Genomic DNA, 274,794 nt, shown 5'->3' with positions numbered 1-274,794 from the left:
TGGCATATTATATTTTGAGTATACGAGATTTGAGTGTCAGAACAATAACTGAGAATTAAATTATCACAATTGAATCCATATACGACAGCGTGAATTAAATTATCACAATTGAATCCATATACGACAGCGTAAAAGATATTGGGATGTCAGCATCTCTTTACGGTTATAGTTACAACCACATTACCTAATTTACCCGACCAACTCGTCATGATCATTCCCGAAATCAACACAAACATGACTACTGACTTGAGTCAACCACAAAACAGCATCAAGTTTTAAATCCACTTGTAGCTTACGGCTTATTTGAATGCGGGTTATGCTTTGTTGTAATTGAGTGTACGGAAATAGTATTACGTCTCGACATCTCACCATCTTACCATACTCAAAGAGTCAACCACGAAAACATTGTCAAGTAAATCCGTTTGTAACTTACCCAACCAACTCAAACAGTATCAGTATGAAAAACAGCCAAACATACACGAATCCATACAATCACTAAAACCTAAAATCCATAACAAGCTTGGTTGTATTCATATCCCTACACATCTTTTTTTATTCAGCTTGAAAAGTCGTTACTATTCTGTAAGATAGAGGAATTACTACGCGGTATATTCTGCAAGACAAACTAATTACTACTCGGTATATTTTGTAAGACAAAAGTAATTACTTCTCAGTGTCGGCGACTTGAGATTAACATAATATGTTTGAGTATACGAGATTTGAAAGTCCGACCAACGTAGTTGAGAATTCATTTCTTACAATCGAACAATGGTGTTATATTCAAAGTTATCATGCTGTGAACATAAGATTGACACATTGATTTGACATATGAGATTTGTAATAGTTGATCATTACTTTATTATTAAATTATTTGCGTTAATTAGACCCGGCGTTATGGTAAATGTTATGACAGCAACAAACTTTTCAGTACCAATGTTATTAACACATTAAGCTGTAAAACTATGTATGTCTGAAATGTTCTTGATAGGAAAATTACTCCACCTTGGTAAAAATCACTCTGCGTATTGCGGATATCAGAAAATATTTCCAGTACCCAAGACTAAAGATTAAACGACAATTTCGTTTGCTGATTAACAACCGGTACAATACTTTATCATCATAATCCGCGGTGAGAATTGAAACACTTTCGCGCATTACCCGGTGTCAAGATATCACACTAGGTGAATTGACATACCGCCGCTTGAATAATACCTAATCCGTTCGCACCATTCCACATACTTTGATCATTACAAAAGTAAATTGTGATATGTTTGTTAGATGCATTCAATTCAACTAGAAGTGTCTGGTACACAACAATCGTAATATCGAAAAAGTACTTGCCACACTGTTATTTGCTAAACGTGTTTTGCATTGTTGTTCATTTGTAGTATTGATTGTTTTTGAACCCCCAAATCATAATTCCCGACATGAAACCAAGCCGCTGAAAGTCGTTACCATCACGAAGATACAATGTGCACGATGTTTGCCAAATGTGTCCTACCTGGCCAACAGAAAACAATTTTCACTCACTCGAAATGAAACCAATGTGATGGTCTCCATTCGATATTTTGTTTGTGTCGAATATACTTTGCAATGAACACATTTGCGTGGTTGAGCTTTGCCATCATCAAGCTGTCATTTGTATCGTTTAATTAACCGACATTTAGCGATTGGTGAACATACCGAACGATACACAGTCACTTCGAAATACTCCGTTGATCGTAATTTCCATCATCATAATAATCGAAGTACAATTGCTTCGAATCGCTAGGGTGGTTGAGCTTTACATCATCAGACTGCCATCTGTACATCAAGAATACATCCGCCTTGTAACTGGGTCGTTTACCTAACCGAGTTGTATGCACAGTTTGATATTTAGCGATTGCAGAACATACCATTTCGAAATACTGCGTTGATCTCAATTCCTTTGTCGTGATAATCGAAGTATATTTGTTTCGATTTCATAAAAACCAACTTTTCTATGACATGATAAATTTTTGAAAAGTTATACTTAGAAGGTTGGTGCATATCACGAAAAATAATATACCACCCATATTGATATCGCTACTCCATTGATCGGTATTTTCACGCGAGTCGATTTTCAAATGAGTAAAATTTATTACATGAGTTTCTCCGCTTAATGTAAATGAAAACTCAGTCGTCTTTTAACATCACAAAGACATTGATAAAAAGTAAGCAATCAAACACAACACTAAGTACGACACTAGTTATTGTTCCACACATCTCATTTCATACTAAGTGTATACGAAAGATATTCATGATACACGAAAATATTCGCTCATGCTACAAACCTGTAGAATGATTGGTGGTGCAAGGCCAGCACAATTGTGGTATCCATCCGAGTTTAGTTAACACAAATTTATTACAACAGAGCCACGTAAACTTTCGTGAAAGAAAAGCATACTCACTTTCAGAGGGTTATGTCAATGCCATAGCAGTAAATCAAAAATATTCCTAACCCTTTGCACACCGGTGACAAATCATACAACAAACATTTTTTGTGAGTCGAATTGTTGTTCAGTGTCAAGTCTACCTGTTGAAAAGTGCATTAAAACAACACAGTCACAATTCAATTAAAACCACGAATCTATTTTCATTTCGTCACATACAGAAAAATAAATTTTCTTTCCCCAACACATACTTGTAACCAATCGCTTTCATTAAACACACAACTCCATAAAAGTATTTACTTTCTACAACATAGACATTCCGATGTAGTCAAGAAATATTAAAACGGACACGACACGACTGAATGTAAGGGGATAGAAGTCTATCGCAGCGATTTACATGTGGTCTTCGCTACGGTTTCAAAAAACGAATCATCTATTTTGCATTGGTCGAGACCGAGCGAGCCAGTTACATGTATTCGCGGTAATGATTTTTCTTGTCATATGCGAATGATAGGTTTGCTACTCCGACAAATCAAATCAACAAACAACAACAATCTTCTGACGATCATAATAGCAATTTCATTTGCCACCCCTTCGTAATTGTACACGCACGAAAAGTATATTGTACAACTCGGCAACTACGTTTAACAAGACCAATCACACTACCAGCGTTGAACGCAAGATACCTACCCAAGTCAAAAATATCATACGGGTTTGGACAACTGACGTTTACCTGTGTAAAATTATCATTTTCACTTGGCGATCTATCCTTTCCTAGAGTAACAAACCCTTGTCGTTTACAAATCTATTTTTTTTTCCTACAACAAAAAACTATTTTCACTTGGAAAAATACTTTTACCTAGAGTAACTAATCATTTTCTTTTAAAAATATATTTTCTCCCTGGGTAACAAACCCTTTTCGTTTGGAAAACTATCATTTACCTGAGTACCAATACCGTTTTCACTTGGCAGTCCGTCGTTTACCTGGCTAAACATATCATTTTCACTTGGAAATCTATTTTTTCCCAGAGTAAGAAACCTTTTTCACTTTGAAATCTATTTTTTCCCTGGGTAACAAACCTTTTTCACTTGGAAATATATTTTTCCCCAGGTAACAAACCTTTTTCGCTTGGAAATATATTTTTCCCTGGGTTACAAACCTTTTTCACTTGGTGGTCCGTCATTTACCTGGATAAAAATATCATTTTCCTTTGGGGGATCTGGCGTTTACCCAGTGTAACAATACATTTTCTCTTGGTCATCTAGCTTTTCCTAGAGTAACAAAACCATTTTCATTTTGAAATCTGACAAACACACCTGACAATTTGATATTTTTGTATATTGTTACAACGGATAGCGACAAAATATACACCAACAACAACTCCAATACATTTGTGTAATCGCATATTCACTTGTGCTGATGCAGCCCATCAATATCATCGGTTACCCGCATGCAATATCCTCTTGTACACCGAAATGCATGTTTTGGAAAATTGGACAATAGGCTTCGATAGTTCTGTGATGTCCGGGTTCGTGCTTTGGATTTTCCAGAGTCAAAATGTCTGAATAAAACACCTCCTCGACGATGGTTGGTATGTGGATAACGGGGTTCGGAAGACGGTTGGATTTATGTCACCCATCGCGATAACAATTCCAGGTCGAGTTTTCCCCCCGCATGTTTACTATATTGTGTCTTTATTGGTCAATGTATGTCTCGACATTCAGATTGAAATCGGAAACCCTGATAAAGTATGTAACCGGATCCGGATATCAACTCTGAATCGATAAACCAATGAACAATATTCAAAGTAAACATGTTACATTCCACGAAAAAATACCATCCAGACATACGTCGCGCTTGTTTACCCACAACAGTATACGCGTAAATGGAGGTGTGTGACATTGCATGCAATGTGTTGGTATACAAACATCGGGGAGTAAGCCTTCGATCCACAGACATTATCATAGCCGGTAATTTTGATGCAGATCGAATGTCACCCGATAACAATACCAATAAGCCACATTGCAATGACTCTGAGTCAATCTGAAGCGTGACATACAGACACACAAACACCGAACCGTAACATGGGTTATTCGCACGACGGTGAAAGTGAACTATACAGCATATACCAATAGAGCGTTCACAGTCAAATACGCGAACCATGCACAATCATATACCCAGATTTTTGTTGGATACGTACGAAACCAATAAATTGATACATTTCTGTTCCTTCTACATCAATAATACAAGCGTCATTCCAATGCATCGCTCGAATGTGAGGTTCGTCGGGTGTAAAATCCATGTCAAATAACACCAAAGTGTGCTTTCCGTGTTTTATTATTTCCACCGACGCTTCTTGTCTGTGTCGTAACACTATGGTGTGGGGAGTTGAAAAACGGTGGATTGTGAAACGGATTGACATGACCAACTGAATCGACGTCAATAGACTTGTGACGATGTCGTTTCAAAATGCTCCGATATGACGAGACCAATCCCGATCTCTTGTGGTGACGACCGTTTCGAAATGTCACCGGACGAGCTAGACCCTTACGAAAGTGTGTTTTATGATTGCGTGTGAAATCACGAGGTAGTGTTCTATTGTGGTGTACGATTGCAGTCTTCATTCCACAGAAACATACCTTATTGGATCACAATATCAGTCCGACATTTGCACGATATTTATCCGGAGTCGTTATGTGGGAGTAGCGACATCCATTGATCGTGACTGAAAGACTGATTGCAATCATTTCGAGCACCGTACTTCGATAGTTCACCTAGATCAAACGCTGTAGTCTCAGCAGAAAACTTCGGTGTCGACAACACGATGGATATTGACCGATGTATCCAATTGATCTGGGTGGTTCGTCTACAGATAGGATCATGACTATCTTGTAATGTTACAACACGATAACACCATCGAATAAATCAGTGAACGGTGTCGAAATATCGATGTAATAGCGCGGACTCAGAGTCATTGCAATGTGGCTTATTGGTATTGTTATCGGGTGACATTCGATCTGCATCAAAATTACCGGCTATGATAATGTCTGTGGATCGAAGGCTTACTCCCCGATGTTTGTATACCAACACATTGCATGCAATGTCACACACCTCCATTTACGCGTATACTGTTGTGGGTAAACAAGCGCGACGTATGTCTGGATGGTATTTTTTCGTGGAATGTAACATGTTTACTTTGAATATTGTTCATTGGTTTATCGATTCAGAGTTGATATCCGGATCCGGTTACATACTTTATCAGGGTTTCCGATTTCAATCTGAATGTCGAGACATACATTGACCAATAAAGACACAATATAGTAAACATGCGGGGGGAAAACTCGACCTGGAATTGTTATCGCGATGGGTGACATAAATCCAACCGTCTTCCGAACCCCGTTATCCACATACCAACCATCGTCGAGGAGGTGTTTTATTCAGACATTTTGACTCTGGAAAATCCAAAGCACGAACCCGGACATCACAGAACTATCGAAGCCTATTGTCCAATTTTCCAAAACATGCATTTCGGTGTACAAGAGGATATTGCATGCGGGTAACCGATGATATTGATGGGCTGCATCAGCACAAGTGAATATGCGATTACACAAATGTATTGGAGTTGTTGTTGGTGTATATTTTGTCGCTATCCGTTGTAACAATATACAAAAATATCAAATTGTCAGGTGTGTTTGTCAGATTTCAAAATGAAAATGGTTTTGTTACTCTAGGAAAAGCTAGATGACCAAGAGAAAATGTATTGTTACACTGGGTAAACGCCAGATCCCCCAAAGGAAAATGATATTTTTATCCAGGTAAATGACGGACCACCAAGTGAAAAAGGTTTGTAACCCAGGGAAAAATATATTTCCAAGCGAAAAAGGTTTGTTACCTGGGGAAAAATATATTTCCAAGTGAAAAAGGTTTGTTACCCAGGGAAAAAATAGATTTCAAAGTGAAAAAGGTTTCTTACTCTGGGAAAAAATAGATTTCCAAGTGAAAATGATATGTTTAGCCAGGTAAACGACGGACTGCCAAGTGAAAACGGTATTGGTACTCAGGTAAATGATAGTTTTCCAAACGAAAAGGGTTTGTTACCCAGGGAGAAAATATATTTTTAAAAGAAAATGATTAGTTACTCTAGGTAAAAGTATTTTTCCAAGTGAAAATAGTTTTTTGTTGTAGGAAAAAAAAATAGATTTGTAAACGACAAGGGTTTGTTACTCTAGGAAAGGATAGATCGCCAAGTGAAAATGATAATTTTACACAGGTAAACGTCAGTTGTCCAAACCCGTATGATATTTTTGACTTGGGTAGGTATCTTGCGTTCAACGCTGGTAGTGTGATTGGTCTTGTTAAACGTAGTTGCCGAGTTGTACAATATACTTTTCGTGCGTGTACAATTACGAAGGGGTGGCAAATGAAATTGCTATTATGATCGTCAGAAGATTGTTGTTGTTTGTTGATTTGATTTGTCGGAGTAGCAAACCTATCATTCGCATATGACAAGAAAAATCATTACCGCGAATACATGTAACTGGCTCGCTCGGTCTCGACCAATGCAAAATAGATGATTCGTTTTTTGAAACCGTAGCGAAGACCACATGTAAATCGCTGCGATAGACTTCTATCCCCTTACATTCAGTCGTGTCGTGTCCGTTTTAATATTTCTTGACTACATCGGAATGTCTATGTTGTAGAAAGTAAATACTTTTATGGAGTTGTGTGTTTAATGAAAGCGATTGGTTACAAGTATGTGTTGGGGAAAGAAAATTTATTTTTCTGTATGTGACGAAATGAAAATAGATTCGTGGTTTTAATTGAATTGTGACTGTGTTGTTTTAATGCACTTTTCAACAGGTAGACTTGACACTGAACAACAATTCGACTCACAAAAAATGTTTGTTGTATGATTTGTCACCGGTGTGCAAAGGGTTAGGAATATTTTTGATTTACTGCTATGGCATTGACATAACCCTCTGAAAGTGAGTATGCTTTTCTTTCACGAAAGTTTACGTGGCTCTGTTGTAATAAATTTGTGTTAACTAAACTCGGATGGATACCACAATTGTGCTGGCCTTGCACCACCAATCATTCTACAGGTTTGTAGCATGAGCGAATATTTTCGTGTATCATGAATATCTTTCGTATACACTTAGTATGAAATGAGATGTGTGGAACAATAACTAGTGTCGTACTTAGTGTTGTGTTTGATTGCTTACTTTTTATCAATGTCTTTGTGATGTTAAAAGACGACTGAGTTTTCATTTACATTAAGCGGAGAAACTCATGTAATAAATTTTACTCATTTGAAAATCGACTCGCGTGAAAATACCGATCAATGGAGTAGCGATATCAATATGGGTGGTATATTATTTTTCGTGATATGCACCAACCTTCTAAGTATAACTTTTCAAAAATTTATCATGTCATAGAAAAGTTGGTTTTTATGAAATCGAAACAAATATACTTCGATTATCACGACAAAGGAATTGAGATCAACGCAGTATTTCGAAATGGTATGTTCTGCAATCGCTAAATATCAAACTGTGCATACAACTCGGTTAGGTAAACGACCCAGTTACAAGGCGGATGTATTCTTGATGTACAGATGGCAGTCTGATGATGTAAAGCTCAACCACCCTAGCGATTCGAAGCAATTGTACTTCGATTATTATGATGATGGAAATTACGATCAACGGAGTATTTCGAAGTGACTGTGTATCGTTCGGTATGTTCACCAATCGCTAAATGTCGGTTAATTAAACGATACAAATGACAGCTTGATGATGGCAAAGCTCAACCACGCAAATGTGTTCATTGCAAAGTATATTCGACACAAACAAAATATCGAATGGAGACCATCACATTGGTTTCATTTCGAGTGAGTGAAAATTGTTTTCTGTTGGCCAGGTAGGACACATTTGGCAAACATCGTGCACATTGTATCTTCGTGATGGTAACGACTTTCAGCGGCTTGGTTTCATGTCGGGAATTATGATTTGGGGGTTCAAAAACAATCAATACTACAAATGAACAACAATGCAAAACACGTTTAGCAAATAACAGTGTGGCAAGTACTTTTTCGATATTACGATTGTTGTGTACCAGACACTTCTAGTTGAATTGAATGCATCTAACAAACATATCACAATTTACTTTTGTAATGATCAAAGTATGTGGAATGGTGCGAACGGATTAGGTATTATTCAAGCGGCGGTATGTCAATTCACCTAGTGTGATATCTTGACACCGGGTAATGCGCGAAAGTGTTTCAATTCTCACCGCGGATTATGATGATAAAGTATTGTACCGGTTGTTAATCAGCAAACGAAATTGTCGTTTAATCTTTAGTCTTGGGTACTGGAAATATTTTCTGATATCCGCAATACGCAGAGTGATTTTTACCAAGGTGGAGTAATTTTCCTATCAAGAACATTTCAGACATACATAGTTTTACAGCTTAATGTGTTAATAACATTGGTACTGAAAAGTTTGTTGCTGTCATAACATTTACCATAACGCCGGGTCTAATTAACGCAAATAATTTAATAATAAAGTAATGATCAACTATTACAAATCTCATATGTCAAATCAATGTGTCAATCTTATGTTCACAGCATGATAACTTTGAATATAACACCATTGTTCGATTGTAAGAAATGAATTCTCAACTACGTTGGTCGGACTTTCAAATCTCGTATACTCAAACATATTATGTTAATCTCAAGTCGCCGACACTGAGAAGTAATTACTTTTGTCTTACAAAATATACCGAGTAGTAATTAGTTTGTCTTGCAGAATATACCGCGTAGTAATTCCTCTATCTTACAGAATAGTAACGACTTTTCAAGCTGAATAAAAAAAGATGTGTAGGGATATGAATACAACCAAGCTTGTTATGGATTTTAGGTTTTAGTGATTGTATGGATTCGTGTATGTTTGGCTGTTTTTCATACTGATACTGTTTGAGTTGGTTGGGTAAGTTACAAACGGATTTACTTGACAATGTTTTCGTGGTTGACTCTTTGAGTATGGTAAGATGGTGAGATGTCGAGACGTAATACTATTTCCGTACACTCAATTACAACAAAGCATAACCCGCATTCAAATAAGCCGTAAGCTACAAGTGGATTTAAAACTTGATGCTGTTTTGTGGTTGACTCAAGTCAGTAGTCATGTTTGTGTTGATTTCGGGAATGATCATGACGAGTTGGTCGGGTAAATTAGGTAATGTGGTTGTAACTATAACCGTAAAGAGATGCTGACATCCCAATATCTTTTACGCTGTCGTATATGGATTCAATTGTGATAATTTAATTCACGCTGTCGTATATGGATTCAATTGTGATAATTTAATTCTCAGTTATTGTTCTGACACTCAAATCTCGTATACTCAAAATATAATATGCCCAAGTCAAATCGTATATGCACCGATTAGTAAATACTCTGTCTTACAGAATAGTATAACGACCTTTACAGTTGGATAAAAATTATCGGTCCTATGAATACAACCAGATGAATTAATTCAAGTTTGCGAGTTGTACTGATATAGCCAAGTAAGTGAAAACTAGATTTTAAACACTTGTTAATGTTGTGAATAATTCTTTTGAGTATGGTAAGATGTTAAAATGTCTCTTTGACAAACGGAAAGCTGGATCGGGAATAGAGTTGTAATGTTACATTACTTGTTTCAAATCAATGTGTGTATAATATCGAAACGGGACTGTGGGGAAGTTGCTAGTCATGTTTGTCAATCCTATTTCAATGCACACTACGCCAAAGTCAAAATAATCGGTTTCGGATTAGGATTTTACAATTATTTCACACCTTTTTGAATAAGCGTCAACTTCACAGAGGATTAGGGTTGGGTCAGAAATAAGTGAAAATTTGTCGGTATTCGAATCACCGGCTACGCCGGTTCTATGGTAAACTAATTACTAAAGTAACACCTTGCGACTGATTACTAGATTTAGCAAACTATTTCGCACTTCAGCGCACAGGTCATTCGAAATATAGGGCGCGCGCGTAATCCTCACAACAAGCCGTGTTCGCAAAACGGATGTAGTTAGTGGGTCGCACATATCAAAACGCAAGTGCAAACATCTGTTTTTCAAAATCACACAATGTACTGCGGTTTAGTGAATTTCTCGTCGGAAATAAGTGACAATTTGTTGCTATTCAAGTTACCCACACTGATGGTTCTGATAGTCGGTATTTATTAAATCTTACCAGTGAAATCTAGTTCTGTGACAAACTGATTACTAAAATTTCACCGCGTGAGCGATCGGTATGGTTATGACACCAAGTCGTGAAAGATGGGTATGTCCGAGACATTATCTTGTCAGTGATCGCGGGGTTTTGCAAACTATTTCACACCTTTTTGAATAAGCGTTAACTTCACAAAGGATTACGGCTAGAATAGAAATAAGTGACAATTTTTTGGTATTCAAGTCTCGCCGGTGGTGTATCTGTTATTCGGCACTTATTACACTTATCATGAAATTAGAGTGAGAACATAAAGCATCAAGTTGTTGTTTTCGAATTTTGATGTCGAGGTGATAAATTTACGCATTCAATTACAATTCAACTTCGGTTGTGTAGTGAGTGATAGATTGATATGCCGGAAGTGCTATCTTGTGAGCGATCGTAGGATTTTACAAATATTTCACATCTTTTTGAAGTGTTAGTTTGCGAACGCGACTATTGTTGATATTCGAATCGCCGTCTGTCGCACGCACTGCGTAAATCCTCTTACAAGCCGCACGTTTCCGTTTGTGCGGTTATTGTTGGTGACTCGTACATATTCAACACCGCGCGAGAGATACTCGAAAGTGCGAATCACGACCGCACCCATAAGAACACATGGCGAGTCACCACAGAACCCGTAAGAATACACGACAGGCGATTCACCACCACCGCCTATAGCAAAAAAGGCGAGTCACGACCACGAGTTTTCACGGCGAATCACGACCGCAGCCTATACCTGAAAAGGCGAATCACGACCGCACCCATATGAACACATGGCGAATCGCGGCCCCGCCATAAGAGATAAGAGGCGAATCGCCACCCCGGGTTTTCACGGCGAATCGCCACCCCGCCATAAGAACCCCTGCCACCCCCAGACCGATCTATATAACTACTCCCGTGGCCAGCAGGCCAAATGTGACCCACGAGAAGGTTTTGTGTGGCCTGCGAGGTGATTGTAGAAATTATTTATAACATCGGGTAAAATTGCAAGGCCAACCAAAATTTGATTACCTTGACCGCGAAATTTGATGATGACTAAAACATCAGTTCTGGCGCATTGGCGTAAGCAGGGGCCAGCCACATTTATAGTAGATCTTCAGACCATAGAGGAGAATATTTCCTAGCAGATTTATTTGACTTGAAATATTTCTCAGCACTTCGCGTGATTTATTGTCACTAGATTCCTTGCATTTAGTATTGGAGCCACCAACTGAAAATTATACATACGCGTTATTTACATAATTGAGTCTAACTATATTCGCAATTAGGAGATAACGTGTCGCCAAAATGCTACTTCGCTTGTGCGCTCGCACGAGATCGTCAGCGACGAAACATTTGCACAAAATGATAGAGGCATGTTCACCGACACCGTTGATATTGCTATGTATAAACGCCAAATAATCCTGTCCTTGTCAAATGAGCCCAGTGGTATACAGACGTGACCCCCAATATATGTAAGTAGCATATTTATTGATAGAATTCATTCACTACCTTTGAAAAAATTTCGCGCTTTGCGCGACCAGGACTTTACTGCACACTTGCATGACATAATTGTTATCAATTTTAAAGCCTAGTATTATAAGTCTTGTTTGCAATGTTACTCAAGTCGAAAAACAAAGCAATTACTACTAAATAAATAGGCCTACAGTCCATCCTCAAGATTACCGGACCACGACTGACCTATCGATCTCGCTTTCCATGACATGCCGCCCTATTTCTTGTCGCTTTCTTTTTCTATACTATCTTCTTTACTTTCATTCAGTGTACATGCCTCCTCTTTACATGGCATAGGCCAAGGTGGGTGTCAGATTCCATTGACGACTCCTAGTCGCTTCGACATCTTCCTGTCTTTTCATTGTATCGCATTTTTGTGGTGTATTGAACTGATGAAATTGCTAATAAACGAATGATGATGATGAATGCGGTTCGCTTCTATCGGACGACTAAAAGGAAGGATATTCAAAAAGGCATTCTTTCATGTTAATTGCATAGTAAATAATTCGAGCTGGCACAATGAAACGATTTTGCATGCCACCGTTAATCAAAAGTTTGGGTTCAAATATACCTAATACCCTATCCTACACGGAGAACACTGAATGAAATTCGAGAGAATAGTAGTCAGTAATGACGAAGCATAAATTTGATAAAAGTTTACTTGATCGTATATGGAACAGATGAACTTAACACCAATAAAAGTTGGCGTGTAAACGTAGAAAAAATGGTGGAAATATAGGGTGGAATAAACTGAACTTGAAGTATTAATGTAGTATACGTGTACCGAGGATAATTGCTAGGAACAACCAAAAATGACCAGAGGAATGAATTGTCGGCCATTTTAATTAAAGCGGATTATGAATTCGCCAGCTGTAGCCAGTGATTCGCGGCAACCACGTATGTCAAACTAACGGTTAACGCTTGATATGCGATGCAAATTCAGGAAATTAAGGAGTCAAATTTCATAATCGTTAACATACGGTAACTCGATACCAGAGAGATGCAGTAAAGTTAACATAACGACACGCAGCCGAATTTCAAACTTACCAAAGTAATGTGACCTGTAGTTGCATTTTTTGACCCTTTCAAAATTCCGCGTTATTTACGACTATTAGGTGAAAGAAAGCAGAAAGTTAACTTGAAGTTAAATATCCAGCCGGCCAAAGACTCGTCTCTACGCCCACTACAATCCAGGCGTTTAGTTACGCGATAAATATATACGGGAACATCAGATGACTACGGCATATGAGAGCTACGCGTAGCCTTAGAGATGCGTCGCGAATGCGAGGAATACACGACCTTTGGAATTCCTGTTGAAATTAGTTCAATAAATTCACGTCAGAAAAACCAACAATTGTACGTGATCCTAAATTCACACTCAATTTGGATTTTTATTTACGCGGGTGATAAGCGCCGTGTGTTAACAATCGTTGGCATATGTTGTCACGGGTATTTGACATGACGCGTAGGAAAATGTGCATTCTGATTTCACCCTTACAAGGAAGGCACAATAATCGCCTAATCTTTCGTGCAGTACTCCCTGGGCTACGTGAGCACATGAGCGATAGTATATAGTGGCGGAATCAGCTGTGGTGAGAATTCTGAGTTCAAGTAGTTTGAATTCAAGTAGTTCAGCTGAACGGACTTTTTTTCGGGCGTGATCACATCGCGGATCGAATTTCGAACCATCGGGATTTATAATTCTGGTGATAAGGTCGCGGCAATGCGGCCATATTTAGAAATGGAAGTCCTGAACTTCAGAAGTGCCAAGGTACAAATTCGCATAATCGATGCCACATACTGCGAACTATCAAGAATTATTTGTGTGCGAAATGGGCTGTAGACATCTGATGCGCACCAGCTTCACTGATTTCATTTGTGACGCAACATGAAATAACGAGGTTGCCATATGGTGGTCGTATAATGAAACCCGCGTGAACCAACCGCTTTTGACCAGGAAACTCGAGAACGAACGATCTAAGGTAACTGAGATATAATCTCACGCGCCCGGTATAATTTTATAAAGAACTGTTTTGCATATATTTATTCCTTCGAGGCAATCCGAAAGGAATATACCCCTTGCTCCAGTAACAAGAAATGTCAACTGATTAGGCGACACTTTTTCGTCGTAGGGACAGTAGTGGTTGACGAGCTTAACACAAGTACTATTAACCAGATTTTCGTTCGCGACGTTGCTTCTAAAAATAGATCTTGCGCGCCTCGAGTGGTACGGGCGAAACAGCCTTAAAAACACTAATATAAGAACAGCACTCGGCCTAGTCACATATTCTGAAATAGCGTAAGGGCATGCCCAATTGTAGATAGAGGACCCATGAGCTTACTATGCCTCAATACAATGTAAAAAGCACAATTGGAAAGGTATAGGTCATCATTTTATATCCGGCAATCATGTTAGGAGAACCTCGAATGACTTGGTGTGCGCATAATGAAACAACAGCGCCCGCCAGCGGCCTAAAGTATAAACTAAAACCTCTTGGAAGTATATGAGCGGTGTCGGTATCGGTGATTCTTTAAGTCGTCGCTTCGACCAATTATGGGTCAGCCAGGCTTAAGTCGTACAGTGTATGCCTCTGACGCCTAAAAATACTAAGATCCCGGAGTTTTAGCTAGGCTTCGCATGGAAATCCGAATTGAAAAATTCTTGTTGTTAGACGTTGTTGCGTGTGGGTTGCTGAGTAACCTTGTAAAAGAAAACCTAGAGGGGACACCCGATTGACAACCAAAAGGTAATGTATTTCCCTAGAAGGGGAAAATATGATAAATACTATCGTAAATTGCAGCGTGCGAGGTAGGCCTACTGCATTGTTGCATTGTATTGTATTGTCGCGAAATCAAAATGGCTGCCGATGTTTCAATCCAAAAAAGGGGCCGAGCACGAGTCGTGACACTTGGTCATTTCAGCTCGCGCACGAAGTCGTGACGCTTTGGTAGCTTATGGAGCCGAAAAACAATTAGTCAACTGGGACAGCTGGACCACGAACTGTTACTGATAAAAGATTAGGAGAGATATAGCTTGTCACGAACTAGGCCCGAAATTGATAACCGGCTGTTGGTGAAGGAGGTCTTGGGTTTTTTCTTGTATCAGAAATGCATAAAAGCGGGGACGCATCACCATATGTCCAGTCCAATTTGGACTCCAACACGAAGCGGAGGAATTGAAGCTTAGAAAGACCGCATCTACGCGCGAATGAGGCTGGCATTCTTGCACCGAGGTTACGTCGAAGATCAGAGCGTATGTATCTTTAAGTTTATATTCAGTATTTGATTCAAGATAAATGACCAATTAATTTGTCCTTCACCCAGTTGGCAAAGTGTAGTGACTTTGCATCATCATGCATACTTCGAAAATTCAATTTGGCTTGAATGGTGACTTGACGGTACTTGGCTGGGCTCGGGTCGAATTGTGTAATATCTCATGGTGACTCGTGACTCGAAGGTAGTGGTTTGATCTCCACACTGTTCTGAGGTCACAAGAGTTTATGGTTATAGCTATTCTGGAACACAGTGCAATTGTAACCGGAATTATTAGGCCTATAACATTAGGAATAGCCTACCTCAGGCCAGTACTGCTAATATAAAGACCTTAGGAAAGTAACCCATGGTTGAACTTATCCACACATTCGTTTTCGAAACTGATGTGTCGATGATGGAAAATGACACTAGCCTAAAACCCGCTTTGTCCGCGTATTCACGTTACGAAGTGAATGCGCCTGACGAGCGCCATTTTGTCTCATTGCAATCATTACGTGTATGAACTATGAAGTTTACTGTATTAGCAAAAAATCAATCTGCGACATGGTGCCAGGACGCGAAAGTCATAACATACTAATGGGTATTTCATGTGAGGGATTACTATGATGAATTATTGTATGGTGACGCCAATATTTCCTATTGTGTTCAAGTACTGCATTCACCGTATCTTTGATATATACCGCCCGGTTGCTTTAAAATGACACTAACATTTTATGTCTTAGATATGGGTATGGGTTAATGACCATTTATTATGTGAATTTGGTTGTTACTAGGCCTACACTTATTTAATAGCGAGTAGCCTACTACATCTGTAGGCATCAATAAGGCATCATAACTGACCCCGCCCCTATACTAGTGTCAGGACCCTTCACCCCAACGGGACAGAAGTTTGAAAATTTGATGTGTAATGGACCATAGGACCATGAAGTTACACTATAATCAAATGGAGGCACCAACTGAAGGTCTTCCAGGGCTGAGCGTCATTCCTTGGCAATTTCAGTGGACGGGGGAGAGTCTGAAGACGAACACATCGATTACCCAACGGGACAGAAGTTTGAAAATTTGATGTGTAATGGACCATAGGACAATAGAAACATGGGTATTTAAAGACCTTTTGGGGTAACGCATTGGAGCATATGTGAGTTCGAAATTCGTGATAAGCCTATAGTATATTGCCTATGAACCACGATATATACGAATGAATAAAAAAGCTTAAGCACACCAATTCTGGAAATTAAAGAATATAGCATGATTGCAATTGGGATATCAGTTCATGTATGACTATTTTAAGTGAGTTGGTATCATTTTGTGCTTATCTGGGACTGTGTCGTATGCATGTTAAGTGTTAGCTATACCATCAGTTTGCTTTACCAAAAATGGCGCCACCGTTTTTTCATGTATGCGAGCTTTTTCAGTGAGCCGAAGTATGACTGATATATGTATGCATATCTATGCCATGTATGATGCCCACATAAATTGTACACTCAATTGTAGTATCCAATTATTGCAAATAAAGACGACATCGGTGCGTCCGCTAGTTTCGGCGAACTTGTGACTCGTCTATGCCAACGTAAATCCGCCAGTCCGGAAACAGAGCCACAAACGAAGCATCCAGTTGCAGACTATATCCAGAAAACCGGACAATGACGGGGACATTGCGGAAGGGTTTGACGTCTTTTGGCATTGAAGGGTGATGTTCCGATGTCCCTCTAAAAACTCTTGACATGCTATTGATTGGATCGGCTGCCTACCGCAGTTGCAAAGTATACAGAAATAAAGCAGTGCGATGAAATGAGAGCGACTGCTAACCGAAATTGCAAAGTATACATGGATGGAGAAGCTCGATGAAATTTGTTGGAATCGCTCCATAAAGCCGATGAGCTAAAGATAAAAAGAGCCAAGAACATAGAGATATTGCATTCGGAATATTGCTACGACGAACCCTCAACAAACCCCGCGTTCTGTTGGACTTGCCCGATCTCCGAATCGACACGCGAGTACTTGATGATCCTAAGAAGAAACGACTCAAACAATAGGGGTCGGTTCCTGGACTAATTGCGGTTTGATATCTATATCTGGAAGACTGGGAAACTCTTATAAACAAGGTGGTCTGCAAATTGGTCAACTTGAACTCTGTGTGGTATTGTTTTTTGTGGTATCAATTGGCATATTTCTTGTATATTATATACATGTATATTCTCGGTAGGAAAGACCGTCACATTTATGGTGTAAACACACCTTGGAGTATTGAACTGTTATTAATCGTCCATGAATATGAATAGGTTAAATCTTGACTCGTGTTGTGATTGATGTATGTTCCGTGTGCCAATTTAACCGAGTTTTGTATAGATACCTCATTGCTGTCTGCATGATAATTATTGGAGTATATTGGTTGAATTAAGTCAAGGGGCTTGTATATTGTATGACTAGTATGAGCCTCTGGACCTCAAAGGTCACTGCTAGTTCGATCAAGCTACAACCAATTCTTCAATCAATGTCCACAAGTCCTGGGTGTATAAGGGATATAAAAGAATGTGAAGAAGCCGGGAGATAGGGTTGAGCTCTGTGATGAAAATCGAACCAAGTGTAGAATACTTGCATGGCAAGCGCATGAAGCTACACTATAATCAAATGGAGGCACCAACTGAAGGTCTTCCAGGGCTGAGCGTCATTTCTTGGCAATTTCAGTGGACGGGGGAGAGTCTGAAGACGAACACATCGATTACCTCCTTACTATCTGCGAACGCCAATCTATAAAAAGAAAAGATCGTCGAAGGGTCACAACTGGGGTGCTGATTTTACTGAATTATTTGGTCGTCGGCTTTTGTATTTAGTTGATACAACAACAAAGTACGAAATTCTGCGCCGACATGGGAAGCGTCCTCAAATTGAAAAACGTCGTCGAAACCAAATACCCGCCAAGCTGGGAGGAGCGACAACCTATAGACATGAAACTACGTGATATAGGTGACTCCTTCCACGTTGACTCCTTAGTAATAATCAATTTCGACGGACTATCGGCTCCATTTGCGATCGAGAAAGGAGACCTCTCGATATTGTAGGTCTAAAATGGATTGATCAGGTACAACAATTACCAAACATAGCGATTGAATTTGAATCTCCGCCTAATGCAAACGAAGAGTTGTCTTTAGTAACGCTTCATGACGGGATCTCGTGTGATCAACGGGACGGAACCAAAGTCGGAAGCAGTCTTCGCGACACTGTAACCGATGATGGGTTGATGGATGCTGCAAATCAGATAAGCGTCGAACCGGCACGTTGTCTGTGTCGCGCAGGCCGTTGCCACTGGCGCAAGTGTCAAGATGGTAATCACCACTGGCGCGAAATGTGTCGAGTCAGGAATCCCTGCTGGCACCAATCATAAATAGGGGAGATGTGGTACCGATGGATCAAAAATCGGAAAATGATCGCTGACCCTAAAATGTTCAGCCGAAAACAGTTGATCTTTTGCTGGCTCAGCACTTTGATACAAGCTCTACCTATCGCGCACATATACATGAATATCCGTCTTCTCAAAAAATATTAATGGACGTTCAAAATTTGTTGCTCGAACGTGTCATCGGTCCCCACCCGGTGGGTCCAATGACACACGACCCGGGAACCTATGACACATATACCCTAAAAAACTCAAATGTGACTACTTTTCTTTCTCAGTATTATAATCTAAGCTACAGCAAGCCAAAGAAGAATGTTTGGTCGCAACTGTCAAAAAATAGAATTATTATTAACTCAAATGTTGTCATAAAATCACGTTTCGATTTAGGATCGGACTTATAAATTTGTGGGTACATACATATTGCCTGAAAATTGAGAGTGTGACTTCCAAATACCTCGTTATTGCGATAAAACATCATATGCAATTATTCCATAAAGATTTTCTATACGTAGGCATGTTTCATTTATTTCGTGATTAGTATGCTCGATTATTTTGCTTGATTTGGCTATTGTATCATCGGTCCCCACCCTACGAATTTTATACATAAATCGAAAAAAAGTCCACTCAAGGAAACTACTGAAAAAAATAATAGGTGCCATTATATAGCCTGATACAAGCCCTACACTTCACAATGAAAATGATTGCTGGTTTGTTCGTGTTGAAGGTTACAAAGAAAAATGTATATGTCGATCTAAATTTAGTTTACACCCCCTAAAACAAAAATCATCTGTGAGCGACCCCATTGCTCGCGCACGTCGAATTTTTTTGTATGTGAGGAAAGATTTTGCCAGCATGCAATTGTAGACAAGTTCACGGAGTTTAATCATGGAATTATCATAGAGAATTTTCAAAGTATTTTCGGTCCCAGTGATCCATCGGTACCACATCTCCCCTACGCCGATCTTACGACGGCAACTGTCTTACCTTCTTTCCCAAAAGGTCAAAAAATATGGGAAATCCCTAGTGTTGGGTCAGGTAGCCCCTGCTGGCACTAGCCGAGAAAGTGTCGAGTCAGTTAGCACTGCTGGCACTAACCAAAGATGTGTCGAGTCAGGAATCCCTGACGGCACCATTCAGAAGATTGCATGCGACAGCAACAGAAGACGTCGAGCGTAGAATGCCCGCTGGCGCAAAAGAGGACCAACACGAGAAAATTGGTCCTGAAATCTCTCGTGGATGCACTTGTCTGAATAACTGTAACAATTCGGCCCATAGCTGCATGCGACCGCTATACAGTCATGACTACTTTCCCAAAAAGGGTGGAAATAGCAGCTGTTACCGGCTAACCGGACACATGTCCGGTCATGACCGCCAAGGAGTCTGGGGATTTTAAGATGCACGTCTCCCCAGAAACGGGCCCCCGGCGGCGACCGAGTCCGCCGGCGTGACGGTAGGCGTGGGCACACGCCGAGATCAGAGGTCAGATTGAATAGGTCGGGAATCCCCGCTGACAACGAAGAACCTCGCCCTCTCTCCACCAACACCAAAACCCCGTTCATCACGAGATTCGCATTGGGCCAATAACTGGCCCAATTACTATGTAACCTTACAAGACACCAGTCCCAGCGTGAAGACGGAACTCGAAAGTCTCTGTACACAATCGGTAGCACTGGCGAAACTGTCATACAAACCTCCTGACTTTTGACTAGCCTAGAAAATATCGCTATTCCTGAAGGAGTCTTGACAGCCGTTTGTGATCCATTTGCTTCCGAACTTGATGACCTGCGGGGCCACCTCAGCGCCCCCCAATCCATGAAATACCAATGCGACATCGAACGTAAGGACCCATCGACTAAGCCTTTCGTTTCTAGCCCTTATACCAGTGGTTCTCAACCTTTTTGACCTCGCGGCACACTTCGAAAATTAAAAATAGTTCGCGGCACACTGGCACAGTGGTTCCGAACTCTTTTGGCTTATGGCACAGGCAAACTACCAGAATGCGTATAGCAGCAACCATCGTTTTACAGAGGTTGTCACTGACGATTGACGAAGTACTGCTACCTTTTCGGAGCACTCAAGTAGGCGTTTCTCTGCGTGAGTTTTCTTTTATCTCTGCGGACATCTCACAAATGCATCTACGAATGGTATCATTTAACATGGGAATCGTTTTCAATTCTTCCCAAACATTTTTCTACAATTTTATTGCGGGCCGGAAGAAGAGCTTTCTCCGTTTACGTGTGAGGTTTTGAATTATCAGCTATTACCTCTGTTACCACATAACTGGCCTGCTGAGATCTCGTTTAAACTTCAGGTTCAGCTTAATTTCATAAGATTGATTTGACAATAAAGTCTGCCCACTACCGGATTGTCGATGTAATTAACCATCGCATCGAAGAGTCCATCACGATCGCCACTAACAAATACAGAGGTGTTTATACAATATACATGGATGCCAAACGCATTTCCACGCAGATCGTGTAATAGCACATGTGAGGATAGTATACCTCAATAATCTTACTGGCAGCCACCCGCAGTTCACCTGTAGTTCCAACAAATCGGAATAATAAACCTCAGCGGCGGGGAAATTTGTAACTGATATAATTTGATCAACTTTACTTATCAATTCTCGAATTTGTCGCCGGTAACATAACATTGCGCACTGAGCCTACGCCCTATACATTTTACCTGCAGTGCTGACACGCTACCTAACAATCGTAATGTGAATGGCTATGTTGGCAATTCTAATTTTTAAACGTGAACATCACTTTCAAATGAGTTACTTTCTCGATGGTGAGAATGCCTTGCTAGGTGTTGGAGGTTTATGTAGGCTCCTACTCGTCCTTCGATCTGCAAAGTGTCTTACAAAAAGTGAGCCGTGCTATAAGTTGGCATCTCAGGAATCAAAATATGTAATATCGGCATGGTGTAAAATGATAATCGATGACGAAGAAATGGCAAGAATACGACTACAAATAGAATCATAAAAAGGCCATCAACCTGCGTCATGTCCCTGTTCTACCTACGGTTCTGATGATAGTCACTTCGGCCACACCGCAATTTCACTATAGATTACTAACCTACGTCGTAGGTTAATAATCCATAATATCCAATTACCCGAGTTTAGTTATCACCGTCCTAAATGCTACTGATGCTACTATGTGGGAAAACTAGCATATCACACCCATTGACGGTGGAGGCCCCAATTTGATTCATGGCAGTGCAGTAGCAAGTTACAAAGCGTTGCATATTTATTAGATTATCCGCCCCTATACGTTGCTGTGCTCAGAGCGTCTTCACAATAAAAAGCCCAGAGAAAGACCCAATCCATGACATAATGGGGATGCCAGATTGAAATACTAGATTGATATACCGTGACTACGGTCGCCTCCGCATCCTTATATCCAGGCCGTGTTATTTTTGGCATATGCCAAAACTGCCAAAAATAACTTATTTTTGGCATTTGTCGATTTTTATTTTTGGCAGTTTTGGCATCGTCCTCTAAATAGATAGTTTCAGCCTCGAATTAGTCACAAAAACGCTTTATTTGGGCTAGTTTGTCAAAAGACACCACATAATGTGCAGCATCCACGTATAATCAGTGCCAACAAACAATAAGAAGATGAAAAAACCTAACGATTTCATAGGTTAGTAATATCAAACGAAACCACAAAATGTGCAATATCCATCGTAATCGGTGCCAATAAGCAAAAAAAAAGAAAGAAAAGCCTAACAAACACGCTCAACAGCTGATTGTTACAGCTGTTGAATAGACTTAAATCGTTTGCACTGTAGCAGTGCTTCCAAACTCAGGTCAGCTAAGTTTCTCCTAAATTCATTTCTCGCCCAGCGAATCTGGGAAATATCGGCTTCAACAGCAGCCGTTGAGGAAAAGAATGTTGCCAGTCATCCACAAAAGGTTTTCAGAGCTTCAAAATCTTTGGAGGGCCGAACTGGCTTCCATGCATCATGAAAAGAGATCACTTCGCCAGTGCCATCGATCTCGTCGCGGAAAGAATTTTCTTCCCGATCCTTTTCCAGGAGTTCCCTGTGTTGTCTATCTCAACACATTCTATTTAGTATCCCGACTATCATTTCTCCTTCAGTCTACCGATATATTTTCGGAGGACTTTTGTCACTTAAGGTGGGTTTAATATTACCAACTCGCATGGAAGAGTCCTGGGAAGGTTAGCTTGTTTAAGAACATTGACGCAACAAGACTGTCTGACAAAACGAGACTATGCAGCTCAGAAATAGCCAGACAGTTTGTTGCGTCACAATGTTCAGCTCCATCACAATGCAAAAATCGTGATTGATTTTGAGGATTCCAGTTCCATGAGCAGAATATAATTTATGTTTTAATAATCAGTACTGCGGAAGCTTCTCATTGATACCCGTTTTATCAAATTTAGCGCTAGACAAGCCGATCAAAAATGGTCGTAAAATTGCCTTTGGACAAATGGAAAGTATGACGTAAACCAAATGCAGTCAGCCGTTCAATCTCGCTGTGCCCACACCATTTAGGACACCATGCTTTCACCCCTAATGGGTGGGCTGGACCCAGATTAAGAAACCTGCCTTTCACAAACGCTCTTCTCGGTTGTAACGTGGCCCTGTTAACACAACACCATGAACGAAATACACTATTTGGCAGGCCGTGTTATTTTTGGCATATGCCAAAAATTGCTTATTTTTGGCATTTTTAAATTTTTATTTTTGGCAGTTTTTGGCATCTGGCTCCGGAAATGCCAAAAATAACACGGCCTGCTTATATCTGTTCACTGCATCGGATTGTGCATCGCGTGTCTTGATCGGGAAAATTCAATAGAAAAACCTCCAACAATGACACACTCAAAATTGGGATTTTTGTTAAACGTAGACATAGTTTACCACATTTGCTCGCGGCACACCTGAGCAGTCCAATTGGCACACTAGTGTGCCGCGGCACACCGGTTGAGAACCACTGCCTTATACCCTGACGGAAGAGGGTCAGGCGAATGCACTAAAAAAAGGAATAGAAACTACCTGATGAATGAAAGCAAGACTACAAGACAAAGCGTCCCGCACTCGAAAGTAACAAGACGGATGTGAGAGGCAAACCCCCTTTCCAAGAAGTGTACCCGATCGCTTACTACAGTCGGATGTGGGTAACTCCAGCGGCGAAAGCCTATGATCCGTGCACTACAACGCTGAAAAACCTACTAGGATGGCGGATGGAAACGACGCTGGTGTAAGTTAGACAATCGCAACCGATGGCTGTTAAAAAAGAGGCTGTATAAAACTGTCAAACCAACTGAAGTGACTCATGGGAAGCAACAGTTGCAAACTCGCGCACGTAACCAAACCTACGGAATGACGAAAATCATTGGCAAGCCACTTACAACAACGCGAGTGCATCCGGTTACAACTGCAGAGGCTCTGCAGAACTCCACGGATGATGGCGGGGGCGGCATCGGAACGGACTACCAAACCCTGGACCACAACCGTAAGGTAAGTACCGAAACGCCCATTTTGTATTCATCAGGAGACGACAAGGACGATTCATCTACGAGGGGTGTCGAGCTAATGACTATTACCTTGACGTCAACGATGGCTGACGAATCGCCACTGTCTGGGCAGAAAAACCAAGGGTTGGGAACATCCTCACCTGAATATTCCCGACTATCAAGAACCACCGTGGGGAAGGCAACCACAGATTTCGTTGACTACAACTATACTCGGTGGCTGCACGAACTGGCGAAAATGGAAGGTGGATATAAGGTAAGAGGATTATCATTGATCGATAGGATGATTATGGAAGGTGCGAAACTGATACCTACCATGGAACAAGTGGCTGTGATAATGGTGGTAACAGGGTTGATAGCTCTGCAGTGATTGTAACATGGATAGGTTATATAAAATGTCGTCGACGTAGAACCTTAAGTCATATGAGGAACACGAGGAGACGAAACGGAACAAGTCAATGGATGGCGATAAGCGTAATACGTAACACAACGGAGAATGACAGAATCTGAAGGTAAGAATGGGTGTTTAAAATTTAGTTGTAAATACGGGATTTTCATAGTTTGTTATAGGGAAGTAGTGAAGTGTGATGTTATAAATTTGATAAATCGTTAAGTAACTTTGCGATAGGTATAGGGCGTAAAAAAATAACTCCGGCGACGCATTGTATGTAATAGGTATCAAGTGAAGTAAATTACATAATAGGCTTAAATGGAAAAAACTGAAACCTCGTAACTAGATTTATGCTGAGTCATGGTAAGCTAGTTATGGAACGTAGAAAAATAAGAACGGCGTATCGTTGTTTGTAATATGTATCAGGTGAAGTAATTTACGTAATGGGATCAAATGGAAAAAACTGAAACCTCTCAACTAGAAATATGATGAGTCATGAAATATCAATCCGAGAGAATTGTAAAAGAAAAAGATTGACGTGTAAAAATACCTAATCAATAAAGTGATCACCATGAACGGGTAATGTTGGTGTATAGTTCACTAGTTCCAAAGTTTGCATATGTTTTATGGTTTTATGATAGTCATTTAACCGTCACTGTGGCATATAATTTTCGAAGTCGGAATAGGAGTTTTCTTAAGAAAAGAGTCGGAGTCGGTATATTGAACATGTGTGGAGCCGGAGTCGGTGGTAAAATTTGCCGATTCCACAGCCCAGCTCGTACCATTCACTCAGGCCGTTTACCCTTACCATACTAAATTTCCACTTTGATATTTATAGCAGTGGGCAGCAATCACATTGCGATAAGACTTCTAAGACAGTCGTGTAAAATCAAAAGATCTCATTTCAACTAGCTATAGCTGCTAACATTTTTTGAAAATCATGAATTTCTTCGCACCATGTTTGTATAAGGGGCCGAAACAGTACTTCGTCAGCCCACCGAAAAAAACGTTGCTGTTGGACCCCCCATAGGGTCATAAACCCCCCTTCCCGACGTTTTGCTACTACCAGTAAGGTATGTTTTACTGTCATAGGCGGCCTGTGAATAATTGTATGTTTATCGTCCAGTCTCAAGCAATATTCCCTCTAATTTTTGACGAGTCTGCGCACATGCACTTACCAACTTACTGCGCAGATCCTTGGACAACAGTGCGTAACGACTAAAAAAAGGTCATTTCGATTTTTTTGTGCGCAACATAGATTTTCTGTGCGCAGAGACCGTCTCAGCACTGCGCATTTGCGCACGTGCGCAGCTTAGAGGGAACATTGGTCTCAAGTGTGACAAGCTTTATTTTAAAATTTGAGCTGTTGTCGTATAATTTATACAAACATGGTGCGAAGTAATTCATGATTTCTTAAAAAATCTTAGTGGCTAGCTGGTTGAAATGAGATCTTTTGATTTACAAGACTGTCTTAGAAGTCTTACCACAATGTGATTCATACCCAATGCTATGAATATCAAAGCGGTAATTCAGTATGGTACGGGTAAACTACGGGAGTAAATTGCAGCCCGCCGTCGCTTCAATCAGTACCCAAGAAGTAGCTATTGGTTGCAAAAAAGTTGGTGACCCCTGAAAGTACAGTAAATCGCGCGAAGCGTGAATAAATTAGAAATTGTAGGAAATCTACAAAATATATAATTCATGTCGATTTGCGAAATAATTTTACCCCCCCCCCCCCTTGAGAGATCTTTTAGGTGCGGAAGTTACGACCTTGTCTGTATAGATTATGCAACAATAGTCAACTCAAATTTTCAAATAAATCAAGTCACACTTTGGACTGGTTATCATGTTATCTGTTTCTATATCAGTCAGTGGGAAACCTGGAAGTGCGCTGTACTCTGGTATGCAACTTGACCCGTGGTTCTCGAACTGGGGGGGGGGGCGCCCTCCTTGAGAGGCGTGAAAGCATCCGAAGGGGGCACGAAGCCGTCTAAGAGAAAGTATTTCGTGAATTTAAAAGGAGTTTAATATGTGCTGAAGAAAAGTTTAAAAACTGCAATTTTCCTAAATATATCACGATTTTAAATGTTATGATCGCGTCATATCACCCATAAACCGATGCTAGATTTTGATTGATACCGATTTCGCTTTTCAGTCACGGGATTAGCAAAGTAGTAAAATACATATAGGCCTACAAGCTATACAAATAACATTTATTCCTTGTAATATTGACGCAAAACATGCTCCCGTGAATACGAATGAAACCCAGCGATCAAAAGCCGTGCACCCGGATAATGAGCGTTTATATACATGTACCGCTTGTTTCGTGTTGAAGTTGATTCGTCCAACGTGATCGAAAAACGTCCATTTTCCGTTTCATTGCCATAAGCTCTTCTTCCACATACTTGCGGATTTTTTTGCTGTGCTCGATCACCAAGTCCCGAACTCGTTTGCGACATTTTGGCAAGTCATAGCCGTCATCCTTCAAGGCCCGGCAATTTGAATAAATGTTAGTTCGTCCACAGCAGTTAACTAACTATGAAGTTCATCGAGGTGAGGCTTATGCGATTCAGAAAAGGAATCGATCTTCATCATCTTCATTTTTGCCTGATCTTTCTTTGACTTGTTCGATTGAGTCATGCCTGATTTAATTACCATCATGTGTGCGGACCTTAAATGCGTTATCAGTCCCTTTGTGCTACACCCTAAAGCTTTCAAAACGTCTTGACACAAGTTGCATTTGTTTTTCTGTAATTTTGCCACACATCTGATTTTCTCTTCGCACTGACATCTTCGATATTCGCTATTATTCCAACCTGTATTTCAGCTCCACAGCACCGCCTCTGTAACGCTTCGATACTCCGTTGCACTGCTACGATCCGTAAACTACGACGGAAGTAATTTCGTAGTTCATTGTTATGCCAAAATTTGTTTTAATATCATATAATTGTGAATTGTTTTAGACCGGTGGTTCTTAACCTTGTCCCCAGCGCCCCCCAAGCGGAGATTTGGATTTTGAAGGGGAGGAAACGCTCAGGGGGCGCTGGGCTCAGTCGGGCGGTATGGGCGGCGCTGAAGAAAAATCGAAGTATGGATGGTGTAGTAGGGACATAGGATTATTGAGTTCTCATTGCAAATTAACATTCGACAAAATATGTTAACTCTCCAAATTTTTCGTCGCGCTACGCCCGAAATATATTCGGACGCGGCTTGGAGTGAGTTATTATCATTGGTGTTGAATGAATTACACCATGACTTCTTGGCAATCATTGCACGTAATTTTAGATCGAAAATTCCCCGTTAAAACAGTCCCGTCACGCTTATTAGGGCTATTTTCAACAAAATGTTTCGAACTAGGTATTGTATCCTGCAGCGCACAGCGTCTTGACATCGAAGAAAGAAGCAGTGTAACACTTTTAAGAGTGAGAGCCCTTTGTACATTAAAGATGCTTTGAAGCTGTTTGGAGAAAATGATTAACTAAATATACATATATTTGGGAGCTATACAAAATTAAATCGTCATAATATTTATTCGCCGTATCACGAAGAATCATATTGTTTAGTGTTGTGACCCACAACCTCACATGAACGTTATATAATTCGGGTTGCTTTGTTTGGAATACATTCATGTTAAAGTTAATAACTGGGGACAGTACTAAATTCAATGTGAACAAGAGTCACACAAAGCAATAAAACAATGCCTAATACAATTAACTTCCCGTATTTCTAATGGCAGAGGGGAATTCGGGATATGTACATCGGGCTCGAACCAAATGGTGCTAAAATAGGGGGGCGGCAGACCACGGAAATTTTTGAAGGGGAGCACTGGAGCAAAAAAGGTTAGGCTAAGAACCATTGTTTTAGACCAGTGGCTCTTAACCGTTTTTCCTCCAGCGCCCCCTTTCAAAACTTTCCGTGCTCTAGCGCCCCCCACCCCATATTTTAAGGACGGTAATAAAAACAATGGGTAAAAGGTAGGACCGTAACAGCACTTCGTCAGCCCCCTTAAAAAACGTAGGTTTTTGGCCCCGATAGGGTGATAAACCAAACTTCTGTGGGGCTTCTCCCCAATACCCGCGCGTTGCGTGATTTCGATGTTGAGCAAAGTTTATGTGGCCTATGGTCGCCTAGGCGCGAAAGTCTTCTATAATGGATGAATGAATCGGTCAAAAATATTGGTAATGGCTTGTATATATATCGGCGGTAGCGCTGAACGAGCTGTTGTCTTGAAAAATATAGGGCACGTATTTAATAATTAAACATATTCGGGCGGGCCCGTTGGTGCAATTACTTCGTTGCATGTTGTTATTTCGTGACCTTCTATGCGCTATATAGTCAAAAGCTATTGAAATCGCATGAACGTACTAAACTAAAATAAGCTCACGATTCAAAGTTGGTATTTCTTCACTGGCAAATAATTTTTCTTTGATGGATGTCATTTGTCCTGTGGGGTTCAGATTGTCTTGACATGATAACTCGGCACCTATGGACAATGGACATATTTATATCGAAATTTACGGTCAACATGGGGGCAATCCATTTCAGCTAAGGCTTTCTCGCTGATGATGTTTTGGCACACTTCTCGGAGTCCCATATTGGTCGAAACTTCATATGTCTTGGTGCATCGTGGCGTGGCAATAGCCGACGCCGAAATGCCTATTTCTATTTTCCATAAATAATGAGTATTTTTTCCTGGGGGAAGGGTACCCAATAATCAAACAATTGACAACGGTCATTCGCGCGCAGCGCAAAAAAAGAAAAAACTTGAATAAATCGTCAAAAAATGATGTTTAATTTTTGAGCAAACATATGTAGCAAACATCGTAAAAATATCTCGAGATTTGACCTGTTTTGTCGAATAATAATTTGCTTTGAAAACTCGTTATGATATGCTTTACTATACTACACCATCTACTGTGAAGCTATTCTGCTCCAGCGCCCCCATACCGCCCCCTGAGCCAGCGCCCGCCATATCGCCCGCTGAGCATTTCCGCCCCATTCAAAATCCAAATCGCCCCTTGGGGGGCGCTGAAGGCAAGGTTAAGAACCACTGTTTTAGACAATCAGCCGAGCTTGTGACACTGCTTGATTACCTAAATAAGAGATATATTACACGATATTTGCGCCAGGATTCCTTAGGGGCGCTGAATCTGAATCTGTCGTTATTTTTGTTCTATCACGTCACTTTGGAGATACTATATATATGTCGATTTTTACTACTCTTTCGGGGTATTCAAGTAGATTAAACCTACTTGCAATACTTACTGAAGTTGATATGTTTTCAGACTACTGCCACTCCTACATGAACAGTATTTTGGACAAACTATTTACATTTGCAATCTGGATTTTGAAAAGTAGAAAGTAGTTTAAGGAAAAGATTGCACCACTCTCATGAGTTTCATTATCATTCGAGCTGCGTGACATAGTCCCTGAAGCAAGGTTGCTGAGTTGAATATATTTCCGAATATTCTACCAGTTTGTAGTGACATTATGGATCAGCAAGCTTAGTGGCGTCACCAATAAATTACATAGAGGCCTAGACTGGACTAGATCATCAGTCCAAGAAGCACAGGAAAGCTCGCCTACACGCCTATAAATGGTGACGTTCGCATTACAAACAGGCTATCGCAATGGTCATTAGATAAACTGCCCACTGTGCCCAGTGACTTGAAAATTCGGTGTAGGCTAATCAAAGATTAAGATTCATTGGACGTAAGACACCAACGTGCTTACTTAATTGCTTACTTACTTACTTACCAACGTACTTACATAATTTTATTTTTAACAGCCTCTAATAGGCCTACCTGGCTAGGTATACACGAGTAAACAACACTTGTTACAAATCTTAAGTGATAATTGTATAGTTCAAGAAAGTCGAAAGTGCCAAAGTGATAAACGCTAAATTCTGGTGCCAACCAACATGAATATTGCAACGTTGTAAAGAGTAATGTTCCTGGGAGTAGAAGTATAGCTAACCAAAGTATCATAGGTTAGCTGGCTTAACCTGGAATCCTGTATCCTGCTGAGATCTTCTTAAGACGCCAATATTACACAAGACATACGAATATATTTCAGACGTTGTTACAAGTAGGTTTAGCAAATGAGTCTACTGATTCGAGAGATTCAGTAGTTTTATACTAGAGGCAAATTACTCTAGAACAGGATGTCTCTCGGTTACGAGATATACACATTTCATGGTTGGACGATAGCAGGGATCTGCTACAATATGTGCCAAAATTCCAGTTCTTTGCATTCAAATATGCCAAATGTCAACCCTGGTATCGGCTGCTATTACCTAGTCTATATAGTCCATGCCTGGCTTTAAGCTTCCGTTGTCGTAAACTAGCACTAAGTAATCTATTAACAAGGTGTCAGGGGCGGGAAACTTCTCCAGTCGGCGGGTCGGATATGGGAAAATGAATTACTTGGGGGTTCGGATTCATGAATCGATACATTAATCGCGTATTTATCCACTTATACAAGGAATAAATCGCATTTAATGTAAACTTTAAGTTTAAAGCATGAGAGCAAAACCAGAATGTAATGAATTTATTAACGTATTGCAACCTACTTCAATAGCTATTGAAGTCAATGAGACATATGTGGTCGATCAAAGTTGCCAAGAAGTTGTTTGAATTCTGGCTACGTGTCGGACTTAGAAACCTTTAGTAAGGACTGCACGTTAACACCAGTAGCTTTGGAACGCAGCTTTATCTTTTTAATGTTCATGGTCGTAGATGTTTGCTCGCAAATGTGTGCAGGTATAGACCCGGACGGCGGGCCACATTTTCATAAGACCGGGAACTATCTGCGGACTGCTCACGATCCTGTCGATGGCCGGGTCCGTCCAGGCGGGGGATCTCTGAGACTCTGACTGATACCGTTAACTGAGGTTCCCATACGTCCTCTTTTTTCAGGAAATCGGAAATGTTCTCCGGGGATGCTCAAATGTCCTCCTTTGTGGCAAGTCGTCCTCCTTATAGCCTTAGCAACCAGGTAATTGTACATAGGCACAACTAAAAACGCCATGAATGACGCGAAATCTGGATGTCGACGGCAGTGATGGCAAGGTTCACTAAAAAACAGGTCAACTTCGACCTAATTTACGTTCAAGCGGGGTCATTCGGGAGTCAAGTTGTAAAATTGACCAACAATATTTTCAAATTACCCGTTTTTGTGATTTGTAAAAAGTGTTCTCTCCCGGATTTCAAAATATGGTAATCCTACTGTTAACTGTGTGTGTGTTGCTATATTTAAGTTCTATACCCTAAAACTTGTTTAACTTGCAATGATTAATTTTGAAGCAATCATAAGGTGCAGTAATGTAGGATAGGGGGATGCAGCCGCATCACCAAATGATCTTGAATTCTTCGCGAATTGATTATTGGATTTTCGTGATACTTTTAAAATAATTCTACACCTTTTCCTCACCATTTTGAGATTAGAATACAATACGTTACAAGTAACCACTACCGCATAAAATAAATATATACATTTAAAGTAACCGGTTTATGTAAGTACTTTTCCGTAACAGTCAATGACATGACATGACGTGCAATCTCTACTGGGATTGGTAGTGGCTATATAAAGCTATCTCTTGGTGGCTCCATAAAGCCGCATTATAAAATCGCTACTCGTTTCACACTTCCTGTAGGATCAGATTCCACATTCGTTGTAAAGTCGAGTCTTCGCAACGTGTTCATTGGAGCATATACGGTGGGCCCTGTATGGAATAGGTGTCCTGTGCTCACACTATATTTTATTTTTTAATTATTTTTTATTAAATTACTTTAACTTGGAGAATCATCGCTGCTCACCTGATATATCAGGCAAAAAGGCCAGCGATTCCAATCAGGCGGTGGGCATGCCGTATGACTATCGCAGCGTTAGGAATAGCTTCGATTTTAGCGACTATGGTCGCGCTTACGTGATTTATGCATCGATTGTCAGTGTTTTTGACAATGCTTATACTCAAATAGCGCTCTCAGTACGAACCTGTTGTAGTCTATCAGAACATTGAAATGTAGGCTATTTTATATGAGTGCTGTTGCCAGACTAATGTGTGTTGTGATAAATTATCTCTGATCAATGCTCAATTGCTCATGCTATATAGCATTCAGATATATTATAACATGCAAAACAGCGAAGACAGTTCTAGACACCGTACCACAGGTAAGACCAGGTCTGCTGTCTTAAGATGTATAAAAGGCGAAGTCAACTTACAAACATACCACGAACGAGTCTCTCGACACGGTGTTTTGACTTGATGGTACTGCGAATCTACGATTTAAACGCTGATTGATTGAGTTCATCCCTGGACCCTGGCCCTTACGATCCTTATGGATTGGCCTCTTATGACACATATGAGAGTGATCAACATCCAACCCTCCCAGCGTAAAAGTTGACTCCGAGTCGCGTCAAGGCCATGCACCATCGCAACTTTTAGCAATCCAATAACCGTTACATACACTCCATGAATATAGGTTTGGCTGTTTATATGACTACAATATCAGTTTGTTCCTATTCAGACATAATTTGATTACCTCTGCGAATAACACCCCGCTGTTTTTTCGGTATTGAAATTGACCCTTTCTCTTCAGTGATTGCCGGGGTGAGGGCCAAAAATACTGCAACAATCAAGGACGCCAAAATCATTATGAAGGTTAACGGCTCTACGTCTCGCGATGTGCTCGCAGTAGACGCCAACGACGTTGACATTAGTGGTGATACGAAGATAGAAATGGTGGAGACCTCCAGAGAACCACGAAGGGAAGACAATCATTCCGCTGGAATATACAAGTAGGTTAGGGTTACCATATTTCAGCAACCCAAATTCCGGACACTCTTTAGCGCCCACTAGTGGATTTCAAAACGAGTTATGACGTCACACTAGCAAAACTCTGCTCATAGACCAGAGGTGGTCACGGTCCGGTTCAGGAGAATGTGGCTGTGTGTTGTGTAACCGGGACCGAAAGCACATGTTTTCAGGCCCCTCCCGCCCAAATAAACAATGATTTTGAGCCCACACTATGGGGTAATCGATGCAACTTCTGGGCGGGGGGGGGGGGGGGGGGATGGTTGCTATATGAATCTGGTTTCTATATGCATCTGGTCGTTAAATTATTTGAATAAATTCTGTCAATAATATTGGTATATTACTATATAGATAAGCCTACTACTTTCCGCCCTCACGATCAGAGTTAGTGGTAGTGCTGGTGGAGGATGATGAGTTCGAAAATACAGGGAGCGTAATTGCACATCGTTAAGTCATGTTCATGTTGTACCTATAAGATTGTTTACCAGCCTTATGCCGGTGCGCACCACGGAGCTTTATAGACACCCCACATCCAGTGGTTTTTCCAACCTTTGATGGTCGCGACTCCATCTCCAATTTGCAAATGTTCCGTGGCCCAGATCAAAATTTTACGAGCTGATTACTAAAAGAAGTCAACACCTTTGCCCAGACTTACTCACGGGCTATTTTGGAAGCTGATTACGTTCAACATATTCGCAAATCCAAGAATATAGGCAAAAGACCCCCCTCCGTCTGGAACCACTGTCTTTGAATAAAGCATTTGAACGGCCGTAATGATCTCTAGGAATATACCGTTCTCCTATAATTGTGATAACAATTAGGCCTATTCCAGTAAATGAGGGTCGTTTTTATTTATATTTTATGGCAGTTTTTGCGAGGGTGGTAGTCTCCATATTAAAATCAATAAATGTCATAGTAAATCGCGCGCAGCGCGAAGAAAAATATCATACATCAGCATATATATTCCCAAAAAATATTGTTTTTATGCTGATTTACGAAAAAAAAACTATGAGCCTACGTCAAAATTCCGGACATTTGGCATATTTTAGAAATTCCTCCCGGACGCTAGTTTGAACAGTGAAATTCCGGACATGTCCGGGAAATCCCGGACGTATGGCAACCCTAAAGTAGGTCAACCAGGCGGTATCCATATATGGGCTATTCAGATCAACCGAGTAACTTGTAACGAGATGGCAGGATATAGGAACTTGGCTACATTCTCGCCTGTGAATGACAGACCTGTTTAGTGGGGTGTCTATCAAAGTGTCTGTTTCAAACAGATCCGTAACAGCAATTAGTAAGCTCCCCAAAAATATTGTGTTGGGTTCACAATGGGTGATCACACAACTTATCTGGAGAAAAGACCCCCATGCCCACGCCATTTTCTTCTGATATTTTGCGACTCTCGGACCAGTCGGATAAGGTAACGGCGAACGCAAGACTCATGTCTACTGGCTCACTACGCATCCAAATTGCTAATAATAATATTATGAAAAACTTAGTATCAATCAACAGTCAATCTATGGTCGTGATCACATTTATCGGTAGAGGCGATGGAAGTCGTATCTCCGGAAATTTAGGGCACCCATACGGCACATGGCTTTAGACTATTCACGAAGTTCACGCGAGTCTATTGTTGTTCATTACTTTGTTGGAGCATATTGTTAGTTAGTGACCTCTGGTAAAGATTGACACTATATAATATATAATGGAATCGCTCACCTCACACATATAAGATTAGACTAAAAGGAAAACTCTTTGGGAGACGCATCACATTCCAAATTCGCATTACTGCTCGGGGTGCAATATTTTCCACTGTGGGTCACATTTGCAGCGTGGGGCTCAGATTGCAAGTATACAGGACTATTATGCGCATGTACTTGTACATGTACAATGTACAATTGTACATATTAGGCCTAATATCGAAGATTTCGACCAAGATGCGTCAGTTATTTTTGGCCAATAAGGTTTATCGTCGCCGATCCTTCTGGGAGCGCATTTCCCGGAGTTATTGGCCCAAACTTTTGTGTTGGTGTGTTCTCGGTGGTGACTGGCTCTGAAATGACAGCGCCTAATAGTCTCGAAACCGCGGGCTGCATACCCTTGACTAACGCATCCAAACTGCTTTCGGCGATACAAGGAATATGCCAGTCTCTTGCAATCGCGAACACAGTTAGACTCAGGTCTGTCAAAGTGTCAATGGTACGTATTGTTATTTCGGGAAGACGGTATCCATATTAAAGAAAGAAATCTATTGACACTAAATCGAAGAGAAGTTTCTAATTTAATAATATGGTACATTTATGTTAATTTACGAAAAATAGTTTGGGAAAATGCCCCTTTCACTCCCTTGGCTTGGTAAAGCAGTGGACCCTGGAGTTCACGGACCAGTTTTACGAGGTTCGCGAAAGAGCAAAATATCGTAGGGTCGACGCCAAAATTCCGAGTATCCGGGATTTACGGCCGATCCGTGGATTCATCAATCCAGCGATTAGGAAGTAGATGATCTTCTCTCTTGAAATTATGGTTTTCGGTGGTAATCCACAGATTTTGGAATTCGTGAATAAGAGCCCAAATTTGTCGATTTACCAGAGTAGACATGTTCCTGTGGTCGCCGACATGATTCCACCTGATTCCCTCCCGTTCCTAAACAATACATTGCCAGGTGGACATATTTTTCGTACTACACTACAGTGTATTGAAAATTGAAGCCAAGCCTGGTTAAGTGTATATATTGAATTTACTGTTGAGTTTTGATATTGCAGCTGCATTCAGTCATTTTGTCACGAGAGAATGCATCTTTATCAAATATAGGTCTATGCATGTTGCGAGTCAAAAAATGCTTTCCAAACCGATGATCTGATATCTGAATTTCAAACTTTGATTCCGGAGTCTCCGAGGCTCGTAGAATGCATGATGTCAATATTATATGTCAATCTTCATCATTCTTTCACAGGAATTCGAACTGACAGGCGGTGATTTCGTAATATGTATCCTTCAACTACGAAAGAAACATTCTGCTCAGGTTGTTTCAGTCAATTTTCATCGTGGAGGACAGATTCGCGCAGAGGCACTTTGATGTTTCCACTGATCAATTTTCGCACCATTTCTATATTGACTGACTTTGAGAATTATGATGATATTATCTAAGGTGAATTTAGCGCCCAAGTTCCAAGTCAAAACGTGATCCAATAATTGCAGACAGTAAGAGTCAAATGTTTTTTATCACGTCCAAGTCGTGTTTTGGTGTGAGATATTAATATTCTATTTTAACTTGAGCACTACAACAGTTTGTTGGTGATGATTTGTCGCATGCCCTATATCAAGGTTTCATGAATTGGATGGGCGCACCCACAGAATGACATAATCATGCTGGTAAAGTTTAGTACCCACATCAGTACGCGCAACCCGAGAGCTTTAGCGATATCACGTCCCATTTCTATACCATTATTCATTACTTTGGGCTGTGGAGATGAATTCGTGAATTCTGAATTTGTTGGGTTCTTCCGCTTTCAAATGTTTCTTCCCAAACTAGATTTAAAGCGATCATCGATGCACCTTCATCGGCGCTTATTTTTAAAATAACTCCACGTTGATTGTTCCTGCTTTGTAAAGCACCGCAGCTTGTCCTATTCAAATGTGGCAGTACTACTTGAATAACCTTAGTAAGTAAACAGACCGATGCTAGTTATTTTACATTTGATATGATCATATCATAGTAATGTACATATGAATGTGTGTAGGTTACAGTGCCAGGTCATGTCGTTGTAGAAATATAGAGTCGATGTAATTCGCCAACATGATAAATTGAAAATGTGTAGTTGATACTGAAAATCCTTCTGTACCGCACATGCGTGGACGTCAGTTTGTCGGTAATGTGTCTTGTATTCCGTCACATTACCGCTCTTTTGTTTCACGAAGATGCATTCGAATGTAGCCTACGTGGGATTTATCGATCGCCTGGAAAGTGTTTTGACACGCATGCGTGGGTTTCGGTTACGGCACTTTTCTTTACAATGCTTCTCGCTCAGTGCCTCGCTTCCTGTACGAGGATCATCGCTTACCGGGGTATTTCCTAGAAATTTTCTCTTGTAAAGCGTAAAATTCCACTTTGCCGTCTTGTTGGAATTCCAATGGTATGTGAACTATTTTATAATAATTCATTGCATATAAATGAACGGACGTCTTGCTGATCAAAATCTAAAATGTCGGTAAAGCTGGTAACAATGATTCGATTCGTCCAAGTGCATTTAGCCCAGTACCATGCGCTAGTACAAAATATATGAACATTTTTCGAATTTTCATAATCTGTCACGTTTTGCCAATGTGTTGCCCATGTGTTGTCCAGTTATTTTAATGTTGATTGGCCTACTATATATTGGCGTACTACTACTGTCATGCTTCATAGTTTTCCATATCTTTTCTCTCTACTAGCGCCTACGTTAAAATTAGACTAAGGATGTAGCCAACGAGTTGCGTAGGATGCAACACGAAGAAACGTTACATCGCTACCTCTCGTTATCGTGAAATTTGTAGTTGAAACCGGTACGAAAATGAGTGATCTTGATCAAGCACCCAATGAAGACATTCAGAATCGGGAAATCCATCATGAAATTGGATTAGAGGCATTACAAAGTAGCTCTGGGATGACGGACAGAATTGGTAGGTTGAGTACATATAAATGCTATTATCTCTATATTTCAATGAATGTTGACTGTTTTCGTTTTTCAATTACGTTTCAACTGCTTCTGTGTGAAGTACATACCGCGCCAGGTATCTATGTACACTCATGCCCCTTACGATGAAAACTATAAACACCCTTTGTAAATCCGCGACATTATTGAAGGCGGGAAACCCAGTCGTGAATGGATATCACAAAAGACACATTTTTTCATCAGTTCTGCCACAAAAGATATTTTCTCGGCATATAAACTAAATATTTTTATATATAGGGTAAACATTTGTTTATGAAGATAAATAGACGGCAGTGCAATAGCAAGATAAGCAGTTACGGTGACAAAGCAAACACAAGTATGAACCTCCAGGCTCATACGAATGGTGCGAACGGGATGAATTCTGTCACTCAGTCACACTGCAAAGCACTAGCCAAGTGGTTCGAAACCTTTCTGTCTTTGCGGACCCCGTTGGACCGTCAGGGACCCCCGCGGACCTCTTCAGATTTAGTTCAAATTTAGCTCAAAGATCGTCTAACCGTCATCTGACTAGAGCAAATATTAACTGTAGGCTAGTGATAATCAGCAACAAAATTACTTTTCTTGAAAATAACATCATACTATTCATGTAGAAATTGGGAATACTTTTAGTATTTCAAAGCGAATTTCGTAGCAGCGTCTCTTGAAATAGGCGGTCTTGTCTTGAAAATCCGAGCCGTCGATGTGATATGAACGAGTGCCGAAAATCGATTCCCGCAAATATACGAGTTGGCGAATGTATAAAAACGCGTAACGCTTCCGACGACACCACTTGGTATGATCGCTACAAATAAGGCACCAAAATGAGAAACAGATAACGTCCAGTCTAAATATTTCTATCTGTCAGCTCACCTAGAAGTTGTTCAGCAATAACGGCTATGTATATCACGTGATAAAATGGATTTTTGCAATCAAATCTTTAATAAAACCCCAACAAAAACACATCTGAAATTCAATATGTCTGTGTCAGTAGGCTAATGGCAATTAAAATAAGTTTGCACAATAGAATATTCCATCTCAGACGGCCATCTCTGTTTACTGGAGTCCTGAAGGTTAAGCAGTTATAAAGCGAAACTTCCTCGTGATTTCTCTAATTAAAAAAATACAAGTTAGGTTATCAACCATCTTCCAAATTTGGAGGTTTCGCGGACCCCCTGAAAATGCTTTGGGAGTATTGAAGGGGACTACCTCTGAATATGACCTTGTTTTTTTCGATCAGCTCTGGTTTCGGAGATAATCTATGGGTCTATTTTGACTAAAATCTCATATTTTCACTGTATGCTCTGGACAAAAAAAAACGGCCAAGTCGTGTTATAAAGTTCAAATATATTCAATCTACTTGTTATTTTTATATGCTGAAGACTATTTTAAATCAAAATATAGCAACATCATTAGATTTGGAGCATCAGATTTCTCATAGTTGGATACTTTCGCGGATATCACGTACCTAAATAAACTCCAAAGTATTTACCTAAATACTCAAATACCGTTGCATTAATTCAATCAGTTTTATGTCAACCACCAATTGTAAATTCAGAATAATCAGTTGATGTAGAATATTATTTCGAAATCTTAAAACAAAATTGTTTCTTGTACGAGTTTGCTTGTAAGCAATTTAGTGCAGTCTCTCGAAAGGTTCCAGCAATAGTCTGCCGTAATGTGTTCATATCATCTATCCGGATATATCTCTTTTGTTATTTTGATGTCTTGGTGGAACCTTTTTCCTTGCTTTTCACTCTATTCACCAAGATGATCTGGAAATATCAAAAAGACTGGACAGGAAATGCAATTCAATGCTCATGTTTCCTCCAATTTTTGGACGATCTGTTGGTATTGGGTGCTTTGTGATCTTCCAAAAAGTTTTGTTTTCTACATCCTTGGAGGAATTCCATGTAGTCAGATCCTTTCTCAATAGGAAATTGAAATCTTTCATCCAGGTTTCACCCGGACTTCACTCATGGCGTCGTGATCTCCAAAACTAAAATGTGAAGTTTACATCATCATCATTACCATTCAGTGGAGTTAGTTAACGTAGTGGTGATGATAAGCGTTAGCTACCCGGGTGGCCCGGTTACGATTCTGCGGCGGAGGTTTATCTGGGATCCTCTATCCCCACGACAAAAAGCCCAGGGAAAGGCCCGTTAAAAAACCCGGGGAATAGATATTAATGTCGAGAAATATCTGTGTCAAAGGGCAGTATATAGGTCGAGGGGAGGCCAGTTTAAGACACCGCAACTGGTCGTTCAGCATCCTCCTATATCTGTTCATTACATCGCATTGTGTCTTATCGCATTTTACATTGTGAGTGCCTTGATCAGATGAAAATAATATCTGACGATTATTTATTGATATTATGAAACATTGGAATGGCGCACCCATTACTACTAAATGCACCCGCTACTCTACACTGCAGACATCCCGATTAGTGCTCATTGTAGCATGTGCTCTCCCGTCTCCCAATATGAGTAATTCCATCCATATGTAGATGTTTTGTTGTCTTTTTCAGGAGATTTATCTGTCGTGAAAGGGAAAGATGTAACAATAAGCAAGGCAACAATAAAGAGCGAAGTTAACATCTACCCTGCTTCGCGATATTCGCAAGGTATGCACGAAATGGTTACCAATTGTGAAACCAGGCAGTTATCGAAACTGACTTCAATTTTTATTCTAGAACTGCCCAGAAGTGAGCTGAGTGAGTACATCTAAAATATTGTCATGTGTATAGTTGTAGATTATTTTGCAATGCAAACATTACGAGTCTAAAAGAAAAGAAATTCACCCTTGATATACATCGGTTGCACTGGGGCAAAAATATAACATTTTACCGCCACTGTGAACCTTTTACGAAACCCCTTCACTCTCTGAGAGTGAACGGAGTTTCATCCAGTCATCGACACCCAATAAATTGAGTGCTTTCTTCGTTGCGTTCATTTGCTATCCTTGCTTCTTTTTGATTCTCGAACGACGAAACGGAACTCGCGTTTTAGTTATGTCAGAAGAGTGTTGGAATAAATAAGTCGTGGATTATCACAAGACAGTGCCCACCATCTGACGTATACACGAACTTCGTAGTTTCTACAGTTTTCTCAATATCGTATCCAGGGATATCTAGACTAGGGATTGATAACTCTTTTTTGCCCATTACGTGATGAGGGCAAAAGTCCAATTATCTGTGAGGACTGCTGTCTGCACCTACGGATGCTTGTTGCCCACTATTACTCTTCAAGTTAGATAACAAATTGTTGATGACATCATAGTGGCCATGACGTCATAGTGAACATGACGCCATAGTGACTATGACGTCACAGATACTTTTCTTTATTATAATATTCGTGAAATGGCATGCAATTAATTGATTACAAACACAAGATAAACCGCAGAAATTGATCGGCCAATGTATCCACTGACAAAATATATAACACCGGCCTCTTCAGTTGTGATAAAATTCAGCGGTGCAGAGATAGGCAAAAGAAAGCTCACCAACCATTTGAAATCTTCTGCAGGTTGTAACGCAGTTGCGGTCAAAGGTGGGTCTTGTTCATTCAAATTAAGAATACTCTTCAAACCATGCTGCTGAAGTAAGCTCAAGCAGCGGAACTTCTTTTCCGCAAGCAGCAACTGCTTCACGGACATGAAAAAGTTTGCCCCATTAGCTTGCCGGTACATGCCAAATCTAGCCTCAATGGGATTTGACATGACTTTTCCGCTGAGAAAATACTTCACGCATGTTGCGATTGAAGGTATTTTGACAGTGAAAGGACTGAGGTCATGTTTTGAATACAAGCCATAAAGGTCTCGTTAGTGAGCCCAGCTCTGTCAGATCTTTGCCACTCCATGAATATAGTTATGGCTTTGTTCAGGAATGCTTCCCCTGGGTGGACACAACCTTCCATTTCTTGTAAAGGCATGTAGAATGGATTTCTCTTCCTAGTAGCTTTATTAGGACTTTTCACGGACATGATGTTCCATATGTTTTCAATGAATTCCAGATAACGTGCTGTTTGTAAAAATCCAGAGAATTTGCAAGAGGCTCCTTCATGCAGTGGCTGCCCATATGCCTTAAGCCCAATCACAGTGCTTTCACTGAAAACAGCAAGAGCATGTGTAGGCGACGTTCGAGCAATACCACTAGGATCCAAAGATACTTTAGTTAATTTGTGAGCAGCTTTGACGGGAAGGCCTTCTTCAAGTTCATACAATTTTCGTATGTGACTGAACTTGGCATCGCACGACTCTCCTAAAATATCCTCATGACCAGCAGTGGGAGGATTCATCTGCTTTTTGTTTACAAAGTTATTATATATGTTTTTGAAATTATGGGTAAAATCAAAAATGAGAAACAGCTCTTCTCCACTCCTCACTGGGTGCTCGATACTCGGACGAAGCTGACCACCACAAAGCTCAATGAAGAGTTTCCTGTTACAAACATGGTTATCAGTTGACACCGCTATCACCAGGAAGAATTCATCCAAAGCCTGCATGACAAATTCAAACCACCTGCGAAGGCGGTCTGTATCCAATTTTTCAACTGGAATCAGGCAAGCGATATCTTTGTACTTGCAGAACAGAGACTGGACCATAAATGCCAGTACAGTTTTTGCTGGTTTGCCTTCCTCAGTCAGACCCGCGAATGAGCCATTGGTGTACTCTATTCTTTGTGCCGTATACACCTCATCTATCATGAGGCATACGATACGATCGCAGGGTGTTAACTCTTTTGATCGCTCTTTTAAATAATGCAAGTCTACTTTTCTTGGCTCCACAGTCATTTTCGATGATATTTGGCGAAGTCGACTCATCGAAGGCAAGGCAAAGAAATGCTTCAACTTTTTGTACAGTACAGGACTAGTCAATCTCCACAGGAAAGCCAACATAAGAGTATCAGGTGAATATCGGCGACCTTTTGGGTGGATTTGAATCAATTTCAACTGTTCCACAATAAATCCTAACAAAGGTGTCATGCAGCCATCCTGTAGAGCTGCGGACTCTGCCGTAACGACGAGATAATCTTCCAGGATAGACACAGCAAGACTAATGCTGCTCGAGTCATCACTGCCACTATACAGTTTCCTGCATACAGCAAGCACATTGGCTACCTGGCTGGTGCTTTGTACAAATCCGGTTGGAAGCACGTTCTCATACATCGATCTGGGAACTGGTTTGGAATTAACAAAAGCAAAGTCTTCCAAATTCTGCTTTATGAGAACGGATATGGCAAGTTTCGGTGGATTGATCATATTTTCTGATGTCTCTATCCAGTGAAATTGCAGCGAATCATAGGTGCACACAGAACTATATCCAGATGGTAGTGTCTCGCTCTTAATCTTCTCCTTCAGAGAAGCTAATGTTTCAATATTTTCAAGCAGAAAAATTTGCTTGTTACGGCCCTCAATTAGAGAATTTTGCATTTCACGTCTTGCAGAAGCACTTGATTTCGTACTCCGAGATTTAGGGCTCGGTACACTCAAATACTCCGACAGATTCGGGAAAATATGAGGAACAACACCCGGTTTCAAACGCGATCTTGATAATTTCTGAAATTCGTGCTTGTTTCGGCGGGTGCTGTTTGTATCACAGGTGTCTACCATGAAGTCATCAGGAGAGAAATGCTTCGCACACACCCTGGAGTACATTGTTACTATCCAATTTTTGCGTGGAATCGCTCTAATCCATTTCTGGCGTAAATGTTGCTCTTGTGGAAAAACATACATGCGTTCATGTAAAACTGAGCATTCCTTTACTGTAGAACTTTTTCTGGGTTTGTATCCAGTGCGGCAATTTGGCACACAGCAGGTATATCCCATTCGTCAATCGTAGTGTCAGCATCAGATAAATTCAAGTCTAATATAATTAGTTCCAGCAATTTATGGTGATAAAATGGAAATTAGATGATATAGGCGTGTAAGCATATGAGCCTGTAAGCCTATAGACCTGTATTATGCCTATTGCCTATAGGCATGTAAGCCTACATGCCTGCAAGCCTACAGGCCAGTAAGCCTATAGGGCCAAAGCCTTGCACGCTGCTCAGTCGCCCACTCGCCCAGCCTATAGGTCTGTCTATATACTGTGTAGCACCAGTGGCTATACGTCAAGACAAAAAAAAACACGAGTACAAATCAGCCAGTCACTACCACTACTACTGAACGACCCGACTAGTTCTTACCGGTACTTCTCGCGCGTGACAAACTTAACGAGCTGAGTAGCCAATACTGTTACCGCTCCAACGTTTAAACTATCAAAACTTATCCTCAGTTCACTTCAGTAAGATCTACGGTCAGTCCATCCCGTGCATCAATAGTAACGACGCAATTAGCGATGAACGCAAACCCGCAATTACAATAGACACTTACGTGACCTTTGACACGAACCAATCAGGTTGCAGCAGGATGTAAACAAAGAACAAGCCCGGGCAAGCTTACTATGAGCTCTTATGGAAAAAGGTTGAAAAATGAAGGTTTTAAGCAAGATTACGTTGAATTGGGGATGACTGGCCTTAATGAATAGTAATAGCGTAGAGCTAGTATGTGGTTGCAGCTTTTAATCTAGGATGAACATGAATGGTGGCAAGTACGCACCAGCGTGCTGTGTCCAAATGCACGGGTTTTTGACAACTTTTCTGATTAAGCGACGATTGTTGTATACTATACTATAGGATTGTGGTAATGCACATTTTGACGATTTCATAGGCTCCAGGTCTCGAGCAAAATTTTCAAGCATATCTCATGTTCAGAAATATATATACTATAAAATATAGCTGCTGCCACACATCACAATTTTTGTGTATTGATTATGAAACTTGAAAGCTATGGAGATTCTATCGAATTTATGGATTTGAGTGGAACAGCATCTTCTTCTAACACCGCGGAGAAAGCTACGAAGTATTTCATGGAGCGCTATGCACACGATTTAGGGATAAAGATTGAGGAGACAATCCACTCTTTTTAGAAGCAATATTCTAGTGAACTGCCAATGTTATAGCAACTTGCGGAAAAGTGAGATAACACACTCAATGGAAATACACGTTCTCGGAAAATCCATTATTGATTCGTCTTGCACTTGTAAGACAGGGTAAGTAAGGAAAAAGACATTTTTTCAGAGACTCCTTCAATAGATATTTTAACCATGATTTATTTTCATATTAGGTTCTGATATATGCTCTCATGCATATGCATTGATTAAGACAATCCAGCACCTGAAGCTAAAAGGACTACATTGTGATTTGCATCAGCATCAGTGAGCTCCATCGTGATTGACAAGCAATCTCTCCACCGTACTCGCAACCGATCAACTCCTGCCTCAAGGTAGATTTTGGTGTATCTGGTGTCTTCAGTTTTATAACATTCCATCAAACACAAATAATCCTAGAACATTTGCATCTGGAGAATTGTTCATTCAACAAATTGGGCATCTAAATGAGCTTCAATAATGCTCACCACTGGAATATCTAGACATGCACTGTTGGTACAGACTGACCATGGCACCGCGCAATTACGATCCGTAGCATGCTATTAGGCATTACGATATTGACAATGGAACTGAATTTGCACAATTGCCGAATATGTTGCGTCATTCATTTTTAATTTTCAATCTTGAATTAGAGTATGCAATTAGTCCATATATATTTGGTTAGTTGTGATACACAATGCTGCATAGTATGACACCAGACAAAATTTTATACTCCTTGATTCTTCCGATCAGCTGTTCAATATGAATACGTTCTCTCGCCATCTTTCTTGTTGTGGAACAGTCTGGCTCAGGCATTTGACGGTGTGTAAATCACGTGCAGGAATATTTAAATCTAGATTCAATTTCTTGATTTCAGACTCACTGGTGAATCCCTTTTCTGCCATGATAGCATTGCCTGGCTCACCATAGCTGAACTCCATCATTTTCTTACATTTCTTGTCGAATCCACATATTTAACTAATATTTCGATCTGAAATGCTCCCTGTAAATAGTTCCTGCACGAAAGTAGGAGTACCACAATCCATCAATCCTTTCAAAGTTGTATGTGATTTATTGACAGTCAATAATCATTCTAGATTTGAGAAATCATGAATGAATGCAAATGGTGCATTTTTAAGAACCACATATCTACATGGCCAAATCGCGATTAAATGAAGCAGTTACATATGGCTGACCCAATGGTTAAATACTATGCTTACAGCAATACTATAAATTTGACGTCAGTAGGATAAGTCGGGCAATTCAGAAAGAATTTAATGTAGTCTAGCATAAAATTTCAGCTTCTCCGCATCTTTTGACATTTTGATGCTCCTCTGAGAACTGAACTTCACTAGCAATAATTGTCAGTCAATTTGTAATTTTCCTGGACGAGTTTACTGTTTCGTGCTTCTATGCTTCTTCCAGAAATTTGATTTTCTTCCGTTTTATCCATCGACTTCCTCTTTCTGCAGCTTCATAAAAGATATCCATCAAGCCTGCACAAAATATATAATATGTTTATTTTACAGAGCAATACTGCTGTGCAGGCACCTATCAAGGCGTACTCGTCCGACTCGTACAACGTATCACCGCTACCAATTTCAACTATTCGTCTCATTATTGAATATATTGTTTTCAACAATTTCAATACATTACACACCATCAAGCAACAAAACTGGAGTGGAATAAAACGAGACACACCAAGTCGATTGTGGCATCAAGTGTGACTGCATTTCAGATTGGACTCATTTTGAAACACAGAATTGTTTCATCTAGATCAGTGGTTCCCAACCTTTTTGACCTATCGCCCCCTTTTCAAGGTCAATACCGATCATCGCCCCCCAAATTTTGAGTACCGAAAATTGGGCATACAAACCTGTAATCACCGGCAGGTTGACTAAAAAAGAGGGTCAAATTTTCGGCTCGATGTCTAATTTGACACACTTTTGTAACTAAATTTCCGTGGGTTGACTAAAAATAAAAAAAATAAAAAAAAATGTCAGCCGTTTTGACGCGTCATCGCCCCCCCGAATCGCCCCCTTCGCTATTTTCGCCCCCTTTGTCCATTTTCGCCCCCCTGTCGCCCCCTTCGTCATTTTCGCCCCCCTAGACCGCCAAATCGCCCATGTTGGGAACCACTGATCTAGATTCTAGATTATGTCAGGATTCAATATTTTTGGTACAATAATAGATACCGTATGTCATTTTCTTAATAAGATGAGAATTCAGATGACTACAAGGAAGTCCACATGCCTTTATCCAGATTTTACATTCTTCCATGCATGTCATTGGCTCTGGGAAAGGTAAAAGCGCACACCAGGAAAGGTCTGGGTAGCCATCTCCATGTTACGCAGGCTATTAGCACAGTGTTTATCCGGCATTTATCCTGATAGATTCAATACACGAGCTAGAACAAAAAATGACGATTTCAGCCGGGAACAGATCATGTTGCCTAACATATATCATATTAATATGATCATTGAATATGCAGACAAGTGTCCAGTGTAACAGTAATTTGCTAGATAATGATACAGACTGTAGACTACTATATACAAATGTCGACTCCATAAATAGAACGCATATAACGCCACATAATGGATACCACACATATCCTGACTCAAAATTCCTCTAATCCATTCTATTCGCTAAGACAATCCTATAGTATACGACTAAGGATAATACAGCAATAGTTGCTTCATCCGAAAAGTTGTCAGAAATTCATTCATTTGGACATACCATGCTGATGCGTGCTTGCCATCATTCATGCTTATTGTAGGTTATAACACTGCATATACATACTAGCTCCACGTTATTACCATTCACCAAAGCCAGCTATTCCCAATTCAATGTAATTTTGCTAAAAACCTATATTTTTCAACCCTTTTCCATAAGAGCTCATAGTAAGCTTGCCCGGGCTTGTTCTTTGTTTACATCCTACTGCAACCTGATTGGTTCGTGTCAAAGGTCACGTAAGTGTCTATTAGAATTAGTAGCGGCACTGCTCAAACGCGATCGTCATCGACCTTTCGCACGAGATTTATAAGACAGTTTGCCAGTTAACTTACGATGTACGATCGTCCCTAACTTATCTAGTAGATGCCTGGCGAACAGTATATATCCCTGAATTGACAAATAACAACGCACGCAATTTGAACTGCGAGCGCAACGATATTCCTTCACCTCTACTCCTGTTTGACAAGAATGCCCTCATTCCGTCAATTGAGTACGCGGTCACGTGACTAGTTATCAATCCCGTAGTCTAGATATCCCTGATCGTATCCCACACCACATCAGCAGATCCGATGACGAGGGAAAGTTTGCGATAAAAACTTATCTTGCACATGTGCTCGATGTACGTCTATTATTCTGCGGTGTAATAAAAATATTTTCAGTCGGATATCACTGAAATTAAAAACGTTTCCCGCTTTGCCTATCACTCAATGGATCTTGACTTTCCCAGCTTGGTAAACTTGTTGTTCCTATAATTTTAATTATCATATTTCAGGGATTTGATTTGACCAGAAATCGATACCATGTAGCCGACTAAACCTACTAACTAGAATAATACTGAGTATAGCAAGCGAAATTCATACACTAAATGTGTCCCGTTACCTAAAAGGTTGGACGCCTCTGATCGATATCAAGAAAAAACTTGAGTAAAGCACAGAAGCAGGAAAAGTTAGATATTTAGACTGTACGTTCGGTAGCCTACAGCAGTGCTCGTCAACATCCAACCACAGCTGTGATAAGTTCTTTAATTTTTTTCAGCTTTAGGCAATAGTTTTTTATGTAAATTTGTTCTTTATAGACGAAAGGTACTGTTCATGTTCGTTCAATGTTCATTTGCCCTTGCCCCAGCATTCGTCATATATACGATGTAGTCCTATACTGTAAGTGCATTGGTGCAAAATAGGTGTATTTACGAGATTTCTATACCATAAGCGTAGTATGCAAATCTCGCTGTCGCATGCTTTCTGGTAATAAAATTCGCTTTCACGCCTATTCCAGTAGGTGAAAACAGTTCTAATGCACCAATCCTCATGGAGATATATCCCAGGGGTGCATTGACCTCTGTTTACACGTACGATCTCCTTTTACGATGGTGCGCGGAAAGTGAACCCACTCCGCTCCTGACATTTCCATTCGAATTGGTGTATTTGACTCGTTTTCACCCACTTGAATGGGTGTAAAATTTACATTTTGTACCATAAGTGCCTTTCTCGGATTCAGCCAGTTCACACCGTTTATATAGAACTGGCTCACGAAATTCGAAACACGTAAATGACAGTGAACTGGTAAACATTACTGGTTGATGTCAATCACTTTTTGTAAGAGAATCGGCTGAAAAATTTGAGTTTTATGATGGAACCGTCTGACAATAAATTGAATCTGCCTTTGCCTTATTCTCACGCTACGCTATAGCGGAAACCGGCGAAATACAAGATATTCGTTTACAGAGTAGTTTATCGCTGAACTATGAACTTCTTGGTCAAATTTGATTTTCTGAAAATTCATAGGGAATTATACGACGTGAAAAGGTATCTTCGCGGCGAGATCAAAGTAGCTCAAGTCCATTTTTTCAAATTTTGAGATCCAGTTTTCAAATTGATAGAAAATCAAGTTTTTGTCATTTTTTTCATACGTATCTTGGCCATGTTTATGTTTATCACATTGTTTCAAAGTTAACCATGGTCGACTGAATACCGGAACAAAATGAAAACTTTACACAAAGTGAATTTTCTCAAAATGTGTAAGATCTACATAAGCTTGTACTTTGATTCCACAGAGACGATATGCGCAATATCTAAAATGTCTTGTTTAGATAAATTCGGAGAACGACTCGCAGATGAGGTGAATAAAAGAACTCGAAAGGAATGTGAAAAATTCGCTACTGCTGCTCTGAATATCAGCAATCGCAAAGCGACAAAAATATCGTGTCAGGTGCTGCCAGAGCTTGCACGAACGGATTTTTTTGAAGGAGCGACAGGTCTCGAGGAAGTCAATTATTCCGCCACCACCACCACCAATATTACTAGAAAAAAGAGAGAGGCTCAAGTATTTGTGAAGGAAATCCACAACCAAGGGAGATATGTACTAGTGGTCGGGGCAGCTGGAAGTGGCAAGACAACTCTTGCAAAAAGATACAGCTTGCTGGCGTTGAATAATGAGACGACCCAATATTTTAAAATGGTTCATTTCATCAACATTCGGGATACCGGAACAGAAAAATGTACTCCCAAAAAGTTCTTACTAGAAGATCATCTGATAGGACAGAGCTTGAAAGGGTGCGTTGAGCATGGTTACACTTGGCTGCAATATGAAGAAAACCAGGAGTCAGTACTGTTCGTATTCGATGGTTTGGACACCGCCCCGTGGGATCTGGACGACACACACCATCCGCCAATGGGTTATAATGATGCGAAAATGCCAGTGACTATCATGTTTAATATTTTACGCGGCCATCTTTTCCCAAAATGCAGTATCTTACTCACGTCACGAGAGTACGGCGTGTCGAGATTGAAGCCCGAGCTGCGTCCTAACGCATCAATCACCATGAGAGGTCTGGTTCCGAAAGACATGAAGTCGTTGGTTGAAGACCTTGGCGGCGATAGGAGTCTAGATATTTGGAACGCGATCGAAGACAAGTCGCAGAATCTCATTGCAGCTGTGTTCAAACCCGCTGTTTCTGACATTCGTTATCATGATACATCAGTACGAAAAGAAGCCACCGAAGAGCTTTTCCGGCATTATCATACAGCTTTTGGAACGCCACATCCGCTCCAATAACCGGAGTATGCCATCAGAACGAATTACAGACATTCTTCACAAGCTGAAACGTCTCTCCTACTCTGCTCTCGAGCGGAGAAGTGTCGTGTTTAGCATAAAGGATTTGGACGATTCCGGATTGACTCCGGATGACGTGAAAGACCTTATCATAGGCAGTCCGAATCCAAGTAGCGAATTCGACCAGTTGCTAATGCCGAAGGATTTTCATTACTTTTTCTGTCATCAGGCAATACAGGTGAGTTCAACCCACTAATTTATCTGTCGCGCTCACCCAGCACCCTCTTGATTGCAAGGAGTCAGTCTTGTTTTTGGCTGGCTTCTTTGACTGGTCTTGTTTTTTACTAGCTTTCGTGTGTTGGTCAGCTAATCCGGAATCATGCTTGAATTACATGGTGACTGCTAGCATATATCTCCCTGTCGTTTAAATTTCAGTACATTAGTATTGCAACGATGCAACCAGTTTTCTAAAATATGCTGGCATTCGACGGTTATATTACCAGCTTAGACCATACCAGCAACAAATTCCGTCGGTCCGCCGACCAGCCCTTGTTATAATACGCGAAGGTGAGTATAGCTGTTCTCTCTTAGGAAGCGTTCGCCGCTCAGCATGTTTCAGAGATGGATGATCGGGATTTCGATCACGCCGTCACTAACTACCTGCGCGGTCGTTCCGGGCTAGTCGTACGTCAGTTCACCTGCGGAATATTGTTCAACGAAGAGACGAGCGAAGCGTCGGGAAAAAGATTGGAAGGTATGTCAATAGGCGTATATGCTATCAAAATGAGCCTACAAATCAGCTTTTGTAACCCCTAAGTGACGTGGATTTTGTTCGCTTCCAGAAAGCGAGAGAATAGCGAAACGAGAGAAGATCATCCTGGTTCTTGAACAAGATTTAGTTGATCACAAGGATAAACCACTCGAGTTGCTCAGTCTGCTCACATCGTTGCGAGAATGCGGAGACGACGAAAATGTCGTGACAATGGTGCGAAAGCGCCTGGATGCGATACGTCTATCAGGAATATCCATCACTCCTAGTGATATACACGCCGTTGGGAGAGTCGCGTCCCATTGCAAGAAGCTCGACATAATGCAGCTGGTCAACTGTCAATTGAACAGGAAATCTCTTGAAACTCTAGTCGAAGTGATGAAATACTCGAATGTGGAGGTTTATGGATATAATTGGCGATTCGGTGGATGTGGATATACATGTCTATCTTTATTTACAGATTACTGTGTTCGATGTGAGTTTCAATAGCAACCTACGGAAGGAAAGCATGTATTACATCCATAAAGTCTGCATTCGCGGTCAAGGTTTAAACTACTGGCAGTGTGGCTTTAGGCAACATCACATTCTAGACTTTGTCGACAAAAGTCCTGAGGTATGCAGTAGTATATCATTGAAAATTTAGAGCATTGAAAATTTATAGCGATCATGGCGTGCTACTCCATGTATGACATTGATTTGCTTCATTGTCGCAGGATGTGAACGAGGAAATCCGGATAGAATCCACCGAGGAAAGGGTAAAATTACAATTCGACGAGGATCAAGTTTTGGATTTAGAGAGCTACAACGTGAAGAATCATTATGCGAAATTGACAGAACTAGCTTCAATAACACCCCTTCCGGTGAATCATTAGCTTAGCTATTGTATCATGCTCTACTGGATCGTACAATTTTTCCATTTCAGGAGTTTTTGAGGGTGAATATCATTGATTACGGCAGAGACGATATCTCCAATACAGGAGTATCTGAAATCGAGCAATTGTGCAAGCTGCTTTCAAAGTGCGACAATATTTCAGAACTTGCGATCTCGGACTCAAAGTTGAACGGAAACGATTTGGGGCTCATCGCAAATGCTGTAAAGACTAAAATGGTATTCCTTTAACCTGTGGAATCATTCCATTTATCAATTACAACAGTTTTCAATTACAGATGGCTTCCCTGAATATATATTTGTGCCCTGACATTCTCCGAGTCGGATGGAGCGCATTAGGAAACATAGCAGCCGCATGTAAGGTCAACAATCTTTACATGACTGCATGTTCTCTAGAAGACGACAAACTCAGAGGATTGAACAGCTCTCTAAGAAAGAACAACGCCAAGGTTTTTGGGGCGATTTGTAATTCTTTTTAGACTAAACGATTCGACGAACCTTTGCAGCTTAAAAAATTGGACGTTAGCAGAAATGGTGACATGCATCCCAATTGTCTCAGTGAAATCGGTGAGATTATGGAACTGTGCGAATGCAAAGAACTTGTCGCTGGATATTGCAATTTACAGTCAATTCATCTGAAGTCTATCGAGGAACGGCTCGTGAATGTGAAGGTCGTTGTTCATTTACATTCATAAGCAAGTTAACATTGTTGGGTGTTCTGTCGTAAGCCACGATAACCATGTTAACATTAGAAATATATTGATTGACGCATTAACAATAGTAATATGAAACATGGTGTTAGACCTCGTATCATATCAAGAGAAAGCCTCCGATCATAGTTTTCAGCGCACTTTATCACTAACTATTCCTTGCGCCATCATATAAAATTACTCAAGATTAACTTCATGTCATGACGCATAGGCCGACATAGGCTATTCAATATATTCTATGTGCACACTGCACATTGCACAGTTATGCCGTGCTGCACTTTCAGTCTACATTCCTGTTATTTATTCCAACGTTGCGTATCGGCGACGCAATTTACCATGTGCACATGACTAATTCTTGAAAATTTCGCTGTTATGAACAACCCCACACGGGTCATATTCGGTCACATATAGGCCTACTGATTATGATGAATGTCCCATTGAATATCGCGTTAGTCCAAGTCTCATCTGGTAGATGGGACCTCAGACCACATTCCTGGCTAGTTGTAGGCATATATCCCCTTCTGTAGTATCAAAGCTGGATAAATTCGAGAAATATCTGATCGACCAATACCAGCAATTTGTCGTACTCAATATTCCTCACGCAGCTGGATAGAATCGACTTGAGCGGAAATGCAAATATGAACCCTGAAGGTTTTAAAATACTTGGCGAAATTGTTACGAGAACCGAGACTAAACAACTTGACATCAGCGAATGCGATCCGGGTTGGGAAGAACTGAAAAATTTTAAGGACTCTACGAGACATGCAAATAAGGTACGAATGTTTTCTACAGGTACATCGAATCATAACAAAAGCTATATGTCGTCATCATATCAACCTTTGCGGTACCGCTTTGAATTAGATCAATATTGTCATGTTGACTCGTTCATCGTCTCAGCTGGAAAAGTTGAACGTCAGCAGAAACCGAAGAATGGGCGCAGAAGGTTTGAGGCAAGTCGCCGAAATGACCGGACAATATGTTCTCAAAGACTTGTTCATACGACAGTGTGAACTGGATGCCGCAAAACTGCGATGTTTTCAAGAAGCACTTCCAATTAACTCTAAAGTGAGTTCATTCATATACGGTGATACGCTAAGTGGGGTTATGTAAATAGTGGTCACTCACCGTTACTAGTACTTCATCTGCGATGCAATGAACATATATAGGCGGTTGTAGTGACCATGTGCACTGTGCAGTGCAGTGTATCAAATTATGCGAATCGCCTAAACCGGAGATCGGCAACCTCTGGCTCGCGAGAAAAAATGTTCTGCTTTTATATTAGACCCGCGCCGTCCGTCTCTTGGTCATGACACTTCATCTTATGAAACCTCGGCAAACCATTGTTACCAAACCAAATATGAAATGAAATCATGGCCGCCAAGGCGGCGACGAGTAGCGAATTTGTATGCTCTTCCGACGCGATACTAGCTAGTGCAGCGGTTCTCAACCTTTTCGACCTCGCGGCATACACTTTGAAAATGAAAAATAGTTCGCGGCACACTAGCGGCACAGGTAAACTACCGGAAAACGTATAGCAGCACCATACAGAGGTGGTCACTGACGAAGTACTTCTATTTTTTCGGAGTACTCAAGTAGGCTTTAATCTGCTTCAAATAAGAAATTAAGTTTTCCTTTATCTCTGCGGTCATGTCGCAAATACGTCTACGAATGGTCTCATTTGACATAGGAATCGTCTTCAATTCTTCCCAAACGTTTATTCACAATTCTAGTGCAGGCCGGAAGAAGAACTGTCTCCGCTTCCGTGTGAGGTTTTGAATTATCAGATATTACCTCTGCTACCACAAAACTGCTCTGCTTAGATCTTGTTTAAACTTCGGGCTGAGAATAGTTTCACAAGATCGGTTCATGAGTCATGATAATGAAGTCTGCCCACTATCGGATTGTCGATTTAATTAACCGTCGCATCGAAGAGTCCAATCACGATCGCCACTAACAAATACGGAGGCGTGGAGGCGTATACATGGATGTTAAACTCATCTCCACGCATATCGTGTAATAGAACCTGTGAGGATAGCAATACCCCAATAGTGTTACTGGCAGTCACCCGCAGTTCAATTTATAGTTCTAACAAACCGGGATGATAAATATCAGCGTCGGGAAAATTTGTTAACTAATATAATTTGGTCAGCTTTGCTTCTCATTTTACCTGCAGTTTCGACACGCTATACCTAACAATAATCGCAATGTGAATGTCCATGTGGGCAATTCTAATTTGTAAACGTGAACATCACTTCCAAACGAGTTCATTTCTCAATGGTGGGAATGCTTTCCTGGGTGTTTGAGGTTGATATATTGGCTCGTACTCGTCCTCCGATCTGCAAAAGCAGTGTCTAACAATAAGTGGGCCTTGCTATAAGTTGGCATCTCAATAATCAAAATAAGCAAATTCGGTATGGTATAAAATGATATCGATGACGAAGATTCGGCAAGAATATGACTACGAATAGAAATAGAAAAAGGTCATCAACCTGCGTCAAGTCGCTATTCAGCCTCCGGTTCTGAGGGGAGTGACTAGTAAAAGGTGAAGACCTTCGTCCACACCTCAACATCACGGTCCAATTGCCCGAGTTTAGTTATCACCGTCATAAATTCTACTATATGTGAGCAAACTGGCGTGTCACACCCACTGACGGCGGAGGCCCCAGTTTGATTCATGGCAGTGCAGTAGAAAGTTACGAAGCGTCACAGATTTATGACATTCTCCGCTTCTGCGTTGCTGTGCTCAGAGCGTCTTTGCAATAAAAAGTCTAGATAAAGACCCAATCCATTACCTAATGTGGAAGCTAGATGCCAGGTCGTCTCGACATCCTTGTACCTGTTCACTGCTTCGCATTGTACGTCGCGTGTTTTGATCGGGTAAATTCAATAGAACCACCAGCAATGACACACTCATAAATTTGGATTTATTTACTTTTGTTATACTTCGACCTTATTTAACACATTTCCTCGCGGCACACCTGAGCAGCCCAATTGGCACACTAGTGTGCCGCGGCACACCGGTTGAGAACCGTTGATCTAGTGGCCCGTTCGCGACCCACCGCGCGGTGGATTCTAGAGTCCGTACCCCTGAGCGCCAAGATGTATTGCTCGGTTTCTCAGCCATCCAGACGTAAGTGATGTTTTACAAAAGCCTACATAACTGGTTCCTGGGATGGGACAGAGCTTGAAGATTGCTTTCATTATACAATCGTACAACATCGAATGCAGTAATACATTTATTATAACTCGAAGGCTTTTCGAGTGCCTCTTTTCAAGAGCTAGGGGCATACTAGCACTAAAGTAGGCCAGAGTTAAATGACTACGAGTGTCGGGACACCATGGTCACATTTTTACACAATAGCCACAACAACAGATTGGCGGAGAATACACTTCAAATTCAAAAAGCTGCTCCACATTTCCCTGACATCAACCATCCCGTGGAATTCGCTCATACATACTTTCAACAAATAGATTTCTTTAGAATCGCCTATCTGCCTATCCTTGTCGTAAGCAACGAACGGTCACTGCAGCTATCAAAGTAGCATGACCGTATATGTGACTTCGACGCGATGGAGAATTTCCCACGCCAGTCAACGTATAATGTATATATGCCCTGTGCCCCTGTCTACCAATCAGGTATTTTTTATCTGACAGTGTGTAAGCCCGAAAGGTTGACGACCGCTGGCCTGAAAGCACAAAACGTTATCCAGCAATCACCACACAAGCGCTACTTTTCGATCAAATACTGTAAAATATTTGTAACGAAGCAATAAATATATGTTTCGCATGGGGGTATGAGATGTTCATTGCTCAGCCCCGTTTAAATAGAGTATATTCAGTTTAATCTCACAAAGTTAATGGACATGTATTTCTTCGCTAACCGCAGATTCTTCACCTCGGTCTGGGATTATACTTTATGAAAAAAAAGCCGACAACCGTCGAGGAAATCGACATTCTGATAAAGATTATTCCTCATGTTAAAGAGAAGTTGACGCTGAATGGCTGGGATTTGACTGTGGATATGAAAAAAGCCCTCAAAGAAGCAATTGACAAAATGGCATACAGAGTGAGTTCTTATTGCACAGGTTGGGATTTTAATGACGGAATTGACTAAATGGTTTCTACAAGTCGCTAAGCGTAAATGTGATGCATAACAATGTCACGTCTAGTCACTGTTGATTTGATTTCGATTGGAATCGATGAACGTCCCAAGAAAACGCCTTCTGTCAACGTTATGGAATTGGGATGTCGCCTTCTCGGCCTTTGCGCGTATACTCGATGCTTTCTTTAGAATATGAAAAAACTTCATGGTATTTGAGAAGAGAATCTTCTTGAAATAATTAAATGTGCGAAAATGTGAGGAAAGGGGAAGAATTGTTAGGTTGAAAAAGTCACCATTGCTATCACCCATAATTATAATTCAGTGGATCTTTCAAGTGATTGCATGCTTATTCTGTTCCCAACCTTGTCACCACACCACATCAGTTCTGATTTCTGAACTGAATGGACCAGTACCGCACAGGATTTTCAGATCTAGATGCGCTAATTCGGATGATAACACGAAGGCGACTTAATATCTCCGGAAAACGACCTAATTATGATATTGGAACCATATAGGCTCGAATTCCGTATCTAGACCGTAGATTCGGACCGTCCGGCTTTTGACTAGTTGGAGTATTTCTTCCATATGAAATGCAAATTACTGCGATCTCAATGTGGTATGCGTTTGTACACCATAAATGGGATACATTATAATTGTATTACATCATTTAAGTATTCACAATTTATTTTCAGGGTTTCCAGATCGTTTTCGATCGTGGTTTAGGGGAAATTATCATTCAAAGTCAAGCCGAACTGTCTGATGCAACTTACTGATGTAACAGCGGATTAGTAAAATATACATATTGTCCATAGAATTTTCATATTAAAACCAACTCCTGATACAGAGCTCTCCGTTCTCATTGGTCATTGGCAGGCATAGGGCGATTCTGCTGTGAATGGGACTATGACTACTTTTGAAACTCGCAATTACGATTACGCTTACGTTGAAATATAATCACGATTATTTACGATCACAATTGTGTTGCTTTCTGTAACTTGAGCCTTCAACTATCGAATGTAATGTAATGTTTACATTCGATACTTCAACATATAGTCGATGACGATTGAGCGAAGACTGCATCATTAGAGAACAAAATATTGAATACTGTAAAGTCATTTGCTTGTTTCGTTAAAATACATCCTTGCGTAACGTAATCGACGGTCATTTGTTGCCCTCTTACATCTCGCTGCACAACTACGACTCATACGTAGGGCGATTTTTTTTTTGACATGTCACAAAAGCCAAAATAAGGTCAAAATTTTAGCGTTGGGTCAAAAAATGTCAAAATTGTTTACAAAGACAAAATTTTTTGCAACCTGCCTTTCATTTGTATCGTAGATTTTGCACAATCGGTGAACTTATCGTTTGACATTTTACAACTTGTAGCCTACTTTATAGGCCTGCCGTTGCAGACGGCGCATTGTCTGCTCATTGTGAATCATAAACAGTCAAATGAAACAAATATGTTGACACGGTGTTATGCTCAACGTGCCGCAATATCCTAAGTGAAGCAAGGCTGCGTGGGCATTGCATGGTTCTTACAAAAATTGAGATGTACACCATTGTCAGAATGAAGCAACACGGTGTGTCACCAGCAATGTACGCGCGCACAACTTCAGTGTTGTCAGCCAACAGCTGCTACAGTTGAACGTTCTTTCTCCATTCTTCTTGTTGTTGTTTGTATATTCATGGTGTTTGTCAACTACAATGGTCATTTACACCTGACCGATATTCCTTATTTTCGATTCCGTATCCGCCGAGTATCTGCCGACCTGTAGCACGGCCCACTTCTATGCTTTTTGTAAGACACCGCTAACGCGGATAAGATGGCGAGGAAGAACCTAGATCAGGGGTTCTCAACTTCCCTTGTATAACGGGCCGCATTTTAACAGCAAAAGACGCTGCGGGCCGCAGAACAATGTTACCTTGTATTCATGGGCTACTATTAAATTTAGGCTATTGTAGCCTATTTACCAGTCGTATACCGGCATTTATAGTACATTTTTATGCATTATCAAGTAATAATGGAAAGCGTTCGTAAGTTTGCAGCTGCTGCTTGTGAGAATATGTATCTTCTAGCGGCGCATGTAAATCGATTTACATCCCTTCATGGAGCGTTCATTACATTCGTTGTCAAGTCGGTATATATGCAACTTCAAATCCTTCCACCAGAGAGCCGAACTCTCTGTTTCAATGCGTGGGCGAGCAAGTATAAAATTACTATAACTTTTGCGTTACAGAGACCATTATCACATTGAGCTCTGAGTGATATGAGAAGACGTCTGGTGTTTGGGGGCATTTCCGAACAAACCAATCAACCTTTTTCCTTTCCGTTCATGCCTGGGGCCCTGTACCAATAGTTACAAAAGTCAGCTTTGTCAAGTTGATATTTTTCGCTGGTCCCCTCCCCACGTTTGCCCAGCCAGCATTTCTCTGCATTTGTCCACTCTGATAAAATTCAACCAGATATAATTAGTTATACAATGTCGGTGGATTCATCTCAGGCTGTATAAAAGTAGTCTACGCAGCAACGTGTTTCAGAACAGGCGATAAGAGATTGACTGATATTGATGTTACTCGTCTGGTCAGGATTGAATCAGACAATTGTATCTTCGAAATTTGTCAGGTGATGTTGTCCTTGCTGCTAAGTTCCGGAAACAGCAAATATTCGCAAAGTATGTTACGATTTTATTGAAATCACACCTTCTATATCAGATTTCTTTGGTTTAGCTATATTCGAAGCAATTTTAAACGATGCTTCTGTAACGTCGTCGGCAATCTCAACAGCCGTTCGCAGTGAGTCAAACACTCTCTAAAAGTGTAGGCCTACTAGCGGGATTCTCTTGAACCAGAGTCCAGCCGAATAACGATTCAAAACAATAACAATCTGAAGTGGAGCATATATCAAGAAACGAGAACACATTGAAGCAGTGGTTCTCAAAATTTTTTAGTCACGCCCCCCTCCTTTTGATAGGGAAAATTTTCGTGCCCCCTCATCGTCGTATAACAAAATGCAACCAGAATGCTAGCAATACAAACGGCTAGTTTGATGGCATCAAAGGTTATAGCTGTTGATTAGAGAATTCTCAAATATGAAATTCGGACTATACACAGAGAAATAACTCTGAATTGGGGATAAATTGCGCGCAGCGCGAATTTTTTTTTCAGTTGACTGCAGCTTCGCACCCCCTTCAGATGCTTCACGCACCAAAGGGGGCGCGTGCCCCCCGTTTGAGAACCACACTGTCTTCTATAATGAGTAATCACACGAAACAGAGACGGTGCGATAAAAGAGCTAAGTATCTTAGTTAATTTCTAACAATACCGTGTCATTAGTAATTGCGTTTATAATGAAAGATGTCGCGGGCCGCAAAATATGCGTCTGCGGGCCGCACGGGCCGCGGGTTGAGAACCCCTGACCTAGATAAACCTTCAACACTTGGGCAGGAATTCTGGAGTAGACCTTCGTCGGACTAGAACCCACAACCCATTAGTGTTGTAGCTGTGGATTATCCCACTACGCTATCTCGCCATATCTCTACCCTTGGCAAGCTACTTAGTAAAGACAGACACTTTTACCCGAGAATCAGGGATATCTCGAACTAGATATCTACATATCCCTGCCGAGAATGTGGGAAAGTATCTTTCATTGTACTACAACAAATTTTAATTATTTTCACCATAGTACGTCATCATAGGGCCAGATTTTGGTAAAATAATATTTTGTCATGTAAAAATTTGTCAGTTTTTGAGTCAAAAAAGTTTTTTTCAGGGAAAACTACTTCGTAAGGACATACAGTTCAAACCAGAAATGAGGATAAGTAGTACAATTGTAACATTTTTTTGGAAAACACCTAATTTGCATAGGTTAGGTCAAAATTTGATCAAAATTTAGTTTTTTAAGGTCAAAAAATGTCAAAATTTAGATTTTTTAGGTCAAAATCTTTCGATTTTTAGGTAAAAAAAATCGCCCTACTCATATGTAAACATGGTATAAGCGAACTAGTGCTTATCATCCTCCATCGGCTGCATCTACGACAGAGGTGGCTATAACCTTTCCGGCTAAAGGGCCATTCTGAGATTTACGAACCATTGCGCGGGCCACTTAAATATTGATGATGTGGCGGAGATTGTGGTAGGAGACCGGGGACAATTGTAACACTTTTTGTATTTTCTAACATTAATTGTTCTTCTCGTGGATATTTCATTTCCAAAGTTTTATATAAAGAAGCCAACTACTCGATAGCTCATATAAAAACTAAAATGGAACTCAATCAACAATCAATCATGAAAATTGTGGGTCGCGAAAATCGTCGCGAAAATGTTACAATCGCCCCGTACCCAGGGGCAATTGTAACGCCCATGCGGGGCAATTGTAACAGTGTTATTTATAAATAAAACAAACGAAATATACAACAAAATCGGGAGCACAAATTGCATTAGAGAAGTTGGAACGCTTCCAAGCTACGCCCCATCACATTTTTGGCATGTGAATGAAGTATCACCCTTCGTGCCTTCTGCATGAGCTCAAAGTGTACAAGAAATACATTCATTCCATCATCTCCCAACATATATTCGGCCTCTTCTACCAAGGTGCTGTAGTTCAGCGTGCGAAACTGACCTGGCTGAAATATCTTGGTTGAATGGACCGATGCTATAGCAAAACGAGGATGCAAGATTGTGTGGCGTGAAAGCTAATGACATTCTTCTGTTCTGTACAAAATTAAAATAAATTGTTCACACCAAATGATGAAATATAAATGGGACATGCTCAAAGTCAGTGGGTATGATGATATGATACACAAAAAGTCGATCAACATGAGAAAGGGTAGTAGAATAATGGAAATAACTGAACCCTATGATTCACATCGCCACTTCTGTATATGGCCGTTTCGACAAAGGATCATGTTAGAATTGGTATGGTAAGGTTGTGTATGTTCTGGCATTGAACGTCTGGCTGCTACAAGATTCATCTGCAGTAGATAAATGGTTAAACCAACATATGAACACATATATTCTGCATTGAAAAGATATTGTAACGGGGCAAAAGTAACAGAGTGTTACAATTGCCCCTGACACGATCGACCATGATTAATATCTCAGTGTGGTACCTTCCGGCGATGCAAGTCCTAGTTTTCCGATCATCACGGTAGACTAAGGTAACATTGTTCCAGCTACATATATTACGTTGTAACCACTTGAGGTATTATTCTTCTGAACAAATTATTCCAGACCAGAAAATATTTACTCAAGTGTCCAAAATCTCGTTTTTTTTCAAATTATTCCGGGGTTTCGCGCCGTAGCTCAACGTAACTTCAGGTATGTTAAGAGACATAACTATCGCATGTGCACTCAAAATATGAAGACGATTTCTCCGTCCTGCTAGCGGTGAGGTCGATTGTTACATTTGCCCCGTGTTGAATTTGTCCCTGGTCTCCCCTAGACGTCCCATAAGAGCGAACCGGATTAGGTAACGGTGGGAACAAGGCATATATTACTACGCATCAAAATCGATAACAATTATGTCATAGTCCATTGCACAGCATTGTCATAGCCGCGCGAAGCGCGAAAACTTTTCAAAGTTGGTGAATGAATTCGGTCAATAATAATGGTGCTTCCATATATTGCGGGTCGCCTCTGTATACCGCTGGACTCATTTGGCAAGGACTGATGGATTATTCGGGGCCTGATCATATCAACATCGAAGATTTCGGCGAACATGTGTCTATCACAGGAGCGGGGAACTTCTCAAGTCGGCGGGCCATATATATAGGAAAATTAAGTACTTGGTGGGCCGGATTACTGAATCGATACATCATTCGTCCATTTATTCACATATACAAGGAATGAATCGTATTTAATGACTGTATTTTAACGACGGCATGTCATTTCAAAGCCATTTCTCGCCGATAATGACGAAAACAATGTGGATTTGAGAACAGCCGTCATACAGCCGCCGCCATGTCTGCTTCAGCCCGCCGGACGTATGTTTCTCGCCCCCGGACTCTATCATTTTGTGTTTCATCGCCGACGAACTTCCTGCGAATGTAGACGTGAAGTCGATGTTGGACGACACGTTCTCTCATAATTGCGAATATAGTTCGACTTAATTCTGTAAATTGGGCGTATTTGAAATATGCAGGAGGGGTTACCAATACTAAAAACAAGTAATCGAGTAACAGTAAATCGCGCGGAGCGCTATAAAAATATCAAGTCAAATAAATCTGCCACGAAATAACGAAATATTCTACTTCATGGTCATTGGTCACATACTAAAATGTACAAAAATGTGGCTAGCCACTGGCTACGTCAATTCGTCAACATCCCGTATCTCGCGACCAGGCTAATCAAATGTTTGGCTGGCCTTGCAAGTTCACAATAAGGTACCTGGTAGGGATGGTGTGAACGTGAGGTTCACGTTCGCGTTTTGTGTGTGAACCTCGGAAATTTAGAGGTTCGCGTTCATAGCAGAACCTTTGGCAGGTTCTGCACTGTGAACCTTTTTCATATATTACAATTTTCACTTCATTATAACATCTTTCGTTCAAATTTATTGCATTTCAACAGCGGGCCACTCTATGCATGGCGCTGGCAGCAGAAAAAATCAACACAAAACGAGCATGCACCTTGACAATCTCAAAAGTTTTACTTGCTCTGTTACAAAAGTTTGCTCGAAATATCCTGCTTTCCGTTTGCGAATATTTAGTGACTCTCTGCTGTGAGCTTGACCCGCAATCACACAACATCAAGAGCGAAGTACGTTGTCAGCGAATGATGCTTAGATTGATATCGTTTTCTGGTGTAAAAAATCTAGCAGGCGTACGTGGTCAATCTTGACTTCATATCTTTAGCCTATACTGCATCATTAAAACCAAATCCGTGCGATTGAGGTGCTGGCTACTGCTGTATAACTTGTTAATGGGGTAATATCGGTAGCAAGTATATAAACCCGTTTTACACTCTGCTCAATGTCAATGTAGCAGTACTCAGACGCCGAATACATTGACCGGTCTTGCCTGGACCGATAAGGCGTAAGCTTGTATTCCCTGATAAGTCCTCGTCGAAATTGTTGGCAAAGCGACGGAAGATATTGATTTTATGTGAGTATTATACCCTTTGATTGCCTCAGTTGATACATTTAGCGATGTTTGAAACGCCAATATGTACTTCAGCATTGTGGCGTTATGTGGCCCGAGTGGTCGCTAGGTATCGTGTACATTAATATAGGCTATCACTTCATTGAAAGATAGGGTTGGAATTAGCAAGATAACGTCACTTGACGTCATGAGGTTCACGTTCGCGTTCACACGGAACGTTTTAAAAAGGTTCGCGTTCACACGAACTTGAACCTTTCAGAGGTTCACACCATCCCTAGTACCTGGGTAATTTCTTTGTTGATATTATAACTAATTTCGAGAATTACCTCGCGGGCCACGGGTAGGCCGGCCCAGACCTACGAGCTAGTGTACCGGTTTATGAGGAGAAATACTACTCATACTAGCATGTACCGTACCATCGTAAACGGAATATCTATCGACCACGGGTGCATATTGGTGGTGTGGATAATTTGTTACGATGTAAACGTTGAGCATAGCTTATACTTGTGATGGAATAATGATCAGCAAGTTTCACAAATCCGACGTTTCCAATGTCAATAACTTGATACGTATCAAATCACTATCACTTGTCCAGCTTAAGGATTTCACGAAACTTTGATTTTTTCAAATAGCCCTTCCAGCGTCTCAACTGACAAAACTTTATAGGGCTAGGCTAAAATTCAAAATAAACCTGCCTATACAATGCACTGATCCTGAATCGGCATATCGGGTGAAGCCGAAGTGCCGATCCAATCCAGTGCGCCAGAAAATCCTGCAATCGTGATCTAGCACATCTCGTATATATGCCATGAGTTCATATTGATTTTGTAAGTACAGCAGCATGTAAACAGCAATTGCACGATATCATGGTCAAGACGTTACGTTGAAATGTTGGCAATGAAGGATAAAGAAGTATGCAAAATTGATGCTATCAAGATTATCCACCCCGCCAAATTGCTGGACCTCATCCGCTCGCCATGATTGCCCCAATTGTCCATACACGACTCATATCCTTCCGTTTCCGCCTCAGTGATCGCACACAGCTGAAACTTCTGGCATCTTACCTCACAAGCGCCAGTGTCGTAAGAAACCGATGTCATTTTATGATAGGCGGTGAAGGTCGAAGGACATGCGCTGCCATTGCTTTCACACCCCTTTCTCATCGTGCTCGCTAATTGTTCCCAAGATTGCGGCGTGATATCAGTGATGTTGTACGTCGAGGTCGCGTTATATTCGTGTTTCCAAAGACTTGATGGGTCCGTTTGACTCTCTTGATTCGCCGCTGCAAGATCCAGGTAATATTGAGAGTAATCCTGTAAAAAGATTGGATATTCAATAGAATAGGGATATTCGCATAATTTATTCGTTTTTGAAATTTCGCAATGATGCCATTGTGCAGTAATGATTGTAAATTCGAGGACAACGGCGACAAACCGTTAAAAATACCGGGGATATTTTTATATTCAAACGGCAATAAAAATATTCAATAAAATATATTAGAAATACAGTTACCCTAAGATGAAGTGTGTCTTTGTCATATTCGATCAATCTTATTCCCGGGTTATTCGATCCGTTAACGACGCCTCCCAACGTTGTTGCCCAGGGCGTGACACCGGGAGCTATAAGTACGCACTGTGCCTAAAATAAATGCATCTATATCGATTTTGTCATTACATAGGTATATGATTATTGAACCCTGAGGTACTTACGACGCTACCAGCCGAATCTTTAATGATCCTGAAGGTGTCAGAATGATGGTGCCCGAAAAACATACCAGCTATGACGTCTTTATGTTCACGAATGATTTGCAAAAATCGCTGATTGTAGTGGTTGTAAAACCACCTCTTGCGATAGTCTGAGGGCATTTCGAAATATCCCGGTGGCACATGACCCGCAATGTAGACCTAAACGTGTCAGCCAAGAATAAAATGACCCTCAAGTTCTTGCTAGTAATCATCGTGGTGAATGTGAAAACTGCTCGGCTGAGGAGGCGGGACCAAATGACTGGCGAAGCCACAGGCCGATAATAATTATTATACTTATATATTATTATTAAGGTAATATATCATAAATATATTTTAAAATATTATATTTACTAATATATAATTATATACGACACAGTGTCATGTGGAAAGATTAGGCGCCGCTGCTCAATTAACGCATAAATGACCATTGCCTAATGTACATAACGCCATTGATTACTCGAGCTTCCCTGTCTGTATACGATATTGATTGCGTTTAGGAGTCATTAATCGGAGTACAGTTGGTATCATTCTACAGGTGTCATGTATGACGATTTGACTTGAGCTAAATGACTTATCGTAATTTTAAAACCACTTGTTTAATAAATACTAATTTATTTTGGGTTAGTGTCGGCCGACAAATGACTCATATTCACACACATTATTGTTGGTCTGCAATGAGGAGCCTCGGAGACTAGGAGCAATTTGACACAGCAGGGCGCAAACATAATCTGCGACTCCATCTCGAATGACTCGTTCCAGCACTGCACGGGAGTGCTGTGACCTTGATCCAGGGATCGAGTGATAGGACTTGTACGTCAAGATATTTCGATGAAAAATGTTAGGAATTAGGATTGCTATCAAATTCGGCTATTCCACATAATATATTCACAGTTTAGAACCCTCAACATTCGTTTGCGAAAACGAAACTTAGAAATATCAAGGTTCGCTCTATAGCCTGTACCGCGCTGTTACCGCTCAGCCTGTGCTGTTAGATATCACATTAAAACTTCAATATGTCATTGAATAGGGAATACCTTATGAGAGTTTGCAGCAGCTTCTTGAAGGGTGCTTTCCATCCATTGAAATTCCATTCCGGGATCTCCAGATCCGTTCACAGCCTTGTTGCTGTCGTACCAGAAATTACTGTTTAGAATCATCATGATATGTTGCGTGGATCCAGGGAGATACTCTTTGTAGAATCCCTCTGAAATTGAAAAACCGTAATCAGAATTAAATACGACGGTGCGTGGTATAGGCCTACAGCCGTTATCATTTGTTTTCTTGAAATTTCAGCAGCATAGAGTTATCCGATAAATATATTTATAAAGTCTATAATAAGGTATTGCATTCCTGCGTACCAAGTACAAAGAGAGTAATTTAGTGGTTATTTAGTTTTACCTGATAATTTCATTTCACTAAAATTGCAACCCACTACAACTTGGGTGTCGATACCGCTATAGAATTAAAAGTTATTATAATGTTGCATGGCACATTTTGACGAGAGAACTCTTGAAAACGCCTCGAGTCAGAATACGGCGAGATATACAGTCTCATTGCTATCCAGTCATTGTTTCAACGATAGTGCAACGCCAAACACCAGAGTGAACATTGACGATAACAAATGTAGCAGTGGGCCCGGTATTTTCTGTTCCATTAATTTTAATATGGATCTTTATACTGTTCTGCTTTGCGAAGAATGCAAAGGGCTAGTTGTAAGCATAAAAACATCGCTTGATGTCAATGCATTGGGTCACCAAGATAATATTTTGAAAGCAAAGGGTTAGGTATTACTCTGTCACAGGGTCCCCAACACCCGGGCTGATGCATGACCTGACCAGTGCAGCACGTGAAGTTGAGGTCTAAGTGGAAGAAATATTTCATGTCGAAATCGTGCCGAATATCCAATCGGCAAACCATTGATTTGTGCTACATATCAGACTCAACCGTGCTTCAATATCACATGACGGCCGGGTTTCACTCCATGTCGGTTGTGGATGGAGGGATATATCTATGTATGTACGTTGCATCGGTGTTAAAACTAGATGCAAGAGCACCAACACATCCCGTTACCTCGTTTGAATGTATCGTACGCTGTGTCTGAAAACCATGGTCTCCACATGTCTGCAATGGCTGTCAGAATATCACTACCTCCAGGTGGAATTTGACTCTTCGGATGATAATCATGATTCCCCAATGCGGGGAAGATGGGCGTTTCTGGAAAGACTCCTCTGATTGCCCCTGAGACGTTTCCGATAATTTCTATTACTTTTTCTTTACCGAGATAGAAGTCTTGTTCGCCCGTGTGTAGTGTATCGTCGCTGTGTGAATATGAGGCTCACATTGAAAATGTGTGGTGAAGATCCTGAATCTCTTGCACACTTCACATTCAGGGCCGTAACTGCCACACCCCAAATCCCCAATTGGGGGAAGCTTGATTGGGGCCCGAAAGTATTACGTAAATACACAAAAATTATGGGCACTTGAACATTTTCTTAACATGATTTAATGTTACTGGAAGTAGCCCGTAATGTAAAGGGGCTCTGGCGGGATTGCCCCCCCTCCAGAATTGTACTGAGCATCCTACGGTCGCCCAGGACAGACAGTTTGGGGATGAACTATTTTTCCCGTTAAAGGGGTACCGTGAGGTCAAAAATGTTGAGAACCACTCGACCCACACATATGATATTTAGGCTAACATGTGAGTCAGCGAAGTGTGCTGTCAAAAAGATCGGTGGCGAGAAATCCTTGGCCGAAAATGGCGGGAATCATCGATGTATATATCCTTGTCCAATAGTTCATAATCCATAGCGGTCAAATAGGCTGGCGCTCAACACTCATGACTTTGCAATCGGATACTAACAGTACAGCCGGTATCTGATCACGTCGAATGAGACAGGATAATAATGATAATATTATATATCAATTACCAATATAATTCACCAAGTTCAGCCATAAATGCGAGATTTTTTCGCACCTGGCGCAAGTGGACATAATATATATAGTGAGCAGAGATGAGCACTGGACTGGAGTTGAAGTGGACAGGATCAGGACTATGGGTTATTTTCGTTGGATCCGGATTGTGATTTTTGAAGAAAAAAAATGGATCCGGTTGGACTTGGACTTTATGCACGGAAAAATCCGGACTGGGGTACACCAGAACCTCGGGAAGATAGAAAAGACGAGGAGAAAATTTGTTACTCCAGGAAATTGATATTTTGTAATGCCGTGACTGGTACAAAAGCCACCAACGTTGTGCTGAGAGCAGGTAGTAATTTTGCGAATGTGACCTTCACAGACTATAGGATGCTGGTCTCCCTTTTTCAAAGCGTGGCACTGTGATAATCTTCCGTAGTTTGCCTGATACCCAATCACATAGTGAAGACGGGTGAAAGTTGGCGAAAATGTTAACAAACGTGACAAAGGTATACCGCCATTTGGTTAACGTCAAAACGACTCGTCAAAATTTAGAGGGAACATTGCATGCAAATATCATATCAAATGCGCTATTTATCTTCTACACAGGCATATATATATACAATACATGTTGTGATTATTCAGGTGCAGACAGGCATCGTGCTGGTTTTGATTAGATGTCTTGCTGCTGTAACGCGGAATGTACTGTGATGTGTAGTATACATACTGGAGAAGTGGATAATCGTACGTGCTGTGTATTTACGACCTTGGTTCTATTACAAGAAGTTTAATTATTCTCTGTAACGTGTTTTTTTTTCTTTTCAGTCATAGAATATGACTTGGGATTTTGAATTTTTTTTGGATCTGGATGGACCCTCGCCAGAAATTTGGTTGATCAATCTATATGGGGGGCCCAAGACCAACGTTTTTCGGGGTCTGATGAAGTGCTGTTTCGGTCCTGTTGACATTATACTATTAATATTACTAAACCACCATAAAAATGTACTCAACACAGTTTACACCGAAGTCGATAGTGGGTGATATAAATCGATTCCATATAATGTTAGTCATAATAATTAATGAGAATCCAGAAATAGCGTATAGCCTATATTTCAATGCCATTTAATCACGCACAGGTTCACCAAAAGCATTCAATTTACGTGTCATATCCTCCAACCAAGAACTGCGGGATGGGATAATCAGAATGTACAATTGTATTCAGTACGCGTATAGAGGCCCACCGGTGTCTCGTTGCCTAATATATCAATACTTACCCAGTCCACAGTATGAAGTCAGGGTCCGGATAAATCCGTTTCATGGCATGGATGGATGATTGAATTAATGTCCACGGAGCATCACACCTATACGACAAAAACTTACTGAGTAAATCAGGATGTTCATCAGCGAATCGAATAGAACGATTATGTCCGTAGATATCAACATTTTCAATTAGTAAAATATCAGAAACGTTGTTTAGGAAGATTCGTTGTCGAACTGGTACAGTTTTCTGCAATGTTACGAATCGAATCGGTGTAGGACTATATACGCATTATTACTAGAAAGACAGATTATATAACTGCAATCAGCAGTTATGTTGAGTTGAGATGTTGCGGGTCTGTCTACTGAGTCTTTTATGTGCACATGTACACTGTACAGTGCATACACAATCCACAATTGCACAATGCACATGCACAATGTACATGTACATTGTACATACAAGAATTGGTAGTAGATGTTGGGGTTATTACGTAGCTAGAGAACTAATTGACGTATTATGTAGTTAGTAGGGATGGTGTGAACGTGAGGTTCACATTCGCGTTCTGTATGTGAACCTCGGAAATTTAGAGGTTTGCGTTCACAACAGAACCTTGGTAGGTTCTGCACTGTGAACCATGGCCATGTAGTAGGCCATGTGTGAACCTATTTCATATATTACAATTTTCACTTCATTATGATATCTTTCGTTCAAATTTATTGCATTTCAACTGCGGACCACTCTATGCATGGTGCTGGCAGTATAAAAAATCAACACTAAACGATCATGCACCTTGACAATCTCAAAAGTTTTACTTGCTCTGTTACAAAAGTTCTCTCGAAATATCCAGCTTATCGTTTGTGAATATTTAGTGACTCTCTGCTGCGAGCTTGACCCGCAATCACACAACCTCACGAGCGAAATGCGAGTCAGTAAATGATGCCTTTCAACCAATCAATGAGATTGATATCGTCTTCTGTGTAAAAAAATCTAGCAGGCTTACGGGGTCAATCTTGACTTCATATCTTTCCTGTATCATTAAAACCAAATCCGAGCGATCGAAGTGTTAGCTACTGCTGTATAACTTGTTAATGGTGCAATATCGGCAGAAAGTAAAGGAACCCGTTTTACACTCTGCTCAATATCAATGTAGCAATACTCAGACGCTGAATACATTGTCCAGTCTGGCCTAGACCGTTAAGGCGTAAGCTTATATTCCCTGGTAAAGTCCTCGTCGAAATTGTTGGCTTAGCGACTGAGGATATTGATTTTATGGGATTATTGTATCCATTGATTGCCTCAGTTAATACATTTAGCGACGTTTAAAACGCCAATATGTACTTCAGCATTGTGGCATTATGTGGCCCGAGTCGTCGCTCGGTATCGTGTACATGTACAGTGTACGCACCATGTCACATAAATACAGACTACAGAACCTTTCAAAAAGGTTCGAGTTCACACGAACCTGAATCTCTCAGAGGTTCACATTATCCCTAGTAGTTAGTACATTCATTTCTTAAAATTTCAAGGCGGGCTTCAATGTGAACGGTGTATCATGATCTATTCCCGAGAAGTTATACGATCACACTTTTGGCATTTCCGGGCCGATTATATAGCGATTTAAGATTCTATGAAATGACAATTATGGCGCGTCGGAAAGGCATTAGAAACAGAGCTTTTCCGTACTTATAGTCTCCAAGCGGACCTGCGTCTGGAATGTGTCTGCCGTACGACGATGGACAAATCTTCATCGGTTCTGTTGCATTTTGTGAATAATATGGATCCCAATGGTGATCGGTAATATGCCAAAATCGTCCGATATTGGCTCCTTCCGCGACGAACAGCGTCACCAGCAATAAATACCAGTTTCCAAACATTTGAATAATGTATCAACAACTAGACCTTCAAACGAGTAATGTTAAAAATGTTATAAAGAGGGATGTTGAAACGTTAAACACACCCGACGACTTCAACTACGATTTTAACATTCCTGCAAATATACTCAGTAAATCAAGCTCGTACGAAAAAATAAAGTTTGTAAAAGTTCGCTTACGTGAAGAACTTGATAACGTCTGTAACTGCAACGACACTTTAGTAACATTTGAGAACATTTTGTTCGATTTTAAAGTAGTTGGAGTCAGAGAACATCTCTACACTGTAGTAATGTTGTTATTCGTTATTTATATAGCCGAATTTAACTCTGTTTTACCGTAACTGCGCCGTGTCATTGTTATTTACCGCTCGCTAGTCTGCATTCTTGTCACTATTACGTCACATGAAACAACGTTCATTCTATATTTCGAATTTGCCCGCAGTTACCTATAGGCTCGTTCCTGATGAGAACCAATCGAAAAGCTTCGAGTTGAATAAATCTGTCAATATGAATATATTTCTATGCATTTGTAATGTATTTGTTGCGTTATAACATTTGGGAAATCAAACATTGGACCAATTAATTGTTTATACGTGAAATTGACACAGATCCCGCACAGACCTAATCCGAAATCCCCTTTATTCAGGCGGAACTCAAAAGCAAAGTAGTTTCATCGACAACTTGACAAACGAGGAAAAAATCTTAAGTATTGTTTGAGCCCAAAGTGGAAGCTTCAGTAATGATTAATAATGAATTATGAATTACCCGTCAAAAATCGGAATCGCATTTACATAAACATTAACTGCGTATTAGTCCCACGTCACGTCTCCCATAGTACAATACTGAATTATAATGTGGTTGAAGTCAGGCTCATGACGAGTAATTCGGAAGATGCAAACTGTGTCTTTAACAACTTTCAGCTTAACTAATGGTTAAATTCCGTTCCGCTGCAGAATACAGATCCATTCACAGTGATTTAGAAGTATAGCGATTAAACTTATACACTTGGGCTACTTTTGAAAATATTATGTTTACAAATTTTTATAATCTGTCCTTTTCCTAATCAATAAAGTCTTGACGAGCCGACTTCTTCATATCTTTTTTAATTTATCGCAATCTTGTGGTGGTTTGTAATGATTAAACTAGTAATAAAGCTGACCTGAACTGAACTGTACGCTGCAAAGATCGCAAGTCTACTGCAATCCTGCCAAATGCCAGACAGAACACGCGATTTGTTTATCGATGCCAAAAGCGCATCGAGCGTAAACACATATCTTTATCTGACGCAGCACACTGTCCAATGCATAGTGCGTATATAGTCAAGTCACTAACGAATTATTCTTGTGAGGCGCAAGCACACACAAACGAGTTATCTGTTTGCAGTCCAATCTCCACCATTCAATAGGCTACCGCCTTTTTTCGAATACAGAAGCGTGTCTTCATCGCAACCGATACCAAGCTTCTGTAACAGAACCTTGCGTTTACGTCGATGCCTGTCGAATCGCGATATCAGAAAAGCACTTCCTTGATTTCGCGATCGTTTCACTGATCATGCGATCATATTGCAATGATCGAATTCTGTGTCCATTGAATTCATATAGTTTGGTGGAATTACCACTTTATTGCTGACGTTGTCGCCGTTAGCTTTCGAATTTTCGATGACGAAATCAAGACAAGCCGCAGTTCTGGATGAAAGAAGCTGTCACAAGATACAACCGTACACGGGTAAATACGAAAGTCATCCTTCGACGTCGGGCACCCATCTTCGGACTAGGTATAGTCAGCCTTAGACGTTTCATGCCAGCCTGGGTTCTTCTGCTGATACTCTTTAAATCCTCAATCCAATCGAAGTTACAATATAGCATCCTCTGTTGAGGTGCCAGTAAAACTGCACTCGAGCCACTGCAATACATACAACATTACTCCTTATCATAGCTAGCAGGGCTGTGGAGTCGGTAAATTTTACCACCGACTCCGGCTCCGACTCCGACTCCACACATTTTCAATATACCGACTCCGACTCCGACTCCTGAGTCTTTAAATGTACCGACTCCGACTCCATATCCTGGGTCTTTAAACGTACCGACTCCGACTCCGACTCCAGCATTATTATCAATTTACTTCGAAAATTATATGCCACATTGTCGGTTGAATGACTATCATACAACCATTAAACATATGCAAACATATGACTAACTGTGGCATGCTAAAAAGTTTCATTGTGGCACAGCTCGAATTATCCACTATGCAATTAACATGAAATAAAGATTTGCTAAATATCCTTCCTTATTCAAGTTTTTATAACATGGACTCTCTAATATCCTGAAATGTATGAATCATTCAAATATGGAAGATATCCAATCCTGTATAATAAAAATGTAGATAAAAAATCCAAGTGTAGCTCTTTTGTATGACGCAGCAACTAAGAAAGAAATTGAACTTACTAATTTTGTCAATGCACACTATCCTGATTACAAGCACAAACACTCTTACTACTAATAATAGACATTGGTCATAAATGGAATTTAGTTAAGTAGTCAAAGACCATAGCCTATGTCTAGTCTACATGCACTTAATCAAGTATTCAAGGATTGGGACTTGCAGTAATTCTTAATCATTTGTTCGACCCAAACAGCTAAGCTACACTACAAATATTTTTAATTTTGTCAAGTGGGAAGCATCGTTTGGTCATATTTACATCATTTTTACAATTTTACAAAACCAGCCGATACCCTTTCTCTGTCACAGTATCATGGTATAATTCCAAAAATTGCATCAATTTTGACTGCATCGCGAAAACGCATCTTGCGATTTTCCTCCCCTCTGCAACTGAGTTGTAATTTGCAAGTAATGTCTAATTTTATCTATATCAGGGGTGGGCAACTTTTTCGGCGAAAGGGACACAAGAGATTTACGAACCATTGCGCGGGCAATTGGAATGTTGATAACCTTTTTTTTAGTCGTCGATAGGAGCGAACCAAATTAGGTAACATTGCAAACTATATCAACACGCTCTAAAATTGATAACAATATGTCATGCAACTGTGCAGTGCGCAATCAGGCCCTGGTCGCGCCAAGCGCGAAATTTTTTTGCAAGATAACGGCTTGAATTAGGCTATAGCTATATCAATAAAGATGTCGCTAACATACATTGGGGGTCGCATCTGTATACCACTAGGCTCATTTGGCAAGGACAGGATTATTCGACGTTTAGACATAGCAAAATCGACGGTATCAGTGAACATGCCTCTATCATTTTGTGCAAATGTTTTGTCGACGATCTCGCTGTGAGTGCACAAGCGAAGCCGTATCTCCTAATTGCGAATATAGTTAGACTCAATTCTGTGAATAATATGTATTTATAATTTTCAGAAGGGGGCTCAAATACTGAATGCATGAAATCTAGTGACAATGAATCATGCGAAGTACCGAGAAAAATTTCAAGTCAAATAAATCTGCTATGAAATATTCTACTTCATGGTCATATACGAAGATCTGGGATAAATATGGCTGACCCCTGGATACGTCAATGCGTCAGAACTGTTGTTTTAGTCATCATCAAATTTCGCGGTCATGCTAATCAAATTTTGGTTGGCCTTGCAATTGTACCTGATGTCATAAATAATTTCGAGAATAACCTCGAAGGCCACACCTAACCTTCTCGTGTGCCAAATTTGGCCTGCGTGCCACGGGCTGGCCGCACCTGATCTGTATGGTTAATAATAACAGTGATTGGTGGTACATAAAAATTCGATTGAAAATTCCTTGAAAGCAAATGTTTTCATGATAGAGAAGTTGGAGTCGGAGTCGAAGTCATAGTCATTCTCATAAACTCCGACTCCGACTCCAGTCAGTATTTTCCCACCGACTCCGACTCCGACTCCAGCTATTATAGTTTTCACGACTCCGACTCCGACTCCGACTCCATCAAGCGAAAATTACCCCGACTCCGACTCCGACTCCACAGCCCTGATAGCTAGTGTCCCGAAGGGGTCTGGTTGTCCATCCAACAAGTCGCTGCTGAAGAGACTCGGTGTCCTAAACATAGAAGATATGCGTAAACTATAAATCTCCAAGTTTATGTATCAGTTGCACTGTGGTCATTGCCCCGAATATTTCAATGACTTGTTTATCTCGGAATCGAAAGCGCACAAGGACAACACACGCGCGTCCACGTCATCCAAATGTCATATGAGCGACCGAAAAGATCATCGCTCTATCAAATATGCCGGACCTGACGTGTGGAACAGTATCCCGCCGGCCATCCGACAGTCGACGAGCATGTCTACATTCAAGTCGAAATACAAGCAATTACTACAAAATAAATACTAGTCCGTTCTCATGATTACCGGACCACGACCTGACCTATCGATCTCGCCTTCCATGACATGCCAACCCCTTTTTGTCGCCTGCTTTTTTCTATACTATTTTCTTTTACTTTTCATTCAGTGTGCATGCCTCCTCTTTACATCGCCTAGGCCAAGGTGGGTGTCCAATTGGCAATTTCATAGACTACTTCAAGTCGCTTCGACACCTTGCTATCTTTCATTGTATCGCATTTTTGTGGTGTATTGAACTTATAAAATTGCTAGTAAACCAATGATGATACAACTTCTCCGCATTGCTCTTCGACTGAACCAAAGGCCGTAATTTGCGTGAGGGAACATGCCATGACATTTTCCAAAACGGGATGCTAGAGTAAACAAAAGATTAGCATCTCATTTCCATAGGAAAACTATCATTTGCATCTCATGATGCATTCGAATACTATGCTGTCCAAAATTTATATGTTCTGGGATGCATCAATATGCATTGTGCATGAAGCTCTCTGCACCTTTCGCATAACTCAATTTGCAGTTTCTGAAAGTCCATGCAAACGTATCATGACCGTTTTCAAAACTACTTAGCCTATTTACTTGAGTAGATTTGAAGTCAGCAAATTCTACTTCTACGTCAAGTAGTTTTAGGTTGCTTATGGAAGAAATACTTCTACTCGTACTTGAGTAGATTTTTGCGTCGCTACTTCTACTTCTACTTGAGTAGCTTTCTTGACTACTTTGACCACATTTGGATGTAACCACAGGAATTCTTCATGGGTCCAGATTTCGTTAAAATAAAGTTTTTTCACGTAAAAATTTGTCAGTTTTTATAAGTCAAAAAGTTTTTTTCAGCCAAACTACTTCGTAAGGACAGACACTTCCAACCATAATTGAAGACAAGTAGCAGAGATGAGCAATGAGCATGGATTAGAATTAGGATTTTGGAAAACCGGATTTGTGAAATTTTGGCGGATTTGGATCAATCAATCAATCAGGTTTATTAATATTTTCATCGTTTCAAAACATCACAAGACTGCGATACAATGAAAAGATAGGAATGTGTCGAAACAACTTGGAGTAGCCATTAAGATCAGACACCCACCTTAGCCTAGGCCAGTGGTTCCCAACCTTTTTCGACCCATTGCCCCCTTTTCACTCAACACCAATCATCGCCCCCCAACTTTTGTGTATCGAAATTTGGGCATACAATCTTTAATCACCGGCGGGTTGACTAAAAAAAGGTCAACTTTACGGCTCGAAGCCTAATTTGACACTTTTGTAACTGAATTTCCGTGGGTTTACTAAAAAAAGGTCAGCTGTTTGGACGCGTCATCGCCCCCCCTCCCCATCGCCCCCTTCGCTATTTTCGCCCCCCCCGTCGCCCCCTTTGTCCATTTTCGCCCCCTATCGCCCCCTTCGTCATTTTCGCCCCCCTAGAACGCCAAATCGCCAAAGTTGGGAACCACTGGCCTATAAGGCGAAGTAAATAAGAGGCATGCACACTGAATGAAAAGTAATGCAGAGAATATAAGACGCAAGCGACAAAATGAGGGGGCATGTGGCGGAGGGCGAGGTCGATGTTAGGTCGTGGTCCGGTAATCCTGAAGACTAGCTAGTATTGATTTAGAAGAAATTGCTGGTGTTTCGACTTGAATGCGGACATGCTCGACGATCGACTGTCGGATAGCCGGCGAGATGCTGTTCCACAACTAGGGTCCGGCATACTTGATAGAGCAATGCGTTTTCCTGTATTCAGTCCTGATCATATGGTAGTTGTTCTTCGTTGACGCGCGTGTGCTGTACTTGTGCGCTTTTGTCTCCGAGGTGAAGTAGTCGTTGATAAATTTGAGGGACATTGACTGCAATGGAACTGATACATAATCTTGGCAATTTCTAGCTTCCTCATATCTTCTAAGTTTAGAACACCAAATCTTTTGAGAAGCGATTTATCAGTTGCGCATCCAGGCCCCCGTGGGGCTTTGGCAATGATACGGATGATCCGATGTTGAAGTTTTTGCAGTGAGTATTCTCGCAGGCAGTACCCCAACAAAGAATTAGGATTAGGATTTGAGATTTTTTATGAATGGATTCGGATTATGATTGGATTTACCGATTTTAGGAAGATTGATGTAAAGAAGAGGCATGCACATTGAATGAACAGGAAAAGAAGATAATACTAAAGGATAAGCGACAAAATGAGGTGACATGTGACGGAAGGCGAGATCGATATGTCACCTCGTTCTTGAAAAATTATTCGAAAATTCGCTCAGAGCAATTGCGAAAAGAATAATTTTTGAAAATAAAGCAGTTCATATTCTGACGTTGATACATATTTCCCTATGACCGTAGTACTATAGATAACTAACCTACGTAGGTTAGTTATCTACAGTAGTACGCACCTGCACATTCTGGGCTTCTGCATTCTGCAGCCGGCGCTGAGGTCGACATGCTTGAATGGTCGTCGACACGTCAGTTACATCTGATATAATTTTTGTGCTTCACATGAATGCGTGCAGTTTGCGAACTTCGAGTAGGATTAATTAAAGAATTTTTCTGAAAATAAATGCACGGATATTCGGGTATGAAGCTATTGCTAGGTATTGGTCTGATGTTGTCAGTTGTGTCTGGTGGCTTCAGCTATTTCGTAACTGTGGATGCGCATGCAGAAGAATGCTTTTTCGATCGAGTCGATTCTGGAACGAAACTGGGATTAACATTTGAAGTAGCTGAGGGTGGATTCCTAGACATCGATGTTGAGGTGAATAGATCAAATTTATTTATAAGTAAAGCCGTGTACAGCTACTGCCTTGGAATTTATTGACTCTGATTAGTCTAGTATATGAATAATATAATTTTGCTAATATTTTTTATTATTCCTGTTTCTTGTGGCGGTGTTGAATTCCTTGATAAATTACACTGTTCTTGTGTGTAGTCGCCTAAAATTAATTGTGCTCATGTGTATAACTATGATCTCGAATCAATTTCTGATCTAATCTAGTAACCAAACCGACGACCTTCACGTGATAACCTATATGAAATGATTCCTTTGCATCTCCATCAAAGTATATTGATGGTGCAGATGAAAATAAAACTGTGATCTCCTCCTTAGAAGTTGAAATCATACTCCATTCCTCTTGTAGAAATAAATCGGATGTCATAATTTTCATATTTGAGCAATCCCTCAAGTTGTAGGTTTTCATTATTATTTCAGACTAACATATTATAGCGCAGCAAATGTTGTCAAGCAGAGCATTTGGTAGATAGCATGTCTTTCATTATTACGATCATGCATCACTAGGCCTATAGGATTCACTGTGACAATAATTGCTGGTGTAATCGAGCCACAGAAAGAAATAAGCCTACATATGCTATCTATGGCAATGGTTCTCAACCTTTTCGACCTCTTCGCACCTTCTCAAAGGGAGAATAGTTTGTGGCACACTCGTGTGCACTGTTCAGCCCTTGGTTCTGATGGCCGGACCAGAAAAAAGGGCAACACCTTCGGCAAAACCTATATATCACCCTCATTGTCCAAATATTGACCTATTATTTAATTATCACCTCCCAAAAATGCTATTATGCGTCGGCGAGGTGGCATTTCACTGCCATTGACGAATAAGCCCCTCCCCTACGTCTCTGTGTTGTTACAAAAAAAAAACAGAAAAATATCCGATCAAGGATGAATGCAAGGAACAGAATGAAAAAGAGTGAGGAGCTTGAATAAATAACGAACAAACACTGTTACACCGGGCATTAGGTTGAGGGATACCAGATTGAGACCGTATTTGGTTGTTTCGAAAATCTATCTTTTCATTACATCGCATTGTACAGTGTTTGTCCTGACCTTAATTTTTGTTTTTGGTTTAGCACTCATTTAGCGCATTTTCAAGCGGCACACCGTAGACCCACTGTGCTATGGTATTATTGCTGGGAGAGTGAATTTCTGTCAAATAGCCTAAACTTCTCAGTTTAAATTATTCGATTACTCTTCATACTGCTCATTTTCAATAGTAGGCTACTATTTTCCATTGATATATTGATATTCAAAACCTCCCATTCCGCCTCGAGTATCACTTGATGCTTGACTAATAACAGTCGGTCATCCCTTGGATGCTGCTGTCCACATGTCACATGTGCTCACTGCTCATATTCTGCACTCCATTGTATGAAACGCAGAGCACTGATTCGCAACGATCCATCAAATTACAACTGCCTGATGATTCATAGCTAAATATAACAATATTTGTGAATTGATGTGTATTGTTTGTTTCCTTCCAGGTTTCTGGTCCTGATGGCGAAAGTATTTACAAAGGCACAAAGGAATCAAGCGGACGATACACGTTTGCTGCGCACAAGGAAGGCATATACAAGTTCTGCTTCAGCAATAAAATGTCTACAATGACTCCGAAGATTGTCATGTTCAGCATTGACGTCGGAGACACGCCGAAGTCCGAAAGCCCTGAAAGTGATGGTAAAATCCAATGACGACTTCAGCGGACCGCGACCGCTTCTAAATGGGATGTTGTTTGCAGATGAACATCATGACAAGTTACAGGCGATGGTCACCGAGTTGTCAGTTGCTATGACGGGAGTCAAGCACGAGCAGGAATACATGGAGGTCAGAGAAAGGATACATAGAGCAAGTATGTAAAATTTATGCTTTATTCTGACCGGCAGCCCAGTAGAAATCTTCAGGAGCATTGTCGAATATGCCATAGTAACAATTTTTTAATATAATGCTCCAATAAAGGAGGACCACCTACTGAAGCAAATCACATATTTTGTTCAGTGCTGTTTAGCTTACAAAGTCGTTGGATTTTCAATTACAAGATTTCCAACTTGTTATGATGTCGCCGTGGAATTGATAGGTCATTTTGTGAAAATAGTCTAGGAAGTGGTAGGCTACTACATTTAGTACAGTCGTGTGTTGGTGAAGAAATAGGCCTAAATAATGAGTTCACTGGTTTCTGTTAAGTCACTCTTAATTGTCAATTTGGAATTGCTATCAAGAGTTTAACGAATAAACGATGTTTGGAGTTTAAGCTAACTGTAATTATTTTGATTTAGTACTAGCTATTAAGTGGTGTGTTGAATGCCTCAATAAATTCCACGTAAAACGTATCATCATTTCACAACTTCCAAAGTTAGCTTTATAACATCACATAGCTTGTTATTTCAACATGTTTATTGTATTCCAGTCTTACTTCATTCGCAATTTGTATTCATTTTCAGTCAATGACAACACCAATTCAAGAGTCGTTTTGTGGGCGTTCTTCGAGTCTGTTGTACTCGTCGCCATGACGCTCGGACAAATATATTATTTGAAGAGATTTTTCGAAGTGCGGCGTATGGTTTGAAGAATTGTTACCGATATTTTTCTATTTGGGTGTTATGCGGAGTTTTTGTGCGAAGAAAAGCTTGTGAAAACGACCCCATTACATTTGACAGATCATTTTACGAATAAATGCAGTATGTAGGTCGGCACATAGTCGAGCGGGCAAGCTCAAATATACGAGAAGCATCATAAGATGGCTACTGTTCACTATTTAATTATGTCTGTTACAACCGTAGAGAATGCACAGTGGCACTGCGGGTATCAGTGTGTACCAGCTGAACCTTTAACAATCGCCTAGTGCACATGCACATAGCGTATTCGAACTGATGCATATTTTTCTTTATTGGACCGGGGTTCGATAATGTTGATATTTGTTGGCCGGGATTTAGGCTCCTATCACGGTATGAGAATGGCGAAGAATAAATATAGTTGCAATTTAATGTGTTCTAGCTTGAACGTCACTCCGCGCCCCCCTATAGAGGATAGTAAGAAGACAGGACAGATCATTGTTGCCGACCACAAGTTTCAACTTGGATGACAAGTCGATGAGCTGCTTTGAAGACGTCTATTTCCTGTGTTGGCTTGCAGTAGTGCTTCATGGTAGAATTGATCAGCAATTTATTCTGAAGATGCCAATTCTCAAACCGAGGTGGTATGCCAGGTGGTATTTGCCTTGCTTGGTGCCGGGATATTAGTTGAGTAGCAGCTTGATGTGCATGTGTTTACAACCAATAGCGCACTTACTTGAAGACATACATTAGCTGATGTCATACAGTCATGACTTGGCCTGCAGCAATAAATTTGTTGATCTGATTCGGTATATGTTCCCGATACATAGTGGGGCACAAATCCAAGTTGCCGTGCAGTAATTGCAAAGTATCCTAGCGCACCTTCAATGTCGTGTTCAATGTACGCCGTACGGTGTATCGTTTGTACATTTGTGTCAGATCTACAGGTTCCAGCAAGCGCTACGTATGTTGGAGTCGAAAAGTAAAAAGGGTGTTCAAGTCAGCCGCAATAGATGGATGAAAATGAATACAAATGATCTACAGAATCTCTCGGTTTCTCAAGATGTAATTCTGGCATTTTCAGAAGCAGTGCACCAAGACAATATCATTAGCAAAAGTATTTTTATCAAAAAATCAGAAGGTGGCAGCACTTCAGACATAAAAATTGAGCAATATGTTGACCGTAGCGTCCGAAAGAGTGTGCCACTCTGAAACACGACCCCTCAGTCCGGTCTCTGTTAACGCTGAATATTTTATCCCGTCTTATCTCATTCTCTTGCTTCCACATGACAACATACTGTCTTGCAGTCTTACGACAATGCCTGGCAATCCCACAGGAAGCTCATGTATGACCAGATGTAGCAAAGTACTTGTTTGAAGCGCCATGTTCTTTCAAATAATCCCATCCGTTGTCGAGAAAATCCCGCTTTGTCATCCAGACGTCGTTTCGGTCGGCATTTTCTTTAGCCCACTGTCTCGCTCCGTTGTATGCGTCTAGACTGGGGTCCGTGGCTTCTCTCACAATGATCTCCGAACCAAAGGGTCTGCACGCAGTCAGCTCGGCCACGATTCTTTGCTTGAAGCCACTGTACTGCGTGTTCCCTCCTGCAGAAATCACGTAAAACGGTCATTTCTTCAATTCATCCGCTTATACATTCAGCCATATCGAAATAGAAACCAACGTTCAAGCTAGCTAGGAGGAGAGATTAAAGTTGAGCACTTTCAAATAGTCCACTCACTCTGTAGAGGGGTCGTTACTTATAGCATTTAATCGAAGAGGGCTACTCGCAAAATCCATCCTTGCGACTAACACAAAATGGCTAATGACATCACAAAGAATCTTCGAAACTGTATTTAGCCGCCATGATATTTCACGGGTTCTTATGAAATTTCACTCGCAAAGGTTGTGCAAACTGACCACAAAACTCTGCATTACAAAATCAAAATGGGTAATAAGTACGTGTATTTACTCAAAAAACTTCCCAATACGAATCGAAAGCAGTCTAATAACATAAACACACGGCTAAGTAGGCCAAATCCACTTGAGTTCTCTAAAATAGTAGGAGCGCTACGTTTCTGACCACTGCCCACCTCTTGGTATAAGAAGGGGTTTTCATGCTTATGACTCACCTGTTATCAGCACGTTCCTTGCCATTCTGCTGCATTGGTCAGGATCGTACTGACGAAAAATCGTCTCGAGAACATCACCGACGCCTGCTTGTTCGTACCCGACCAGCATTGGTTGAAAGATTATCTCCAACGCCTGATGCTTTTCGATTCGGATCGGTACCTGTCATGGCAGCAGGCATTGCGGGCGAAGTAGACCAGTGAAAAATTTGGTGACAAAAGTCAAACTGATATCAGAGGTGGTCAACGGAACGTATTCAGCGTTGTTACTTGCAAGTAGCAGTAGCAAGCATAGACGCCGTACGCTAATTTGTGCAGGCATGCGGGTTTGATGATGTCACAAATAGGTGAATTTAGGTGAAATTCATAGATTATATAAATGCAAAATATATATATTCACTATTAGAGCATTACCTAGTCGCTTATGTATGGTGACAAAATTATAATAACAAGCAGGTGCGTGGTCACTGCCCAGCCGAGTAAAAGGGGGTTAAAAAGGTAGTTTAAAATTATTTCAACTTTACCAAGTTGCATCAATTTATCAGCGTAACGTACATGCGTAAATGCCTATAATACAAGGATCAGATAAGCTTTCTCCTGTTGATGAATTTACGCATATCATGTATACAAGCGGCAGTATGTAAAAGTAAATACCTTGAAAATTATTTCTATATCGCATAATTCACCAGCTAATTAGGGACGATACATACCTGACAGAATTATGCGTATGATCCAAACCCAAAAAAATTACTAGGTATGCGTGGCCTACCCAGCACACATGGTAGCAAGTTCCAAGTGATGTCAAAACTACTTCAAATGGAAAAGTGGTACAATATCATCCCACAACTATTTCCTGATTATAAAAATACAAATTTCACTATCCCTATAGTTGTGTGTGTACCTCTAAGTAGAAGTGAAAGTAAATTAGTGCGATCCCACAAAACCTACGTAAGATAAGTACTTCGAAAACATCCACAATATTGTGACTTTGAAAAACAAAAATTCTCTGCAATGTATAGCATAATAAACTAGTCACAACGCTATAATTGCTGGTCTCAATAAAGGATAATTACAATCAATATCACTTATCCGAATTACCTGGCTCGGCAGAATGCAGTTCTGTTGCAGAAATGTGATCTTCTCGTGTGTGGATTCAATTTCTTTGTGCAGCTAAAACGGAATCGGCGTATGACAATATAGATTACACGCGCATTCCTACTGTAGACTATGTAGACTACATTCCAAAAATGCCCAGAAAACAATTATTGTGTTGTTGCCGAAGTAGCCTACATATAAATAATACTCGGTGACGTATGGAAATTGTTATTTTCATGTTAGACCAAACACACCTGAAGTACATTTAAAAAAGGTTGGATGAGAAACAAGGTAGCTAGAGCTACGAGCTATAAACTCCAGGTTTCCTCAGACAAATAACTGACATTAAATATTTTGGAAATTTCAAACCGGATCGCCATGAGCATATTAACACTGCCAGCACGATTTCGAAACTGTTCTATGTGGCTTTGGTAGAATTTCACTCACACACGCGTCACAAATCAATTTATAAGCAACTCTGGACTTCAGTGCATCAAGTCACTGTAAAGGACTTGATAATTCCTTTCAAGTGGAAGCACTCTTCTATTGCCCAACCCTGCCTGGTCATACTCCGGCCTCATGAAATACCTTGACGATTTTTTTATTCAGGTGGTCAGCATCGCGTAGCCCATAGTCCGCCAATGTTTTCGCAAAGGCCTCCGTGTTTTCATCTTCCAACTCGAGTATGCATTCCAGATCATAAAGTCTGCACTCCATCTGAAAATAGTCCTTTCTGTTCTCCGACCGATTGTGAAGTGCTTAGAGATTGCAATTCTTACCCGACGCAGTTTTTGACCGAGCATAACGGTGACTTCGCACGGCGGGTTGGGAGCTTGAGAAGCTAAATTGAGTATGATTACATTCAAAGTAGATAACAGCACTTTTGAAATCATACAGATTCTGCTTCATTTCCTACTAAAGTAGCATCTGTGACCACCACTGCAGATGATTGCGCTGCTGTTTGTGAACGTGATCAAGTTGCAGCGTATTTCATACCATCAGAGGGAAGACTCAAATACAAGGCTGTAATTCTGAGGACAATTCCTAATTTGCAAATCTATGTCCACAAGTGGTCAAAGTAGTCAGCATTGCTATACAAGTAGAAGTAGAAGTAATGATGTAAATTTCTACTCAATTACAAGTATAAGTAGCGATTTCCGAGACATGTTAAAACTACTTCCAGTAGAAAAGTATTTTTAAAAGTAGATACGGATGAGGTGTCGCATACTTGTAGTAGTAAATAGGGGGTGGATTTCTTTTAAAATTGCAAGATAAATTGTTTTGGCAACATAAAAGTATGGATGAAACTACAAACGGGGAAATGTTATAAAATATATACTGTTGCCATCTGAGTATCACTCTAGACCAGAGGTCTCAAACTCAAATGTGCTCGCGGGCCATTTCCTAGTTTTTGATGACGCCGCAGGCCGCAGCATCAATAATCAGGATATTCAATGTATAGGTTCCAACTAGGACTTATTTGACGGGTCCTTGCAGACAGGCATTCCACAAACATCGTGGAAATGTGATTTACTATTGCATTATTCATGCTTGACACGAAATATAATCACATTTTCAAATATTTGAATTTTTTTTTGTTCCGGGCATACTTTTTCTAATTAATAAGTTATAGACATAATACGAGAGGATGCATCATGAAATCGTAAAACTGTCGGGTTATAATAGTGCAGCTAGTAGACCTTTGACGTGCCACAATGTTATGTAGTATATTTTAAAATATACTGAAGATTGATCTGAGATCAGAGCATTCGAGCGGTGTAGCCTAACTCTGATTTTGTTTAAGTCCTAATAAATATAGGCTATTGTTATTGCCAAAGTCAAATTAAATCAGCGTTAGATTTTGCCTTTGATTATTATTGGAACTTATCAATAACATCTTGAATATAATAATTATTGAGCCACAGTAATAGCATTGCTTCTTAGCCTTTTTAGCGATCGTACCCCTTGTGCTTCCAGTGAGATTTCTCATAGAGCCTGTCCATTTTCAACACAATTTCTGATGGTACCTATATTAAAATCAGAAAGCCCATTCACACCAGACTATTTTCCAGTTGAATAAATTTGCCAAGAAAATATTCCACAGCATATAGGCCTAGGCCTAATTCCACAATGAATCTCACACACCCTGATGTGGTGCTTCGTACCCCGATGGGGACTACGGACCCGGGTTAAGAACCCCTGAAATAGAAATGTCTAATCGGCGAATAATTCAATGGCGTTACAGCTGTAGAGCGCAGTGCTACCCTACTCGCCTACGATAATAACATGGACAAAGATAACAAACAGCACCCAGCATGTAATCAACTATACGTCACAGGGGTCCTAGAATGCCAATGGTTGCCATACTGACCTGATTATATAGTTATATACCCTGAGCAGCACAAGCTACGACCTTTTGATATATTACTATTCTCCATGACAGTTTCATAGATTGTTGCGCTCGTAGGATTAACAAGTCGCCGTTTCGATTCGCAAGTCCGTGTCTGATTTTAACGTTTGATCCGACTCAACTCGAGTCATTTTTATATAATCACCCAGTCAATCCGAAACCCAGCAATTTGACGAGGAGGTCGCACCAAACCAAATCACAATTTTAAGTCACGAATCATCAACGGGTCATGTTCTATCGTCATGAACTAGAAATGTGACGTAATAGCTGATCTTCTACCTCATGGTAGCTTCTAAAAGTGATGTGATAGTGAAGTGATAGTGAAAGTTTGTTGAGATTCCAGTGATTTTTGTAGTAGTTTTAAATTGAACTTTAAGCTCTTATACCTAAAAAATATATGGCACTTGAATATATTGTCGAATACTGGAAATTCCAAAATGCCGTCGCGGGCCGCACAAAATGCTCTCGCGGGCCGCGTGTTTGAGACCTCTGCTCTAGACTGAATCAAAACCAGAGCTATGTGGTCGGGGATGTTAACTCACTATTTGTACAAGAATTCGGGCCAAAGAATGCACAGATCAATGATATGTACCGATTGTGTGTTAGGTAGGCTTACCATAATTTGGAAATCTAAAAAGAGGACACTTTTTCAGAAATATCAGACTTGCAAAACCGGAGAAGAATTCTCAAAAACCGGTGAATTTTTCCCACTTTGAGATCGGTTGACTAAAAAGAGGTCATCTTTTCTGCTCAGAACTCAAAATACCGTTTTACTCTCCACGTTGCCAAGTGGATGACTAAAAAAAAAAAAGGTCATCTTTTCGCTCAGAGCTAAAATCACCGTTTTTCACTCCGAAGCCGGAGCCTCAAGCTTCACTTCTGTGCTAATTTGCGGCATATCACTCGCAATTTGTTCTGAATCTGACCTAAATTTTCAAAAAAGAGGACAAAATCTCAAAAAAGAGGACAAAAGGGCGTCCTCCGAGGACACTTTCAAAAAAGTCAAAAAAGAGGACAAATCCTCTTAAAAGAGGACGTATGGTAAGCCTAGTGTCAGGTGCACACTGCACAACAATACCACGTTACAAGTTGTTGGGGTCACCAAGATTACTTACACGTAACATTTCTCTCGGGAATCTGCATCATGACACAGTTCAACGATTCATACGCTGAGTCATTCCATTTTTTGATTTCGTCACCGTAATTTCCAGGGATTTCGCCCATGTCTCGAAGAAATTGGTCCATTCTAAAGGGAAAATTACCGATGCATGATATGATTCTGGGCAATCAGGAGATTACAACTCAAGTTCTAGGTGGCGGTGTTATTATGAAGGAAAGAGGAGTTGTTCCCATAAATATTCACTCAATTACGAGTAGAAGTATCAATTTCCAAGGCATGTCGAAATTGATGGAAGTACTCAAGTAGTTCCAAAAAGTACAATTGAGTGATGGGTCCCATAATTTCGGCAGATAATTGGATGCGTCTTCACGACTAACGCAATATGTCCCATGACACTCAGATTTGTATAAACTACTCGTTTAGCTATTTGACGGTCAACTTACTAACGTTTTTTGAGTAGTTTTATTTCTAGTTAGAGATTTTGAAAATTGAGTAGTTCTAGTTGTGAATATTGAACAGTGAGTAGTTCTGGTTCTAGTTGTGGATTTTGAAATGTGAATAGCTCTAGTCCTAGTGTAACATTTCAAAAAATATTAGGACAACTAGAAAGTATGTGTCGTCGTTTTGTATGAATCGAGATACTGGTGTTCTTTTCAACGATGTTTGTGCAGCCATTACTAGCTCAGAGTCGGGGTTGAAACTGTCCCATGCCTAACCTGAAACCCCGTCATTTCGAAATGTCGATTCTCTGTCTGATATTTCCGATAAAATAGAAATTAATGCGTTGCCTAGGATAATGAAATCCAATTTGGTATGGTTTATAACATTTAATGACACGGGAACACCTATGCCAGAGGTGGGCAATTATTTTTCTGAGAATGTGAAGCAGGGAATACGTTGGCGGGCTGAGTCAAAAGTGTGCACGAAATTTTGCGCCTTTGCGGTGTAATAATTTTTAAATGTCGTTAGTTCTAGTTGCATGTTTTCAAAAGTAAGTAGTTTTAGTTCTAGTAGCGCTTTCTGAAAATTTTTTAAAATATCACAGTTACCATGATACAGTCACTGATAGAAATGATGCAAGCATATCCAAAAACTACTCTCTACTTGCCTACAAAACTGTTCAAGTACAAGTGGAAGTAGTCTAAAACATAACCACACGAGCAAGAAATACAAATAGGCAAAACCTACCAGAAAAAGTAGAAGCAATTCATTACCTACTACCTCTGCCGACCTAACATACCTAGTCAGTGTGAACACAGGACTCAGCTTGGGGAAACGCAGCTGTAAAAGCCTTTGCAGATAGGCTCCGTTGTTGTAGCCACCCAGATTAATTCTCTGGCAATTCTTCAAATCCAAGACTCCCCCGACAATCGGCATTACGTGAGTAGATTGAAATCCTGAATATTTACAGGACATGTAGATTTCACGGAAAACTCATGTCAACGGGTCACATTACCTGAAGCAATTACCAACGCATCGTCTCCGAGTCCTAATTCCCTTATATTATAATGGAAACTGAACATGCTATCAATTCCATACGCCAGCTGCCGTCAGAGTCGACATTATTTTCAGGCTGAAATTGCCACTAAAATTTCGAAGCATTACCTTGGGTATGCCATAAGCTTCGAATAAAAGTTCGGACATCTGCTTCCTGCTATTAGTAGGATTGGCGGCTGCCTCTGTCATGACCAGAGGATGGCGTACTTCACCTTCAGAGTCGATACCAAGATGGGAAAATGTGTGGTCAAGGATGTTCTCCTGCAATACAGCGCAATTTCGAAGTGAAATTCTTGTCTCTGCTAGAGTTCTGACACAATGTGAAAGTACTGAAGAAGTTGTTGGCTATCTCAAAAAAATAAAGTGGAGAGGAAAGATGCATAAAGTAGGAAACCCAGGAGAATGGCTAGACACATCACAGGATTTTAATTGTCATCAGCCCACGACATCAATCAGAAGAGCGAAATGCATCATGATTACTCGCGCAGATACGCTAACGATGCTACAAATGAATGCATTTTCAAAATTATATTCCATGATCAATTGATCACGATACTAGCGTAGCGTTATATTGCCAAATTACGGTACATAAAAATCCAAGACTCATTTGCCACATAACAGAATTCGGAACGACATTCAGTTACATAAAGTGACCAAGTTATCTAGCTAGAGCTAGACACTTAAATGCTAAAATGGTGGATGTAGAAAAGTAGGAATAATTCAGTTGCACAATGCCTGTAAGCATGGAAGAAATGGCTCATTCATACCATTAGAATTTTGTTAATAGAATTAAAGCGTACTGGTGATGAGTGCGCAGAAAAATGTGAGGGCAGATAATTGCAGGGCATACCTGAATACCAAAGTTTATAACAACGTTGAAGTCGAAGGCGGTTCTGATCATCCACCTCACAGCCTCCAAGTCAGGAATATCATTACCAACCAAAATGTCCCAGTCTCGGTCTTTGCGGTTTCCCCTTGGAGGAAGGATGCCGGTATAATAAACATGTATGATACACTCATGAAAAACTGGTTAAACTAAGACATTAGTTTAGCACTAGTAGAAAATGGAAGATTTTGAATAATAGTTAAGTGTTTCCATATAGGTCACCTAAATCAATGGTCTGAATCTAATTTTCAAAATTAACACAATGAGCAATCGTATCTACAAGGAGGAGCAAAGTAGCTATTTTTGCAGCGGCCGGCTGGCCGCGGTTTAATTGCAGAACACATAATAAATCAATTCGGTTGACTTCAAGTATTCTTGAGCATATATCGCAAGAATAAGAAGAATTATTGTTTGTATCGCCCGTGTGGCTATTATGACCTGTGGTGTGCACTGAATATATCCACAATATGTGGAGATAAGTTAAAATTAAGGACAGATCTTATAAGTACCATTTAGTTAGTTGTATAGTATATAGGCTAGTTGTAGTTTCAACAGTGGTCTTTTATGGACCCCTTAAAACTAGTTTGCGGACACCAGGATAGAAACTCCTGCCTTATGGCAATGTAAAGATTAGAATCAGCAATGTGGCGTTACATGGCAACGTGAACGGTTGCTGTTCACAACGAGCTTCATATAAAAGCTCAGAATCTTTCAGGAGTTTTTTATGGTCAGGCAGCCTATCTAATTAACATAAGCTTACCTGTTCCTTGCAACCACATTCTTGAACACAAGCGACGGAGCATCGTTACAAGTCCACCCGGCTCTCAATTGATAAGACCCGTTGTCGATAACAAGGGGACAGTCTTTGGGGATATTTGCGGGATACTCACACACAATTTCTGGACTCGACTTTTCGTCCTCGAAGTAATATTTCGATTGTTCGTTCGCATTTTCCATGTCCGAGTGTTGTCAGGCATCAAGTTTGTGAGTTCGGGGTTAGAGTGAGACTCTGGTACTTTTCAATGACTTGTTTTTTGATTTGCAGCTGCTGTTTTAGAGATTTCAGCACGAGCTCTTGTCGCTCTTTGGTGGAGTCGATGCCACTTTCGGAGTTGATCTCCTGCTTTGCTTGCTCGAACTTGCCCGTCAGCTCCTTTACTTTGTTCGTCAGAGTTTCAATGTCTTGTCCGACTTCAAGCCTGAAACATGAATATGTTAAATCAATTGAATCACTAGGCTTATCAAAGCCAGAGGGTCTGTGATTGAAGGACTCAAACTGTCATAAATGGAGGGGCTGCAGTAATAACGCAGGGTAAAAACTTTACATCTTGGAGTGAAGGAGAGTGCAGTGCTGTTTGGTGACGTCGTGGATATATTGTGACGTAACCAACACAAACAATGTAAAAATTATCTCAAACGGACAAGTGCCTGTTGCTGAGGCCAACAGGGTCAGGGTGAATGGGAAAATATACATGATGACGTTTGACGTACAATGTTTTGATACATGATGATATATATGCTAACAAAAGGTTATAATCACCCATTATTTCATTGCATTATCAATTAAAATTCGCGTGATGATAACAAATAAAACAAAACTTAATTGCTAATTTACTGACTTGCTTAAAATATCGTGAATCTCGGTGAGAAAGGTAACGTCAAATGTCTGTCCAGTTTGTTGACTTAGCGGAACATCGGTGTTCATTTCTTCTTCGCCTTGAGCCAGCTGCTATTCTCAAGTTTATCTAGACGGAACACAATATCCTGAATGCAAAATTACACATAAACTACACATGTCACTCAAACGATAAAATCAAAACATATTTATATTGTCCATGAGGTGTCGTAATTGAGTATTTTGATTTTGATTGTGTAAAAAAACGTTGTGGTCAACATGAGTTGCATTTTTTCTGTGTGCTTGTGCATTTGTCTTCTCATTCAACTATATGCAGTTTTAATGAGTATCACACGAAAATCAAGAATTATTGTAATAAGAATTACTAGCGTTTGACAACGATCAAATGCTGAAGAACGTAGGCGTGGCTTACTCGGCGGACCGATCATTGATGTGTCTAATCTGCTGTAACGTACACTATGCTGTTGCACTATAGGTTAGTTATCTATAGTTGCAGTACTAGTGCTTCTGTTTACGGGCTAGATTACGATGATGAGAGGGGCCTGACGGTGCAGTGGCATTCCAAAATACCTATGTCGCTAAAGTTGTCATAAGGGTACAATTTATCTCTCGGGAAATCGAGGCCGATAATGTTCTTTCACCCTTTCATTCCCTAAAAAGTTTCACTTCGTGAGCTGTACGTTTAGTCGGTTTAGGCTACGTGTATCACGGTTAAATTAATTCCAATTCGTACAGAAAATATACTCTATAGGCTATGTGTAAACAGACAGGCGACGACTGACTATTTGAAATCCTGGTTTTCAAACCCATTTTGACATATATGCCTAATATGTAAATCACTCACTGAAGAGCGATATTGAGAAGTGCTGTTATGAGCCCAGAGTGGAACTGGTGCAAACGTCACACAGAACTTTCTGTTAAATTACATAATTATTCTATGCAGAAAAGATCTCATCACGTAGGATTTATTTCAAAAAATGAAACGAGATTCCATAGGGGTCATGAGCTAATGTGACGGAAATGTTTGAAGCCCATCATATCCAAATTCAGTCCTGGTTGATCCAAAGAGTCGATTGCGGCAGTAGATTAGAGAAGGATCTAAATCAGGGGTCACCAACACACGAGGTCATATTTTGCGTTCCACGGTCTGAGTTGGGATTTCAGAAAAACGCTTGAAGCATTTGGAAATGCTGAAATTGATTTCACCGTAAAAATATTGTTGTTGTATGTCCTTGATGAAATATGATTTCTTTTGTGGTAATTGTGCCCTTCGCCCATGTTAGAGAGCACAGCGTTGCACTGACGTTTTTGTTAAACTGTAGCTTATTGCTTATTTTATCTCAATATTGAATTGATGCGGCACGTGGCCGCTGTAAAATTTGAAAAGTGGTGCTCGCCCCATTTTGATTTGGCAGCCCCTGATTTAGATCCATAATTGGATATGGTATTTCAAAGATTAGATGAAAAAGTCAAATTTGGAAACAAGTTATATACATTCGACTGTCCTTATTGTTCTCTCGATCGCACCAACACTGGTCTACTGCCAAACTTGAAACAATGGATGTTGCCACCAATTCCACTCTGAATCTAACCTTGGGTGATCATTATTTATGATGTCCTGGCTAAGCCATACCCAAGTGATCTCATTAGTAGAGATGGCACAGGGCACAGATATGTGGGATCAATTGTTATCATTATCTGGCCTCAACCTTGTAAAAGAGTAGATCACGAATTTCAGCTTTCATTGACCCCAAAGCCATAATATTGGTATGGAATATCATTCTCAGTAATATGACCTGTAACTTTATCTTTGTTGTTTATTTATATTTCAAGTTTTGATATCGTAATACCATATAATTGACGCCAACATGTCCGGAAATAACAGCAATCTGCATTCTCTCGAAAATATTATGACTGAATTTTTCCACGCCGGAACGTCAAATCAACGTAAGCGTGAAATTGAAGAGCAGCTATCAAAATTCGGCCAGCAAAAAGGCTCTTGGAGGGACTGCCTTTACTTTTTCACCGAGACCAGAAATGAATATGTGATGATGTATTCTTTATCGGTTATCGAATCCTTGGTGAATAAAATGTGGGCTGGTGTTGGCTCCGCGGAGAAAGGTGAACTGCGCACTGCTTTATATAAAATTTTACTGGAAAGACATAAATCCCTCATTCCTTACATCAAAAAGAAACTGCTGAAATGTATTGTCGACATCGGGAGGCTGGACTGGCCTATGTTTTATCCGGATTTTTTTACCAACATTGTAAAGCTGGCGTGCGCTCCAAATGACGAAGAGACCAGAACGATGGGCTTGAATGCTCTTCGGATTATATCGGAAGAAATGGCATTGCCACGCGAGGATTTGCCACATCAAAGAAAAAAGGAACTTCGCAGACTTCTACTGCAACAAGTGCCGCTGATGCTGGACATCATATCGGACACCATGGAGAAAGAATGGAAAAAGCATTCCGAGTCGGGCTTTGGTAATCAGAGCTCCTTTCTCAATTCGTCACCCACATCGTCGAATTTAGTCGGATTATTTGACCTCGCCGGGTCTGACGCTATGTCCGAAGTTCTTCCGCCATTTTTGCCGCAAATATCCCATTCCTTGATAGTCGAAGCGCTGGAGTGCTTGTGCCACCTGTTCAGTTGGATACCGCTTTCCACCAGTATTTCCCCTCGCCTGTTTAATGTTCTGTTCGCGTACACGCGGTACGGAGTCCATCCCGCGTTAATTCAAAACCAGAATTCGACTAATGCGAACATGCCGAATTTGAGACTCGGCGTATTGTCGATGACTTGCATTAATGAACTGATGGGGAAGAGCTGCATTCCTACCAACTTCGAAGATTATTTTATCACCGTTTTCAAGTTTTCTTTTCACTTTTTGAAGCAAGTCACGCAAAACTCGGACCCCAAACTGGGCCTCGATCTCTTGGACGAAGATTATCTGGAAAAGTTCACTGAGTTTTTACGGCTTTTTGTGACCGTTCATTTCGGTCGTATTGAAGCAAATGAAAGCTTCCCTTTACTACAGTTTCTGGAATTACTATTCAAGTTTACATTTAACCAACCAACATTTGACGGTTATCTCTGCTGTCTGGACATTTGGGAGTTATTTTTAGACTATCTAACCAACAAGCTTGAAGGGAAAGACGTATCGACGCAAAGACAGATTTTGATGCCGTATCGGGAAGGTTTGAACTTGCTCGCGCGGCTAATAATGAATCAAATTCAATTCAGGGGCAACCAGTCCCGGCTCGTAGACCTGGACAATGACACGTTAGACGACACTGGCCACACCGAATGGCAGCAATACGTCATTGATAATCTGGAGATCATCGCAAAAATTTGCAGTTTTTACCCAGGCGAAACGATGTCAATGCTCTACCCGATTCTAGAAGAAAACGCCAAGATATATTTGGAGATAGGCAGGCATGTATTGCCCGTGAATCAAAACTTGTATGTCAGCATAAGTGATAGTACATGCGCGCCAGCGCGAAACCCCGACCGACATTTCAACATCAACCCATCCGGCAGTGATCATGATCAATTACACTGTGCTTTGAAAGACTTGTCAACCGCACTGCAAGCGTTCGGACGCTTATCCGAGTATTTCATCGGCGAGCATTTTCACAGCCGCCCAGAGGCCATGTCGCTGATCGAAAAGTTTTTAACCCTCGCGGTATTCGGTAGTCGCATCAAATTTTATGAAATTCGTGGCAGGATGTCACCAGTTTTATATGCCGACGTAACGGAAGTGCACTCTCAAGCATTAGCTGTTCTGCAACCGTACACTCATTGGTTGTTTCAGTTGTACACAGAGTCGCAACAGGCCGGTCATTCGCAAGCTAAATTAGTGGAGATTATGCAAGGGTACTTGAACGCGGTGATTCCGATGTTGAACACGGAAGCTCCAGACAAGATTGTACTTCCTGCTAGCCACACTCTGCTGTCTGCTATCAATACCGTCCGCGCGGCTTTCCTTCTGCAATCACCCACTATCGAAAAATTTTACAGCGAAGTCGCTAATGGCTTGTGCAGCAATCTTGCCATGGATTCGCAGAAACTAGTGTACCGGGCCCTGTCAAATCTCCTGATACTCCCATGGCCTAACACTCCCGATTCGGAACAATGTTGGGAAGCAAGACAGGGCAACCACGTGTCTTTCGTCAAAGCGCTGCTTAGCGATTACCTTTCGCTGGCCGACAAATTATCGCACATCCACCAAAACATGTCCGAAGTCAAGCAAGTCATTATAAAATCGCTTTGCGTGTTGGAGGATCTTGTTATCGCTATCGAAGGAGAGGTTGTGAAGACGCGGCAACTTTGCTACGTATCTTTTCAAGCGTGCATTGAACTTGGACTGGAACTCTTCCCGTTGTTCATGAGCCATCCTGAAGTCACAGAGAGCCTGATGGGTTTTTTCTTGGCGTGTTTCAAGGGACTGCGTTCGCAGATGGGCCCGGAAAAAACGATCAAAATGATAGATACTTTCTTCAAACTTTTTACCCCGCCGGTGTTAGAGAAGACGATATCGCACGAAAATTCTGCCGGCGCGCGCGTGGTCGAAAAGTTTATCAAGATACTCGAGCTCGTTATTGATGAGAGCTCGAACTCTTTTAAAAGTTTGACTCCTGGAATCATACTCGTGGCGGTCCACAGAATTTACCCAATCGTGGCGCAGAGATCGTCACCCGACGTGAAAGAGTCGCTTTTTGAATTGATGCATCATATTTTGTCTCGTAAGACCCGGCATTTTTTCCCATCGCCTGTGCTGGCTTCATTTCTGACCGATAATAATGTCGGCGTTTTGGGGCACAAAGACGATTTTCTCGCTATCATGCAAGCGTTCGGTCAGTCTTTTCTGCAACCCGACATTACGGTGTTTCGGAACAACCTGCTCGCCCTGCAGTCGTTGAATCACAAGCAGAAACTTTACGAAAAAATCTACAAGCTGCTTCCCGAGGAGAACATCCTGTTCCAGTTCATTACAGTGCTGGTGCAGGCGCTAATACAGAAATCGCACGATTTGCTGCAAGACGAGATTTACGACGCCACCTACTACATGGCCAGCGTGGATTTCGAAACGTTTCACGATAAGTTCCTGCCGTACTTTTTACGAGACGTGCAAGGTCTCACACCCGGTCAGAAGGAGACTTTGTACAATAATTTTACCAAAGAAAAGGACCAGCCTTCCTATATTCAGTGCATGAAAACTTTCGTTAACGATTTGAGGTATTTTCATTTGTCTAACGCCAGTCTACCGGAGGGAACCGTATCCTTTTGAATTATACAGTATTATATTATTTACCGTATCGCTATAGCTGTGAGTGGCGTGAATTTGCAGTCCCGGGCTCAGTGCTTCTGGCATCTTTCTGTATGTTGTGATATTTCAGATTTTGAAAATTTTCACATTACTTGCGGACTCGGTCCAAGTTTCATCTCTCGTTGCATTCGAATATAAATGTCAAAGATACACATTTTCTATGATTTACGTTGGTGTGCACTGTGTGGATTGATGACTTCATTGCAATGTCATTCTTCAGTCGCCAGTGGGTACTCGCTACTCATAGGCTGTCACGATGTGTTTATTACGCGATCGCATGCGTAATGAAATCCTACTCGGTGGTGATTCAATGCCATAACAGCAAAGGTCATCAGTCATCGGCAGTATCAGGTCCTATTTTCACTACGATAGTATAGAGTAGACAACAGTGGCATTATACGCACTAAATCAAAGGTGTACAAAGTCCTTGTACTTATGTCCAAATTCAAAAGTATTCACCGGCGTCTGTAAAGAGTGATAGAATATCGTCCACTGCCGCGCTAAGGAGACGAGTTAATGATCAGTAGGGCAAGTTTTTGTTGCCGTCAAATCCGGTGAAAGTTGCATTTATTTTTCACAAAAGTTGCAGGGAAAGGTTGCATCGAAAAAAGTTCAGAGGTGGTCAAAGTCAAGAAAGCTACTCAAGTAGAAGTAGTGACGAAAAAAATCTACTCGAGTACGAGTAGAAGTACTTCTTACATGAGCAACCTAAAACTACTTGAAGTAGAAGTAGAATTGAATGGCTTTAAATCTACTCAAGTAAGTAAGTAGTGAAAACGATCGTAATGCGTTCGCATGGACTGTCAAAAGCTGCAAATTGAGCTATGCGGAAGGTGCAGAGAGCTTGATTCAAATTGATGCATCCCAGGAGGTGTCAATTTTTGACCGAATAAGCAATCGTCCACATCATGGGATGTAAATGATAGTATTAGTATTGATATGGAAATGCGATACTACTCGAACACCCCATCTAGAGAATATCGTGGTATGGCGCCCTCCCCCATATTATAAGGCCCCTAGTTCAGTCGAAAAGCAATACGGAGAAGTTGTGTTGGATACGGCTTTAACACTTTGCGCCATTAGTATACGTTAATTAAAAATATGGCAGAATGTAAAAATGGCATACAGTGTATAGCTTTATTTTCAATTAAATAGTATATTCATATTGAAATGAACCCGAATATTTTCGGCTGACACTCGTCAGGGGTAATCGTCAGCAACTAGTAGAGAATTGGAAAGAACATTGTATATCAACAATCGCATATCGCATATACTATTTAATTGTATATTGAAGTTCTGTACCTCCAAGAAGCTCTTCAAGCTTTATTTTCGGAAAATATGAGGCATTACTGCACTTGCTTTTATACTTCAACATGTATGTTCTCCAGACAAAAGAACGGAAACTATAATTAGAACTCAACGTATAATACTCGTCCACTTTACCAGATTAGGACACGTCATGGGCTGCTAGGTATAATAGGTAATTGCTAGATGGCGAGACGGCAGTTTCAAACGTTATGGGGGCCATACTTACTGTGATGAAATATTTGGTATAGGCGACAATGCGGTGCCAACGGAACCACGCAACTCGGTATCTAAATTATATTCAGCGATTCTTTCGTTAAAACATATTTTTCACTCCATATCTACTGTACGCGAAGCGCAACGAAAATTCTGTGTATTACATGACTTTTATGCAAATTAAATGTTGGTACTACGTGAAAACAGCCCCGAAATTCCTTCGGCTATCTTTCTTATTGGGGGATTAGACTACTTCTACTTGACATACTGAAAGTAGCGAGAAGTAAGTAAGTAGTTCACAAAATATTCTGAAGTGGAAGTAGAAGTAGCGAAAAAGGATCTACTCGAGTAAGTACCAGAAGCAGAGGGAAACTACTCGAGTACCTCGAAAAAGTAGAAGTACTTCGAAAAAGTAGAAGTACTTCGTTACTGACCACCTCTGAAAAAGTTGCGATATAAGATTCCTCCAAACAGCTTGAAGCACCATACTATATAACTTCCAAGTATTTAGGAAGCTGTAAAAAAGTTGCAAAGACTTGCCCTAATGATCGGTTATCATGGGCTCCTTGAAAACAGGGCAGTGGAGTCGTGCGACGTCCGCGATTATTTGGGATGGGGCTTCGCGCTTTAACTCGAGGATCGTTTGGTTTCTTGATATTTTTTGATTTACTTACGCATACGATTTTTAACTGAATTAGAAAATAATATTGGCATATCCTGATCAGCTGCGACAATTTTTTCTGCTCTTTGACCGATCCGACCTTGAATTTCGGGCCCCGCAAAATTGAAAATCATGACTCTAACTGAAGACCCTCGTATTTCGAAGTAGCTATAAACTGTAATCCGCCCAGTTTTTTTCGGAAACGAAACTGCATGTCCGAATATCAAATTCGATCGCCAATGTCATGGACTCTTGAGGTGGCGGAGTTATTTAAGTTTTTCGTTGATAATTATTGGATTACCCACCAATCAAGGATAATCCGAGAATTATGAACGAAAAACTCAGGTAACTCCGCTTCTACTAGTTGGAATTGAGTCAAATTTGTTTTGCATCGTCTTTGAAGACATCTCAACAATTTCATGTGGTTGAAAGAAAAATTTGATCTCTTTTTTTTTATATTTTCCCTAATAAATTAAAAAAATTATTGGATCTGTGGAGTCTTATACTTGTTAGATTTGAACCAAATTTGGTGTGCAGCGTTTTTCAGAGCAACCTGACAATTTAATCAGTGAATGGCTGGAATCCGGAAAAAAGTTATTTTTGAACAGCCCTACAAGCGCCATCGTACAAGCGCCTGGCTGTCGAGTGTCGAAGCTATAAAGAGGGACATTTGGGCGTCCTCGGAGGACATTTTCGATTTCTTGAGAAGGAGGACATATGGTGGTAACCCTACTATACACCGATTTATGATGCTAGTAAAATCCAGCAGATTGCTATCACAATGATTACGAAATAGCTCTGCAGGGCCTAGATAAAAGGACAGGACTGTCGGTGCCGACGATTTCGGCGGTCAGACTTGTCAATATCGAAAGTTTGGGCTAACCAGCGACGGCTATGTCGCCATTCAATTGCATATTAAACTTCTCTCCAAGAAGCTATTGTGCGATTTCAGAGATCTCACTATTCGGGAAGCTGTAAAGCAGCATCTAGTTACGCGAAGAGCAATCACCTTGCAACAAAGTGTAGCCAGACTACTATAAACGTTGTGGTGACGCGATGCTTCTGTCGGTACTGACTGACTGAAGGTCTCTGTTGGCAGAGGTGGGCTACTGGTGACATTGTTCTGTGCTTGCTGCAAAACCTGGTTGTGCGACGATTGGGGACGATCCCAAGGCAAATTGAGAAGAAATAATACTCAAAATGTGTCAATACAAGTCAGCAGAGGAATCTCGTTGCAATTGCTAATCAAAACTAGCGTCGATTCAAAATAGAGAATCTGGCTCCCTGTTTACTTCAAATCTATATTTGCGACTCTGAACCCGACTCGCACATACCAAATGTCCAAAACTAGCCATAGGCTACCTGAATTATACAATACACATAGGCTACGCTAGTTCATATGAGTGGCCTACTATGTCGTTGCTGATGCTCTTTGTAGTCTACCGTCACCCTACCACGATGAAACTGCAGTGAGATCACACTCTTCTTCTGACTTTCTAAACTTTAGGATGACCCAAACTAAAATTCAGGGAAGGAACTGAAAGCGTCTTTTGCGACACCCTCTATAGCTGGGGTCTCAAACTCAAATGTGCTCACGGGCCAATTTCATAGTTTTTGATGTCGCCGCGGGCCACAGCACCAATGGGTACGGTCACAGGACCGTAACAGCACTTCGTCAGCCCCCAAAACGTTGGTTTTGGGCCCCTCATAGAGAGATAAACCGAAATTTTGAGGGGGGAATCGCCCACCCCCTCAGGCCAGACGCTTTTTGCCGCTACTTATTATCTACATTTGCCACTAAATAATAATTAAACGTCTTCGGGCCGACCGGTTGGTATAATGACTTCGTTGCATGATGCCATTTCTTGACCTCCTATCTGCTATGTCAAAAGACATTGAAATCGCCCAAACGTACTAAACTAGAAGACGCACACGATTTCAAATTGCTATTTCTTTACCGTGGGATGGCATTTGTCTTGTGGGTCTCAGATCGACAGGACAGGAACATTCGGCGCCAGCCTTCGAGGCACCTATGGACTACATAAATGTATGTATATCGAAGTTTTTGGTCAGCACAATGGCAATGTTCTCGCTGCGGGTAGTTTTGGCACACTTCTCAGAGTCGCACGTTACATGGCCTATATAACTACATATGTCTTGGTGTGTCGTATCGCGTTTGAAGAGTAGTTTCAGGTTTTTGGAATAGTTTTCGAGCGTTTTTCAAGTTCTTAAATCTAAAAAAATATGTTGCAGCAGTTAAATATTGTCGAATAATTCAAAATGCCGATGCGAGCTGCAAAAAAATGATATCGCGGCCCGAGACAAATGCTCTATAAGGAAATTTGTGTGGCCTGGATACGTAATTCAATTAGTATGTGTTGGCGGCCGTCTACATGAAAATTGAATTTATGAATTTATTCTTGAATTTTTGGGAGATTAATTAATCTTTGAGAAATTTAGTTGATCTTGAAATTCTCTTCGCGCTACGCGCGATTCAATGCGGCTTCGATTCTAATATAGTAGCGCTCATTGCAATCTGAGCCCCAGAGTACAGATGCGAACAGCGGAGGAAATGATGCATTCCATATAAAAATACCAACTTGGAATCGTGTGCTCCTCACGAAAGAAATTTGTTTCTGCTGGTGCGTTTGGGAGATTCCAACCACCATACTGACAATCTTGATAGGGGGTCAAGAAATAACAGCATGCAACAAAGTGACTAATAACAATTGGCCCACCCGAATATGCATCATCATTTATAACTTGCCCTAAATTTTCGAAAACACTCCCTCCATCAACTCTACCGGTGAATCTGGTCACATGGGATGAGAAAGGATAGATATTTGATAGTAATATGTGAAACTACTAATATTAATGACGAAATTCATTTGCGAATCTGGAAAAATTGTCGCGCTTGGCGCGACCATAGTCATTCCCAGTAACTATGACATGACCACTAGCGATTTCGAGGCGTAATTGCGTATAGTGAGACGATATGAAAATGGAGCTTACTCCGAATTTCACCGCAAATCTACACGGACACTGGATGGTTTAATTTGGGTATTTGGTGTCCATAGTTGGTGCATTGTGACTATGTCCTGGAAATGCGGTCTTGGGCTACATAACTAATCGAAATGGGGCCGTGAATATCAAAAAGGTTGCCCACCCTTGCTCTATATAGCTACATCCGTAGCATTGCTCCGATCGTCTGCCGTCTATACATATTTCAGTGGTTCTGAACTGTCGGTCTGCAATCCGGTGCCGCTCCGTGCGAACTTTCATGACCTTCCATTAATTATTATAGATGAACAAAGAATCAGATTTTAAATTGAAGGTATTTTCTGCATCGTGTTGTCATGGAGCTCATGCAGGTACGTCAGTGAACTCATTTAGAATCAGGGGAGACAGGCGAAGCAGTGTCTCACTTGTTTTAGTGCGGCATTGCCTCACCTGTCGTCAGGATAATACAAGAGAAAATTGTCAAAACCGTCTTATTGGTACCGACAAGATAGCGCAGTGGTGAAGCGTCTGACTTCTTGATCGGTAGGTCGTGGGTTCGATGCCCGGCCGGGTCAGACCAAAGACCTGATAAGTAGCACTGGCATCCATGACATCCCTGCTTAGCGCTCATGCGTTACTGGGATAGCATGGAGCAGTGGTTCTGAACCTATTTGGCTTCGCGGACCCCTTTTGACCGTCACGGACCCTCGCGGACCCCCTCAAGGTTCAGTTCAATTTTAGCTCTATTACGGTGCAACCTTCAGCTGTCTTGTGTAAATATGAACTGTAGGCTTGTGATAAACAGCAAAATAATGATTTTCTTGGAGATAACATCATACTATTTATGTAGAAATTGGTGGACTTTTATTATTTCAAGTCTAGTTTTGCTTCTGTATTTCGTGAAGTACGTGGTCGTGTCTTGAAAATCCGCGTCTTCGTTTTGATATGAACGAGGAGTGCCAAAAACCATTTCCGCAAAGATAGATGGAAGCTAATGCAATATTAACGCATAACGCTTCCGACGATACTTTTGGTGTGATCGCAACATTTTTGGCACCAAAATGAAGAAACAAATATTTTATGAACATATCACATCCAGCATCTATAGCGCAGGGACGGGCAACATAAGGACCGCGGGCCGGATTCGGCCCGCAGAGAGTTTCTACCGTCAAAGTGAAATCCTAATCTAAAAGTAGAGACAAATTTTATGCTCCACAGAATGGATCCACGTTTTCCACCCAGAGAAAGACTGTAATGAAACGACTTGTTCTGTTCGGGTTTACGTATATATTTACGAGCAAACATTTTCGACCATGAACAATTGAACATTAACAAGACAAGGCTGCATACCAATATAACTGTTGATATGGATTTCAGGGTTGGAGCGTAATGCTTTGATAGCAACGAAACACTCCTTGTTCATAAAAAAAATCAGCCTTGTCGATAGGGCATCCGCAATAAGAATGCGCCAAACCTGATAGCCGAGCTTTAAGAGCAGGTATATCATTGTCCGATTTATGACGAGTGTCAGCCGGAAATATTCGGGTTCATTAATATACTATTCAATTGTATATTAAAGTTCTGTACCTCCAAGAAGCTGTTCCTTGCATCGGGACAAATTATCGAAATACTTCGGAAATTTTTATTTCAAACGACTGTTCACTAATTTGATGAGACTGACAACTTCAAATGGAGAAGGTTTCGTAGACATTACGAAGTCACCCGAATGACGTTACTATCTCCATATTTTTATTTTTTCCACAAACCCCAACAAAACGTCTCTAAGCAGCAATATGTTTGTATCAGCAGGTTATTGGAAAATTGGGAATGAAAATGAGTTTCCACACTACGATAGTCCATGTCAGACGATTATTATTATGATATGAGTCATGAGGTTTTAGCAGTTGTGGTGCGAAACTTCCTCATCCTTTCTCTAATTAAAAAATAAAATAAAAATTGTGTGATCAACAATTTTAAAAATTTAGAGGTCTCGCGGACCCCCTGAAATTGCTTCGCGGACCCCCGGTTGAGAACCGCTGGCATGGAGGGTGGTGCAAGACTTAGAAAAGCCGTGCAAGGCAATATCTGTACCTTCCTTGTCCAGCGGCATATGTACATCATGCACTCATAGTCTCATACTATATGCGTATTGGATATGCACAGACCACGAATCGGTGTATATGCCTCACAAACATCAAGGATAAAAATAAACTACGTCATTTCCTATATACTACTGATGTTCATGAATGGCAAATCTTGAACATTTTTACACCCACAATTTCGCAATTTGCATATTTACTGTTCGAAACTATGGGGGAAAAAGAGAGCTGAGCGTGGGTTACAGATGATTTCAAAGCCAAGTTTCACATGCGATAGCGCAATCCCTCATAATCAGCTCAGTATCTAAATAGCTGGAATCGATCGAATGCTATCGTCGCTCCGATTCCGAAAATCACTATAATAATAGCATCGGGGCTTCAAAATCCCCTCTGAATCGCCAAAGATTGTGAAATCAGGCTTTGTTGCGAAAAATTACACAACAATGAAACAATGGAATATGAGGCACAAAATCTATCTGCCACGCCGATTGTTGTTCTAACAATCCGAAAATCGCAACGTAGTGAAACAATGTGCAATCGGCTATTCGCTATTGACTTCGAGAATCGATGGCGTATCAATTGTGAAGTTGCAATGGCTAACATGTAGTTGTGAGCAAACACGACGTTTTAAACAAAATTCTTAAACTTTCAATGTTACGGCATTTGACAATGTAGTGAGGCTAGCAAAACGAAGTCGCAATTCTTCCAGAAGAAACGGAACAATCAGAACCAAGTAACATTTGTCTTTGATTTTCAACATTACAATAACAGCATAAAAACATAAAAAAAATGAGCGCATGTGTGGCGCGATCAGTTATTTTGCGTTACTCGGGAATAAAATGCATCTTGCCATTTGTAAGGTTACCACCTGCAATTGACTACAGAAAAGCCTGCGACGTCCCATCCCGATCTACTTCTCTGAACCTCTTACTGGATTAATTTTCAGAGTTTTCGATTTCTCTTCAAGTACCATGACATGTATTGAAGATGAATATTTTAAAATTGAAGGCATTTTATACTTCTACAAAAGTATCTTTAATAAATACCTTGATTACATCTATAGTCCTATCTCTCGAGTCAAACATCGATAAAGGGGCGGAATAAGGATCGTAAAACAAATTATCGAAGATAAGGAAACATCTTAAACATCGTATGCTTGCACTATTCACTTACCTCCAATACAGCGACAAGCCTGGTATGTATGGATGTACTATATATAGTCAGCCCGCAAGTTTACCAGATCACGATATCGATCACGCCTTCCGTCACATGCCACCTCATTTTGTCGCCTGTACGGTAGTATCTTTTACTTTTCATCCATGGTGTATGCCTCCTCTTTACATCGACTAGACCTAGGTGGGTGTCTGATTTCAAGGACTACTCCAAGTCGTTTCGACACCTTCCTATATTTTCATTGTATCGCAGTCTTGTGGTGTTTTGAAATGATGAAATTCTTAATAAAACTGAACTGAACTGAAGCTGTCTTCTTGTGAGGTAATGTTAATCTCGGTATCGGGTCAACTTGCCACTCTGCAAATAATATACCCATTGGTCATTCAAAATCTAGCAGCCAATATTTAGTCCTGTGTATATTTACATATTCAATATTTGAGTTGCAATGCAAGTGACTGATGGGGTGGGTGTAATGCTATTGCATGAGTTTGTAGCAGCCCGCTTGCGATTAGACAAAGGAACGAAGCGACGGCAGTCAGTAACTTGCATGCATTTAACAGCCATAACCAAGAATATTAGTGTTCTTTCTATGAATTTCTCAGTTAAATGATAGATCCGTATAGTTACTATAGTGTCTAAATCGGTTTTTGTGGCATTGTCTTATTATGCTCGCACTTTTGTGTTGCTGCAGTTGGTGCACACAATTAACATTGCTGTGCTGTTGCAGTCGTTGCATATAAAAGTAACTCGCTGTGCAGTGTGCCTATTTTAAATTTTACTTTGGTTACGTCACAGTTCACAAATCTGTTTTCGTTAAAAATAGGCATCTCTCGCAGTCGCTGCGTAAACTCTTCATAAGGGGCACATAAAAAGCTTTTAGCGTGTTAAAATGTACTTTCAATGGAAGCAATTTTGAAAAATATTATCGCAATAATCTGTGAAAGTTCACGGGCGTAATATACATCTGTGTTAGGTAAAGCATATATTTGCGCGCAATGGTATATACTTATATCCAGCAATAGGTAAAACACGATCCCGAATGTGCTCTTTTTCTGACTAGTCATTAGGGATGGTGTGAACGTGAGGTTCACGTTCGCGTTCTGTGTGTGAACCTCGGAAATTTAGAGGTTCGTGTTCACAACAGAACCTTGGTAGGTTCTGCACTGTGAACCTTTTGGTAAATTGTAATTTTCACTCCATTATAAGATCTTTGGCTCAAATTTATTGCATTTCAACTGCGGGCCACTCCATGCATGGTGCTGGCAGCATAAAAAATCAACGCTTAACGAGCATGCACCATGCACCTCGACAACCTTAAAAGTTTTAGTTGCTTTGTTGCAAAAATTTCTCGGAATAACCAGCTTTCCGTTTGTGAATATTTAGTGACTATCTGCCGTGAGCTTGACCCGCAATCACACAACATCACGAGCGATATACGTAGTTAGCGAATGATGCTTATTCAACCAATCAATGACATTGATATCGTCTTCTGACGTAAAAAATCGAACGGGCGTACGGGGTCAATCTTGACTTGATATCTTTACTGTATCATTAAAACCAAATCCGTGCGATTAAGGTGCTTGCTACTGCTGCATAACTTGTTGTTGTTTGTGGTATCGGTAGCGAGTATTGAAACCCGTTGTACACTCTGCTCAATATCAATGTAGCAATACTCAGACTCCGAACACATTGTCCGGTCTAGCTAAGACCGTTAAGGCATAAGCATATATTCCTTGGTAAGTCCTCATCGAAATTGTTGGCGAAGCGACGGAATGTATTGATTTTACGCAATTATTATATACTTTGATTACCGCTGTTGATACATTTAGCGATGTTTAAAACGCCGATATGTACTTCAGCATTGGGGCATTATATGGACCGAGTCTTCACTTGGTATCGTGTACATTAATATAGGCTATCACTTCACTGGAAGATAGGGTTGGAATTAGCATTAGGACGTCACGTGACGTCACGAGGTTCACGTTCGTGTTCACACAGAACCTTTCAAAAAGGTTCGCGTTCACACGAACCTGAACCTTTCAGAGGTTCACACCATCGTAGTCATGCGACACTCATACGTTTTATTGTATGAGTCGATATTTTCGTTGAAGCCTCTATCTCGAACTTTGAATATGCCTGAGATATTGGACTGAAGATGCATGCTATGTGGTCAGACGTAGTTTTTTTCAGGTATACAAACAAATCACTAGTCGCAGTTCGGATTGGAACAAAGCTTAGGTAATATAGACCTACGCCCTATTGTCAACGCAACATGCATCTGATATTAGGTATCATATCTCACTTCCCTTTGTCACCTCGACATTTGATCATGTTGCATTGCCTCATTACCGCAGAGCGACTGCTTGTTAGCGGTTACGCAATGTAGCGGAGTTCCGTTACCTGCAGGGTTGATTATCTACGTTTCGTGCTTTTCGGTGCCGCGAGTAGTGTCAAGAGACATATATCAGAGATTATCGTGGTTATTTGCTATGATGTTCCTATTTCTTTTCCAACCGCGGTTGTACCATGTATACTGTATACTGTGTATATAGTTTGTATGGCATCAGGAAGTGAGTCTTACCGGCTCCATGGTGCATTTGTGCATGTGCATGTGCATGTTCTCGTTAGTTTTGTAGAACTACAGTACTCGGTGTTTGTCTTTATCACTGTGTGTGTGTTGATATTGACTATGCATCATGAACGCTGGTTGTCATACCCGTAGCTTATAAGAAGGTATTCAGCTTGACTATATACTACGAATCAAACTAATGAAGTTCTATCCGGAAGGAGCGCATGTAACGAAGGATGGTAAACTGCATTGTGTAATGCGGAATAGTTGCGCAATGCGAATTCGTGAGCGTTGGACATTATGCAATGTACCCGCGATCTACATCAGTAATAGGGAGTCCATAATCAGAACCATACAATCATGCATTTAGTTCGAATGACTTGTCTTTGTGGCGGCAAATACCACTATTTTAGCTTAGTTCGGCCTTGACGGTTGAAATATCGTAGAACTGATTTGGCTACGAAGTTGGATATCCACGTGGATCAGACGGAATGAAGCCATAATCCACGCCTGATAATGAAGCGTTTTTATCTTGTCGACCTAATTGTTTTCCTGGCGGCATGCTCAGCGTTCGTGTTGATGCCACTAAGAAACGAATTCATATATCAGGTTTGTGAATGATTTATTTGTAGTGATCTCATAAGAGTCAAAAATGGGATTTTTTAATTCAGTATGCAAAGCGGTGTATAGTATAGTATGTATATAAAGTGCGGAACTAAGCATTAAGCAATGCTCTACCCATTGCGCTCATTATCTCCAATGAACTACATTCATTCTTTATTTGATTTTATCAACAACATGGGATGATGTATGGCTTCGTGTTCGGACCCTATTTCAGGTGGAAGACAAAGCTATACAAATGCGATTGTCGTTTTATATTTAGAGAGTTGCGCAGCGCCATAATTACACCAAGACAAAGCGAACTTACTGCACGCCAAACAATACAAACCAAACAGAAGAAGATCAGGTGATAGCGGATGAAGCTACAAAGTTAGTTGCATACTGGAGATATCGATTATTATTATCTGAGAATCAAGATACCTTCACTCTACACCAGGGTGTCCAACTCGTGGCCTGCGGGAAGATTCCAAATGGCTCACGCGTAATTTTTCGAAATTACTTATGTCAACCTAGACCTATAGTCGCCTACGTAAATGACAGTGAACTTATAATCCGAGACATTGACATTTATTTTATACTTTATTTGTCTATTGTATACTTAATAGCAGTGGTTTGAAACGTGTGAGTCAAGGCCCGCACGGGGGTCGTAGGCTACGCATTTTCCAAGGCTTTTGATGTATAACAATATCAATTAAGGTATTGCGCATACAGAAATGCATTACATATGGTTGGTATCGATTGTTAGTTACACGGGGTTGCTAAACGCGTCGCTGTATGAAAAAGGTTGATAACTACTACTATAGTATATACTACTACTGTAGTATCCAATAGAGTGGTGCACATCAGGTCAATGAAATGCCATTGCATCACTATGCATATTGTCACGCATCACATTTTCCATGTTGTTACTCCACTTCCTTTCCACACTGTCGTATACTCGAGCTTTAAGAGAGAAATAAGAAAACAGCGATTTCTATACAAATAAGCAGTAAACACTCAAGTGACCCGCGTAATAATCCTTAAACCGCAAGTGGTCCTCCAACAAAAACACCGGACAGTGAACATTGAACACCCTGCTCTACGCTGTGCATGTGCACTTAGCAGATACTGGACACAAGCAGAGAATTACCAACGTGGTGTGTTTATGACTAATCAACATGGCGCTCAATGTTCAATGTGCGATTTTCGTTGCGCATCTTCCTGAACGTTGATCGGAAGGCGACATATCACTAATCGGAAATAGGAACTTTAGGCGGCTCAAGTGTCAAAAGGATGCTGAGCGACGTCTTTCCTTCTCAACTATATCATCACAATATTTGACGTTTTGGATTCACTTGAAATAGATAAAAACTATGACGTTGTGACATTGTATATATAGGGTTACCCAATTTTAAGATCCGAAAAAGAGGACAATTTCTTCAAGTTACAATATGAGGGAAATTCGGGGAAAATAGGGTCCTAATGCTGATCGCCCGTTAAGTTGACTAAAAAAAGGTCAACTTCCCGCACCGATATCTTAAATCCGGTTACCACGGACAGTTTTCGTTCGGTTTTTATTGGACAACCTCCGTGGCAGTTCCAGGATAAGCCGATTATCACGTGAACTTTGTTGATAGTTGACCATTATCAGTCGACTCTGGAAAGTCGCCTTTCACTCAAAATGAATAGAGATGACCGATTGCGAAAAAGAGGACATTTGGGTGTCCTGGGAGGACATTTTAGTTGTATTGAAAAAAGGTAGACAAATCCTCTTGAAAGAGGACATGTGGTAACCCTAATTGTATAGGATGTAGCGTTCATACGGTGTCATTGAACTTTCAGATGGACTATGTACATCAATTTATCCATATTCGTTCCCGCCATGATAGTCGGCGCGCTGCTAACATCCTGGGGCGACCGGGTGGGTCGCAAAATCACCATTTCCATACCGTTATTTGGAATGACTGCAAGCAGTGTTTTGCAAGCCCTAATTATACATTTGAAGTAAGTGCCGTTCTTCATTTATCGGAAACGTCATATTTCGCCGCGTTTCTTTACATGCAGCTGGCCCCTGGAGACTATGCTCGGATACGGGGCTATCGCGGGAGGAAGCGGATACTTCATGACAGTGTTAATACAAGGAACCACGTATTTGAGTGATGTTACGCCGCTGAAAGACAGAGGGAAGCGGTATGCAATCTCAAATCGCTTCATTCAAACCTTCCCAAACTGTCATTCTAAAATATTGCGACCAAGTAGATATTGTCGAAATTTCAGATGGAGCATTTGACGCACAATTTGCGATTGTGGGTTTGGTCTTGGTAACATAGATGAATATTGCAATTTTTCAACTTGCAGTGCGATATAAACAAAAACATCGGGGGATACGTCGTCCTAAGCTGCTATTCTCTGCTACTTTCTATACACTACGAACGGTTTGCTTTGTGCTTGTCTGTAAATGAAATGTTAGGGCTAATATCGATGATTCCTTAACCACTCTACATTCGATTTGCTCTAAATGTTGCGATTTTCACTGCCAGTATAGATTCACCATACTGGAAACATTCATCGGAATCGGCGGCGGTATAGCCGGTCTCGGTGGTGGATATTGGATCAACGCTCAAGGTTTCATTCCTCCTGTGTGGAGTACCGCAGCAATGACCTTTGTTGCACAGTTATTGGTTCCGCTGTTACCGAACTCCTTAAAATCGAGGGCGCGTGGACGGGATACAGAGCCTGATAATAGCGTTGATAAAGATTCATCGAATACAGCATATAGCGAGGACGAACTAGCCCCGTACGACAGTGTCGAGGGTGCAGGCCTGTCTGCGAAAGAATCGACTCCACTTTTGCATAGAGCTGAGAAAACGAAAGCCAAGTACTCGTTTGGAGATCTGTGGAAATCCGTTTGGCAGGTTTACACGACTGAGTACAAGGAATGCGAAAAGTGCTTCGGGAAAAAGCCTAAAATCGAAGGTGTGTTTCGTCGGACTAAAAGTAGTAATAATGTTCGGACAGGAATCTATAGCATGACCTTCCAAATTTATGTGTGACACTCGATTTGATATCGATTGTCGTGCGACCCAGCATCGCAGACCTCGTGTATAGCACACTAGATTTTCAGTCCTGAAAATCGGACTGAAATTTACAATCTGTGAAGTACTATACCACTGCTGGGGTTATCAAATACCATTCACCCTGACCTTGTCGCGGCCAAACTGACGCTTTACCGTTTCGACATTTCATTGCACATTCGCAATTCCATCTCTGATAGCAATGATGTTAGGATTATATTAAATCACCATCCCATTAATACAGATCTGAACCGGAAGAATTGCAGACATGGTGGAGGTCTGCATCCCGGCCGGCCTTGGAGATTATGGCTCTACATCATATCCTACTGCGCGTACATGTTCACCAACGTAGGAATCATGGTTTTTCAGACCATATTCTTTCTTGCGTATCCGCTGTGCTTTTCCGCGGTCCTGATCGGCGCTCAGATGGTAAGTCTGCGTGATCCCGCGGTGTCTGTTGCAAATCCTCGATGTTTGACCCGTGCCAATGATTTCAGTCCTTGAAGTTCATCGCGAATGTGGCCGGGCCCGTTTTCGTTGTGGTCTTTCAACGGTGTTGCCGCCTGAAGAATCAGACCGTGATCATGCTCAGTCTCGTCGCGTACTTTTTCTTTCCCTTTCTGATGTGCTTCGCCCACCAAACATGGCTGGTCTTTGTTGGTGAGTGTTCTAATATAAGATTGTTGCCAGCTTGGAAAACAATGCTTCTTTTTACTCGATTAGAAATTCACGCCGTTATTTCTACTTGAGTACCAACGATGTCTACTTTTGCACCCTTGGTAGCCTTTACTGTCAGAGGCGTAGCGAGGGGGCGATAGGCGCATTTCCCCGATAAATTTCCTACTTGGCTGTTATGACTTCACATTTAGTTAATGAGCCACAGTCAATTTATGACATCACCTCATTGTCAAGGTAATTTCGTAAATCCGCCCCCAAAATTACATATTCGTTAAGGTTATAAATACAGTCATTGCATGCTACCATGTGCATATTGTGCAATTGTGCATATCCAAGCACTGCATTTTCATCCCTTCACCAAAAACAATCGGCTAATCCAGGCCGAAAATATGATTGGTGCAGTTGGACATTTTTAATCAATGACCGTGATCTCACGGATCCATCGTGTGGTAGTGAAAGCAAATCACCGGCGCATTTCTACAGCGACCAGACCTGTAAGAAGGATAATGTTAAAGAGTATAGAATATAACACGATGAAATGCGCAGCGACAAAGGGTGTGGCTCTTTTGAAGGCATGGTTCTCCGCCAGTGCAGGAAAACCTTCCTCTGTTAGGCTTGTATAAACAGATAATTGTGATAAAAAGAAAAGATTGACATAGGAAATGCACATTTCTAGATATCCAAGCAGTCCGTTCCTATCCTGTTCATGCAGTGTTATGCGTTATACTTATTAAAATACTACAAATGAAGGCACTGATACCGGTGTGACACCATACTTCTGAATGTCAAGTTGGCCATAACTCCCCTCGTATCAGATGGCTATAGTATTCACCCTCTAGTCATGTAGCGTACTCCTCTAGGAAGGCATTCATAGACATAAATAATAACAGCAATAATATCAGCTTTTGTACATCTCTATAGTGCTGCGATGCGGATGTCTGACTTTGGGTTAGTTCTTTTGGGTACTGACCACACTCTTTTCCATCTGTCCGCACTAGAATCTACTTTTATTAAGATCCACCAACCGCGCCTGTGTCAACAGAAGGAAATTTATTCAATCTAAAAATTGGCCTCTAGCTGCGCACGCGGTTTGCATGTATTTTATGTTGTTTGTTTCTATGACGACATAATTGGTTGTGTGCAATGTAGCTGGATGCACGTTTTTGAAATTTCTCATTTGCTGACGATTGCCCCTGAAGAGTGTCGACTCGAACGGAGTTTCAATATATTTATTCAATGAATATATTACTTAAATGTAGATTAAAGTTCTGCACCCCAAAAAGTATCTTCATATGCTATAATTGTGTAAATACTTACGAAAAAACATGTAGTTAATAATAATCAATATAATCGGCAGATTATATTTTCATCTGAACAAGACACACACACTGCACAATGCGATAAGACACAATACGATTTAATGAACAGATCATATTAAAGAATGGTCCTTTTCTTGACTTTTTTGTTGCCATGAGAACAGCGACGCGCGACGCGGGGAATAGGAGCCCCGAATAACCTCCGACGCGGAATCGAACCCGGGACGCCCGTGCATAGCAGGCTCTTATTATCACCACTACGTCCGCATGAGCCTATACGGACGATTTTCACCCAATATATAGTCGACTGATACGATGTGGGGAGTGGGGTGAGGGTGGCTAACACCCTCGACATCATTGTTACGGAATAGGTGTTCTGATAATAATGACAGCCAACCGTAAAATTGCTGAATAACGATGTATTCCGGGTCAAAAATATGTTTGGTCAGTTTAAGTCAGGGTAGGCAGCCTTTTTCGCCAAGGAGCCATATTCACCTGGTATACATTTCAGTTTGCCAATACGTCGTGACGTCATGGCTAAAAATGTTAAAAAACACTGTTTTAAACAAGGCCTCTGTTTTAAACATGTTTGTTTTTATTTGATTTCTGTTTTAAATGCAGCCCTATAGCACAGGTATACGCATGCTGACTGGTAGTTAAGGTTTCAAATCTGTCCTCCCTTTCGGTATGCGCTTCCATTATTATCCCGGTTCGCAACCGTCGAAAAGTGTTCGCTTATTTTTATCGCGTCGGCTTATGACTCGCACGCAAATGGAGTTTAGTTATTTATAGTCAATACCCGAAAGAGGCGAATTAATTAATGTCTACGACCTGAATGGGTTTTGGCAAAGCATGCGGATGCAAATTCCCTCGTCAAGCCCTACAACGAGCGTGACAGGCTGACAGCTAATGTTTTCGAAGATGTATCCGCGATGCCGGAATAATAAGAAATTGAGAATTGACACTACCACCGAAACTAGACTTACAATTTAGATACGTAATTAGCAAGTGTTCCGTGTTGGTGGAGCGCGACCTGCGTCGTGACCGAAGCCATCGATCACGGCATAAGAGAATGTGTTTGAGCTCTGTGGGAATATCATCGGAAGCCAGCATACTACATTTCGCATGCTAAAATACAGTAGTTCTAGGTTCTAAACCAGTTCAGCTTGCGGATAGGTTAAATTTCAACAAAACAGATTTTAGGGACCGGTGCATTTAAAAAAATCAATATCAACGCAAAATGTAATCAAGACGAAAGTGTGGAACTCAAAACAAAGAATTAGAACATTAAATGACTGAGAAATTTTCTGCTGTATTTCTGATATTACGTCTATTTTGTGTGGTTCTATTGAAATTTCTGCTAGGCAAAGTTCTGTCGAAGCTCCGGCTCGACTTTGACTGTCTTTTGACAGAAATGCTACTTGACTATTGGTTAGATTTTATGCCGTCAAATGTCGCTAACTTGAACTGTCGAATTTCGTCATGTTTTTTTTTCTGATCTTTCACATATTACTTGTCTTAGACGAATTATAGTTTACTTTCTCAAAGTTGGTACATGGCGACATAGCATAGTGGTATAATTCACAGCTGCAACACCAATTGACCGAGGTCAACTCCAGAATTCCGACCTAAGTGTTGGAGGTTTATCTATAGCAGTGGTTCGCAACCTTTTTATCCTAATTCTCCACTTCCGAATTATTCCGAGCCTTCATTCCCCACCTAAAATCTCGATATTCATATCCACCCTTCAAAATGCTACCTCCAATAAAATTTTGCAAGACTTTGCTTAGTAAATATTACGTGCTATTAGTGAATGTTAAGATCCCCGGAATTGATCAGCACACAGTAAAATTAGCACAGCAATGAACTGGTAACCGTAAACGCACCTCCGTAAATATATATATCTACCCCGGCGCGCAGCCAAGAGAAAAATAGGAGGGGTTTGAATATTTTCCAAATGTTGCGGAATAGCATCAGTTTACATACGTAAATGCCGAATAATACATGGGTCAGATAAACTTCCTGATGTTGACTATAACTCATGCGTGCGATATATATATATATATATATAAACTGCCGTAAACTACACTTTCGCACACTACTAAAAGAACTTGAAATAACATTAATATGTAATTTCATTTGTAACGAGTCCGGATGTGCTCTCAATTAGCGAGTCTATGATCTCCCTTGAATACATGTTCAGCAATATGAGCTCTTATTACAACTGCGTTTCGTGACCGATGATGGTGTACAAATGAATAAAAACATTCGCTGGAGATCGCGTGTCGCTATCCAGGCGATTCTCGCTAATTGGAGGCACTGATTATATGAATCGCTGAATTGCAAATGAGCTAAGAAATATTCGAGATACGATCGGCGTTTCAAAACGACATTTAATAAAGGAGAATATTGCAGTAAAGATATTTTCAAAAGTGAGTCTATTCCCCACCAGAATTCCCCACCGGTTGGGAACCACTGATCTATAGGCTCGTCCTCGTCCGTGTAAGCGGTGTCTAATAAATAAATAAAAAAGCCCAAAGGTGGGCCGTGCTACAAGTCGGCAGCTACGAAATAAAGATTAAAAAAATTGGCCCGGGGTAGATGACCATAGTAGTCGACAAACATCATGAATACCACAAATAATAAGAACAACATCAGAGTTGGTACAGCACTCGTAGAATTGTGACGTACAGGATACCTAGAAAGTAGAGCATGAACTATTTGACATCACACCAGAAAGCGTTTTAAATGACGTTTTTAAATCAGTTCAGAATTTCGTGTTTTATTTAGCCTTAAAATGTTCACATCTTGGATTTGAAATTAAATTGAAATATATATTTGGCCGGTAAGTTGTCCGGACCGGCACTGGTTCTTATAATTCAAGAATATCAATTTTCGTCAGACTCGTCTAAGCCCGTCGAGATTTCGATTACGACATTACACGCCGCTGTCGTCACAGCGCAGTGTTAGTGATTTTGCCCTGCTCAAGTTTCATCCTTTCTATTCGCGAATGGATATGTTTGGTTATAATTTAGATGTCTCTCCATATAGTTGTTCAATGTAATGTCGGACCGCTTCTCTATTTATGTTTAGTAACTGCTGGCTCAACTCGTAAACAAAACAAAAGAAAAGATTCCGCTAAACGTGAGCACACTGCTTGCGGACCTCAACTTGCACTGCAATATTACTCTTCAGAATTTGTTGTTCACAACAACTTTAGATGGGTAGCTAGTTCTTTTGGAAGTAACGATGAAGCAATCTTTCTACGGAAAACGGCTCATTGATTTACGGAAAGCCTTGTTTAAAAAAATCTGTTTCCACAAAAATGGACGAGTTATGGTTGTCTCTTGCAATGCAATACGATGATAATAGGTACAAAGCAATCATACCTTTATTGTCATGTGCATCGCTATGGTTATGTGAACAGCATAGCTTTTTTGTTTTGACTGATATTAAAAGCTGTACTCGAGCGACTTTGAAATCGGCGGCGAAATGCACCCATGTTTACAACAAAGCAAACTCGTTTCAGCCTATGTTCGTATAAATAGGCATAGCCATCACATTACCACGTAAATGTTGTTTATAAAAAAAATTCTGCAAGTGTGCCGTGACTGTTTTATGTATTTATTTATTTATTTATAATTTTTCTAGTATGCCACAAGCCAAAAACGTTTGGGAACCACTGCGTTGGTAACTCAAAAAAGGCAATAAGTCTCTCGCTCCAACATTGTAAACAAACTATGAAACGAAATTGATGTTGTTCGTGATAAATCGACAACATCTAATTGACATCCCACTGATACAGCCCACCGTAAATGATCCTGGAGACATTGCCATGCACGTAGACATACACTGTGACGCAGCCATGACAAACTTTAACTATAGCGAAAAGGTATCATAGTACCTTTTGAATAGCAGTCGCATTCTATTCACAGCCACCAGCACTATGATGTTAGGGAGCATTGCGAAGCCCTTCATGCAAGCTCAGGTGTCCTCGTTGGCGTCAGAGACTGAACAAGGTATCTCCATATTACAACTTTATATTTCGTCGCTCGCTTCGAATGACATTTCCCGAAAAAGCACGTCGGGTTGATGATATATATATTCGAACCGCAAAGATGAAGACAATTTTGGTGCGATACCAAGTTCCTCACCACAACGATCTTATTTTATCACATTGCAAGTCTGGTCGAAGAGAACCATATACGCATCGCCGTTGAAGACATATGATCATCAGTTGAGCTTTTCCATTTTATGTCCTGTTTCCGGCTCTGCGGTCGCTGTATCTTAAAATCTTTATAGTCCGGATTTGACCGAGGATATGGATTTTTTGAAACGAAATGATTTGTATTTTGTGAAACTAGGTTCCCATTTCAACTTGAAATTCTGAATTTTCGTTCAACGAATCCTGAAAAATTGAAATATAATTGGATTTGGCCATGTTACGGGATGAAGAATGAAGATGGTACCACTAAAGGGATTTAGATTTGAAAATATGAATTCCACTACGAACGCACCAGATCCAGGGGATTAGTCATCGACAAATTTTTCACTAAATGTGTTCGCCATATAGATAGGTGCAAGAGGAAAATGTGAGCCTATAACTTCTTCCAATTCCTCTCAGGCGCTGCGTTCGCTCTCCTCTCGTCCAGCGAAGTGCTGAGTTTTCTTCTCGCCACCGTCAGCTACTTGACAATGTACTCATCGACTCAGCATATTTCACATTGGTTCATTTGGATGTTTTCTGCTGGTGTGGCGATGATTCCGATTGTTCTCATGGGGTAAGTTTTCTCAGTTACGGTACCTCGCCGCACTGCATGTATACAACAGTGTAGGCTACATTTCGTGATATACCACGCGTGCATGGGAGAAATGACCTTTGAGTGTGTCAAAAAAGTTATCTGCAGTAATCCGGGGGAGTTTGATAGAACTGTTACCGAATAAAGGATCCGTGTAAATGGTGCTTCATGAATTTCCCTCAGAATAATCCATAAAACTGTCAATTGCCGACGGCAATGACATTGCATATCCAGAACAGTGCTACTATAGCCTAGAAATACAGCACACTACCACTAGGCCCTACGTTACATTTTGCCTTAATACCAAACATATACGTGAATGTCGTGCGATGCAATCTGTATTGAGACCATTAAGGAGATGTCAAAAGCTTATACATGTCTCATATCTCGAGGTACGACCGGAGTAATGCGCTACTCTACCTCACTCCAAATCTTGAATTTCGGGTATCATGACGTAAAGGCCACAATTCAATTGTCACAATGTTGTATATTGTGGCGAGCTTTCACCCTATCCAATTATTGTCTTCCAGCCAAAATCCTATACGCGAGTATTTATTGTATTTGACAAAAGATAGATTGAACTTAATTCAACGATTCTTACTTTTTCAGAATTGTATGGGCTGTTGATTGGCGTACGGCGAATGACAAGCGCCTTGGAGAGGAAAATAAATCAACTGAAGATGCGTAACTTGATGGTTCCAAAAAACCTTATACCTCAATTTCTTCACTTTTGTACATTGAATCTCTTCGAATGAACGTGAATATTGTGAAATATTATCATGTCGCAGAACTTTCTAGTTGACATATATCGTGCGTCAATTGGTAATAAGCGATGTTTAAACACTTGTCGTAAGTTCGACGCGGAAATAGCCTAATAATATGCTGTGATTCTCATGTCTGCTTCTTTTCCTCTCCGCTATCACGGAGTATTATTGAGCTTAATTATTAGTTGTTGGATATTAATGTTTTAGTTTGTTATTTGAGCGGGTGCTCCTCAAGCTTCTCTAGATTGTACAATGTACAATTGTACATGTATTTGCTCTCACCGAATTATCAAATGAAAAATTACGCACTGACAATGAAACCGAAATGTTTCTAGTCTAGTAGTCAAACACCACCGATTTTGGCCTCTGTCAATGGGATTTACTATAGTCAAACTGAAATACGTATATAACACTTAGATGGGTCATTTTCTGACGTGCGGTCAAAGTGATTTCCAATGTAACAAAACTAAAACTAAATAATGCGTCAAATTTACCTGAAATTCAATTCAAATACAGTGCTGTTCATGAAAAACATCTTTCGCAGACTAATATATGAATGAAATGAATATAGCAAAATCAGTGACTTGAAGTCAGAAACGCCAGCATAAAGTTGAGTTCAATGTATTTTGAACATTCTCCCATCCAAATTTAATTCCAGGCTGTAACCATTTGGGGTATGGCGAAAGGCGCGAATGCCCCTCCAAAGTTTCGACTCGGTCATTATGACGCCATTCCCTATCCAAATTTCAATTTATGATGCAACATTGTTAGTTACCCCCGAATAAACTGAATACGAACAGGTTTGAAAGCAGTTCGAATTAGATGTGTATTAACAAACCCACGTCATCAATATCATGTTATTTCATTTGTGTTGTCATAATGGGGAACGATTAAGTATTTCAATATAGCAACGACGGTCAGTAAGCTTTGCGAATCATCCCATAAACCGCGAAGTTATTCAATAGAAATCTTTTCAGCTTAAAGACTAATTACCAGGTTCGCAAACTGAGCTAACCGAGCGACAAATCGGTTCTAATAACTTGAAATTAGGAACCTGTATACTCATTATAAGGGGCAAATCATATATCTTTGCAGCAAGTGTAGATGAATGACAGGTTCTAATAGGCTACTTCCTACGCGCTATTGGTATAAGTTTTTACCAGCGCAGGTCACGCGTTCGTTTCAGAGGAATATCGACAGTAGGTCGGCGTGTCCGTTAAGGAATGTATCAACATCAACATGTTTGGGCAACTGCTGCGTGTACGTTGTTAAATGAATAAGTTATGTTGGCCTTACACGCTTCTTGACTGATGGATGATATAACACGCTCCAATTTACTTACTACGGTTTTGTCGCTCAGATATGCAGAAAGCAAGAAGCCAAAGCGAAATGCGGGGTTAAATTGTGGCCAGGTGTAGATCGTTATATTCCCAATCTAGAGTCGAGGCGAGACAATTAGATGTAGACATGTCAGAGGAGCCATGTGATTCTCTGTAATTCTTTAGGAGTTCAGTGTCAGTGAGAGAAGAATGGACCGTGAAGCTTGACTGTGCTCCGCTACGAGATGTCGATGCCGACGTACTGTTTGTGTCATCCGTATTCTGTTCCAATGTCGGGACTGCTTTGAAGTTGTAGATCAAAGATTTCGTTTCATGTATATAAGGCTTACGGAAGCTGTAATGATTAGAAAAATGCAGTACATACTGTTAGTATTCATAATACTGATTTTATTATGAAATCAATCTCAGGCCTTTGAGTTAAGAATATACGTAGTTGGCAATAATTCGACGATATTCGAGTGTCGTTCTTCGTTGTGGCTGAAAATTGATTTTGTATTGGGCCAAAACAACTTTAATCAACCTGGTTAATCGCCTGCTTAAATAAAGAACTTCTTGGAGATACAGCACTTCAATATACAATTGAATAGTATATTCATATTGAAATGAACCTGAATATTTTCGGCTGACACTCGTCAGGGGTAATCGTCAGCAACTATAGGTAGCGCAAATTATCATTTTTTCGTGTTTGATGAAGCAGCTCTTAATTGGCATGATTATATTACTAAACGGCGGTGTAATGATTGATCGCCTGTTTTGACAAAGTTTGGTGTGATTGCCGTCATGCACCACGCGGTGAAACTACAACGAAAGTTTCCAAACTCTATTGATAGCAGACATGGATTTTGAAACCGAAAATACGCAGTCCTGCTGAATTATACCGGTTGTAGTATAACGGCTCTGATCACCAACTGTATTTTCCCCTCGAAATCTGGTCCTGATTGCCGACAATCTCAAAGACATAGCGAATTCCCTGTTTCAAATCAAATGCTACATCGGCGTGCCCATACATTGGATATTCTCCTTCGCAATATTTCGGGTCAAATTTTAGATAATTTGAACCTAACATAAAAACATGATTGCTATTAAAAGTGGATATACCCTTGATTAGACAGAATAAAATCTTCAATGTAATTGTACCATGTACAATGTACATACTTTACGATAGACGGGTTCACTCACACACATACAGACAGACATGGCAATTAATTTGATACGTGTAACAATTGCTATCGTGAACTCATATCCTCCTTTCTAATCCTTATCGCAATACTCCCATCTCCTGACTTTGCTTCATTGCAAACCTAAACTTATAGCTTATACTTACAGCAACCGTATTCCACCATAATAGTATTTGCTAATTTCGCAATTCAAGTATTATATGTCTCTTTCTTTACGCTATGAGCCAGTATCCGCATAAACATTACGTTGCCGTACAAAAATGCTACAGATATATACCACTCCAGGAAGTTTGAATTACCATTCCATGACGCTATATATTAGTTTTGTAAGATTTGCGTAGTCAACAGCGAAGCCTGAGTGGGCGAATGTATTTTCAATCAGATGCACATATTCCTCACAGGGTAGTCACCTAATTTTGGTTACGTTTGAGCTGGTTTTGTTGAACGAATTGGTGGATATTTCGTGTTGCAGACTACAGAATGAACAGGGATCACAGGCCTCCATCGATAGCGATTGTTGGATCAAATTGCAAAGTTGACGAGCTCAGGATATTCTGGGAAGAGAAAAGCCCTGGAAGTGCAGGTAACGTTGCATTTGCATAGGTTGCAATTCATCGGTCTTTAGGTGGTCGATAACGAAATTGGCAACTGTCCAGGATACGTAGGTGTCAAATCCTTCGATCGCGCACTTATTAAATACGCGAACGCATGGGCACGCATTCGAGATTTGAGCAAATTATGTCCAGTTTCAGCAAAGATTGTTCGCAATTCTCTCACAACATCACCAAAGTCCAGATCCCGGTATTATCCAGTCTTTTTGTTGAAGAAGCATTAACGGCTCCGTGCAGTAGTCGCATTTCCGATCCTGGTTCGCAGAATCCAGACAAAATTTCTTCGGTAAGGCCATAGGCGGCATTGTTACTCCGAACCGTACTCACAGAATCTAAGCTCTCCCATTAGTTGTGATTATTGTCCGTTTCAGAAGATAGCCCACGCGAATTGTACGATGCATATATATGTTTGCAGCACCATATGACTATGACTAGTACTCGAGGTTATGCTTTATTACCGTTTAGTTACATAAGATATCTATTCTAGCGATAAATTCAGCAATTCATACTAAACCTATGAAGTACAAAGTATAGTTAATGTAGATTCTATAACATTTGATGTATATCCTATTTATCATTTTCTGAAAATTCATCCTTGCCTATAGCGCCGAAAATGGCGATAGCCACCAATCCAGTTCTACCATTAATACCAAATGTAATAACAATGAGAATAACTAGGGATGTCTTGGAGTTTCAGTTTACAAGTATGGCTTATGATTCGGATATTACCTTAATGAAAAGCTTATATTCGTAATTTATCACCAGAAAAATATAGTTTTGCTCTGGGCGATAGCAAGAGACAGCGCCGTAAACGATATATATCTCACACCTGAATTGTGTTTTCTCTTACAAGCAAATCCCCCATCGCCAGCATACATCTTTACAATTTTCATTACACTGGTTCGTTTCTGAAATGTAGCGTCGAATGACTTTCGATGTTGACGGTGATTCAATCTCTTCCAATTTTTTAATCTTCCAGATAACGTTTACTGTATCACGGCGAATCAATATATAATCCACATTTAGCACGCCCGACTCAACGGGTTGCCCATTAGGATTTCTAAGAATATTTATTCGACTAAATTGATCAATATCCCTGGACTAAAGTAGTTTTCAGCGTCACGCGCAGTGCGATTATATATATAACATAATTCATAAATCCAAATTTACCGCAAAATCGCGTCAATATCACATTTATAAACGAAGGCATATTTCCGTTTCATTTCCCACATCTCATAATTTTCATAGAGAATGCAATTAGACAGATAATACAAAAACTCGCGATTTAATGCCAAACATATCAATTCGTGACTTGCATGATCCGACTTAATGAATGAATTTCATATCGTCTCAAAATTTCCAGAATAATAACAAAGCACCTGCCTACAAACTTCCGTCTTGATTTAAGATTATATAATATTTCCCAACATCATTTGATAATTGTATTGGACGTTCTGAGAAAACTAATCAAAACCTTAAAATCGCGTCTCATTTGTCCTCAGAAATACAGTAAGCCAAAGAGCATGTGGAATTAATGAAACAACTGCCTGTGTAATAACGGAAAATAAGCCTAATGAACTTTAAATTTACACATGCTGTGTGCACTGTGCACCTGTGGCGTTGCGTTTTCATGCTAGTGTCATAAACTCAATGTGAATGGGCTCGAAGTCCGGTTTCGCATATCTTCTAATCGTCGGAGGTTTATCTTCGCTCCTCATCGTTAACTCCACTGCGCACGCAGTGTCATCACAAGCCCAGAGAAGAACAGTGAGTCTGGCTTGCAGTTGCATGCAAGGCAAAGATGAATATACAGTACACGTATGTGAGAGGGTGGAGGGCGGAAAAGAGAGTGAGACAGCGTCGCAATGAAATGTATAATTACAAAATCCGTGACTTGGTGCTATGCGATAAGCACCATTGTTGGATGATAATAATAATATTAATGATGCAAATGGATTTGGTCAGTCCGCTCAAGCAATATGCATCTAAGGATTCGTTGCACAATGCAATGCATGGCTGACAAACCGGACTTGTTTTTATTCGCCTATGCTGGCCGGGAAAATATGAATTCTACGTCAGCATCGCAAATGTTTACAAACCCTCTTCACAATGCCTTCATATACGGGACGCTCCTGTATCAGATTATCGCCGAAAACAGATCGATGCGAATTGAATAATTCCATTCATGTGCGACCTAAACCACCAGGTCCCGTCCATTGAAGATTTGTTTACGCATCGCCCTCGCATCTTCCAGGTAGCGGTAATTTCACTCCGAAATCGCCGAGAAGACCGTTTCAATTCCCTACGCGGGATGACACAATCGCGGAGAGCGCCGAATCTACGGATAAGTCATCGCAAAAGATAGACGCAGGTATATTGCCCCCAATTCCTATCTCTTGCTATGCGTAGTTGAATCTCATGCGTGGAAGCTGGTGATTGCGATATTGCTAAATGCTAAATGTAGTGTGCGGTGTAAATGAGATTTTCCATATCCTGATTTATTCTCATTCTGGCGTGGGGTGCGAATCAGTTTAGCGGCGCTTTCTGGAACGTTTGGTCTTTGCAATCATATACCAGTTGGTATAAATTAGCATGAGTCAGCATTAGGGCTCTTCAAAAATGACTTTTTTTCTCAAATCGTACTGGCTACTTGATAAACTGGTTAGGTTACATAATTTAAGCCTACACACCAAATTTGGTTCCATTCCGGCCAGTAACCGCTTTGCTACAGGAGAATTAAGTTTCTATTTATTATATAAAAATAAATGATAAAAAATTTGAAAATTTTCTGTTCACCCCATGAAAGTGTTAGGCTGTCTATAGAAACGATGGTCACCAAATTTGATTCAATTCCAACCAATGGAAGCGGAGTTATTACTGTCGAAAAATTTGGATTTGAATAAAATAGTATTTACGGTGACCGATTCTTTGTTTATTTATTATAGTTGTGCTCACCGTAAATACTATTTTATTCAAATCAAAATTTTTCGACTGCAATAACTCCGCTTCCACTGGTTGGAATTGAACCGAATTTGGCGAGCATCGTTTCTATAGACAGCCTAACACTTTCATGGGGTGAACAGAAAATTTTCAAATTTTTTATTATTTATTTTTATATGATAAATAGAAACTTACTTCTCCTGTAGCAAAGCGGTTACTGGCTGGAATTGAACCAAATTTGGTGTGTAGGCTTAAATTAGGTAACCTAACAATTTTATCAAGTAGCCAGTACGATTTGAGAAAAAAAGTCATTTTTGAAGAGCCCTAGTCAGCATGTGCGTGAGTTCAGGTGGCTCTACGCTACATCTTCGGGGCCTAAGGTTGTTGTTGCACCTTCTTGGGATTGTACTGGTAAACAGAACCTACCGCACTCTATGCGTGTGGCTTATTAAGAATTTTCGTAGATGGTTCATTCGCACCGACTTATAGGCCTGTGGCGTGAAAGTAGAGTGTTGTACTAAAAAGTGTCCTAAAACTGATTTTCGCCCTACACCAGGGGTAGGCAAAATAGATTCGGTTACGGACCTGACTTGAAGCTCTTGATCGTTTGCGGGACACATCAGTCTCATGATACCAAAATGTTACCTACAAATCCATTCTGTTTCTCAGTAGGATAGTTTGTTGTCAAGTCTATATAATATACTGATGATAGGGTTCTATTATAGCAACACCTTGATTCGAAAACAATGGAATTGCAAAGAACGCGATAATTAGTCGATGGAATACAGTTATAAATCCTGGTGAGAGTCAGTCGAAAAGCTTCGAGTGGAATAAAATTGGCAATATGAACGTATTGTTTGCTGCAATATTGAAGTTTTTTACTTCCAAAAGCCTAGTTATAGGTCAAGGAAACAGTAGCTCTAATAACGTACGGTGTATAGCAGTGCGATTACAGATATTTGCATTATCCATTTTTCCTGAAAACCCTGAAATGCGTGTGCACTGTGCATGTACTGTACAGTGTGCACCTTTTTACTTTCTCGGAATTTGGTGTCGATGTCAGACTTCATTATGATTTTGACAAGAGTGAAAACGCAGCATTGCCGTCGTTCGGTTATAATGCGGCATATGAATTCTGAACATGTTAGATATTTGATGTCTGGTGGGAATATTTACGCGGAATTATTCTTTATCAATAAGCTTTTGGTAGAAATGTGCTCGATAATACATGCATATTTTCATTTACTCATCATTGCTTCGCGGACCGGATCGGTCCCGCGGGCCATATGATTGACATCTTGGCCCTACAGCATGCGCCTTACAACTTACACCATGGTGAAAATCAGGAAATCATCGTATCTCATTTAGAGTGATTGGAATCGAAGCATAGTCACCGTTATAGATAATACCCGTACCAATAATCCAAGATACTGATTTCTATATATAAATCCGATCATCATGACATTTTCTGACTACCGTCATTACAGGGCGAATCAGGCCATTATCGTGTTTGGCAGAGGTCTCCTGCGATAAAATTATGCTTTTCCACTTCGCCTTAACGACGTCCATCCTTCAGATAGTCGCAGTGGCGCAGGGAAAGGCAATGCTGTTTGGACGGAAGATACTAAGCAGCCTCAATCGAGTCGAGTTGTGTGGAAAAATACGAAATCAATTCAGCATCGCGCAACTGGCGCAAGAACCGTAAGTCATTCAGATTTATATCAGTTATGTCAACTCGTAATAGCTATGCCTGAAGTAAAAATAAAATTTAGGTAGAAGTAATATGACTCTCGATATTAGAGCTATGTCAAGCAAATATCGGAATGACTTCATAATGATCCAAATCGGAAGTGTCGCCTGTTGCTCTATACTTCGTTTCTAGGGTTTAGTAAGACGCAAGAAGACCGCAAGAAGCCTATGATAGATATATCTTCAACTTCAACCTTTATCGAAAATTAGATTAGACCGAACTCGTAAAGTGGGTTGACGTTGACCTTTTTGTGCCGTCAATATCCAGATTTTGCGTCATTTATTGGATTTGATATGTGTGTCTTCATAATGCCTCTTCATCATAATCATTTTATTGTGATGCATTTTCAATACAACGGTTGAAACATGTAAAATAGGTCGCCCCCAATATTTCCATGCCGAACGCGAGGGGATTTAATATTTCCATTGAATGCTAACTTCAGACGCATGCTTTGAATTCTTGTCGAATTCAAAACCTCAATATCGTTGTTATCCTGGCCAACCCAAGTTCTATCTCGGTTTAAGTTGACTTGATGCTTCAGTCAGTCAAGTGGAGTGGAAAATCGATGTCCGAGTCCAATCTTTATCTCTCAATATTCGCTGGTCATATGTCGCTATAACATTCCGATCCGTGTCTCGGACGTGGTAATGGAGGGCGGGGGCTATGAAAGAGCAGATGGCCCAATGCCCAATGATTTAACAACAGGAAACACGGAAACACTTATTTGAACGTACAGCGTTGTGCGAGAATTCATAATGTTTACGTTCATGCACAAGTAGATGGTCTCCGGTAAACATGTTGGGCTAGTCGCTAGTATGTTGATTGTTGAGCTTCAAATTCGTGTGTCATATAGATACTATTGATCATATGCTTTTTACGGAATGATTGCGTTAGTGATGATTTATTCTAACAGCTCGTTGTCGCAAGAGGGCGGCAGCAGTTCGCATGATTCTAAGATGTATGACTACGTCAACACAGAAGTCATTATATGAAAGTAACACAGGGGCGGGCAACTTCTCCAGTCGGCGGGCCGGATATAGGAAAATTAAGCACTTGGCGGGCCGGATTGCTTAATGGATAGATTATTCGCCCATTTATTCAGTTATACAAGGAATAAATCGTATTTAAAGAATCTATTTTAACGAGAGCAATGTCATTTCAAGCGATTTCTCGCCGATAATGACGATGACAATGAGGAGTTGAGAACCGTATTGTCATACAGCAGTAGTTCTCAAACTTTTTAGCACGCCTCCTTTTTGATAGTGAAAAATTCTGCGCCCCCCTTCCTTATCATGATATATTAAAGAGATAAATCAGAATGCTAGCCATTAGGGATGGTGTGAACCTCTGAAAGGTTCGGGTTCGTGTGAACGCGAACCTTTTTGAAAGGTTCTGTGTGAACACGAACGTGAACCTCGTGACGTCACGTGACGTCATATTGCTAATTCCAACCCTATCTTCCAATGAAGTGATAGCCTATATATATATATTAATGTACACGATACCTAGCGAAGACTCGGTCCACATAATGCCACAATGCTGAAGTACATATCGGCGTTTTCAACGTCGCTAAATGTATCAACAGCGGTAATCAAAGGATATAATAATTGCGTAAAATCAATACATTCCGTCGCTTTGCCAACAATTTCAACGAGGACTTACCAATGAATATAAGCTTACGCCTTAACGGTCTTAGCCAGACCGGACAATGTGTTCGGAGTCTGAGTATTGCTACATTGATATTGAGCAGAGTGTACAACGGGTTTCTATACTCGCTACCGATACCACAAACAACAACAAGTTATGCAGCAGTAACAAGCACCTTAATCGCACGGATTTGGTTTTAATGATACGGTAAAGATATGAAGTCAAGATTGACCCCGTACACCCGTTCGATTTTTTACATCAGAAGACGATATCAATGTCATTGATTGGTTGAATAAGCATCATATCGCTCGTGATGTTGTATGAATGCGGGTCAAGCTCAGAGCAGAGAGTCACTAAATATTCACAAACGGAAAGCTGGTTATTTCGAGAAAATTTGTGCTACAAAGCAACTAAAACTTTTAAGGTTGTCGAGGTGCAGGTGCATGTTGCATGCTCGTTAAGCGTTGATTTATTATGCTGCCAGCACCATGCATGTGGAGCAGAGATGGAAGTCGGGCCGGGCTTTTCGGGTTCGGGCCGGGTTCGGGCCGGGCTCGGGCCGGGTTCGGGCCCAAAGTTATAAAAATTATCGGGATTGAATCGGGCCGAATAGTCACTACGAAAAGCATTGACTTCATATACAAATTTGATTTGCAATTTTGTTCGAAAGTGGCACAACTACATATAAGATACACCAATACCGTATCACGTATAAGTATGGCAATATCTGTGAATAAATTTTATACGAAGTACGAACCCAGATAAACTTCATTATAAGACGGCCCGAAGACTATGATTGAATAATGAAACAATGTCAGCTAAATAGTAAACAAGTGTCCCAAATACGCCAGACATTGATCATTGTTCAGGCCACATTGTGACGAAAACATGACTTACGGATGGATGGATTACCATGCTGGAGCCTGGATTACTACCAATTTAGTTTTAATTTCGATGAGGCATGCTGAACTGAACAGCTAGAAGCAGGTGATGAGACGACGGCTTCCGTTGTGGCACAGCAGAATTGATCGATAGATGTGTTACGGCGGTGTTAATATTTATTAAAGAAAGCTTTTAGATGCGCCATAGTGATTTTGTCGTCCATGGTGAATTGCTTTAGGTCTGTACGGAAACTAACTTATATTGTATTAGGCTATGTGACAGCGGTAGTATTGTTATATAGCAGTGTTGGGATCAAGTCACTACCTTCGAGTCACGAGTCATTTCGAGTCATTGCGCATTTTGACTCAAGTCAAGTCAATCGATTTTCAAAGCTGACTCGAGTCAAGTCAAGTCACTCGATTTTTGGAGGTGACTCGAGTCAAGTCGAGTCAAGTCAAGTCACGAGTCAAGTCACAATTCAAGTCAAGTTGCCATTTCGAAGTATGAGGCATGATTGCATCATTGCATTTTGCTAGCTGTCGGAAATACATATTGAGTGGTCCCTGATTCTGAACCGCTAAACGAATATAGAGTTGAATATACACGCAAGAAGGCGCTGTATCGCTCACATATACGTAGAACTGGTAAACTACGTTGATAGTCACCAGCCAAAATAGAGAATGGAGAATTGATTGAGAACGAATTGATAAGATGCAACACATTACCCATTTAAAATTGAAAGACGAACCCGACTGTATCCAGTAACTGTTGAGGCTATTGAAATAATCAATTCTTCGTATAACGTGTGAATGCAACGCCCTTTGTATGGATGACAGTTGACTTGTATTTTGAACACACTATTTTTTCTCATCTTGGCCAATTTTATTCCTTTATTTCTTTAATTTAGTTTGGTATTGAACCATTTAATACAGTTCACATTTTGCAAAAAGGATGGTGGAACTAAGTTAAGAGTGGGGCTGTTTTCAGCGTATTCTCATTCAGATATATTAAGTTCTCTTGCCATATGCAAGATTGCTATCGAAAGAAAACAAAGTGAGAGCATTGAAAGCGTTGAAAAGCTCGAAATCTGAATCGTATATCAGCTTATTTGCTCGCAACAGTTGAAAATTGCTATTTGAACTTGGTTTCGGGCCGAAACGGGCTCAAAACTCGACCGTCGGGTTCGGGCCGGGTTCGGGCTGAACTTGTCGGGTTCAGGCCGGGTTCGGGTCCGGCTCACCCGGCCCGCTTCCATCTCTGATGTGGAGTGGCCCGCAGTTGAAATGCGATAAATTTGAGCCAAAGATCTTATAGTGAAGTGAAAATTACAATTTACCAAAAGGTTCACAGTGCAGAACCTACCAAGGTTCTGTTGTGAACGCGAACCTCTAAATTTCCGAAGTTCACACACAGAACGCGAACGTGAACCTCACGTTCACACCATCCCTACTAGCCATCCCAACGGGTAGTTTGATGGCATTAAAGGTTATGGCTATTGATGAGAGAGTTCTCAAATATGAAATTCGTACACTAGACATAGTAATCACCATAAGCTGGAGGTGAATCGCGCGGAGCGCGAAAAAGTTTCAGTTAACTGTGACTTCGCGCCACTTTTAGATACTTTCCCGTCCCCCCACAGGTTGAGAACCGCTGTCATACATGCACCGCCATATCTGTTTCTCTCTCATCAATCAACACAAGATGCAATCCTAAATTATGATTTTAAGACGTTCGATAAGCCCTGTACCGCCAATTTAGTAGGTGGCGAGATAGCGTAGTTGTATAATCCGCAGCTACAAAACCGATGTGTTGTGGCTTCGAGTCTGACTCCAGAATTCCTACCTAAGTGATGGAGCTTTATCTAGGCTCCTCCTCGCCATCTCATCGGCATGATTACTAAGCTGTATCTCACAAAAGCCTGGACGTGTGCCGTGCTACCAGCAGTTGGCGGTTACGGAATGAAAAATAAGAAATATCGGCCTGGTGTAAATGACCATTGTGGACGACTAACACCATGATTACCACCAATAACATTAGGGATGAGTACATAGTTAATGCTGACAGTGCAAGTCTTTTCGCTTCAACGAACTTGCCCGTAAGCTCCACTCTCGCACGCTGCGCAGGGCGCACACCAGGATATAATAACGCACAGTCACTAAAATTTGACGTAGTAAGCAAGAAGTGGGATATCTCGGCAGACTGATGGGCCGCAGGCCACATTATCATATAAGACGAGAATCTGTCCGCGGGCCGGACAAAATGCCATCGCGGGCCGGATCCGGCCCGCGGGCCGTATGTTGCCCACCCCTGAAGTAACATATAGGTTACCTATATCATGCAAAAGATACAACGTCTATTAGCAGAGCTCTCACCAGACCTAATGTAAAACGGAGCCGGTCATTTAACCCAACGCCACACTCGTCGCCCGTCAACGGATCCATGTTCGCGTGTATCGTTTTAAAATGTATTTAGATATTTGATTTCATCTGAATGCCACATGATGGCCACATATTGGTATCCCTTTCATTTTCAACGTGCCGGGGGGTCCACGCGTCCAATCGGCATTTGCTCGTCAGCGCAGATATTATATGTCGTAAGATCATAAATAGTCCACACTATTTGAACTAAATATAGATTTGTGAATATATATACCGAATTTGATTTCGGCGTCATCTCATTGAAGTACTCTTATTTGCTGAATAGAGTATACAGAATATTGATGATTGCTTCTCGGCACGCTGAGATGCGAAAGGTTGCTGATCATCTCGACAACACTTGTAAGGCATTGTACGAAATGTCTACAGCAGGTGAAGTATATTGGTATCCGTGAATCAGCTCATGGCCTGTCGATCAATGATAATAATAATCAGCAGTTCAACATATTGGTCAAATCTGAGTCCGTATATTTGTCCTGCGCAGCAGAATTAGTCAACGTGTATCATGAAATATATGGAAAGTCAATAAGAATAGGGTACTTTCATTTCGATTTCCACCTCGGAATGTCACTTATAGCTGTTGTGTGTGTGACAGTAATCGATGCCCATGAAATACTGCTGGGAACATGATACTGTAATAATCCATTTCTTTTATTACGTCATGTACGCGACCGTTACAGAACGACATATCTACTCGAAAACCAAATGATAATGACGTTGAACAAGCGCTAGTGCAGGTGGAAAGTGCTGTGAATCAAAAGTGCTGTATTTTAAAGGAGAACAGCCGTATCGTGGGAGTTAATCAACAACTAGAATTCAAGCCAACACCAATTGTAATGAGGCGAAATTCCGCGTTGAGATCGACTTTTCATGGCTGCCCGAATCGGGGCACGTCGGATGGATTCTGGTCTAAAAAAGCGGACAGGAAAGCGTCTCAGCCTGAAAATGTCACCCCCAGTCCGTTTCAAAGAAGGAAATTATTTACTTCGTCTCTGAGAAGTTCTTTTCGAAAAAAGAAAGCCGGGAGCAAAACACCTCCTGAGAAGACGAAAACCGAAGGTATGTTTTTCTTCCACTGTCTGTTAGATGATAAGATTACAGGAATTCTAAATAGGGAGTCGTGTAGAGTTGTTGATGTGTTATGAGAGCATTACTATTCTTTCGCAGTTGGCATGTTGCTTCCGATTAGGTATTCTAACTGTGACAGCTTCGATTAGCAGAAAGCGCGAAAGACAGTTTCAGCAGATTTTGTGCGAGCCGAAAACTTTGAAAGCTGTTTGATTATTTAGAGTCGCAGTCATAACGTACTCCACGTGTTTTGTCTGCAATCCCGATTTCTTGCGTACACATAAACCTATGTTGGATTAAAACGGCATTAGAAGAGGTAAAAACTGGCTACATATGCCTCTACAGTGTGTAATCTTCCTGTTGAACATACGTCATTTGAAGGATATTTGGTATCAATGTCGCATCACCTATATAAAAATAAGATGACGATCTCGGCTTCGATCCCTTTTCCAAATCCAAGTATAGTATGATGTAAGCGGGAGGCATTTTGCTCGGAGGCGGTAATGAGAAATATGTATCGAAGCTTTATTAACTATTTACCAAATTTGGTGTCGAGTGATCTATGTTAGATCATCTTGACGGCCTAATTGTAGCTTCGCCGTTTCCATCAAAATACATATTACGTAATGCGCTGTTCGAAGCGTATCTCACACTAATCAAAACACAGTGATACGCGGCCTCACACGGAGTCAAGCAACGTTTATGTCTGTGACATCAGCTACATCGTTTACCGTACTATGGTTGCTTACGAGGCATGATAGTCTGAACTTACGAGGTTTGAGTATCATGCCCGAGATAATGGCGTGCCCGCGATAACGTAGGCAGCTGTAGATTTTAACGTGGATGAATTCACAAGCCATATATTGTCGATTCTGATACCGAATGGGGAAAATTTTCCTCACATTCTTACCTTCCCATTTCATAACGGGCCACTTTCATTGTACTAAAGGGGTGAATGCTCAAGGCGTTTCATACGGCTTGCCCTTTACCTTGTCACCTGGATTTATATTTTTTCCAAAAACTTATTTGATCATTATCTACCATGCCAGCTTCTTCATGGAGTCGGAAAAAGTGGTTCCACCTTTTTGACGACCCCGCAGTCCACATGTTAATCTTAAATTCCCCCCGGCACCACTGTTAGATCAACTGATATTTTTACAAATGGCACTAGGTCAAATAATCTAATTCTAAATACATTTCACTTTCTGTCATTTATTTTCAACTTTGGTACTGACTTCATAGACAACTTTGGTGGTGTAAGTGTATTTACTAGGGATAGCGTTGGAAATATTTGTTATTGGAAGGGCAGTAGCACACGTGAATATTTTCTTGATAATAGTGGCTACGAAGTAAAAAAAAAATAAGAACTTGCACAAGCGTTGATTCGTAAACACCGCGTTCCAGTCTACAACTACAATTCGTTTTTCATTATGTTATCAGCTATTTAGTACAGACTAGCAGTGCCTGTGTCGCGACCAGTTAGAATTTCACAGTTTCACAGCAGCATAGCGTATTGGTGTCTTTATGTCCATGTCCATGTCCATGTCTTTATATCCATGTCCAAAATGCCCTCCCGCCCCCCATCATTTTCATGTATACCGAAATATCAAAAATCCTTTTGGTCTGTTAGAAAATGGTTACAAACCCACGGATATTAAGCACGGACATATCGTTGCCATCTACCGTGCCCACCACGCCGTAAAGAAGTGTCTAGTCCCGATGTCCCAAGTCCCTCCTGTGACGAGAGTAGTGTGAGTTATTGTCAAGTGCGTTCGAGTTTGTATGAAGTTACACTTGCAAGATGTCTGACCAATTAATTGCAGCCAACCTGATAATGTAGCCCACAATGAAATTCAGTTTGCCGCCCCTATCGGAACCTATATCATGAAAATCAATGTTACTATAATAAAGCAGTCGTGAATTACTCGCATGCACCATTGATGTCTTGGGGTTGAATGGTTGCGTGCAATGACTATAGTCAAGTGAAGTTTGGGACGGAAGGGGCTTCAGCGTTGCAGAAAGGGCTAATGTACTGCGCCTGAGCGTGATACTGCTGTACAGTGCACATGCGTGCAATCACATAAATATACACTTAAGTGAACTCCTACTATAGGCTGCATAGTGCATAGTGATGATATATATAACTAGATGATATCTTGATATCGCCGATTATGAATAGTAAGCGCTATAAAAGCATTCCTGTGACAAGGCGGTTAGTCGACTTGGCGTAATTTCATGTTGAATACGCAAGTTACAAACGCCTGTCGATAATAAGCCACACGCCGGTCAAATTTCGCTGTATGCGCGCAGATCAGAAACGCACAAGTCGCCATGAGTCAAAATCCGCCAATGCAAAACTGTCTGTGCGCTTTCAGTCACAACTACTCCTGTCACCAAGAGAGTTGGACGCGGAAGTATGGATTATCTGACTGCCGACGAAATGAAGTTCAGGCGAAGGTCGCACAGTTACTCCGAAGCGGACCGCGCCGCGCAAAGAAAGCGCTCCCAGGATTCGGCGGCGTGTCTGCACTACCCCGACGATGCTGCGTAAGTATGGGGGAATTTGGCATATTGAGTGAGAGGAGACTTCTGTCTTAAGTGGCTATACCTCCTTGGCTTTCTACCTTAGGTATAGGCCCCGTTATACAAAATTTCGAATTTTAGCTATGCTGTGTTGTGACGTCACAGCTGTCGGTTGCGGCACTCTTATGAGTATTTCTCCACTTTCATCCAAATCTGCAGACAATATATGATAACGCTTGGTAAAGAAAGGCAAATTTTCGCCGAAAATCCCGAATTTAGTTCCCAACTGAGCAGAATTGAGAATGAACTATACCCGGCCTACCCGCATTTCCGCAACGATATACGTGTGGCCAAGATGAAAGTTGCAGAAGACAGACGAACATTTTTCGGGTCGAACTTTTTACCCATGATGTTATTTCATGGATCAAATGTGAAATAATGAGTGTTAATGATGTGTCACAGTGTCCAGCACGAAATTGTGGGCGAAGGTACCAATCGGATTATCCCAAATTTACCCTCCGTAGTCAAAATGTCAGTTATGCAAGAATGCATAGTAGGGCTGTTCAAAAATAACTTTTCTTCGGATTCCCGCCAGTCACTGATTAAATTGTCAGGTTACCCTAAAAAACGCCGCACACCAACTTTGTTTCAATTCTAACAAGTATAAGCCGTCGCAGAGCCAATTAAAAAATGTTAATTTATAGGGGAAAATTTAAAAAAAAAATCACATTTTTCTGTCAACCCCATGAAATTGTTGATTTGTCTTCAAAAACGATGCGAAACAAATTTGACTCGATTCCAACCGGTAGACGCGGAGTTATTTGAGTTTTTCGTTGATAATTCTCGGATTATCCTTGTGGTTGGAATCCGGTTGGAATCGAGTCAAATTTATTTTGCATCGTTTTTGAAGACAACTCAACAATTTCATGGGGTTACCAGAGAAATTTGAATTTTTTTCATTTTCACTAATAAACTAAAAAATTTGATTGGCTCTGCAGCGGCTGACACTGGTTAGAATCAAATCAAATTTGGTGCGCAGCGTTTTTTAGGGTAACCTGGCAATTTAATCAGTGAATCACTGGAATCCAGGAAAAAAGTTATTTTTAAACAATTGCATATTCATTCTGTCGAAGTGTGGATACTGGATACATTGCGGAGCAATCGAAATCGAAGCAACCATCCTCCTTTTAATCAGGGAGCCATATGTCCGCTCTTCTCATTATATATCGCCAAAACACAATTCTTGTTGGGCCATAGTAGATACTGTGAGTTTGTTAGTAAAATTGAACCACGCTTTTCAATATGAAGCATCTCAGGACTATAACCTGCGTCAATGTTTTACTCAAGTTCCTTTCCGAAACCATTACGTGACTTCACCAAAATTTACAGATATTATTTGTAATCGCTTGGTAGCAGCGAATCAGTTGAAGAGAAAAAGAGGAACACTATACTTGCCATTTTCGGTTCTCCAGGGATATCTAAAACTGTCGGTTCTCTCACATAATACCATATAATTTCGCAGGTCGTCTTCCGGTTCGCTGTCCAATTCTGACACCCGAAAAGCAAGCAAGAAGGGTTTAAAAGTGCTGATTAAGAGGTAACTGCCTTAGACCTGGAAACGGGCCGATTAAAGAATGGAAGCACGTCTTTAATTGAGCCCCGACACAATCGGTACCATGTCCGCACTCCAGAATAAGCGAACATAGTTACGTTCACTCGCGAATTCACCTACGTCGAAACTGACTGAACCGCGAAAGCCGCAATTACTGATCAAGTGATCAGTCATGATCATAACTTGCATGTGTGTAGTTTCGTTCGGCGATGAAGTCATATAGCTCAAATCAATTTGATGGATACCTGTTGTGATACACTGCACAGTGGCGACGTCCGATCTCGGCGCGTACTGTTTTCACTGATGCGACAGTTTATATGCAAAATGGTACATGCAGGTCACTGTAGTCAGCCTCATATCATTGAGTAATGACAGAGCAGGCATACAGGGTATAGAGCTATCGGTCCTTGAACCTACGGCAAACCATCGTTTTTAACATATGGGCCGGAATGGAGGATACGTTGACGGTAAATGCACAATGCACATGGATAGCATCACATGTGGCGTTAGTTCATTCATATTCCTATGTATTTGCCTTGTCAGGGATCCATGATCAATGGCACGAAACATATTAACTAGCAGGCTAGAAGCACACTGCCGAGTCAGTATAAACCCAGCGTGCATTTTGCGCCTACGATTTGGATTTGCGATAAGTAACAACTGTGACGTCACAACGCAAGCTCCTTGGATATTCAGTTGCACAAATTCACTCTCTTCTAAATTGCCAAGTGGGAGGAGCAGGTATTTAAACCCGGCGATGTAAATCGGTGACAATCTCACTCAACTTCGAACTTTATTGCAATCATCCAATTAAATTACAACAAAGAATCCAACGCTCATCACTATGACCCTATCTGCGCCTGTGTTTTAGTAGAGTACACGCGGGTTATGCACACAGGTCTGATGACGCTACCAAAATCGAGCAATACACCCATAACATATAATGTAAACAGTATTAAATGGGGTGTAGTTGTAGACCCATTTCTCGGGAGTTTTAGCTCAGGTATATGTGTTAAATATTCCGTCAATGTGCGTATGCCATGGCAGCTTAACCATGACTTCACTTCAATGTGGCCTTCCAAAATTCTGTCTCTATATACTCCTTCGAATATATTCGCCAAATCCCTAACGCATGTAGCGCACACTGGCGCAGAAGGTCAAGATAATATCAGAAATGAATTGATCAGCTTCAATGCAGAACATAGGAATTCATGTCTGATAAATTGCAGCGAGGATCTTTCTATCTTACAAAAGAACGTATCGCCCGCAGCAGTATATGGAGGACCGTGTCAAGACAGGATGAGGTTTCTCAGGTCCCATTGTTGCGCATGATTCATTCCAGTGCATTTGCTGTAACGAAAACACCTCTGCTGAAAGAATACCTCAGCTTCCGTTTACTGAGTAGACATCCGAACAGTACAAGGCACCGTTATTAACGTATCAATTCTATGTTCTGTGGTACTCACAGTCAAGTATTGTTATAGTACAGGTATCAGTTAACATGAATGGTGACACTGTAGGTGCCAGAAATTGTGACGTCATAGCCGACGAGAAGTTCGATGCAATCAGCAATGAAATGACACGCAGGGATGAAGCAATCATTGCGCGCGTTGATGTGATAGAGGAGAAATTATGCGATGTGGTTACTCAAATGGATAAAGTCGGCGAACTGTTGGATTACCTCCGCGAAAAAGCTGAGATTGAGGTAGATAGCTCAAGCAAACGACTGCAAACCGCCGAAAACCAAGCGGTTGATTTGCCGGAGCCCGCTTTCCTCAAAATATCCGGATTGCAATGGGACGACTCCGAACTCGCGGAGTGCAAGCCGAAAAAGAAAAGGAAAAAACTGCAGCAACTAGCGGAACATTTTTTCTCTGACACTCTGTGCATGCCGCACAAGGAAGTAAAGCACCTCAGCATTTGCGAAGTGTCAGTGTGCACAAAGAAATCGCTACCCGCCGACTCCAGGCCGCTGCAGATTATAGTGGTAGGCTTCAGCAAACCGAGCGATATCGAAACCGTAATGGAATACAAGAAAGCGGCCAAGATGCAGGGTTATAAAATGGAAGATTGCAGTAATGAAGATTACTGCCTATCTGTGGCAGGCGGCGCGCTGCGCAAGCGAAATTCGGTTCACAAACGCCTTTCCGCAGGGTAAATCCGTATATTTGGGAGGCTGATAACAATCATAACATGTTGACGATATTCAGTTTAATACATGCCTTCCCTGTAATGGATGGAGATATTATAAACTTTGAAATCAGCGAGCATTTCGCTAACCCCTTTTTGTCGCTGCGATATCCGCTTGTTACCAGAGTCTGATCTCTGAGTTGAATGCGTTTGCTGGATAGTTAAAAGCCCTTTGTGTCACCCCGTTTGAATTTTGCGGAATAACCTCATGAACCCTGTCTGTTTTCAGTTCCGATCTCTTGCGACGCTTGTCGCCCGATAGGAGAAGGTCACCCAAAACCAGCACGGAAAATCTCGCCAATCTGTCGGACTCCGTCGGAACAAGGCTGGCAGGAGGTTGGTTGAGGCATTTAATAGTAAGATTACATACAGTAATCAGCAGAGTTGGGCACGGAGTAATTTTACTTTTTCTTGGTATTTGATTAAGTGGATATTGTTTTAGAATACTTACACTTTTATTTCGCTGTTTTAAAGCAAAATTACATAAGTGACGGAGTTTGTAAAGTAGAAAGTAGCTTGTTTTTTTCTGCATCACTGTTACGGTTGAAATTGTCTTGATAGTCGAGCGAATAGCCTCTGTATCATCTGAACTGAATATTCTTTCGAAATACGCCCCATTTACATTGCTAATAGTCATTTTGTGCTGGTCGCGACGATGGATCTTTCAATACTTAAAGTATAGCCACCTCTGGTGGACTACTGTAAGTATATACAATGTCACAACCAAATTATCTTTTAGAAATTACATACTTGAGTACTTTTGTAATCCCTCACTTGAAGTAGCTTTGCTAATCTTGACCATCGCAGCTTCTACTTGTGAATGAGTAGAAATCTAGGGCATTATGCTTCTATTTCTACTTGTGTAGCAATGCTGACTAATTTAACCACATATGGAATTGAATGTATTTGCCTATATCGCTGTCACGTTGAATTTTTGCCTCCCACAGCGAGCGCATATCAGCATCAGCGTTTGAGCACTTGAGCGGGTTTGGGAATTGGTTTGGGCTCACGGGCGTGCCGCGTGTGAGTCACTAAACAGCGCAGATAAGCGCCGTTACTTGATGGAAAGCATTGTAGTTTTGTTTCAAAGTCTCGTCGAGGGAATTTTAAAACTGTGTCGGGCCCGGGAGACGATTGTATGCCAGTGTTCGCGTTGAAATGAAACCGAAGTGGTCGGCATGCGAGTTGCACGCGAAATTATGATTTAGAACACAAATGATGTTTTTGTATGATTGCATCGTGGCGTGCAGTAGTGTAGTAGAGGAAAGTGTACGAAAAACCAGGGGTGAATCGATATTGAAGTTCACTTGTAGATAGGTGTTCAGTAACGAAGTATATCTCATTTTTCCGAGTACTCAAGTAGGTTTCGAATTCATCCGCTACTTGAGTGTTTATGTGTTTAGACTAGTGCTTCTCCAAACTGGGGTCAGCGTTCCTTTTGGGGTCCACAAGATTATCTGTTAGGACAGCCAAGCACCACCTGGATGATGTGAATTTTTTTTTTGTGGAAATTTGGATTTCAGGCAACTCATTGTTTGAACCTATAACTCGAAGGTGGCCCAAAATTATTTCGTTATTCAAAATACATATACATACATATTTTGGAGTTATTCAAATCGAAATTTTAATCGCGCGTCGCGTGATTTAGTGTCTCTACATTTCTGGAATTCACTACAACGACTAAAAAATAACTGCACACTCATTTCCAAAACACTGGTTGGTACCTATTTGGACTCATTTGTGAATTGTGTGACACAGTTTCTGAATCGGATGTATATGAAGGGTGTAGCGATGAAATTACCCGTAGATGTGAGAGGAGTCTGAAGGCTTCGTCGCTCAGAAATTGGGTTGATCACCCTATGAATGTCAATATCAGATTTTTAGGGGGTTGAATATGAATTTGAATGTGTATTCTGTATGTATGCGGCTCACGGGTTGCGTTGTCAAAAACGCAACCAAACACAGCCGAGCTGGTCGCAAAAAAATCAGCTACACCCGTCACATTGACACCATAAAATCCAACATGTTGTTTTATGTTAATTTGGTAAGAGACCGTAAGTAATTTCTAAAAATTGTTAGTTGGACCATTTCGTAAATTTTCTTGAAAAGTTTGGGAACCACTGGTTTAGACTGTTTCCACTTGTAATATTAGGTTGACAGGTATTTATGCAAAACTGGCACTAAAATATTCACTTTTTACTTACTTGGAAGTCTCTACTTCTACTTTTACTTGGTCACCAACAATGACTACTTTGACCATCCCTGCGCTTGTGGCAATGCGGCTTTGGTTAAAATCAATGCTTTATCCGTTGGTGTAGTTGGTTACGGTTATTATGTTTCTGATTTGGTGAATTACGTATGGCTGCTTATTTCAAATAGCCCAATCTACATGGGTGTGGTGTTAGCAGATCAGAAATGGGACTCTAAGGTACTCGCAAGGATAGGGAAAGAAGGCTATTTTGGGTCAATATTCCCGATATGATGAAACAGTAGTTTGGATGATGAATCGATTGCAATTGTGGCAGTGGTATAGTATAGTCTTTGTTACACTTCGTAACACTTCCCCAGATACATTTGCCACACGCGCAATATTATTCACGCTGCGTTACATCCTTTGAACTAGCAAGGTTTCTGCTTAATCCAAAGCTGCTGACGATTACCCCTGACGAGTGTCAGCCAAAAATATTCGGGTTCATTTCAATATGAATATACTATTCAATTGTGTACCAACGAATCTTTTAGAATTCCATGACTCACGTTCGCTTCTACATACCCATTAGAGATGGACGACCTTTTGCACTCTATAAGGTCCCGTGGTCGGGTCACTGCCGCCTAGATAAATAATACGGCGTGGTCAGCCTATTTTCCGTTGCGGCAACCCGTGCCGAATAGGCATCTGTATCAATAACAGTACAGGAATGCAACCGTTTCCATTCATAAGTGTGTCGCGTTTTGTTGCGCTGACATAGCACAGTCTTCCTTTCAATAAGCACGGAATTCAAAATTCACACGTATGGCTCATCCGCATTACTTTATGAATCATGATGCCCGATCGTAAAGTTTGCTCCAGAATTTTGTTCAACAGCTATTCATAGTTATATCAGGGTCAAAAGTTTCGCATTAGCGCGAGTTAACATGTACCCAGGTGATAAATTCGATCATGATTGGCGAATAAGGTAATGGAAACCATTACTCTGGCATATTAGATAAAATCGGGTCGCGGATATAAACGATCTATAATGGAGCTTTGCACAATAGTAATATCACATTTTCGACCCACGCATTGTCAGCGTCATATGTCTCTCCCGCTAGGGTACTACTTTCGCGCTTCTCGTCTACAATCTACAATCTACATCTATACTTGAAGTAGTTGTTTCGTATCATGAAAATCGTAGAAATTCACATAATTTCTACTTCTACTTGAGAATCACGCCAACTACTTTCACCACTCTCGCATCTATATACGCTTCTACAGCTGTATATTACCTTTCAATACCTATCTACAGCCGGAAACTGTGATGGTAAAACCACAATGAATATGATATAAGTGTCATCGCGATCGCCCTATATGTACCACGTACACGTACATGTAATTACAACATTGACTTACATTTCTCGAATATGATATCGCACACCGTCAGATATCTCTCACTCTGTAACGCGATAAGACAATTGACGCGAGGCTTCGGCATTTCTCATTCACAGCGGGCAGTACCGGTAGCATAGCGTCGAATAACAGCGATCAAGTCGATTCGCCGTTCAAGAGCGGATTCAGGAAGAATTCCGGGACGTCCATCGGCAAAGACTCGGGAATTACGACTCCTACTAAGAATCGGAGAAGAAACGCAGTGGATATGAGTAAACCCGACCTTTTCGAAATGGACAGCAAAAAGTAAGAGCATTCCTACGCACATACAAGACAGCTATCGTCATCGATGCCTTTTGCGAAGTAGTAAACAGTCGGACGATCATGGGCTTCCAGTGAATATGTAGATTTGATGATTCATGCCTTTCCGGCAGTGCACTCTGCCATATAGCTTGATGCTATGTATATTTTGCTATCACGGAGCGCAAGTACTACCAGACGTGTAGACTTGTAGAGTGAGTCTAGACAAAATACGGTTCGTTAACTATGAGTCGATAATCAAGTCTTTTTATAATGAGAATTTTCCTCGGCTATCCTTGATCGGTGGATAATCCGGGAATTATCATCGAAAAACTCACATAACTCCGCTTCTACTGGTCGGAATTTACTCAAAATTGTTTTGCAACCAATGTCTTTGAAGACAGCTCAACAATTTCATGGGGTTGGCAGAAAAATTTGAATTTTTTTCAAATATTTCCCTAATAAATAAAAATTTTTAATTGGATCTGCGGAGTCCTATAATTGTTAGAATTGAACCAAATTGGGTGTGTAGCGGTTTGTTAGGGTAACTTGACAATTTAATCAGTGAATGGCTGGAATACGGGAAAAAAATTATTTTTGAACAATCCTCCACATTCTCGAAGCTTATTGACACGTAGGGGTAAGTCATAACATACCGAAAACCATGCTTGGATATATATAGATTATTACATGCATTGCTGACTTTGCGAAACAAAGACATAAGTCACGTAAACATCTCAAATAATCTAATTTATATTGCTCGTATGAAAAATTCATGAACGTGTTGTGAACGTAGATTTCATCAACACGATGCGAGAGAGACAAGGACAGACAGGAGAGAAAGTAGGTCCCGCCTGATTACATGCCAGATAAGAGGAGTTCTGGCTTGTAACAAGTGTCACGTGCAAAGCAAAGAACAGGCTTATCACTAGTGACTGGCAAAATCGAATCATGGCCGGCGTAGATCACGCCTAAATCGAATCGATTCACTACTTTTAATAACCGAAATGAGGTACCAGCAATGCGCATCAAAATTCCGTTGTCTTGCGCGGTGCGCACCATCATTGTTTCATCTTTGTTCTATAATGTATACACATTGCCATCTATTTATGAAAATGGTTTTTCTGGGCACGTAACTGTGTCATAATTCCCGTTGATTCGCTTCGAGTCATCTGATTCGATTCTCGAAGCGCATTATCCGAATCGAATTGGAGTCTGTTATTCGTTTTGCCCGCCTACTTCCCACCACGGTAGTCGAATTAGTAAGCATAATTGAGGACGATGAAATCTGTTATTTAAGGAGACTCAAGGAGGTACGGAACTTCAATATACGATTGAATAATATATTCATACACGACCTAGGATAATCGTCATACGATTACGATATATTATACAATGTTTTTTCCAATTCTCTGCTAGTTGCCGACGATTACCCCTGTTGAGTGTCAGCCGAAAATATTCGGGTTTATTTCAATATGAATACGGTATATTATTCAATTGTATATACGTCTTTGAACTTATGGACTTTGTTAACAATACTTAGCTCCCGCGACATCTATATAGCATCCCATGTTCATACCATCCTATCATAAGAATTCGCGTACATCTCATCTAGGCCAATCAATATGACCACTCGCACGCACTACGCGTATACGATACGTGCCGCTTAAACCGGTCGTGATTCACTCGGAAATTGGCCATCTCAAAAGCAAGTGACTTCATACTTTCATCACACACCCGTATCGTAGAGAGCGTTAACGGTGTTGGGAATATAAAACCGCGTTGATACATACCGGATATGTTACTTGTCAGATCAGCTTATTAATAAGCGTATATATCAGAAGACAAAATGAATCTTTAGCCTGAAGTGCGCAGACTTTAACGCCACGCAGATAATTTGCAATCCAAAATTCATTTTATCTACCATCTGTCAACGGCCAGATAATAACTGCGCGGGAGTGAATATTTTCTCCGCCGTCAGGTCTAATGGCTGTTTGACGGTCCTGTTTTCGTACTATCAGAATCTATTGTCGGTATCGCCTCGGTTTACTCATAGTTATGCCTTCGCCGGTATACAGAGAGAAAGCGGCTGCGTCACCGAAGAAGTTTTCGGCGCGGTCGAGCATCCGGAAGAAATTCGGCAAGATAACGGACTCCAAACCGAACAACGCGGCGTCCGGCTCCGGCATAGCCCGGTGAGTGGATGTTATGTATTCCGTGATGTCATTTTCTCCGACTGTTTTTGCCATGCCGGGTTAAATCGGAGTTCATGTGTAGTTTACAGGAAATGAGAGGTGATATATTGTATTGACAATCGTTTTCGGTATAAAGTTAGCAGGCGGTAGCATGAATAGATGATAATGGGTGTCGTGAGGATGAACGATGCACTTCTGCCTCGTACACTTATTCGTTCACTGGTACCACCGCGTATTATAGTCCATGACGTAAACATACAGCTTGTCCGAGTCAATGTGTATTTTTTATGAACCATCGCGGGGACTTTTGAGCTATAGCAGGGGTCACCAACGCGGTGCCTGCGGGCTACTGGTAACGCGCGAGGACCAAATGAGTATCCGCGGTCGCAGTAGCAAAGCGGATTTAGTATTAGCAGCAGTTGAACCATACTGTTCTTGCATGGGTCAGTCGATCGGAGCGTTGCTGGTCTTCGCCCACGCGGAGGCCTAACGGGAATCTAGTTAGCATTCCCGAGTCTCGACTCGAAGATTGACGCTTCGGCGCGCAGTGCGGCAACGCAACTGAGCCCGGAGACGCTGGTGTGAGACCCGGTGAATAAGAGTTTTCTGTTCTTGGTAGGGGTACCCAAGAAGTAGCTCTTGGTTTCAAAAAGGTTGGTGACACCTGAGCCATAGGATAATGGACATTGAGCAAGCCATATTAAATTTTATTCAATATATTGCTAAAATTTCATCATTTCAATACACCACATGACTGCGATACAATGAAAGATAGGAAGGAGTCGAAACGACTTGGAGTAGTCTTCGAAATCAGACGCCCACCTGGCCTAGGCGATATAAAAAAGGAGGCATATGCACAATGCACATGCACACTCAATGAAAAGTAAACGAAGATAATATAAAAGAACAGGTGACAAAAAAGTGGCATGTGTCGGAAGGCGAGATCGCTATGTCAGGTCGTGGTCTAGTAAACTTATCCTGATAAATAACGTGAAGGTTTTTATTTGTGGTCCAGTCTTTTACATCTGTGACACGGGTAGTCTTTATGCGCATGTTTGATGCGTGTGTCTAAAATAAATATACCGAGTGTCTACCAGATGACTATACCAGCGTTTGTAATGAGATTATTGACCTAATTCGCCACACCAAATTCGCCTGGACCCAGTAGTGCTGTAACATGTCTCTTCATTGCGTGCCCGTTTCTGATAGTGATGTAGGCTATATCTCATTGAATCATATCTATGCATATTGAAATAAACCCGGCTGACACTCGTCAGAGCTAATCGACAGTACTCGTCAGCCGAAAATATTCCGCTTTCTTTGAATATGAATACACTATCCAATTGTATATTGAAGGTCTGTACATCCGAATAGTTCTTCAAATTTCTCATTGAGTGTGCGAAACTGTGTGCTCATTTCGACACATTTTTTTTCATTTTAATACTATATTTGTTAGTCAAGGTGCGAGTGTTATTGATTGACATCACCAAGTCGCTTCGACTCCATTCTTATTTTCACTGCCTTACAATTGTAGTAATATTACTAATCGAAAAAACTATATCATAAAAGGATAATTCTCAAACGCGTTCGAGAACAGCATGTTTTCCATACAACTCAAATTCGCAATGTCTCTTGGGGGATGTGCATGGTAATGTAGGTATCTTAGTAATATCGACATTTTAAAAACGGCGTCGCACCCTAGCCTTTCCCTGTGTGATTTCGTGTGATGACACGCGGCGTTTCGATCGGTCGGTTGTGGGCTCGATCCCCGGCCAAAGAATTGCCTGTGAAACCGGTATCCGCCCGCGTATATTGAAAAAACGGCGATGTCTACTCGATAATTTTGTGTTCCTTTCGCATCTCCATCGTCCAAGCGCGCCGATGGTGCACTCGATCATAAATATTCATTCCATTCTTCATGCGGTAAATATAAAATCGCGACAACTTTGAATTGTGGAGATTGAATAATCGCGCTTGTACTCTGTTCGCGACATGTTGCGTGACGTTGACAGACTTGACCTTGTGGATTGTTTAAGGGGCGTAACTTATATTAGGAAGTTTACGATCGGGCTCAATCGAGTAAAAAGAAGTTCGCCTCACTGGAACTTTGTGGCAAAGGTGAGGTCATATTTACCATTTGGTAAATGAATGGTAAATGAGCATCGCCGCTCTAAAATGAATTTCAATGATATGGTGTATGTCCTATGTGCTAAACGTCGTAATTTCATGCGGACAGTCGTTTTCTAGTCAAGTCAATTTTTGGCTACCAGAAATTCTTGCGTTGCTCTTTTGTAACTTCGAACTTAGAATCCGGGCATGGTGTCGGGTTTTGTGTAATTGTAGGCAACGCTCGTCACTCCAATCACACGTCGGAAGATATATTATAAAATATAATCGTTGGATATTTTCGTTATAGCGTTAGTAAAGTAGAATGAGATTGACGAGGCAAGCATTTACTGTAGTTATTTAGTATGAGAGTATTATTATTACTACGCACTACGTTCTACAGTAGACACTGACGCCAATTATAGCCGCGCGAATGGAAAATTGCGCTTTTATTACAAGTCACTTTATCACACTTGAAACAATAACTTCACTTTTGACGTAATTCATCTTTTCCGGAACTTCACGCACAAGTTGAGGTGCATTTAGTTTTTGTGTAAACAGCAGCGGTATCTCGACTATACTGGTCCAAAGCCATATGACATACTCACGGATGTACATTCGTACAATATGAGGGGCCCGTGTGTTTGGTGATTAGAGCGATCCTGATCCATGCACTGTATTCCTCTTTGACATACTATCAATTACTCTGGGACAGGATCATAATAACATCACTGTTGGATGCAATGAGATAGTTACCGCCAAACTTTAAGAGTTTTGGAGTCCCCTCAATTACGTGTGTTTTGCGACACACAATCTGCAAACCGTGGTATACCATAATATATTGCTCCTTTTCGAGTGAATTTAAATTTGTTATTTGTTTCATTTTGTGTCCATTTTGAGGCTAAATATAGTTCCGATCATGCGTCAGGCGTTGGTCTCGTTTTACAAACACACTAGTCCATTTGAACGATTTCGAACTGTATTCTTCCGCGGGAAGAGATTGGAAGATGCGTGCAGTCTTACAGTATTGGGTGAATCCATTTCAAACATAGTGACAATCGCGTCTCTAGAAAACCTTTATACAAAGGACTTCGCTGAATTAAACTACGCATGTGCCGTGCTTATCCGAAAATAAGACTCTGAACATTATGACACTTGAGCCTTATTTTCGGAGCAACACTGCGTGTACTGTACACTGTGCTGTGCAGCTCGTCACGGCATCATTTGTTGGAGTAGTTTTATACTCCTTACGTAGTGGGTGTTTGACTTCAACCATCGACCCCTTTCTCTCCCTTCATTATATCGCAATCCTGCGGTGTCTCGAACCGGTAATAATATTGTTAGCGAACGAATAAAGTTTTGGAAAATGCCATAAAATTCTCGCACAGCACACTCCTTATTTAACTCGTACGAAATGTTGGGCTCGCTTTACTTCGTGACACAGGCTTTGAGCGCCCACTTACGGCGCGAGCGGATATAGAGCCGACTGGAAATATTTGATTTGAAGCTCGGTCAGACGCGTAGGCCTATCTGCCCGTATGTTATCTATAGTCATGCTAAATTTTGGAATCTGCAAACCATTGATACTGCATCACTGGAGCTTGCCGCTACGCTACTCGCTCCCGACAATATCTGTCTTGAGCGGATGAAATTAATAAAAACGCTGATCATGAATATGATTAATTGATTATACATACACGTATAGTACGATACGGTGTGACCTGTGATTGGTCTTTGATCAACTCAGAATTCAGGCTAGTGTTCTTTTCAAACTAGCTTTCAGATCCAGCTACTCTTGTTATGCAGCAACATTTTGGGTTTTCGCTAGTGGATTGCTTACAAACAATTCATAGGTGATCACTAGGGCAAGTTTTTGCAACATTTTTTACAGCTTCCGACAGCTTCCAAGATACTCAGAATCTATATACAATACAATTATGTTTTGATAAGCTGTTTGGAGGGATTATATAGTGAAACTTTTTGCAACTTTTCACTTTTTCATATACCAATTTTACTGCAACTTTTATCAAATATTGCGTCAAAATGTAAAGGAGTGATTGAAAGACATGCTTTAGGCTATTTCTAGTATGGTTTTATTCTCCTTGATTTGCATAACAAATAGCTATATGATAGGTCAGCTGCATCCTGTATCTCACTGTGTTATCTGTCACACAATGACAGCAAGAGTTCAACTACCCCTGCCAAGCACGACCGTGTCCGAACAATACGTAAATAGATCGATTTAGTAATTCTGTCGCCGGGGGGGGGGGAGGGTCGTAGGCCCCGTCTGTCGTTTAAGTTTGAGATGGTTTCTCATTTCACGAACGTCCAGGCGAGACCGCCGAAAATTAAATTTCACTGGGTCACCTTATTCAGGCCATTAATTTTGTTAAAAGTCGCCAAGAATGAGTTTTTCTGCAACTCCTTGGGTCAAGTTTGCATACCTAGGGGTTTGGGGTGAGTTATTGGATTTGTTTTAGGGGACGGTTTATCGCTATGCTGTTTGGCTTATTTGGGGAAAATTGTTCCCCCATTGCGTAATTTTCCTGCTGTGTACCGAGAAAAATGTAATTTTTGGCGGTCTCTCCAGACCGTCCGTGAAATGGCAAAGTAACAAATTTGACAGCCTTGCAGGGACTAGGTTATACAACTTAATCTTTCGAGTATCGCATACCTTAATAATTCAACAAAAATTATAAATGCAAGTTATTACTGCAACTTTTTTTAAAATTAAGCGCAACTTTCTCGCGATTTTAGTGCAACAAAAACTTGCCCTAGTGATCACCTGTGTACTGTGTAGCCCCAACCATCATGTGTCCCAAATTCGGAATTGCGAGGTATTATAATGCGACTCGGTTATAGCAGTGAACTAGTTATGCAGTGTGTCCATGACTCCACTTCGTTACTGATATCCTTCATTTCGTCCTGACCAGATAACCGATGTCCAAGATCAACCTCGCCAATTAGGCAAACCTGGTCACAATATCCGACATTGACAATTGTTTGCACTTGACTCTCTTTAAAAGCTGATGCCAGACATAAGCTAATTCTCTTTGCATAATTGGTGACTGGTGGCTAACGACTTCCCGGTATCGCGACCGTGATGCAAAGGGAATCCGGCGTAAGCACCACAATGCCAAAGCCGGAATTTGACTATGCCGCGAATATTGCAACAATTATAATGCCCTGTTATGTAACAAGCTGCCGCAACGATGCCATTCCCAGCAATCGTGCTTCGTTACTCAAAATTTAAATGCCAGCACCGGAACAAGACAATCACACGCCTTTTGCAGTACAAATGGTTTAACAAGCTTAGAAAAGAAATTGTCATTGTCAGAAATCGTAATTCATTATTCCTACTTTACAAGCGCCTAAACAGAATTATACTGCAACACAGTATCAATAACAATGTCCTGTTACGTAAGAAGCTGCTAAAACGGCATTAGCAGTAGTCTTGTTACTTAATAAGCTTGAGAAAGTTATGGTACCGTAATTCAACCGCTAAGTGAGTACTGCATGTCGACTATCTGAGAGCAAATGCGTTCAAAATATATGTTTCAACACAGCTATTGTCGCATGATCTTTGGGTCTGCCGATTTGGAGAAACTTTAAATTGTGGTGGATGATAATTTTCAGCTAACCGATCGGGTGTACTGCGCAATGAATGTTAAAAAAACCACAAGCTAGTCAAATGAACGGGGTCTGCTGAAGTCAAATCATTGACACTGTCAAATGCTCGTAATTCCGAACGATGCTATGACACAGAAAAACCGTCAAGTCGCAGGCCAATAAACCGTAGTAATTTTGCGTCGCGTACCATGTCAAGCGGGTCCTCGTTAGTGGCGTTTTGTCATCAACGTGTCTCATGTCGCAATGCTTTGCATCGAAGTTGATTTCACCTCATGATGCTGAGGAATATTGAGTCAACTCACAAGACCTAATACTATTACTTTTACCGGTAGAAAATAACGGGTGCCGTTCGCGTGTAAGGTTCAACAGTTAGCTTGGCTCCGCGGTAAAATTTTACTACGAGGAGTGCTTAGATGTGAGAATATATGTATTGTTAGCAGATTTGGTCAGAGTGCTCAAGTAGATGTATCAGCTATCGTGAACGTGATGCATGGGCTATTTCACGCGGTTTTCATGACAATAATTTCACTCGTAAAAGTCTGCAAACTTGTGACAAAATTGCTTTCTACTTTTACTTTGAAAATTCCCAGGTGTAAAAAGATAAAACTACTTGTTTGCGTTAAATCATGTTCAAGCAGAGCTAGATGAGCTCTCAAAACATCACCATTCTCGTACCTAGTGCAACAATGACAAGCTTACTTGAGTGCTCCGAGAAAGTAAAGGTGCTACGTTACTGACCATTGACCAAGTCTGATTGTTATCGATTGTTATCAAGTATATGTGCTATTCAATTAATAATTCCAAACTGTTATTAAGGGTGGGTTGTATTAATGATGCTAAATTATGCTACAATACGTCATCACGCCAGCAGTTAGTGTAAGCAGATTTAGTAGCGCGAAAATGAATGTGTGACTCGGCGGTATCACAAGAAACACCGGTTATGGGCCTGTACTCTTAAACTGCCAAAAGTAACGAATTTAGATCAAGCTACCGTTTCTTAATGTAGAATAGATTTCTGTTTGCGATACGCCTTATCGGCAGGGACGCCAAACAGTCTATGTGACATCAGAATGCATTCGCTATCGTGGCATGTGTCCCCACTCGCTCGTTAGATCCGTGCGAAATCAGCATGTGGCCTTTGGCAGCTGCAGTGTCTTTTTGCCGAGAACCCAGTCGTTCGTTTATTGGCTCTTTCTGGTCTTTAGAATTACGTCATCGTATGTTATCGCAACGAGTCAGCAGAAATGTGTCGCGGGTCTGGTGTCGAGGGTAGAGATGCTTGTAATTGCGGTCAGGTCTGGCGGACGTGGAAGCTAGTTCAGCCGGCTGTAAAATGTATTCCATTAGTCAAGACGTTCCTGTTCGTGTTCACTGTTCAGTTTTCAGTTGCTCATCTTACGATCAGGGATCTGAAGTCAGTTGGTTGCAAATTATATACCGGCGGAGTGTTAATTTACGGCATAAAATTGGCGGATTACGTATAGAAATTATGGTTTGTCTAACGAAACATGGACCCATATCTCGTTTATGTGACACCTTCTCATGAAATGCTGTCAGGTGGCTTTTTTCGGTGTTACACAGCGCTGGGTGAAGTAGTTGCTAGTCGAAATTAACATCCATTACCTGAGGTTTCATCACGATGAGCTCTAAAATGAGGGAAGTCGAGACTTGAAAGCATGGGGACTGGTGTCTGGAATGTATATTCTTTGCATCAATTGTAAACGTGATTGGAAATATATTCACGACGTTAATATTCACTGACAAAACTGAAGATAGATATTAGATTAATTGTGCATTGAATATGAAAAATATGGTTTTCCTTTATTACCGTATTGGTGATATAGATACCAAATTTGATTGATGGGCCGCCGTAACGCAATTCACCATTCACACGTTTCCATGGTGACCGTTATTTATTACCACTTTAGTTGTCAGATTTTCGAGGATTACGCACCGAATCGTGACTGCCATTCTACACCGTGCAGCTGTACAGTCAAATATGAGAACGCATAACCTCATATTCATAGGACTATACAATCTGGACGCGGTGTGTTGGTGTAGTTTATCAGACACCTGCATCCTGCTTAGCCCGATGTTCGGTGCATTCGCTTGGCACGTAGCGCCGTGGTATGAAGCTCATCGCGTTGTTGTCTTCGTTTAATGCAAGGGTTTTGAGACTTTATGGAAGGGTCAGATCAACTGATGCGTTAATGAAAAGATGTATGATTTGGTTTCTCCGGATATCTTACTACCAGCATGTTTCCTAAAATCATCATCCGGTCTCGCAGTAGCCGCCGCAGTACGGTATAGTTCGCTAGCTACTGTTCCATGGAATTGGGTTGTTTTTCGAATTTGATCGTACCCGCAGCAATCAGGTAGCTCAAGCAGGCAAGTAGAAAGGTAAATCCATGCGTATGGTGTGGATTGTAGCAGAGAACCGGTATATCTCGATATCTCCTCTGAAAACCGTCGGCTGATTTACTGTGCTTGCCGTTCTGTGACTGGCATAGTTGATTCAGTGTACTGTATATCGTAGTACATGTTTGATATTTCCCAGCTGATTTCAGCAATCTTAATCAAGCCCCCTCGTGGGAATACAACTAGTGCAGCATACGAAAACAGATTCTTTAATGGTTTAATTTCAGAACGAATTCCTTGCCCTTATCGCAACTGCGTGTCGTTCGATATCCTCCTATATGTTCATCACATCGTATTGTGTCTTATCGCATTGTACATATTGTGTGTGACTTGTTCAGATGAAAAATATAACCCAAGGATTATTGCCCCCATTTCCGTACCATTCGCAATGTCACAATGAATTGATTCGCACTGACGTAGCCACTTCGGTTTTCCGGAAGATACGTGATGAGAACATGTAAACACGGAATATCTGCAAATATATAACTTGTGACAGCAACCCAACTGATTGACTGAAATTTAGGTCTACATACGACTGGTAGCATTTTTCTGCAATAATGATACGCGATAGTCTGACAGAGTAACACCATTCACATGTTCGTCGGAATGAAGTTTCGAACTGCCTGCATAGTAGAATGTCTTTAAATAGCCATATTTCCTGCGCGCCTTTCACGGCGAACTTTCGTTGTAGTTCCGGTATACGCGGCACACGTAACTCGAAAAGTTGTGGATTCTAACGCAACTTATATGCATTTTATCAATCCTAATGGAGCGACTTATTGTAGGTACTGTGGTGAAGCGTCGTAAGCGGACACAAAATGTTGTTTTGGCGGTGTTGCGGTCCGCAATAATATCCGTCCTTTGAACGGGTATTCCAAGTGTGGGTTCTCCTTCACTACAGGAATAGGATGTTGTGATTGTCACTTTCCGCTTTGAACACGCGCTGCTAATTCTACTTGGACGGAAAGTGGGTTTAGCGATTGTTTCATTAGTCGTGCACATGGAGACTTTAGTTTCGCGGTGCGGTTCAATAGCGGACGACCCGATATATTGTGCAGATTGGTGAAAAGCATAGCGATTTGCAAGGTATGCGCGGCGGACTCGGTGTGGTGAGGCGTGTTTAAATTGTGGCGATCGAACATGATTGATTTTTTGATTTGTGGTGCCAGCGAGCCATCAGGATTATAAATATATTAATTACGATTATCGGGTTATACGGAAACGGTGTGTGTGCCGATGACAAGTGATTTTTCGATCTGCGAAACTCGATCGTAAATACAATATGCCATCTAATATCTTTTTTGTCAAGTTGTAATCAGACCGCTAACAATGTAGCCCTTAAAAATCACCCCTATCGATGAATTTATCGATTTGCTTTTCTTGAAGATACATAGTATTCCCGTGTTTCCACAGGTTAGTTGTATTCTTTAAGTAGCCTGGTCGATTGAGTATTATGTTTTACTTGGGTTGGTCAATAACGCGGTACTTCTTAGAGTGATCAAGTCTTTTTTGAGTACTTGAACTACCTGCTCAAGTGGCCAATGTGGCCATACTCTCAGACTACTCCCTCTTCTTCTTTTCGTTTTGTTATCAAAACTAGGTTTAGAAAACATAGTTTGACTTCTCTGCCTCTTCTTGTACTTGAGTATAAATATTACGATAATAATTTTACTCATACTCGTATTACCATCGAGGCTATCGGACTGAAAAGTTCGCCGCATTTCGATTGCTGGCATTTTGGGGGGACATATTTTTACCAGCGACTCCGACTTCACGTCAGTTCTTAATATTCTCCTAACAATATACTATTGGACTATAATATTGAATTTGAATATTATGTTCATAGAATCGTCTTTTACCTGACGATTTACAGTGGTAATGAGGCTCAATAAAATCTACATCCCACATTTGTAAAATTGTGAGATGGATGAAATCGGTAGGCTACTGAAACAGCAAACATACATATTCAGCACATGGTGTGTATAATACGCTAATTCTCTGTAATAGTTAAATATGTTTATCAACGTATCGCCAAACTGATATTAATATTGTAATCCAGTGGTTGCCAAACGGGACTCCAGCTACAAACTGGGCGATCGGGGTGCGTGAAGAGTAAAAGGGGGTGTTATGCGCTATAGAAATACCTTCGGAAAATCCGTCAATGAATATGAATGCTGTATTTGTGGACTAAGAACAGATATATGATCCGCTGTCACGCTATTCGCGGTGTAAAAGGCGCGTTCAATCCGAAATCATTACCAACGTCCTCCTAAGATGTTAATTGTTGTTCAACAATGCGTATTCTAACAAACCAATCAATCAAAATTATCAGCCACCAAGTTCCCTTGAATGTAGTTTCTGAACTCCAGTATAACGGAGATTAAGTTTTCAACGCTTAATGCCCCACAACGAAAAGTGTGATTGCTTCGATAGGGAAATTGCTTTTTACATGATTTTATTCCTTGATTATGTCTGTCTGACATGTGACTGACAGGACGTTTCCGGGCTCGAATTGGATGAACCTAAAGCGGCCATAATCGCCAACGTTGTATATATGCACAAAAAACAAAACGACTCTTGTCGGAGGCAGAGGCGTCTGGTACCTGGCTCATTACCCAGACAGGGGCGTTGTGCGGAAAATTTGGGCATCACTAGCAGGTTTTGTTGATTTACTATGCAGTCATTATCATCGATTGATTGGCATTGATTAGTCTGCAAGACTGTTCAATACAATACAAGGCATTCTATGATCCGCCGATGTTGAAGTTCAGCGGCCAGGGCCCATTGTCAGTGTCACGCTTGATTAGTGTGGCGATTGCGTCAGGAATTAAGCTCACTGTCCTGGCCACGCATTTCAATGTTCGACGTGGACTCGGTTGGATTCATCATTTATACTGAATTCTGATATGAGAAGGTCAAATATGTTCATCAGGGATATGTGGAAAGGATTTGGACAGCGTTACCAGCGTAATTATAAGAACAGATGAAATATAGAAGATTAGGCAGATGAATGTTTCGTGTTGGCTTACAAACATTATCTAATGTCGATGTCGGTATGCGAGCGTGTCTCTAAAGAAGATAGGAAGGAAATATATGTGAATGTCGACAATGTCGGGGTTCCCGGGTACGTTTCATCCAACACGTTGTTGCTGAGATACTAACGTCCCGGAATAGGTTTACAGCCGGGCGATCCATTGCCAAGCATCGCGAATGCTGAAACAACCGCTGCTGTCTGATATTAGCCTGTGATAAATATGGCATAGTTGGTTGTTCAGAATCGGTGCCTAAGTGTTGGAGGTTTATCTATGCTCCACCTCGCCATCTCATCCGTGTAAGCGGTGTCCTGTAAAAGCCTATGAAGTGGGCCGTGCTACATGTCGGCAGCTACGGAATGAATAAGAAAATTGGCCTGGTGTAAATGACCAATGACCACAGCGGTCGACAAACACCACAAACAACAACAACGTAGCTGGTTATTGGTTAATAAGTGCCCACATATACGCACTTCGAGATGTTTCGTTCTGCACAACTTACATATATGTTTGTGGCATGATATCTTACACTCGGTTTTTACAATGTTATGCGAAAACGCTTAGTCGCATAACGATTGTTTCATCTAGCCCCACAAGGCCTTGATGCCTTCCTGATAACGAAATCACAAAGCCATCATATCGATTGTATTGTATTGGAAATTGCCATTACATGGATTTGATTTGATTCTTAAGGCGCACCATTCGTTGATAACTTGCACTAGGACAAAAAGCTACTTGCACACTTGCACAGTGCGATTTTGATGTTGATAGTCAAAACCCTGAAGCGCGAATCATGCAGTACAAGCCTGTGACCATTTTCAACGACTCGAACGTGTTTGGAACACAAGTGCATAATATTGTACGTACGTAGATGTGCAATATACACTCAGTCGAAGTATATATAATGAAGGAAGAGCGCTTCTGTAATGTTGTACAGTAGTACACCGTACCGCGCTTAATTTTGGCCGACCGCCTGAATTGTGGTATCGCCCTGCTTGATATTCGATAGCATTACTATTATGTAATGTATATGTCATCGCGTAATCGATGTGGAGGATATGTAATTCGATACCATAATACTTTGAAAATGCATATTTCGACAAACCGTGCAGTACAGCCCGTAAAATACCTATGTCCGATCAGGCGTTGTGTCATTTACATACCCAGTGTCTTGTTTACGAAACACCACTGCGGCATGTCTTAACAAGTCCAACTTCTGTTAAGCACCGACCCATTGTTCGAAAATTTGACATTGTGACGTCACAGACTACGCTTGCCACAGAAGGAGCGACAGTTTTCCTTTGCCAATGTATGTTATTTTCCAAACAAAGTTTACGCGCTTCTTGTTCAATGAGTTCTGCCTTGGCGGTTAGGGTGGGAGCTTTGGGAAACTGTTGTTACTTTTATAAGTTGGGTGGCCTAGTGCGGGTGGTACTGTGCACTGTGTGGGGATATTAAGCCGGCAGAGTTTGATAATTATGACCTTGTAATTGCAATTTGCGCTAGTCTTCATTCGACAAGCACGATTAGGCTGGCTATTGGTCACTTAGTAAGATGGCGCGGTAAAAGTTGATTGATTGCGTGTTGATTGCGAGCGTACGGGTCATTTACAAAATCAAGTTTCGAATTCATTACAGTATCGCGTGTGTTACAAGACAAAACTTGTGTGATTAAATAATGTTGCCAAAACGGTGGCTACACAGGAAGATTGAAGACATGCGCTGAGCCGACGCTGGTTCCGAATGCCGTTAGTTAGTAATCGCTGACCGATGCCTTGGGTCATGCCATAGCCGTGGAGCGGTAGCACGCCTTTCGATTGACATTTCTTGCCAGTTTCCTGGGTCACGCAAGGGATTTCGCCTGTCATAAAACTATCTCTATATCTGGCTTTAAACTGGTATGCTCAGCGTATCTGAAGACACTGTCAAGACAGTTCAACATGTACTAGGTAATATATGCAATATGCATACCTTGCGAGTTGAAGTGCTTTTTCCCCACTTCCCGGGTTAGTCATATTTGCAATTGCTATTCCGAAAATGATCTGTTCTAATTATAGTTATGTACAAATTGATGAGATGGCGAATCAATTCTACCGCCTCGTTACTCATGTATTGCTAATATGCAGGCATTGATGGTGTCACAATGGTCCTGGGCGAGCGGATGGTAGCACTTTGTTCAGTGTCCGTTGAGTGTTTTAGGGAAGTACGGGGTCCGTTGGACATGATTAGACTCATTTTTGCGTTTTGTATATAGCAGCATAGTGTTGGACAGTGATATATACTTGTATAGTTGAATTTCACCGATGCTCTACTAAAGTTTGACCACGTAGCTGTCTCTCTATCTTGGCCTTTCACCTGCATGTTGTTGATATACAGCTAGATATTTACCTAGAGATAGCGTGAAGCGATTGTCGGTACGAACATGCTAGGGCAAAGGAAGTTTCGACGAAATAACACGGAAACGGATTTACTGCCGCGCAGTAGACGACCTTCATGGCCGACGCGGAAAATATCGTTTTACAAACTCTACTCTAGTAAATTGTAAGTGGTCAATGGGTAATGTGTCATTTCGTTTCCTATCAGTGATCATTGATGATGCCGCTTTAGGGTTATCACCTACAATATTATACGCTATCTAACCTTAATCTTGTCGCAAACCAAACCTTTAACAACCTATAGTTTTCGTAAATGGGCAGGAACATACCCGTACGCAGTACACAACCCAATGCACCATTCTTAGAGCGAATTAATGCTGGAATATCTGTCAAGTAGAAGTAGTCTGAAGATCATAAACACACGAGCACTCCGAAAAAGTAGAACCGAGTCTACGACCTATCATGCTGACGACGTGACTCAACGTGATTGTGACTCAACGTGATTGTGCGGTCATTATTGCGTACCGGAAATATCGGTCAATAGCCGGACAGCGTTGATGAGGTATTCGTCAACAGGCAGACCAGTGCTGTTGCGTCGTGATGATTAATGATGACGATGACAGAATAATCGTACCACCTGCCGTTTCCAGTCGTATTTTTCGGATTTTAACTTCAAATCCGGTTTTGAGGAAACTCTTAAATCCGAACCCGATTCATATCCGGCCACAATATCGAAATTTTGTTTGAATTTCCAAATCCGTTTCTCAAACCAGTGGTTGACAATGCGATAACAGCCGGCTGCCCTGGTATCGCCCTATGTCTTCAAAGTCCGGAACGTCTTGCAATAATTTCGATTCCGGACGATGACTGTTGTTCTTTGCGTTTCAGGGATTCACGAAGAAACTGCGACGGCTGTGGATTCCCCGTTAACATGGGAGGCGAACACGTATCTTTCAAGGGATCCCACTACCACAGGGAGTGCTTCAAATGCAAAAAGTAAGTGAGATCTTGTCCTGAATGCATTGCTGGTTTGGTGCCGCTGGTCGATTTAAATTTGACAACGTGTGAATTTTGGAAGAATAGCAGGGATGTTTACCTGTCGGCGTATCGCAACGCGGTAGTAGTGAAGTTGAATGGCTGTTAGTGTATTAATCAACAACAGGAAGGCCACGCAGGAGTGGACTTGGACAATAGACGGTTCTAGGCGAAAATGCTGGTAATCTAATTTGGGAAATGTTTCTGCCTAATTTTAATTGTAATGTAATTTCTGATTTCCCGAAAATACTGCAGGGGAAATATATAATGCGATACGCGCCAAGCTTGGTGTACTGTACAGACATTTACTTTCTCTTGTTTACGAGAATAACCTCTGATTTAACATGACATGAACTGAACTTGTTTTTTTCTCATTCGGAATTAACACAATTTCCAACATTTTGCGACTGTAATTCCAATCTAATTTAGAGAAAATTGAGTAGCTATAATTCCAATTCTAATCTAATTTGTAGAAACGAAAATTTTCTGGTTGTCCAAGTCTGGTAGTTAGGGTTACATTTAAAACAAATGGTTGTTTAAAACACTTTGTTTAAATATGTTTTAAACAGTGTTTTAAACAAGGGCCTTTTAACAAAAATTATGTATTTTTCAAGTTGTGTAATTATGCCATAATTGTGTCAATACTTTCCAAAAAACATATATGAGCGTACGGACAATACCACTCGATATAGCCGACGTAGTCGACACGGGATGGTTGGAGCCCTCAAAATAGTCGGTTCGACAGCTATAGTACGTAGATATTTCGTCAAAGGAGAGAGCTGTATACTATTTACCCTACATTTCCAAGTGTCAATGTCAATCCACTCTGACGACACACTTGAATATTCGTGACGTCATGCCTTAAAAAAAATTAAAATCATGTTTTAAACAAAGGCCTTGTTTTAAACATGTTTGTTTTAAATTGATTTTTTTTTTTAAATGCAACCCTGCTGGTAGTACTGTATTGCGCACACCAACTTAGACATTCCAACCGGACGTGGTCGCTAGTGAGCGTTCTCAAATCTCGAAGACAGATTGTTTGTTTGATGTAAATACTATTGCATTCTGTTCGGTGCGAAACGTGATAGGAACAAGGAAAAATCACATTAGACGCGACTCTTACTTCTTTCTGTGTAACGCGCCGGATGAATTGAATAGGTCGGTATCAATTTCTACCCGAATCGCACCCAAGCGTTCAATTCCCGAGAAAACCCGCTATCTGTTCCGTGCATTTCCCACTGCGTTTAGATGTTGGGTGTCGTCTTTGGTTGTATCTCTTTACTGGCTTAACAGGGATTTCTGAAATTTCAAAATCGCGGTAATGGCGTAGAATGCTTGTCAATTTTGAGGATTGTGTTGCGTCGCTGAATATAAGCAGGTCAATTTTAAAATCAAATCCGTGGAGTTGATCAAACATCTACCACGACTCCTTAATTAATGTAGACTTAGTGTCTCTATTCGCGCTACGTAATTATCGGATTAGAACGCATTTGTGTATACGGCGTCATTCGACGCAATATGGCAACAATACCGATCAAATTGATAAGATAGCATCGCGGTAGTTCGCGGATTTCGACCGCTACGTTTTCTTGGCACTGATCACTCCGGGGCGATCGTAACTTGTCGTAACTTGTCACTTTCGCGAGGCGCTGACATTGTTTGACGAGGAAGCAGGACTACGTCAGATACAATTGACAAGTTGAAAATGGACTGGAGCAATCGCGTACTGCGGTCTAGGAAATAGCGCGCTAACTTCTGGAGTACGATTAAGCGCGCTGTTTGGCAATGGTCGTTACATACCATACCTGTTGTTATGGTTCGCTTTCAATTGCTTTTAGAGGTAATCTCGATTGGGCAAAGTACATGTCTGAAGGCATAAATGGAGATTTTGCGGCGGCGACTCGAATTTTGTTGAAATTCGTGGTTTTACGACTCCGTGTCAACCACGGAGGTCTTGTTTCGCTGAGTTGGCTACCGAAGAGATTATTGCTATTATTGAGCAACTTTGTAATACTCTAGCAAGGCTGTTATCTATCATCCCATCGCGAGAGGCCCGCGTTTTTAGTTCGCTCGGTCGCATTAGCGCTGCTGTTTAGATAACGTAATGCGTTTGCGTAAATTATTTGGGTTGCTGCTAATGAGATAAAGACGAGATGTCAACATAGTTGACCAATTTGAACGGAGCAGTGCCGAACATGCGGAGTTGTTAACATAGGATAGAGTTACTGACTCTAACCTTGGAAAATGCAATACTGTTTTGTAGCTGAGTGGTAGCGTGTAATAACAGAATTGGGATCTATCTAGGAAGGCGATAAATACCGCGCCCATCATTATTACCAGCTTGAACCTGTACTGTCCAATGGTTGTCATGGTGAATACATGATAGCACCACTACTATATACAGGGTCATTAATTTTAAGATTTGTCCTAATTTTAAAGGGCGAAGTACATTGTCATAGTTTACAAGATTGGTCCTTACTTCTGACTCGTGCCATTAGTATGTCATATTTTAGTGCTCATCAAAGGTATCAGTAGTTATGCTTAAAATGAGTTAAGTTTTGATCCATGTCGATGACAACCTCGAATATAGGAGGACTGCTAGCACCTAGTACGGTTTTCGAGCAGTGTTAAGTATACCAGGAATCAGGATAGGGAAGGAAACCGCTGCTGTCTGCTGATATACCTGTGCAGTACACGTGGCCATACAGTCGGTGGCCAATATATGGAAACCCTAAGATGCGAGTCGTCCTTCATATTACGAGCACTTTACGAGCTACGGTATGATGATGTAGTACGAGGATATAGGGTTTATCGTAGTTTCGATACAAGTCGTTATCCGATTGGTCTCTAAACATCGTCTCGTCTGAAAACGCCGCGGTATACACTATACATCTGTCTGATACGAGCGTTTTGCATACGCCATCTCGTTTATGTTTACGCCGTCTCTGAAATCCATTATTATTATTTCACCCGAGCAAATATAGTTTCATGTAAGCCGCCCTCGTCTTGTCATACCTTTGTCTCGGCTCAACCTAGAGCGGCATTCGTAATGTAAATAGGTGGCATGTGGCACCACTCTGTCCGCATGCGTGATGCGATGCATATTCAATATTTGATCTTTCGGCGGAGAAAAATTTGGTTTGCACACTCCTCGACGCCGGTATACGATGCCGCTTTTGCGCATGTGATATTCCCTATTTTGACGTTAAATTTTGTCCCATGCGCCGTTTCATACCGATACGCCAAGTGGGTAATACCTTGCCAATTGGCGACGCGTCAAGTCGAAGTTAGGTCGCCACGTGAATTTGAAAATGGTATACCGGTACTGTATCGGTAGTTCTATCCTCTTTTATGTAATTTTACAAACGAAACTATATTCGTACGGACTTATCATGTATCTGGCAAAGAAATCCAGTTTTATTGGCGATGCAAAGTGACGGTTAGAAATCCTCCTAGAACCCCAGTAATATCGCCAACGACCTAAAATTCCATAGTATTAGATAGTACCGAAGGGGATCGTTTAAATTTGAGAGTAATCTCATTGTTTGAATTTGATTTTGTCAATGAAACTGCAGTATTGTGAGTCAGTAAAAAAGAAATTGCTAGTTTCGACGATGTTTCATCTTTGAAATCGGTGGAATTATATCTGCTGCGACTTTGAACTTCTGTTCAAAAATAGGGCGGGTTGAAAATATTTGATCCACATTTCAAGGTGCTGCCTCGGCGACCTCGAATTGACATCGCACGCTGTGAATTGTTTATAAACGTCGAAACGCCGACTTTGAGAAAGCGGTTTGTTTGGGATTGGGTGCCTGGAATTTGTACCTGACGTAATGTAATTCGTGTGAGGTAATGGTCATCTCGACTTTGGAAAGAAGTGATCTGCAAACGTATTCCATACGATAGTATATTACTAGTGTTAGTGCATACGTAACCGATTGGTTATTAAATGATGTTCTATAGTGATGTCATCACACATCAATACCACGACGGGGTCACGTAGTCATAATTAGTATGTTTCCAATTTGAGACCTGCTCCATATTGCATAGCTTGAAATGGCACGGTCGCATCTTGCCTACTGAGATTTTTATCAGCTTCCATCCTCATAAGCTAGGTTTACGGCTTTCGTGCATTTTCCAAATAACTTTGATCATTATGCGGCAGATATAAGTTACGCCACTGCGTTGGTGTATGTGTAAAAATGAAGCTTCGCGTTCGAAGCCGATTGTGGTAATTCGTTTGTTTGCGTCATAAACAAACAACACTGTATTTTAGATCACAATAACTGAAATGAACTTATTGGGATGTCACCACTTTAAATTACCGAACGTCTTCCCCGACTGTTCTCACTCACGCATTGTTGATAAAATTGAGAAGTATGTCGGAGGATGAAAGCCTGTAAACGGGGACTTCTCGAAACTAGACTAGCCAGCCTGATATCCCGTTTTATTCGTTGGCGGTGAAAACAAATTGCATTCATTATGAATTTCGTATCACGCCTGCACCTAATTAATTTACAGGAAGGTGACAATCATCGTAATAGGGCACGAATTTCATTCCGTCATTGACATCGAAGGTGTCCGGCGGTAATGAAACTGCCGCATGATTTCCCATCAAACACCGCTGCAATAAGGTCTTGTATTCACGATCTCAGCGATTAAAGTATTGGTCATTTGCCTGTCAAATGACCGAGATGTTGTTCTATTACCTGCTGCGCTAATTCTTTGTTTAGTCTCGTTTGTTTACGTACAAGATTGCCGCTGTCGGAAGGTTAGAGCTTACCTTATTTACCGGGCTCGAGACAATATGCGATAATCCGATGACCTACTTGTACGAAATAAGAACGCGTGTTTTGTGATTTTGATTTGTCTAACCCGGACAGTTCCGTTGTCTCCAACTATGGAATTTTGATTCCTTTGTTGGCAGCTCGTTTTAATCAGACCTTACTATGCCAATCTCAGATATATTATGTAGCTCCGAAATAAGGATGTACGTGTACGTGGGTTGCATTTAAAACAAACGGTATCCTAAAACACTTTGTTTAAAACATGTTTTAAACAAGGGCCTTTAAAAAAAATTGTGTTTTTTCCAAGTTGTGAAATTATGCCATGATTGTGTAAATGCTTTCCAAAAAACATCTTGTATGAGCCGACTGACGATTATCACCCGCTAGAGCAGACGCATACGATGAATGGGATGGTTGGAGCCCTCCAAATAGTCCGTTCAACAGCTACAGTACGTATAGATATTTCGCCAAGGGAGCTATATTTACCCTGTATTTTAAATTGCCAATGCCACTCCACTATGAAGTCACATTCACAACTGAATATTCGTGACGTCATGGCTTAAAAAACAACAACAATAAAAAGATGGGCCTTGTTTTAACATGTTTGTTTTAAATTAGTATTTTTAAATGCAACCCGTGGATCCGAAAAAATCGACTTGATATAATATAATATAATTATCAATTGTCCTGTGTCGTCGATGACTCGTTACAACATTAAATGAAGTTTGTCGTGATATTGTAGTTTGAAATATTCATCACTGTGTGGAAGTAACGCCGTAATTGTCCTCTAAATTACCAGTATAAGTAGCGATTTACAAAATATATCAAAACTATTTTTTGCTTTACAAAATCCAAAGTTTAGAAAGCGTCAAAAACTGTAAAAGTGGACGTAAGTCTATAAACATAACCAAGTGCGTGTATGTGAAAGCAAAACCTATTCGGGTCGTAAAGGTAGGAGTACTTTGTTCCAGTCCCACTGTGTTTGTTTAGGGGGTATTAAATTAGCCTTCCGTGCTAGTTTGTATGTATGCCTGCTGGTTATTAGGATATCCATTTGTCGGGTGCCAGCACAGAATACATTCTCACACTACATAGACTGGCGCTTGTAATCCGTCTGATCTCGTTGGTACAGTAGCTCAATTTATTTTACGTATCTCCCGGCTATCATTCCCGAAATCCTAAACTTTCGATTTCGACATGCGTCTGAAAAGCTAATCCACCCGTGCGTGCGAACAAGCCCCTGTGGAAATAGGACACCTGGGACCGTCTTTTGCGTTTTCCTCAATGGCGCGCGGTGCAATCGGGGGCGATGGGTGTCCCGTTACGATTGGAATTGGAAATTTTGCTCGTGTGAAATTGCATTGTGTTGAATAAATTATAGTAACGAGTACCGGCCTTGTGTAAAATGGAGAATGTAGTCGAAACATCGCAAATACTAGAAAAGCATAAAAAAACTTGTTAAATTTCTCTATCTGCCAGTCTATGGGGATTGTACTCGTGTAATCCTGGTGTTGCACTTGTATAGTTTGTCGTAATGCGATTTTCTGTCTAATTTTAACTGCGCCAAGGCCGTAACGGCTGTTTTCGTTGGATTCATGGTGGGACGCGGGTTTGTGGCTTGTCTTAGTCATGGCGAGGTTTAGCCTGTGATGTACGCGCGTATTCTTGTCACTTGGTTTCATTAAGAACCTAGCTCGATTACAAATCCGATCTGTGGCCGCCGTGAATCATTTCAAATTCGGTTAGCGCTTATGATCGATGATTCAAGAGTCGTCTCGAAGGTTGTGTTGTCGATCCAAGCGTCGGCGATTTTGAAATATATTTCCCGAATCGTAAGCGGCGGGCTCCGTGAACACCGTGGTGTCACGGCGTCCTCCAAGCTGCAATTACGCACATCTGTGCTAATGCAAGTATGCGGCGCACGGATGGCTGTTAGTTCCAACTCGCAATGCCAATGCTTCGGGAATCTATATGTCGGTTCGCCGTATGCCAATAAATAAAGACATGTGAAATACCAAAATTTTGAAATAATGAGTAGACGATATCGGGCCACTGTTACGCTGCGGAGTATAGAATCCAAAATTTCGAGTGAAAAAGCCTCATCCCCCGGTTTGGCTCGTTTCCATGTCGGTGAAATTCGAGAGTTGGACAATTGAAAAATTTTCAGCTTTTCAAATTATTTTGAAATAGAATTGGATTAACACATTATTTTCAAATTAGATTGGAATTGCAATTACTGAATTCGTGAAAACTTGGAAACTCAATAATTCAGTTCGTATCGAATCAGGGTCCATTCACATTCTCTCTCTCTCACATAAGCAGAGAATGGAAAATGTCTGTTCAACAAGCTTGGCTCGTTTCACACTATGCAGGGAATGGATATCTAGAAGGAGTTATAGATATCCCTGAGTGCTCCTGTAGCATTTTAAAGAGAACAAGAAGTTCGATTAGAATTAGAAATATTTTACCGGCGTTTTGCTCCAACTAGCGAAATTAGACAAATAGAATTATCTATAGTTGGCGAAGTCTGGTTTCTGCATCCTATGCATGATTCAATCTCTATTATTGGATGCGTTACGGTTAGTCTTCGCGAAATCGCTACACAACGTTTTTCAACTTCCCGGACGCGTAATTGTCTGCCGCTGTTATTGCTCGGGTCGTTTCGAATTTCGATCAATTTGTTTATTTCCCGAAGTATGTCATTGTGAAATTATCGCTCCTGACGAAGTGCTAATGCGGCCGTCAGGTAGTAGCTGCGAAACGTCTGTTCTTTGTCGAAGGCAGTGTCGTTGAAGAACTCATTATAATCGTTGGGTTATTCTGGCGCAATGCTGTATGCCGACAGCAATTAAGACTTGGCGTTGACCGTCTCGTTTAGAAGTGGAGAGGTATTTTCAGGGAGCGTTTTATTTGCTAGCGTCGATGAGATCAGTGATAGTACATCGATAAGGTATACGCGAGGAAAATGGGTGAGGACATATGATATATCGGCACAGATGTCGTGGATTTGAGGAATATCGGTATCGGCTATTTGCGTGGGATGTAAGATATATTTCGGTTCGGGACAGATTGAGTTGTATGTGCAGGTGCCGTTAAAAATGGAAAAATGCGTAGTTTAAAATAAATTTTATTGTTAAATAGGGCAGTTCGAAAGCATATTTGACTCTGTATAGGTTGTTCCCACGAGGAATTTGTCTTATCGGCAGTTTCTCTCATGCCATCTTTAACTCCTAACAATAGCAACCAACATATGTGGGGCTGTCCGACGTTAGAGCATGCGGCACAATGAAGAACGACAGTTGAGCGGGCGACTTTACACCGTTACAACTTACCCTAATCCCGAAATTAACTCTTACCCAAAACCCTTTCCCTAAATTTCACCAAACGCTCCAATGTCGTGTGCTATTAAGGTCGCATGCCAATATGTCCACGGGTGGTATTTGGATTTGCGTGCCATGTTAATACAGCTCTTTAGATTACTTCAGCGCGTATGGTGCGATTCGCACATATCTACGAAACGTGACGAAATTGAGCAATGTCCGTTCGCTAGTGAGTAGAGAACCATACAATTGATCGCTTCAACACAAAGCGGATCGCGGGACTTGGTTTGGTTGCTGTTATAACATATTCGTGGAGTTTCGACTGCTATGTTCATTCACACCAGGCTGATATTCCTTGGCTGGTTCCTGAGCTGACCCCTTGTAGTACCGCCCACTTTCAGCAGTTCTCTCGCTAAGCGAGATGTAGCGTCGGATTTTCCAACAGCCGCTCTGATCTAGCAACTTTGTTTACGGCGACGGGTTGTTATTTCTCGTAATAATCCACGCGCAATTCTCCATCGCCCGTTCGGATGGATATTTTCGTCTGTTTGCGACCGCGAATTTTGATTTCGACCGATTATCGCGCGTATCCCGTCGTGGCTGATCTTAATTTTTTTGACAGACCGCGCTGATATGGTAGAAATGATCTGTCGAGATGGATGACGCATCCGTGTCCGATATATATCTCTGTGTCCCAGCCGTTCGTCAACTATTTCATCAGTTCAACTTTGTAAGCTCTTCGTTACATGTAGCAGGCGGTGATGATAATTCATAAATATTTTTCTGGACTCGATCCAAGCGTCACGCAAAAATTTGCTGAATCTCTGCGTTCCGTGTGACTCACTGATACTGAGCATTCGCGGCCTTGTCAATTAGCGCCTGGCGTTTTGCAAATCGTACACGTTGGTTGTCGGGCAATAGCGTGTGTTTTATCCGTTTCGCGACTACTTGTCACTTTATTAACTGCAAATAACTTGATATTTGCCCTTACTGTATACCGTATTGGATGAGTATAGTAGCGCAAATTCGTGATGTGTCTCAACCGAATTTGGTGGTAGATTCAGATCACTTTACTAACATGTTTGTATAATTTATTCAATCGGAATAGTTTGATCCACTTTCAGTTTTCAACCCGCTATGAACTTGAGTCACGCGTGATGCGAAAAACGTCGTAGAATTGCGAACAATCGAGTTATACCGCGCTCCATATGATTGAATTCCAAGGTCTGACAACAATTCGCCGAGTACTTTCCTCGACATTCAGGTCCACAATCCACTGGAAATTGTAACTTCACACGGGGTCAATGTCGCTTACTCCCCCAATTCTAAACGCGCCACGATTTTGCGACATCATATCTCTCTCGCAACGATCTTCTGGCGTTGTTTTATTGATCGCAAAAACCAGCCCTTTGAGATACAGCAACTCTTGACATTTTGGATCGGAAAATGACTTTGTTATGACGTGGCGTCAATATCCTTTGTCGCATCTATTAGTGCAGTGGTTCTCAACCTTTTTTTAGACACGCCCCCCTTTTTGATAGTGAAAATTTCGCGCCCCCTTATCGTCATATCACAAAAGCCAACCGGGATGCTAGCAACCCCAACAGATTGTTTGGTGGTATGGACGGTTATGAATATTGATGAGAGAATAAAAATATATGAAATTGGGTCCATATAGAGAGAAACACGCGTGCATTGGAGATAAATCGCGCAGAGCGCGAAAATTTTTTTCAGGTGACTGCTTCTTTGCGCCCCCTTCAAATGTTTCACGCCCCCCCAAGGGGGGCGCGCCCCCGGGTTGAGAACCATTGTATTAGTGTCAATTCCGTGTTGAGCCAGTCACAAAGTTGAGGCGTTGGTTTTATCGCTTTGTTTCTGATCGTGCAGCATGTCCTACGTCTATGGTGGGTCAGAGTGTTACATTGATATTGGTTCGGTAAATACGCGGTAAATCAATGTCGGTAGCATTTTACACCGATATAACTATCCTTGACCATTGTAAACATCAATAAATCCTGTCTAAATCTGCCTTTAGGGGAAGCTTAACAATTGTAATGTTGTAGTGTCCAACTGTCCATTCCGATTGTCCGCTATGATATGAAGCTACAAGCTAGCTCCATATCTATAATTCGCAGCGTATCGATTCACGATGACAGATCTATTTCATGCGTCCAGCATACGAGTATTATTATCCCCTCGCTAATATATTAAAACGCATCTAGTCGCGAGCGCGGGTAACTCTGTGACGAAACAACACCCTCGTTGCCGAGACGACATCGATTTTACGCCGCTCCGTGAGCCTTTCTTGCGTGCATAATTAAGGGAGAATTGCGTGCCACAAACTTTTTAGGCGTATTAACGCAGTGACCCGTGGAATTATTTGGGATAATATCATACGCCATAGTAAAATGCATGTCCTGTCTAATTGTAAGAACCATTGTACACTGTACAGGGCACAGTACACTGCAAGTACAATTTGTGACGCATCGTGCCAACCACTAATTTCGTATAGGTGCGATATAGCGAACGCTGCGGTAGCACGGATATACGTTACATCCCGAGCATTTATATACGACGGGCATTATTGGAGTAAGGTTATCCCCGGTGCGTTCCCACGAGACGTTGATCGGTGGTAGACGAGAAAGGTTACTTGCGGCAATGATCTTTCTGCTTGTCTTTGATTGATAGCGTTGGGCGAGTTGATAATTCCCTTCATTGCAGATAGGTCTCGCGGCGGTTATGCTTTGCGGGTGGCGCTGCGTATAGATACGCGGTTTGCTGTTACTATGTGTTGACGGGAGTGTTACGTTGTATAGTTTACCCGATAAGTGATGGGAGTATACGGGGACTAGATTAGCATCGTTAAAGCAAATATATCTGCTTGAAAACGAAACGGAAGGCTAAATATTGCCAGTGTTCTGGCGTATACGCACGCAAGTCACATTCGAAGTACCGTATTGTACATTATGTGTCTTGACCGGATGAAAATAATAGATCCGTATGATTATGATTATGCATGAGTTGGTTGATAAGTCACGAAATAGTAATCATAGGCCGTTTTGAGGACTCCAGCAACAGAAATTCATCGTTCATGGCAGGTGCGGACACACTGTGAACCAAATGTGGCCGTCTGCTGGTGCGATGATTAATCTGATATTAGAACGGCGGTGGTGGATGACGAGCGGTAGTGCCGGTAGTTATGGTAATAACACTCCCTTGGTGTTTGGTAATAAGCTCAGAATATTCTGGTGGCATTAATTCTCGAAGTATGACGCATGATAACAACTGGTATTCGCGGCTCGCTTTCTGGCGTTTGTTGTACCACAAATTGCGGTATGGCTCGGAGTGACCGCGAACGAACTGAAGTCCCCGCGTCGGCACTGTTACCCTGCGCCGTTTGTTGTTACGCTGTTGATCGTTATATGTTGTGGATTATCGTATCCGAGATGATCTTACGCTGTCAACGACCGTTACCGGAGTTTATAGCCGTCATGTTTGTTTAAAATCGATAGCGATACGAACGACCTTCTGATTCATACATGTTTGATGAACCCTGCGAGTGGATCGTTTCGTTATATCAGGATCATTAGTTTTTGAAACGGATATTACTTGCTGCGCGTGCGTTGTGCCAACACAGTCCGTAAAAAACTCCACATTAAAGGTATTTGTATCGCACCACGGAAAATGTGTATAATTCACTGTGGACAAAATATCATCCGCAGATCCTGACCTTATACCGGGTTTGAATTATTATCGAAACAGTAAGCGTACAGTGTCGGAAGAAGTTTTACTTGTCTGGTGTCAGTTTTACCGTGTCCAGCGCGATTTGGCGAATATTAAAGACCGGTTACGCGAAAGATTATCCGCAGAAGCGTAGTAGACCGAAATATATAGCGTCTGACACTTCGGATTTTATGGTCGACACGACGTGTCGTTGCTTGTTACACGACGACCTTACCACGATTGATCTTATTACTCATATTGTCATAAATACTCGCGGGGTCTTGACTTACGCGCGTTGATTGATTAATTACGAATATAAATCTTGCGTTTCAAAACGCAAAATCATCCTGTATAACAAACCATCCCGCGGGATTACATCAACGTACATTTGTGTGGCAAATCGACAGGTGTCTGGCGTAGTTACACGGTACGTTAGTTAGTTAGTCAGACTGGCGATTCGTAATCCCAATGGCTGGCCGCGTAGGCGAAAGAGTCCCGAGCTCTCCGGACGTGGGATGCTACCAAAAGTTTGTGGGGAACCGACGCAAGCGGGCGAATTCCATCAGTTCTCGGGTGTCGGACGAAGACAGCTGTTGCGAAGCTCTCAACGAAGAGAGACGGTGCGTCTCGGCGCTTAACGTCAATATTTGCGCTGCCGTAAAAGACCAGCGCGGCCGATTGCCTTCTCCGCCCGCAATTAGATCGGACAGGCCGCGTCCGAAGTCGTCTGAAAATCTACCGAAAGCGTTGCGCATACGCAACAAAAGCAGAAGCAAGAGACAATCGGGGTCTTCCACAGACGTGACGTTTTACGTGCCTGACGAAGACTCGGGCCGTCGTAGCAAGCCTACGCGCGTGCCCCTTAACGACACGAAGCCTAAGCCGCTAAAAATGGACAAACAACGCTGTCTGCAGTTTGTAATCGAGGACGTGGACGGGGCTGCTTTAAGCCGAAGCCGGGACGACGGGATTGAGCCCGGTAGGCTGTCTGTGGAGAGACCTTCCGGCAGGCGGCGTTCTATGCCCGCGGTGTTCTCGATCAAGCGTGACGCGTCGTCGTCCCTGAGCCTGTTTAAGAGATCGACTCCGGATCTGGTGGAGGAACAGCGGGCGGAGGAAGGAAGGCCCAAAAAGCGCGGGTCCACGAAGAAAAGGTCCGCGTCGTCTTGGACGCTGCCGTTGTTTCCATGGAGTAGGAAGAGCGGTTCGAAAGGCGGGGATTTAAACGCGCGGTGAGTTTTTGTTTGGTCCGTTAGGAGTTGTGTGATCCGGCGTATATAGAGTGGGATTTGTGAACGCGATCTGTTGAATCTGGCAGTGAGCTGCGCTGTATCGTGAATTGGCGTATTTGAAACGCGATTTGAGATCATACTGGGTCACTGATGAGTAATTGGTTTGTCGGATTTCCATCCTACTGTAGGGCGCAACGTGGGTGTATTTCCGAGATTCTCACCATAACGCTGGGTGCCAAATAGGTGTATTTGGGGATTTCGACCATCGGGTGCAAATCAGGTCATCGGAACTTTCTAGTACCTAGTATGCTTTTATACCCATTTCGACAGGTAAAATCGAGTCAGATATGACCATTGACCATAGTTGTGGAGATGTGTCCTAGGGCTGTAGCGGATTCTGATTACTGTAGCTTGTACAGTACTTTGAGTCTACAGAAAGTACCCCCTCACTGCACGCTACCTCCTGGTTGAAAGTGATTCCGTTTTAATGGTGGAAGAGAAATTGACACCCGTATGCCTGCAAACTTGCTGTTTCTAGCACAAATATTAGTTTCTCTGCATCGTGCGTAGTGTTCTTCGCAGGACGTTATTCTTATTAGTCGAGGTCCGCGACTCAGCGTTTAGCGAAGTTTGTTCTGGCATTAAGCTCAGTTTCGTAGGCTGTGCACTGAGAATGACCAAATTTTCCCCGGCTTCGTAATTTTGAAGTGCGTTTGGACATATGCTCTTTCCTGGCCTTTAAAAAGTATAGTATAACACTCTGCGCCTAATTTAGCGTTCCTGGTGTGTGAAATTAAATGCAGTCCGCTTTTCGTGGCCATAGTCAACAGGTGTTTTGAAGTAGCGTAAACAGTAGGCCTATATGGAGATGCGTCGTGAATGGAGCAATGACATATAAAATAACTCTTGTAAAGTCATCTTCAAACACGCAACGCCTTACACGCAAGGGGAATCGTGCAATTCTACAAAGCGCCTTTTATGTTCGGAATGTCGAACTGGTTACCGCTGCTAAATCTTCAGGGATTTTTTATATTCTTGGCACCTTGGGAATGCAGCTCTCGCTAAATTGTTATGCCACAAACGAACTCGTCGGGAATGTTTGATCGCAACGCCCGATGTCGTTGTATCGCTTCCGACAACTGTGATTCCAGATCCTTGAGTCGTTCATTTGATGATATCTTGGATAAATTACGTTGAGTCTGTTTGAATAGTGTTCCGAAACGCAAATAGAACACACTCAGAAAATATAGTGCAGTGGTAAAGTATATATTATGGTACTTGGCTGGTATTTATGACTGGCTTAACGATAGCCGAAACGTAGCCTACATTGTTCTCTGGATCCCATGTTTCTGCGCTAGAGCGGTATTGCATCTGGATCCCATGTTTCTGCGCTAGAGCGGTATTAATGCAATCGTTGATCTGTTATTAAACTTTCCTGAGCGACGTGGAACTCAATCAATTCAACTGACTGGAATCATTTTCAATCTGCAACTATAACCCTCAGATATGTCTTGAAGCAGTAGCATTCTGGAAATGCTTAGGTTGAATTGTTCTAGCACGTATTCTAGCAGAGTCAGTCAATTTGATAATTTCGTACAGTCTCTTGTCGATTTTTGTACCGTATCGATATCGATATTGTGCATTTGATATGGAAGAAGTGATTTTATGGTGGGCGATCCTAATTTTGTTCCTGATTTAATAATTTCGTTCCTAATTAAAGTCTATATGGGGGTGTGATATGGAAGTGTAGCATGCGGTTTTGTGATCCACCCAAGTAGCCTGTAATCACCCCTCTGAAGATATCTTTAAATTGTTGGATCCGTTCCGAATAAGCGGAAGTCCCGAAATCCGTTGTTTCAAGTTGGAAAATCTTGTCGAGACTTTGTCCGTTTCTCCTCGCGCGTATACGACTTATGTAGTGATAACTTGTTCTTGGAGTAGGCATACTAGTGGGTTGCTATTTTGCTTCACTTAGTGAAGACTGAAGAGATATTGAATGTTAGTGATTCGGTTCCATTGGTCATATATATTGATTTGCGATTGTAATCTGGTGTGATTCAATCTCGCTTATCCCTGGTAGAGAATGAAACTATACTTGTAAAATCGAGATCACCAGATTACGAAGCTTAACACGCCGCCGGTGGTGTTAATAATTTTCACAATGACCATCACGCGATGGCGCAACACGTCTTCTCATCGCGCTGTTGCGTCACAGTCATGCTGTTGAACCGTATCGTTGTACGGAAAGGAAAGGACGTTATGTATTTTTGTCCTTGATGTTTTTGCGGCATATACACCGACTTATGATATACATACTCACGATCTGTGCGTATGCATACCCTGAGTGCATGATGTGCATATGCCGCTGGACAAGGCAGGTGCAGATATAGCCTTTCTTGTAAGGTTTTTCAAGTCTTGCACCGCCCAATCCACCCATCCATGCTATCCCGGTAACTGTAATGCTGAGCGCCAAGATGGGAAGTCATGGATACCAGTATTACTAATCAGGTCTTTGGTCTGACACGGCTGGGGATTGAACCCATGACCTACCGATCAAATAGCCGACACACGCAATTGCGCTATCTTGTTCAAAACCTGTTAAAACGCCGCGACCATTACCCTTATGCTATCTCACGACTCGAAGTCAAGGCGGCATCAGTTACCTAGGCCCTAGGAAATGAATTGCTGTCGCGGTGGAGTTGACAGTGTCGTTCGCGGCAATCTAGTAGCTCGTTGACAGCTCGCAGACACGAATCGCGCGGGGATTCGCAGCTGAACGGATTACGTAAGGTAGCCGGTTTTCCTGCGAGCTCAAAATTGAGAGGCAGCATTTACGTGTTCGCACGCACATTCCCACTGACTCGCCTTTGTTTCGCGCGGTCGCCGCCTCAAACGCGTCCATAATTACCGTTTTTCCCAGATGGTGCAACACGGAATGCTTACCTCCGATTTTTCAATCTATCTTGAAAAGATGAACTATCGTTTTTTCTGACGCCTTGCTGCAGTCGACTGTTATTACTTTGTTCCACTCAATATGGGGTTTGTAACATTGCAGTCGGTTATCTTGGTGCAGGTATCAGATGTTGTCATAATCTCAAAAAGTTTAGCTGAGTTCCTTATTTTGGGTGCGAGAGCTCTGGACTGGAAGTACGTGATTTGCAGATGTGGTCAAAGTATTCGTCGTTGATACTCGAGTAGACTTGGGTTCTTAGAAGTAACCTCGTAAATTTCTACTCGACTAGAAGTAGAAGTGATGATTTTTCTGGTGATTTATTCACGAGTTTTTCGAAAATAATATCAATCTCTCTGTCATCTCTATTTTGCGGGCCCCTATCAATGATATCAGGCATTTTTCAAGTCCCATGTTTAGCTGCTATAATGCGATTTAACGAATAGAGCAACATGTCTAAGTATAGAACTCGTGTTCGAATATCAAATATGTGCGATGTACACAATTTATATATGGGAAGCGTGGAAGGAAATGATTAGAAACCCGAGATTACAGGCAGAATACTATTTGCGGGTAAGCCTACGCTAAGTGAATGATTCGCACCCTTTTTTTTCATCCATTGTATATTTCGGGCACCCAAATCTCAGCTTATATTATGGTCGGCGCTGAGATGTTTAGAGTGGAAAAGTGCTCCAGGTTTTCAGGTTTGGTCAGCCACGTATCGGGTTCTAGCCTTCGGACACGGAGAAATATGCCATATATCTGGCCTAGATCTCCTTGGCGACTGCCTGGTGAGATAAGCCTTCAGCTGTTTGTTACTTTGGTTCTCCACTCGCCTCGTTTTCTAGCACCTTGCACTGATCAATTACCAGAACAGCTCCTGCGAAGCCGCATTGTTAGTTGACTAAGATGAGTTGACAGGGTTGTATTTCAGGTATCTGGTAATATTTATGCGAGATTATCAACAAATTGTGAAGGGTAGCGGGATGCTGTATTTGTTGTTATATTGTAGTATTATAGGTTATAGTTTATTGGAAATCGGTGATTGGTCAGTTACGATAGACTTGTTAAGAAAGTGTTTCTTAGTAGTATAAGATCAATATGCAATGTAGAGGAATCCGTAAACCAGCATTCCTAGTTCGGCAGGTTTGTGTTAAATCGCAGGAGCGCAAGCAGATCTGAATTGGCGCGAGAATCTCGTATGTTCAATTGTTCATACGTGACTGGAATGAAGCTATTTCCACAGTCACAGGGACCGACTCCCTACTACGTAGTATTTTGCGTGCGGCTATTTTGGAGATGAGATTGTTTTTTCCTGAAGTGCGATAGTTCGAAATAAGGACCCGGATATCGTGAAGTCGGTCCCGCCCGGTCTGTCGCGATTACTTCATGTTCTAATATGGCGAAGCGGAATGAAAATACTTTTCGCGACCCAGATTCAAACTGACACGCCGCGAGTTCCATCATAAGCGATATCTGGCAACTCGATACGCTCACACCGGCGAAGCCAAAGCAAACCGCGATAGATTACCGGGTGGATTTATGAGAAAAAAATAGACGGCCGGATTATTTTCGTGCGTCGTGGGAAGCCGGCTCGAAAACTATAGGATTAGTATTACTGCAGAGAGGTCGTGTCGTACAAGAGATTTGATTTGAGGAGACGGTAAGCGCTTGTCATACCATTCTGTCTGGTGGAACTGTACCAGGCGATTATGCGTCACTGGATATCGCGGGATTGGACTGAATTAGTGTATCCGTCGACATGTGCGGTAGGGCTTTTAAGGGGTTTTAATTTCGTCAGGTGCCATCTTACGTTTGACTTGAGTACTGTATAAAAGGGAAACTTGTGTAGATTTCGTTGTATAGGCCGATGACCAGGCGTAACAATACGCCGGCTTCTTCCTGACATTAATTGCCGTAGAATTTCAGCCGTTGTTGAATATGGTATGGTTTCGAATAGTTTACGTCACAAAACCGTAGCTGCTAATGAATGAATCTCGTGTGTGTCAGTTTTGCGGTTAGCTCACCGTCACGAGGCAATTGTTTTTATATTACGTCACAGTTTTGATATTGGGTAAGGGGAGTTCATGACCTTGGTGTGACGTATTTGGTGTAGCAATCACGTCTATGGTTTTAGGAGTTTCCTAAAGAGCGCTGAAACAAAAGCTGCGCTTGATACGAAGAGGGCCAAAATTTCTATACCGTACTGGGAAGAGTTGAGCAGATACAGCCCTGTTTATTTCATCCGTCTGTTACTCAGCAAGTTAAAACATCGTCAATTGAAATGAAGTAGAGAAATCCGGTGTTACTTATTACTGCATAATAGAGGTAAAATGGACTGTGGGAAAATGAGGTACATTACGGAGTTACGGTTAACAGTACAAGGAAATCATCTCGGTCCGTAGTCTCTTGTATCCTGCCGTTGTTGATTGTTCTATTTTCGTAAATTTGTTTGCAATGTCTGTGGTATACAACTGTGTAACTGCGGGTAAGAGCTGTCCCGAGTGTCCGATTATTTCGCATCTCGAAAAACACTTCTTGCCGGTTTTACTGAATGTTTTGGACAAGCCGCCTGGATTTTGTGTTACCAAAAACGCACGCCTGCCTCAAAAACGAATTTACGTTCCTAACAAGCCGAGCATTTCATATTCTGATAATGAAAACGGGTGCGCATTTAATATAATAAATTATGAATGACGCTCTGCGTAGCCTTCGTAAACAAGCACATGTCCAACTATTCGGCAATTATTTTCGGCAACGAGGGGATAATTTACATTGTCAGAGCAGCGCACGAGCACTCGGTATCAGCGATGCACTCCTCTCGTTGACATTTGTGCATTCCAAACTATACGCCAAGCCTGCAAATATGGCCCGCCTTCCTGACATCGCGCTAATTTGAATTGGCTTCCTAGCTAGTAGCTGGTAAACTGCGGGTACCGCCTGGCAGTCCGTACTCTCAAATAGTTTGAACTAACGGCCAATGGCCACCGCGACAAGCGGACAGTAACCGCAACGCGCATACGCGGGGAGAATTAGTATCGATGTTGTGAAAATACATAGAAACGCGAGATATTTGCGAAAATCGCGAAACGCCAATACGCATTGAATCCGATACGTTTCTCGTGCATACGCTATATATACCGCTAGCTTTGATGACGTCATTCGACGCGAGCATACGGATTCGAAACCGCGACCTGTCAATCATTGCATTGAAACCCGAAGCCGTGATTTCGCGCTGAATACAATCATTACGCTATAATTGTGATTAGTGTAACCATGGCCCACTTGACATTTGTAGGTCGCACTTGTTAAAGCAATCATGTTAAGACGCTGATTTAATCAGAGTGGTGCACCGTGCCGTTGCTAAAAGGGTCGAGATTATATCAGATTATTTAGTAGAAAGGTTTGTATAGCTAAAATCGCGTTGTATTGTTGCAAGAATAGGCGGAATAAATTTGGTAATCTGAGTATATTGTTGCAAGATGTCGAAACAGGTGTATAGCATTATCGGGTTATTGCGGACCGCTCCGAATTCCTTTTATAACACTTACGCGGTCTGTGTGTTATTGATATCGCTCCGGAACCAAGCTTAGCGTCGCGTTTCTCCTAGCGGCAGCGCTGCTCTGACATTTCGTTCTCTAAATATCATCAATCAGGCAGGATTATCCCTCGAAATCCACTGGCAAATATGCGTGTTTCATCCGTTTGCAAGCGACGCGCGACACTTTAATGAGGCGATTAAGCATCGCCGCGCAGTAAATGGTTCTCGAGCCGCGGTAGAGTTGGTATTGTCATTCTGCTTGTCGCTGGCTTGCTGTAGCGAGGCGGAATAGTTCGAAGGAAGTATGAGGAAGTCGACTCCCACGAAAAGCGCGGATCTGTATCGAAGATTTTCGGTGACAAAGGACAGGCTTGTGGCGGACCAGTCGCGCAGGTACGCGCTGCGTAAGGATAGCATTTTCGAGGCTATTTCTCGGTAAGATGCGTGCGATTTTACGGCGGAATTGCTTGGGCTGCTTCCGCTTTGGTTAACGAGAACACTTGAATAATTTGTGTAGGGAGCGTAGTTGAAGTAGTCATCGTTGGTTCTCAAGTAGAAATTCAAGCAACCTCGATACCTTAGAACAAGTAGAGGTAGTAAGTACCTGTTCAAATAAGTAAAAGTTTTTAGTGTTCTGGGCCTAGTTGAAGTAGAAGTACTTCGTTTGTTATCATCTCTGGTTGGGAGACGGTCCTCCTCCCCCGAAGAATAATCTAGGAAAAGAACTTCCCGTCCTCCCTTCGTTTGTTTTGACTTTATGACGTTACGACAACGTAACGAATCCTTTTGTTCAACAACGGAACGAATCCTTTTGTTCCCCACCAACTGATGACTCGAAAATGTTGCGACAGCTTATCACTCAGCCTTGCACCGCACTGCCTAATATTGTGTTGTCAGCTATCCTTATGTTGGAATGCGAATGATGGTTGTCGTTTCGTGTATTTGTTTTAACTGCCTCCCGTCACGAACATAAAGTGGCAAGGAAGAAAAAGTACCCGCAATAAGATTTTAGCAGCTCGTTCGATGTTTGAAAACCGGACTCGAAATGAAATTCCTGATTCGAACTCGCGCGGCCTCGAATTATTCGAATCAGCTGTTTTCGTATCGCCCACCCCCTACCTGGTACATGAGCTGGTCAAAGGAGTCGGGGTTGCTACTTGGGCAGACATACCGACATAAATATTTCCTCAGTTACCAAGTAGAAGTAGCGATTTCTGAGACCTGTCAAAACTACATCGAGTGGACGTAGGAAGTAAAAGGCATGAAATGTACTGAAGTAAGTATAGTTTTAAGAAGTAGATTTACTCTGTTGCTGGCGTACTTCTGACAGTTAATCGGTTTGCTGTCGAAATTGAAACGCAAAGAGAATAATGACGCTACGAATAGGTGCAAACTACTGTGATCGCCGATTTCGCTCCCAAGAATGATGCAAACTTATCCCAAAACGATTTTGGACTTTTAAAAATTCAAAGTGTAAATGTATGCAGTTTTGCCTAAAATACTGTTCACGTAAAAGTGACGTAACCACTTGAGAGTAGATAATGAAGGTAGGCATAACCATAATCCATAAACCTACTTGACTACTTCTCTGCTGACCAGCGATCATATCTGCCTAGCACCAACGTTTGTACTGCTGTAGCGCTTATAATAGTAGAGAGACAGTGGGTTTACTATTTCCAAGTTTGATTTCATGTGTCCACCTTCGATCTGACGCGCGTTTGCCGACGTAATCCACTCCGACCCACCAGAAGTGACAATATTTTGAATTTCACACCCTAAACACGTCGGCCCGATTCCTTTGATCATCAGATCTGACTTTGGTCGACCGCTGACAATCGGCGCGCCGTTGCTCGGTTGAAATGCGACATTGTCCCGTTCAAAGACGCCTGCTTCCGTTATGGCGGTAACATAAACCGGCTTCGCCCAAGCATATGTTGAATTTCACATTTCACAAGACACCCACTCCGTCATACCCGTTTGTATGGTAACAATCATCGATAACTTGTAACGTGTGAGTACTGAGTATATCACCTCGTTGATGACGCTGGTTTCTTCATTTAGCCTACAAGGGTCGAGTGACTAAACTTTCCCCTGTTACGCCTGTTTCGACTTTGTATTAGGAGAAAGCGTGCGCGTAGTGTATGTCACCCGGTATTTACTTACGAATAGTCACGATTTTGACAACATTTTTCGTTGTGTCACACCGTTCGACATAACCTACTTTTTGTCCGTGTGAGTCAGTATAGTCTTACGGCGACGCTGAGAATCGGTGTGTGAAACCAGGCGACAAGGCCATATCTGGGTTTTAGTCCTGTTAACGTCAGACGCTACCGAGTTTTATAGGTAGTAGCAGAGTCGGGAGTGGGGATGAGATGAAAAACCTAGCGTATAGCTGACAGGTTAGATACGTGAAAATACCTCGGTACTATCTTTGAAATTCCCCGCTGAGCTAGTGTTGGTGAGCTATATTCTCGATCAGAGCATGCAAGGTTGACTAGATCTCCCAAAGTACCTAGGAAATCACATGCAGAAACATATGTTACCGATTCTACCTTTGTGATAGATTATTAGTCAGTCGCAGCGCACTTTGAAATTACAAAATCTAGTAAATAGTTTCGCAGCATTTTTTGTAAATAGCGTGCGGTCATCTCCGTAGCAAAATCGGAATACCAACACTTCAACACGCTGATTCATGTAGTGTAGCTACACTGCTGGCAAAATCGGATTTCTGAGGGATTATATTCGGAATCGCTTATTAGGCTTCGATTACCGCTAATTGTAACGTCATAACAATATGGATGACTTAGTTCCGTTATGTACCTTTTCTGTGACCGCAAAGAAATGATGCCAAGTGTAGGCTATATTAAAAAGAATTTGTGATCCTATTTCATTGTACTTAGAGACAGCCGTTTCGACTAAGTGCGTGGATTTGAGCTACGCTACGTGTTTCTGATGCTGGGACACGGTTTCGAGCACATATATCGATCTATATTTGTTGTTGATAACATAATTATTGTGTGATAGCGCGTATAATTTCAGACAATTCAGTTCTCGAAAAAATGGTCTATCCCCGATCAAATCATTCTGATTATTACTCAATTCGGATTGGAGCATTCGAATCGTAGCGCCCAGTTGTAAGTTGTAACCTAATCTTTTGATACGCGACTCCGGCAAGGTATCGGGTTTCGTAAGCGTGCGCTGCACGGTGATACCCCGTTATGTGTATAAGGTAAACCGAGTTCATTTATATCGCCAGGCGGTGGATATAAAATAGTATAATTTTCGTGAATAGCCGGTCGGTTGTTTAATCCGTTGGGACAAAGAGAGGCTCTGAGATATTTTACGGACAGAAGGTTTTCGGCAAACCCGTAACTCGTATAACTGATCGATTATAGCGTGTTCGTGGGCTTGAATCATACGATTCGAACCCTCTATATTCAACAAACGCTTTACCAGCGATAAGTTGTCATGCGCAGTCGTACAAGCAGTTTTTAGCTCGCTGCTTTAACATTGAAAACGTGGGGTTAATGAGGACAAGCATAACTTTGGGCGTTTTGTTGTTTATCCGGCGCTATCTCCCCCTGGGAGCAATGTAGATTATGACAAATTACTGATAAGGAGAATGGGTCTCGCGACTTTTGCGTGCGGCACAATATTATTAGATCAGAGGTTAGTTCTCGGGAAAGACTAATTTCGTTTGCCTTGCGTGTTCGCAAGGAGGTGCGTATTGACGGGTGGAATGCAGCGCCGCCCGATTGCCGTTTGGAATGAGGCAAGTTGTGTGCTGTGCGAATAAAGTGAGATAGATAGTCTTTGCAGGCGAGGCATGCTACAGAGAAGGTACCGGTATTCAGTCAGCTAGTCAAGCGACAGATTCAGATATTAGCCAGTATCAGTGTTATTAGTACTTTCATCAATTCAAAGCACCACAATATTGCGATTCTGTGAAAAGATAGGAAGGTGTCGAAACGACTTTGAGCAGGCTTTCAATCAGGCTAAAATAGTTTTTCTTCGCCGTTTCTCTAGCGCGGGCCCCTAAATTTTCTTGGGTGGTTTCCTGGATCACCTAACCGCAAAATATGGGAAACTAATGACTAAGAAAAAGCCCTCACTTCCGCTCAGTCCTAAGTAACCATGCCGTTTGGTTGTTGCCTAAAAATGTACGTAATGATTAGGGCAAGTTTTTGTTGCAGTTAAATCCGCGGAAAGTCGCATTTATTTATTTATTTTTGACAAAAGTTGCACTAAAAAACCACATTTTGCTCGGTTGACTAAAAAAAGGTCAATTTACCGGCTCAGCTCCCGAAATACCCGTACTTCGGTGCTGATTTACGGTGTTTCAGTCGAATTTGGCCGTGCATTTCAACCAAAACCGAAATTACTTTCATGAAAAATCGAAAAAGTTGCACTATAAGATTCCTTCAAACAGCTTAAAACAGCATTCTACATATCTTACGAGTATTTAGGAAGCTGCCGGAAGCTGTAAAAAAAGTTACAAAAGTTGCAAAAACTTGCCCTAGTAATGATTAGAAAATTGCCATCACTTTCGCTTGCGACCTGGGATTGTAGCCATCGCTGTAACTGAGGCAAAATAAGGATATATGTTATAAAGGACTATTGTGGTTTTGTAGTTGTAGTTTCAATATTGGCCTTTCATGGAACCTTATAACAAGTGTACAAAACCCAGGGCTGGAAATATGTTAATAACAGCCACCGTTTTTCTGCACTTGCGCGTTTCAAATCGCGCTGTGAATTTAGAGCAGGCTCGGATTATTGCCGATTTAAATTCTGGATAGATAAAGTTTACATAAACTGCGGTTTTATCCTTGTTGTGTTTTGCATAATGTGGCATTCCGTGATCTGTTCCGTGTGGTATGAATGAGTGAGTTCTCTCGTTTGAATTATCTACTGTTTTAGCCTCGCGAAAGTCAAATTGCGCGCTGCTTTAATAGGAAACAGCGCCATTCGAGAACAGCGAATTGCAGTTCTACGATTCAACCATACCGGCTCTTTGCTTTGAAAGCTCCCCGGTTTTACGGGATTCACAATCAAATCCGCTGGATCATATTCGTGTGTCTGAAATTCACGCTACGCCAAGCGCAAAAGCAACATATATTTCCGACAACATGTTTGTGTGCGAACATACGCTCATTGAAATGTAATATTTATACCAAACCGCGCCCGGATTTCAATATACGGCGGCCATTATCACCGCGAGAGAGCGTATCGCTGACAGCTGAGGGTCGTTACGGAGGTATGGCCTCTTGAGTCGCCACTACAACTGTGACTAAGTCCCAATCATACGCTCGCAAAAGTGTTTTCTCGCGCTCACCGCTCAATTGCGTTACTGCGCTAACGCGGAAAGACGTCAAACGTTGCAAGCACAATGGGGATGGATATAATTGAGGAGTCCGTACGTATGACGCCGCTAGTGCCAGGTTTAAAGGCTGGTTGGCGTTCGATTTTTTTGGGTCGTCGCCAAATTTGCATGGATCTATTCGCCTGCTCTGGTATCAATTCACGTGCGGGAATGCCATACGATCGTTGCAATATGGTTTACGTCAGACCTCCTGACGTTGTCCAGATATGTTCTAGCGCGTGATGAGGCTTTGTTGTACAACTAGTAAGGTATCACGAAGCTACTGAAAGTTACATCCCAGTCAATGTTTTTAATGGGTTGCAGGCAGTGTTGCTTTTTTAGATGCTAGCTAAGGCGAACTTTTAAAGTTATAGTCAGCTGTATATAGAGTGTAGGTCAGGCATTTCAGTGCTGTAGGTATAGTGTGTACTTGTAATTCACAGCTAAGATTTTTCCCATTATAGCTTTAAAAATTGCTGGAGATAATGCTGAACAAAGTCGAGTGTCCCGGTTGATTCGATTTCGAATATAGTAAGGTTGAGTCGAGGTTTCAAGTATCGTTCATTATTACGTTATATCCACGGGGAAAAATTTGAACAGATGAAATAGACACTTTGATACCGATCGCAAATAAAATATTGCCGGTCAAAAGTAATCGAAAATAATCTCTTACGAGTCTACCATAAATATGACATAACGCCCTGTGAAAGCGCCGCTATTTGATCATTACTCCAAAGAAATGTCTTTTCGCGGACTGATATTCGCGTTGCGCTAACAGTTAACGAAGTGTATTTTGAGAACTTGTTGATGCCCCTATTCATGCCCGTTGAACTGAACTGATTTACAGTTACTCGAGTCGACATTGTTACATATTTAGCCATCGAGCCACGGAAGTTGCCAATGTAAAGAGTTTTTGTTTTGTTTTCCACACGCACCAATACATATTACAATAGCGTTCAAATTCATTGTGGGCTGGTGAGGTTTACGATAAAGTGCACGATTTCTGAAGCTATTCCTGTGCTGAAGAAAGGCAGTGTTTTACTATGTTAGTTAATTGATTTCACTGGCCAGTTGAAAATATTTGAAAGACGCGCCCCTGTAACGTACAGGACCGTGATGTACGTAGTGCCTGACTACGCAATTACGCATCCCATGTCAACAATCGCGATCAAGCGCCACCTCGCGGATAAGCTCCAAATCAAGATGTGCTGTAGTATGACTTTTGAATATAAGTGATCCGAGTTATGCGTAACAAATACATGGTAGATACTTCATTGCATTGGGCACCTGATATTTGTCGATAGGCGTTAGTGCTTAGGAAATAACAGTCTGGGCGTGCTCCGGAAGCCGGCTTGCACTGCAATCCTATTGTGCGGCGTTTATGAAAACTAGCGTGTGTTGCTGTTCACTGCAGCGGTATATAGGCAGTTCAGTTATTATTATTACTTAACGAGACGTATTCAATCAAAACTTGTTTTCTCCATAGCTGTTTATCGAGGCCGTACTATTATTTATTGCCGTTATTTATTGAAATACTGAGCTATGCCAGAAATGAAATGGCTGGAGCAATTGCGCTCGCCGTACGTTACGCGACACAAGAAATTTCGGGTGCGACATGAAAGGTAAGCCAGCGACACGATTATGATGTGCTTGTTATCTCAACGAGCTCGGGTTAGGGTGATTCGTTGGATCGTTCACGGATGCGTACAAGTGACACAGCGTGCTGTGTTTATTTGCGTGCTTGAAGTTTTATTGTTACTGTAATACTTATGTTATATACTGAATCTTTTCTCTGCTACTTGTTGTTCGTCACTGATTTGCCCATGCATTTTGTTGTGTTGTGTTTCTCATCGATACCGTGTTCTTGAACACTTATTTTTGTGTGTAATGTGTATACCGAGTTAGATTTGTACACGCTTTGTCAAGATACACCAGATAATTACTGGTAAATGGGCTAGGTATATTATAGGTGGTTGTGGGACTCTGGCATGGTATGGATTTGTATCTCCATTCGGATCTAGCTTATTCCAGCTATCGTCACTTGTGATCGCTCTGGTGATCCATTGCTCAAAAATAGATTGTTGCCTCGTCTCTTGTGAATTTGGAGAATATGACATTGCCTTATAGGTAGCCTACAATATCTGCGTCAAGCGTTCCCGAAAATCGGGAATAACTAGGCAATTCACAGAAGCGAGCCGGTCAATTTAAATGTCGATTGAAAGTGGAAACGGCTTGTTTTAGCTTTCGATCAAATGAGTGATGATTTTGCACACAGCCCGATATTGTGTTGGCGCGGATTTGTATGCTGGCAAGCTTGAATAGCGATTTCAAATTTTACCGAATTCAAATCAGCGACGTTAAGTTATTGTTCGAATGGATGGGGATTAACCTGTGTTACAAACTTGTTACGACAATAGCGATGTCATGCAATTAAACGCCCTGAAAAATGTCATACCTGTATATTTTCGGAAGCGTCGGTGATAGATTTCTAATGACGGGCCAGGCTTGTATTTAGAACTCGCGCGGCCAATACGACACGATTTCTCGAAATGAAACCGCTAAATCAATAGCGCTCATGTCATTCTTTCAATCGAATTTCGGAGTTTTTTTTCGTTTCGAGACAGGGTAGACGATATCCATTAGGCAGTCCTGTAGTTTTTGGCGAGACGCTGTTTGAGACGTAGTTGGGAAGTTGGATGCAGGAATGGATACAGGGATGGTAGTGAATACGCTTTTGGCGACCTCAGTAGCAGGCTGGGCACTGGAAGGGCAGTGGGCAATATCGTATACTAGGCCCCGAGTCGAATGTTTGAGTATCACACATTTACGTTATAACAGTAGCGGGGCCAACGATATCGTAGGCCCCGACAGTAGCCAATATTGAACATGTGGAGTTTAAATATGTACTTGTTACTCGAACACAAAGAATATAATGTCGGTTATACATCACATCAAGGATTATTTGATAATTTTTTTCGATCGTACCCATTTCATTGCACTTTGTGATAATGCTACGTTTCCACGGACATGTAATTTCCGGTAAATTGCGTAGGTTTGTAGTAGGTGTTTCGTATGTTGCGATATAATCGAGGTTTTAAGGCTTCCACAGTGGAAAATCGTATCGAAACTATAATTCTCGTTGATGAATTGACTCTGATTAAAACGTTCCAATCGATGTATATATACAGGCGTTGTTTGGTCGCAGAACTAGCCATGGCGTATCAAGTTTAAATCCCTCCCAGTGAAATTGTATAATGCATTGACGCCGATATCCTGACGTGTACAGTACAGACATAGACCATTGGACCAATTTGTTCAAAAGTTTCGCGGTACCGCGGAAATGGCACTACAATCCACGCGCAGTATATGCATGAATGACCATTATACATTATTCTGAAGACTATTTTCGTCAATCTACTTTAAGAGTTGAAGTCTGATTTCATGATGGTGTCATACGGTTTAGTGATGATGAAAACGTGCAGTGCTGACGGTTGTTAAGTTGCACCGCCCCATTCATCAAAACAACATTAATGATGTGCTACTGTTTAAGCAGCTTATTATTTCCGTAGTGTCTCTGACCGTGGCATTGGATGTTATACGTTGCGATGAAGAGTTTCGGAATGTAAGAAGTATAACGTATTACGTAAAATTGCCGGTTTCGCGGTTGCGGTTTTCGAATTATCGCCGAGACGATTACGACGCGATTATTATGCCGCTCGTATAATGGGGCGTTTTTTTGAAGTATTCAATTTTTCCTCTTATTTTCAGGTGCGATCAGGCGCTGACACTGAAAACAAGTCGGTGAGTGAAACCTAAATGCCTTCGGTTTTTAGAAAGGTGTATAATTTGCGCGCGATCGCCGCTTATTATCTGCGCGCGGCCATGATCGTTTTACAATTACGTGTGTGAAAACTGTGGATGAATTGTATTAGTTTAACGTTGTAGGATGAATTCGGTGTTATTCGGTGTGTCGGCGCGGCTATTACGGTGTTATGCCATTTTCCTAGGCCGTGGTTGTTCAATGTTCAGGTGTTCTGTTGTTTTGGACGCGTTAAGGTTATTTAGTTGGTGAGAGACAAATATAATTGTAGTTTTGAGTAATTATGAGACAATGCCCCATTTGGTACTCGTACGATGCACCAGAAGATATCAAAGTAGAAGATGGTGTTGGTATCTTGCTCCTTGGTTAGGCCTACGATGCGGCAGACTGGTAGAAGATAACTTACAGGACACTGCCTGTTACGTCACACTTTTATAATTCGGCAGTTATCATCAGAAAACGCCGTAGCTCAATAGGTAAACTTACGTTGGCGTACGTAATGGTAGAACAAGTTATGCATATGTATTATTGTATAGTAAGCGTGACACGGCACATTGTATAATGTACAATTGTACATTAATTTTTGTAAACGCATTGAAATCAGGCAAAAAGGCAAAACCGTGTCGATGCGACACACCGCTTGTGCATCTTCGCAACGTTTTCAGCATTCCAGGAAGCGCGGTTTGATACGCGGAAACGCTGTCTGACCCTAGCTTGGCGATTATTCGACGCCCATCTAATCTAATACGAAATGATCGTATGCGAAGTATTTAGAGCGAAAAACCGCGCGATTTTAGCTTACAGAGTCGGGAGAAATTACGTGCGTTCACTTGTAGAGTTGTAGTTTATTGACTAGCGGCCCTGCAGCGGAATTAGACGGGCGCTAATAACAGTTTAAGGTCGGACATGTGTTTTCATTCAAAGCAAACAAAGAAAGGCTCGCTTCGGTGTGCGAGTTCAGTTACGGCTGGGGAATTGGTTGTGAAACAACTGCACGTCTATGTAAAGCGCTCATACCGGCGGTGAAGGCAAATTGACACATCGATTTAATACCTAGATGTTTGACAGTGGCGTGCTATTTTCGAATGTCGCCTATTCGCAGGCTTCGGCTTGTAAGGACAGTTGTGAAATGTCACACCGATGTTGCGTACTGCACACGTCAAGCGCGAAGTGATGACTAGTAGTTTTTTTTGCACTGAATATATGATTCGCGTCGAATTGGGAAGTCATACCGAAGTCATGAGGGTGGCGAAAGAAAGCTATCGTTGAGAACTCGGTCACGACCTGACAGATACGCGGTATTTAACGAACTGTTCTTGCGTGTGTAGGATTGCTATTAGCGATAAGGTTAGGATTGCTTGTATAGTTGTGTAAATTTGAGATAGAGCGATACATACAGCTCGGATGGATACAGTTGTGGGAATACGGCTGAGAAGAAACGGGAATTCGGCAGTGATCAGGCGAGTCAAATATGAAGAACCGAATGTGTTACGAACTCGCAAAGGCAGCAAGAAGCAACGGCCTAAGAGCATGCCTCAACTGATGGACTCTGAAGTGAATTTGAAGGGGTCGCCCTGGTGGTCGGCCCTGTCTCCTTCACTGCGTCGGCGTAAGGCCGGAAAAAGGAATAGTTCCAATTTGAAAGCAACGAACTCGGTTGTTATCGAAGAGGGGGTGATTTTAGAGAGATTGTCGTCCGTTGCAAGGTTGGTGTTATATTCGTAAGATGGGATTGTCTGTAATGGTGTCATTGCGCCCGGTGCGTTCTGTAGTTGGCGAATATAATTGGTTTAGGAGTGGGCAAAATCGATTCGATTCCTAGACGAGTATTGTAGTAGCACTAGCACTCATTATGACGTCATAACAGTAATAAGGACTTGCAGTGTCCAAATAAAAATAATAAAGTAATAAATCATATAAAGTAATAAATAACATGATAAAGTGTCCAATAACTTATTATGCTACTGTGAAGTAAATAATGCCAGTTACATGACTCATTTATATCAATTATCTCAGGTTAGCTGACAGTAATACGTCGTTTCGATTTGAGATTATGCTACAGGTCGTTTGATACTATAATATTTCAGCGTGGGCGCGCGGGAAACCATCTGTTGCATGTATTGAATGCAATACTATCTCGTGTCTGGGTTTCAAGGTTCCCTCAGTGACTGGAAAGTATCCCAACAACAATTTTCGTTTGTGTGGCGCGTGTCATTGCGGCGCGCGAAAATAGTAACCCTAGCTACTCGGTTGGGATCATGAAAATTGATGAAATGGATTTGAGAAACGTTGCCAGCTGTACAGGAACGACTGCATGAGATTTTAACGACTCAGTAAATTATTTTTAGTCTGTTAATGTGGTTAAAATTGATTACATCGCCTGGTCGGAGAGGCTGGAATCGATTATATCTTACGGATATCCCGTGCTGTGATGATGTCGATTACGGGGCGTGGTAGTTTGCTGAATATTTGCCACCTACCTGCATTGGCATAACGGGGGAACAACACAGTATGGCTTAATGTATATATAACGTGATCTGACGTCATATGCCATTAGGTTCGTTAAATCTATTGCGCGATGTAGATCCTGCTATAAATCGAATCCTGCTTAGTTCGTGACCGACTGTGGTCGGGGTGCCTTTATTTTGTACATGCAAGCTAATGCAGCTAATTCAGCTAATGAAAAGCTAATTAAGCTAATGAAAAGCTAATTAAGCTAATGAAAAGCTAATTAAGCTAATGAAAAGCTAATGAAAAGCTAATTAAGCTAATGAAAAGCTAATTAAGCTAATGAAAAGCTAATTAAGCTAATGAAAAAGTAAGCTATTGAAAAGTAAGCTAATGAAAAGCTAACTAAGCTAATGAAAAGCTAATTAAGCTAATGAAAAGCTAATTAAGCTAATGAAAAGCTAATGAAAAGCTATTAAGCTAATGAAAAGCTAATTAGGCTAATGAAAAAGTAAGCTAATGAAAAGTAAGCTAATGAAAAGCTAACTAAGCTAATGAAAAGCTAATTAAGCTAATGAAAAGCTAATTAAGCTAATGAAAAGCTAATGAAAAGCTAATTAAGCTAATGAAAAGCTAATTAAGCTAATGAAAAGCTAATTAAGCTAATGAAAAAGTAAGCTATTGAAAAGTAAGCTAATGAAAAGCTAACTAAGCTAATGAAAAGCTAATTAAGCTAATGAAAAGCTAATTAAGCTAATGAAAAGCTAATGAAAAGCTATTAAGCTAATGAAAAGCTAATTAGGCTAATGAAAAAGTAAGCTAATGAAAAGTAAGCTAATGAAAAAGTAAGCTAATGAAAAGTACGCTAATGAAAAGCTAATGAAGCTAAAAGCTAGTGACTCTAATAACTATGCTGTTGCACGGGGACCTTTCGACCCGCCAGGCGGGAGCAGACCTTTCAACGTGACCCATGCATTTCAAAGGGGAGTTTGGACTTTGAAAATTTTCGAGCTCGCCTATACTTTAACGTGGGCGATATAACTGCCGCAACTTTGCCGCGCGTCGCCTACCTTAAAACACGCGGCCCTATGGTAAACCGGCTATACTTGCTCGGATCGGTCCCAGATTTCGTGTGAGCCTAGTCATGAGGGGTGTTTGGCCGAGAAATTTTTGAAAAAATTTTCTGAAAATTTTTTCGGACTTCAATTTTTTTTCAATTTCGTTGCCATGTTAAAGGATAGGGAAGTTGGAGTTAGTCGTTTTTTCGATAAAAAAAAATTAAATTTTTTTCTCGATCCCCACTTTTCTGGTATCGTTCGACGCAGCGGACGCAGTACACGTAGAACACGCCGGTACCCGCGGCGTGGCTTTAGGAGGTTGCAGAAATATTTCAGATTTTTATCCTCGTTCTGTGATCAGGAGCTCAAATCGACTAGTCGCTTAGCTTTACGACGCACAGGAGCCGAGATACGACGTTTCGTGTTATAGCTCGGCTCCTGTGATGCCCAGCCCCAAGCTCGACCCCTCGTTGGAAGCGCCGCAACGAGACGAAGCCGAAAGTTTTGGAAAATTAAAAAAGAATTCTTGGCCGATGCAGACTAAAAATGATGACACCGACGACGAGGCTAGCGTAAGCAACGATTCTGCACCTGTCGAAAACAGCATCGTTTTTCATGGCTTTGCACGACTTCATAATAAAGTGTTTGAAGTTGAGGATCAGTTGTTGTGTTCTGCCTTACAAGATCAAGCAGGAGGTGCTTATGACAACCTCAAAAGCACATTTAATTGCATTCAGCGAAAACTGAGACAGGTGACATTGGAAGTCAAGCAACAAAGAATGCAAAATATGCATTAAATGACTTTGCACGATATGTTCAAGCAGTGTTTTCCTGACATTCAGTTATGGTGCTTGCTGTTGAAATAGCTGAACCCAGCAATTGTGAAGAATTTTTGCGTACTTATCTGGGATGCGAACTCAAACGGGTGCGTACTTAAGCGGTAGATTACTGTACTGCGTCCGCTGCGTCGAACGATACCAGAAAAGTGAGAATCGAGAAAAAAATTAAAAATTTTTTTTTATCGAAAAAACGACCAACTCCAACTTCCCTATCCTTTAACAATTAACATGGCAACGAAATTGAAAAAAAATTGAAGTCCGAAAAAATTTTCGGAAACTTAAAAAAAAAATTATCGGCCAAACACCCCCCACGACTAGGCTCACACGAAATCTGGGACCGATCCGAGCAAGAATAGCCGGTTTGCCATAGCGCCGCGTGTTTTGGGGTAGGCGACACGCGGCAAAGTTGCGGCAGTTATGTCGCCCACGTTAAAGTATAGGCGAGCTCGAAAATTTTCAAAGTCCAAACTCCCCTTTGAAATGCATGGGCCACGTTAAAAGGTCTGCTCCCGCCAGGTGGGTCGAAAGGACCCCGTGCTACAGCATAGTTATTAGAGTCATTAGCTTTTAGCTTCATTAGCTTTTCATTAGCGTTCTTTTCATTAGCTTTCCATTAGCTTCATTAGCTTTTCATTAGCTTACTTTTCATTAGCTTACTTTTTCATTAGCTTAATTAGCTTTTAATTAGCCTAATTAGCTTTTCATTATCTTAATTAGCTTTTCATTAGCTTAATTAGCTTTTCATTAGCTTAATTAGCTTTTAATTAGCTTAATTAGCTTTTCATTATCTTAATTAGCTTTTCATTAGCTTAATTAGCTTTTCATTAGCCGAATTAGCTTTTCATTAGCTGAATTAGCTTTTCATTAGCTTACTTTTCAATAGCTTACTTTTTCATTAGCTTAATTAGCTTTTCATTAGCTTAATTAGCTTTTCATTAGCTTAATTAGCTTTTCATTAGCTTTTCATTAGCTTAATTAGCTTTTCATTAGCTGAATTAGCTTTTCATTAGCTGAATTAGCTTTTCATTAGCTTAGTTAGCTTTTCATTAGCTTACTTTTCAATAGCTTACTTTTTCATTAGCTTAATTAGCTTTTCATTAGCTTAATTAGCTTTTCATTAGCTTTTCATTAGCTTAATTAGCTTTTCATTAGCTTAATTAGCTGCATTAGCTTTTCATTAGCTGCATTAGCTTTTCATTAGCTTGCATGTACAAAATAAAGGCACCCCTGTGGTCGTGAGTGTGTGACATGTTGGCAGCGCCGTGGGTTTGAATTAGGCTGCACCTTTATGGATATTGTATCGGCGGTTAGGGTCTTTGTATCGACGCGAATAGTCAATAATTATTATTGGCCCAGCGACCAATTGTATGATAAGTGCCGACTGTTGAGAGTTGGATCATTATTCAAGCGTGACTCTTGTGGCAGTCCCGCCTACCTCTGCGATGAAACGGAACTGTTTATCTTTGACAACACTTCCTCTACGCTTTAACACGGAGCGTATTGCACGCGCCGCACTACGCATGAGTATTTGTCAGCCGGCCTCTTTGCCCGCTCTACACGCCAGGTGCATTAGTCGAGAAGGATTTTTGATAGGCTATTTGACATGCATCGATTGGGAGAATACTTAGCGCGGATTGCAGGGAGAAAAAGAGCGCTACGCGACCGCTAGACTTGTCTGGGGGATCATGAGGCAATTATTCGTGTAACTGAGGCTGGCGGGGGGCTAACTGGTGTGTCTTGAAAGCCGATTGCGTAGAACTTCTTTCGGCCTTTGAAAATAGCGTTGTCGCAAGTCAGTGCAGGTTATCGACGGACTTCATATTACTGTGGCCATTCTGTTCTGAACATTCAGCAAGGTGCTCTACTGTAGTATTGAGTCTGGTAGCTAACGAACTTTGCGATGGAGGATTGTGAAATTGAACGACGCCCGGCCTCTGCAACTGGACTCACCGACGAGGATGACGTAACTTACTTGCCGGCGATAACGAATAGGAGGTACAGATGGAATTGCGATGACCAACTCATACAACAATCCTACTCGCAACTCATACAACAATCCTACTCGACCTTAACGTCTCGTGAAAACCGCGCAAATTTTAGATTCGAATTCTTCCGTTAACTGCCGTAATTCTGCACTCGGCATCTTGTTATATAACACGCGACGATGGTTCTTATCATACCGTACCTGTTGAATTAGTATGCGTTACTACTGACGTTGCGGTTCAATAGTTCTTCGGAACCCAGTTTGTCACAAGAGCTATGCCAATGACACGAGAGCTTGTACCCATCAGGCATTTACATATTGTTGTCACGAGGTCCTATCGAATCGATAGGACATTGTCCGAATGCTCTCGCTGTATGCCACAAGATGTTTAATATACGGTATTTCGTATGGTATTAACATTTTACAGTTAATGCCTCAAATTCGTTGGGGAATACCGATTGATGATTGTAGGCTATTCTGCAGTGTACTTTACTCAACTTCCCTTTGCGTGGAGTGATACAGGAATTAGTTTATTTACGTCATAGTATGCATAACAGTTGCACGCGCAGTAACGCTTTGATATCGACCAGTCAATTGTTCGCTGCGAACTGGCAGATGCCCTGTCTGGTTTGATGTAACTAATGAATGAGTTAGCGAACTGGCTTCGTTTTGGGCGGATTTTGAGGCGAACTGTGCGCGTAACGTGCGATTAAAGTCTAGCTACGCTTACGTTTAAAGTACCGCAACTTACGTTGAGTCACTGCGTTTAATTATACGGAAGCGGTGATTAATACCTGTTAGCATCAATTTTTTGCGCGGAGATCATTTGATGTGTTCAAAATTATGATTGTTGCAAAGCAGCGCGTCTACTGCCGTCAGCCGTTCGGCATGATATGTTTGTAAATGCTCTGTAACCGAGTCGTAGGTTTCCAGCATTTTCAAAAAACAAACTTACCGCGATTTGCCAATTTTGTTTTCGCAAAACATTGAAACATACCGATTAGATGCCCGCAAATGTTGATGGTACTTATGCGCCCGGCCAATTGATACGCTTGTGCGACGCGATCTGTAATGAGGCTAATGCTATGTTTTACATACGTAGATATTGTGCTTCGTTTGACTCTGCGGTATTCTTTATCCATCATCCCTAGACGAATTACGAATTATACTCGGTTGAATGCGCACAAAATATATTTGCTGGGTTCAATTATGCTCTCACATCTGTATAAAGACTATCGATTTGCCGGCATTGATGCCTTGGACGGTCGATGCGTAATGGATTTTAACATAATATAAATATATGTATAAAATCGCTAATGGCATTGCTACAAATCTGGCCTGACCTATGCACTGTACAGTACATTGTAAGTTACCAGCTGCTGGCTTATCTCGGAGTCGCGCGTGCTAGCCACCTAGCGAGTTGGTGCCTCGTATTTATTCACCGAAATTAATTTTCACGTCATGCGGAAACGCGTTTGGATTTTGCACGTTTCGTTTCATAAGCTTTCACTACGAATCGACAGTGATTACGACACCTTATGTTTCTCTAGGGTCAAATAAAAATTATTGTCCGCAATTGCCCCTTTGTAAAGTCGTAGAACAAGTGACGCATATCCTTATCGGTATTGTGCGCCTGCATCTGCGAAGCTAATTCCTGACGTGCCGGGATAATGTGGGAATTACGATCGCAATATTCTTGATGTGTCGATCCCGTGCGATTATTAAAAACTGTAGTGTGTAATCACGGCAGTGGACAATAAGATGAAGGGATGTTACGTAATATGCATATGAAGACACAAGAATTGAATAATGCTAACTATGCCGAGGGATCTCGAAATTACGAATCCAAACCGTAGATAATAGATATTATGGTATTGGTAACCCTGTCTCGACCAAGATTTACGGATTCCTTATAAGGAAATTCTTGAGATGCGCCGCGTCATACATAAGAGCCACCTGTATGTTGTAGGTACTTTCTGTGAAATTTAGTCAACAATCCTAATCTCATCTATTTTTACGCGGCTGCGATTGACTAATAACAAAACAGAGGTGGATTACGAGGTGTAAAAGTGATTTTCGCGCTTTGTAATAGAACATGACGTCATCTCGTGACCTGAATAAAGTTTTCACCGCCACCGCTTAAACTAGGTGACAGCTAGATGGCTGTATCATGGAGAAATGTCTTCTGAGGTAGAACATTAAACACAGAAATATAAAATGGTTCTCGATTGTTCGCCTCTAGCCTCTGGCTTGGTTGATCATGGTTAACTTCGTCATGTAGTATTCCCCCATTACTAACGGGTACCTGCACCAGAACATTACATGATCTGCCAGCGATGTGGTTTGTCCGTAGGGTTTGATTAGCTTTTTTTGCGTATCATGATTTTGAAATAGGATTGCTCACAATGGCCTACTGTTCTCTTTGCGGGTACCCAATTAAACGCGAAGTACACGGCCTGGCTTCACTGAGCCGCGCGCACTCTGTCTGTATAGATAGGATCGATTGGGTCATCTTAACAAACTACAGTTACTTTCTCAATTGGTCTTCTTCAAGTGCTGCGCTAATCACTATAGTGACGAACCATGTAAGGGACGCCTTTAATGAACTCATACGCTAAAATTACTCATTAGGTGATTAATGTCAGTGTGCTATCTTGCTAGTAGACAGTAGCAGTCATGAATTATGAATAACATCTTGGTGTTACACGCCGAATTAGCTGTAATAACCCCCGCGATATGGTGTGTTGTGAGCATTTACCTGCGTTTCTCGACATCTTCATTGGAGTAGTTGTGTGGGAGAAGGTTACATAACTCGAGCAGTGTATAGCGTTAATCATAAAAATATCCGTAAACACACTGCAAGTCATAGATCACGATTGTCACTACCCATATTGAAAGAAGTGGACGTTGAGGAACCAAACATCATACTTACCTGGTTATGAAATATGCGTTCGTGGAATGGGCCGTGTTGACTGTTGCCCTGTGTCTTTCGGTCAGGCCATGACTCTACTAGGTTCAATCCGGGGTGCTTCTTTGCATTTTCGTATGTTCAGTGTTCACGCTGTACACGCTAGTGAAAAACATTGATCACTGCGCCACGTACCTGAACCTCAATTTCGATTGGAATCAACGTTGGGGAGGGGGCAAGTCACGTTATAACCCCAGTACAATTAGTAATGAATGTGTGCAATGCACCTCCGCTCTGAAATTTGAATGCCATTGTGTCAGAACACTTGAGTCATTGTTGTCCTATTCGTGTGTATTATGGTAACGCTACCTAATCCTGACGAATGTGATGGGTGTTTCGGACGTGCTGTTCTTGCGGAATTGGGGATTTAGCGTTGGTTTGCCGTAGCTAAAGCGTGGAAAGTATCCCATATGGCGCATTAGGAGTGCTTGCTACCGGCATTCCAGCCGTGCGGTTATCGATTGCGAGCTGGAATTCCCGTTTGGATGCGTAATATAGGTTATCGCCGCTTGAACCCAAGCGATAGTTGAGCGGTTCCAAATTATGGCTGTGGAGTTGCGATATTCGACACTGAGCTGTTAACTATTAACTTTTTGTCTTGATAACAGCGCTCACGTCTTGGCGCGATGGTCGTGTTAGCTTAAATTTACGCGTCGAGCCTAGGTTGTTTACGTACGCCTCATGGGAGATCTCTGTCGCACCGCAGCTGCCTGGAGTTAGCAACCGCCCAAGGAGCGCGTTGGTGCGAGGTTGTGTTCTATACATTGTACCTACTCCTACATACATACATGGGTCAGCTATCGTAAGGGAGGAGCAGCGGTGTTGGAATTTTTGTTGATATGGAGTTTACAATATTTAGGCTTGTTGTGTTTTGCGTAGAAGCGTTACGCGGGCATTATGTCGATCTGGAGTGGATAAGTGGATAATTTTAGCTCTAAGTGCAAGGTACCTCGCTCGTCAATGGCAGATATCAGATTATGTACGATGAGTGTTTCAAGTTCTCATGGTATCAGCAAAAATATCTGGGGTCTCCATACTCCGAATTCAAAGTAGGAATTGTAGTGACACGCTATACCCAGCTAGTTAACAAAAATTCGCTGCTGTGTCGATATTCTATCCATATCTGACAGGGCCCGAGAGTCAGGAAAATATATTTTATCTATACCACCAAATTTCCAGTTCAATTTGCTTGTATAATAGGTTGGTGCTGCGATAGTAGTGCCGTTGTTTATGATTATGAAATCCGGACTTTTTGAATAATGCGGGATTTTAACGATGACTTCTTTGTGGGACTGTTATGGCGTCATGAATATATCAGACCAACTTCTGAATGTGATTTTATTTTGGACTGTAATGTTGGAAAATTGACGATTTGAACCTAGTATCTCGTTGGACCGTTGGGTGTAGTCGGCATGTCATATTTCATTATCTCGACACAAGGACCAGAAATATGCTTATTCTTATTGTAGTGTTTGCCTTAATATCATTTGTTGGTACAAGTTCTTTGTTGTCTTTGCTCTCAATGTTTACCGCGTTAACAGAACGTGCTAATGCCAATTGAATATGTCGCCTATACCTCTCCCTGGATAATATGTCATTATTACCGATGCGCTCGAATCGGCAAACATTACTCAACCAGGATATAATATTGTCGTGAATATACCACTTTTTTGCTCGGGCGTGCTCGCGGAAATGAATAATTAATCAATTATTTGGCATCGCACGCCCGAAAATCTAATTTATACGCTGGCTATGTCGCAAAAAGCGTCGTGCGTGTAGTGGAAACCTACTGAGAGATGTATGTCATAATGATGCATCCGGAGTCTTATATTAACTTATGTCGTTATACATGGAGTGACGCAAAATTGAATCGATAGTGTTGTTATTGCTGTGGGGCCCGTTGACGGTGATATGTGGCCCGCGAACGCTTCGATCATTACCAAATTAATATCTATACTACTGCTGGGGACTTTAATAATTCATTTGTCGATAATATCAGCGCATAGTTGTTATTTTCACCCGGCAGGTGAGGATGCATTACTGCCCCCATACTTCCCGAAAACTGATCGTTGTAACTATTTTGGCGTGAAACCAGGAAATGAAACGTGATTTCCTTGACCCGAGCACGCGCGAGCAGTAGGACCAGAAGTTATTTTCACCGGCGGTCGATAATTTCGGGCGAGAACTTAGTAGGTCGTGTGTAATCGTTCGGAACATTATATTGTAATTTGCATAAACGCGGATTTTATTAAGGTGCGGAGTCGTTTTGATAATTTGGTTGGTGCTGTGAGGAGATGGACCATTATTCCATGTTGAGTATGCGAGATTTGCAGTCATTTATTGCCTGCAATTGCATTACCACGGTTTTAAGGCGATATGAATCGTTGGTGATCGATTTTGTGATAACACGTTTGATGCGCTTATCGTATGGAGCATAATGATTGCATGGCGTTTTGGATTAACTTCGCGGATCGGAAATCATTAACTTTTTGTTCTGCATTCATTTGCGGGTATCCGATGGTGTAGCTAGATGTTGGAGACTTACTTTTGGTTAAATTTCGTTTGTGGCTGTTTTGGTAGGAGGTGACCCCGTTGCAGCTGCTAATTTGCTGTCGGTTGCTAGCTAATTTGCATACTCGACGTCGTGTTCTGAGAAGCGTTAATAGCAAACGCTGACTTTTGTATCCTGCTCTGTCACGCTTAATCGAGATAATTGATAATGCCAAATTAGTAGCAGCGATTAGTCGACGGAGTTTGCGTCCTGCGGTTATCTTATCGCTGATCTGACGAATGCTGCGTGCTGAATCGGCTTTTTGAAAAGCTGTGATCGAAGAGAGAGCGATCTTATTACCGGGACTGATATCACAATCTAGTCACCAGGTTTAGGTATTTTTAATGTTGTGATGCGACCAATCGAGGTTTCAAGAATTCCACGGTGGAAAAAAGCATTAAGACTATAAGTCTCATCGACAATAAGAATATAATTATTCGTGGAAAGGGGCATACAATGTCAGTACTCGAAAACAGACTCCCACTACGCGACTCGAATCATGACAATGCATACTTGATTCGTATTAGAGTACCCGAATCATTGTGCACGCCCCTATAAACGACATGGCATAGCAGGTGGTCGCGTTCTGTAACCTAACGAATTCGTGACGGGCAGTAAACGATGAATCGTATCGAATAAAAAGAGTTCTCGCGGCAAGATTACTGTCCGCAAATATAGTTTTGCGTGTGCGACGGTACAGTCGGGACTGGTTTTTGTTCGTCACAAAAGACGCGTATTTGTGATGTGAGCTAGTTTTTCGTTCGGAAACGGCAAAAACTAATTGAGTATATTCGCTGCGCCGTTTTCACGAGCTTTAAGGTCGCTAGCGTTGTTGTTGGGAGTCGCCGTTTTTGGATCTTCTCCCGCTAACGCGGTGTCTCTTTATTTTGCTACTTTGGAACCCTGCGCATTACCGTACTACGCTACAGTGTCAGCGAGGACACGAGAAGTAGTAGGATCATCTGGTACCCGTCCCTGGAGAAGTATGCCCGATACCGGCAGATTTTGCAGCGGAGCCATTCCAGTCACGAGGACTCAAAACCGCCCCAAGTGCTGAAACGTGTGGCCAGCACATCGGCGGCGCGGCGCGTGAAAAGTTTCATAGGCACAGACTCGAACCCGCCGCCTGCCGCGCGACTGGGCAGGCGCAGGTGCGCGGTGTCGGCCAGCGAGTCGTCTCCGGAGCTTTTGAAACAACAGGACAGCGCGGAGGACTTGGTCAGCGAAGAAGGCGACATGCCGGTGAAGCGGTCGATCAAGATATCAACCCGTTTTATCGGGTCTCTGCAGAAGCACTCGGTACCGAAGGGGAAGGCGGAAAAAGCCGCGGCCGCTGCGGCTTTCGCGTCCGCGCTTGCGGCGCAGAATGGGAGGTAACGGATTGCTGCGCGCGGCTGGAGTATAGAGAGATTTTTTGGTGGTGGTGGTTATGAATTATGCGTATTATCACTGGTCGTTATCGGTGTCATTGTGGAATTATGTTAACGGTTATCTATTAAGCTGTGTGCGGAATATCTGCAAATGCCGTTATCAACGAATACCGATAATCATCATCAGCGGGTTCTATTATTTATCCGCTGAAAACACAATGTACAGTTCCATACGCAGACACAATGCGATGTAATGAACAGATAAGGAGGATGTCGCAACGGGCGCTATCAGTCGTTATCAGCAAATGCAAATAAAAATAATACTAATAATCAGCGATTCTATTATATGCGTTAGATGATGGTACACACAATGCGGTGTAATGAACAGATTGGAAGACGTCGAAATGCCATACGACTAAGTACTCGAACCGGGTCTCTTCACGTCTCATCCACCCCAGTCTGACGTGACAGGGCTCGATCTTAATAACGTCGAATTTTCACGTCGCTGATACTGTGATTGTTATTGTGTGAGGTCATATGTCGAACTATAGATAACTATTTATAACTAGTTATCTATAGTCGAACGCACTTACGCCAGTTCACGCTAGGTGAACATGCGCCGTTTCTGATATCATGAGCCACGGAAGTCGGGTACTGCACCAAGGGTGCAAAAACTGGAATAACTCTGAACAGTGGGATTCCAGATTGCGGCAGTGGCAAAACGCTATGATTACTAATTAGTTAAAGACATAATATTCTATTCGTTCGAAAATATCATAGACAGATTGCTATGTGCGCGCTAGCGGCAATCATAACGCACAGCGTTTCATAGCTACGCTTCGAAATGCACATATGAAAGTCGACACGGATTTGCCTGTAGCGCCTGCCTTGAATTCGATCCTTCTTTATTTCGGTGGTGTCATGAGTCACGTGACTGACTGGCGTATGATCGTTGTATCTGAACGTTGAATTCCTTACCGCAGGAGGGACGCAGAGGGCGGTTTGAGTTGCGAGCCGTGCACGCAGTCCGACGGTATGTCCGGAAAAATGCAGTCCATCGACAGCTTCCAGGTGGGTTCAACTGCAGTGCGTGTGTTTCTCTTATCGCGAATCTGTGAATAATAGATTGACCGTTTCGCGGCTGTAATGCTGTTTATTGCTTGGCGTCACTGATACTATCCGGTTGAGAATTGAGGTTTTCGACGTTTCTTATGCCCTACTAATTCCCACGCATGCAAATCACGACGAAAATAAGAAAACTTGATCTTGCTCTTGTCTTGTGTGTGCTGTAAACATGACGAAAATATACGATATTATGTTAGAAGATACTCTTCGATGTATTGAACTTCAGTATACATACGATCATGTAAAACGTCTTATTCCTATTCCTAATCAACCCATATTGAAATGCACCCGATTACCCCTGTCGGCCGAAAATATTCGGGTTTATTTCAATATAAATATTTATGTCCCCTAATTTCACTTCTTCATTGATTGAATTGTTTGGTTGCGTAAAAAAACGCTGCACGCCTAATTACACTTGTACTGTGCTGTAACGTGCATTGGTGACCGCATATGTCGAAACGACTTACCCACCAAACACGCGTTGCATATGCGTTGACTAATTTGTGTCTTCCTATTTCAGGGACACGACGATCTATTTGCCATGCTGGAAAAAGCCCAGGTAAAATAAAATGTTACCTTTCATATTTTGTGAATCGCATCTTTTGCCGCTGTCTGCATTTTATCTCGCTTGCGACACGCGGGTATTTTTTCCGCGCAGAGACAGTGCCATACGAGGTATCCGCCGAAAACTGTGGGATCGATTCGCCCGACGGTTATCCCCGAATGTAGTTCAACTCTCTCGTGCGCCATATGCACCCAATCAATAAATAATTTACCGCCGGACGTGTAACTTTCCTCCGTACTCGCTTTTTTTGCCTTTGTTCCGTGAACCTTCCGCACAGTCACCCGACGTCTTCGTTTATTCGCGATACCGTCATTCGGACGCTGCCTCATCTCGCGCCGGAAACGGGCGTTTCTTCGAAATGGTCTTACAGCGTGCTGGCGGAAAATGTTCTGACACCGCGCAAGCCCTGCTGTCTCTCTCGGGCTCAGTCGCGCATTCCTGCTAGCGCATCGCGATGCATCGTCATATCCTGCTTATAAAAACTTGGTAGCCAGCGCGCGCGGCGCTTATACGCCGCTCGACGTCAGCCCGCGGAGCTGATACCGGAAAACGTGATTTTAGTTTAGCGCAAGTCACAGGCGGGTGTCGTTCTCTAATGCCATTCGTTTGGATGATGATGACAATCATTAATCCGAAGAGGTACAGTCAGGCTGAGTGTTCGCCGCGCGTTTGGAGCGTTGCGGAATTGGAGAGGCATTGTTTTGACTTTGGAGCGAGCAGTCAGAATTCAGAGAGATTTAAAGTTCCCGTAAGTTTGTGCGTGTCGCGTAGAGAACTTCGACAAGTCAGATGGCAGTGTGATGATCTCAGAAAATGCAGTGCTTATCAAGTCAATGTATTGTTCGCGAAATCAATTAGTATGACATTGTATGCAACGTTACGTATGTAATTAGAGAGAAAGCGCTGTTTGAGAACTTCCTTTTTCGAAGGTGCTAGTCACGGTTAGTTTTCTGAGTTGTCATTGTAAGTAGGCCCACTGGTTAGTAGTCAGATGTTAACAACGCGATAGGTGGTTGTTTCCCGAGTCCGTAATTCAACGGCGTCCGCCTGGAACGGATTAATAGCAGTAATCCCGGCTCAATATGTTAGTGTTTCGTTCACTGGTGTAGGCGACCCGTTCACTGGTGTAGGCGACCCGTGGCGACTTTGATATGCGCAAATGTACAGCGACGGATTAATACGGCCGTCGCAGAGGATTACGGCGGTTAGCGAAAAATGAATTTCTCAGGACAGCGGACAGCCGGTTAATTTGATGGGCTGTGTGGAAACGCGCGGCCAGTCACTCTCGTAAGCGTCTCTCTATTTTGCGCGCAACTGTTGTTCAGAGATTGATTCTCGTTCGGCGGATATGGATCTAGTAGTACAGACGGTGATTTAGTCGTTGTTGCTAACAGGGCAGCGAGGTGCGGCAGGTGCGCGTGGGATGGCGGGGCGAGAAGTCTTGTAGAAGTTGCTGCGCAAGAAAAGTGTTGTTTTGTTGTATTTTCTGTGTTGACTGAATTACATTCGCTCCAGTTCAAACGTGATATGCAGATAGTATTCTCCGTATTAAGGTAGTTGCTGTAAGCAAGCATGTAGGTTTACATTGGTCTATTAGACATCTAAATAACTAGTATCTGTAGGTAGAGGATATCATGGTTATCGAATTTACAGCTCTACGTTGCGTTCTAGAATCTATAACTTACGCAGACGCTTGCTGTGTTGTGCTAATCGCCGTTGCTGGCACGCGCTATCGGATACCTACCTACCGAAGTTACCACCGTTACTTGGCGACCACCGATATGCGCATTGACCCGGCGTGCGCGAGCCGACTGTCGTGAGATTTCCCACCTTCGTGCCTTATTTCATTACTTGGAAGTAGCGGCGTGCCTTCGGTCAATATCAATGCCTAGCCTTGTGAAGGAAACTACCAGAAAGTTCGAGAGCATGATACGGTCCGCTCGGAAAACTACTCGCGGACATAGGCGGCATCACAATCCTCCGGTCATAACTTTTGTAAGTTCACAATTCCGAAGCCGGGAAGCGTACGTTCTGTTAGGGGTAACGCGTATGTGCGGTATCGCCAAGTCTTTAAATTATGAACGGCTGATTTCGTGAAATAAGTATGCGTCGTTGCTATTTCGGGTACCTATCTTGATTTTTGTTACGTGTTGCGTAACACGACTGACATCATATTGCGATGAATGCACAATTGCACCGTACACGCAACATAGTGTGTTAATCAACACGTCACTTACAGCACTACTGTGTAATTAGAATTGTATCTGTTTCTGTGTGTGCTACTCGCTACGTCACCGGTCGCAGTGCAGATCGAATCGATGTTGATTAAATTCATATTATTTTACTGCCGCCTTGAGTTGAATCGTGGCGAATTGATTTTATACATTCGATGTACCCCATTGCCGTTCAATTGAAATATCTTTTCTCTCTCCAGGGAACCAGGCTGGATGAACAGAGATCACCGATGCCGGTCGTGTCACTGCCTGCCGATAAGCCGGTATGAATATGTTTTTGTTATTGATGGATGCTGCCACGAGACACTGACTGTAGCCGTCTTGTTGACTTGACTTGCGCAGATTACGCTTGTCCGTTCGTGTTAATAATTCTGAATGAGTTGTTTTCAACGTTGGCGTGGTGTTGACTTCGTTTTATTGTTGTGATAGACGCGGAAGTCTGAATGTAATGGCGTTGGGATGCAAGGCGTTTAATCAAAACAGCCGTTTCTGTGTCTTCTTGCCCGACTGCATGTCATGTTTACATGTCGCGTATTGATGCGATATTAAAATTGATGGCCGTTTTGGTATACATAGGAACACTGCAAATTTACCACCAATTTGGTCAGTGTTATTAGCACACTTGACATTTAGGATCAACTTCGTGTGTCTTAGAACACTTACATTTGCGATTACTGATTTGGTGTATATTAGAACACGTCTAATATGGGGCTTTACCACAATGAAAAGTACCAAAGTTTCTTCGCAAAAACTTCAGCGCTCCTATCTACAGGTTTACACTTACCCGTCCATCCAAGAGGTTTTGCGTAAAGGCGCGCCGTATCCCCAAGTAATCCCGCCCCCGCAGGGGGGATACTGGGCGCAGGGATTCCACCCCGAGTCGCCGTACCTGAGCGCCGACATCGCGAAAGAACAACCCGCCATGATAAGCGATCGATTGAGCATCGAACGGGAGGAAACGGTGACCTCGTACAGGAGACACTTTCACGGAAAGGTATTCATTATTAGCGGTCATTATCTTTTCTAGACGAGTGTCGATGTTGATTAAATGCGAGTCCACTTGAATGTGTCTGTATTGAAGTTATTCTATTTTGTCATTGGTGGCTATCGATCGCTTATTGACTGATAGACAGTACTTGGTGCTTGTTATGATTTGCTACATGTATTATACACTTCAGGCTGAAGTTATAACAATATGCTGTCTAGAGATAGTGTTGTAGTTAATTTGGTACTTTATGCAAAGTAGTCGGGGAATGCTTACTAGTATACGAACGTGTGTATTCATATTTACTCTTCGTAAGAGAAACTAGCGATGTCGTTTACCTATCGGTAGCAATCCAGCACTCCTGAATCAATTGCATCACAATCCGTGCCTGAAAGAAGACATTAATGCTCGTCTTTTGACAGCGTTTGTCATCTCATCACGACATTCGTTAATCTAGTCGATATTTACAAGGTTATCGAAACTATGTAACTGCGGTGTGCACGTGCGTTGCAACTTGTTGTAGTGGTGTCATATTCAACGCTTGGTTATGTTGCGTTGCAACCCGGTCGATTTCTAGTTCGGTACGTGCGTTCTGTCACTTTCGCCGACTCAAAAGTTGGTTTGCCTCCCAAAACGCGGTTTATACCGGAGATTTGTACAATGCTGTTTCCTTGCAGGAACACGTTAATTTCTACGCCTTCGATGAGAATCTCGGCCCGCTTGTTATGTCTGTAAAGCATGAGGATTCAGTCACATCAGAAGCAGGTTTCACACGATTATTATTAAGGTGAGATTAACTTCATTTAGAAGACGCATCATATGTTAACGGACAATAATACCGAACGCACATTATGGATACTCGGCTACGCAGCGATTAATGACTGGATTCCACATACTCGCTATTCAATGGGTCCACTATGACGTGTGCTGAAAAGGAAATGGATTGTGTTGACGCTTATCCGCTGCGCTCTATCGAGTATTGAACGCGTATGCGTTGTTAACGACAGTGTTTGTGGTCCTGTGAATTTAACTTGGTGTCTATCGTTGTGTCGCTCTGACAAAGTACAAGATTAGTTATTGGGAATGGGATCTGTAAGGGGATATCATCGCCTGTCAAAGACGGTTCATTACAGTAGTTTGCAGATTATTGCGTCCGTGGAAGCCCGTTTATGATAATATGATACTCCAAAACATCAGCGCTTTCTTACAGACGCCCTAGTCACTTGCTAGTGAGGGCGTTCCGCGTAGGCGTGTTGGACCTTCGAACCATCATCCAAAGTGCGGATGAGTATTAATCGAAAGGAAATGTAGCGAATCGCTCGCTGGGAAACTGAGTTACCGCGAGTGCATTGAACATCACAGCCTCCATTCAGTAGATTTCGCAGCTTTGCAAGCAACCATTGAAACAGGCTTTTCAAATGGTCCGCGCAGGCCTGAGTCGGCGCAGACAATAGAAGCGAAGAATCTGCAACCAGCACGAAACAACTGCCGCCTACTTTCAGAAGCAACTTCCCTATTATGGCAATGATGCTTTATGAAATATGACACGGTTGCAAGTGGCTAGGTCGTATTTGCAAAAAAACGTTTCGCCGCTACCAAGACTTGTCATAAAATCATGCAAATGTGGGATGATTAATGCCACGCACATAATCTTTTATAGGTTCGCGTCTTGCGAGGAGGCTAACGATTGAATAAAATAAATTGTGTTATTTATCTGTGTTCCCAGTGTGTTATGTAAATACTTGTTGAATGAAGTGTGTTATGAAACTGTGTTCTCAGTGTGTTATGTAAATTCGTGTTGACTGTCTAAAATTCGAACTATGTCCTGAACAACCTGAATTCTCGGACTTAACACGCGTCCTTTCTTTCAGGTCTAGGGCGCAGTCCTGGGCAAAACGATTCGAATCATACGAGGGCGGTAACCCGGCCCATTGGGCGAAGAATCTCTGTGATGAAATCACCACTGACCGGTGAGTCAAACTGGCCCTTGTTATTGTTTGGTGTTTTATGGAGTGTTTATTGGGCCTTTTCTCAAAACTGCAGCGTCAATTCGAAGTTTCCACAAAGCACTTGTCATCGCCTCTCAGATACTTAGCAAGTGCCTATTACGCGTCAGTTGTAGACATCAGTCGGTACACTTGTGGAAATAGTAACATTGTGTTTCCTTGTCGGCTTGCGCACGCCACGCGTTTCGGGCATGTTAATTGTGTATTCCACACGCTGTTAAACTGAATTGAGTTATTTAAATCGCTCGATTCCTCATAACCAGGCGTGTCACAAAGAGACAAATGCTCATTCCAAAAATGCTTATGCGCTGTCAATATTGACGCTTGGATGTTCAATTCTGATGAACTGTTCTTGATATCACATTGCTGTAACATACTTTTCGAATTGGCTATGTTTGATGCACTTACTGCTTGAGCGGTCTCTGGAAGGCAGCTGTTTAACGCAATGGGTTATCGCGTCGCCTGGTAACGAGAGTTGTAACATCACCTTGCAGAAGATTATAATTTAATAAAAGTTGAAATGATGTACTTCATTCATTTGGCCTCGCAGCTGGGGCCGGCGTGTTTTCATAACCAGTACGGGCGTTCGCGATATGTAGTTCGTGCCCAGCACATATGCTTCCTCCATCTGTCATGTTACAAACGGAATATTATGATTAACGGGCAAAGTGCGGAGAACGTGTTTCAGTCTTGGAACGCGAAGTCCTATACTATACGTTTTCCGTGCATTTGCGCAGTGTCGAGATAATGACCGGGGTAACGTGTCTTGTTGCTGAAATTAGTGCCGAGCTTACCTTCGCGTGACCTCGCAATCGGACTCCCGTTGCGCAGCGCCATATCCGATGCGTGCCGGCGCAGCGCCGGGTCTTATGATTAATCGCGAGTCGATGTGAGGAATGCTATTGTTTTCCTGAATATGCAAAGTATTTTCGCGATTCACATTTCGATCCGCAATCCCCGTCCTGGCGTATGGAATTCCGGTTAGCACGCCGCGAATAAGTACGCTGCACTGGTAGTACAAGCATAATCCACGAACGCAACCTCGTTTACGTTTAATTATGTTGTTGCTAACTCGTCTCATACGCCATACAGTACCTTTATACACAATCGTAGAAGTGATGCTCAATATATGTTCACTTTTTTGTTATATGCATGTGTGGCACACTGTGGGTGGGGAGATGTTTGTACAATATACATAAACACCGCCATATATAGTGTAATTTTGCACGCAAATAGAGGTACTGTAAAATATATGTTAATTGTATATGGTTTACATCAGTGACACGCTGTGGTTTGTGGACTTTCGTACATAACATAGAAATATCGCGATATACAGAATTAGAGGTAAATATTGATGTGTTAATTGTATTATTATTTACATGAATGATACCTGACACGGTTCACATGGTGTATTTTTTACACAATGATATAAAAATATATCGTCAAGTGTGTAAGTTCGTGCATTCAATGCAGACACTCCGCGTAATATGTAAAGCCCTAGTAGCGTCAAGTAACCTATATGGTCATGAACTAGCGCATCGCCCGAGGCGTATATTTTCCCCATTGTGTCGAACAGCTTTCTAGGCTCAACGCAAACTATTTTCTGTTGCCGGTACAATGCGGTGCGCTGCGCTGTATTGGCGCGCGTATGACAATTCGCGAACACTTTCAATCGCGCGCATTGTCGGCTGTAACGCGATACAGCAATCGGCGATTTCCCTGCAACACGCCGTGCGCGCGGCCGGTTGGCTTTCCTGCCGAACTCGCGTAACAATGGCGCGATTGCACGCAGGTTCTATCCGGTGGTGTCCACGGGCGCGTGGGATTCTATTCTCAACTTCGACGAGCATACTGTGACGCCGACCAACAAGTTCGGGATTTTGTATCAAAAGCCGAACCAGGCCAAAGAGGAAGAGGTCTTTGGTAATAGGGGAGAATCACCCGCGTTTCGGGAATTTTTGGAGTTTGTCGGCGATGTGGTCGACCTGCAGGTAACGGTTGTTTTATTCCACCAATGCCCACCTGCAGAAACTGCTGGGTTTTCAAAATGTGCAACTAGAACTTGAACTGACGACCTCCAAAATCCACAACTATCTAACTAAAACACAACTAACTAATGTATAATACGAATTATTAAATTACAATTAAACTAAGAAATGTTAAAGATGAAAAGAACATTTCAATACGGCTGAGTTTCTAGTATGAAATGGGAGGGGTTCCTACCCCCAACATACCACAGGCTTATGCCACTGTTAATAGTGATGAATATCTGAACTAGTAATGGCTGGAAGAATATCACACAACAGAACAACGGTATCACGATACATTCGGGCCAAACGACGAAACGTGTTTTTTTAGTTGTTCTTTGGTTCTCTAGTTTGTAGTATTTTTTAATTTGCCCAACTGGGATTTGAACTAAATTTTTCAAAATCCGCAACTAGAACTAGAGCTGTATAGTCAGTAGTTGACCGTGAACTAACGAGATTAGTAGTTTGTTAAAGTCGGCCCACTTGAGTTTCCCCTATTCCAAAAACAACTGCACAATCAAGGCTTATGTTCCAAATCGCGACAATTTTGATGACAGGGCTTCACCGGCTTTCGCGGGGGATTAGACGTGCAGCACGGCCACACCGGAGATACCTCCGTGTACGGACGATACGCAGACAAAGAAGTCATGTTCCACGTTTCTACCATGCTGCCCTACATCGAGGGTGATCGCCAGCAGGTACGGCTTTACGGACTTCGTATACTATTGCTGTATTCGTATTTAGTGGAAGTTTGATTTCTTGGTAACGGCTTGGCGTAGGCGTCTTACAATATATGCACTAGCGGATTGTCCGCCTGTACTGTTTTATATTATTTTTAAAATTACATGGTTACGCTATACTTTGCCGTCTGTTTATATATGCTTGCTATACCACTCTCGGCAATGACATTGTCAAGTACCTGTCTCGATTGGGCGGCCTTGAACGCGGTGTGCGTCACAGACGAATTTCCGCTTTCGCTCAACCTTGTTTTAGCGGTACACATTTCGCAAGACCATATCTGGTCCTGATAGTAAGCAGGCGTACAGAAATAGATTTGCGGGTGTATGGGTACGTGTCTGGTTTTGTGAACGGTATTAACTTGCGCGTTTTTGATGTACCTCAGAATTCTTGACTTCGCCAGGCCTTAATGCTGATCTTTAGAAATTTCCGTGTTATTTAACGAGGTCTATTCCGTGAGTGTCGTGTGATTCACGACATATTGTCTCAATATTTTACGATCTCTTCGACACCGCTTTGATGTGTAATTAAAGCGGTGTGCCGCTACGAAATCGGACGCGTCTGGTCCGTATGTCGCAGGTGTGTCAACACGTCCGTTTTCCTTGGCAGCTCCAGCGCAAGCGTCACATCGGCAACGACATAGTCGCCATCGTGTTTCAAGACGGCGAAACGCCTTTCGTGCCCAACATGATTACCTCGCACTTTCTTCACGCCTACATCGTCATCCAGCCCATCGACGCCTGCACGCCGGACTGTCGTTACAAGGTACGCATAGTTTATTGTAACGTAGCGCCCGGCGCGTGTCGATCGTCAATCACGAATTATGTCAACGAGCAGATAACGGGTAGACGACCGAGTTGAATCTGTCATTTTGTATTTCGATTCTGGCGAGATTACACTGAAACGGCTGGTATTTCATTGATTTGGCTGTATCTCATGCAGTGGTCGCGGGCAGTTTTGAACGTGGGTGATCAATGCGCTTTGAAATCTGCGCTACGCTTGCTTTGTACCATGTACAATGTGCATTGTGCATCTTGCATGCGTTCAAGTGGCTATCGGTGATAGATGCGTGCGCTGTGCGATTCTGACCCCGCAAAACTGATTTCAAGCGCCCCCTCTTCGATTTTCAGGTGTCCGTGACGTGTCGGGAAGACGTACCAGATTTCGAGCCGTCGCTACCGGAGCCGGCCATTTTCTCGAAAGACGACGCGTTCCGGGAGTGGCTCTACTGTAAGATGGTCAACGCCGAGTGGGCCTGCTACAAATCCGAGCAGTTCGCGAAGTTGCAATTCCGAACCAGGTATGCGCGTGCTCCAGGTGTCCAGTTACGGCAACGATTTGGCGGTGTTATTGTTGTTGTGAATTGATATGCGCTCGGAATTTTAATATGCGTTACTTCCGTATCCGCTAATGTGTGGTGCTTGTGGCGGTGTGGAGAAAGTTCGTAGTGCGGCATAGTCACCGCACGGCTCAATTCCGGAGTGTGTTAGTTAGTGTCTGATCGTTGTTGCAGAGCGGCATTTACACATCGATCCAAAACCTTCGAATAAGAAACGACATATAGGTCTATTTAAGGGGAGATGAAGTCGGCTTGCAATATTTTGATGTGAGCAGGAATAATTTGCATAGGTGATCATAGTAGCCATCGTTGCCCAGTTTCGTAAAACAGAAATTGCAGAGTGCGTCTTAGGGACTAATGCAAACATGATTTCGTCCAGTTTTCATGACAATTTCGCTTGTGAAAGTGATAAATACTGTTCGGTAGAAGTGAATCTAGCCTAAGAGCTAACCACGTGAGAAAATAACGCAGGTAGGCTAAAGCCGCTAACTTGACCGCTTTCGTGACTGTGTCGCTTTTTGCGGGTCGTGCTTGAACGGGAAATGATATTGTCTCGTTGCGCTCGACAGGACGATGTTGATGGACCAACTGTACGACGAGATCGCCGTCTCCACGGAAGCCATGCTTGGCATCAAGATGGAGCCGCACGATAATTTGAGCAACGCTTCGTCTGCCGACACCGTGAAGGAAGGCAGTAACGGCTTTTTCGAAGCTTTCAAGGTCAGTTGTGATTGTAGAAGTGAAATTATGTACAGTACCAAGGTTCATGGTACTATATCAGGTTACTAGTGAAATCTAGCTTAACCCGACTACATTAATGCATACCTGGCGCCAAATTCACTAGGAGCTGTATGTCACAATTCACGTTCGTATTCAGTGAAACATTCATTTTCGAATTTAATAATACAGTATCAATGTATTACTCTCGTGATAATATTAGTCATCACATTTCTAATACCAAATTCACTGACAATCTTACATTAAACCGGGTCAATTGACTTTACCAAATCGTGACTTACAATTTTAGAGGTTCACACGGCACAGAGCTTCGTCCATTGACCACCAAACGGCCAGTCCGCTGATGTCAACGCGCAAGGTGAACCTGGACTCGAAACACAGCAGCACGGTAAGACAATATCCCCGCGACTCTGTGGAGTGTAGACCCACTTTATGCTGGCGCGTCACGTGACAGACGTACTCATTGTGACGTTTTTGCAGTCGTCGTCTTTTAACGATCACGGGAAGTCTCCGGCGAAATTCAACGCGAATTTGGAGCGGAGCGCGACCTTTGACGAAAACGACAGGCAGCGACTGAAAAGGTATGCGCCTGTTTGTTACTGCGTGGAAAAGGGTCAGTTGGAATGACCGTGCGTGTCTTTTCGCTGTTTGGTATGCTGCACAAGCGTTGCTGAACATTTCTGCATGTTTTAGTCTATTCGGTCATCCGCCAGTCAGCATATATACACTATAAAGCCGTCGTAAGCAATTTGCTTTGCGCGATGCATTGTTACTTATTTGATATCCCTGTAAGTTTAGTTTCGCATCACTTGCGTTCAGTGCTAGGCAGGATAGCGCCCTACCGACCCCGCAGTCAAAGGTTGATTGTAGGACGCCGTATCACGTTGTTTTGGTTTTGGTATTGCACTACCGCGAATTGACCCGTCCGTCGCGCGTCCTTGACGTGTTTTCGCCGACGTGGCGGCGATAATGAGCGCCCAATTTCGTAGTTTGCCGATAGCCGCGTTCGTCATGTATAATTCAACGAGGAAATGAAGTCACCCTGCTAAAATATTCATTCGATCAATCGAACCTCGATTAAAAGCAGCGCTGCCTATTCTTTGTGTATGTATCGCGAAACGATGATGGCGCGCATATTGTGACGTGAATTTACGAATCCGATTTGCGCACATGTTGAGTGTTGACACTCGGGATATTGCTGATGCGATGACGTAATATGCGTTTGACGTCACAATGCAATAACGGATATTGTTTACAGCGAGCCGTCGACTCTTCAGCACGGCAACGACAGCGGTAACAATTCGGACTTGACGTTGGATTGCCGCTCGGCGCAAGGAAGCAGTTTGTCGTTGAGCGAGTCGCCGAAGAAGGCCCGTCGAAACCGTCCGCATTCGCCGTGCCCGTCGTGCGGGAGTTACAACAGCCTCGATTCCGACACTGGCCTGGTGAGATTTTGTGCTCTGTATGTTTAAGGATATGGTATGGAACTATAGATACACTGCTGCATATGCGCAAAAATCGTTGTTACGCATTCATGAAGTTGAATCGCTGTCAATGTCGGCAGTAAATCCGTCCTCTAAGCGCGTTGAATTATTCATGCGCGTTAATTCGTTGTGGCGCAACAGCAGCATATGCGTTCCGGAATGTAGATGTGCGAGGCACGCGTATTATTCGTGATCATTGTCTAGCGTGATGGGACCGGTATGGGGCGTGTTTATACGCAGAGGTATCAGATAAGCGGATCCATCGAGAAAGTCATCTGAGGTGATAGCCTTTTGCTGCATCCCTGCTGGTGACCTAAAGTGGGAAAGTAGTGAAGTAGGTTTAGATTACTCCCACTTTACTTTGATGAAACTGCTTTCCTTTTTACAATTTTAAATATGAAAAGTAGAAAGTAATAATACGATAAGTATGCACGGCTTTTATGGGTGAAACTGTCATAAAAGCTTAAGAAGTAGTCCCCGTATCAACGTAAGTGAGTATATATTGGAAGATTGTACCTATTTGCAGTTAGATTAGTCGTTGTGTGTTAGTCGCTTAGATACATCTTGCACTATTTCTAATTGAGCATCAATTAGGCCATTTTGAGCACATCTGGGTAACGGTCGAAATCATTTGCTTAGGAGAGCATGGCCTCTTCATCGCGAACCGATTCGTGGCCTCGTAACGGCGCGCACGAAGGCGGCGGGCCCCATCACAACTGCGTCGGCGTGGACCACAACCAGAACAAGCGCAGCAATCATAACAAGACGAACGCCGTGGAGAGGAAGCATTCCGACGGCGACCACGGCAAGGGCGAGCTGGCGAAGCTCAGGAAAGACTGGGCGCGCTTACAACAGGAAAATATGGTGAGGATGAGGGATTCTTCATTTCCGATTATGGCGCATGCGCTAATTTATTTATATCTAAAGGGACTCAGGACTCCAGAGTCTGGAGGTATAGAACTTCAATATAGAATTTAATAGCACATTCATATTGGAATATACCCAAATATTTTCTGCTGACACTTGCGAAGGGTCGTCGTCAGCAACTAGCAGAGAATTCAAAAGAACGTTGTACATCGGCAGTCTTATGATATATACCAGGGGTGTGCCACCTGAGGCTCGCAAGGAAAATTGTACGGCGTGCGAAATGTTTTTTGGTTGCAATTCTGGTACATTCGAGTTATGCACAAGTGAGCACGGAGAAATGTCTAAAACGCTAAAATCAAAATATGCATATGCTGATTTGGCGCATTGATATATTTGACAAGGTTTATTGATATTAACTTGACCACATTTTTTGCGCTTAGCGCGACCTACCTCCAGGTACTTATAATTGTTATATGTAGTCTGATGTCGGATTACATTGAAAAGTCTCGCCATTGCCATTACCGATCCTTAACAAGATTACGAGCCTGTATGTAACTACTAGGAATGCATGCGCGGCTTGTCAATAAAATGGCTGCACAAAACGCACACCCCTGGTTAGCTTATAGCGGTTATAGATTCGATAATTTTCTGGTGTTTTTGTCTTGTGGTCAGCTCGGATTCGTTATGCAACCTGTGCGATTGCCGACCGTGAGCGGTTGGTATCGTGATTAGATGTTCTTGTGGTTTGCGATTACGTATCACGCGTTCTTAATCGACTGCTTCGACAAAAGGCTAATAATATTCTCGCCTCACTGCGATGCAGTATGACGACAGTTATATGGTCAGATACTGTCGTGATACTTCGTGTCAACAGTGCGTGTTCGATAGTCTTTTAATTCGGCCATTTAAAGAGAACAACCCGTGCCGAATGAATGTTAGAGCTGACCGTGTCGAAATTGGCTGTGTTACGTCAACGCACCAGGAAGTTACTCCGTAAGGGAAGCTGTAATGCACCTTGCCTTGGTTCGCGTTAGTCATGCTTACTCTGCAAGAATGGGATAGAATGCGTTAAGTCGTGTTAGGGTTGTGCCGTGCTTCCGCGAGAAAAAACTTTGTATCGATGTTCTATTTCCGTGTGTGACGCACGCATTTGTTCGAATTTGAATGGTGCTAGCACTACATAAAAGGGATTTGCGGATGTCGTCTCTGTCAACTGTTTAATCCGGTGTTTCCAAACTTTTTTGCCAAGGCAGAACTTGTTTTTTGATGCGCTTCTACTACGCGTTTCAACGAAGTCGCGAGAATTTTTATACATTTTCAATTGATGTATCAGATTTGATCCTTTCCGCGTCGAGCTCAAAAATTAAACGTTCCGCCGTTTTTCTGTCGACATCCATTCCAAATTCAACTTACCAAGATATCAAACAGTGATTAGACGTAATTGACTGAATGTTGTGATCGAGTATAAATCGAACTTCGCAAGATATAAGTCTCTCAAAATCGCCCAGCACTTTCGGACCCGATGAGTTTATCTATCTAGTCGAATGCTAACAGTCATTTTATGCGGCTTTTTGTTTTGTTTCGCAGAATCTTCAAAAAGAACTGAAAAAACTCCGGGACGCGAGGGCTGGGGACTCCGGTCTCGGCAAAAAGCTGGATCAAATTGGGGTGCCTGACGCTGTCCCCACTACGGCTGAACATTTGGTGTGACCCGGCTGGCTGTCGCTGTCGTGTATAGATGACTCGCGGCGATGTACTATTCCTGACCGCGAAAGGCGTGCGCTATCTCTCGCTGTGGCCTAGATGGTCGAACTCCACTGTGGCCCGTATGACGTCAACGCCGCTTCGGACTAAAATAAACTTCATGACGTCAGACCCCTTGCAATCTTATCGAGAATCATCATTAATCGTTATTTTTATTCGGAAATCTGACTCTAACTCAATGGCAGTGCTTGTTCCGGCTATCTGTAGTTAGCCTTTCGGACTGGCGTTATCGTGTGCATTGTGGCGTGATAATGCTGCTCGCGCGAGTCTACCTCGATAAAGCGTCGCGATTCGTGCTTTCGTAACATTCTTTTCAGCTGGTTATATTCTTTCCCTCTTTTCTTACTGCACAAATTTTACTCGTAACCGTTCTTTTTTAATACGATTTTTCCTCTATTTTCGTGACATTTTCGAAGCCGTCGTTTTTCTTCTTTGAATTAGAGCGGGGTCCTTTTGATGTCCCCCGCGGGGCCTCTTGATTTTTGGCTTCTGTTTCGCCGCCCCGGTTCGATTTGAGACGGTTTCGGACCGAACCACTGTCTGAGAAATATCAAAGGGAGATCAAAGCGACGCCGATTCGTTTGATGTCTGCTTTGATCTCGTTTTTTTTTTTGGTAAGTTATCCAGCGTTTCCCGACTCGGAAACGGGCAGTTCGGTTCCCTCGCGCTGTGCGCGCTGCTCATGAAAAGTTCCACGCGATATCGAACCCCATTTTTATTTGTCGTATTCATCCAGAAATATGGATGGATACGCGATTTGGTTTTGTGAAATTCGGTTATTATCCTTCGGATACGTAAAAGCTATTAAACCTCGAACTGCTTGTGTTCGGGCTGTTGTCTCGTCGTGAAGTTGGGACGTCACGACGGAGCTTGCCGTGTGCGGCTTCCTTTTGAAACATTGCCTTGCCTTGGTTGTGCAAATTGTTTTGTGGTTTGAAAAACGGATTCTTCAAAACGCCTATGCTTATGTTAAGCGGGCAGCCTGCGGCGATGCGGCTGATGCTGCTCGATGTCTTTTGTAATATTTGAGCCGATATCGTTCTCGTAAACCTATATAAGTATATTTCCTCTTACGATTGTTTCGTTGCTGCTTTCATTCTACTGTCGATATTTTGCGTCCGTGTGTTGATCATTCAGACGAATATTTCGGTAATAAAGATCGGTTTAAAAACGGACGGTGTTGCGTTTTTTTCTGAAGCAGTAGAGAGGTAATATAGGTGAAGTTAATCCCTCGATCATGTAGAGGCGTGGTTTTCAGTCGGCAGTTACCTATATAAAAGCTGAAGCTCAGCGAAACGTATTTCAACGTTGCCTGATGCTGCTGAGAGCGATGCTCTTCATTTGTCAGGGTGAGATGGGGAGCTTGTAGGCAGGGGGATGTGTATGGACTGTATTTGTTCACCCCTTAAAACGCTTGGTAAGGCTTTGTTCAGGAAAGACCTGTTATTATGGTGAAAGGTCAAGACTTGATAGTGATAGTGACGACCCACGTACAGAAAACCTAAGATTATCACAGTTGCTCATATATTTTTTCCACAAACTTGAATCCGAGATTGAGATGACGATGATCGTATTTTCTTTGACACTAGCGTTTTATTATAGTTTGCCAGAGAGTTATGCCGGGTGTCACGGACGAGGTATGTGCTTGTTTTCGTGTACCAAATATCTCTGCAACGTTGGGTAGTAGAGAGCCCCCTTTTACGGCTATATAAATCTTCTTGTACAACCGTAACCATGGACATCTATAGAGGCGATATTTATTTACTATCCCTAAGCTGCCATCCTGTAGCAAGGCCCACTGTCGCTCTTTAGTGTATTGTAATTCTGCGCCTGAGGGTGGATCGGATGAGGAATCTAGATGAAATTCCCAACAGTTGGGAGGAATGTATGATCCGTAAACCACCACAGTCATGCAGCGAGCTATCTCGGATTACCCTCACCCGTAGGAAAGCGAAGTCTTCTTAACAACGAATGTAGTAGACCTTTACAATAACACCCTATGTGTAAAATTAGGTTGGAACCGTCAATATTATAAACCCACATGACACCGAAATGTCCCTAATACCATATTTGCTAATCGTCAGGAAGCCGACATGCTTACAACAATAAAAATCAAAATCCGTAAAGAGCACAGCGTATCTATTTGTATTAAGAAGATAATAAAACATGAAAGTTATTTAAATAAAGATTTGCATTTTCGAAAAGGCTGAGATAAAAAACGAATAATATTTTTAGGTTTAAAATATCGACATTTGCTTTTGATAGCAGACTTCGATGTAGTGATTTCACCAGTCGTGAAATTACTTGAATTGATTGTAGGTAATTCGTCCGCTACAATATCGCCGGAGAAGGTGTTCGTACTTGAAGCATTGAACTCGCTGCGATTCCGTTGAAAGGGTCGTCGACGGCGTCTACACCGTTCCTGACAAGGCTCAATCACGACATTTGCTGCTCGAATACGTCTCACTCGGTTTGCACGGTCAGTTCGTATGTGGAACGGAAGACGTGTCTCTGCCATATCGTTCCGAATATCGTCTGACGCGGTTGGCGAGTGAACAGGATTATCTTGGTGCGATATTCGTCTTTGCGCTCGCCGGAAGACTTCTTTTAAAATTTGCTTCCAAGGATCGTCAGCGCACAAGTTGATTGCTCCAGCTGGATTCGATCTTGGCACAGAAATAGACTGCATGCGATATTTTACATTATTCTTCACAAGCAATCGTTTTGGATCGAAGACCTTTCCAATGGAAAACCTTTCAGGAAGACATAATGAAGTACCCATTCGTAAGACTAATGAACCGACGCGAGATTGGCGTACGGAGTCCACGGTACGACTAAATTTGCGCATTCTGATGCCCGAACGCACCAAAATCCATGGAACTCCAAACCTTGCTCCAGGTGAGTCCAAACGTAACGCCTCGCTGTCCTTATTACTGTGTGCCGCTGGGACCGATTTACTTCGGTCAAGTTTGCGATCCGAACAGGGAACGACTAAGACTGATTTGGATTCTTTTTCACCCTTGTCTTGAAGTTCATCGCAGACGACTTCCGGTAATTCTTCGATTCTCGTAGATTCACTGAAATCCTGCACCTGTTGGTCATTGCAGACTTTATACAAAATTCTGCCTAAAAAATATTCCACAACATTGCGACACTCGATCTCCAGTCCTCTTTGCATTTCGCGCAGAGCCGAATTATCGCCACGTTCAGCGCTACTTTCAAGTTTTCCACTCGAGACACCACTGGTTGTTGGTCTGTTGCTGTCTTTGCACATAAACGACGTGTCGAAACCCTCATTGTTATGCGGGCACTCGGCAAGTGCTTCATAATACGACATGATCGCAATTTGCTCTTCCAAACATTCCACTTTCATCAAATAATTTTGATAACTGTCAACATCATCGCTGTCATCCAGCTCGTCAATGTACATGAAGTTCCCTGTTCCGGGAATGGTCGCAGCTCCGTCGCCGTTATAAACAGTTTGTGACATTTCGTGCAAAGTAAAATGATCACCGGGTTCAGTGCTACCATCAGGTTTTCCACTCGATACACCACTGGTAGTAGGTCGTTCGCCATTATAAGATGTATCGTAACCATCATTACTATCAGGATACTGCGCAGTCAATTCGCAATACGACGTGATCGCAAGTTGCTTTTCCAAATATTCATTATCCTTCAAATAATTTTCATACTCGTCTTCCTCATCGCTGGAGTCACTTGAATCGTCAATGTAATAAAAGTTCTCCGCGCCGGGAATAATCGCAGCCCTATCGTCGTCACGAACAGGCTGGTGATTATCAGATTGCGATTCAGTGCGAGACTGTTCTTCTGTGGAAGACTGACAATCGTGATCCAAACATTCTTGCAAAAATTTGTTCCCTTCGCGATGCCAGACCGACAACGCACAATATAAAACTGGTTTGCCCTGATCTTGCTCAGAGTATGAATACCCGATACAATCCTCGTAATCGTTTTGAACGCATTTAGGCTGTTCTGCTATGACAGAGCGATAATATCCAGCATCGTGGTCCTTCGAACACTGTCGGACCGTTATTTCGGGATCAGAGGAAGGGACATCGAAATCCAAGCAATTTTGCAAAAACTCATTACCTTCATCATCCAAAACCGACAACGAGAACCAAAACCTCGGCTTATATCGGTCTTCTTCATCGAAGCCAGTAAAACGTGCCGAATCTAACGACAAGTCGTCGGTGGCCACACTGCAACAATCTACGTCAGAATCATAAGACGATACGCTGCTTCCACTCTCGCTGTCGCTGTCACAGTACGGTGTATCCCACACAAAGACCCCGACGCCTCGGGGTATAACACCATCATCTTCGAACTTCATGGAGCAAGCGACGTGACTTTCGTCAAACCAATCGGCGGAAATGTCCATTTTCCGTCTCTTTTGCGTTGCACCAGCCCCGTCGGGCTTTCTCTTTCGGCATGGGTGAGACGGAGTCTCTTGTAAAATCTCCCGCACATATCCCGAGAGCTTCTCTACTGATATGATATCCGACGCAAGACCCTGATCGTCCCATTTAATAGTCTCTGGTTCATGTCGATTCAGCTCGTCGGTTTCAAAATCACTCTCTTCTTCGTCGTTGATGTAAACCAGAGCTTGCTCCGACTGTCGATAGCGTCGAACTAAGTCAGCGTACTGACACTTGTTACGACAAACTTTATAGTATTCCCCGCCGTTATGGTCCATACGGATTTGGCCATCGTAAGTGTATGCAATTCCAAACTTAACCCGCCTTTTGCCTATCCTCCATTGCATTTGGAATTTATGCATGCTATACCCACCATATGTGGGCTGCATCTCGATCGCGTTGAAGAAATTTGATGTTTTCCAGTTATTGTAAGAGTATACGATGCCAACGTTGCCGAAAGCGTAGTCTATTTTTTTCAAGATGAATCCTGCGATGCCTTCAGTGCTATTCCAGAAGTCCGTAAGCACCACATTATTCCTTTTCAGTCTCTCCAATTGACCAGAGCTCGCGAACATTTCCATGTTTACTCGATGAAATCCAATAGCGAAATGCGATTTGTACAATTTTTGCAAAAAGAGTTTTTGCGATTTCATGATTTCAAGTGTGACGTAATAATCAACTAAACTGACCGCTCTCGTATCTGGGCCTCTCTCGTTTTTTACGCACCACATTACTAATCTGGATATTATTTGTACGCGTAGAGTTGTAAAGCATAGATGTAACATCCGCTCCGCACCCATTCCTCATATCGGTGCAGTGATTGGCATATCGATAGAATATGTATTCTGCCATGATGTGTGGTCCTGGTATTGTTCTTCTAAACTTCAATGATGCTTGATACAATAGCGAAAATCGATTCGTACAATTTTTGCAAAAATGTTTTCGCGATTTCATGCTTTTAAGTGTGACGTAATAATCGAATAAACTGACCTCTCTCGTATTTTGGTCTCTCTCGTTTTTTTACGCACCACATGACTAATCTGGATATTATTTGTAGGGCATGGTATGGTATGGAATGGAATGGGAAATTTCCATACTCCATACCCGCCACAATCTTTCCATACCATACTGGACAATTTTCTATACCATGGCAACATTCTTCCATTCCATATTTGATTCCTTTTCCATACTTTCGTAACTTGCCCGATCTGTATATCAAGCCATATTCTATTTTCGATGTGATGAAAGTTCCGGCATTGATATTCTTATTATTTTTGATGAAATTATCCATTTAAACAGCCCTGACGCACCAATGATACAATGATACCGAATAATGAATAGGTCAGATAAACCTTCTGGTGTTGACGAACTTATGCATATGGTAGATGTAAGCCCCCATGAGCTACACTTTCGCATGCTATACTATAACTCGAAAATAAATAGATATGTCATTTGATCTGTAACGAGTCCGGCTATGCTATCAATTAACGAGTCCGCGATCCCCCGTGAATACATATTCATGTACATTGTACAGTGCATATTAGCTATTATAACGAACTGTAAGATTTCAAGCACGCTATTTCGCACACAAATGAATACTAACTTATGCGAAAGCTCGCGTATCACACCATCCAGACAGTTCTCGCTAATTGGAGGAACATATGATACGAATTGCTGAATTGCAAATGAACTGAGAAATATTAGAGATACGATCGGCAATTCACAAAGACATTTAATAAACGAGGTCAACAATGTAAAGATTTTTTTCAAGTGTGTCTATTCCGAACCCGAAACGCCAAAATTTCCCACCGGTTGGAAACCACTGCATTGGAATATACCTTAGCATACAATTTTACATCGCGAAATGCAAGTTGTATCGCGACAGCGGTCGAATATCATTCGTTTTTATGATATTTAGATTGGAATAATTATCATTAATGATGCTTTTATTCATATGCGCGTTGCGGAACTTTGTCTCCAAATAGATGTCGACCGGGGTGGATGAGTCATAAATCGCAATTTGAGATATGAACAAGGACAGTGAGCGATTTTCTGAGCTATGCAATCAATTTGACAAATCGAAAGTACGATCATTATCATGACTTTGGCAAAACAGTCAAAGTATGGAAAAAGTATGGAAGTATGGAAAATCAATTTCATACCATATTTGGGAAACTTCCATACCATACCATACTTGCGCTTTTCCATATTCCATACATAAAGTTCGTTCCATACCATAATTCCATACTATACCGTACCATGCCCAGACTACTTTTACGCGTGGAGTTGTTAAGCATAGACTTAGCATCCGCATCCAATCCTCATATCGGTGCAATGATTGGCATAACTATAGTTTATGTATTCTGACATGATTTGAGGAGCTGGTTTTGTTCTTCTAAACTTTAATGATGCTTGTTACAAACTCCCCGCCCCCGTGTATCTTTATCACTAAAATAATTTAGGCGAATTAAGTATTGAAGCTTTATGCGAACACGCTGGATCAGTTAGGCTACTCTACTGCACCTCGATACTATATTTGAAAGCAATCATCTTATATTTGGTGGGTGGGTCACAGTTCCGGCTTGATAATCTTGGTACATAGTTACGTCACAATTGCATCATGCAGTCGAGGAATCTGTTATTTCGAGAAATTGTGCACATCGTATTTCGGTATTGTTTGATTTCACGCGAAAACAGAAAACTTCGCTTGTGGATGTGAAGCCAGCTACGTATGGGGCTTCCGACGAGTCCCATGCGATTCGAATAAGAGTAGCTCGAAGAATGATTTTATGGAAATAGTTTGATTGATCACTTTCAAATATAATATCGAGGTGGAGCGGAGTAACCGATCCAAGACAAGGTGGCGTGTTCGCGTGAGCTTCAATGTTGAATTCGATATAATTCTTTGTGTCATGATACGGGCAAACAAGTGTTTGTAGCAAGCATCATTGAAGTTTAGGAGAACAAAACCAGATTCACAAATCATGGCAGAATGCATTTACCGAACCGAAATATGCCCACTGTGCCGATGTGATGAATGGATCCGATATCGCGATTGTGTCGATGCTACTTGATTCCGCGCGCGTAGAAATATCCAGGGAAGTGATCCTTATGCGAAAGCTTCATCACGTTTCCAGACCTGGACAACTAGATATAATTCTAGTTGTCTAATTTCAATAAATTAGAGCGAAATGCCAGTAATCTAATTCTAATCTACTTTGGAAAAGCTGAAAATTTTCTATTTGTCCAACACTGCACGTTTCATGCTACTCGTGCCAGACGCGTTTATGACGCCATTATTGGATATCCAGAGTTGAAGATGTGTTTTTGTGAACACCACAACACCACGCGATAAAATTATCATCGACGCATGCAGTCCAGAGCAGTGAATGATAACTTTAATCGCGATATTCTACCTTGCGACTTGCGTCTGTTCTCCACCAAAAACCCTGGAATTCCCCACCGGTTGGGAACCACTGATCTCGACAGAGAGAGTTTACGAAGATCAAGTGTCATAGCCATAGTGACTTCATCATAGTTTTTAGCGTCACAATACACTATGGCGATATTGCATAGTTGCATACTAGAAATATATGCTAACCTGTGTACGTACTACGTACACTGCACAACTGTACAAGTGTACATATGCCTTGCGGAGATGAAGTGTTGGGATCAGTAGTAGGAGTTCACGCTAACCTTATATAAATGAGTTCGCACGAGCCACAATAATTTTGATTCACAATCATCTCTACTTTTTGTGCCCTATTATTCACGTCGAAATGTTTTTGCGGTAACGTAGCCTATAACACCTTGACCGCATTTTGCATTGTCTCATTTCAGTTCAGTAGCGTTATGCCACCCTTGTCTCAGTCGATAAGCGTCGTGAGCTTTCCTTTCGTTCCATTTCCCGGCTCTTATTCGAGCTAAATTCGTTGCCTCTCATGATGGAATTTGGTGGCCTTCCAGTTGAGCAGCGTTTTTAGGCCTGTTATTTCACCATGTTGCTTCATGGGACTAAAAAAGAATTGTTTTTACAGCATTACTGGAGTGTTTTATTGTCAATTTATTGTCCTCATTGATTATTTGCTCCGATGATAAATCTTGGTAATCATAAGCTATCTCTCTTGATTGGATTACCTACCAACATTATTATTGGTTGTCCTTTCTGCTGTTACTGTTATACTAGGGTTACCATACGTCCTCTTTTAAGAGGATTTGTCCTCGTTTTTGACTTTTTTGAAAGTGTCCTCGGAGGATGCCCTTTTGTCCTCTTTTTTGAGATTTTGTCCTCTTTTTTGAAAATTTAGGTCAGATTTAGAGGAAATTGCGAGTGATATGCCGTAAATTAGCACAGAAGTGACGCTCCGGCGGGTATTTCGGAGTGAAAAACGGTGAATTTAGCTCTGAGCGAAAAGATGACCTTTATTTTTTTTTAGTCATCCACCTAGAAATGTGGAGAGAAAAACGGTATTTTGAGCTCTGAGCGGACCGGTTTTGCAAGTCTCAAATTTCTGAAAAAGTGTCCTCTTTTTAGATTTCCAAAATATGGTAAGCCTATGTTATACTTGCTATCGCTAAATCTTTGGCCTCCCTCTGGATTGCTGGCGCCCATTTCGGGAACACTGCCATAATCCAACTCCTTTAATCTAAACTACAAGTCCTCTCATGCGAGCGATTTCATCACACACTTTCACACCACGTCAGTATCATATTCTGGCTCCGAAAATATTGAAACCTGATCAATCTGACATTTATCATTACGGCCCGACATAATAAGTGTTGCTGCGGCATACTCATGCCAGTGATGAGCGGATATTGATTTCTGAGAATCCGAATCCGTTCGACAGCTCGAGTCTCGGAGGAACTATCCGTCCAAATCCGAACACTTTCAACCTAAAATCCATGCGAATCCGAATGTCGTCCAGAATCCGAATCGAATAACTTTTCCTCATAATCCTAATTGCACAGCTGATCCGCGAGTAGTTTTTTAAAGGCTAAGGGTACTGTTAGCTGATATATATTTGTTTGGACCTTTGACAGAAGCGCTTTAGTGTTACCAGTCCTATCAGAACCTGTTTCCTGTCCGTGTTTGATTGTACACTGTACAGCTGACGATTTTTTTCTATTGACTTGAAATCACGTCACGTTAGAATTATCTATAAATAATAAATATCCGAAGCGGAAGTTACAACTATCTGAAACAAAATCAGAAATAAAATCCCGAGTTTCTCAAAATTGTGCAAAATACGGTCCGAAACTTATCCGAGTCCGTCCAATGCTCATCACCGTTTCATGCCCAAAAGCGCCACCTAGAGTAGGCCAACTTGAACAAGACCTCCGAAATTGATCAATCGTGCTGGTGAGTTTTTCAACAATCGTCATAATTCCGGAATCCAGATTGCACGGGACAAGCACTGCGTATCGACCAGGTACAAAGCGGATAGCTCATCATCAGCATTATTTATTAGTCGAAAAATTAAACATAAATTATTAATTGCACAGTTAAGCTCAAGATCGGAGTACACCGTAAAAAAATCAGCATAGTTACGAGTGTTGGTAGTGATAGTGATGAAATTAATCGTCAAAAGTATCGCTATTGAAAACGACCAAAAACAGCAACGTTGCCACACGGTTACAATCGTAGGCAGCCACGAGAACAAAACGACGCCAATGTTCCTACTCCACGATTGGAAGCATACTTCCAAGAGGGGCTGGCATATTTTCCTACACACAATACATCGCAAGGTTTGGCAACGGCTACGTAAGCCGGACGCTAAACATAATTTAGCCGAGTCAGAGCAAACAAAAACGATTCCATAGACATATAACGATCGCGGAGCCACAGTACACATAGCACACGGCGAAGTAAAGAAAATATCACGCTACAGAAGTATCGAAATTTCACTGTCCAACAGCACCGACGCGGTCGTGCGCAACGCCGCTACCGGCTTCGTCGATGTTGAAAATCCTGTTCAAACCGATTAGGTCTCTCTGCTCGGCGGCCCGATACGCCTCGTCGTGTTTCATGTAGGACGCCGCCATACGCAACGAAGACCAGATGCTCTGCGAGGTCTCGCCTTGTTTTCCGTCCGCGCGATTGCTGGACTGCTGCATGTTGAGCGTGGTGAGGAAGTGCTGGATGCCCTCCCTGAATACGAAAAGGCAATCAATTTGTTTGTGGGCTTTGGGGCTGTGGAGTCGGAGTTTTGTTAAATTTTCTCTTACTAGAGTCGGAGTCCCAGAAATAATGCAACACTCTCTGAAGACGGGGAACACTCGACATACTGGATGGAGTAGGAATTTGTTAACACACTTTGGACTACATCAAACCCGTACCAAATGTTACTAAGAGTGCTGTTGCAGGTGCACAAGTTATCAAGTTTTTCGCGTAGGCGAACTTTCACAAATTCAATATCTAATTCACAAATAGGTTGATCATGTGAAAAAATTAATAACTAAAAATGTATTGAATGCATAGTCTTCCGAGTAGCTTTACAGGAATGATGGAATTGGAGTCCGTCAGAGAGGGTTGTCTGATTTGAAGTCGGTGGTGAAGTGAAGCGACTTCACAGCCCTGATTTCGAATCAAGTAGAAATAACGATTTTTAAGAGACTATTCTTCGAGTGGAAGCAGACAATAAAGGTCTGAAAATTACTCAATTAGTATCAATAAGTAAATTTGCTGAGGGCTCGCATACTTTGAGCAGTAAATCAGAGGCGGTCACCGCAGAAATTACATACAGTGTGCATCTCCACGACTTAACAGAAAACGACTAACGACACCATGAACAGGCAAAGTTTTGGAAGTATGTTCACTTTGTTCAGTACTTTTCATGATACAAATTGTAAAAGTAAACAGTCTTGCCTAATAAACTGTTCAAGTTCACATGAAGTGTCATTAATGAGTAGTTTTGCTTTGAAAACTGCCCATTAGAGGTAGATCCACTTGATGAAGTATCGCAAGTAGGCAAAAGTACTCGGGTATTCCTGATACGTAGAAGTCCGTCGTCACCAACTACCTCTGTGCATACCTGTACGCGTTGAGATTCATGCAGCTGATTCCGAGGTTATAACGGGCTCTTATGTAGCCGGGATGCAATTCCAACGATTTCCTGTACGAATTAATAGCCTGAAAACAGACGAGGTCCTCGTAAATAACAATGCCGTGGCACTAGTCGCAACTCGCGGCACAAAATGAGACACCTCTCGTCCAGCACATGTCCGGACACATATCGAAGCAGACATGCTCGAGTCAAGCGCTAAAATTTTTCGATTCCAAGTGCAAGGCCGCAAGCCTACAACGCTACAAGTATTCTTGGATTATAGCAGTCTTCAGTGGTTTTCACCAAATGGGCTGCTGTACCATTTTGAGCTGGTCCATGAAGCTATTTATCAATTATGAAGTAGGTTAAAGTTTTTTTCTGTGCTGTTCTTTCAAGGTAAATGGATAAATAATAACGTGCCTACGAAGACCACATGACTGACAATCCAATATCAACAAAAATGTCAAGAAATTCGGCAAGAAAATAACCGGAAACCCAACAGTCCAGCACAATGACAATGAAATATCCTTGGTGCATATATTTCAAGTCTCTACACACGATGCTTCTAATTGTTCAGACTATTCAAGTGTAGGTTTTCAATACCGACAGTACAGAACTGACCTCTTCTGGACGGCTGGCATTTGCTAACGTCGCTCCCAGCTTATTCCAAAGCAAAGGGTCGTTTGGCTTCAACGAGACAGCGCACTGTGAAACAATGTCGATTATTACTCGTACTCACAACATAACGACCGTGAAAACCAAGAGATAAACAGTAACCACCAACCAACATACACAACTACTAGCATCCAAGGCTGGGCAATATCAAATCACTGAAGGCATTAAGTTTGCCCATCCCTAGTAATCTTTAGAAACAAAGCTTCAAAAATGGTGAGACGAAAATTCAAGCCGCTAGTCACAATTTCATCCGACAGTAACCTTGTCTGACATCGGAATCGACGCAGCTACTTGTGGAGTAACTAAATTCGCTCACCCTGAAACAATCGATAGCCCTGTCGTAATGCCCGCTCAAGTTGTATAAGACGCCGAGCCCGCACTGAACGTCTGGGTCAGGATCATCCAGGTTCATTCTTGCGGCGTTGATGTACAAGTCCTGGACTTCACGATAGATGTCGCTGTGTAAGAAGCAACGGAAAAGCTTACCATACGATGACATTACGCTGAAATTTGCAATGATGCGATGCATGACTAGATTAGGGTTGTTCAAAGAAATAATACGGCAAAATGTACATCGTACAGGAATAGTATGTTCATATTGAAATGAACCAGAATATATCTGACTGGCACTTCTCAGTGGTAATCGTCAGCAACTAGTAGAGAATGCTAATGACAAACGCTACTGAGTCATTTTCTTTTAATAAAATTTAAATAGCTTCTTGGAGGTACAGAACGTCAATATGTAATTAAATAGTATATTCATATTGAAATGAACCGGAAAATTTTCGGCTGACACTCTTCCGGGGTAATCGTCAGCAACTAGTAGAGAATTGGAAAGAACATTGCATATCAACAATCGTATCACAAAATACGACAACACCGGCATGAACATGTACTTCTATCAACAGAATTGGTGTCAAATCTATTTCAAATATGTGACTTGATTCCAGACAATAATAAAGATCAAGACATGTAGCTGAACATCATTTCTCGTTCACACATAGTGAGAAACAATGTTTTGGCGAAGCTAAATAATAGAATTTCCCCTAAATACCATTTGTTTCCAATCCAAAATTTCGTATTCCAATAACCTCACTTCTACGGGTTAGAATTGAGCCGAATTTGTTACGCATTTCTTTCAAGAAACCTAACAATTTCATGGAGTCCCTAGTGGAGCTTGAAAAACATTTGGCAATGGCTCTAATAACTTTGCTTCTACGGGTTGGAATTTAGCCAAACTTGATGTGAATTCTAACAAGACAGGAATTCGGCAAGTTTTTCCAAAATAGGACTGGGATCCGAATTCCCATTTTTTGCACAAGCGCCAAAACCGACCGAATTATATAAAAAAATTGGTTCAATTTTGACACACAAACACACAAAATACCTTTCACACCCCGAATCCAGTTCTCACCTTTCTGTGACTCTACTGCCCCAAAATGATTTTCCGCTTGGCTCGTGCTCCCGAGACGTGGCGTCCCCACGGAGATGACGGTAGGCCGGGTGGGCCTTGATCCACCTTTTTAGTAAGTTGCAGGCGTCGCGCGGCATCGATTCGTTCGTGAAGGCTACCGCCAACGATATTAACGCGTCTCGGTGGTCGGGATTCAGAAAGAGGCACCTGAAAAATTAGGTTATTGCTTTCACAGTAGTCCATGTTGGTACTCTAGTAGTAACAACGACTTATATTTGTACTCGAATACAAGGAGAAGTAGTGATTTTCGAGCTAGTAAAAAGTATGTATTCAGAGCCTGGTTTTCCCTAAAAACCTGAAAACTGACAAGTAGAAGTACAGTCGTAAATTTCTAGTCGAGTGCAAATCAAAGTAGAGATTTCAAGCAAGAACAAAAGTATTTTAGGCGCCAAAATTGAAAACTGAATTGAAAATAAAATCGAGGTTTTCATTCACGCCACCAACCGCGCGCTACATCTAATTGTAATTGAGAAGAAATTTACACAATTACTTCTACTCGTGTTGACTACTTTGACCACTTCTGCAACACACACCAAACACACAGCCATAGGCGCCGAACCTGGGTATGCAAGGTATGCGGCATACCTAGAATTCGGTTTGGCATGACAATGCCGTTAGGTGTTTGTTGGTTAGCGATTGTAATTAAAGAGCAACATCGCTGACCTGAATGACTGTGATGAATGATTGTGAGTGCGCCGTGCATGCGTAAGTGAATTCTAATACCTAAACATAACCATCAGAAGATGTGTGTCAACTGTCAAGGCTTGACTTGTAAAAGACGAGAAAGGTTTGAACAATCTGAAATCGGTGCCCTTATAAAACAGATTCCATAACAACTCAGACATTTTGCCTTGCGCAAATCGTCGCTGAAGTTACGTAATACGCGTTGATAAGCGGCTTATTTAATTGTTCGCTAGCGATCAGGGACTCGCTAATGGACAGCACTTCCGGACTCTTTGCCAAGCTTATCATACGCGCAAGTTTGTTAACACGAAGATATTGCATAATCGGCATTTATGCATGCACTTAACCCTCATGAATTGATGCTATATCAACCCCCTAATTATCAATTCCGTCAGATCATGGCGTCATTCCTTTGTGACGTCATCGAACTCGCATACCTAAGGAAAATTAGCGTTCGGCGCCTATGCACACAGCACAATCGAATTTATCAATTGGCTTGACCCAATAAACATGGGGAAAAGCGGTCATCGACAAGAATATTGGTGCTAGAATAATTCTTTCAAAACCATCACATTATAGTAAACAACATTGGTCAAGCTCCCAGTAATACTGAGCTAGCGATAGCATTTAGATTGCACATCTGCCTCAGCTATCCTGGCCAAACGCAAGCGAGAACAGGGCTACACCTTACTTTTGAAAAGCGCATATAGCTTGATCTTCCTGTTCGTTTTGAGATTGTGTGGCGCCGAGATAATACCAGGCCTGCGAAACACACTCAGATACTCATTGAAAACATCGACGCATCGTACGACAGTCGGAACCAACCTCTTCGTGTTTCGCGTCTTTCCGTACCGCGGCCTCGAAAAGTAGGGCCGCGTTGGGTATTTCGCCGAGCTTCAGCAGCTTCAAACCTTCTTCGAACGGATTGTCGACGTCCGCGAAAGGATTCTTCTCTTCAAAACTGTACTCCTGATTATGAAAAAATGGATGCATATCAGTTTAGTATAGACTGCTGGATTTTCAAAATGTGAAACTACAGCTACAACTAGAACTACTCACTTTTCAAATGTGGCAAGTAAAACTACAACTAACGACTAACTGACTAAAACACAACCAACCAGATATAATTCTGCAGCAACACGTTCATTTTTATTTTTTCGGATCAGCTTTCCACATGAGGTGGGAGGGGTTTCGACCCTCCAAACCCACCCCTGGCTAGGCTACATTTACTAGCGATGACTCTGAGCTAGCAATGCTGCAAGAAAATCACACAACAGTGCACCGGTATCACGATTAATTCACACAAGAGGCTTTCTAGTCGTTTAGCGACTTAATTTTTTTAATGCGTAACTAGAACTACCCACTTTTCAGATCCGCAACCACAAGTAGAAGTATTCAAAAAACCAGTAGTTAGTCGACTGTCAATTAACTTGATTTGTAGTTAGTACAAGTCTGATGCCTATAGCAAGAAAACAGATCTTTTTGACCGGTGCAGCGTTACAAGGAAAACTTGGTGCTCCTACGTTAACGAGCAATTGTCATCGTCTGAATTTTTTTACGCGTAAATTCAAGTGAGATTTTATGCACAATTGGAGATTTCGAAGATTTAACCCTGTGCTTAGAAGCCTCCTACATAATATCAAGCATTACTTGCGAATTTCAAGCATCCCTCAAAGAGACAGGCTTCTCCTCACGCCGACCGTATGATTGAAAAATCTTACGCTAGGGTTTCTAAAAGACCACTCTTTTTATTACTTTTACTGGATAGTTGATAAAATTATAAGGTTACCTAAAAAACGATAGACATCAAATTTGGCTCAATTCGAACCCGTACAAGCGAAGATTTACTAAGAGCAGAAAATTTTGGATTTGAAAAATAGTATTCACGGTGGGTAATTCAATAAATAGTAATGATAGATCATAGATTTACCACCATCAATCCAAAAATTTGATGTGCAGCGTCTTCTTAGCCAAACTTGAAATTTTATCAAGTAGTCAGTAAATTATTTTCAACAACACTAATGAACATGCAAGGACTGATGTTATCGCACCCACTATGGTAGTCACAATATTAGCTAAAGACACTACAGGGCGTAAACGTGTCACGCATTACCTCGGTCAAAGACGAAGAGGTTTCGGAGGAGTCCAGCCAGGGATGCGTTTCTTCGTCGGTGTTCAAAACGCTTTGCCATTCTTCCTCCAGCTTCTCCCAATACTTCGGATCGGCCTGCGATAAGGAAAGCGATTAATCCGACCAGCCTTACGCCTTACTCCGTTATTCAATTCTGACTGTCCGAGGACGCGTTACAATTCCCCTTGAAACCCGGACAGAGTACTGGGCAAGGTTGCTGTTGAGCAGACAGTATTTTGGCACCTATCTCCGATGGCACTAGCTCTTATACTATTAAATAGAGGTGGTCATTAATGGAGGACTCGGTTTTACCAACTTGCAGTACTTACTCTGTGGTTACGATTTAGACTACTTTCACGTCTACAGTAGTTTTCCAGTCAACACTATGTATTTGTTAAAATTTTAATCTGTGAAATTATGGAAAGAACTGGGCGAAATAGCTATCACGGTACCAGAATGTATTTTTGATAATTTCACCTTTCGTAGTTAAATTAGTCTTTTAGAAACCACCAATAAACTGGTAAAAGTACGAGACTCGTCGACCACTTAAATTTTGTGGAACTACTCAAGCATTTTTCATTCCTTGAGTTTCGCTTGAAGTAGTTTTGACACATCTTGACAATCTATCTTCGCAAGTACCAACGCCGACTACTCTGACCACATCTGTTACTAAACCACGGAGAAGAGTACGAAATTGCACGGATTTCTCAACTATACTGCAAGATTGAGATCAAGCTAGAGATAAATTTGATTCGAAATTTGAAGCTGAGTTTTATCGGAGAGACTGATTGTGAGAGTCCATTCAGACCGTTAATTTCAACGATCAAACAAAGCTGTTGCGATGTCGCCTATAGGCTGAATACTCACGGGCGAGGTCCGAGATTCACCGAGCATATCGTTATACTCCTCCGTAATTTTAGTCACTCTCTCCAACGGATCTCTCAAAATTTGGCTTTCATTCTGGGAATAAAAAGCACGGCCTGCTAATCGACAAACCAATTGTGTGATTAGTGAATGAAGGCAACTTGCCGACAGTGCTACCCAAATCTAACGAATGACAGTCGGTACATTGGGTCCTTTTCAAACAGCACGAGAGTTATAAAAGCTAACGTAGAGTAGTCGAGAGTTCTGACCGTCATGTAATTCATTCTTATTTGAATATTCCAAAACACATACACAATAATATTAGTGTCAATGAGTAACTAACTGAATAATGATGGGGTGCTGGCGATATAATCATGTCAAATCATGTTCATGTCAAGCCAGAACCCTGGAGATTATGAACAAGTATGTATGTATGCTTGCTAGCTATGGTTATGGTTGTATATAAAAACAAACAAAAAGAACACAGCGGATGACTTGATGCATGATGCAATAGTTAATGACAAATACATTCGATAATTAGGAGCAAGTCAAGGAACTCCGCCTTGAATGACCGAAAACTCATACTTTTACTCGCAGGGGCGATTTATTCTACACATCACATCAATTCCAGCATTATTCAAGGGTAGAAAAGCATTGTCGGAGGAGCTCTTAGGATTTAAATCGAGTACTGTGGTTGTGTAAGTACCTTGGGTATATTTATCAGATGTTAATCGTGCTAATTGTAGGTTGCGAGCTCTCGAAACTTATACAAATGCTCCAAGGCCATGAAAAAAATCAGTACCCTTAGAAAGCTTCTACACGCCTAGCTTTTTGTCGTACGACACCAATTAAAAACTTACATCTCCGTATTCTTTTGTCCAGTTATCCTCCTTTGCTCCTCGTGTCCCAAGCTCGGAGACGTAATTGAAAAAATCTGTTTTCGATATTTTCTCGTCGTTCGAATGAGCGTCGACCATTTCGTTGGCGGCTTTCTCCAGTTCAGTCAATTCCGACTGCTCGGCGTTGTATTCGATACTCCTGTTCGGGATTCAAGACAGACTTTTTTTCAATAGAAGAAAAAGCAGCAAGCTCAGTTCATTACAGAGATATCATCGTTAAAGGCAATCGAGAGCATTTCTAAGCAATATTAGGTGCATATATACCGGTAATGGCCTGAAGAGATCTTGTCATCCAAACAAGCCCATTGCATAAATCAGTGATTCCCAAACATTTTCACTCGGGTCCTATTTCAGAATTATTCTTGCAACTGCTTTCAAGTGAGATTTAGCAGCACTTTAGATTTGTACGGCTGAAAGCCTACCCCCAAACTGCAGTTATGGGATGCAACTGTACCCACCATTCTAATTAGCTGTAACCGCAAGCTAAAATTTACAGGAAATAACAGCATGCTTCAAATCTATTAATAATAACAATAATGGTCTCGCAGGAAACTAACCCTAGAGATGCTCATGAATAGTCTTCTCTGTGTGACATGAACATAATAAACTACGTGCACTAAAGTTCTCAGCGCTACCAGTAAATCTGATCACTTGGGTTGAGAGAGGATAAAACACTCTTTATAATATACGAAAGTCAGCTACACTTTCTGTGCTAGGAAATGTACTCCTTGGCAATCTGCCATGAATGCGAATGCGAGGCTCAATAACTAGACGGTTAATCTATGCCTGTATGAGAACTCCATCAAGGGATTCAACTGGAGCTGATACAATTTTGATTATCGACATTTTGATTACCTATCGTTAGCATGACCACAACCAGCGTGTCCCAAGGCGCAATACATCTGTCTATTACACTCCAACATACATTGATTTTCTTTCCCGTGATCAGACAAACCGCACGTGAAGCTTGAGTATGCTTTAAAGGGGCACTGCACTCTAAAAATGATGTGGTCTCAAATTGAAGGGCAAAACGAAAGAAAAATTTTGGCCACAGCCGTTTTCTTCAGAACGCCACCGTAATGGAGCTGTAATGTATTGAAATTTCCAGAGTTGCAGCACGCTCCGGCAGTCACGCAGAGGTCGAACTTTATATAGTTGTCAGCCGATGTTATGAAGGAAATAGAATACACTAGGCCCGATTTTGACATAAATCTCCTGACTGGACATCTTCCGTTGAACGCGGTATCCAAACCACCTTGGCGTGTACGACATATTTCCTTCATAACATCGGCTGACAACTATATAAAGTTCGATCTCTGCGTGACTGCTGGAGCGTGCTGCAACTCTGGAAATTTCAATACATTACAGCTCCATTACGGTGGCGTTCTGAAGAAAACGGCTGTGGCCAAAATTTTTCTTTCGTTTTGCCCTTCAATTTGAGACCACATCATTTTTAGAGTGCAGTGCCCCTTTAACAGAAATTCGATATGTACTTTCCATCAATCTCTTGCTATATTTTTTCTCACATTATATTCATGAATTATGGGCCTCAATGCTCAAAAATCGAGATAGAGGTTCCATTGATGCCCTGGATCATGGATCTATATTTATTGATGCAATATTGAAATAAATATTTTCTCTCCCTCTCTTTCTGTCTGCCTGTTTCAATTGTATCCAGCACATCAAAACATCTCAAGACGTGAACTTTGCGTACTGCGGCTAGACGCGGGTAAAATCTAATCATAGCCGATTCAAATTAAACTCCAATATCCAAGCCCAAATAGAATCGCTATTTCTAAGTTGCAAAACACTAGTATCACTTCGAAATATTGTGCTTGCGGAGACCACATCATTGCATTGAATATCCTTGCATGTATCACCGTCTCAATTTTCAAGGTATCATTCTAATCAGTTCACATGGTCATTGATTGAAAGCGTTAAAACCGCTTTGCCTCGACAAACAATGCAATGTCTCACCATTCCTTCGTCGCAGTATTGTCGTCAAGCACTTGAATACGGGGTTCTGGAGCAGGCCTGAAAATAGGTCCAGAGAAAGAAGGCCTGAAACCATGACCCCAGCCATTGTGATGCATTCGATCTGCACAAAACAAGGCAGAGGACACATTAAATGTCAAATAAAACCATATTTCGATACTATATTGATTTGCATTCTTTTGCTTGGACGAGATGCACATTATGTACTAGAAGTGAACGTATTCAACTCCTCACCAATTTGGCACGGATGCATAATCAAAATCTGATTACATGGAGGTTCAGAAGGTAAATCAATGCTCAGCCCGCATGGAACTGCATCAAGGGATTCAATGAATGACCTAATGAAGCCGATAATACTTCGAATATCGACATTTGGTTACTAATCGAAATGACACAAGAGTTGCACAGAATAACTAATTATGGTGCTTTGAAGTAAAAAGATTTTAGCATGGGATAAAGTCAACAAGCCGTAGGACACTGTTATGAGAATTTACTGACCCACCCCATCCTGTATGTTTGGGAAGAGTGAATATTACAACAAAAACAATTCTGACCCTGTTATTACAAAGATAAAATTAGCAGGCATAAGATAAGACTAATAATATTGAAATCAGAATGAACCAGTGCACAGACTTGTAAAGTACCAATCAAGTTAATTGACCAATCAAGTTAGTCAACGGTCAACTAACTACCGTTTTTTTAGCACCGTAAACCGGGGTAACTTTGGGCAATTTTTCACAGTTTCGCTTTACATCTTGGTAATGCTAGAGTGCAGGGGGTGCAAGTTTTATGTTTTTCTGGGGTTACAGTGCAAAGATTAGAATTAACTAATCTAAAATCTTCATGGTCATGAATAAGTGCAGTATATTTTTTAATTATCCATGTCCAAAGTTCACACAGCATGTGGGGTAACCTTAGAGAATGCAGTTTTTTGTATATGTCTTCACAGTATTCAGTAAATTCTGCGTTCTGGAAGATAACTTTTGGATTGCCAGAAATCCTACAGTCGCTTACGCAAAACAATTCTGTATTACAGCCTCAGCGAAGCGGAACGAATCTGCAAAATCGGTCGTTGCCATTCGATGTTGACATTCTATAATATCACATTTCCACTGTCCAAAGTTGCCCCGCTCTGATAAAATATGAGAGGGTAACTTTGGACATCACATTTTCTTATATCTAAGGGGGAGCCTGCTGAGATTTCTGCCCCAGATTAAGACTACTTAGAGGTATCTGCTACCAAGTTTTGAATCTATAGCTCCCATGCTAACAATATTTGGTTATAATGAATTTTATTAACAATCAGTTTTGATGAAATTGACTACCGCCATTAATTCATCAAATATTGGGTCAAGTTTATCTGGTAGTGAAATGAATCCACCTTTTATTGAGACTAATTATGGTACTGTTGCCTCTTGAAAAAGGATTGGACATCCAGCGTCAACCCTTTTCCATCAATAACCATTTGAATGATTTACTGCTTAGTGTTCAAAGTTACCCCGGTTTACGGTAGTTTTAGTTGCGTTAGTGGTGTCTTAAATGTTTTTGAATTTTTAAAGATCGTTAGTTCTAGTTCGAGATGCGCATTTTGTTAATCTACTAGTTTAGTGCATGTCTGCTCCGACTACATCAATAATATTGAAATCAGACCGAATCATAAATGCCAGGACCAATGCCAGTACAGGATCGAAATTGGTGTGCAAAAAGTGACAGAGTATCTATTTTATCAGGCCACAAGTCCTACCTTGCATCAACGGATTCCTTTCCCAGTCAGCGTTATCTCTCACATTGTCTTTAAACACAGCTGGCTGAAGAGGATGAAGCTCCTTTTCCCATTCCAAACCAGTCGGTCTCCCTTGCATACCTACGCCATCCAAGCAAAGCAATATTCAACAAACTGAGCTGCGTGACAGCATAGTATAATAGTTACGTTGTGGTTTCGGCTCAAGCTGCTTCGCTTGCTGCAACAAGTCTTGCATATTGAAAGTGTGTGGTTGACCAACCGCTTGCGAAGGGCGCTGGAATGAATCTGCGAGATGAAAATATCTTTTGAAACCAACTGGCGATCTCAGCAATGGATTTTGTAAAAGAGTAGCTTAATGTATATGCCTGAACGAGGCATGGTTTGCGAAGTGCACGCCAAAAAACAGCAAGATCAAATTACCCACCATTCAATGAGTGGAAAATTGGACAATTTTGAGCAACTATTCTTCGACATGTCATATACAATATTCAGCAGCAAATTCAGGAAAACCGGTAGCCTAATATTGTTCCGGCAAATGATCAAAATTTGATACAAAAAAATTAGCTTTGACAGGAGATGTTCTTGTGAATCTGGCATATTTACTTACAACTTTTTCCAAGTCTGGCCAGTCGCAGATAAAGAGGGTAAAAACTTAGTCCACACATAATATCAAGCTTGACGAATGTGTGTGAAATTATTTGTGTAAAATACCACTCTGGTATCAACACGAAGTGGATTAATTAGACAGTATTTGAGCCTCAAGTGAATGTAGCTGAATTGAAGTTGAAATGAATAAAATTCCAGTCTATTCACATAAGACGCTGCCATATGAAGCTTCCATGAGCAAGTGTGTATAAAATTATGTAATTAGAATATATACTTAAGGATCAGTCAATTAAGAAACTAACTGGTCAGTTCAAAGCATGAAACAAACCTTGATTCCTATTTGCGACGGCCCGGTCCCGAAAAGCAAGATCCTGATTCACATGTTGTGTGATTTTCATGAGAGGATTAGCACCCCCGCATTCACCGGAAATAAGATCTTTCATAGCCATTGTGTACCGACTGGTCTCAATCGACGATCAAGATTTGAAAATTATTAAACTGTGATCAGATGCAAAAGGTACTGCAGGAAGATTAGAAATAAGACGAGAAAATTTAAATGGCTTCCGTGAATAAAATAGTAATTGTCAATCTGAGACAAGTCAAACTATACGAAATAGCCTATATGTGTCGTTATGTGACTCAGTATCCAGCACGGAGCACGGCGACATATGTAAATCCTTTCTTAATGGACTTGCACTGTCACTGTGCAGAGTGCACTGTGAGCAGGGTTGCCAACTGGCAACTGCAGGAAGGCTCTTAGAGTGAGAGCCAAATTCTTCATAAAATAGTGCCAAACTGACTGAGAAAGTGCCAAATTATATTTAGTGTTCGACCTTATATAGGTTAGTCAGTCAGTCAGTCAGGTTTATTAATATTTTCATCGTTTCAAAACATCACAAGACTGCGATACAATGAAAAGATAGGAAGGTGTCGAAACAACTTGGAGTAGCCTAAAGATCAGACACCCACCTTAGCCTAGGCGAAGTAAATAAGAGGCATGCACACTGAATGAAAAGTAATGCAGAGAATATAAGACGTAAGCGACAAAATGGGGTGGCATGTGGCGGAGGGCGAGGTCGTGGTCTGGTAATCCTGAAGAGTGGCTAGGTTATATAAAGAGAAATGAGCTTAACAGTCAAATAAAGCTTAAATTAGGCTGCAAACCAAAAGGAAGATCGTACATCTTGGTGGAATTCATTTTGCTCTGCATATAGGGTTGTCAAGTTAAGATAAATATTAAAGCCCGCAATTCTACGACAAAAGCGCCACGAAGAACTAGGCAAACTTTCCAATGAATCAGCAGGCTTAGTTCCATCACGAATTACAGGCCTTAACGATCTGTTCTTGGCCTGGGTTGATATGTCCAAGAAAGAAAGAGCATGTCTAGTAGCCGAAATTATAATTGATATGCCTAGCCGCCTATAGGCCTAGTTGGCATTACAAGCTGGGTATTGCCATGGATAGCAGATAAAATGACCTGCGACCTACTATTTCGATGTACGGTAATGCAAGATAGTGATTCATAGGATGTTAATAAGACACCAATATGCCTACTGTAATTCCACGTCTCTCTATAATTCTAACATCAAATACTTCGTTAGAGGTGCACGAGTAAACAGCACTTGATACTGATCTAATGTGCTGTTAACAAATTTCCATTGTGATAGTTGAAGAACGATGAAGGTGCCAAAATAGTGCTAAACTCAAATTTTCGCTGCCAGGCAAAAGGAAAATGAGCCAATATCCCGAAATTTCGCTCCAACATGCGCCAATATCCGAGACTGACTGCGACTGCGAGCTGCGATCACTGATTGCTCATAGCATCTATAGATAACTAACCTACGGATAGATACCAGAGATGAGCGGATTTGAAATTTCTATGTCCTAATCCAATCCAAATCCGAACCTTCAAATCCATATCCAAATCCTAATCCCTAACTTTTTCATATTCAAGTCCATGTCCAATCCTAATCCGATTCCAACAGGAAATTCAGAAAAAATACTAATTTATGCAATGGAGGGATTCGAAAATTTTCTTTCACAACCAACGATTCACTTGATTCAAGATAACTTAGTAACCATAAGTACATTAATAACTGATCTGAATAAAGCTTGTCGCCATTCGCCAGACGACATTTCAATCTCCCAGAAAACAGGTAAATCCAATCCAAATCCTAATCCGTTCTGAAAAAATGTCTAATCCAAATCCAATCCAAATGCGACAAAATTTCACAAATCCTGTTTTTTCAAAACCTAATCCTAATCCATGCTCATCTCTGATAGATACGCAACACCCGTCGTCACGCTTGCTTGTTCGGAGGTAATTACTTCTCAGCAATCTGAACGCAACGTAATTGCCAATCGCATAGCTGACGATCCGACCGCTCAAATTAAATGAAGTTGATCTTATTTGAAAGCTACTGCCGCGCTGAATCTAAAAATATACAATAAACATTCATCAAGGCAATGGAACCAGCCCGCAATAGCCTTTAAAGTCTGAAAATCGGCATTGTTTCAAACAATTGGAGCGACGCAGTACAATGACCATGACAATGGCTGCAATTGCTCAGAACAATGCCGATTTTCAGACTTTGAGGTGTATTTCAAGGGGTTTCGGTTGCCCTGATCAGATTTTAATGTTTATTTTCGGAATCAGTGCGACAGTAGCTTTCAAATAAGATCAACTTCATCCAATTTGAGCGCTCGGGTCGTCAGCTTTGGGATTGGAAATTACGTTGCGTTCAGATTGCTGAGCAGTAATTACCTCCAAGCAAGCAAGCGTGACGACGGGTGTAGCGTATCTATCAGAGATGAGAAAGCACTCGAAGCACCCGACGAAAGAAAGCACTCACAATGAATGGAAAAGAACTAGTAGAAAGGGCCGCGGCTTCAAAGAGATCAACATCAAAAAGAACTGTGACATCGGGCACTCTAGGCCGAGGTGGATGTTAGAGCATAGTTCCTTAGAACACTATGGTTAGAGTATAGAAATTAAACATGGAACGGCAACGACCGATTTTGCAGCTTCGTTCCGCTTCGCCGAGGCTGGAGTAGAGAATAGTTTTGCGTAAGCGACTGTAGGATTTCTGGCAATCCAAAAGCTATCTTCCCGAGCGCAGAAATTACTGAATCTGGTCTTGATCGAAAGCTACTGTTGCACCGATTCCGAAAATATAAATTAAAATAATGATCAAGCACTGATCCACCTACAATCCGTCCTCCAAGTCTGAATAACGGCATTGTTCGAACAATCGGAGGGTCGTAACGGGTCATTGTTATGGCCATTGTGTTGCGGTTGCCCGATTGTTCTGAACAATGCCGATATTTCAGACTTGGAGGACAGATTCTAGGTGGATCAGTGCCTGATCAATATTATAATTTATATTTTCGGAATCGGTGTAACAGTAGCTTTCGATCAAGACCAGATTCAGTAATTTCTGCGCTCGGGAAGATAGCTTTTGGATTGCCAGAAATCCTACAGTCGCTTACGCAAAACTATTCTCTACTCCAGCCTCGGCGAAGCGGAACGAAGCTGCAAAATCGGTTGTTGCCGTTCCATGTTTAATTTCTATAGTTAGAGTAAAGGATCGCTACTGATGCGTGTCGTTCTACATCCTCCTATCTGTTCATGACATCGCATTGTGTCTTATCGCATTGTACATTGTGTGTGACTTGTTCAGATAAAAATATAACCCAACCATGTTATGTTATGTTATGTTATGTTATGTTATGTTATGAGCAATTGAGCATGGATTAGGATTAGGATTTGAAAAAACAGGATTTGTGAAATTTTGTCGAATTTGGATTGGATTAGGATTAGAGATTGTTTTCTGAACGGATTTGGATTGGATTTTCTGGGAGAGAGAGAGAGAGAGATATGATATTCTTTTTCGCCTGCACCATCGAGATGCTTTGACGACGGAGTTGCGATACGGCCCAATGAGGTCATCTAGTCTGCGCCCCCGTTTTTTTTCTCCTCCATGCTATCCGTGATTGCTGAGCGCCTAGCGGGATAGCTGCGGATACCAATTTTCGAGTCTTTGGTATGACCCGGCCGGGGATCGAGCCCACGACCTACCGCTCGAGAAGCCGGACGCATAACCATTACACTATCACGCAACACAATGACCATAACAATGTCCCTAGCGTGGTTGCGATTGTTCAGAACAATGCCGATTTTCAGACTTTGAGGTGTATTTCAAGGGGGTTCCACTGCCCTGCTTAGATTTTAATGTATATTTTCGGAATCAGTGCGACAGTAGCTTTCATATAAGATCAACTTTATTGAATTTGAGCACGCGGGTCGTCAGCTATGGGATTAGCAATTATGTTGCGTTCAGATTGCTGAGCAGTAATTACCTCCGGGCAAGCAAGCGTGACGACGGGTGTTGGGTATCTATCCGTAGGTTAGTTATCTATAGGCAGACATACGCAATGTGAGCACGGATTTGGATTTGAAGTAGGCGATTTTAGTCGGACTAGGATCGTATATGGGTTTACAGATTTGTTTCAAGCTACATTTGGACATATAATATGTAATATTCTCTAATGTTGATGCAAATTTTTAATAAAATTCAGTTATCATCCGTTTGAATCCGAAGTTTGGCATGATACGCAAGAGATTATTAGTTTGTATTTGTGCCTTAAATCCAAACCAATTTAACTAATCTCCACAGCTATAGAATAACTATAATATACTAACCTAAAGATTACTAACCTACGGATCGTAGGTTAGTTGTCTATACTGCAGTACAGCACAAAATTTCTAGTCGCAGACGCCACCAGATACATTTATGTGGATAAATGATTCGTTTCCATCTGGATCCGGTGTCCGTTCCCGAGGCCAAAGAAGAGCGCCACCGCTTTAGTGCAATGGTTCTTAGATTACCATAACTTGCTTAACGGCCCCAAATACTTGAATATATAAAGACTAACAGCAATCGCGTCTCACGTGAATATATTAGTAACAGTATAGGGCAGGGGTGGGCAATTATTTTTCTCCGCGGGCCAAATGAGAAGCAGAAAATATGTTGGCGGGCCGAGTCAAAAATTTTAGCTGTATTTTACAGCGTATTGGTTTTATTTCTAAATTGAAAGCAGTGAATTACACTAAATGGTGCTCAGTGGATGTGTTGATATTGGGGAATGAGAAATTGACGGTTAATCACCAAAAAAATATTTATTTGCCGTCATATTTTGAAACAATGTTAAACATGATACCTTTTGAACTCTCTTTAAACCCCTATCCGCGTTTTTTTTTTATCAATACATTAAATGTGTCAGCCCGTCGTCAACCCCCTCCCAAACGTTGGTCTTGGCCCGCCCCATAGAGTTATAAACCAAACTTCTGGGGGCATCGCCTCCCAGACCAGACCCATCGGGATGCACGTTTTTGACACTACTTCTGAGCGAGATTTCTTGTATACACTGATTGGCAACATTGTCAGCCCTAATCGCGCGAAGCGTGGAATTTTTCCATTATTCATGATTCAATCGGTCAATAACATTAGTAATTGCATATATATTGCTATATTTTTTAACCTCTCTCAGCCCACGTACTCAGTTTTACCCCTAGAGCTGAGTGAGGTGCTGTCTTGGAGATATTCGGGAGGGCCCGTTGGTATAATTACTTCGTTATATTTTGTTATTTCGTGACCTCCCGTCTACTATGTGAAAAGATATTGAAATCGCCTAATCGTACTAAACTAAAAGACGCACACGATTCCCAATTGGTATTTCTTCACTGGCTTGGCCAATAGGAATGCCTATGGAGATGGACGGACAATTGGACATGGTGGTTTTCGGTCAACATAAGGGCATTCCTTTTCGGCCAAGAGTTTCTCGCTGTCGAATTTTTTCCCCTTTACCAAGTCAATTTGATGAGCAGTTGGAATTGCAATGACTTCTTGTAATCCCGTGTTGGCCTGACATTCATATATCTTGGTGCGTCGTGGCGCGGTAATGGCTGACGCCGAAATGCCCAATTCTATAAACCATTGATCTCCAAATCGCGCGTATAGCGAGAGAAAAATTTGAAACAAGTTGCATAAGTTTTCAAAAAAATGCTCTGGGCTGTTCAAAAATAACTTTTTCTTCTGGATTCCAGCCATTCAGGCATTAAATTGCCACGTTACCCTGAAAAACGCTGCGCACCAAATTTGGTTCAATTCTATCAAGTATAAGGCTCCGCAGATCGAATTAAAATTTTTAATTTATAATGAAAAATTAAAAAAAAAATTTTTTAAAAGTTTTCTGTCGACCCCACGAAATTGTTGAGCTGTCTTCAAAGACGATGCAAAACAAATTTGAGTCAATTCCAACTAGTAGAAGCGGATTTATTTGAGTTTTTCGTTGATAATCCTCGGATTATCACCGATCAACGATAATCCGAGAAATATCAACGAAAGACTCCAATTTTTTTTAAATTTCATTATAAATTAAATTTTTTTATTGGATCTGCAGAGCCTTATACTTGATAGAATTGAACCAAATTTGGTGAGCAGCGTTTTTCAGGGTAACCTGACAATTTAATGCCTGAATGGCGGGAATCCAGAAGAAAAAGTTATTTTTGAACAGCCCTTGTTCATTCACGAAATGATTTTGGGCGTCCTTCGAGCTCGCCCCCAATTGGGGGATTTGGGGTGCGTCAAGCTTGCAGTTGCAGTTATTGCGAAATTCGCCGTCCTTTGACCGAGTGTAAGTCTTCGTGTTTTTGTCATCGAACCGACTTAAATTACATACTCCTTAAACACGGCGACGTGCTCGGCACTAACTACTAAAATGACGGGTTTACCCCTCACCAGTAAACAAATATTTAGTCCCCCGAACCTTCTTTGAATTACAACTTTCGGCTTTTTTTTTACATCCTTTTTGGGTGGTGATATACTCATAGAAATCACGGGCACTGATTGACTTGTTTTGCGAGTTAGGGATTTGGAAACGCATCACGTAACAATTTGGAACACAGACCGTGTAATGTGACAATGACAACAAAGAAGGTTTGGTGACTGCTTGTGAATTTAATTGTAACGGCATAATTTGCTATATTGACTTTTTTTTTAGTTTGGATTAGGCATGTGAGGTACGAATAGGCTGCATGTCATCGTGGCATGTTAATGTACATAGGCTTGATAGTAAACGAATTTCCGGTTGAGTTTATACATCCTATGGTTTTAGTCTACGCAGCAACATTAAAAAGTAGGTTTTATATTTTCAATTTCAAGCAACCTTTCGCGGGTCACACAGAATAGCTCCGCGGACCGCACTTTGCCCAGGCTTGGTATAGGGTTACCAAACGTCATTTTTTAAGAGGATTTGTCCTCTTTTTTGACTTTATAAAAGTGTCCTCGGAGGACGCCCAAATGTCCTATTCTTTGAGATTTTGTCCTCTTTTTTGAGAATTTGGGTCAAAATTCGACTGAGATACAGTAAGTCAGCACTGAAGTAACACTCCGGCGGCTATGTCGGAAGCTGAAGCTGATCCATCATTTTTGAGTCAACCAACTGATAATGTGAAAGAAAAACTGTATTTTGGGAACTGAGCACGAAAGTTGACCTTCTTTTTCAGTCAACCGAACACGAAGTGCAAAAAAATAACCATTTTTTCAGGATTTTCCTCCGGTATTGCAAGTCTGAAAATTTTGAAAAAGTGTCCTCTTTTCAGATTTCAAAAATATGGTAGGCCTAACCCTATTAACAGACCACATTTTGGTTGGGTAGTTAACATTACTTTCTTGCGATCAACTCATTCATTACCAATGAACGAACAGCATGTTTCTCCTTCAATGTCCTCTGTTTTCAGAGCTTTCTTCTTCGTAACATTAAGAATTGCAAACGAATGCACCCTCCGCGAACAAGAGTAGGGTTGTCCCGCAGAGTCTGGTTTAGATACGAAAGGTAGGCTAGATATGAAAGCATTCTGCCAGGCACGTCTCAAAATCAAATATTTGAAGGGGTATTGCGTAATGGTGAGGGTCGGCGCCAGTTAAGCAGTCGGCCCGTGTTCAAGTCCTGCTGTCGGAGGATATTCTGGGCTCCACGTCCCCCGTGTCGCTGTTCTTACGGCGGCATAAAAATCTCGCAAGAGGAGCCGATATAGAAAAAAGACAAGAGCCAAGACAGAGCAATGTGCATGTGCTTGCACATGCTACATTACAAGCCTTAGCTTTACTCTGCTCAGCTGTACTCTTCGGAAAAGTTATTCGATTCGGATTTTTCGGATTCTGGACGGCATTATTCGGATTCGTGCTCATCAACAAGTTTTCACCTACTTGCACTCGAGGGGTTATGGTTTTAGAATACTTCTACTGAACAGTTTTCAAAACGTCACCTAGAATAGCCTATTTACTTTTTCACTTGCGAATCGTCTCTTCTAGTTCTATTCGAGTATAAATGTATGATGTTACTTCTACTTCCACTACTTAGACTACTTCAACCTGAAAGCTAGGATATTTCCAGTCTCGCAGTAGCAGATTTTTGATCGCCGACTCCCTGCTCTCGTATTGTGACGATACGAAAATTATTGATATTTTGACCTTTCTTTTAGAGTGTGATACCGTCTCGATATCATCAGAAAACCGGTACTAATCGTATCAAGATGTATCTATATTTATTTCTTCCGCTTACTGCAACGTGGTTTTGTGGTCGTGCACTGCGCGAAACAATTTTAAGTTCATGAACGAATTCTGTCAATAATATTGGTTCTTCCATATATTGCAATAATTGATGTCACCAGAGTTGGCGGTAGAGCTGGTGAAGACTTTGAAAATGTAATGTAATCATATCATCAATAGGGTATGGCAGTTACGCCGTAACGCCTTGTCTACAAACAGTTTGCGCCTCACTTTCACGCCCCATAGTTCAAGAAAGTCTGAAAAATGTCAGCTACCTACCAAAATGGCAGTTGGCAATTGAATTTTTTATGTGCATAGGGTTATATTTTGAGATCAGAAAGAGGACACTTTTTAAAAGCTTTGAAAGCTGTAATACCGGAAAAGAAAATGGTTAATTATAAAAGTTTCCAACAAAAAAGGTCGTCACTTCGACTCGATCTACGTTTCGCCCGATTTATTACAAAACTTTAGCCATTCGCTGCGTCGGAGTCGAGTTTTTAAAGAGGCACTGTACGCTAAAGATGATCTGGTCTCAAGTTGAAGGGCAAAACGAAAAAATATTTTTGGCCGCAACCATTTTCTTAATAACGCCACCGAAATGACGCTACAATTTATTGAAATTTCCACAGGACCTTCACGCTCCAGTTGCCGCGGGCCCGCGACAGCTCGTCATGGTTTCTTAACACGCTGACAAAATTTATGGCACGATATCTTCACCGTCCCACTTGCTCGACGCGATTAGGCCTTACGCGCCAGGGCGGTTTAGTTTAGGCTTACAGTACTGGTACTTGAAAATGTTACCAAAAACTGTTAAAAGTGATGAAAATTAGTATATTATGAATGCGAAGCTATCGACATCACCGAGCAGAGTTGTAAAAAGTGGGTTTCACATGACACTATCTCGGAACTGATCAGTCAAGACAATGACTTGGACTCGACACTCTTCTCCGTGACTTGGACTTGACTAGGTGGTGAATTGAAATTGACTCGAGTCAAAACTATAAGTGAGATTGACTTGTGACTTGGTTACAACCCTGCATTTCAAGACTTTTTCTTGAAAAATAGGGGGACATTTAGGCGTCTTCTGAGGACACTTTCAATTTATTGAAAGAAAGAGGACAAATCTTTTTAACAGAGGACGTATGGTATAACTAGGGTTACATTAAAACAGGCACGTTTAAAAGAAGGCCAAAATCATGTTTTTTAAGGCCACATTACGAATATTCAATTGTGATGTCATAGTCGAACGACATTGACAATTGAAAATATAGCTACTTTGACGAAATATCTACGTACGGTGCTGTAGCTGTTGAACCGACTATTTTGAGGGTTCCAACCATCCCATATCGTATACGTCGGCTATATCGGGTCGTAATCGTCCGTAGCCTCATACATGTTTTTGATGAGTATTTACACAGCAATGGCATAATTTTACAACCCTATAATGGTAGCACTACTGTTATGGAGTCGTTGAATCGGCAAGCACTCTTACTCTTATACACTTCACACCTCGGTCTCGCAACAAAACTGTATTTTCCTGCCGTTACTCCCCTTCCAGTCAAAGATTACTAAAAAATACACAATTCCACAATAACATTTCATTACGAAGAAACATCGACGGCATAATATTTGATGAAGTCATCACACACAGTGGATAATGGGTTGGTCTTACCAGAATTTGGAAATTTCCACCTCAGAGATGGAAAAGAATTACCCTGAACATATCATAATTTTGCGATAAAGTTCAAGGTCGCACCAACCAATAACAAAACTTTACAGAGCACAGTGATATACGACATAATACAAATCTATACAGAACACAGTGGTGTACTACATAATACAAATCTAACACAAGGGATAAGGGCGACCACGTAGTGGAAGCCGGGAAGCCGATATTTTCGGGTACTGAAATTATATGCTCCTTTTTGCTTCATGAACAAAAATTGTGGTTGCGATACTTTCCTCCCACTGTGGGTACCTTGAACGCCAATACGCACGCAGGGCAGTACCATATCATTCAATGCATGTAGCAGAATGGCAACTAAATTTCTGTATAGAGGTTGTAGACTTGCAATAAATTTAATATTTGCTATTCCCTTCGTGGTCACACAAAAATTAATCGTTTGGACACTCCAAGTCTGTAATGGAGACTTAGTGAGTCGTAGGCTACCCGAGTACCAGACTCGGGCTAGCACTCTGCACGCGATTCTGCCCAGCTGTAATTTGTGATAAGTACCCAAGCATGGAAGAGCAGTACTCATGGTTCAAGTAGACATGGCTTCAAGCAAATATATATGTACTACTGGTAGTGGAGTCAAGTATAGTACCATCAGCAAGTAACAAGCCTGCGATATTAATTCCCATTAATCTGTCCGTAGACATTACAGCATCATTGGTAGCATGAATATTCAATGTAAAATAGCCCTGGTTATGTGCAATAGACCAATCAATCACACTACTCGAGTACTCATCCTAGACGGGCAGGCTTCAATTACCGGACAACCAATAGTAGTCGCTAATGATACGTCCAGCTATGTCGATACCAAAAATTCATTCAATGTCCAACTGAGTTGGCATTCGCACATGAAAATTCCACCTCAACAGAAAATATTAACATTGTCGGAGTCCTTGCAAGAGCATCACTGACTTTTCATGACCCATGACGGGTCCATAACAACGATTCGATACATCTCTTCGAAATTTATCCGTTCAGCGGCACTCTCCACTCGGGGGTCACCAACTTTAGGCCCCATCCTTCTCACACCCTCCCACATTGTAGAGTATTGTATCTTTTCTCCACTGGTCGTATGAAGGAATTTTCCGTATTTACGTTGCAGACTGATGGCGGTCAGATGATGTACCATGGCCTGCCTGTATAAAAGGAAGAAATGCAATTAGTTTTGGTACAGCATGAGAAAATGGCACGAATCAGTTATTGATTTTCAAAATTGTAACGGATCGGTGAACTCCGGGCTGTATCAACCTTCACGGTCGTATCGATTTTCAAAATGGTAACGGATCGGTGAACTCCGGGCTGTATCGACCTTCACGGTCATATCGATTTTCAAAATGGTAACGGATCGGTGAACTCCGGGCTGTATCGACTATCACGGTCGTATCGATTTTCAAAATTGTAACGGATCGGTGAACTCCAGGCTGTATCGACCTTCACGGTCGTATCGATATTGATTTTCAAAATTGTAACGGATCTGTGGGCTCCGGGCTGTATCGACCTTCACGGTCGTATCAATCATTCTTATCTGATACTGAATGCTGTGCATGCATATTTTCTGTACCACCATCATTGCCGTCTGTATTTTTTTGATGTATTTTGGTTGGATGAAAATAAAGACTCTCTTTCATCAGTCCTATTTTCAACTTCCACTTAATCACAGCTATGAATGATGAGTGAATTCCAGAATAAATATAATATTTGTTACTGGAGTAGCCATGTATGTTCGAGACACTCCTACTTTCAAATTTATGTAACATCACTGGTGTTGCCTAAATCGAAGTGTATGACCTCCCGCTAATGTTTAGTTTTTTTCGTTAGAAAATTCAATCGTTCCCCCAAAAAGACACAGTATCAATTTTTAAGATGGTAGAATACAAATGCAGGCTTTTAGCATCCAGAGGATAGCGGCTTTCATACATGATTCACAAAACTTGGATGTAAAGAGTTTCCATCCAATGACGTTTTAACCTCAACTTCAAAATATTAATCATAGCATGTTAGTAACTAAGGAGAGCTTTCTTAATTCTAAATAATTCACTCGCAACATTCATCTGCATTCTGCAATTCTTGTGGAGCGCAATCCGTTTGCAACGCCGAAATATATAGGAAGCAAAACCTCGGTAATCGTGAACATGACTACAGACGTCTAATTAGTTACCCTAAATACACACATCACCTCCATCAGCTCTACCGGTAAATCTGATCAGATGAGGTCAGACTAAATAAAACATTAAAAGCAATACATGCAGTGATGCAAGCCAGTACCAATATTATAGGGTTACCATACGTCCTCCTTTGAGGTTTTTGAAAATGTCCACCGAGGAGCTGAGCCGGAAAGTTGACTTTTTTTTAGTCAACCAACCACATTTCAGTGTTAAATTTTGAAAAGGTGTCGTCCTTTCCCGATTCTAAAATATGGTAACCCTACAATATTATTGACAAAATACGTTGTTAGTTTGGATCGTTCGTGATTTGCATAATATATAACGCTTAGTTATAGACAAGGTGAGTGCAATTGTATGCATAACAGTTGGTGATGAAATAACCCATAGAAGACGTGGGACGAAGTCTCCCGGGAGTTAGTTTGACCGCCCTATAGGGGGTCTCAGAACAACGGCAAGTATACAACCCACAGGTGGTCCGTGGGCACAGTTTGGTCACCTCTGGTATGGTCACCTCTGGTATAACTAGATAACAATTGCAAACATACCGATAACATTTCAGATATGTACAAGACGACCCAAGATTGTACATTGCTTCTATGTAATTCGGGTGAAGTTCCAAAGCTTTCTTGAAAGCATGAGCCGCCTGAAATCAAGTGGGAAGTAACATCATAAGGATTTGGTTCAAAAGAAAATTACGAATCAAGTTTACCTGTGCATAGTTTCCACAACAGGTATATGTTTCGCCGAGTTTGTTCCACATGACAGGATCGTCTTGATTCATCGAGAGAGCCATCTTAAAGAGATTGTCAGTTATTGGAAACCTATTAACCGGAAGAAAACAAGTCGCTACCAGGAGGAAACGTATCAGCTCTCTTAAGGCAAATAATAGTCAACAGAATTAGGCTGATATGGCTGTGACCAATGTTACAAGAATTGAAAACACATTTCATCAATACTCCATTTTTTGATATTCCTCGAAACGACTTCTCATTAAGTGTACAATGTGCATACTCTTACATTATATCACTAGCATAATTTTAGTTCAAAATTCATGTGCTAATGGAGAAATGATGAAATTTCTAATAAAATGAATCTGATGTTGATTCTGTACTATAGCGTAACATAAATAAATTTCTATGTCTTCATACCTGGATGCAGTCAATTGCATTGTCGTGCTCACAGCCCAAGTTGTAGAGCATCCCAAGAGCGCTCAGCACATCCCGATCGGGATTTTCCTCATTCAATCGTAACGCTTGAACTAGCAGGCCTTCAGTTTCATTGAACATGCGACTGCAATGAAAATGAGTCCTTTGTGATGCTTGAAAAACAAGTTCTGGCAAGACAAGACCAGATTGGGATAACAGGCACGCTTTGTCTGTCTCGGTATCTTTTCAAACTGATTGTAATTGAAGTGTACTGAACGTTGACAGCCAACTTCCACGTGCATGGTATTACCAGATAGTTTTGCAGCATTTCTGCCAGATTTCGTTTCGGATAATATCGACCGTTTCAAGTACAGGTAGGAAAGGAAATTTCTACAAAAAGAGTTTCCAGTTATTTAGGTAAAAATAGACCTAGAGTACTTCGAATTTTTACATACATTGTTACTTCTACTTATCCTGGAGTGCCAAGGATGACAACTTCGACCAGCTCTAGTTGAGTGGTTGGCATATTGTTCCACAAATTGGGCATTTTCTTGGGAATTAAAATCCCGCAGAAATACTATCGACAAACATTCATACCAAATTAAATAAAAGGCCTGGAAGCACAGAAAGAGGTGTATTCGTTTTGGCCTGCACCATTGAGATGCTTTTGACGACGAAGATGCGATACGACCGTAACGTCATCTAGTCTGCACCCCCGTTTTTTTTCTCCTCCACGCTATCCGTGAATACTGAGCACCTAGCCAGATAGCAGCAGACACCAGTTTTCGAGTCTCTGGTCTGATCCGGTAGGAGATCGAAATTTCATCTTTGCTTCTCATGGACGTGATATTGTGATACGCGCGAACATTGAGATTATTCCGGGTAATTTACATTGTATGCGTATTTGCGTAAGTTCATCAACACAAGGAAGCTGGTCTGATTCTTGCATTCTAGGCAGGCGGGACATACGTACTTAACCCTAATAAATGGATGGTTACCTCGATAGATTTGAAAAATTTCAAACCTGTTCTAAGCTGGACACCTGTTTACTTGATAGTATCTTAATTTGTAGCCACATACAAGCGACTAGTAATTGCCAATTAGTGATATTGAGCTCTTGAGAGTAGCTCTAACACTAATTATAATAGAACTATATATTAACCCCGGTTGAGAACCACTGTCCTAATACATAACAGTTATTAAGACGTTCTTACCAATTCGTATAATAATTCCCACGAGACAAGCTGCTAGATGCCAGTTCAATTCGTGTCTTGTTATCTGCCTTCAAATGCTTGTATTTCGGATGAACTTTTACCCATTCTATCAAAGCCATACATGTGGCATCCTTGTCACGACTTTGCTGAACTGACGCCACACCAAGCAGTGATTCCGTCATGTTTGGGTCATAATGATAACAGCTGCAAAATAAAGGTAACATATTACTATCGAACAATTCACCATATCGAACATACAAAATAATTAGCGAAGATTCACTGATTTACTCAAGCGAAAATTATCTCCCTAATCAGGCAACAGGCTCAACCATCCGCACGGCAACTGTATAGCGATTACGTAACACATGTCTCTATATATCCTAAAAACACTAAGCATCATAGAAGAGTTGTTGCCTGCAATCTGACTCCGCAAAATTTGAAAAGTAGGCTCAACAGTTGAGAATAACAGAAAGGCGCATGTAATAATAATATAAATAGACATTTCAAGGACAAGATGCAGCCCACACAGTGACACAGAGAAGCGAATATGCTGAGATTAATGTGGGAACCATTATACGATGAATAGTACGATGCAATATCAAGCATGTATCTTTGTAGTGAATATGGAAATAGTGACTCAAAAAACACAAATCTTAAACCATACTTTCGAAAAGCTCTGAGAGCGTCATAAACGTACAAGTTCTTGGCTTGTGCCATACCGAGGTGCAGCCAAGCCTGTAGGATTAGATTGAGATTGTTACTTTGAAATATCCTCAAAATCACAATGAAAGCCATACGTTACCTTTGCGTTCTGACGATTTGTATTCAAAGCAGCTTCAAACATCAAGGTAGCGTTTACGGTATCGTAAACTTTTAGATATTCCATTCCCTTTTCAAAGGCATCTTCCGTGTTCATGTCCAGATACGGATTATCCTTTTGGAAGCGATAAGGTAGACCCTGAAGTAAACAGGTAAAACTACGACACTGGCCTTCTCAGAGCATGGCAGATCAACTTGATAAAAATATTTCACGTATTGCTCTTTTATTCCTATATTTGGCTTGATGATTAGCAGAATTAACTATTGAAGTGACACCGTAGAACAAACTTAGCATCGACTTATTTCCATTGACAAAGCGACATTTGTTATTTGCATTCAGTTTTATTCTAGAAGGGAGAACGAATATATATATTGTTTGATGACAAATATCCACCCATCTAGACAGTGACGATGCGTAATTTTCCTCACTGTCTGAGAATCCTCATCTTCTGCGCTATCAGATTCGTCTTCCGATGATTCCATCGATTCTAGTTCTTCCATAAGTGCCAATACGGATCCAAGGAGATCAGATGGAGAGGGTTCATGCGATACGTTGACGTGATCTTCAACCTGCCAAGGAAATTATGCAATCCATGCTATCATGTCACCCATACCAGTGACGGGAAGATGTAGTTTATTTTTGTCCTAGATGTTTATGCGGCATATACACCGACTCATGATATACATACACACGATCTGTGTATATGGACACCATGAGTGCATGATGTGCATATGCCGCAGGACGAGGAAGGTACAGATGTAGACTTGTACGGCTTTTCACGTCTTGCACCACCCCCTCCACGCTACCACTGTAATGCATGAGCGCCAAGCGGGGAAGTCATGGATACCAGTGTTACTAATCAAATCAGGTCTTTGGTCTGACACTACTGTGGATCGAATCCACCCCCTACCGATTAGGAAGACGGACGCTTCATCATTACGCTATCTTGCCGTTTTACTAGATACCAGAGAGGAGTATAATTTTTTCTATAACACTCTAAATCTAACTTGTTCATTTTCAAATACCAGCGAAGTAACCCGATTGGTTGGCTTGAGGTTAGTTTGGGTGAGAGATCATGTCCTGTCGGGGACCAATCGTTGGGTTATGTGTGGGCCTATGGTTTGTATGGCCAAGGATTAGGCTAGTGGTGAGGTTAGATCAGGGCATAGCGCAGATTAGGTCATGAAATTTCATTACCGTATGTCATGCTTTAAGGGTACAGTAGGTAGTTTGTTAAAATTAGAAATAAATGTTATTGTTCTAATCACAAAGATACTAAATATTTTGTGGAGCATGCACTCTGTTCCTTGCGGAAGCCGTATATTAGTACTGTATCAATTGGATTGCTTGCAAGAGACTAATCATACTTTCGGCACATACTATTGATACCCTCCAGAACCACATATTGCTATCGATTAATACATCTGTTATTGAGATGCTGAATTTGAAGGGCTTCTTGGAGGTGCAGAACTTCAATATACAATTGAATAGTATATGGAGATGAAGCCTCTATTCTCAGCTGACACTCGTCAGGGACGATTGTCAGCAACTAGTAGGGAATTGGAAAGAACATTGTTTCGGTATATCAACAAACCTATCATAAGATACGATTTCAGCGGCATGAAATTTCGAATAATAGGGGTGAAGAGAGCGTCAAGCTCAATTTACTATTTTTAGATGTTGCACAAACTCTGTTGGCACACACTTGGTTGGTGAATTTGACCTATACTTTCCATGATTGGGTCTGCTCAACATCAGCTGGCAAATTGACGAGAGCCGAATTCACTGGTAACCTTCAAAAGTATGGGGTTTCAAGTTTGGAATGGGAGGGATGTCGACCCTCAACTGGATAAACCACTGCCAAGAAGGTACGAAAAGAATGGATGTGAAAAATCAACAAAACCTCAGATTGAAAACTCGTGGCATGTGGTGGGGCTACAATGCAATGTGACAGGAAGCGATGAATTGATCTCTTGTCGAACAATCAGTCATCTTATTCATCACCAAGAAAATGTGATAACAAAACTTCAATCCTATTCAGAGTGTAAGATTCATTGACACACCCCGGAAAACCTCATTCGGTTCAAAGGCTGAAAATGTAAATCAATCAAAATAATTGCAATTAACAGCTCTATTCTTTTCATCCACACGCAATGCACATTGTACAATGCAATACATAAAACGCAATGTGATGGAATGAACAGGAGCTGGATGCCAAAACTAAAAATTCTGATTAAATCTTGAAAATTTAAGTTTGTAGTTCATTTTAGTCATCTTATTTGTTAGTCGAGTTAAGAATTGGTGCCAAGTGTAACGCAGCAAGGATATAAAACACTCAACGCTGCAGTCAAATATATTGTGGTTCCCTAATAAAAGATAGAGTAATATTTATTGTGAAACTTACGTCGTTCAATTGCCGAGTCCAGGCATCATTCTTCTCTGATCCAAGGCCTGAAAAGTTATATTGAATAAATGAATAACAGAGGAAATGGGCTGCTAGTTTGTACATACCAGCTGTTGAAGATGTTTGACCCTTCACCTCAGAAGTGTTGCTGTCGAGTATTCCTGGTTCATTATCTTCAACTTGATAATCTTTTGACCTAAAGTAGTATAGTATATCGGTTATTAAAATTGCATACCTAGTAGAAATAAAATTATTATTACTAAGTAACATTCAAGTAACATAATCAAACATATTCAAATGTCAATATGTCACTGAGCTCAAAATGACATCATTATTGTCAAGATTAACCAATATATGCATAATGATGACCCAAATATGTATTCATGCAGATGTACTTGAAGCCTCTCTTCATTCAACATCAGGGTAGCGATTTTGGACTTGAATGGCTCAATACGAATAATTTACATTTTTACAGCAGTGGCTCAAGTCTTGCAATGTTCATGGAAAATAGAACGGCGACATGAAATAACATGGGGTAATACAAAGCATTAAAAGTCATTCACTGGGCTGAATGCTGATAGTTAATAAAAAATAAATGTTGGAGTAGCTGGGCTCTGAGCGTCGTCACATGATTGTGGAAACGACAGGTATTGTGATCCAGCAGTCACAATAGGTTATGTCATGGTCAACAAACACAAAACTATTTGTTTTGAAGAGTTAACAGCAATGGAGTATTTGTGGTCGAAAAGAACGTATTCGAACTTTTCTCTTCTTTCTAACTTGGATCATGTCATAACGAACGATACTAGAAAACTTGACCAGTGCTTCTCAACCGGTGGGTCGCCAAGCTATTTCAGGTGGGTCGCAAAGACGTTTTAAATGTTACACTTTCGTATTTAATTTTCCAAATATTCCAAACACTTTATATTCTCAAGATTAGAAGGGTAATTTCACATTCCCCTACCCCAAATTAAATTGTTTTGCGCCATTAAGCCACGTTGCTATGCTCACAATTCGTGAGCCAGATTTTCGTCACAATCATATTGATTGGAGCGTGGAATCCGACAGTGCGTTATTGCGTATGAGTGAGATTGAAATTCATTCTTTCCTCCAAAGACTTTGCGAACGTTGATCGGAAAATGCAGCAATCCAGACCAATTTATCGTTATAATCAGCAAACAATTGCCGCACCGCAACCTCCTCACAATCCCTTTGTGTTCGACAAAATAGATGAATTGCTGATTGGAGACGCCCTTTCTCGTCTGTTGTTGTTTGTGGTATTCATGGTGTTTTTTTACTACAATGTTCATTTATAACAGGCCGATATTCTTATGAAATCTCTATTACGACACCATGCAGAAAAATATCCCGCAGTTCTAAATAAATTTAAAATTAGATGTTTTATTTCTTAAATTACGGTAATTGACAAGCGTCCACCTTCTTGGCTTTGCAATAAAGATACAAAATCCCAATATATTGGGTGGACCGGCAGGAAACGTGCCACAGACCCGTGTATGAGAACCACTGCTCTAAATTGAATCAGGCAAACCAACAATTCTGAAAAGCCCTAATGATAGATTTGCAGGAATTTCCTTGATGCCAGGAATGAGGCAGTCATAAATATCAACTTTAAGTTGAATAAAACAACATAGGAACACATCAACTTGAAAGAAACATAGCATTATCAGTTTCTTACCATTCTTCTGAGATAGGGTGGTGAACCTCCCGGATATTAGGCCCACCGAGTAGTGCTGATGGAGCCGGTGGTCTGAATATGGGGGGCCATACCATGCCAGGCGCCTGCTTCACATCTAAACAAAAAAAATTGGTACCTCACAACGCTGAGAAACTGACAGGTTTTGGCTAAATCCTTTGCATAAGTTTGATGGATTTCAGAAATGTCTGCTAGAGTCGAGACACAGGTATATTGATCTTAGAAATACAGATAAGTCAAATTAAGCTATCAATTAGGAGAGTAAAACTACATGACGGAAGAGGCAATCACAGCAAACAAGGGCAGTAGCACACTATATTGCTAATCATGTGCGATGTGCTTGTTAACCTAGAGACAACATACCATCAGAAAAGAATCATGGTACCTTGCATCGAAAAGCTTCCAGATGGGTTACGGGTATCTTGTTTCTGAGGATTATCTTCATAAGCGGTTTGTTGGAAACCTTGGTAGTCATTCTTCCATTGCTTTGGTGCAGTTACAAATTGTGGATCTACAAACACAGAATAAATGAATGGCTGAAAACGTTGGGGAAATGCCTTCCAACCTTGAGATTCCTTATTCCTTTCTTCGAGCTGCTTGGCTTGATGTAATAGTTCTCCCATGTGGAAGGTATGATGGAAGCCAGCAGCTGAACCATCAAGTCTCGAATCACCCGCACCATGACTATCTGAAAAATTCGAATTGTATTGATGATTGAAATCGTCATAACAGTTATACAATAATACATATATGAGCAATAACCGCAGATAGCAGTTAGCAGGGTTGGGCAAACTGCGGCTTATTCAGCCTTTGATAGTGGCTCTCAAAATTGATTGCACAAGTGTTTCGCTATTTTGCTAGAGAGGATTATGCGTGGTTGTTTCTTTCCTTATGGTTTAAGCAAGACTTGTAAAGTAACGGGGTTGGTGGCACTACAGGGTTGGAAATTCGCAATTGTAACTTTCGCAATCGAGTTCACGATTTCGAGAGTTACTGTTGCAAATTTCTAACCCTGTAGTAAACGTTTCACCCGCAACAATGAATGCCTGGTCATCAATCAATGATAAATCATTGTGTTCAACAATGAACTCAATTATTAATTATGCCAGCGCATGTCGCAATCATTTCCGGGCTAGCAATGGTGAATACCAATATGTTTCTTTGATTTGTATTGTAAAGGCTAGCAATAACTGCAGAGTGCAGAGTTTGGCCAAGAAAATTTCGAAAATGTCCTTAAATTCTCGTCAGCACTTGAAGGAATTGCTCAGAACTGTTTTGACGATATATCAGCCTGATTTCAAACATCTTGCATCCCAGGTGGAGACGCACCGTATCATCACACAATAATAAACTTCATTTCATTGTGATGTCATAAATTCAACTTTTGTGAGCAAGGGACTGCATACAAAATCAAAATTTATTTGTCACAGGTTCGTGGGTCGCACTATAGAATAATTAGGATCATATGCCAAAATCGAAAATGTCAAAACAAAAGGCTTGTGATCCAAGAAACGGAGATTATATGCTAATGTATGCAGATTTTAATAAAATTTACAACCCCTACACATCATAATTAATGATATTTTATGGTTATTCTCGTTAACCTATGTTTAAAAATTTTGAATGAACGTTGGTTTTGATTAATTCAATGCTTAAAACAAAATAGAAACGTGAGAGTAGGGAACTGTAGATTTGCCGATTTCATTTTACTTCAAAACACATGAACTGACAACATTGAGTACGCAATCCTCAATAAATTCCGCTTCTTCGAGTGGTTCTCTGTTTTGAAATGTCACTGGGTGAACGTTATTTGGTAGGCATCATTGACAGTGGACTCCAAAAACCTCACTAAACTATGCCTATCATTGGGATGTTTGGTTTCAAAGTCGTGACGGACCATAATGAAATTAAAAAAAATTCCGGGGCCACAAGGAAAAAGTTTGCGAGACGCACCAAATCAGCATTATCGGGTTGAACAATACCGATTTGTTTGGAGTAGTCAATAGGGCCTCTACTAGGGATGGTGCAAACCCCTGAAAGGTTCAGGTTCGTGTGAATGCGAATTTCTTTGAAAGGTTTTGTGTGAACGTGAACCCATGACGTCACGTGAAGTCATATTGCAAATGCCAACCCTACATTTCAGTTTAGTGATGTATTAATATATGAACAGTAGATTGCGACGACTCGGCCAAATTATTCCACATTGCTGTGGTACATGCTGACTTTTTAAATGTCAGCAAATGTATCTATCGGAACAATCAAATGCTATAATAATCCCTTAAAATCAATGTCTTCCGTCACTTTGCCAACAATTTCAACGAGGACCTGCAAGGGAAGATAGGCTTACGCCTTAACGGTGTAGGTCAGGTAGGACAATGCATTTAGCGTCTGACTATTGGTATATTGATAACACTGGTCAACAAACCGAAAAAAATATTTTTAAGCAGAACATCTCAGAGCCGTTTCTAGGGTTTTTGAGGTTGCTGATTACGAATATCACACTAGTTTTGTCAGATTGGCTCTTTGTCGGAAGATATTTATACCCCGAAAAAGGCTCAAAACGCTTGAATATTTCACTTGGTAGGAAGAAAATCGCAGTTTTTTCTAATTTTATACTGCGCATAAATAGATAATTTAGTAGGAAGAACCCTCAAATTGTTCTCAGTCATTCTATAAATATTAACATGACATGATGTAAAATATTTGTTTGTCAAAAAAGCAGTTTGTGAAGCCTAAAAATTGTACTTTTGCACAACGGAAATACATATTCTCCTGTATCAATTGGTCATTCTACCAAGATTAAAGAAGAGTATAAAACTATAAAATTTGTCCTTGAAAAGCTCAACTACAATACTCATATGCGTCTCATTTCTTTCGACTGGTAAATGGATTATTTTCCGCTGAGTCAACAAAATGGGTACGGTATACCTAGTAACCCTATCGAACGAGAAGCCTGAATCTGGTATCTGGTATATTCGAATACCGATGAAAGATTCTAATTTTCGCATTAGGAAGGAGTTCACTGCATGTAATTTCTCCTAAGATGTAGTAAATAAAAACTTTTTATATGATCACAAAGCACCCAACTACAAACAGTTGGTCCGAGTATTGGTATCTGCATATCGAAAACTTCGGCACAAACATAAGCAGAAAAGTTCACTTCCTCTTCAGTCATATTGATATATTTCCTGATCAACTTGTTGATTGGCAAGGGAAGAGGTTCTACCAAGACATCAGAACAACAAATGAAAGATATCAGGACAGATGAGATGAACAATTGAACATACTATATGGCAGACCATTGCCGGAACCTTTCGAGAAACTGCACTAAATAGCTTACAGGCGAATATCGTACAAAAAACAATTGTGCTTTAAAATAAAAATAATAATATTATACTCCAACTGATTATTTCGAATTTACAATAGGTGGTTGACGCAAAATTATTTGAATTAATGCCACGTTATTTTAGTATCTAGGTAAATACTTATATACATGACTGAAGTTTATTCATGTACATGATACCCATGAAAGTCTGTAACTATGATAAATCTATTACCCCTAAATATAGTGCTGTTGCTGTATTTTGATTTAAAAGAGTCTTCTGTGTGTAAAAATAACAAGTAGATGGAATTTCGAAACTTTATAGTACGACTGAGCCGATTTCATATCAAGTCATAACCGCGAAAATGGGAGATTTTGGTCAAAATAGCCTCATGGGTTATCTCTAGGGCTGGGCAAAATGATTCGAGTATTCGAATCTGATTCGAGTAGTAATTTTAATGATTCGAGTCGAGTAGTAAAAGACCATTTTTTCGAGTACTGAAATTATACGGTCCTGGCAACTGAAAGTTAATTTACTGACGAGAATTATAGTTTGATACTATTTTCCACTGAGGAAGCCGTGAAACCTTGATTGGCCGTGTTTCAGCATACCAGGCACAGTTTAAAACTATGAACGTTACTGGAAATAACACATTTCCAAAGTCAGCATCATCCAACAAAATTGTTAAGAAGTGCAATGAAATCGGTATGGTCGAAAAAAATACCAAAGCATCTATGTGATGGATAACATGCATTACGTTCTTTGTGGTGGCATAAAAGTTTCATATTTGGACTTCGACATGTCACATCCAGTTGTGACGTCATAATGATTGATACTCGATTACTCGACTCGACTCGAAGCATATTACGTGATTCAGAATAGAATCACTCAAGTACTCGATTTTGCCCAGCCCTAGTTATCTCCACAACAAGAGCCAATTTGAAAAAAACTAAGGTCATATTCGGAATCAGTGCCCTTCAGAACACCCCAAACCACTCTACTTTGTCTGCCTAAAAATATGTGTTGACCAGTGTAATGCGTAGAGTGTAAACCGGGTTCCTACACTTGTTACCGATATTACCCCATAAACAAGTTATACAGTAGCCAACACCCAAAATGCACGGATTTGGTTCTTATGATACAATAAACATATCAAATCAAGATGGCTCCCGTATATGCCTGCTAGATTTTTACATCAGGGCGATCAGGCATTCACGTATTTTTTACATCAATCTCATCGATTAGTCGAATGAGCATCATTTGCTGACTACCTGTAATGAATTTAGTTCGGGATGTTGTGTGATTCAAGCTGACAAAATATTCACAAACGAAAAGCTGGATATTTCGAGCAAACTTTGTAACAAAGCAAGTTAAATTTTTGAAATTGCCAAGGTGCATGCTCGTATGGTTGCCAGTGAACTCGGCCCTCGGTGAATTCAGCCCCACAAACTCGGCCCTCTGGAAATTTTGTATTATAGCGTATTAACAACTATTAATATGAATTATCAAACTAATAATATTATTATCAAGGGATTTGTCAATATTGTACGGAGGTCAGGGCATGCGTAGATCACGAAGTCACAGCGTGATTATATCACATGATCACGGATTGCGTAAGCGCGGGAGATAACGCGACTCCCACATATATCAACCACGCATGGTCTGCTCGTTATTGCAATTGCAGGTTAGGAGTGGGGTATTAGGGTTGGGGAAGGGGGGATATTAGGGTTGGCGGAGGATATTAGGGTTGGGAGGCATTAGGGTTGGGGAAGGGGGGATATTAGGGTTAGGGTTCAAGTTGGGGTTAAGGTATCCCAAGATTAGGGTTAGGGGAGGAGGGACATTAGGGTTGGGGGAGGGGGATATTAGGGTTGGTAGTGGGTTAGGGTCCAAGTTAGGGTGCCCTGACAAGGATATTTCCTAAGAATGATATCTAGGGTTACCATATTTTGGAAATCTGAAAAGAGAACCATATATTCATTTATATTTTCGGAATCAGTGCGACAGTAGCTTTTGATAAAGCCAGATTCAGTAAATTCTGCCCTCTGGAAGTGGAAGATTCTGAATTGCCAGAAATCCTACAGCCGTTTACGAAAAAACAATTCTGAATACAGCCTCAGCGAGGCGGAACAAAGCTGCAAAATCGGTCGTTGCCATTCCATGTTTACATTCGATAATTCCAGTAACCAATCATGGTGAACCGGTAGCGTGCGTGGTGGAGTCTTCGATATCAGACTCTCGCACTGCGAGATCTACCACGGCACGTTCCCTATCTAAGAATCATAATTCATATTAAATGCATTTTCAATGCAAAATTGTTCGAGGGCCTGAGGGCCAAGTTCAACGAGGGCCGAGTTCACTGGTAATCGCTCGTATAGTATTGATTTTTCGTTTTGCTGCTAGCGCCGTGCATAGAGGTCTGAAGTTGAACGAATGCAAAGGAATTCAACCAAAGACCTTCTGACGTTAAATTGTAATATGTAAAGACCTTCTGACGTTAAATTGTAATATGTAAAAGGTTCACAGTCCAGAACCTATAAATTTATGAGGTTCAAACACAGAACATTAACGTGAACCTCGTGTTCACACCATCCCTAGCCTCTACCTCCACCGACATTGTCAGCATTGCGATGTCATCTGGATGTCACCTGATATAACTACATCACAATCGAACTGTGACAACACATGATTACTAAGAACTTTCGCTCACAAAAATTGTTGAATGTAATCGTGAATGTTCATCATGGTCATGGCTACGCCTAACCGCCTATGCATGTAGTTTACCAGGAATACATCAGCAGATAGCAAAATCCTAAGGCAGGCAAACAAACGAAAGTATGGCAAGTTGGTTAAAAAAATTGCCAAACAAACCATTATTTCCTCTCATAACTCCGGCAGGACCAAATGCCATATTTTGTTTAACATGCTGGGTGGCTTTCACAAGAGGATTACTGCCTCCACAAGCACCAGAAACAAGATCTTTCATAGTCGACATAGTAACTAAACTAACGAGTAGAAATCTGAAGATCTACCACTGAGGAATGTTTCAAATTAAAATGAGATTCAGAATAGCTTCGGATTCAACTAAAAAATGAACAAAGTTGCATGCCATAATAGTCAATGCTCACAGACCCCTAAACATTGAAATTGGTGCTACCCAATTATTTTACAAAACCACGCATTGAACACGAATGTGAGATTGTGCATCCTCAACATGCGAAAGTTTGCTATGATTTTGATCAGGACTTCATAAACTCTTTGCTCAGTGACACTATCAAAAGCGATCCCACAAAAACCGACGGAAAGCTATAATCATTAAACATGACTGTGATGTCATTGTGTTAGACTAAGCAAGTCTAACACCAACATTCCATCCCTGCCTGCCTATTTCTAGGAGCAAATATACTAATGTGACATCATGCCAATTTGTGTAACACAGGGGTGACACACTACACAAAAAATGCAAGTACAAGTACTGAACACGGATGTTCAATGGTCATGAGTAGGGCGGTTTTTTTTTGACATGTCAAAATTTGTCAAAATTGTAGCGTTAGGTCAAAATTTGTCAAAATTTTTCATCAAGTCAAAATTTTTTTGACGTCTGCATTTCGTTCGTATCGTAGATTTTGCAATGTCAGTGAATTTATCATTTGATATTTTACAGCTTGTAGCCTATTTTATAGGCCTACCGTTGTAAACGGCTAATTGTCTGCTCATTGTAAATCATAAACGGTCAAATAAAACAAGTAGGTAAACATGGTGTTATGGTCAACGCACCGCAATATCCTAACTGAAGAAAGACTTCTTGCGCATTGCATCATTTTTATATTAAGAAGCGCTTGATGAAAAATTGTGATGTAACCAACATTGTCAGAATGAAGCAACACGGTTTGTCACCAGCAGTGTACGCACAACTTGAGTGTTGCCAGCCAACAACTGCTGCTCTTGAACGTCCTTGGCAAGCTTCTTAGTAAAGACATGCACTTTCTACCCAAGAATGTCGGAAATTTTCTCTCGTTGTACTACAAAATTTTATAATATTGGTTTTTCAGTGTAAAATGTTGCATGTTTCTAAGCCAAAAACGTTTTTTCATGCCAAACTACTTCGTTAGGACAGTCAGTTCCAACCAGAAATGAAGATAAGTGGTACAATTTTAACATTATGTGGGAAAACACCTAATTTGCATACGTTAAGTCAAAATTTGGTCAAAATTCAGTTTCTATAGGTCAAAAAAAGTCAAAATTTAAATTTTTTAGGTCAAAATTTTCCTTTTTTTAGGTAAAAAAAACCCGCCCTAGTCATGAGATATACAAGTCGAATCGACACACAACACAACTCTCTGACTGACAGAATCTACTATGTATACCTTGTGACAGTACTAGCAGAGCTAAATATATATCTAGCTCCTTAACCATTCGAACGTCAGCGTGATATAGATCGATATATATTCGGCCGAAATGGTTCAATCGGGAGCAGCACTGCTCCTTCACAGATTACCATTAGCCTAATAAGTGGATTCAATCGACGTTGCCCATTATTATCAATCAATCGATTAGTCCGAGGTTTAGCCAACCACAGCCTCCTATACCGACATATAGGCTCCAATAGGTATTGTAACTTTTGTGAATGCAGCTGCGCACCGGTGGTGCGACCGTCCTGAACGTTATCGCTGTCAATCGATAAATGGCTCTAGCCCCATTAACTGCATTTCTAATGTAGACTGCACAAAGTACTTTGGTTGGCGCAACCATACTGTTCACAAATCCACTTCCAGACGTCAGTAAGATCGTATTCTGAACGTTATGTATATGTCCAGTCCATGCTCAATGTCAATCTCATGTAGGCCTACCATATCCATTGCAATTGCAAATATGCGCTGATGGACATTTATTCGACAAATCCAAACCACAACAGACGCTCGCGAGCAGATAGACTCAAAATGGTACACAATAGACATCGCCCCGTGATCCCAATACAACTCTCCAAAAAGAAATTTCAACAGTCTTCGTTAATCGTCCCCTGCCGATAGGCCAGCCAGTTGAATTTTATATTGCTCGAGATATTGTTGCCCACCTGGTGTAATTTCAAAACCATGAACCGTAACATTTGAAGAGCCATAAATGTAGGCGTGGAAGTAAGGAAAGAAAAGGACGTATAATATATTTTTGTCCTTGATATTTTTTGCGGCATACACCTACGCATGATGAACATACACGCGATGTGTGCAAATGCATACCATGAGTACATGATCTGCCAATGCCGCTGGACAAGGAATGTGAAGATATAGCGCCTTGCACGGCTTTCTAAGTCTTGCACCACTCCTCCACGCTATCCCAATAATGCATGAGCGCCAAGCGAGGAAGTCATGGATACCAGTGTTACTAATCACTAGGGCAAGTTTTAGCAGCTTTTGCAACTATTTTTACAGCTTCCGGCAGCTTCCTAAATACTCGTAAGATATGTATAATGCTGTTTTAAGCTGTTTGAAGGAATAGTGCAACTTTTTGCAACTTTTGTCCATTTTTTTTTCATACAACTTTTTGCAACTTTTTCGATTTGTCATGAAAGTATTTTTGATTTTAGTGGAATATACGGCCAAATTCGACTGAAATACCGTAAATCAGCACTGAAGTAACGCTCTTACTGGTATTTCGGGAGCTGAGCCGGAAAGTTGACATTTTTTTTAGTCAACCGAGCAGAATGTGGTCTTTTAGTGCAAATTTTGTGAAAATATAAGTGCAACTTTTTACTGCAACTTTCCACGGATTGAACTGCAACAAAAACTTGCCCTACTAATCACGTCTTTGGTCTGACCCGGACGGGGATCGAACCCACGACCAACCGATCGAGAAGCCAGACGCTTCACCCTTACGCTATCTTGCATTGAGATCGACTTTTGAATTGTGACGCAACAATGCTGTCTGGCTCTTCCTTCTTAGCTTCACTCTCATTTTGCCAGACAGAATTGTTGCGTCAAAATGTCAACACTTGATCACAATGCAATCGAGGCTGATTTTGGGGGGTTCCAGGACCATGAGCAGAATAAAATTTATATCTTCGTAATTGGTACAGAAGCAACTTTCCATTGATACCCGTTTTATCGAATTTAGCGCTCGGCAAGCTGATCAAAAATGGCCGTAAAGTTGCCTTTGGCTAAATGGAAAGTGTGACGTAGACCAATTTCACTGAGCCGTGAGATTTGCTTGTGTCCAGTGTCCACTCCATATAGGACACTATGCAGTATGCATATACCGACGATGTTGGCAACATGTTTCCAGGGTTGAAATCAAGTCACAGGTCAATCTCACTTTTATAGATTTGACTCAAGTCAAGTCCAGTCAATTTCAATTCACCACCAAGTCAAGTCCGAGTCCAAGTCAGCGAGCAGAGGGTCGAGTTCGAGTCATAGTGTTGGGTGGAGTGTTCACTGTTCAGTTTCGAGTTCAATCCGGTTAAACTCACTTTTTTCAAATCTGCTCGAGTGATGCTGATGGCTAGCATTCGATCATAATATAGGGAGAGAGATATGGTATTCTTTTTCGCCTGCACCATCGAGATGCTTTGACGACGGAGATGCGATACGGCCTTTATAGTAAGGTCATCTAGTCTGCACCCCCGGTTTTTTTTCTCCTCCATGCTATCCGTGATTGCTGAGCGCCTAGCAGGATAGCCGCGGATACCAGTTTTCGAGTCTTTGGTCTGACCCGACCGGAGATCGAACCCACGACCTACCGATCGAGAAGCTGGACGCACAACCATTACACTATCTCGCTCGGTTATCAATATAATATATTTTGTGAAATACCAATAATGTGGTGATTTTTTTTCTTCGAGATTACAATGAAATACCTGTCTTGGCTATCGTAGTTTCGAGTCATGCACAATGACTCGAGCACAAGTCGAGTCAATACAAAAATGTTAGTGTGATTTACGCAACAACAGCTAAATAAATCAATCTCATTATGTAAAAGCTCACTGGTAAGGGCTGTTACTCCATCTATTTTTAGAACAGGCCCGCGGGCGATTCATCTGGTCGTTACGGGCTACCTGGGGCCCGTGGGCACCGCATTGGTAATCCCTGATCTAGAATGTGGAAGGAGACCCTTAGTGGTCGTCGAAGCGAACCCCTTGAGTAGTGTGGTTGGACACAGTCGTAACGCAAGTTCAAACCCCTGTGGTTTCCACCCAGGGCTTGACAACTTTCTTATGATCGTAGGTGGCCCAATAGGCATCTGACCGCGCACACACTCCGACCCTCTAATGCCTGCTTAGCCGACAACATGACGCCTTAATGCATCTTCAAGGCTGCGGGACCAGCTTGTTTCTCCTCTCGGATTTTCCTTTATACTTCATTCTGTTCCCACTACAGACTAACGCATCCTCAGACGAGGCTGGGAGGCCATTGCTGACATGGTATATTTGCTACTGAGGCCACAGTCTAAACATGATATGCCTTTTCTCCTTTCTCCTCCGTCGCCCGCTTGGGTATTCCGCAACAGTATTCATGATCAACCGATCTGGCGTCGACAGCAGCACTCCCCGGCCCAGTGACGGCTACCCGCCATACATTTAGCTTTAGGAAGAGTATGGATGTTCTTTTCACGGCGCCGCCCACACACCTCGTTATGTCTTACGCCATTGTACGCTTCATAGTTCAAGAAATAATCAAGCCCTAGAGGCTGGGATGCCACAGCCTCACATATATTTGCTACTAAGGCAGCAGTCGAAGCACGACTGTGTCCTTCCACCCCACTCAAGGGGTCCGACGACCACTAAGGGTCTCCTTCCACAATCCACAGCCATATTCTAGTTCAGGGGTCACAATGCGGTGCTCACGGGCCCCATGCACCCCGCAAGGACCAGGTGAATCATCAGCGGGTCTGTTCTGAAAATAGATGGAGTAACAGCCGTTACGCTTACCAGTGAGCTTTTACATAATGAGATTGATTTATTTAGCTGTTCTTGTGTAAATCACTCTAACAGGTAACTTGGTTACTCCCGCCATTTACCCGCTTCACAATTTTAGTGTTTTTTGGCTGCGGTTTGTTTTTACAATAGAGAAAACTTTCCTTTTTAGACAGATAGAAACATGATGTTTTGGCAGCTATTGAGCTCAATATCATGACTCTATGACTAGTGGTTGTCGAGATGGCCTTTACCCCCTCGCACGCAGAAATTGGGGGGTTGCCGGCTGGAAAATGGGGACAATCCCCTATAATTGTTCTTGAAGTTTTAGGTCATTTGTCGGGATTTAAGAACCCCCTCTTTTCGATTAAAAAAAAGTCGTTTTCACTCTACCCCGGTGTACAGCCCCGTAACATGACCAGTGACCACTACCGATTTCGGTGCGTATAGTAAGCCCATATCATTAAATTGATTGCTCTTGAGTTCATCGGAAAGGGACGTTGGACACAGACACTTTAACATGGGTATTTGGCGCCCAGCTAGTTCATTACGACTATATGCCCTGGAATGCGGCCGTAAGCTACATAAGTGGTCGAAATGCGGCCGTGAATGGCAAAAAGGTTGGCCACCCCTGCTCTAAAGCAACCATTTCATCCACCTGATTTTAGTATTTTGCCAAGTCGATCTATTTTTATGCCATATTGTTTCATTTCCTTTGAACAATGTGATGTTCAATTGGGTATTCCCCTAAATTCCGAGTGCCTCGATTCAACCTACCTAGACTAGCAAATGTAGTATATAAGCTGGATTTATGCGGCTGTGAGTGGATGGTACATTTACAGTTGTATTATTGCACATAGTGGTCCAGGAAATTGATGAATAGTCTCGGCTAGGTATAGGGAGTGTAGGATATGTGATATAACAAAATGACTATCAGTTCTAAGTGAGTGTGGGACATGAAAATGATGTCCTGAAGTGACAATACTTTCCATAGTGAGGTTTTGTGACACCCCAATCCACAACAGCTGCATAAATCCAGCTCACATATTGCATTTGCTAGTCAGAAGTTGAATCAAGGCACTCGGAATTGAGGGGGATCCCCTATTTGTAGCCGATATTCTTCCAGCTCAACATGCACACAGATGCAAGGGATGAATTACGAAAAAAAAGTAGCTACAATATGTTTTTATGTTATAAGGCATGGGAAACGGACTGAAAACCTAGACTTTTTTAAAATCTAGTGTGCGTATGCGTACATCAATCTTTTCCCAGAAAAAGTAACAGTACCCCGATTCATCGCAAGTTTGTTCAAGTTCATTGCTCGCTCGACAAACCAACATGCACGGCCATCAAATGCTAAACACCATCTAAAACCCAGATGCAAGCATGTGCTTCGCCCAATGTGTGTAGAAGGGATGATATTCAATTTTGCTAATTGACAAGGCCGTTTGGGTTATGTTATGACGTTGTCGGATGAATCGCGAAGCACTCGTATAGGCCTACACCTCGCACCACAGCTCGCAACAGACCTATATATTCCTATCGTTACTCCCCTTCTAGGCAAACATTATACTCGAAAATACACGATTCCACAATAACATTTCATTACCAAGAAACATCGACAGCATAACATTTGATGAATTCAACAAACACAGTGGATATTGGATTGGTCTCATCAGAATTTGAAATTTCGAATTTCAACTTTGGAGATGGAAAATAATTTCCCAGATTGTATCATCATTTTGAGATAAAGTTGAAGGACGAACCAACCAAACAATAACAAAACTTTACAGAACACAGTGGTATACGACATAATACAAATCTAACACCACATTTGCACAAGACGACCAAGTAGTGGGAGCCGATATTTTCGACTACCGAGATTTAACGCTCCGTTTTGCTTCATGAACAAAAATTGTCGTTGCGATACTTTCCTTCCACTGTGGGAGTGTGGGTGCCTTCAATGCTAATAAGCAGTAGCATATCATTCCATGCATGCAGCAGAATGACAACAGCATTTCTGTATAGAAGTCATAGACTTCCAGTAACGTCTCTAATCTTTATGACATATCACTATTCGTATATTTGATATTTCATTCATGGTCATCCAAAATAATCATTTGGACACCTCAAGTCACTCTTACTGTTATGGAGACTTAGCGAGTGGAGGGATACCCGAGTACT

The 274,794-nt window shown here is 41.4% G+C and overlaps 10 protein-coding genes and 6 long non-coding RNA genes across 22 annotated transcripts; 8 read left to right on the top strand and 8 right to left on the bottom strand.

Annotated features, from left to right (window-relative positions):
* Nucleotides 1–21,237: 21,237 nt before the first annotated feature.
* LOC145456290 (uncharacterized) lies at nucleotides 21,238–23,590 on the bottom strand. The gene is made up of 2 exons (XR_013920556.1): nucleotides 21,532–23,590; nucleotides 21,238–21,498 (listed from the first exon to the last, which is right to left on the bottom strand). It is a non-coding gene; the product is annotated as an uncharacterized LOC145456290 (long non-coding RNA).
* Nucleotides 23,591–32,581: 8,991 nt separating this feature from the next.
* Nucleotides 32,582–36,708, top strand: LOC145455207 (uncharacterized). 2 transcript variants are annotated; one of them, XR_013920298.1, is made up of 3 exons: nucleotides 32,582–32,890; nucleotides 33,319–33,521; nucleotides 34,665–34,964. It is a non-coding gene; the product is annotated as an uncharacterized LOC145455207 (long non-coding RNA). The 2 variants fall into 2 exon arrangements; XR_013920297.1 differs by lacking the exon at nucleotides 34,665–34,964 and adding an exon at nucleotides 36,490–36,708 and having other exon boundaries at nucleotides 32,585–32,890; nucleotides 33,319–33,517.
* A 7,886-nt stretch (nucleotides 36,709–44,594) lies between these two features.
* LOC145455964 (uncharacterized) lies at nucleotides 44,595–47,003 on the top strand. The gene is made up of 3 exons (XR_013920468.1): nucleotides 44,595–45,313; nucleotides 45,388–45,546; nucleotides 46,720–47,003. It is a non-coding gene; the product is annotated as an uncharacterized LOC145455964 (long non-coding RNA).
* LOC145455965 (uncharacterized) lies at nucleotides 46,243–48,169 on the bottom strand. 2 transcript variants are annotated; one of them, XR_013920470.1, is made up of 3 exons: nucleotides 47,927–48,169; nucleotides 47,444–47,597; nucleotides 46,243–46,686 (listed from the first exon to the last, which is right to left on the bottom strand). It is a non-coding gene; the product is annotated as an uncharacterized LOC145455965 (long non-coding RNA). The 2 variants fall into 2 exon arrangements; XR_013920469.1 differs by lacking the exon at nucleotides 47,927–48,169 and having other exon boundaries at nucleotides 47,444–47,746.
* Nucleotides 48,170–50,743: 2,574 nt separating this feature from the next.
* On the top strand, nucleotides 50,744–58,290 carry LOC145455206 (uncharacterized). Its single transcript, XM_080333158.1, has 12 exons — nucleotides 50,744–51,212; nucleotides 51,566–51,728; nucleotides 51,817–52,142; nucleotides 52,204–52,356; nucleotides 52,457–52,603; nucleotides 52,666–52,851; nucleotides 52,911–53,081; nucleotides 53,139–53,303; nucleotides 53,948–54,115; nucleotides 54,240–54,407; nucleotides 57,229–57,408; nucleotides 58,137–58,290. Exons 1-12 carry the CDS (start codon nucleotides 50,892–50,894, stop codon nucleotides 58,215–58,217), a joined length of 2,229 nt encoding a protein of 742 aa, XP_080189284.1. The 5' UTR covers nucleotides 50,744–50,891; the 3' UTR covers nucleotides 58,218–58,290.
* Nucleotides 58,291–65,341: 7,051 nt separating this feature from the next.
* Nucleotides 65,342–72,381, bottom strand: LOC145456316 (acid sphingomyelinase-like phosphodiesterase 3b). The gene is made up of 7 exons (XM_080334392.1): nucleotides 72,141–72,381; nucleotides 70,474–70,560; nucleotides 68,357–68,604; nucleotides 67,321–67,490; nucleotides 66,251–66,445; nucleotides 66,054–66,179; nucleotides 65,342–65,854 (listed from the first exon to the last, which is right to left on the bottom strand). The coding sequence occupies exons 1-7, from the start codon at nucleotides 72,329–72,331 to the stop codon at nucleotides 65,420–65,422; spliced, it is 1,452 nt and encodes a 483-aa protein (XP_080190518.1). The 5' UTR covers nucleotides 72,332–72,381; the 3' UTR covers nucleotides 65,342–65,419.
* Nucleotides 72,382–79,133: 6,752 nt separating this feature from the next.
* LOC145455429 (transmembrane emp24 domain-containing protein 2-like) lies at nucleotides 79,134–82,421 on the top strand. Its single transcript, XM_080333399.1, has 4 exons — nucleotides 79,134–79,404; nucleotides 80,925–81,117; nucleotides 81,179–81,289; nucleotides 81,879–82,421. Exons 1-4 carry the CDS (start codon nucleotides 79,210–79,212, stop codon nucleotides 82,001–82,003), a joined length of 624 nt encoding a protein of 207 aa, XP_080189525.1. The 5' UTR covers nucleotides 79,134–79,209; the 3' UTR covers nucleotides 82,004–82,421.
* Nucleotides 82,020–83,141, bottom strand: LOC145455431 (uncharacterized). The gene is made up of 2 exons (XR_013920331.1): nucleotides 83,085–83,141; nucleotides 82,020–83,038 (listed from the first exon to the last, which is right to left on the bottom strand). It is a non-coding gene; the product is annotated as an uncharacterized LOC145455431 (long non-coding RNA).
* Nucleotides 83,142–83,144: 3 nt separating this feature from the next.
* Nucleotides 83,145–92,081, bottom strand: LOC145455428 (actin-related protein 5-like). The gene is made up of 11 exons (XM_080333398.1): nucleotides 91,885–92,081; nucleotides 91,089–91,212; nucleotides 90,347–90,499; nucleotides 90,198–90,285; nucleotides 89,982–90,138; nucleotides 88,737–88,867; nucleotides 85,991–86,052; nucleotides 85,800–85,928; nucleotides 85,215–85,286; nucleotides 84,120–84,279; nucleotides 83,145–83,594 (listed from the first exon to the last, which is right to left on the bottom strand). The coding sequence occupies exons 1-11, from the start codon at nucleotides 92,079–92,081 to the stop codon at nucleotides 83,332–83,334; spliced, it is 1,536 nt and encodes a 511-aa protein (XP_080189524.1). The 3' UTR covers nucleotides 83,145–83,331.
* A 19-nt stretch (nucleotides 92,082–92,100) lies between these two features.
* On the bottom strand, nucleotides 92,101–92,936 carry LOC145455430 (mediator of RNA polymerase II transcription subunit 9-like). Its single transcript, XM_080333400.1, has 2 exons — nucleotides 92,744–92,936; nucleotides 92,101–92,323 (listed from the first exon to the last, which is right to left on the bottom strand). The coding sequence occupies exons 1-2, from the start codon at nucleotides 92,827–92,829 to the stop codon at nucleotides 92,101–92,103; spliced, it is 309 nt and encodes a 102-aa protein (XP_080189526.1). The 5' UTR covers nucleotides 92,830–92,936.
* A 1,323-nt stretch (nucleotides 92,937–94,259) lies between these two features.
* On the top strand, nucleotides 94,260–98,243 carry LOC145455840 (exportin-6-A-like). Its single transcript, XM_080333856.1, has one exon. It carries the CDS (start codon nucleotides 94,629–94,631, stop codon nucleotides 98,052–98,054), a length of 3,426 nt encoding a protein of 1,141 aa, XP_080189982.1. The 5' UTR covers nucleotides 94,260–94,628; the 3' UTR covers nucleotides 98,055–98,243.
* Nucleotides 98,244–108,709: 10,466 nt separating this feature from the next.
* Nucleotides 108,710–121,165, top strand: LOC145455643 (proton-coupled folate transporter-like). The gene is made up of 10 exons (XM_080333628.1): nucleotides 108,710–109,725; nucleotides 110,000–110,106; nucleotides 111,559–111,720; nucleotides 111,781–111,906; nucleotides 112,262–112,692; nucleotides 113,035–113,219; nucleotides 113,288–113,450; nucleotides 118,720–118,803; nucleotides 119,409–119,565; nucleotides 120,193–121,165. Exons 1-10 carry the CDS (start codon nucleotides 109,633–109,635, stop codon nucleotides 120,269–120,271), a joined length of 1,587 nt encoding a protein of 528 aa, XP_080189754.1. The 5' UTR covers nucleotides 108,710–109,632; the 3' UTR covers nucleotides 120,272–121,165.
* A 2,099-nt stretch (nucleotides 121,166–123,264) lies between these two features.
* LOC145455642 (uncharacterized) lies at nucleotides 123,265–220,196 on the top strand. 4 transcript variants are annotated; one of them, XM_080333624.1, is made up of 27 exons: nucleotides 123,265–123,448; nucleotides 125,731–125,847; nucleotides 127,993–128,117; nucleotides 133,907–134,189; nucleotides 136,574–136,745; nucleotides 138,244–138,318; nucleotides 140,753–140,859; nucleotides 144,229–144,415; nucleotides 146,488–146,604; nucleotides 161,053–161,160; nucleotides 189,880–189,912; nucleotides 204,133–204,220; nucleotides 204,795–204,833; nucleotides 207,274–207,336; nucleotides 207,846–208,067; nucleotides 208,736–208,845; nucleotides 209,930–210,028; nucleotides 211,857–212,055; nucleotides 212,649–212,789; nucleotides 213,439–213,594; nucleotides 213,960–214,129; nucleotides 214,738–214,888; nucleotides 215,196–215,294; nucleotides 215,387–215,487; nucleotides 216,165–216,351; nucleotides 217,030–217,254; nucleotides 218,845–220,196. In XM_080333624.1, exons 1-27 carry the CDS (start codon nucleotides 123,346–123,348, stop codon nucleotides 218,965–218,967), a joined length of 3,600 nt encoding a protein of 1,199 aa, XP_080189750.1. In that variant the 5' UTR covers nucleotides 123,265–123,345; the 3' UTR covers nucleotides 218,968–220,196. The 4 variants fall into 4 exon arrangements, with proteins under 4 accessions (XP_080189750.1, XP_080189751.1, XP_080189752.1 ...); XM_080333625.1 differs by lacking the exons at nucleotides 123,265–123,448; nucleotides 125,731–125,847; nucleotides 127,993–128,117; ... (1 more) ...; nucleotides 136,574–136,745; nucleotides 138,244–138,318 and adding an exon at nucleotides 139,779–140,487; XM_080333626.1 differs by lacking the exons at nucleotides 123,265–123,448; nucleotides 125,731–125,847; nucleotides 127,993–128,117; ... (5 more) ...; nucleotides 146,488–146,604; nucleotides 161,053–161,160 and adding an exon at nucleotides 173,079–174,261.
* Nucleotides 220,197–228,898: 8,702 nt separating this feature from the next.
* On the bottom strand, nucleotides 228,899–242,624 carry LOC145455342 (peroxisomal targeting signal 1 receptor-like). The gene is made up of 14 exons (XM_080333308.1): nucleotides 241,901–242,624; nucleotides 241,153–241,251; nucleotides 240,967–241,086; nucleotides 239,205–239,325; nucleotides 237,189–237,366; nucleotides 236,332–236,424; nucleotides 235,447–235,560; nucleotides 234,159–234,302; nucleotides 234,025–234,095; nucleotides 232,590–232,796; nucleotides 231,492–231,633; nucleotides 231,122–231,205; nucleotides 230,489–230,586; nucleotides 228,899–229,605 (listed from the first exon to the last, which is right to left on the bottom strand). Exons 1-14 carry the CDS (start codon nucleotides 242,019–242,021, stop codon nucleotides 229,359–229,361), a joined length of 1,839 nt encoding a protein of 612 aa, XP_080189434.1. The 5' UTR covers nucleotides 242,022–242,624; the 3' UTR covers nucleotides 228,899–229,358.
* On the top strand, nucleotides 238,070–238,874 carry LOC145455352 (uncharacterized). The gene is made up of 2 exons (XR_013920320.1): nucleotides 238,070–238,198; nucleotides 238,692–238,874. It is a non-coding gene; the product is annotated as an uncharacterized LOC145455352 (long non-coding RNA).
* Nucleotides 242,625–251,762: 9,138 nt separating the features above from the next.
* Nucleotides 251,763–269,754, bottom strand: LOC145455344 (peroxisomal targeting signal 1 receptor-like). 2 transcript variants are annotated; one of them, XM_080333310.1, is made up of 14 exons: nucleotides 267,576–269,754; nucleotides 261,947–262,069; nucleotides 261,767–261,892; nucleotides 261,364–261,478; nucleotides 259,775–259,863; nucleotides 259,668–259,714; nucleotides 257,692–257,832; nucleotides 257,246–257,401; nucleotides 257,108–257,178; nucleotides 256,444–256,647; nucleotides 255,233–255,374; nucleotides 254,794–254,877; nucleotides 254,630–254,727; nucleotides 251,763–253,055 (listed from the first exon to the last, which is right to left on the bottom strand). In XM_080333310.1, the coding sequence occupies exons 1-14, from the start codon at nucleotides 267,697–267,699 to the stop codon at nucleotides 252,824–252,826; spliced, it is 1,752 nt and encodes a 583-aa protein (XP_080189436.1). In that variant the 5' UTR covers nucleotides 267,700–269,754; the 3' UTR covers nucleotides 251,763–252,823. The 2 variants fall into 2 exon arrangements, with proteins under 2 accessions (XP_080189436.1, XP_080189437.1); XM_080333311.1 differs by lacking the exon at nucleotides 267,576–269,754 and adding an exon at nucleotides 265,634–267,569 and having other exon boundaries at nucleotides 261,947–265,112.
* Nucleotides 269,755–274,794: the final 5,040 nt, after the last annotated feature.

This window comes from Botryllus schlosseri, chromosome 14 (genome assembly GCF_051294905.1).
Source record: "Botryllus schlosseri isolate E-star chromosome 14, Bs_hap1, whole genome shotgun sequence".
NCBI lineage: Eukaryota > Metazoa > Chordata > Ascidiacea > Stolidobranchia > Styelidae > Botryllus > Botryllus schlosseri.
The sequence above is the reverse complement of the archived record's forward strand: the minus strand, read 5'-3'. Positions and strand labels throughout refer to the sequence as shown.

Excerpts from the sequence above, each read along its gene's own strand:
- LOC145455206 (XM_080333158.1), top strand. The coding sequence starts at position 50,892 with ATGATACATCAGTACGAAAAGAAGCCACCGAAGAGCTTTTCCGGCATT. Across the intron at positions 54,408-57,228 it reads CACTTCCAATTAACTCTAAA|ATTCTTCACCTCGGTCTGGG; the intron begins GTGAGTTCATTC and ends CGCTAACCGCAG. Across the intron at positions 57,409-58,136 it reads TTGACAAAATGGCATACAGA|GGTTTCCAGATCGTTTTCGA; the intron begins GTGAGTTCTTAT and ends ATTTATTTTCAG.
- LOC145456316 (XM_080334392.1), bottom strand. The coding sequence starts at position 72,331 with ATGTTTGGAAACTGGTATTTATTGCTGGTGACGCTGTTCGTCGCGGAA. Across the intron at positions 66,446-67,320 it reads CTGCTGCAAACTCTCATAAG|GTCTACATTGCGGGTCATGT; the intron begins GTATTCCCTATT and ends TGACACGTTTAG. Across the intron at positions 65,855-66,053 it reads AAGACACACTTCATCTTAGG|GATTACTCTCAATATTACCT; the intron begins GTAACTGTATTT and ends ATCTTTTTACAG.
- LOC145455429 (XM_080333399.1), top strand. The coding sequence starts at position 79,210 with ATGCACGGATATTCGGGTATGAAGCTATTGCTAGGTATTGGTCTGATG. Across the intron at positions 81,118-81,178 it reads CGAAAGCCCTGAAAGTGATG|ATGAACATCATGACAAGTTA; the intron begins GTAAAATCCAAT and ends TGTTGTTTGCAG. Across the intron at positions 81,290-81,878 it reads AGAAAGGATACATAGAGCAA|TCAATGACAACACCAATTCA; the intron begins GTATGTAAAATT and ends ATTCATTTTCAG.
- LOC145455428 (XM_080333398.1), bottom strand. The coding sequence starts at position 92,081 with ATGGAAAATGCGAACGAACAATCGAAATATTACTTCGAGGACGAAAAG. Across the intron at positions 90,139-90,197 it reads TGCGTTGGTAATTGCTTCAG|GATTTCAATCTACTCACGTA; the intron begins GTAATGTGACCC and ends GTAAATATTCAG. Across the intron at positions 83,595-84,119 it reads AAGGAACGTGCTGATAACAG|GAGGGAACACGCAGTACAGT; the intron begins GTGAGTCATAAG and ends TGATTTCTGCAG.
- LOC145455430 (XM_080333400.1), bottom strand. The coding sequence starts at position 92,829 with ATGAACACCGATGTTCCGCTAAGTCAACAAACTGGACAGACATTTGAC. Across the intron at positions 92,324-92,743 it reads ATTCACGATATTTTAAGCAA|GCTTGAAGTCGGACAAGACA; the intron begins GTCAGTAAATTA and ends TTCATGTTTCAG.
- LOC145455840 (XM_080333856.1), top strand. The coding sequence starts at position 94,629 with ATGTCCGGAAATAACAGCAATCTGCATTCTCTCGAAAATATTATGACT.
- LOC145455643 (XM_080333628.1), top strand. The coding sequence starts at position 109,633 with ATGAAGCGTTTTTATCTTGTCGACCTAATTGTTTTCCTGGCGGCATGC. Across the intron at positions 110,107-111,558 it reads ATAGCGGATGAAGCTACAAA|ATGGACTATGTACATCAATT; the intron begins GTTAGTTGCATA and ends TTGAACTTTCAG. Across the intron at positions 112,693-113,034 it reads GAAAAAGCCTAAAATCGAAG|ATCTGAACCGGAAGAATTGC; the intron begins GTGTGTTTCGTC and ends CCATTAATACAG.
- LOC145455642 (XM_080333624.1), top strand. The coding sequence starts at position 123,346 with ATGAACAGGGATCACAGGCCTCCATCGATAGCGATTGTTGGATCAAAT. Across the intron at positions 123,449-125,730 it reads GAAAAGCCCTGGAAGTGCAG|GTAGCGGTAATTTCACTCCG; the intron begins GTAACGTTGCAT and ends CGCATCTTCCAG. Across the intron at positions 208,846-209,929 it reads TTCACACGATTATTATTAAG|GTCTAGGGCGCAGTCCTGGG; the intron begins GTGAGATTAACT and ends CCTTTCTTTCAG.
- LOC145455342 (XM_080333308.1), bottom strand. The coding sequence starts at position 242,021 with ATGGCTATGAAAGATCTTATTTCCGGTGAATGCGGGGGTGCTAATCCT. Across the intron at positions 234,303-235,446 it reads CCTCTTCGTCTTTGACCGAG|GAGTACAGTTTTGAAGAGAA; the intron begins GTAATGCGTGAC and ends TTTCATAATCAG. Across the intron at positions 229,606-230,488 it reads ATGAATCTCAACGCGTACAG|GGAGGGCATCCAGCACTTCC; the intron begins GTATGCACAGAG and ends TTTCGTATTCAG.
- LOC145455344 (XM_080333310.1), bottom strand. The coding sequence starts at position 267,699 with ATGTCGACTATGAAAGATCTTGTTTCTGGTGCTTGTGGAGGCAGTAAT. Across the intron at positions 261,893-261,946 it reads AAGGAATAAGGAATCTCAAG|ATCCACAATTTGTAACTGCA; the intron begins GTTGGAAGGCAT and ends CTGTGTTTGTAG. Across the intron at positions 257,402-257,691 it reads AAGATGAGGATTCTCAGACA|GGTCTACCTTATCGCTTCCA; the intron begins GTGAGGAAAATT and ends TGTTTACTTCAG.